The sequence below is a fragment of the Xenopus laevis genome, chromosome 1L (assembly GCF_017654675.1).
Source record: "Xenopus laevis strain J_2021 chromosome 1L, Xenopus_laevis_v10.1, whole genome shotgun sequence".
Lineage (NCBI taxonomy): Eukaryota > Metazoa > Chordata > Amphibia > Anura > Pipidae > Xenopus > Xenopus laevis.
In genome coordinates this window covers 187,912,141-188,200,498 of record NC_054371.1, presented here as the reverse complement: position 1 = coordinate 188,200,498, position 288,358 = coordinate 187,912,141, and the positions used below count along the sequence as shown (strand labels likewise).

Genomic DNA, 288,358 nt, shown 5'->3' with positions numbered 1-288,358 from the left:
GTCAACATTGGGGAGTCAAGTATATTGGAGCATATAAGTCTAGTCATTTTTGTATACGCCATGTTTTGGGCTGAAATTGTTTTGCTAATTAACAAATGTCACATGTCTGTGAATCAAGTAGTGTGTAAATTAACTAGTCGTGTGGTTTTTCCAGTAAATTACTGTTACATGTTGCCCAATAAAGTCAGGAATTCTGGACTGTTAGTTACGGCTAAATAAACTTATGAACTCTGGGCTATTCAAATACATTTTTCAATCCTACAATCGATCCAGTATGTAGTATGTGTGGTATATGTTAAGATAAGTAATCTTCAAAATGTATCACCACTCCTTCAATTTGCAATTGTTTTTTTCTTTTTTGTTGTTTTTTGAGTTATTTCGTTTTTTATTCAGCAGCTCTCCAGTTTGCAATTTCAGCAATCTGTTTGCTAGGGTCCAATTTACTCTAGTAACCATGCATTTATTTGAATAAGAGACTAAAATATGAACAGGAGAGGGTCTGAATAGAAAGATGAGTAATAAAAAAAACAATACATTTGTAGCCTTAAAGGAGAAGTCAACCACTACGTCCCTCCTCCCCCCCCCCCCGGCCTACCTGCCCCCCCACCGGGCAAATGCCCCTAACTTGTTATTTACCCCTCCGTGCAGGTCCTCTCCTGCTGAGTTCACAGCAGCCATCTTCTCCCGATTGCTCTTCTTCCTGGATTCAGCTGTGTTTTCTGGTGCATGCGCAGTAGGAGGCATTTGCCGGTGCGGATCTACTGCGCATGCCGAAAGTCTTTGAAAGACTTTCAAAGCATGCACAGTAGATCAACACCAGCAAATGCCTCCTACTGCGCATGCCCACCGGGCATTTGCCCGGTGGGGGGGCAGGTAGGCCGGGGGGGGGAGGAGGGACGTAGTGGTTGACTTCTCCTTTAAGGCTACAAATGTATTGTTTTTTTTTAAACACAGCTGAATCCAGGAAGAAGATCGCTCGGGAGAAGATGGCTGGAGGGGGAGAGGGAGCGGGGCCTACACAGGGGAGGGATTTTTGCACGTAGCGGTTGACTTCTCCTTTAAAGAGCATTTGTTATTTACATGGGATCAGTGAAAGCTGGAAGGAGCCAGAAGAAGGCAAACAATTCATAAACTATAAACAATAATGAAGGCCAATTGAAAAGTTGCTTGGAATTAGACATCCTGTAACATAATAAAAGTTAAACCACCCGTTTATGTGTATGGTCAAATTAAAGACCTCTGTATAAGATCATAAAAAGAATCACTTTTAAGAAGTCATCTGTTGCTTAAATATAAATTTTGGGGGGTATAGTTTTCCTTTAAAAAACAGCCTTGAATTGAGTGTTTCTGCGGATTTGACAAATGTTTTGGGGAGGAAGTATAAACATAACTGTTTTTAGTCTAATATTGAGTAGGGGAAAGTAATTTGACACTAATATGGATGTTTTATCGGGCATTGTTTGAAGGAGACTGTAGAAACTGTATAAAAGGAGTTTACTGTGAAAAGAAGAATTAACCTATTCTGACCAACAGAGAAATACAGGTATAGGATCCCTTATCCGGAAACCCGATATCCAGAAAGCTCCGAATTACGGAATGGCTGTCTCCCATAGACTCAATTTTATCCAAATAATCCAAATTTTTAAAAATGATTTCCTTTTTCTCTGTAATAATAAAACAGTAGCTTGTACTTGATCCCAACTAAGATATAATTAATCCTTATTGGAAGCAAAACCAGCCTATTGGGTTTATTTAATGTTTACATGAATTTCTAGTAGACTTAAGGCATGAAGACCCAAATTACGGAAAGATCTGTTATCCGGAAAACCCCAGGTCCCGAGCATTCTGGATAACAGGTCCCATACCTGTAGTATAAAAATAAGTAAAAACCAGATGGTGTTTTAATATTCTAGATTAAATAACTTTTTAAACAGACAGCTACAAATACACTATACAATAGTGGAACCTATACATTTTTGATTAATCACACATAAGATTTCTATTCTAAATTTCTATTTCTAAAACGTTCTCTTTACCAATCCATTCTACAGTATCTCTCTCTTTACATAATTGCCCCCTGGCTATATCACTAAATGCAGATGTACAGTGTAATGGGATGCTCTCCAAAAGCTTGCCATCTTAGCCGTGACCCTATAAAACATAATAGTTGAATACTAAATATTCTTTATATTATTCTTTATAAGCATTAGTAAACCTCACGGCATACATATATATTAACCTTCCTTATATTGAGAGTTGTACTTAGTAAAACAAATCCTGTAATCATATATCATATCAATTCCTTTTAGAAAATTCACTTAGACCAGAACCCGCGGTGGGGAATTAACAGTAGCTGTAGACCTCCCAATCCCTTTTCCAAATCCCAAAGGGTTTTCAAGGGTAGTTTCAGTAAAAACTCAAATTTTTCAGGTTAAAAAAACTCAAATTTTTCTAAATGTATTATACCCCAAAGCTGGATATAGCTCAAATCTGAAAACCTGCCAAGGTCTTGTAGAAGTCAATGCCAGAGGTCCTTTGAACCATTTGAAGATGTTTGTAGCCTTCATCATGTTCTGTTTTCAGAAGTTTTAGATCAAAAACTCGAATAATTAGAGCGATTAAAGTTTTTTTTCGCCAATAATTCAATCAATTCGAGCATTCAAGTTCTTCCCCCTGATTGCACTGATTTGAGTTTTTACATTCAAGTTTTTTCATAAATAAGCAAACATTCGAGTTGTGAGTTTATTCAAGGTATAAAAAACCTCACAAAAAAGCGACCTATGATAAATAGCCCCCTTAATAATGCTCCACTGTAGCCTTCCAGCATGCCATCAGCCACACTGAACATATTTTACTTGAATCTGCTGTACTCATAAACGGGGCTTCATGGAAATTGGCCACTGCTTTGGCCTACTGTAATTGGTCTGTGGGGATTGGAAAGTTGGCAAACTCATGAAGAATTTAACTCCTACATAGAAGAGTTCAGGGCCTGTTTCTTATTCTCCTCCTTATAATTTTTCAGGTTATGGCAACAAGGTGTCTGTAATTTTGTGAAACTCAGACGACTTATACTAACCATAACTAAAATGCTTCCATTTTCATTTGATATTATCATCAAACTTTGAAGTATTAATGCTCTCGATGTCTGCTGCATCTCTCGATGTCTGCTGCATCCTCTAATGTGCTTGCCAGAACATATTAAACTTCCAAACAGAGGCGTTCTTTTGTTTTGGAGGATGGTCGATAACAGGATGTATTCAGTAAACTGGGACCCGTGGGATGTTTTCGGATATGCGCTGATTACTAAACTTGGAAGTACTGTGAAATAGTTCAGTCTTTGAGTTAATTTTTATTTCCTGCCCTGTTTCTAATAGATAGATAGATGAAAATTAGACAGATAGATAGATAGACAGATAGATAGATAGATAGATAGATAGATTTTTTTATGAACAATGGGAACCAGAGTGTGCTTATCCATCAAACAGTGTAAGTTGCATTTGGGGACATTTTTTTTATAATGTTTGAGTGTATAGGCTACTATGACCTTGAAATGTCTAACAATTTTCTGACTGATGGCATGGCTTTGATAGATATTCAAGCCCTAGTATAAACTATTCTCCAGATTATATATTGCTAAGTTATTTCCTTTCATTTGATTTAAAGACTAACATGTATAATAAATTTAATTTTTCAATTTAAAGAATCCAGTTTTAGGATTCTTAGGATTATTGCATTTTACAGCTACACTTTTATTAGATCATCTTCGTTAATGTTTTTATTTTATTCATTGCTGATGCCACTTTCCTTTTGACATTCTTCACATAAATTAGAACAGCTGTTCCAAAACAATGGTGTGTGCCTTCCTTAGGAGCCATGGCAACAGATATATGGGCACAGAATGGACACAATGAGTTGGACAAGTAGTGGGACTGGCAGGATAAGCCATATTTAAAGAGAATAACTCCTGTTTATGACTCATAGTGTGTATCCCTACCCAAAGTGTTTATAGAGCATATTGTTATCTACTGAGTTTTTCCTGACCACACATCACCAATTTGGAGGTCAAACAACATGGAAAAAAAGGAAAGAAGGAATGGGATGTTCTTTAAACCATGCTATCAATAGTAAACACTAAATATGATGGGGTTATGATTAGGGTATAGCAGAGAACTGCAGCAACAGGGAGAGAAGGTTAATGGGAAGGTATATTTTATATATGTATCTATATTTATCTAATATATATATATATATATATATATATATATATATATATATATATATATATATATATATATATATATATATATATATATATATATATATATATATATATATATATAAATATCTGGCCAGTCTTACACTCAACTTTAATCTGATTCATTAAGAATTAAATTGCTTCATTATATATTTTACACAGGGACTACATTTTACCTGCAACCAACTTGCTGCTTTCAAAGTTAAAACTAGGTTGCCATTTTATTGGCCACCACTGGGATCACCTTACTATAGTTGGAAAAGGTGGGAGCTACAACATGGAGCTGTCATTGTTCCTGTATAAACTATAACAAACAAGGGAAAGTTGTGCTCACCACTAATTTTTAAAAACATTAAGCGGGGGTGCCGTGCAATGAGGCTGTGACCACAAAATTCATATAGGCAAATAAACTCAAACCATTATCAATATACTGTATTAAGGACATTGAGACACAGTACCATATTTGGGAACCCATGCTGCTAAGGGTTTACCACATGTTGAACATAAAGGGGCAAATTTACTAAAGGGCAAAGTGACTAACGCTGGCGAAAATTCGCCAGCGTGAAGTCATTTCGCAACTTCGCAAATTTACTATCAGTCACCCTGGCGAAAATTCGCACCATAAAATTTTGCACCATAACGCTGGCGAAGTTGCACTCTGGCGAAGGGGGCAAATTTACTAACATTGATCTTTTTCTGAACGTGACCTCCTTCGACAGAGTTTACTTCGCCAGGTTAGAGCAGGCGAAGTGCAATAGAGTAGATAGGAGTTCTAAAAAAAAAAGTCCCAAAAAAGTTGAAATTTTTTCTAAGTCCCAAAAAACGCTGGCGTTTTTTGGGTGATAGGCTGAAAAAGATTGAAAAAGATCGAAAAATTTTTTAGGGTGCCCACCTTCCCCCCTACATTTGTGGCACCTTAACTATACTGTGGGCACATGTGTAGGGCATTAGAACACCTAAATAAACTTTTATTAAGTTTCCCTGGGCTTGTGTAGTGTTCTGTATGCGCTGCTGCATTCACATCCATTGAAATTCAAATTTGGCGCCTTAAGTAAATTAGCCTTAGCTAGTGCAACTTCAGACCGCTCATCATAACTTCGCTAGCGCAACTTCGGAAACGATTGGTAACTTGTGCGGAACTTCGGATCTTCGTGAATTTGCGATGTCCTGACGAATCTACGCCTGTCGAATTTCGGCGAAGTGTGGCGAAGCCAACGCTGGCGGATCTACGGAGGTAAGTAAATTTGCCCCAAAGAGTTTGAAATCCTCTGCATAAGACATGAAATGCTTAAAATGATCTGACATTTAAAAACCCATTACAGGTCATTAACAAAGACCCCAGGCAGAAGTGCAAAATTACTAAGGGGCACAAAAATGCATCCCTTGACGTAGAGAAAGCACTGCTGTACACAGTTGGCTGCCCTCTGCAATGGGCCTCGATGCAGCTGGCAACCATGTGAGTGACATCTGAATCATATGTAAATTAGGAAATAGGCAGGGGGCAGAAGGGGGGAAGCCAACTAATGAACAGAGAGCTGCCAAAATGGAGCACAGGGACTTTGTAATTTTGCACCTCTGTAGCTAAACTATTAGCCAGTCAGGGGCTTTCCTTCTTGTCTCTTTATCATATGTTCCACTCAATCTTAAATTGAAATTTAGCTACGTATGCTAAATGTTCCTAAGCTCACAGCCACCACAGAATACATGAATGGACCTACATGGACTTAATTGCCATACATTCCTGCTAGACTGTTTATACAGCAAGAGTAGCAAGACTAGCAAGCGAGCAAGCAAGCAAGACTAGCACAATATCAAGATAACAATTACGAAATCCATTTAAAGTGGTATAACTTTGTATTGATTTACTTTTCACCATCGACAAAAGTCAGGCTGTAATAAAGGTTTCACTGACTGGATTCTGGACACCAACCATGTAAAGAAAGATATCTATGGTTTTAGGAGTTAGCCTAGTGTTATGGTTTATTCTAATTTAGTTTTACCAACTGGAAAAGAAGATAGAAAAATACATTTGTTTTTCTTTTTTTATGCAGGAATTGTGCCAACAATTGCAAAGAAAAAAAAACTACACTCAACTGCCAATTTGTTTTGCTTTTCTTTCAGCTACACACCAGCGAGTAGGAGTAAACCAACTGTTTTCCAAATTATATTTATATTTTACTTGGTGTTTATTTTTCAAAATGATTGTCACACCAGTCAACACTTCAATCCTATACAGAACAGAGTTATGCAAAGACAGCTGATTATATGAAAGTGTCATGAGAAAGGACATGAAATAACTCAATGGCCTTCACTTAACAGTACTTCATGTAACTCCAACACTTCATGGGTGTAACCAAGTGTTTGGTCAGTGCATTTGTGCACAAGGCCCTGTACCTTCCACATCTCCTATAGCTCTTTGTATGCTCATTGTGTCACTTAAGGAGCATATTTATAAAACTGTGTATATAATTTTACATAAAAAATTACAACATACAATTAAATGCCAACTTTTAATCTAACCTTGAGCTTCCTGTTAGACATGACCTTAATATGTAAAGGCTTTGATGACGTTATTTATAAAATAAGTCTTGTAAACTTTCACAGATAGTAAAATTGTATAAGAATGTATGTATTGTTATTATTGCAGGTATTGCATCCATTATCCAGAAAAGCGTTACCCAAAAAGCTCAAAATTACAGAAAGGCCGTTTCCCATAGAGTCAATTTTATCCAAGTAATGCAAATACTTTAAAATTCTTTCCCTTTTCCTCTTTAATAATAAGATATAGTTCATGCTTATTTGAAGCAAAATCAACCTATTTGGTTTATTTAATCTTTACATGGTTTCTAGAAGACTTAAGCTATGAAGATCCAAATTACGGAAAGATCCATTATTCCATAAGTCCCGAGCATTCTGGATAACGGGTCCCATACTTGTATATGTGTATACATATTTATAACTGCTAACATATTTGACAGAGTTGTACAATAAAAAAAAGTGTATACATTAACCATACAAGACTACATACAAAAACAACCAATAACCAAGAGTTACAAGAACCCTGCCCAAAAAAATGTGGATTCTTTATACCTCTTGTCTCTTTAAAGTGATCTGAATTTGCCTATACATTCTGTAGGTAAAGCAGCTTGGAGAAAGCACCAGAGAGAGAGGTTAGTACAGGTGAGCTTGGGGGTGCTAGGGCCCTGTACCACATGTACATTGAATAATGAAACTTAAAACTGTATACCTGAGTGAAAGCAACAGCATAAATCAACCTACCATTTGAATTGGACATAGGTCATAATAGATACCATGTTTTATCCCATGTTAAGCACATATTCGTATGGCTAGATGCAAATAGAAATGTCAATTTTCCTGTGCCCTAAGCAAATGGAAAAATGTATGAATTTGGGGATATGTGGAGACTGGAGTAGAAACATTCTCCTGGGACCTACAGGCATGGTCCATCTAGAGCTCTAAACAATCCACATTGCTTGCTTCAGCTAGAAGTCTACTGTACAACATTCCTAGGTTTTGTCTTCGGTCACTGAAAGAGATGAGTTAGGGTGTACATTGCTCCCAAGTATGATTTAAACTTAGTATGTAAACTTCAGTGTCAATGTTCTTCTAGTTCAGGCTTGATACAGTTACCTGAGTATTAAGCTTTATTCTCGTTGGTACTTTTCACAATTAACAGTAGTGGGGAGTTTCTCCATCATTATTTTGATATGTCAGTATATTTTTAAAACTCTCCAATGACTTATTTTTATTGGCTTGTTTGCTCAAAGCATGGGTGTTGCACAGTTTCTTTTTTGTGGTGTGAAAAGCTATAAATTACTGGCAACAAGAGAGTCTTTTACAAGCTGCAGGCAATTCCAGGAGCTTAGCCTTAGTGTTCTTGGCAGTTGAAAGGTTACATAATGGTTGGAAGTGTACGTAAGTGTACATATGGCCTGGCATTAGCTGGGATATTATTTTGCTACATACGGTGCAGATACTGTATATATACATATATGTTGACCTTTTACAGCTATTTTCTGGCTGTTTGTGAGTGCAATTTTTAATATGTTGCTAATACATAACACAAACAGCTGTATTCAGCTATAACTGTGTACAGCTGCTTAGTAGCATGTGCTGCGAGTGAAACAAAATTTACCAATCTGGACACTCCTAGTTATTTGTGCTCCATTCTGAGAGTGATAAGAGTTGTCCTATGTGATCTACATAGATCAGAATTTAATGGAATCTAGGTGCAAAATGCAAAAAAAAAAACTAGTGTTTGGGGCATATTGCCCTTTCTATAAATGAGTTATTATGTTATTCAGTGCTGTGTGTGCTAGTATATATATGTTCCAGCAAATCTGCTAACTGTACTTATGAGTCAATATGCTTTAGAACTGAAGGGTTAACAGTATAGGGGTAATTTATAAACTCTTAGGCAAAGTGCAGATATTGGGTGCAACTTAACTACAGGGGAAGAATATGAACACATCAACAAAAGTACACTAGTCTTTTTAAAAATTGAACCTACTATGGACATTGATGCCAGGACTCATTGGGACATGGGTCCAGCAGTGATTCCCTACCCCACTGAAAAGCAGAGGGATAAGGAGTTATAGGTGTGAACCATTACTGAGGCATTATAAATTACCCCTCAACTTGAATAAGGGCAAGTAACCTTAAGTAGGACTGGGGCTATTTATTTCTTAGGGTGTGGCCATAGATGGGAAAGAAGCAGAAATACATTTCTGTTACCAACCACCCAGGCATTTTATTAGCTATCAGTGTTCTGAAAAATGTTTCTTAGTAACATTCAGAAAACAAAAGCTGTCAATGCCTGTGCTAAGAAATCTTATGGGAAAGGGAATATTTTAGCTACAGTACAAAATTATTTACATGAGAGTTTCTTACTAAGGTAATAGAAGCGAGTGTTTGTACATTTGTAGTATTAAAAAAAATATCAACAAATTACTAATAATATTCAACATCTCCGTGTCAACCAAAGTGATATTATGAGAATTCTCCTATTAAACCAATAAACACCTGTCTATTTTATTAAAAACACTGGTGCATTTCAGTTTGTGTTGGCTCCAAACTGAACATATCCATGTATCACGCACAGTTCTGTTGTTGGCAGGAGATCTATCTGGCATTGCTGAATTGTTAACAACACAACACTGCATAAATAATAAGTATTCATTATTTCAGCCTGTTTAGAAAATGATTCAAATGCTTTCCAAGAAAGGTCACTTGCCAAAGATTATTCTAGGTTATGAGATATGGCGTCGATTTTGCTCCCAAACTGATTCCATGCATAGTTAATATGAGGTGTAATGAATATATCCCTGGCACAAAGTAGCAATTTTAGTGCAGGTAGAAACAAGAGAAAGAGTTTGCTATAAACAGGCTGGATTTCGGGGCTTGGGCGCCCATAGGCTGATGAGTCCTAGCGCTTGTGCACTCCAGAAACACTGGGGATTACATGTACAGGAGTATGTCCCCAGTGCTCCGTGGATTGTGGCTAGGCCCCTAAAATCTTGGCAACCTAGGCCCGGGCCTTAGTAGCCTCGCCTCGCTGATACTGGAGTGGCTAAAAATGCAGTGCAGATACGCTCCTTAAACTGACGGCCTGTATCCCCGTCATTGTGATTCAATATCATGTAGTGAGGAGCAGAGGGCTTTAAAAATTGTAGCTTCTTTTTGGGAGATGAAGACCTTTACTATGTATACTCTTTCTTTGCTCTGGTAAACTGTTCAAGGCACTCTTATTCTACTCATTCCTGCAATGAAGAATTGGTCTTCATCGTTACAGAAATTCTTCTTTTGCCAAATCTAAAGCAAAATATAAAAACAGTCCAAATGAAAATTTTACCAAACATACAATAGAGGGAGGAAATGCTTGCCAACCTCAAGATTTTACTTAGCCTTGTTATCGGATGAACATTTTTTGTTTTTAATTAACACTATTGCTGGATATATTACTTTTTCAAAATATCTAAACAACACATTATTTAATGCATGTGCTAAACATGGAATTCCGTCATTTTACTGTGTTTGTGTCAAAGAGCCCTGACTATTTTTGTGTTTTAAAGAACCGTCTAGAACTAAACATGCAATCTCTGTGCAGTGATCATAAAAATGATTTGAGTAGGTTTAAGGTTATTTATACATTATAGAGTCCTTTCTTTTATGCATGAAATGAAAGAGATCAGCAATATCCCATTGTAAGAATCTTATTACTAATAAGGAATACGTGCAATTCTGAGAACTTTCTTCATAAATAATGTCTTTTTTTTTGTTGTAACTTAGATTTATTATTGGATAAAATCAGTTTACATCAGTTGCATAAAAAAAAACATTGCATAATATGGAAACACACAGTGTTCCTTTCACACTTTACAACAATGACAATATCAATGTATTTTGTTATCCATTTTTAAATACTGTTGCATACTGTCATACTGTGCATATCAGTTAAACTTAAATTTAATTTAAATAACATCAATTGGTCTACCTTTACTTATTCCTTCTGTGTGTTCAGTATATTGATCTTGGGAAACGAATAATCGTTCTTTTTTGGACATTGGCCCAATTATGTCATTATATCTCAAAATGGATCTCAGTCCCACCTTCAGCACAAAGATTAATAGTATTCCTCTCACCTTTATACCCGTTTTATTAAATGCAGATTATAAATCAGCTGGTTTACCTAAGAGTTCGTAGGGAGCCCATACAGCTAGAAATTTAGGAGTTTTGTTTTGGATATGAATAACCACACTCTCGAAACGCATGTTTGTGACAAGCTTTCTATGGATTTCCATAATTGAGGGGATGGTTGCTGATCTCCATTTGGCTGCTAAAGTAATACGTGCTGTGGTCAGTATATGGTTGGCTAATTTCTGGGAAGTGCTAGCTATCCCTTCCAAGGGTTTTCCCAGTAAATGTGTTATCGGATTTTTTCCTACATCTTTACTAATAACTTTCGTTAATAGTCTATGAACATCCCCCAATATCCTGTAATTATTGGACATTCCCAAAGTAAATGGTATGTTTCTATTGGAACATCCTCTCCAGCACCAATCTGGAAGAGCCAAGTTAATTTTATTCAGCTTTTGAGGAGTCATGTACCAACGCATCATTACCTTATATACATTTTCTTTCTGTTTCACACGTCATCCCTGACTTAGCATTTCGCCAAATAACTTCCCAGTCCTCCAATTGCAAGGGATCGTCTAATTCTTGTTCCCAGTACCTCATGTATTTATGCTTTTGGAAATTGGTAGAGAAATTAAGATCTTATATCTATTTGACAAAAGGGCTTTCTGTGGCCATCTGCCCAATTCTCAAAGGGAGTGAGAATTGTGTTACGCTTAAATGCAAGAAAAGGTAATATAAAGTGTCGCACTTGAAGATATTCATAGAACCGTATTGGAATCTCAGGTAATTTTGCTTGTAGATCTCTGAATTGGAGCATCTGGGAAGCATCAGTAGTGAGTACATCATGTATTTTACACATACCTTTTTCCCCCCAATTTCTATAAAAAGATGCTTGTGTTCCTGGTTTAAACCTGGGTTTTTTTTTAGAAATGCGGTCATCAAGGAAAAGGGAGAAATTAAACATGATCTATCTTTCACTCTATGCCAAATGGTGAAAATCGATGTAGTGGTTACCAATATGGTTTTAGGAGGTGTTAAATGAGGGTCTAAGTTCCAAAGAAGGGCTCCCCATAAATAATATTTCTATTCCCCTAAATAATTTTCTACCGTCACAAAAACTCCACTGTTTCATTTGATATCTTACCACACCCCCAATTTCTCAAATATCTAAACCACAAGCCATCTGAAATCATACAAGATGTGCTGCTTCTCATCTGTGCTGTAAAAGGGGCAAATGTTACAAATGTATTGACTTATTAGTGTACCAATAGCATTAAGACCCTGCTGGTCTTTGTAAACAGTAACAAGTTGGACCTCATGGGCCTTTTCAAAACATAACAAGTTAGGTTCTGTTATATTACTTTCCTGCAGTCTTGTGAATTCTCTATGATTGAGAAAATGTAGCGGGATACCCTTGCTTCAAGAAAGGAAGCAAACAAAAGCTAAAGTGCAATATGGTCCACCCATTTAACTGCATATTACTATTGGCCTCTATGACTCAGCATCAGTCATATTTAATCTGTATTTTCCTCTAAGTAGGGTGCAAAATTCACTGGCACATCCAGTTCACAGATTGATGCTACTGCTGGATCTAATGATTGCCCCTTCAGTTTCAGAACATCAAATGAAAAAAACCATATACAGGTATAGGATCCATTATCTGGAAACTTGTTATGCAGAAAGCTCCGAATAACAGGAAGGCCATCTCCATTAGACTCCATTTTAATCAAATAATTAAGATTTTTAAAAAATCGTTTTCCTTTTTCTCTGTATTAATAAAACAGTGCCTTGTGCAGGTATGGGACCTGTTTTCCAGAATGCTTTCCCAACCAGAAAAACATGTAAACATTAAATAAACCCAAAAAGCTTAGTTGGGATCAAGCACTGTTTCATTTTTACAGAGAAATATGAAATTATTTTTAAAAATGCGGATTAATTAAATAAAATGGAGTCTATGGGAGATGGCCTTTACGTAAATCGAAACTTTCTATATAACGGATTCCATACCTGTACTTGATCCCATCTAAGAGAGAATTCATTTTTATTGGATGCAGATCCTATTTGGTTTAATTAATGTTTAAATTATTTTTTTAGTAGACTTCAGACAAAGTGATACAAATTACAGAAAAAAACATTATCCAGAAAACACCAGGTCCCCAGAATTCTGGATAACAGGTCTCATATCTGTACTAAAAGATTTAAAATGGTTCTCCAATAGGGCAGTGCTGATTTTTTATCCTGTCTCCATGAAATGAATAAATAGTGTATATTGCTGGAAAACTGTATCGCTTAGCTAATGTAAATGGGCCTTTGTAAAACAAAAGCTGAATCTTTTGTACCATCTACGGTAAGTAAAAACACAATTAGAAAAGGGCTCGGCATATCTGTTATTAAATTGAGTGCCCATCTTAAATTTTTTCTTTATGCAGTTTCATATTATGACAGCTTCTTCCAGCCTCTTATGTCTTGGTAGTGGTAGAGGGACAGTGTATCTCAACCTTCAAAATTTTATTACTGTTTAGTTTACACAAATTAAGAGGCTTATTTATCAAAGGTTGAGTTTGTGAGGTTTGTGGGGGTTTTTATACCTCAAATAAACTCACAACTCAAATTTAAAAAAACGTAAAAATGTAAAAAAAAACTTGAATGTAAAAAACTTGAATCAGTGTAATCTGGGTGAAAAACTCAAATACTCAAATTGATTGAGTTTTCAGCTAAAAAAACCTGAATTGCTCAAATTGATCAAGTTTTCAAGCGAAAACCACCGAAAACCCCCCGAACATCATGAAGGCTACAAACATCTTCAATTGGCTTAAGGGACCTCTGCCATTGACTTCTACATAACCTCAACAGGTTTTAGCTGGAGTATTTTCAGATTCAAGCTATTTCCAGCTTCTGGGTATAAAAATTCTAGAAACAATTTAGTTTTTCTTTAAAAAACAGTTTTTTTAAGGTTTCAGGTTTTTTTTTAACCTGACAATTCGAGTTTTTACTGATAACTACCCTCGAAAACGCTAATATTTTGGGGAAAAACAACTCAACCTTTAATAAATAACCCCCTAAATATAAGAAACATGTAACTCCAGGCATCTTTAAGACTTTATTTCCATTGTTACTGATTAGAGTGAAATGGCATTAGGTCTTATTCAGAAGTGGATCATTATCAACCTGATGAAATGGGGTTAGCTGACATCGCTGCTTGTAGCTCAGGATGATTTGGACAAAACCAAGTAGAAGAAGCAGTGCTAAACAAATATATATCAATATATTTATCAATATTTATGCAACCAAAAATCAGTAGGGTAGGAGTTTGTATAAAATAATAATTCCTTATTGGAGTAAAAAGTGGTTGATGCTTAGGGGCCTATTTACTATAATCATAATTTATCTAATATTACATATAATATTTAAAAAAAAAAACACAACCAAACTCCTGTGTCCAATTTAACCTTATTTATGAATTAAAAAAACTTAAATAAATCAGATTAGAAAAAAATCCGATAAAGTCAAGCGAAAACCTGAATCATCATCGTTACAGAGAAGCTCATCGTTACAGAGAAGCACAGACTGCTTCATAAATGGGTTGTTTATCTTAAATTAACCTTTAGTATGAGCACCATCATTTAAAGTTAGATTGCCGTTGGTCTTTGTTATTTTTCTGAATTATTTACACTTTTATTTCTGCAGCTCTCACTTTTGGAACTGAAACTGTGATCTTTTTAGCTTCATGCTGGAAAGGTTATAGGGGAACTAACTAATATAATCTTCATCATTCGGAAATAAGTAACTGACTAAATACAATTAAACATTCTGTACCATTTCTTAAATAATAACGTTTATCTTAAATCTCAGCATCTGGGATCCTAGCAGATGTATTAGTGTTCACTCAAATAAATAATAAAGCAGTACCTTGTAGTTGTTCCCAAGTTAATCCATATTGGAGGCAAAACATTCCTATTTGGTTTATTTAATGTTTACATGATTTTTAGTAGATAAAGTATGGTGAAAAAACTACGGAAAGAACCCTTATCTAGAAACCCCCAGCTCCTGAACATTCTGGTTAACAGGTGTCATACCTGTAACTCACTTCAGTACTAACAAAATCTAACAAAATAACTGAATTTGGCACAAACCCTGTATGTAGAGAAAAAGGATTATTGGTGATTTTAATAGAATGAGCGCTAATACATCTTATAGGCCCAAGTGTTTCAGGCACAGTATGTAGGAAACAATCTAATAATGTAGAATTCTAATCTACCAAGTAATGAGAAACCATTAATGTGCACAAAGCAAAAAGCTTGTGATATTCCTTTCTGTCTGACACACTTAGCAGATGGCTCCTGTTTGTTTAGCTATAGTGTATATTCATTGCCTTTTATAAAATTACACTTATATGCACAGTAAGGAAACAATTTGAAAGGACAGCAATTCTTTCTCATCCCTTATTTCCCTTAGCAAATGCAGGGAATTTCCTGAATCTAACCCCTCTGGGAATCATATAAAGAGATATAAATTCCTCTAGTGAGAAAATGTCCCACTGTACTGTATTTCCTCCATTAAGCATTTTATCAGCCTTAGAAAGAAAACTCGTCTCTGAAGCTTTACAGATATTATCAAGAGGATTTATACGGTACTCAAATAGCCCCCCACCACCACCAGTCCAAAAAAAAGTGTCTAGTCTATGGCATTTTACAGAATGTGGCATCTGGCATTTAATCCACAGATTAAGGGGGTTATTTATCAACCTCTGAATATCCAAACCTCGAATAATTCTTATTTTTCAGAGCAAAAAAAAATAAAAAAAATAAGAATTTATCAAGATTAATTAAAGTCCGATGGTCTACAAACTCCGAATCCAAAACTCCGGTATCTAAAAGCTCTTAAGGGTCCTGTATAAGTCAATGGGGAAGGTCCCATTGTCTGCACTGATGTCCGTACTGATATCCGATGATTTTTGGGGTTTCGGCGCAAAAAACTCCGAAAACTCAGAAAAAAACAGATTTTTTTTGTGGAAAACTCAGAACAATTTGGAGTTTGCGGGGAAAGCTCTGAAGTTTTCGGACTTTTGCCCGACCCTATTTTTTCGGGCTTTTTTCTCCATTAATAAGGTCCATTCAGGAATTCGGAGTTGGATATTAGAAATACTGAGATAAATTCGGACCTTGATAAATAACCCCTTAACAGTCCGGGTCTACACATGTGGCCTATTCTTTTTTAGCAAGTCTACTGCAGTCATTGATGTGGGCTGCTGTAAGAACCCTGGAACTATCACCTGGTTAGAAAGTGGCGGTAGCTCCAAGGCTCCCCTGTATAAATATGCAAACTGCTCACAGTTTGGAACAGGAAATTTGACTGTAATACAAAAATACCTATATAGTAACTGACCTAATAGAGAGTCAAAAAACTCACAGTTTACCAGAAATAGTTTGTGACTACATGTAAGCGGAAGTAGCAGATAAATAGAGCAGGGGCAGGGAGCAGATATGCTTCTCTCAGCCTGCAAAACTATGGAAGCTGTGGAGTCTACACTCTGCATGTCCTTGGTCTAATAGTAATGAATGCTGAGAAAGATTAGCTGCTCTCATTTACTTAGCAACAACAATGTGGCAAACAGCAATATGTAATACTAATGATATAAACACACTGTATTTATAACAAGTATTATGGCTGAAAAAAGGCAAAACTTGTCCTGACCAATAGAATCAGAGGCAAACACAGAATTAAGCAGAAGGAAGAGCAATTAGACATCTGGATAACAGGAGCCAGAAAAGCTGGAGTGTTTATCAAGTGTTTATTTTGTGGCGAATATAAGCCTAAATATAGGCTACAGGAGCTACATAGAACTGAAAGATTAAATAATTTCACAGGAAATAAATAATTGTGTTGTTATCTCTCTCATTGCTAGTTCCAGTTGATCGAATTTTATAAACAGTGTTTCATATTCAGATTTCTGTGTGTCACTACTGGCAAAACAAGGCCAAACACTCAAAATACATGTTCAAAATGGTCATAATGTGCCAACACTAATCAGAATGTAGGGGCTCATTAACTGAGCTCAGATTCCAAAAGATAGTCCTTCCTCCCTGCATTCCTTCCTGTATGGGGCAGGAAGTTAGAGAGGAAGGAGTAGCATTGGTCAGTTGCCAGCAAATTACACAGCAACACTAATTTTGCTAATTGTCCCAGGCATATTCAGGACACATCCCATATCCCTCAATTCTAAGGGGAGAAAGACAGGGTGAAAAGTTAGCAGTGTTACATTTTCTACTCTACCTTATTGTTTAACAACAACTATTGTCAGTTAAGGTAGTAGATAAATGCCTAATGTGTATTCTGAAAATAGTATAATTTCTAAGGCCTTAGTTTGGGTGTAAAAATGAGTTCCCATTTCACATTGAGTCATGCAACATAATAAAGGCCTATGCTGCTTGTGGAAGATTACTTATATTTCTTATATTATATATTTTTGTACATTCTTGAATCGATTGCTGGGAAGGTGTCTTTCAGTACTTAGCTATTAATGTGGCTTCTGCATTAAATACAGTGTATGGAAACAAGAGCATCTTTAGCAAACTTAGTAGGATACATTTGTAATAGTTCAACTTCTAGTTACTTGGATAGGTCTTGTTGCATCAGCTATGAAATGATGTGGAAAACTTGTTGTGTTAGTATTGGACAATGCCATTACATATATAGGAGGGAGCCTTGGTTGCCACAACCACTCCAACACTGTGTAGCTTAATGAGGGGTGATTTCAGCTAGAAGATGGGTGCTTATATGAACTTGATATGGGCTTCAATGTGGTTATACATTTGGTGGCTGTGAAACATTTATTATGAAGGTTTTCCATGTCATGACAATTGTTGGTGGATGTTTCACTGAAATATTTTTGCCAAGCTTTATATTGTGGCTAAGCAAACCATGAGGTGTCTGAAAGTATATACAGCTGGTATACTCAAGATGAAATGACTATTGACGGAATAAGCAACTGTTATATGATATGTGAGAATGTAAACTACAAAAAAAGTACAGAAAAAGTGAAATGGACTTTACTTGGACAGCTATATCCTTTGCCTAACACAGGAAGGACTCATAATAAACAGATAAACAGATAATAAAAGCTTTCCTTTGGCTATATTTGCACAGTAAACCCCATGCACCAAGCTTTGTTGGCAAGATTTTTGTTTTTTTAGGTTTAACTGAAACATGTTATTTCGTACATAAACTGGCTCGCTAAGATAATAAAAGTTGTCTTTTATATATTTCAATTTCTGCCTTGGTTGTTTGCAAAAATGATATTTTTAAATCCATTCCTATAGGCTTGTAACTGAGCTAATTTTAGCCTTGATTTCATTAACAAATGCAGGGACTTTCCCCAGCCTGATTTCTCTGGGAAAGCTTTGGAGAATAATATATCTGTCCAGTGGGACACACTCAAGTACTTATTGCAGAAATCCAGGATTTTATCAGCCTCTGCACATTTTTACAGCTATCTGAAGAGGAGGGTATTATTTAATGTTCTACTGATATTAATATAATTAATCAGAGCTAAAAATTACATTTGTTTTTTGATAGCTATCACTGGTTTTATTTTAATTTTCCTCCATTTATACACCATTGACATACTATTCACATCAGACCCCACCCAGGTAGAGCTTAAAATCTAAGTCCTTATAGCAGTCGCACACAATTAACTGCCTTTATCTTTTGGAGAAAACCAGAGTAAACTCACACAGACACAGGGAGAATATAAAAATTCCTTGCAATTAATTTCATCTCTACATTCACCACAATGCCCTGGAGATTTCAAAATGTTTGTTTGTCCCCCACTGCTCCACCTTTTGGATGAAAGCATTGTTGCTGCTCTTGATCATTCTGAAACCCCATTCTTTAGTCCAATTAGGGTTTGATTTTGGGTAAAATGCTTATCTTCTTTGAATGTTGACACAATGTTGTCACATAGATAATCTTGTTATAAAGTAAGAGGAACCCTGATTATTTGTAAACCATACAAAAAAAGTGAGAGATGTGCAGAATTTAAAACTAACAGTGCCGGTCTGAATGAAAGTATTTGGAATGCTATAGATTAGAAATTGCTATTTATAATAGTCACACCACATCAACTTATTTCAAGCCAAGAAGAAATATGTCAGTCCCTTGTAGCATAGATATAGTATCTGCAGGTATCATAACATATCAAAGGAACCTGGACAATGATTAGCAATTTATTTATTTAATTTCTTGTTATTAACAAATATTTATATGGTATATGTTTATTTTTTATAGAGCCAACACATTTAATAGTGCTGTACAATAGAAGGTATATACCAAGCATACACATAATACAGTATGCAAATGCTATTTGATATAGTATGGAAAGAGTGCCCGGCTCTGTACAGTTTACAATCTAAAAAGAGAATTCCTGTTATGACACTATGGGAAATGTCATATTTCAGAACTCTCTAGATGCCAGGTTTCTCAATATACATCCTAAGCCTACACAAGAATAAATTATATATGCCTGGATCATTTTAGATATTGGCCATTAGGCCTTTTTGGATCTAGCCCTTATTGGAGCTCAAGCTTTTGTTCAGGGGCCCCTTAACTCATAACAAGGTTAAAGATATAGAAGAACATTCATCCATAATTCCAGAATAAAAGAAGAGAAGTAAAAGATCACCACAAATTATACCTCAAGGGATCTTTTACCTGGTGGACCTGTAACCCAGACACAAAAAGCTGTATAATAAAAGTCCTTTTCAAATTAAACATGAAATCCAATTTCTATTTCTTATTAAAGCATTCATTGCTGTTGTAAGCTCATTTAAACATCTCAGCTGTCAATCAAATATTGTCTGCCCCCACCTCTATGCCCTGGGCATAGAGGCGGGGCAGACAATTACTTTCACTTTCCATTCAGCACTTCCTAGAAATCGCTGCTCTCCCCACATTCCCCCGTTCTTTTCACCATTTAATTGTGTAGCCAGGGCATGGGGATGGACATCAGGTCCTCCATTCTGGTGCACAAACAAGATTCTGAGATGATGCAAGGCTTGTCTTAATAACAGTGTCCACAAAATGGCTCCTGACTGCTTGCCATAATTATGAATTCCCAGACTGGAGGAAACAAGTTTCGAATAATTTATATAGTGTAATTAAAGTTCATTTTGCTTGACTAATGTGATAAAATAGGATTAGGAATAATTTTTTTGGGTAACGGGTCCCCTTTAAGGGGCATTAAGGAGAGCAAAGTACTCATTATTTCACATCTCACCCTAATTCACCTTCAGACTAAGGCCACTTCCACTGCTCTATGACCCCCAATGGGAGGCAAAACCCACTTTGGGAACCACTGATCTTACACCATTATTATTGATGTTTTACAGTTTGATGGCTTAATACTGACAATGAACAGCAATGATACCGATATTTCCTCTCCCTATATTACTATTTTCACTGTGTTTAGAAAAACACATTATGCACTTAAATTGGAGACAGATCTGAGTTTTTAAACCTTTCATGTTGTCCCTGGGTGCTACCAGTAGCATAACCACCATAAAGCAGAACCCGTGGCCATGAGGTGAAACGGGGCCCTGACTGTGGGGTCTGCTGTATGGTAGGCTCCCTCCCAAGCCCTTTCTGGTCGCCCACCACAAACAAGCTAATTGCTTTAGAGTGCAAGGTCAAACAAAAAGGTGCTAGTTCCAGATGCTCAAACCTAAAATACCTTTTAAAAATGGTATTCAGTGTTGTAACTAGGACCTCAAAAATATGGCTATACCTAGTGTACAGTGATAAGACATCTCAACTCATCTGGCTCATCTGTTGAAATTTAACAATACACACAGAGCCCCAAGTTGCAAACCCACATCCAATAGGATTTAATGCACATTTTCTGGATTACATTATGGAAGCTTTTTTGATCATGCAAACTTTGCTTTCACTGAAACTCTCCAACGCTAGTCATCTTTTCCAGTACCATAAGTGAGTCCAGTTGTTTTCCACTGTGGCTCACATTTCACACAGGATACGATTAAATTCTGCTGGCTCTGTCAAAGTTTTTTTTTTTGTGACCCTTTAGTCTATAAAGACATAAAGGAAGAAAACTGTGCAGTGGTATCCAAGAAAAAGATACACATACTACTGCTCTGTGTCATGGGTCAATAATAGCCTTAATAATAATCTGGAAGATCAAAACGTATAATCTAAACAAAATAATATTCACATGTTAAATAACAGGATTGTATAAACTGCTTGTTTCAATCATGTACGCTTTGCTTACACTGCTTTACTCAGCAACTGGTAGCCAAGAGTCACAAACTGCTGCAATAAAAACACACTGGGTTCCACAGAAGTAACAATAATATTTAATTCACTATATTATTTATAAAATAAACAATCTTATCTATTCTTTTCCCAAAAAAAACCTTTTAGGGCTGGCACTGGATTTGGATCTTCCCTTTGGGCAATGTTCCTTGTGCCCCACATACATGCCAGCCCTCTTCTGCCTCCTGTCAGTGACTGGAACCACTGGTGTTCTGGCAGCAATATTTATAGGACTTTATAATGTTCCATAACATCATGGGCCTTAGGATTGGTGGAAAACTTTCAGCTTTATTATAGATGTCTATAAACCAAATGAAATATTTTCACTGTCATTCTCGTGCTTGCCTTTTCACTGCTAAGTGACCATTTGCACACGTGACCGGTCCATCTGTTTCTACTGCCCAATCATCCTTATTTTTACCCTCTTCAGCCACGCTTCCCACTTTTATTTCCTTACCCTGATAGACTACCTTGTCTTGCAAAAGTTGACTGGTTCCATTATGGTCCTGTCTGATACTGCTATGCTCTGACAAATCCCCTCCATAAACTCTCTAGATGGCAGGTTTCTCAATATACATCCAAAACATAAGCAAAAACATTTGATATAAGCCTGGATCATTTTAGATGGTTGTTGGGCTCTTATTGGAGCTCAAGCTTTTGTCCCAGGCCCCCCATAACAATTAAAAAGGTTACAGCTAAAGGTATAAAACCTATTATCTGGAAACCCATTATCCAGAAAGCTCTGAATTATGGAAAGGCCAAATCCATTTTATCCAAATGTTTAAAAATTATTTCCTTTTTCCTCTGTAATAATAAAACAGTACTTTATATTTGATCCAAACTAAGATATAATTAATCCTTATGTGAAGCAAACCCTTACCATTGGGTTTATTTAATGTTAACATGATTTTCTAGTATACTTAAGGTGAAAAGATCCAAATAACAGAAATATATTTTCACTGTAATCCTCATGCTTGCCTTTTTTACTGCTTAGTGACTATTTGCACACATGACCAGTCCATCTGTTTCTACTGCTAAGGCATCCTCATTTTTACCCTTCTCAGCCAAGCTTCCCACTGAAATTTTATTTCCTTACCCTGAGAGACTCCCTTGTCTTGTAAAAGTTGGCTGGTTCCAGTATGGTCCTGTCTGAGGCTGCTATGCTCTGACAAATCCCCTCCATAAATAAAGTATAAACACACAAAGGCACTGAATGTCCATATTAGAAACAGGCCATTGAATTGTTTCTCAGTCCATCGAAATGGTTTGGTTTCCCATCTCAGTACTCTTCTTAGACCAGTGATCCCCAACCAGTGGCTCGTGAGCAACATGTTACTCACCAACCTATTTGATGTTCCCAGTGGCCTTAAAGCAGGTGCTTATTTTTGAATTCCTGACTTGAAGACAAGTTGTGATTGCATAAAAACCAGGTGTACTGCCAAACAGACCTTCTCTAGTCTGCCTCTAGTCTGCCAGTCCACACAATGGCTACCAAAAAGCCAATCTCAGCTCATATTGGACACCCTCAAGAACTTTACACATGCTTATGTTGCTCTCCAACTTCTTGTACATTTGAATGTGGCTCATGGGTAAAAAAGGTTGCGGATCCTTGTCTTAGACCTCCTTATACCCTCCTTACACTGTCTAGCTTGCAGTCAAGCATTTTGGTAAATCAACAGAGATCTAACTAAGCTGCCCTATTTTAGGCCCCTGCTCCCACATTAATTTTACTAATTCCATCCTGAATAAAAAAGTACTAGCTGTGGCTTCTTGTCTGTTAAGAGAGATTATTTTGTGATGTCCTATTTTTCTATGAAGTCATATTTAGTAGTGTTTGCTTTAATACAGGTTTTCAGCATGAGCCAGGGTCTCATCTGCCACTGAAGAGGTGCATTTGTTAGATTATCTAGAATCGTGTCTTTACTACATTCTTCCAACCCCAACATATTTGAAAAGAATTGCTATTACACCAGTATCTTAGCAGGCTTCTGTTTTATACCTTTTACTTGATCAATCCTTGTACCCAATATGCTTGTTCCATCAAGCTAGTAAGAGTTAACCAGCCTCGAAATAAAGACACTTCTCTATTTTCCAGATGGCACTAACAGAAACATGACCTAAGAGTGGGTTTAAAGATGATTGTTACAGCTGAAATGAACACAGCCATAGCAACCTTACTGCCAATTCATTTGTACATTGGGGCTGTCTGCTGAAAAGCGGAATATAACAAAATGTTCCCTGCAATTTTTGTATCTGATTTGTTACCAGACTCTGTGTGATAGATACCTAATGTAATTACACAGAATAAAATACCTATTTAGGAAGCAATAGAGAAAATGGCAGCATTGCACAGGCCATGTAACCCAAGTAATATTTACAAATAATAGCCATGACCTTCAGTGTCAATGTTCCAGCTGTGCAGTATGCACACTATAGCCTCCATCCATGATCCTCTTCCAGAAATGAGTTCACTTTAAAATCCAATTTGCCCATTGTTTGGTGACCTCAAGACTCTCTCTACAAACACCCTTCTAATCTAAACAACTTTTCAATTGGTCTTCATTATTAATTATTTTACTTTTTGTTTTTAAATGTTTAAAATTCTTGTTCAGATTTCTAATTGTTTATCACACTCTAAAGGCCCTCTACTTTGTATACTTCATTCTGATTAAAAAAAACACAAAAAAATAAAATAAAGACTTACAAGCAGATATCAGCCTGTGCTGCTGTTCCATTTCAGGCCTGTGGAAGAGACTTTCCAAACCAGAGCAAAGTGCTGCTCCATTTTATATCTATTAACCAATAGTTACATTTTTATATGCACTCAACATAATTCTGAGAGAAAGATATTTATATTAAAACAAACAACATTACTCACCTTTTGCCCAGTAATATACAGGGAGCTGTAGAAAGACTAGAAAACCGGCAGTGTAGCATTGACTGGAATTACAATTTATTTTCCAAGACAAGATTTAGAGCCAACCAGTAATGTAAAAGAAATTGTAGAACAAAACTGATATATACTGCCTAAATCAATCTCATTAAGCAGGCTAGGTACCACAGGGCTTATTATGTCCTCTGCTAAATCTAAATTGCCCAAATAAGTTCTTAGACACAAGCAGGAGCAGGCAGGGATGTGAAAATTTAGACACCCTCACATATTATTGACAGGCACATCCCTAGTAATATGGAAGCCTAAATGGTTCCTAATGGGGGACCTTGTGCTTATGTAACCCCTGTAGTTCTCACAGTGTACGCTAGATGGCACTGTGTCATAGTATAAAGGTCTTGGGAACCATGTTGTCTGGGATCATTACTTTAGCCCAACCAAGCAGGCTGGAAGGGAATGGGTAGTGAATCCTAGGAGCAGTGGCCCTAGTAAAGTGATAGCATACTTTTTTATAGATCACTCTAGGAGTGATAGAGAGGTTATATAGTTGAGCAGCTCAAGGCTCTGACGAGGATATTAGAGGGATTAAAATCCCAGGGTATTACTGACCCAGAGTAGGGACAAAGTGTTGAAACTAGGGATGATAGGAATTCCCCTAGATGCCACTTAAAGAGATCCTGAAAACGGGGCAATACCTTTCACAAGCTGCATATCCCTCTGCTGATGTTCCCTGTCCTGCAGGGATTCAGTCTATACTGGTACTGTGAGTATTTGCTACCTTTATGCTATCTGTGTTCTAAGCTCCATTGTGGATCTGTTCTATGTTAAATCAATACTGTTAAATAAAAGAAACTCTGGCACATGGTTACACTACACCCTGCCTCCACCCCGCTGCGAGGGCTTACCCCTGTGTAAAGAGAGTCTCCTTTTCCACATGGAAAGTAGCTAAAATTGACCACAGTAGTGTCAATTTACTATAGCGCTACAATAGTATTTCTGAGAACCTATAACTGGTCTTTTCTGTGATATATTATGCTACAAAACGGAGACAATTCCAAATCTGAAACCTCCAGTTAAACCTGTCGAAATCATGTCAAGTCAATGGCAGATGTCCCGTTTACAACTGGTTCTTACTTTACTGCATGGTTTTTGAAGCTGGCTTTTGTGAAACAATATGAAAAAGTCGTAGTTATTGTGCGAGAAGTTGAAAAGATTGCGGTTTTTGCAACTTTTTAACAACTTATTCCCGTTTGTGCTTTTTCAGTTCGGATCTTTTGATAAATGACTGAAATTAGTTTATTTGTGGTTTCTTAAAAATAAAAATGAGAAAAATGTTAGATTTAGTAAATCCCCTCTAAGAATAATATAATCATATTGCACAAATTAGTTTGCTTCTTACCGCTGCAAGATATGGAACAATGCATTTTGATGTTATTTGTCTAAATAAATAACATCAGACGATTGCGCCTGTTAGTGACCATGTTTGTGCCATTTTTCCTCAAGGACTTCTTCGCAAAGTTTGTGACAAAACTGCTTTTGCGAACATTCACAGAGTATATAATAACATTTTACAATCGCAAGCCGTTTTTCAAGTCAAAATATTTTAACAAAACTCCAGAGCAGGTGTTAAAGAATATTACATTGTGACAGTCAAATTTTTATTTACAAAGTTTTGCTCTTTGCGAATTTTATTACATTCCCCCTTTGTGAACTGCTAATTACATAATATATCATCATATTATTCCTTTGAAACTCATGTTCCTGTGACTAGCTTTGGCTTTACCTGAGATGCAGTTCTGTAGTTCTGACCATGCCCCTGCATTATAGATTTTATATATAATACATGTTTATGGCTCCTGATTAGGAGTGAATGTGTGAATGTGGTAGTTGTGACCTTGGATTGTAAGCTCCACTGCAGCAGGGACTGATATGAATGATGCAATGCAGAATATGTTGGCACAGTAAATAAAAGAGGATAATATTAAACTAGTAGTTTTCAATAAAGGACTTCATTTACTATTAGGTACAAGGCTACACCAAATTGTTCTTGTTCCTAATGACAAGGGCTCACATAGTGGATTGTCCACTAACCTGTGGGTTGGGTGGGTCAAGTTGATCGGTTCCTTCTGCTCTCCCTGCCATGACCTAACACTTCCGGCTTCTCCATTTATAGATTTGCACGGGTCTTTAAATGGAGGAGCTGAGCGTGTTGGGTGAGGGCGGGTTTGGGTCGGTTGTGGGTCCAGAAAATCTGGACCCGCACATCACTAGATTGTGCGCTTTTCTCCATCTGCATTTTTTACCCAGACAGAGGAAAACAGATCTTCTTTTATGTGCTCTCTCCTGTAGCTCCATTGACATGGCGTCAGCCTGTGTGGAGCTACAAGGAACAGACATTGTCATGAAAATGCATACTTTCATGTTTGTGTAGAAATAATCACTCCATATAATTCCCCAAAGTGGAGCCCTAAAGTGCCTGAAACAGCTTCCTACATATTGAAATTGCCTGATAAGTGCTAATACACTGTGTATGGAACAATCACCTGCAAATTGCTGCCACTACTGTTAGTTGTTTGATTTCAACAAGAGAATGAGAATGTTTTAGGCACCATCTGACATTTCCCCTTTATGTGAATGAGGCACAACAGTGCAAGAGAGTTCTATTCCTTACACCTGCTAATGACAGTTTGACCCATCACAAAACCAAGTCCAATGAGCGCACAATTGTGGCATAATAAAATCAGTAAAATATTTAGCATTTTGATGTGCAGAACCTTTTCCCTGCTGTCAGCTGTGAAACTGATAAATGTAATCAAAACATATAGTACAAAATGCACATGGCAGTATTATTTTCCATTTTCTTCTGCAACCATGACAAATAGCATAAATGGTCCAATTTATTTAATCAATCAATTTAAAGTTATATCAGCTTTCCTGCTTTCAAATTTAAATGCAGATTATAACGACATACTTCACTTCAGACTTCACCAGGCTCTTTCCACCTTGTAACATATTTGTTGAATGAGTAGAGTAGATCTTTGCAGAGCCAGAAAATCAGATATTTATAAAAAAAAAAAAGGATTTACTCAAAGTTGGTAATTTGTTGATGAGTTTCATCACTTTACATTGTTTTATATTTTAGTGACAACTAAGGGTGGTGGCAGAGGGGGAGATTAGTCGCCCACCGACAAATCTCCTCTACAGCGGATGACTTATCTCCCCATACTGCCTTTCCGCTGGCTAGAATTTGATTCTGAAATCGCCCGAAGTTGCCTAGTGAGGCAGTACAGGGAGATTAGTCACTCGCAGTAGAGGAGATTTGTCACTGGGCAGCTAATCTCCCTGTCTGCAACTACCACCCAAGGTGTGACCCCACCCAAGGTTTGAGGGCTCTCTATTTGGATTAAGAGACCTCATTTCTAGCAGTCCTGAAAAAGCCATTTTTTAATATTGAAAAATAGTGAAAACTGAGTTGCGTAATATAGATAAGATACAGCTATGTAAATACAGTACAACCATTGCTATACAGCTACAACTGCCACTGTAGCTAACTATGTTGTGATTTAATACAGTCATTTACGGTTTCTCAGGCTTTTCTAAGCTTTGACACAGTTATTACTTGCACTTTATTGCTTATTAACTAGTAAAATTGTGCCACTGCCCCCTCTTTTGACCCCGGAGCATAATTTATAGTTTAATTATTAAAGGCATGAGGTGAAGCTGACACTGTCTGATACAAAAGCACATTTTAATCTTATTTAATTGACAGCAATCTGCCTCCCACATCCATTAAGATTTTAATATTTAATACTTTATTTTTGCTAAAATTGCTTGATATAGTTAATTAAAAAACATCATCAAATTGGAAACATTTTAAGATTGACCATTATTTTACTTCCAGTTGCTGTTGCATAATATATCTTGAATTACTTTAATTCTTGTGCACTGCAGGTATAGGTTAGGTTTTTCTATGCAATGATGCATGGTGCCTTAAGGCCACTACAAACATTTAAAAATAAAAAACAATAGTATTGTATAACCATCAGCATTGTTTTTTGTAAAATTAAGTCTTTGTTTATATATAGGACAAATCACATAAATGTATTGCACTATAAAGTTTAGTATACAAAATGGGGGAGAAAGGGTGCGCTAAACAAATAAGCGGATGTTAAGGTTCCTATAAGAAGAAAAGGCTCAATAATGTATTACACCTTTATACAGTGATTGGTATTGTATATCGGATCTACTCACATTCAGATAGCGATATGTATGTCTTATTAAAGGGAGCAGATTTCGTCTTCCGTCTGTCACCAGCAGTCACTGTACATGTTGATTTAAACTGAGGGTAGTGAAGTACCGCCAGGAATTGGGGGAACGTCTGCGGGTAAAATGCACTTACCGACTGTAAAATGTAATAATGTCTTAACGAAATCTCTGTGCGGTCTCAGTTGGTAGTGGCGATTCTTTCCTGTTGCCGGTTATCAGGGGTGCTCCACCAATGAGGCGGGTTGAGACACTCGCCTCAGGCGGCAGAGCCCCCCTGACTGCCAGGGGTCGGCCGCTCCTGGTAACTAAGAGCCGAATTTCCGGTTTTCAACTCGGAAATTCGGCTCTTCAATTGCGCTCTCTGCACTAAGCGGCGTGGACCGCCCCTGCCCTCTCCGGCGCTGTAAAGGTTAGTGCCGTGGGAAGGGGTGGGGGCGGCAAAAGAAGGCGGCCTCAAGCGGCATAATAGCAAGAATCGCCCCTGCTGGTTATGGAAGTCATCACACTGCCTGATCCTTTGCTGTAAAGCCGGTTTGCAGGAGAAGATCTTTTGGCACACGGGGACTGCGCTAGCGAGTGTCGGGTTTTGTTTGGATCTTTTACCGGGTTCTCTCGGTACTTCCGGTTGTCAGCGTTCTTTTCCTCGTGGTGTACACCGTTTGTACACACGGTTCTGTGTTCTTTCAGTTTATTAACAGGATTGCTTTTTTATTGAGTCGCTCGTAAAAAGGAATTAGGAGCACAGCTTTGTCTTGCTGTATGTAAAGGTTAATTTATTATAATTCAATTTAAAATGAACTAACAGTAGCCCAACGCGTTTCGTATCACAGATACTTCCTCAGGGGCAGATTACCCATATTGCATTACAATCTGCCCCTGAGGAAGTAATAGTAATACACTTTTTCTTCTTATAGGAACCTTTACATCCACTTATTTGTTTAGCGCACCCTTTCTCTTGAACTTTACTGACATGTGGACAAGTGGGTCCACAATCTTGACACTGGTGCAGCTTTTTGTTACGACATTTTGGACTGAGCGCAGTTTTAACCCAATGTTAACCTGTTCAAAATGGGGGAGAAGCATGCATATTATATCTCAAACGAAAAAAGCTCTATTTAATGCAAATATGTCCAAAAGTCTAGCCATAAGCCCAAATAAGTGCATACAGTATATCTTAAACTGTCTTAAACTTAAAGGCTGCCTTTCGCTTAGGGTGGGGCCTGTTTTGACCCCTTATTCCTTTTAATTCGCAGATAAAAATGTTAAACATGTCGTTTAGGGCATTTAAATTGCTTCTACCCTAACAGTGGCCATACATGGGCCAATAAAACTAACAATGGTGCAAGCTGGCAGCTTAGCAGCCTGTATACAAGACCGATAATGGCCAAAAATTGTCCAGATGCTGTATAGCAGGTTCAAAAGACCACATCGTCTTGTATGGCTTGTATCTTCATCATAGCAATCCTTTGCTTGGGATCCAACATTGATCATCTCAAGGTGGACATATCAGGGAAAGATCCACTCATTTGGTGACATTGCCATACAAGGGAATCTTTCAATGTATGGTCACCTTAAGGCTATATACTACAGTTGGATGCCCAGATATTTACATAATATGTTGCACTTGTAAAACACTTGTAAGGATACTTCTAAATCTGGTATTGGTTGTACAGTAAGTGAGTCCTAGGCCCTGACTATGATGCTGATGATGTGAGACCTGAGTGAAAAAAAGCAAAGTTGAGAATCCCCTGTTTAAGCAAAAATTAACAGTAAAGTGAGTACATACTTTAGTACGTGTGTTAGCTAAAAGCAAACTATATTTATTTCCTTAGATCACATTATGTGATAATGTCCAAGCTTAACTGTCCCTGGAAATGTTCAAGACATTTTGGCAAAACTGCACATCCAAGAACGCAACTATGAAGAGTCAGGCCAGCTAAATATCCAAAGTGTGTTGAGAAATTCCATCTTTTCATTTGTATTTTTGTCAAAAAAGAAGAAAAAAAAAGAGTGTAGCAATGCAATTTACCATACCAGAACTGCAGCATTTGCTTAAGGGGAGCGTTATTATTTCTTGAGTTAGTGAAGCTTTTAGATTTGATATATTATATATTCTCAGATTTATTGATATTGTAGTTAGGATATTTTTTTCTTTGTTTTCTGTGAAAATCGAGAATCCTTACAGAATTCTCTTGACAAGATTGAGAACCTTCTAGAAATGCCCACTATGTCTCCCTGGTTTGATAACTTCTTGCAGAACTGTGCAGCTGCACATAGAAACTAATCCCACCACATGTGAGTTATAGTGGCAATACATGGGCTAACTAACCTAATAACATATCACAAACCACAAGATGAGGTCACCAAAAGAGAGAATCTTTCAGTGTCTGGCCACCTTTATTTCTGGAGCATTATTTCACTCCAATGGCTCCAAGTCAGTTGAGCCCCAACTCCTGCTATGAGGCAAGTTGAAAAACATGCCATTAAGTTGCTACGGGTAACTGCACTGCTGAAATGATCACCTGTGCTAGTAAATCAGGCCTATAAAGAATAACACATGCTGAGATATATATTACCATTATTTCCCAGCATTCCATAGAAAGTCTGCCCACTTAACTACATAGGAATTACATTGATTTTTTATTTGGCAAGTCTAAAACTTCTCACATATCAAAAAAAAAAGAAGAAAATTCAAGCAAAACAAAAAATCAAGATCAAAATGTTCATCCTTATTCTTCCCATAGTTAGTGTCCACCCCAAAACTTCTATTAAAAAAGCTGCTTGAACTATAAGGCTCACAGATGGTGAGCTGAGCAGCCTGCCATTTGTCCAAATGGAAACTGCCTGTCACCAGAGCATTTGAGTGTTTTGGGGCAAACATTGTGCCTAGTAGCAGGGCATGAAAAGTCACTGCCCTATCTCCAGATATAGACCAGATATTGCCCACCTTGGGAAAATAACAGTAAATAAAATAATACAACACGCAGGGGCCCATTTACTAAGCTCAAGTGAAGGAATAGAAGAAAAAATACTTAGAATTTTGAATGGTCGAATATGGCTACTTCGATCATCGAATGGGCTACTTCGACCTTCGACTTTCAATCAAACGATTCAAACTAAAAATCGTTCGACTATTCGACCATTCGATAGTCGAAGTACTGTCTCTTTAAAAAATACTTTGACCCCCTAGTTCACCACATAAAACCTACCATGGCCAATGTTAGCCTATGGGGAAGGTCCCCATAGGCTTCCTAACAATTTTCTGATCGAAGGAAAGTCCTTCGATCGATGGATTAAAATCCTTCGATCGATGGATTAAAATCCTTCGAATTGTTCGATTCGAATGATTTAATTGTTCGATCAAACATTATTCCTTCGATCGTTTGATCGTAGGAATAGCGCTAAATCCTTCGACTTCGATATTCGAAGTCGAAGGATTTACATTCGGCAGTCGAATATTGAGGGTTAATTAACCCTCGATATTCGACCCTATGTAAATCTGCCCCCTAATGCCTGAATCAAGAAAATGCCTTCAGAACATTGCTCCTGATTAGCTACACCGCTAGGTATCAGTGGTCAATATTTTTTTCTATAAAAAAATCTCAAACCACAATTCTTGGAGCCGATTAACATTCTTCTATACTCCCACAATTAGCCAGATGTAGTTACAAAAATCCAGACGTATTGCCCAGCCAGGAGAGTTAATTCATATGCTTCAGAAATCAGTACACAAATGCCGCTCTTTGCATCCAGACCTAAGTAGAAAAAAACATGGTGTTGGGACTCGCAGCCCAAAAGTAGAGATAACATAAACATTAGGGAAAGAAAGCTTGAAAACTTGAAAGTGCAGCTTTGGTATGGAGTTAATTTGCTGCATTTTGCTGTTAGAAACATCATAGAGCCCCATTAAGCAATAATTTGAGCCAATAATTTGAGAAGACAGTTGGCCAACATGTCTGGTCTGCTGTTTGCTTTTTTGATAAGCATGTCTCCACTAGCATAAAAAGTAACTCTCTTCAAACCTTTTTTTTCAGAAATGCACACTTTTGGGTTGCTGAGTGGTGCCCATTTGTCTCTGGCATAGTCTGTCATAGACAGAAAGTTCCACTTTTTTATAGGAAGCAGGTAATTGAGGACATTTTGACTGCCAAGATTCTCCCTGAGAGTACAATGGCAGGCAAAATGCAACATGTACCATTAGCACTACAGTCACTGTTTTAGAGATGTATGATTCTGTAATGACTAGTCTTATTACTGAGAACCCTTGATAACTCATAGATCCTAAATCACATCCTACTTTGCAGTCTTTTTAGCTGTATCCTGGATAACAACAGAGCTGGAAGAACTGGAGTTTACTGTCAAAGTATGCCTATTGAGAGGTACCTTTAAAAGTTGCATAGTTAAATAGTACATTTATATATACTGTATATAGTGGATAATGTACCCCTATTGTAAAATTTAAGTCAAAGAGGAATTCCATGAACATATAAAGGCACAAGGCCAACAGTTAAGTGCTTTTATAATGGTCATTGAACTCCTAGATGACTTATGTCCTCATACGTTATAATTCTGTGACACAGAAACCTGTTCAAAACTGTAGATCTAAAGATCACTATAGGCTTGTATAATGTCAATTAAACTTAACACAAATAGATGGAAGAATCCCAGGCCGGTGCAGTTTTCTCCTGATAGGGGGATCAGCCCGGGGTGTCAGTTAATTAAATGCGATAACTTGAGGGTACCTAACTTCTAGCACCCCAAGTATAAAACGACTGTTCTCCTTTATGGAACCATTTTTGGTGTTCTATAACAAACAAGGGAAAGTTGTGCTCACCACTAATTTTTAAAACCATTAGGCGGGGGTGCAATGAGGGTGTGACCACAATATACATATAGACAAACACAAGAGTCCTCTGCACTCAACCCATTATCAATATATTTAAGACAGAGATATTTTGTGCATACTGCTACTGAAAAATGCCTTACCCTTTAAACAAAACAGGGATTGTTTGTCCATATATTGCAATATATTTAAGCTGGCCAACTATGTCAAAGTCATCCCATATCTGGCCAGTCCTATGCTCAATTTTATCTGATTCATTAAGAATTCTATTGCTTCATTATACATTTTACAAAGGGACTAAGTTTTACCTGCAACTTACTTGCTGCTTTCAAAGTAAAACTCCCAAACTTGGCTGCCCTTTTATTAGACACCAGTGGGGTCACCTGACTGTAATTGGGAAGGGTGGGAGCTACAACATGGAGCTGGTCACTGCTCCTGTATAACTATAACAAACAAGGGAAAGTTGTGCTCACCACTAAAGCAGCTAGTAAGTTGCAGGTAAAACGTAGTTCCTTTGTAAAATGTCTGTCTTAAATATATTGATAATGGGTTGAGTGCAGAGGACTCTTGTATTTGTCTATACATTTTTGGTGTTCATTTACCCTTCTGTGGTTCATAATTTGTTCAGGGAACTTCTTACCCCAAAACTTGGTTATAGTTATGTAGCGCTATAGTAAACTGACTTGCGTGAGGGCAGTTTTAGCTACTTTCCTTTGTGGGCTGATACCACAGATGAACTCTCTTTCTCAGGGGTAAGCCCTCGCAATGCGGTGGAGGCAGGGTGTAGTGTAACTGGGTGTGATAGCACAATGATGGGCGCCAATAGTTCTTTAACGGTTGAACATAGAACTGTATTTATTGAACAATAGCACATAGATCATTCAGCACATTGATCCACAATGGAGTATAGAACATACACAGCAGCATAAAGGAAGCATATACTCACAGCACGTATAGGCTGAATCCCCACAGGCTAGGGAATATACAGCAGAGAGTAAGTTGACAGCATGTGATGGGTATTGCCCAGTTTTCAGGATATCTTCCAGTGGCAGACTAGGGGAATTCCTATCATCCCTATCTCAACACTTTAGTCCTTACTCCGGGTCAGTAATACCCTGGGATCTTAATCCCTCTAATCTCCTCGGCGGAGCCTTGAGCTGCTCAACTAAATAACCTCTCTATCACTCCTAGAGTGATCTATAAACGAGTATAGCTGTCTAATTACTAGGGCCAAGGCGCCTAGGGTCGACACTACCCATTCAGACCTCATGGTTCCTTAACCTTTTATACTCTGGCACAGTGCCATCTGGTGTACAATGTGTGAACTACAGGGGTTACATAAGCACAAGGTCCCCATAAGGACCCACTGAGGTGTCTATATTACTAGGGATGTGCCTGTCTGTAAAGTGTAAGGGTATCTAAGATTTTTACATCCCTACATTTATATTAAAACACAGTTGTGTTTGTCATCATACTATTGTTCCAGAAGTGCAAATAACTGACCATCAGACAGGGCTCTTAGGAAAATTTAGGACAGTGAATAGCATTCACCCCATGATCTCATCTTAAGGCCCTGGGCACATGGAGCGTTGGCACGGCTGCTCTCCCTGCAGCTGTATTGACAATCACAGTTTCCACCTGCTTGTTGCTACAACGAAATGGAATTGGAAATTGACCTGAAAATGCAAAAGCAGGCATTTTCTGGCCAATCTCTGCTTCTACTCTATGTAGTTGCAAGCAGACAGAAGCTGCAGGGAGATGCAAAAGGGAGATGATCCATTTCTCTCACCCTGCAGATAAAACTATGTGTGCACAGGACCTTAGAGTGCTTCAGTTTTAGCTCCCCAACTTCTGTGCCAGGCTCCCCTTGGGAAGAGGGCACCACAGTTTGACAACCTGTGCCTAAGAGCTAAGGCAACACAAGTCTTTTTCACCAGATCATATTTCTCTATAAAAACCAGAGATCCAGGCAAGCACTTACTTACGTTTTTTACTAAAGATGCTTGACTTGCTGCACACTGTGTTTTTACACATTAGGTGCGCATGTAACCAAATTTTGCCAAGCTGGGCTGCTTTCTACTAACGCTAAATATTTAAACATATACAGGTGCATCATTTATAAATGAGCCCTTAAAAGTTTAGTTTAGTATTAAGACAACCCCACTAAGATTCCCACCAGGTTTTGTCATTCTACAAGCAACAAAACTAATCTTTAGGGATAGGCCCCCATGACATGTAGAAATAAGACCCATTTTGTAGAACCACCAGGTAAAGCCTTTCTTTCCATTCATTTATTTGGACTAGTATGAAGTACTTCTAGTGAAGGAGGCACATCCTATCCCTAGAAATATTTTAGAATATCATTGTTCCAGTGGCGGTGGCTGAGGCATATATTACCATCACAATATATGAATTGAAGATGCTGGTTTTCTATTGGATATCGATGTAGTGGTTACTCTTCATTTAACAGAAACCTAACAAGTTGGAGAGGAGCAGTCTTATAAATAAATAGAAACAGAGAACTGATGCACGTCACTTCATGCTGTGTGGATTTTTGAGGAAAAAGCAGCATTTGTCTGTGCACCAAAAAAAAGTCTAGTCTCAATATGGCAGCCTATGTAAAGCGAAAGTCTGAATTCAGAGAAAAACATCTAAGTCCCTTTCATACAGGCTATCATTTTGTAATTACCTTATACACAGTGTTCTACTTGATAGCTCTTTTCCCTGTTGCCTGAGGAATGTACAAAGAAGTGCTTGTCTGCATACACGCTGGCTCTAAACAGTGGCATTGAGTATCTTGCATTACAGAGAGTAGTGGTGTTTTACTAACCTGCATAAAGATGTTAAAGCTCTCGCTCAATCCAAAGTAACAGCCGAACTAGAGACCCCTCTCACTATAAGCCAAATAAAAGAGGTTTGTGTTTTTGTGGGCATTAAAGTACACATTTACTAATGGGCTATAATAATGCACAGGATAGACAGGCTGGGAGAATTTGGCAGTCTCAAGACTAGTTAATAAGGCAGCACCAAACCTAAATATAGCCCTGCATCTCAGACAACACAACTCTCTTGTGTCGTCTCCCTGCCTCCCTCAAAAGTTAATGTCAGTTTTGCCTGGTAACTATTATACAGGTATGGGACCTGTTATGCAGAATGCTCGGGACATGGGGTTTTCCGGATAACGGATCTCTCCGTAATTTGGGTCTTCATGCCTTAAAGCTACTAGAAATTAATTTAAACATTAAATAAACCCAATAGGCTGGTTTTGCTTCCAATAAGGATTAATTATATCTTAGTTGCGATCAAGTACAAGCTACTGTTTTATTATTACAGAGAAAAAGGAAATAATTTTAAAAAATTTGGATTATTTGGATAAAATGGAGTCTATGGGAGACAGCCATTCCGTAATTCGGAACTTTCTGGATATCGGGTTTCCAGATAAGGGAACCTATACCTGTACTCATAAAATTTAAGCAGACTGAATACTACAACCTCAGTATCTTGGGAAGAACTCAGTATCAATAATAATAATAAATAATAATAATAATCTGCATGTTTCCCAATAGCATTGGGCAAATACGTGCAGGCCCATATATCGAAGGTCAAATTTAGTAGTTTTAGCAATTTTTAGCAGTTTTTAAACTACAATTAAACTCACTTTCTCTGAAATCAGAAATGTCATGAAAGTTATTAAAATATCCAAAGATAAATAGTATGAACGAAAAAGAATATGTGCTAAAAAATACAGAAACCGCTAAAAATTTGAGTTTTTAAGACAATTACTAGAGAAAAAAAAATCCAAAAACTTCAAAAAGTCCCATTTTGACGCAGTCTTTAATGAGGTTTAATGTGAAACTGACAGCAGGGAAAAGTGTGGGAAAACAACTGTCCTTATAGTCCTAAATGACACCTAAAGGAGCAAATCCACTAAAGGGCGAATTTTCACCAGTGAATGATCCGCCACACTTTGCGCCACTTCGGCCACAAATTCGTTACCACTTCTCTAATTCCCTAAAATGTGAAGTTGCTTCTCAGCTGCCGAAAGCTGGCAAAGTTTCGCTAGCGTTAATTTGTCAGTGTATTTAATAGCGAACTTTCGCTAGTGTTCATTTCTGCCTACACGTGATCCCACCCTAAAACAAATGTGCTATGTCACTCAAATGGTTTGAAAAAATGTTAACACAAAAATCTTTAATAAACAGGTCTTTTGAAGGAAATCCCGCTTTAAACATTGAAAAAAATGATTTTTTAAAACTTTTTTAAAACTTTTGATGAGTTTCCGGCATATGATATGATGTCACCGACATAAGATTGAGGAGGATGTAGCTTTATCTCATCAGTTCGTGAGGTCTAAGGTGGCGAAGGAAACTCTGGCGAAAGAGGTAACGTTCTGTAAAATTCTCACTTTAGTGGATTTGCGGAGTAATGACCGTTCGCCTCAATGAAAATTTACCTGCCGATAGGGCTAGTGACGGTGTCTTTCGCTAGCGAATTGTCCTCTACGCTTTTTAGTAAACTGCCGATGTCCCTGCAATTGGATTTCTGTCGAATTTTCGCTAGCGACGGCCATTTCGCCCTTTAGTAAATCTGCTCCATAGTCTTTAGCACATTATGAAAAATAACCACACAGTTTAAAATGAATAGCGCTTGCATATTTATTGAACAGATTCTAAAATAGTTAAAATACAATGAGTACTTAAGTGCTTCATTAAAGATCACATTGTTACAAAAGCTTGCCTTTTTTTTTTTATCAATACACAAATGCAACCATACATAAATGCCACAACTGTTTAATACTGATTAACTGCTCTATTATATACAGCACAGCTCATAGGTTCTAATCATACAATATAGTACTTGGAAAGGAAAAATAAAACCTAACATACAGTAGGCAAAGCATGCAGACGCATTTAACAGTCAAAGCTACAACAGCCCAGAGTGCTGTCTGCACTGCAAAGGAAGATCTAAAGACAAGATTCTATTAGTATCATTAAAAAATAAGGTGGGCTTCCAGATTGTGTCTAACACAACAGCATTCTATTGGGCATATTTTTTAAAGAGTGAACTTAGAGATCATCACGGTCCACTAGAGTGAAATTCCGCCACTCTCCATTCATTTCTATAGAATTTTTAGACATCTTTATAAAAGGGTGAACTTTCACTTTCACCCATTGAGAAATACTCTTTTAAAAATCCCATAGAAATGAATGGAGAGTAGTGGAATTTCACTCCAGTGGACTGTGGTGATCTCTAACTTCACTCTTTGATAAATATGCCCCTATGAGTAGTTTACTTAATAGTTTTTTTCACTGAGAGCAAGAACAAAAGTGTAAAATATTTTGTTTACCTAAATGAATTTTCATATTTTCAGGACTAAAAAAATAGCAAAATTATCAGCTGCCTCACTCAAAACAAACAAAAATAAATCCTGACGTGGGCCACAGGACATTCAGAAACCTGCCCCTTTGCTTTAAATGCACTTTCTAAAAGAAAAACCACAGAACAGGCTAGAAATTTCTACGAGTTATTGCTAGTTCTCTCTAATGAAGGAATGGGAAGTAGATTAACTTTTACGTAAATTACAGTTTTGTGATTGCTCCCGCTACAACAGTTGCTTGTTGGTGAATCTACCCAGTACAGAAACAAAAGAAAGAGAGAGAAATTAAGAGAGAACTTTTCTCACTTGCTCTGTTAGCAGTTATTTACCCTAAAAAAAAGACTGAATTTAAAAAAGCCACACTGAAACCAAAGTCAGTCCCGTCTAGAGAACAACAATCAGGAAAAAATACCAACACCTTCTTAGAACAAGAAAAAAAAAACCCCTAGAAATAAAAATAACTCCCATCAGAGCTACCTTGCCAAGGAGCATGTTTAAAAGTCCAAAATAGCACCATTCATCAGTGTCTCATATCCCGTGGCAGCTTCTCTGTCACTTACCACAAGGAAACAATGTGTTTCAAACAACTATTTCTATACATCAAAAGTTTACATGAATTAAAATATAGAGATATACGGACAATGGATGAAAATAATCTAACAGGTATGCTACATCTACGTGAACATAATACGTAATAAGAGGGGGACTCTCAGCCTCTGCAAGGTTACTGTTAGTTTGGAGAAGGATTGTAGCTGTAGTGATGGACAGGCAGATAGATTTTTGAGTTGTTAAGAGTCGAGGAAGACATTGCTGTGGTAGAAACAGGCCGCGAGGCCCACCTGTACTGTGTGTAAACATGGATTCACAGTGAGGATATTTTCTATACCTAGGCTGTAAAAAAGTGAGTTATGGTACATTTTGACCGTTTGTAAATTCTCTTAAGCAAGGCTCAGAGTCCCGTAGATTCTTACACTTTATGATATACACATGAACAATCTCCAATATATGACATTATGACCTTATCAACAACCACAAACCAAATGCACTATACATGGAAGAAGTATGATTTAAAAAAAAAAACAGAAGGAAAAAAAATAAGCAAGAGGTAATTTAAGTGAAATGACATCCGCATCCGTTTTCGGGAGTCAGGAATGCATCGGCCTCACTGTTCTCCTTGTGGATGACCTTGCTAGACAGTTGAAGGTGTCCCTATAAGCAAAAGAAAAAAAAAGAAGAAATGTAATATTGTTTTTTGTTGGTAATACAACTGATCTGAAAAGAACACTAGTTGGCAATAACCATGTGAATAGCTAAGAATCTATACATTTATACTGGCATCTCTTGTTCCAGTAAAGGAAAAGGGGATCAGAGGGGCAGAAACTGCAGAAATGCTCGGGCTCAGTTACAAAGGGGAAGGCAGGCTACAATTGACACAATAACCATTTCTTTGCACCCTGTCTTTCACCCTACATGAATTAATGTATTTCTCTGGGCTCCACTTTGGAGCACAAAGACCAGCTCCCACCACTATGACTTCAGAGGTACTAAACGTTAAGGATGCACCAAATCCACTATTTTTGATTTGGCCAAACCAACGAAACCTTTGTGAAAGATTTGGCTGAATAACGTACCGAATCCAAACCCTAACTTGCATATGCAAATCAGTGAGTGGGAGGGAAAAAGAAAAAATATGTTTTTAATTCCTTGTTTTGTGACAAAAAGTCACATGATTTAAAGGATTCGGATTTGGTTCGACCAGGCACAAGGATTCAGCCGAATCCGAATCCTGCTGAAAATGACTAAATCCTGCCCAAATAATGAACCCTGGATTCAGTGCATCCCTACTAAACGTATTCATGAGCAGCAGGTGGGGTCATTCAGACACAAAAGTTAAAGGTACAGTGACATCAAAAAATGAAATGGTTTTAAAATAATAAAAATATAGTGCAGTGTTGCCCTGCACTAGTAAAACTGCTGTGTTTGCTTCAGAAACACTATTGTTTATATAAATAAGCTGCTGTGCAGCAATGGGGGCAGCCATTCAAAGGAAAAAAGGCTCAGGTTACACAGCAGATAAGCTCTGTAGAACATAATGTTATCTGTTATCCACTATTTACCTGTGCCATATAGACTTTTTTTTTTTTTTTTTTTTAATTTCCGCTATTGCTACTCAGCAGCTTGTTTATATGAACTATAGTAGTGTTTCCAAAGCAAACAGATCAGTTTTACCAGTGCAGGACAACACTACATGATATTTTCATTACTTTAAAACACTTTCATGTTTTGGTGTTACTGTTCCTTTAAGAAGCGACAGCAGATACAGGCTGCAGTGGAGCCCTGGGCTTACCACCAGCCCTATAGCAGATGGTAAGGAAAAAGTTGTTCAGCGCTCAAGTAGAGGTGTTTCTGTACCGCTTGCCACCCTGAGACGGCCTTCAATTTGCCGCCCCCCCCTTGCCCACCTCTAAGAGCTCAATTGCGGGGCAAATTGCTAGTGCAGAGAGTGCAATTGTGCTCTCTGCACTAGAAGACCCAAAATTCCAATTTAAAAATCAGAATTTTGACTCTCGGGGGCAGATTTATCAAGGGTCGAATTTCGAGGTGATGGGAGTTTTTATTAACTCCCATCACCTCGAAATTCGAATAAAAAATGACCAACCTAAATTTATTTTAAAAATACTATTTTTTTTAATAAATTACGGTTGGTCATTTTTTACAGAAGTATTCTCTGTATGAGAACTAAGGGTGCACTCTTGTACCCCTTGACTTGCATTTCAGTCAAGTGTTTCAATTACCCCTACTATTTTATTTTACTTAATGCATTATATATATTTAGCCTGAAGGCATTATATATTAAAGCCACATTTCAAACTGACAAATGGTTAAATACATGAAAGGAATACTACAATAAATACTCCAAATTTCTCCTCCCTGCCAAAAAAAAAAAGCTGCATGTAGGACAGCATAATTACAAATTACTTAAAATATATGAGAGAATCTTTATCCCCATAACATCCATGGATGTAAATACATCCTTAGAAAGTGTGCTCAGTAATGTCAGAAGCGCTAATGTATTTTATGCTCCAACATGGTAAATTGCCCGTGCATGCCATTTGCATCAGAAAGTGGATTCTGATGGGTGTTAGTGCTCAGTCCTACTGCTGAGCTACACTAAGTACTAATACCCATAGATAAGCAATGCTCAAAGCAGTCGAACACATACTGAAGAAAACACATTGATCTGCTTAGATATATGTGCCATTTTGTTAGTGTTGTTAAATAGGGAAAAAGATCAAACTGCTGGGAATCATTCTTTGTTCCTCAGCTTGATCCTCACTACATCTGCCTCTACAGTTCCAGTCTCCAGATATAAAAAAAAAAATACAGATGCATATTAGTAGGTCTTTACCAGTAGATGCAGACCCATGTTTTCACAACAGTGGCAGACAAACGTCTTTCAGCATTTTACATATTTGATAAAGAGTAACTGGGATCCAAATTAGCCATAAGGAACCCAGTCATGTGTATTTCAATTAAGAAGCTTTAGATCAACAGAGCTGTCTTTTTGACAGAGAGTCGACCATTTAAACAGAACTCTCTAAGCTGGGCATGTTTGCAGGATGTGGGAGGTAGCAGCAAGATTTCCAACTTGCACACAGACTGCAATCTGGGAAACATTCCCAAAGCATTGTGGTGGCAGTTCCTTTCAGCTGTGAAAATATTAAGGCAGTTGAAATGCTGCCACATGTTTGAATGCAATTCATCAGCCTATTTTTATGGACATATTTTAATGCACTAGAAAAGGGTAATGCTTTTTTTGATAAGTTATGTACATCACCTAATACTCACTTTACCAATAGCTTTAAATTTAAGGGTCATATTCATAAGTATATTACCGCGATATACGGTGGAAACATTAAATATACCAATTATCCACAAAATGTGGGTCTGTCCTACTAGAGAAGCCTAAAGCAGTAGCTGAGGTGAAACCTTATTTGTTCTTCAAGATATTCAGGGGATTTGAGAGATCATTTATTTATTTATTTTTTGTAATCCTGGAGCTTGAATATGATGGCCAATTCCATCTTCATATATCTAAATACAAAGAATAAAAGGGTGCCAGGTTTCAATATCATGCATCAGTGCAGAGGCAGCAGTTAGCAGTGGGGATAATTTTACTTTGGTCTTTTTTAATCCGATTTGACTGTGTAACTATGTACTAGGGATGCACCGACTCCAGTATTCGGTTCGGGATTCGGCCGAATCCTTCTGCCAGGCCGAAACGAATCCGAATCTGCATATGCAAATTAGTGGCTGGGAGGGAAATCGCTTGACTTTTTGTCACAAAACAAGGAAGTAAAAACTGTTTTCCCCTTCCCACCCCTAATTTGCATATGCAAATTAGGATTCGGTTCGGTATTCGGCCAAATCTTTCGTGAAGGATTCGGGGGTTCGGCTGAATCCAAAATAGTGGATTCGGTGCATCCCTACTATGTACCCTGACTACCGTGATCCCTCTTCTTCACTATGGCTAGTAACTTAAAAAACTAAACTACTCTTTAGTTCTATCCTGTACATTTAAACATTCAAGTAGAAGTGTTGTTTCTTATTGCAGCTTGATGGCTATCAGATCTGTAGAGTCCATCCATGTTTCATCTAGGGATGCACCATATGAATCATTTTTACATTCAGCGCTTCTGCACTTATTATTATCCTTATTTTCTTTTAGCTAAACAAAGCCCTACTTAGTATATTTTGCTCAATGAAGTGTAAGATAATACATACTCATCAGTTCTAAATAATTATTCTTTTCCATTGCCATTATGCTATATCAATTTCGCCCACAGGCATGCATGGAGTCCTTTTTCTGTGACTTTATGAGCTCAGTAAGCACACAGAATTCTGCACTGCTACACACTCCCAGCCCATCCAAAAAATGGAATTTGACTTTCTTTGGGCAGCATAATACTTTCTTCAAATCATTTTTCCTTTATTAAATACTTTCCTGAAACTGAATGCAATAAAATGCATTATGGTGGGAAAATTCCAGAAATCCCCAAATGTATTTTAATAAATATTCTGTGTTTGAACATGGCTTGGGACATTCTAATTTTCTGGTGTTAGAGGCCCTAATAATGAAACAAATCAGCAAGTTTTATGCCAAGAATGAATCAGCTTCAACATGAGGTGCCCAAAATGTTTTTGTTTCAATGCTCATCTGAGCATGTAGGTTTTGCATTGCCAGACAGAACAAGAGCGCCTCAAGCACTTTGCTGTTTGTGTGGTTCTCAGCCCTCTGCTAATATATTTGTACATGTACCTATTTTTACATTTCTTTCTGTAATGACATGCAAATGTGCTGCAAGTCAATTTATCTTTGGCATCGTGGTATGTAGAAAACATCTGTTACTGACATAGAGATTTTGTTTTTCTGATATATTACTCAGATGTGCTTTTTACTTCTAGGGAAGTAATTTATCGTTCTTTTCGTGAAAATATTTCTCTGCGTGTATATGCCAATTTCTCGTTTTTATTCTTATAGAAATGTGTCCAGTTACACAAATTGTCAAAAGATAGCCAGACAAAAAGAAATAGATATTTACTTGCACCAGCAAGATCCAGGTAATTCATGTTTTAGACGAATCTGACATCACCTACCATATCAGCTGATCCAAGATATTCATTTTTCCAAATGAAAAACTGTCCTTTATAGTATAGAAGTATGTCGCTGTGAAATGCAATTTATACCTTTTGCTCATTTCTTCATGAATTTATGCACAGATTCATGTAGGGACTTGTGGCTTCTACCTTTCAAGGCAGTCACAGTTCCATCTAGCAATGCTGCATTCAAAGGAACTTTCTGTAATACACTGCACCACTCAATAATTGCATATGTATTAGTTATGAATGATAGGGAGTCTATGTAACTGATTTCTATGGATCAAGGCTGCGCTAAAGGGATTTTATATTACTTATATGCTGGAATACGATGTTACTGTAATTACATTTGTAATAACAATGAAGAATAGAAAAGAAATGGTACTAGAACCCTGTATAGGCAAAATGCAATAACATGTAAAGGGGGTTGGGCTAACTCCTTTGATTTTTTATTGGTTTTAAATGAAAACGGGTGGGATCACCTGGGTTTAAATTCTGTACTTAACATGCTACCGACAGAGACACCTATGATTAAGTATTGGAGGGTATGAAAGTGTAAGGTGGGCCATGTGAGGTCAGTATGTACCTTTTTAAATGTGATTTGTAATAAATTTAACATTTTTAACAAAGAATTGAGCCTTGGGACATAGATCTTGGATATATATAATATTAATAATTGCATATTTGCCTTATGTTATTACTTTCAAATGAGTTATGCCCAATTACTTCAAATTGAATATCCATCTAAATATAAACTATTTATAGTAAACTGTGACCAGTAGTACTTTACTTTCATTTATAGGACAAATAAAAGTACAGTATGCAACACATCATGTAAAATTGCAAGTAAGCACCCCTTTAAGACTTGTGTTATTGCTTAGAACTACATAAAACAACACACGCTGCAAAATGGAAAAAGCAAGCCTTCTAGTCTTAGTCACTCTTTGACTTGCTTATTTACCAGATTATCTGCCAAAATATCTGCCTGCCAAGATGAGTCATCCCACATCCAGACTCTGAGAACAAAAGTTATGTACAGTATACAAACTTCAGTTCTACACCCTGCTATCTGTGAGTGCACGGAAAATATTTATTACTCATTTGTTTTTGGCCAAAGGGAGCTGAAGTCTTCAAAGAAGTCATGTTTGCTAAGGCATTTTGGCTTTTTCAAATGTGCCAATTCCTCATAATAGATTCAAATCCCTTTCATCCTGGCGGAATGTGACAGCTCAGTGGCAACACTGAATTATAGGTAAGTCATTGTAAAGTAAAATGGATTCATTTTCAAGCAATACTTGTCAATGGGGGACTTACTGAATCAGTACAAATGAAGGACCGATTTATGAAATACTGAACTGGAGAAGCCTGATTGTTTCCCAGCAGTTTGTTATTTTTTCTCATTTATCGAAACATATCTTTCAGTCAAGAAAGTTTTAAGAAATTGACAAATTTATTGTCATGTGTTTCCCTGTTGAGAAGGGCTAATTAGGTCAAGAACAGTTCCCAATATTTTAAATTAACAGAAAACCATTAATTTTACTATATAACTACTACCTGTACACGGTTGCATATATGGGCACAATATAAACCAGGGGTCCCTAACCTTTTTTTACCCGTGAGCCACATTCAAATGTAAAAAGAGATGGAGAGCAACACAAGCATAAAATAGTCCCTTGGGGTGCCAAATAAGGGCTGTGATTGGCCATTGGGTTGCCCCTATGTGGACTGGAAGCCTACAAGAGGCTCTACTTGGTACTATACTTAATTTTTATGCAATTAAACTTGCTTCCAAGCCTGGAATTCAAAAATAAGCATCTGCTCTGAAGACACAGAGAGCAACATTCAAGGGGTTGGGGATCACTGATATAAACTATAAAAGTTGGTGAAAACTAAACTGTATCAGCTAAAGTTGTTAATTAACTCCATGCATCACAGAAACACAAAGCATTAACTAGCAAATTAATAAAGGGGTGTCTTTTTATGCCTGACCAATACCATCATTTTACACCACTCTAAACCTGGCTTAAAAGTAAATAAAACATCTGAAAATTATTTTTGCTCTGGAATGCTGTGTAAAATGTGCAGCACTCAACACCAGGCTTTACATGGCTCTTTATAAAGCAACGCTTCTGAGTTACACAAATAAAATGCTTTTTACATGCTGTACTGTGGTGTGTTTGGTGTATTTCAAGATTTGCATGGTGCAAGGCAAACAATAAAACCAATTCATTAAATCCAAAGGAGCATACAGCCTGCAACTATATTATAGTGAATCCATTCAGTGAATTGAATTTGGGCTTGCTGCCTATGTTCCTCTTAAGAAGACTGGCAAAACAAACTCTTATACACCTTGGTCAGTGTTTCAGGAATGTTTAAAGAGTGTTACTGATATTGCAACACGCTCTATTGATCAAAAGCAAGTTGGATTGTTTTTAAACAAATGCTGTGCCAGGTGGCTGCTAAAAGCTACAATACACACTATTGTGCAAGGCTGCTGAGGAACGATTGATCTATTTCTTGCTGTTCATTTTGGGCCACGGCGTACACTGTGGCAGAGACTTGACGTAAAACTTGTCAGATTAACACTGTGGAAGGCATATAAAGTTTGGGGAGGTATTTCCAGTACAATGTGCTAGTATGTTTTGAACTCTTCATGCCCCTTTGACTTTTACAATTTAAAGTGTTGTTGCTGAGACTGTGAAAAAACTTTTGATAAAATGTAACATTTGCATATTCTCTCCTGTCACAAATATATGTATTGAAAATGTATCAATCTATCTTCATGCGCAATTTGTAATAAAATTACCTTCGGAAACCTCCAATCTGTCAGTATGGCTCCATTTGGGTCCCAAGTGCTGCCGCTCGTAAGACATGGCCAGTTAGCCTACAAATCAAACATGCAAAAGAAATGTTAGGTCAGTCCTATGATCTTTGCTTTTCATACAGGTAACATTTTAAACAAAATGTTGAAAAGTAGCTGAAATTTAGTGGAGGTTATTTAATAGGAAATTGCCAAATCAATAAATTAAGCTAACTAGTCTATTCAATAATTATTGATTCGAGGATTCGTACGATCGGATCTTTGCGTCTATGGCCAGCATTAGCAGTGTATTTAACTGCCCTGTACTCATCCAGAAAAAAATCAAAGATTGATAATATATCTGTGACTGTAGCTTCAATTTAAATGGTTTTAAAGGGAATGCTCACCACTTTTAGAAGATGTAGAGAGTGATATTCTGAGACAATTTGCAACTGGTTTTCATTTTTTTTCATGTGGATTTAGAGTTATTCGTTTTTTATTCAGAAAGCTCTCCTGTTTGCAGTTTCAGAAGTCCAAATTACTCTAGATTGCTTTAGATGGGGATCAGTGACCCCCATTTGAAAGCTGGAAAATGTTAGAAGGGGGCAAATAACTTTTGGAAAGTTGATTAGAATTGGCCATTCTATAACATACTAAAAGTAAACCTATAGGTGAATCACCCCTTTAAAACTTTTATGCACCCCCCCTTATGATGTCATAGACAACTTTGACACTGCTTTTCTGATAATCTTACCTCACATAAGAGATTTCATAAAAAAATGGCCTAGCCCCACCATCAACTCATGTGCAACTGACATTTTTGGTATTTGGAAAGTCAAACCCTTATATTCTATATGTGGTGCTTTATCTGCAACTGGTAATTCTTGTCTATAAACGACAATCAGCACCACAGTTCTTGCAAATACAAAAAAATTAAAAGGGTGCCCCCCCATTGCCTTGTCACATGCTTTGAGGTCATAGCTTTAAACCCACCCAATTCCAGGTGGATTAAAGAGGTTTAAAAAATAATGAACATAGACAGAATTTTATTTTGCATTCACATTCCTTGCCAGGAAACTACAGTGGAGCATGTAAAAGAGACCAAATGTAAACAAGGTAAAGAAAACCTGCTCTTCCTGGAAGTTCCGCTTCATTGAACAACGACAAGCCCCTTTGTCTGCTGGTGTGTGTGTATATAAGCTATGTACAGCTGGCTACTTACAGTATATGCCCAAGTGATGTTTACAAACTTATAGACAAATGGTTCTGCTTCTTTTCAATGATTCATTATTTGTATTATTTTGCTCCACTTTATAACAAGGATTAACGCAAACAAAAAGAGAGGCAACCTGCTTTAACTGTTACACTCAATATTTGCTTTTGGTCGACATCTGCCTAGACTTATATAAATGCCCTGGAGAGCTGCAGAATTTCAGATTTCATATGCATTAATACATATGACTGCTGTGCTGCTTCTAACAGAGGCCCAATGCAGCTTGATTTTGAGTTTGTCAGTTTCCCATTCACTTACCTTTTAGGTTACTCTGGTGACAGTTGTCTCCTATTAAGTTTGTTATGAGCTCTGGGGTTCTTAGCAAACATTAAGACTCCAAACCATGTGCTTGAGTTTGAGAACTTCCAAGCTAATTGTTTTGCTCTTGCTACAAGACTCCTACCACCTAGTCAATCAGAATAGTGCTGTTCATCTATAGGGGTCAATTATTTACTATATCAGGAGGTTTGGAACCAGATTGTGCTAAAATAATGATGTCATACAAACTAATCTAAGGATCCCTTGTGCCAAATATATATTTTTGAAGAGTCACATCTGACTTGTAGTTGCCAGTTAGACAGCTGTATTGCAGAAAAGTGGTACATATTGTAGCTGATCATTATGTATTTATTAGTTAGCTGTGATCCATGACCATTGAGAGGGTGCAGGATAGACTTCAGCATCCCACTGCTTTTAGAATTCTTCCCATCTTGTCATGTACAGGTATGGGATCTGTTATCTAGAATGCTCAGGGCCCAGGGTTTTCCGGATAATGGATCTTTCCGTAATTTGGATCTTCATACCTTAAATCTGCTAGAAAATCATGTAAACATTAAATAAACCCAATAGGCTGTTTTTGCATTCAATAAGGATTAATTATATATTAGTTGGGATCAAGTACAAGGTACTTTTTTATTATTAAAGAGAAAAAAGAAATAATTTTAAAAAAATCTGGATTATTGGATAAAAGGGAGTCTATGGGAGATGGCATTCCATAATTCGGATAACGGGTTTCCAGATAACCAATCCCATACCTGCACCAGAAAACCATTTCCAATGTAAAAAAAAACATAAACACCTGTAAATTGGACATGGAAGATAAAGAATATATAGTGTGATAGAGATGCTCTATGTGCAATTATTCCCATTTCTATTGATACTCCCCTAATTCTAGACTATGGAAAAAAAACTGATTTTTATTTTGTTTTCCTCTACTTATTTGCCATGTCCGTGAATGTGACCGTGTTTCTAGTGCACTGAAAAATTCAGCCATTGTCCCTGAGGGAACCTTGGACGCGTTCCAACCGGCTTCTGAGATGGGCGGAGCTAGACAGCGTTCAGTAGATAGAAAGCTGGCTGCATTGGAGACACGAGAGCTGCCATTCTGCCCACCACCAAGCGGAATCGCCAAGCTGATCACAATAAAACAAAGCATTATTATTTCTCTTACCATCTCTGAGCAGCCTTGGGACTGCATTTTGGTCATTTGACAAGGAGAACAATCTGAAAAAGAGGGAGAAACTCAATGACATAATCATAAAATGAGGCTCATACAGAGAAAGCATAAATTAGTGCAATAAGTATGACACATAGCAGCAGTTAGTGGTGGGATTATTTCCTTACTGTTTAGTAGATCCTCAATATCTACTATCAATGCCAATAAGTACATTACAGATAAGGCACCTTTGCATTGCTTATGAGCCAGAACAGATACCAATTCATGTAATTAGCGATCGATATCTGTAGCTGGATTTAGAATTCTGAAATTAGCCCCAAGGAATTCCCAATTAATCAGACTGCATCCCCGTTCCATTTCAGTATTGCCAGACATACCTGTCTTGAGCAGCTCAGCAGAACAAAAGGCATATTTTCTGCACAGTTCTGATAATGGAGACTCTCTATTATTATTATTATTAACATGTATTTTTTAGAGGTCTCTGAGAACAGTATTATTAGAAATAGCAACCTTCCTTACTTAACCTCTCTAGAAACCAGCAGTCGGTGCAGGACAAAGCAATGCCATCCTTGGTGACAGGCTTCCCCCTCATTATTTATACTCTGACCCCCCCCCCCTGTGTTCATGCCACCGAAATCCCTCTATAAATATTGCATGCCTTTCCAATCTGATATCTGCAAAAACATTTATTCTAATCTGAATTGCACAATCTACATTAAAAAAACGTAATGACTTGGAGGAGATCGCTGAGCACAGCAGCCCTCTTTCATGAGCAATAAGTTTTTTTAACTCATAGGGAAAAATCAAGCAAATTGTGCACAGAGCCGATCTAGCAGGAAAAATACCACCTGCCAGCCAACCAGACACAGCAAGCATTGCTGTGAATGATGATGAGTGAGTAAGTCACCCTCCTAATAGTAAAAAAAATTAATAAAATGTTATGAAACATTCTGGCTCCTGCTGTGCCCCATGATAAATGCATGAGCTATTGTCATGGGCATTTGACTTTTTTATCCAACACTTTCCGACACCCACAAGTCCAGGCATTAATACGCTAAATACATAGACACACATAGAAGAAAGCTTTTGCACACAAACACTCATGCATATTACGTATATTCCCCCTGCCTACAATAAAGATCCAGTGCCATCTGCTGCCCATCAGCTGTTGCCCGGCTACAAACTGACACTCTGGGTTCCCGAAAAGTGCATTCAAATCATCTGGGAGCTGCAGGAGGCTTTTCTCTGGCACATATCTATATATACTTACCACCAGTAGATAGCAGCTAACAAAAAACTGTTCTATGAAGTGCAGCAATTAAACTAGCTACTGTGCCATCTGCTGGCTGAAAGTGCTATGTAAGCATGGCCAAAGAAGGGCAGTGCTGAGGGGCCCCATGCAGCTGTCTGTAGGTTGCTGGGGATTTGCATGATCAGCTGGAGGGCTGCAGGCTGCACAACATCCCTTATAATATATAATTGTTTGTCATTATAGTAGGTCCCTGTTATTGTCTACCCTGGCTCCTGTGATGCTGGAGCCCCAGGCAAATGGCCTGTAATAGAAGCGGCCCTTGCGCACAATGAGAGCAGAGGAGCCGGATGACGTCATGCAGTAGTGCAACCAGTAGCGCTAGCGCCGTGTTCCTCCGCTCCGGGCAGCACTCGAGTCCCAGCTGAGGGGCAAAAAAAAGTGTTTAAAATGAAGAGGGTTTTTTTGTGGGATACTTACAGGCAGTCGCCCCTGCTCGCGGCTTCCTCCCTCTCTCCTACATAGTTAGCAAAGAGCTGCCTTTAAGGAGGGCATTTTGTGTGCCGGAGTCTTTGTGGAAGAGTAGCGCTCGATACTTGAGCTGAAAGAAAGAAAGTGTGAGAGCGCCTCTCCTCCAGCCAAGGCAGGGCTGTGCCTGTGATGTAGATGCTGAATTAATGAGATAATTTGGATGGGGCCCCCTGGCCTCTTTCCCAGGCTCTCCGCTCGTGCTGCAGCACAGACAGACTGCTTAGTCTGCAATAATCTGCAACTCAAAGTCCCCCCAGTGTCTGACAGCCACCGCATTCCGGCCAATAAGAGCAACGACCATCGCTTGTAGCCCCGCCTCTCCAAGGCACGACTCCTCCTCTTTATTCCCTCCTCTTTGCTGCTGGTAGGGGGGAATTCACTGTACCCCCACCCTAATCGTGCATAGCTCAGTCCTCGCATGATCCCTGCTTCTCCCACTCCGCAGACAGGAGCCGGCCCCCATCGTGCTGTGCTGGAAGCGATTGGTCCCCAACAGCATCAATTAAAGGCTGGAGGCAGCTCAGCTCCGCCCCCCTCTTCGCTGTCTCTTGTACAAATAAGGTGACAGGAGATTGGTTAGGATCCCAGTCATGAACCCTGGCCAGGCTGCTGCACACAAATGGCTGTCTGCCAGGGGAGAGGGGGAGCCGCATACTGTAATCAGAAACCTGCAGCAGAGGTCGTTTAAGGCAACGAGGACAGACGTGTGGCTGGGCTGCCTCTTTCCCTTTTTTGTGCATGTCTGTGGCGTGGCGGAGAGAGAATGGTGCACTGCTTCTTTTCTTACAACCGTCCCACTTCTATTAGCTGTGGCTGACACGTCCAACCTGCAGGCAGCTCTTCAACTACTACTCCCGAGTCCCTGTGTCGTGGGGGATGCTGGGAGCTGTAGTACAACTGCCTATTGAGGCTACAGGTTACATATCGTTGCTTTAGCCGCCATTTCGCGGTTCTCCGCGGATCCCCTCCAATATGGATCCCGGTGCATCATTTACTGACTGAAAATGGATCTAGTCTCCTCACAGTCAATTGCCCTACATGTAAATATCAGTATCAATGCAGGCAGGGGGTTATAAAAGCGGTATGAGGTAATGCAGGGACATATATAGACCATTAAAGACATGGGGCAATGCAGGCTGGGAGATATATTGATGATGATAGGCAGTGCTATGAGGTAATGCAGGGACATATGTATACATGATTAAACATATGGGCTAATGCAGCTTAGGAGATATATAGATGGTTATAAATGCCAACATGGGGTCATACATTAAAGATGATGATTATTATTACACTTCATATTACATTCTGCAATGTCTTCTCACATCATCCCCATCAGTCCCTGCCTCAATGGAGTTACACTTTAAGGTATAATAATAAATGAAAAAATTAGGTAATGCAGAAACATATATAAGGGATTATAGATATTCATCTGAGGTGATGCATTGAGAGATACAGCTGATTATAGATATTAAATTGAGGCAATGCAGGGAGCTATATAGATAATTATAGATGTTCATATGAGGTGATGCAGGGAGATGTATAAAGAATTATAGATATTCATATTAAGTGATGCAGGGAAATATATAGATGATTATAGATATTAATTTGAGGCAATGCAGGGAGATATATAGAGAATTATAGCTATTTATACAAGGCAATGCAGGGATACACATTATATAGACAATAATAGATATTCATATGAGGCAATGCAGGGAGATATATAGATGATTATGGATATTTATATGAGGCAATGCAGGGATATATATATAGATAGTTATAGAGTAATGGATGCCAGCACTACTCGTATAGTAGATAAATCGTGCCTGGGTGCAATAGCCAGAAAATATGGTGCAATATAGACATTAAGTCCTGTGAGTGTGATCCTCTGTCTACATTATAGATAATTATAGATATTCATTTGAGGTGATGCAGGGAGATATATAGATGATTAAAAATATTCATATGAGGCAATGCAAAGAGCTATATAGAGAATTATAGATATTCATATGAGGTGATGCAGGGAGATATATAGATGAGTATAGATATTTCTATGAGGCAATGCAGAGAAATATATTGATGATTATAGATATTCAAATTAGTTGATGCAAGATGATATATAGATGATTAAATATGTTAATATGAGTTGATGCAGGGAGATATACTGCAGTGAAGGCAGGATTAGGTAAGGCAGTAACAGGTACAGTCTATTTCTATATAGAGAGAGAATGAGTAGTAGGTAGACTGATATAATGAATAAGAATATATGGCTATTGTTATGAGGTAATTCATGCTGACAATATTGCTTGTACTGACTGATAAGCTCTCCAAACTCCCTTACACATTGTTACTGGAAAAAAATAATACATTGTATCTACAAATAGAATTTGTGGGTACATTTTGAGCTAATAAAACTTACTACTCAACTGCTGCAGTCTATACAGGCCTGTCAAAAAAGGGCCAAAATGCTGGAATATAGCCCCCAACTCCAAAGGGCACTCAAATCAAAAATTCAAAAATATATTCCCAGTCAATTCTCAAAGTTAAAAAATCACTTTTTATTTATCATAAATATTAAAAAGTAGGCATACAGACCAATTGATGCTCCGCCTTACGCGTTTTGCACCCACAGGCACTTATTCATAGGCCTATGAATAAGTGCCTGTGGGTGCGAAACGCGTAAGGCGGAGCCCATGGGCCATGAAATATTGACATTATTCTAAAATGATAATGATCAGCCCTTTTGGAGATATGTTAGACCAGGGGTGCCCAACTTTTTTGACCCATGAGCAACATTCCAATGTAAAAGAGGTTTAAGAAACTCAAACATGAAAAATGTTCCCTGGAGTGCCAAGTAAGAGCTGTGATTGGCCATTTGGAACCCCATATGTGGACTGTCAACCTATGGGAGGCTCTGTTTGGCAGTACACCAGATTTATATGCAACTAAAACTTGCCTCCAAATCTGGATTTCAAAAATAAGCACCTGCTTTGAGGCCACTGAGAGCAACATCCGAGGGGTTGGTGAGCAACATGTTATTCATGAGCCACTAGTTGGGGATCACTGCATTAGACCTTTAACTAGTGTAATAAAAGGGCGAACCTTTATCAATATTAATAATTTTATTAATGAATATTAATAAAAATATTAATACAAATATGCAGGATCAATGATTAAACCTTTTGATATACTGCTTGTGAGCAATAACTTACACACACACACAAGTAAAGGTAGAATTTAAAAACATTTACTTAGCTTTGTATGATGGTAATTACAATAGCCAGTTCAGCATCAATTCCTTTGGTTCATCACCCTCAGGTTCCCGATAATAAAGCGATGATCCAAATCCTGGCACCCACTCATGGGTTCAAGGCGAAGCTCCTGATGTAAAGCGAAAGCTCCCTTTTATAGAAACCCCCAAACCCAAGTGCTTATTTGTGCACTAATGTGTTATGCAAACTGTTGTCATAAACACAAATTTCCTACTAGTCAAAGTATTAACTTTGTACTAGGCCTTATTTGTTACTCAAATATCCTTCGAATAAACAGGCAGCAGATAGACAATAAGTTTATTCCAAGGATATTTGCTGGGAACATAGAACAAAGCCATTGTAACTTGACCATTGGACAATAGCTGTCCCCAAATCTGCTGTTATTACCTAACCTAATGATTAGATTCATATATCAAGCAGATGTATATATTGTAATTTATTATCAAACCAATTATTTAAAAACCGCTATGGTACAACTAGGAATCCAGACCAACTGGAAAAACAGTGGAGAAAACACGAATAGTAATTTGCCATGTAACAAATTATTTAAATGGGGATCTTCAGAAGATTATCTTGTAGGGTACTAGGTTTACCTTCAGCACATCATGAATCTGGGGCCCCTAGGTTATACTGACAAATATACACACTATGTCAAGTTTTCCCATATAGTGTTAATTTTAAGAAAACACTTTTTCTTTTTAATAAACATCTGTATTTGCTCCAAGAATATACATATAAAAGAACAGAATGAGATATGCCAATACAAATAAATATAAACTGCAGTAGGCCTACACAAATTATTATTATATTATTCGACCACCCCAATGATCAAAATCATACATAATCATCACTTTACCCTTCCCAGAGTCCCCCACAGTTCTACCCAAGATTGTATCAAATGGAAGACTATCAGTCTATCATTTATAGATGTGTTTATGTTCCTATTAAGGGGTTTCCCCCTGCTAGTTCTTCAGACAAATACCAAGTAGTGAATCAAAATACATAAGAGATTTCTCGTATTTGTATATATTTTGTGCAGGCGGAATAGAAGGTTGTGACTCGGCATTCCCTATTGAGAGTAGCTTCCAGCCAATCAGGTCCGGACTGAGAATTAAAATAGGCCCTGCTATTTCAGATACACAGAGGCCGAAACAGCCCCCACCAGCCCACTAAATACTGACTTTTTAAGGCACCTTATAGCAGCCCCTCTGGCATTTGCCAGAACCCACAGATTGGCCTGCAGCCAATCCATACGATAAGCAAAGTCGAGCTTACTGAGCATCATTTCAAGTGAAGGAGGTAGATTTGATGTCCAACAATGCAATATACTGTAGCTTTTCTACTTACAGTCAGTGGATTCAATACAGTGAGAAAAAGTCATCTCATGGTTTATCACATGAAAAGTCATGGACGAGATTCAATTTGAGGTGATAAAACTTTTCTCCAAACTCACTTCCAGTCTTTTCCCATAGACTTCTATAGAGTTCTCACGTGATAAACAGCGAGATACGTGAATTAAATTGCATCTTATCCATGACTTTTTCATGTGATAAACCTTTTCCTCACTGAATTGAATCTGGCCCAATATTTGCTCATTTCTTATCTATCTTTGGAACCTTTGTGTATCTCCAAAAATTGCCCAAAAAGGTGTGAGATGTAATGTGAGTTTACAATAGGAGGTGCCCACATTCCAAAACTGTTTAAACAATGGACAGGACCATAAACGATGATGAATATCCACTTTCAAAGTCTTGCATCAGAGTCAGACCAACCCACTTTTTTCCATAACTCAGGAGAGAAGTAACCCCTATGCAATTTTTTTTTTTAAAAATAACATGAAATAGGTTGGAATTAAGAAGTAATAAAGATTTAACATGTAAGGTAAATCATTTGTCTTGTGTAAGATCAGGAATTTGCCGTAACCATTTCTCTTTCAAAGTCCCTATCTGACAATGAGAAAACGCTTATATATTATGGAATAACAGATTTAATGCAATGGGCATTATGTAAAAAAGGAGTAATGTCTTGCAGGCTGTGTAGCAAAAGGGGAAAAGTCTGTCCTGCCACAGTAAATAGTTGCAGTCTTAAACAGTTGCAGTAACGAAAGCTACAGTCTTAATTTATAAGATCAGGGCAGACTTATTCTCTGCTTATACATATTGCTTATACTGTCTTTACAAGGACAGGCTACCAATGAAAACATTTGTGTCATTGTTCTTCCTGAAGTAGTCTGGTCAATGCTCAGTGTTGATTGGTTGCTATCGTTTACTAGACAAATTTATAGTTGAAATCTAAAGTGTTTGCATTCAAGTCATTTACTGTCACTATACAATTGCACAGCAATTTGCAGCAAGGGCTTGTCAGCCAATAGAGGCCTGTAAAAGTGTATTGCCTTATGCCTTATAACAGCTTGTAGCCATTTGCTATGCAAGTCATCAAGGGAAATTTGGCAGCATATTTTTGGGCTAATTAAAAACACAACACTCAAAGTGACCCCATGTGCCATTACCTGTAGTCTGAACTGTGTCAGAAGATCATATTGTCAGCTAGGGGCTCATATTGTTTATATCAGGCCAAGCTTTTTAAACTCACCATTTATGTGGGATAAGGATAATGGTTATTTTGCTGCTGGAGGAGGGCCAACAGTTAACAGTTAATTTAAACTTTCAAGAAAACATTAGCGGGATTCTGTGAAAGTACACTTTATAGGGTTGCTTTCCACAAGACTTCGTAACATACATACAAAAATAGCTGTTTCGAAAATGTTAATTCAATTACTGATATAGTTCATAAACCCAAATGTTTGTATATTTGTTCTACTAATCTTTACTTGGGCCATATAAGCTTCAAACAGACAGTGTGAAATGTAAGAGTGTTTAAACATTCAGAGTAGTACAATACACACAGCTCACCCAGTCCAGGATGTATACCTTCCATAAAACGGACTTTTCTGTTCTCCCCAGCTCTCCAAAGAAGGAATTCCAAGTTTCATTAGGTTTATAAAAACATTCTCTGCTGAGAACCTTTCGTACCAGTTATTCCCATGCAGTTTTTGCTGGTCTGTCTTTTGAACCATAGGCAGCAGAATATTTTTTTGGCAGGGGGGGCCCAAGACGAAGAACACAGGCACCGCTGCAACATTTTGGCTATGCCCCTTTTTGGCCACTCCCTTTGGACTCCACCCACTTTCCCGTGTACTTTCACTGAATTTTCAGGAAAATCAAACATAGCATTGGGGGCAAAATTTTCTTAATGTTTTGCACTGCAGGAAGGAGGTATTAACACCACACGTACAATTTTAACTGAGATCTGTGAATGCTGCACTACAAGCATATTATGGGGAAAAGGGGGAAAAAGATTCTGTAACCTAAAGTACATTACATGCAGAGACTGTAAGGTACTTAAAAGACATACAAAGGAGTAGTAGGTACTGTGATCTCCCAAGAACATAAAAAGAAGGCACCACAAGCACTATAAAGAACATTATATAGTAAGAAGCAGAGGGCACTGGCACACCAAATACATACACAGAGAGCAATTGACAATGGCACCACAAGCAGTAAGATATAGAGAATACTGGCAGGCCAAGCACAATATACAATAAAACAAAGTGGGTATAAGTACAAGAATGCATTATATAGTAAGAATCAGTGAGCACAGGCACTCCAAGCCTACTATAAGTTATAACACCTCCAGATGTACTCTGCTTTACTCTATTGCTCTGCCATAATGCAAGGTATGAGGAGCTGCATTAGTAATGTGAAAAATTCAAATATCTCTCACTACATGGATCCCTTTAATGCTAGTTAGACAGCAATGTTATATTATAATGGGATAGTTGTACAAATGCTCGAATACCACTGCATCAGCATAATAATTATATATAAACAGAGTCATTTAGTTTGAAAAAAGACACATCTAGCCTTTTGCCTGTCTAAGTTCTAGCTGATACAAAGGAAGGAGAACAACCCCTTCTAAAGCTTTTCCAATTTGCTTCAAACTATTTTTTACTGACTCCAAGATGCAATTGGACCATTTTCTGGATTAACTTTGTACCAAGATCTTTAACCCTGTATTTTCTGTATACACAGTAGAATTCCATTTATAAATACCCCTAGAAATCATAGCCGAATGGCTACTTCATTTATAAATACCCCCAGAATTCATAGCAGAATGGCAATTCCATGTATAAATTCCCCCCCCGAACTTATATCAAGACGGCACGTTGGCAATTCCAAGTATAAATACCCCAGAATATATAGTAGGAAGGCACAGGTACAATTCCATGACACCATGACAATTTCATGTATGAAACCCCCAGAATTCATAGTAAGATGGCACAGGCTCAATTCCATGTATAAATGCCCCCAGAATTCATAGTAGGAAGGCACAGGCGTGATTCCATGTACAAATGCCCCCAGAATTCATAGTAGGAAGGCACAGGCGCAATTCCATGTATAAATGCCCCCAGAATTTATGGCAGGATGGCACCATGGCAATTCCATGTATAAAACCCCCAGAACCCATAGCAGGATGGCAAAGGGGAAATTCCATGTATAAATACTCCACACTGCCCATAGCCAGAGAAGAGACAAGTAGATGAGTAAATTGGCAATGATCATCAGCCACTCACACTCACCTATGATGATTCATGAGGGTGCCTGTGGAGAGGCGGAATCCCAGTTGGCCACACAGATCAGGAGGATTCTCAGGAGTCCCAAATGCAGCAGTGTGTGACACACCAAACCCCGCAGTTATGCTGCCAGCCCACCACTGTCCTCTAACAGGCTCCCTCTCTGCCACACACAAGCACATAAAAAAAATGCAAAAAAAAATTTGTAAAAAAACCTTCCAGACTGGAGTAAGAAAATTCTGGGGCCCCCCTAGGGCCCAACGATCAGATCATTATGTATGCACTACGATCCGACCGCATCAACGAACAGATGCGGGCGCAATCCAACAGGATTTTTAACCCTGCCCGATCGACCAGATCTCGATCGGGGAAGCTCATTAGAGGGCCACACACACGGGCCAATAAGCTGCCGAATCGTCTGTCAGCAGCTTTTATCAGCCCTTGTATGGCCAGCTTTAGTTTGTTGCTTCCACACATGCAACTCACTTGCGGCCAAGTCACATATTGGCACAGTTCACTATAAATAATGCCACCTGCACACATGTTCATTAACAAAAACATGTGCTGCAACTTCTTTATTTACCCAAGTGGGTACTAATTTGGTATGTATGTATGTATAACTTTATTTGTAAAATGCCGTTAAGGGGCCGCAGCGATGTACAGTGCATAAAAGTACAATATATATAAAAGTATACACGGGGGAGACAAATCACATAATAAATATATACAGAATCATAGGACAAAGAGCTTTAGTGCTATGTGGTAAGAGACATCGTGGGAAGGAGGTCCCTGCCCCGTAGGGCTTACAGTCTAAGTGGATGGGAGGCTAACATACAGGTACTAATTGGAGATAAAAAAGTGCACAAGGTAAGGCATAGTCAGTAGGGACAGGACTAGGCTAATGTTCTAGTGGTCCAAAAGGTAGACTCTTAGTTTTTTCTTGAAGAGATTAAGAGAGGATTCCTTACGGAGGAATTCAGGGATGGAGTTCCAGAGGTAAGGAGCAGCCAGATAGAAGGGTTTGAGACGAGAGATGGCAGTGGATTTGGATGGTGTGAAGAGAATGTGGCTCTGAGAAGAGCAGAGAAAATGACCAGGAACATATAGTGAGACAAGAGAAGAAATGTAATGAGGAGCAGAAAAGTGAAGGGCTTTGAATGTTAGTAGAAGGATTTTATATGCTATCCTTTGCTTAACAGGCAGCCAAGCTAAGGATTTTAGTTGGGGTTGAGCAGGTTCCCTTTTAGGAAAGAGCAGAAGGATCCTGGTAGCAGAGTTTAAGATTGATTGGAGGGGAGAGAGATGGGAGTCAGGAAGACCAGTTAGGAGGAGATTGCAATAGTCTAAACGGGATAAGATAAGGGCATGTATTAGTGTTTTGGCTGTTGCGAAAGAAACGGGCATATCTTGGCTCTATTGCAGAGGAAGAAACTACAGGTTTTGGCAGTATTATTAATATGGTTAGAGAAGGAGAGGGACTGGTCAAAGATGACCCTAAGCAGCATGCTGAGTTAACCGGGTTAATAGTCATGCCATCAATAGTAATGGTGAAAGGAAGAGAAGGGCTCGGTTTGGGTGGAAAGACCATGAGCTCAGTCTTGGCCATGTTGAGCTTGAGATGGCGTTGGTTCATCCAGGAAGAGATAGCTACTAGGCAGTCTGCTATCTGGGTTTGAACATCAGGGGTTAGTGAGGGAGTGTGTAAATATATCTGAATGTCATCGGCATAGAGGTGATATTTAAGGCCAAAAAAAGATAAAAGGTCTCCTAAAGAGAGAGTGTACAAGGAGAACAACAGAGGACCAAGTACAGAACCCTGAGGCACCCCCACATTAAGATGAACAGGAGGAGAGGATTTGGTGGTTAATACGTGGATAAGTTTTTTGTTTGTTTTTTAAATTTAGATATTATTAATAATTGTATTTATTCCTGATGCTATGCAGGCATCTGTGCTTACTTACAGATATACCTTTATCTGCTGAGTCCCCCCTGTATGTGCTTGGGCCAGTGTAATATCAGGCAAAAAGTGCAAGTGAGAAGGGAATGGAGAGCTAGTGCTTTGGGTTGCTGTTTCTGGGAATTCACTAATTCTACTAATACTTTTTCGAAAGTTTAAAATAATAAGATTTATTCAAGCCTGCAATTTGGCAAATGATAAAAAACATGTATTTAGCTATTTGGTTGAAGCTCAAGAGTTTTTGCCACACATTGCTCCATTTAGCATCATTATGCTAATTCTACCCAAGCTTACATATCACTCCTCGTTAGCACATCAGCTTGACTGAGAAAAAGATGATGTAAGGGAGCCATTTTCCCCTATGAAGTAGGTGTTTGGCTTATTAATGCTGCATAACCGGTTAGTAAGTGGGGGTAAACAAATTAGCATAGCTGTAATCATTGCCTCTCCCAGTGCCATGTGTCAGCAGCTTTGCTTAAGCACATCAGAACACTGCAGTTTATTATGTTACACAAAACATTTTCCCACTTTCTACATTATAACTACAACTTTGGTAAGAAGGTTTACTAATAGGTTTCTTATTAGTATACTTGTATTTTGCTAGCTGATAGCTAATGCCCTTTTCCAAACCCTAGAGGTAAGCCTTTAAGGAAGAAGGAAAGGTTTAAATTAAGTAAGCTTTATCAAAAAGGTCTATATAAATACACCAGTAATGCTGAGTCCTCTGTCAAAAGAAACACAGCATTTCTTTTGATGTGAACACATGGGCTTTTTCAGACTTTCTGCTTTCAGCTTAAACCTCCAGGGCTAGAGCTTGAGCATGCTCAGTTTGCTCCTCGCTCCCCTCCCTTTCCCTCCTGTAATCCGAGCCCAGAGCTATGAGTGAGCAGGGAGAGACTGAGGCAGGATGAAGTCACACACACAAGCTAATATGGCAGCTGCTATCCTAAACAAACAGAAAGCTTCTATAGATGTATGGTAAAGCATTCAGCAGAATATACAGTATATAGTGTTATAGCTTGCACTATTGTGGCAATAAACTGCTTCGGTAGCTTTCCTTCTACTTTAAAAACCTTCACAAATGACAACCAAACAAATAGAGCGTATTATTTACAGCTCCTTTAATGCCTTTCAGAACATGTACATAGAGGGGAATATACCATTAGGTCTATGATGACACATATGGGACTGACTTGTGCCCGGCTGTGGTGGAAAGTATGTTTCCCATAGAGTTGACCTGACAGCCATTAGTTATGTTTTAACTGCCACTGTTTCATGACAATACAGTGGTGATCAAACATCACCATAGACTGTACGACATGTGCCCTGTAGTCCAGTCACATTAAAAGCCTGTATAGACTGGTGTCACTTGGGCATCATTTCCTTTGTGTAGGGGTAGGCCAGACAATGAATTCCTGAGGCCTATATATCAAAGGTCAAATTTGTTGCAGATCAGATCCAGGACACTTCTTTGGATCCGTCAGACATATTGATCAATCCCTTCCTGAAAATAAAGCAAAGAAGCTTCACAATGATATATGCAATAAGAAAAATCTTCTTTTCCATCAACAGATTTTCTAATAGATCTGAGAAAAAATATTTATCAGTGCATGAATATCTACCCAATAAAGACAATTATGTCTTCTGACCCCATAAATTCCCTTCCAGTGGAAGTGGCAATCATTTTCTTTCTTTAAAGGAAAACTATACCCCTCAAACAATGTAGGTCTCCATAAAAATATATTGCATAAAACAGCTCATATGTAAAACCCTGCTTCATGTAAATAAACCATTTTCATAATAATCTACTTTTTTAGTAGCATGTGCCATTGGGTAATCCTAAATAGAAAATAGCCATTTAAAAAAATAAGGGCCGCCCCCTGGGATCGTATGATTCACGGTGCACACGAACATAACAAACAAACTATACTTGTTAGGTCACATGAGCCAATTAACAGACAGAGGTCTGTCTTTTGCTTCCACACTTCTTATTGTTACAGTTAGAGTTGTAGTATTTCTGGTCAGGTGATCTCTGAGGCAGCACACAGACTACCATGAAATGGTGGTTCAAGGCAAGAGATGTAAAAGATCAAAATTTACTTAAATATATATTCCAGTTTGATAAGATTCTTTAATATGTCACTTATTTGATATAAACCATCTGTTGCTCAAGTATTCATTTTGGGGGTATAGTTTTTCTTTAAGAATGAAAAGACAATGTCACAGACACATTTGTATTGCAGCTTGTCACAGAGAGTTATCATATCAAATCTCATTTGAACATGTCAGGAAGGTAATGATGAACTATTAGTAATAGAAATTGAGAGCACCTGTTTTCTGTGAAACTTAGCCCTTTACCTCCCCTGTAAATAAGCTCTACTTTCACTTTAAAAAATGTAAGGAAACAAGTAAAGATAAACAATATTATAAGGGATGCTGCCTGTTAGTGAGGACAAAAAGTGAACACAAAGAGCTAACAATAAAACAATTTGGCTACCAGCTTCCAAAGGCAACTTTTTACATATATTTTTTGCCAGAAAATGAAATTTTCAGCACCATAAAAAATTTAAGTTAGTTTCACAGGGTTGTGAATATTTCTGTATTTCCCAACAGAATTGAAATAGGCAGTGTATGATTAAATAAGAATATACAAGGATTTCAAACTTAGGAAACTGAATATACTCTACTGTATTTGTAAAAAGATGCTCCAAGAGAATAAATGGTCCAGGCATCCACATAGCATCCTTATCTTGTGGTAATACAGTATACAGTAATAACACCCCAATGCACCTACACCACCAGTTTGTAGTTGTGCAACAGGTTAAGTCCTTCTTTGTTCTCTAGGTATTATTTAGACTGTCCCATGCTAAGCACAGACCACTGTTTGACTCATAAAGCCAAATATCAGAACTATTTCCTTAGTCCTGCTGTCTCTTACCCACGGCCAGTGCCTAATGTTATTGTGAATTTTTACTACATATTTTCTCAGTCTCCTCATTCAAATCCCAAATGACACATTGGAAGGGTTGGGAACTAAAAATGTCAACGTCTGTGGTGTGGTCATAAAACAGCAAGTAAAAAGCAAGCCCTAGAAAGCCAAGCTTTGCAGAAGAATATCCTCAACATGTACAGATACTGAGGTGGCATTTTTAAAAGGGTAGTCTATGGTGTTAAAGGGACACAGGTATGTCTCCCCTAAAAGTGTCTATGATATCTTCTGTGCTGAGTGTTCAGGATGGGGCATTATTTAGTTTTTTTTAAAAAATACCTCGTTAACCTCTAAAAATGTGTGTTTTAAGTATAATTCCAAGTGAAAAAAAATACAAAAACCACTAAAAGTCTGAATTGATTTACAGCTGTCCAATAGGATCAGCGCAGCTCCCAGTGACTTCTAAAGAACCTCGACAACTTTTACCTGGTGATTGTATTAGTGGTTTTCAGTGGTTTTACAAAATCTCCAATTTTCAGAGCTTTTTAAAAATAATGGGAAAACCATAAATTTTTAGTGACTGACTGCTTGGGTGAAGTGGGCAGAAGGAATGGGGCTCACGAAGTTGGGAAAAGTGGCTTTTTTAGAATTTATGTATTATTAGTTATTGTATTTATTCCACAGACGTTTGATACCTTCACAATAGGCCTCACTCTGTGGAGAACTCATGCAGACCAAGTGCAGACGATTAAGATATCCTGAAAACAGTGATTGTTCACCGCTAATTAATAACATCTACCATTTTGTGCAGCCCCTTAACATTTTTTATGATTTAAACATAATAAAATAAACAGAGTATAAATACATGGATGCGGGAGACATTTGACAATTGATATTTTGATGTGCTACATTAAAAAACAACAAATCTTGTGAGAATCCACTACCTAGGGGGACCAGCAACTGTTTTTGTTACAGTATACTGAAATCTGTGGATTTGGCACACGGTGTGTTCCTAGCCCTTATAGACTGGTGTGGTGCTGCCAAAATTTAACAACTTACTACAAGTGGGGGAGATTTACTAAAACTTGCTCGTTAATTTTTAGTATTGTTGCACAAAAGCCAGTGTCAAAACACACACAAAAACCACAAAAACCATGAAGCAAAGAAAGATCTTCCAGTTGTACAAGGGACATATGCCATTAATGTCTACATGATTTTGACGGGTTTTAGCAGGAGCATTTTCAGATTTAGAATTTTCAAAGTTTTGTCACATAATAAATCTCGCAAAAGTTCTGCTTTTTTTCAGCGACTTCTTTTGGTTTTTCGTTACAAAAAATCACGATTTAGTAAATCAGCCCCATAGAGGGAGTTTGTCTTGTTTTGTGCTTCTTCCAGATTGTTGTTTTGCTTGATTACCATTTTCGTGGACACTGCTAAGAAGATGCAGTATGAAGGTGCTGGGCACTTTACTCACTTCTTGCTTTGCTCTACATAAACACTCATGGGACTGTTTTGACTGATTGTTGTCAACAGTATTTTTGCCACATATTTCTGTGCTCAGCAACATTATGCTAATCTACATTTCATCCTTTTCTACCATATTCACATTAAAGGGCTTACCTGAGACTTGTTCCTTGTTATATAAGTTGCTACACTTAACTTAACACAACATAATAGAAAAATAATTGTTTTGTTTTTTTGTCATTTTCGGTAACACTAAGGTTTTCAGAATGCTTTTACCCATCTCATATAAGCATAAAAATACTTAACATAATGGTAAGTGTGTATTAGAATCTTAGCCTAATAACATTTACTGCATACATAGGGAATTCTGCAACAATAACAACAATTTGCTTCATCAGTATAATGACTGAAATAATCTTCTCAGTAGCTGTGGTTCTAAACCATGCAAGACTGCAAGACGTGACAAGTATGTAACTTGCATAGCTAAAATCAAAAAGACAAGATAAAGACAGTTGTGTATACAGAGCCTGTATAGAAATGACCCCTGCAAAGCAGCAGTTGTAGGATAAAAGAACAGTAGATGGCAGGTATAGTAGAGCCTGATGGCCATAATAACTCAGTCAGTTATGTCAGTACTGCTCAAGCTGCAGCCATCAACAACTGAAACCTTTTAGGTGGCACTAGGAGTTGTCCTTCAAGAACAGCTAAAAAGGAAAGAGCTCAGCTAATACTATGTACTGTAAAGCCTCCATTGCCCCCAAAATGATAGAAGGCTGTGGATAAAGATATTATTTCTATTCAAAAATCAAAAAAGTGCTCTTTTCTTTATAATGTAAAATGGCATTAAGTCATATACTGGTGCACTCAGAGTTTGTATATTTCAATGTACATAGCTGATTTGTGCTTTCATTTATAGAATTGCACTAGTATCTAAAAACTTGTGTTCATAAACGTAGGTGTGTATGTAAGCATATTACTAGCTCTTAATTCCAGGAACGAGTAATTTACCGATTAATATTCAAGGAGCTGTAAATCAATTACACAGTTACTGTGTGTGTTAATTATGAGTGCTCTATTTGTGCCAGACAATTCTAGAGAGAGAGAGAGATTCTGAGCTGAGGGACTTTCAGCAGAGCTAAGGTCCCGACTCCCAACCCACCGCCAGCTTACTTCCAAGACAACAGCCTCAGAGAGATGCTCTGCACAACTGGCATAAACTTCAAGTCAGCAGTAGCTGGGGGCGCTGACTTTTCAAAATAATCTTCATCCTGGCAATGACCAGATTACTTTAGCTAGTTTCTTTATGAAATATGCAAAGGGTTTTTTGTAGCTAGTGGTGTATTTGTGCTTTGTATTTTCCTGCAAATGTCTGTTTCTTTTATAATTAATAAACATCCAGTCGGTGGACCCCCCTTGTGTGGCCCCCACATGAAAGTCTGCCTGCTGTGAATGCTTACCTTGTGCAAGGTTTACTGAAACTGCCCACATTGTTCACCACTGTATGTAGCACAGTATAAACTGTTCATCTGATGGTCCTGATAGGTTTCCCTGTCTCCTGCTGTATTCTAACATAATAACATTGTAAGTTAGGTTGAAAAAAGACACACATCCATCAAGCTCAACCTTTTAACTTTTTCTAACCTGCCTAACTGGCAGTTAAAAAAAAACATCTGAAGCCTCTCCAATTTGCCTCAGAGGGGGAAAAAAATTCCTTCCTGACTCCAAAATGGCCTAGTTGGACTAGTCCCTTGATGTACTTGTACTATGAGCTATCTTCCATAATCATATATTCCCTTACTTGCCTTGATCCTTTTCCATAATGGATTTGCCTAGTGCAGTCCCATTAAGAGTATAAGTGGCTTGCATATTTTTACATCCCAGGTGCATGACTTTACATTTATCAACATTGAATCTCATTTGACACTTAGCTGCCCAGATTGCCAGTTTGTCAAGATCCTGTTGCAATGATGCCACATCCTGAATGGAATTAATTGGGCTGGATAGTTTTGTGTCATCTGCAAACACTGATACATTACTTACAATACCCTCCCCTAAGTCATTAATGAACAAGTTAAATAAAAGTGGACCCAATACCGAGCCCTGAGGGACAGGGTCGGACTGGGCCAGTGGGGCACTGGGAAAAAAACACCCACATGTGGCTATGAATGGCGCGACCCCCTTTATCGGTCCGGGAGAAAACTGTGTGCTTGCGCATGTGCGCAAACTAGGCATTGCGCGCATGCATACAGACACGGTGGCGCAAGCAGAAGCACCAGATGCCGGCACTGCTGAGGGTCTGGAGGGGGGCCCTGGGGCAGCAGCCCCGGTGGGCCCCGGGCCCCCAGTCCGACACTGCTGAGGGACCCCACTAAGAACCTTACTCCAAGTAGAGAATGTACCATTAACAACCACCCTCTGTACCCAATCCTGTAGTTTATCCATGTGCAAATGACTTCATTAATCTCAACAGACAGCACCGATGTCAAATTTACTGGCCTATAATTGCCAGGCTGAGATCGTAATCCCTTTTTAAATATTGCAAACTGGAGAGCTGCATTAAAGCTAAATAACTCAAAAACCACAAATAATAAAAAACAAAACCAATTGCAGAGTGTCTCAGAATGTCACTCTCTACATCATTAGGTGTATTCGTATTATTCAGTTATTTAAATGGGATAATGTTAAATGCATATATTGCCAACTTGCTATATATTACATAGACAGGATTTAGTAAATTAAGGAGAAAGAAGCTATCTTTCAAAGACTGTTCCAGCAGGAAATCATATACAGTATGCATCCAAATCTGAAATTAATGTAATTCCTACATTTCTGTGTTCAGCAGCATCTCTTTGTGACATCTTCTGCTTGGCAGGCCAGTTGAAGAGAAAAGTTAATATCCTCCAAGAAAATGTGCTACCTTATAGAAATATTTTGTTCACCTACATGTTAGCTGAACTATAGCTTTTTTTTCATGTCGCTTCTTGAGCTGAGTTTTTGCCAGACTACAAATTGACTAACCTGGGTCCATCCATATGAGGTCTACGGGAGAGCTGCCCTTCGGTGTTTCCAGTTTTCAATTTCTGCCTCCAAGACGGAGATCAAACCTTTGTCTTTACACAGAAATTTAGCAACTGTGATAGACCGGTGCCTAAAGCTGGAAATATGTGCCCACATTTGGTGAGGCCATTTTCAGCAGTACCATATGATCATTTGGGCATATACGTCATATTGAGGATCAGATCTCTTTGAATCAGTCAGACATATAGCTCAATCCCTTTCTGAAAATAAAGCAAATAAGCTCCACAATGATATTTGCAACAAGAAAAATCTTCTTTTGCATCAACAGATCTTCTAATAGATCTGAGTAAAAAAAATATAAAGAATATTATGTCTTCTGACCCCATTAGTTCCTTCCAGTGGGAGTGGCAATCATTTTTTTTCTTTAAGAATGAAAAGACAATGTCACAGACACAATTGTATTGCAGCTGGTCACAGAGAGTTATCATATCAAATCTCATTTAGAACATGTCAGGAAGGTAATGAAGAACTATGAGTAATAGAAACTGATTGTGTGAAAGCACATGTTTTGTGTAAAACTTAGCCCTGTACCTCCCCTGTAAATAAACTCTACTTTCACTTTAAAAAAAATTTAAGGAAACAAGTAAAGATAAACAATATTATAAGGGATGCAGCCTTTTAGTAAGAACTAAAAGTGAACACAAAGAGCTAACAATAAAATAATTTGGTTACCAGCTTCCAAAAGCAACTTTATCTATATTTTTTTTTTAGAAAATGACATTTTCAGCACCATAAAAAATGTAAGTAAGTTTCACACGGTTATGAATATTTCTGTATTTCCCAACAGAATTGAAATAGGCAGTATATGATTAAATAAGAAGATAAATATACAATGATTTCAATCTTAGGAAACCTGAACATTCTATATTTGTAAAAAGATGCTCCAAGAGAATAAATGGTCCAGTCATCCATATAGCATCCTTATCTTGTGGTTATATACAGTATACAGTAATAACACCCCAATGCACCTACACCACCAGTTTGTAGTTCTGCAACAGGTTAAGTCCTTCTGTGTTCTCTAGGTATTGTTTAGACTGTCCCATGCTAAGCACAGACTACTGTTTGACTCATAGAGCCAAATATCAGAACTATTTCCTAAGTCCTGCTGTCTCTTACCCACGGCCAGTGTCTAATGTTATTGTGAATTTTTACCACATGTTTTCTCAGTCTGCACATTAAAATCCCAAATGACACATTGGAAGGTTTGGGAATTGACAAGGTCAAAGTCTGTGGTGTGGTCATGAAACAGCAAGTAAAAATCAAGCCCTCATACGCTTTTATTTAAGTCAGATGTTCTAATAAAATAGATTTTTAACTGAAATCTTGAAGTTAGCAGTTCTTGAGAAGTCCCAGCGTATATTGCTACAATTGGTGGGTTTCGGTGAAAACATTCTTTGCAACGGACTTGGGGCAGCGGCATCTGGGACACATCGCTGATCAGGAAATCTTTATGATTGTCTGTACAGCTTGTATATGATAGCGGCTCTCTGGATCAGGGCAGAATTTAAGCATTGAGTTTGGGACGGGATGCATCGGAACTACACAGTTTAAATGGTGAGAGGCCCTGGGATACAGCAAATCTGCTGGCAGGCAGGCATTATTATTAGGCTCTGAGCTTAACTTGTAACATTCCAGAAAAATCATTATTATACTACTCCACCATCTCCACTTTGATTAGGCCAAATTGACACTAAAAAATAGAAGTATCCACTGACATACGGTTCCGTGTTTAGCTGCACTGACAGGCACTGCAAAATATGTATTTGGGCCAATCTTTGCTGTGCAGCTAAACCTGGAAGTGGATAGGATCGGATACTTTACTCTCCGCCTGTCTACAAATGCAGTTGGAGAGAAGCACAGCATACACGTGGTGTGACTTTGGCCTAAAAGTAAAGTGGAGCTGGATGGGTAGAACAGTAATTTTAAGTGCTCTTTGCACTTTGCCAGGCTAAAGAAACTCCAGGGCTGATTTAATAAAGAAGAATATTGAAGAATTTCCAGCAGTTTTCTGACTGTGTCCTTTTCATCTTTAAATTAACTTTTAGTATGATGTAGAATGTGATATTCTGAGACAATTTTGCCATTGGTATTCATTTTTTATTATTTAAGGTTTTTGAGTTATTTAGCTTTTTATTCAGCAGCTTTCCAGTTTCAAATTTCAGCAATCTGGTTGCTAGGGTCCAAATTACTCAATAACAACCATGCATTGATTTGAATAAGATATTTATATGACAGGGCCTGAATAGAAAGTTGAGAAATAAAAAATAGCCTTATGGTGCATTTGTGTGATGTATGGTATCCCAAAACCCAGAACAAACTCCAAGGTCCAAGGTCCTGGTCTCGGCTCACCCTTCTGCCTGTAACAACTGCCTTTTGCTACTCGGATGCCAACAGATCTTAAAGTGAGAGGACCAAGAAGGGAGTTCTGGGCAAACCGTAATGTATACAGGAAGGATGGGGAACAGGGAGTGCAGTCAAAGTTCAGGCCGAGGTCAATACCAATCAGGCTGTGCAGTTTTGACCCAGACAGCCCGGTAATTTGAAGGGCTGCCCAGGTCAAAACTACCTGCCCGGTTTTCCAAATTATGAAAACCGGACAGGATTCCCCATGATTGACATGAAAATCGACCAATAGCCGATCGCTTTATCATAGCCACACCCCCTGATGGCACGGCCCACCCCACGACATCATGGCCCCACCCTTCTGTGTCACTGCCCCGCCCCCTGCCCTGTCTCTCTGTACTGCATTTAGGTGGCAACCCTAAGTGCAGTACAGAATTGAGAACCATGAGAATAGTCAGGACACAGGCCGGGGTCAAACCAAACAGTTACGCAGTACAAAGTCAGGATCCGAGAGAATGGTCAGGAACAGGCATGGTACAGAAAGCAAACAAGCAGTAGTCAGGGACAGACAAGGGTCAAAACATAATAACAAGACTTGAATCACACCCAGGGACTATCAGGAAATAGAACTACATTGGGCAATGAGTTGGACAGAACAGGTTGGGGGCTGGGGTGGGCGGGAACCAGGGGGTCTAGAAAATTTTGTTGTACAGGACCCCTGTCCAAACTTTACCAGACTATTGTAAGTACCCACAGTGCAGTCTTAAAAACAGGGCTGCTGTCAGTACTAATGTAATTGAGTTATAATAGCCCACCTCCCTCTAGGGTACCCTAATTATATTCCTACGGGTCCCTTTGGTGGCAGGCCCTGCCAAGTAACATTGTACCCCAATGAGAAAAAGCCATGGCTCCAATTAAGTCTGTGATCCATGGAGCCCCTGACTGTAGTACTCCCTGTACCCCATGATGATGGCCCTGCTTAAACATACTAAAGTGTGCCTGAGCAAAACATTATCTGGCATTTGATTTGTATACATTATGGGACTTATTTACTAAAACTAGAATTAATTAAAAAATTTTATGAAAACAAATGACCAAACTCCCTTCCACAAACTGATTTATCAAAATTTTTCTCGAAAAAATGAGAGCCACAAAACATTGCAAAAAAATCAAGTGTCAATTCATATTGTACAATTGATGCTCCAAAAACTCGATGTTAGCAAATTTTCACTGAGAAAACTCAACTTGGTTTATCGTATGAAAACCCCGTTTTTTTTTCAGATTAGCCAGCGTAGGTCACAATGTCAAGAAACAACTTCTACATTGACTTCTACATGACCTCAACAGGTTTGAGATGGCATATTTTCGGATTCAGATTTTTAGCAGCTTTGGGGTATGATAAATCTCTAAACAATTGAGTTTTCCCCCTAAAAACCTTGACCAGAAAAAATCTAGGTTTAATAAACTGACCCATGTTTGTCTGAAAAAAAGAGATCATTCAGGTCAGACCCTGCTTACAATTTAAGGTTCCTATCATATGCAAATACAATTTAAGGCCCCTATTACATTCACACCCATACTATGATCAGTTTTATCAGAAGGCAATTGTGTGGGAGGAAACTGTCTGGAAACCCATACTGACAGAACATAATGAAAAGGTCAACATCTCGTTGAGAACGGTTTCTGTAAAGCAAAAGCTATCTTGCCCAAAACACTGGTCTTTTAATTTGTTGTTTAATTTGTTGTTTGCCGTGGCCAAAGCAAAGTTTAAGCCCACTCACTTATTGCGTACATGGGGTTCCTAATCATTATTATTTTTTGTAACTGGAACCATTCCATATTTCTAAGCTGGAATTACTTTATTTCTCTTGTGAATGCATTATATTCTTTGGAAACCTTTGCCCTCACATTTTCCCTCTATCTGCACATTTAGTTATTGTATATTATATATCCAGAATGCTGGGGTTTTTTCCAGATAACAGATCTTTCTGTAATTTGGATCTACATACCTAAAGTCTACTAGAAAATAATTTACACATTAAATAAACCCAATAGGCTGGTTTTGTTTCCAATAAGGATTAATTATATCTTAGTTTGGATCAAGTACAAGGTACTGTTTTATTATTACAGAGAAAAAGGAAATCATTTTTGGATTATTTGGATAAAATGGAGTGTATGGGAGATGGCCTATATCCCATCCCATATACTGTATATATTTTACTTTTTCCTTAACTTATGTGCTTCTTAATTTGATATGTTTAATATGTTTTGGGTATAGTATTGATATTATAGTGTTAATCTGTGCTCTTCTTTTTTACAGAAAAGTCTGTAAAGAAAAAAAATCAGAGCTGAAGTGTGTTAGAAGGGGAAAAGAAGACTGTTATTTCAGCAAGTTTAAAATGTGTTCCGAGCAATTATAAAGATAATGCAAACAAGTTGAAACTTAGGTTACAGTGATATCTCAGCAAGCCCCTCACATTTCTGAATCATCTTTCCTGGAGACTAGACAGCTGGGATTTCATAGTCATGGATCCAGGAGAATAATTATCCTCAGTGCCAGAGGGCCCAGGGAAAGTCTGGGCAGGATTAATGGCAGCTTCATTAAACAGTGCTTTCTTTATCAGCAATAGCCATGTGTTCTAAGCTCATTCGCCAAAAAAAATTAAGTAACAAGAATCTCATACGTTTTACACTTTTTTAGTCATTGGCAAGGCACACAGACTGGTCTGTAGTCTTAGAGACACCAAGTACTTTTTGTATGTGATCATTTTAGATGCATCCAGTTAAATTTAGATTTTTAGTTAAAAACGTGCTGAGGTTTGAGTTAAAAAAAGAGTATGGTGATGGCTGCCTGAATGGGACAGGAGGGGCCCAAGGCATCTGGCTTGTTTTACTACTGTATGCTTAGTTCTGGTTCTCCTTCTGATGAAGTGACTAGCACAGTCACAAAACACGTGCTCTTCCCTGCCAATATCCATGGTTTGTACCGATTGCTTTTAATCTTTAAATAAATGAGGAGTTTTATTGAGACACTCGCAATCAAGAGACAAGTCCTATGTATTTTCCGGTGTTCCGCAAGTGCGCTTTTCAATGGTTTTCTATGTATGACCACGTGACCTGAGTGGATTAGATTGACCAGCAGTGGGTGATTGTATGTCTCCCCTTCCTCTGTGATGCGCTCCCATGCAGCGTGTTCTTCTTGATCCAGCTGATATATAAACCCTCTAAAAAAATAATTTTTATTCATTTTGTTTTCTTTGTAATTTACACAATCCTCACTATTTTGTTCCTGCTCTTTGTAATTTTGTCATTATTCTTTATCAGCTTTTTCAACCTTTTAAATTAACTTTTTCATCCCTATTGTATGATTTGTTAGCAAGAATTAAAGTGTAAATCTGCATCTTTTGTTCAATCATTTCCATGTAGTTAGTTCTATACCCTGGGATCTGAAATGAAAGTAACTCTTGTGATTAATTTCTCTTCTCTTCTGGATACCCCTGGAATGTAATCAATGACGTTGATCACATTATTTTATTTATTTATATATATATATAAATATATATATATATACTGTTTATACACACCAAAAAAAAAAAAAAAAAAAAAAATATATATATATATATATATATATATATATATATATATATATATATATATATATATATATATATATATATACTGTTCAAATGACCAGCAACTCCAAGGGTTTCAGTGAAAAAATTGTGTATTTAAATACAGTAAGTGCAGTTATATATATTGAGAGAGAGTTACGCTAAATGAGCCTGTTGAGTGTAATACTTTGTCAACCGAACAGTTTGCTGTCTTCCTGGTGCCAGGGATCGGCATGTGGTTGATTGGGTGGGGCTTGGCATGACCCAACTGTCTTAGTACGTATCATTACTAATGACAAAATAAATGGTAGATGGAAGACCTTAAAGAGTGAGTTCAAGGATCGAGGCTCTAAGATTACGAGAAGGTCTTCCAATGTAATTTATTTAGAAATTTGGCCTGTACCATGTGACTCAAGTCTTGGTGTAGGAAGGAAGGATTTGGGTTCCTAGAGCACTGGGCTGATCTTACCTTGGGGGACAACCTATACGGTCGTGACGGATCGCACCTCAATGGAAGTGGGTCCACTGTGCTAGGGGAAAGAATGGCTAAGAGGTTGGAGGAGTGTTTAAACTAGGCAAGGGGGTGGGTGAGATAAAGAATTATGGGGAAGCTAAGGTAGACAGGGCAGTGGGATTAGTAAAGGGTCATGGGGGAGGAATATGGGGGCATACAGTTTACCAGCTAAGGAGGTCCCTCTGTTACAAGGAAAACAAACTAATATTAATTTAAGATATAATGCTCCACTAAGTAATGAAAATTTCAAAAGAAAAAGTAGTAACCTCTGCTGTTTGCTGGCAAATGCACAGAGTTTGTCAGGTTATATGGGAGACCTAGAATTAATTGCATGCTCTAAAAATTATGATATAATGGCATCACTGAGATCTGGTGGGATGAAACATGTGACTGGACTGTGAATTTAAATGGTTACATCCTTTTTAGGAGGGACAGAGGGATTAGAGGGGTGAGGAGTGTGTTTGTATGTAAAGCCTGAATTAAAGCCATGCGCTAAAGAAATAACCATTGCTGGCACTGATGAGGGTATGAAATCCCTCTGCTAGAGATTTTGACTGGGCAAAAGGTTACAAAGAAAATTATCATTTGTGTATGCTATAAACCACCTCTTCTAAGTGATGAGCATGAAGCCCAGCTACTCTTACAAATAGAAGTGGCTTCACAACTAGGTCAATTTATTACTATGGGTGACTTCAATTATCCAGACATTGACTGGGGTAATGGGGTTGCCAAGACAGAAAAAGCTAGTAGGTTTGTAAATATGCTGAATGACAACTTTTTTTCCAGCTTGTTCAAGAACCTACTAGGAATAACTCTCTTTTGAATCTTGTAATAATTAATAATGCTGAACTCATCTCTAGCATTTGTGTGGGTGAGCATTTAGGGAATAGTGATCATAGCATGGTCTCCTTTGAGATTCTGTTGCAGAAGCAATTCTATAAGGGAGTAATTAAAACACTAAGTTTCAGACTTGCAATCTATGACAGTATAAAGACATCTCTGCAACATATTAAGTGGGAAATGCTTTTCACAGGGTTAAAAACAGTTAAAAACATAATTTATGAGGTACAAGGAGGCCAATAAATTATGCAAAAAAACAGCTAAAATCGATATGGAAAAGGATATTGCAGCAAGCAGTAAAAAATAATACAAAATTAGTTTTTAAATATATTAATAGTAAAAAAATGAAGGGACCCTGAATATCAGAGGGGGGTCAACTGGTTGATGAGAACAAAAAAAAGCTGAGATTATGAACTCATATTTTTCATCTACACAAATGAGGAATGAAGTAATGAAGGTTTCCTTCTTAATAGTCCCAATTCTAGTAATACAACTAATGATGCATGGTTCACACATGAAGAAATTCAAAAGAGACTAGAGCATGTTAAGATAAATAAAGGTCTGGGGCCAGATGGTATTCATCCCAGGGTACTTAGCGAGCTTAGCTCTGTGATTGCCAAACCTCTTTACTTTTAATTTTTTAGGATTCATTAATGTCTGGCATGGTGCAGAGAGACTGGCGAATTGCTAATGTAGTGCCAATATTCAAAACGGGATCCCGTTCTTAGCTTCAAAACTAAAGGCCAGTTAGTCTGACGTCTGTGGTACGACAGCTTTTCGAAGGGTTAATAAAGGATAAGATATTAGACTTCATAGCAAATCATAATACTATGGGGGTTATAAACTAAATTCCGAATGCAAAAATCACAAAAAAATCAGACTTTTAAAAAAATCACAAATTTTTCCCAATTTATCAAACCCAGAGAAAGGGAAAAGTCTGAATCTGAAAATTCGGCATCTCAGACCTGTCGAGGTTTGCATATAAGTCAATGGGAAAAGTCCCAATGATTTTTTGATGTATGCTGGGTTTTTGGCAATACCCCGAAGTTTTCGGAGTATTCGGGCAAAATTCTGAGTTTTCGGGGGAAAAATCTGATTTTTCAAGATTTTTTCCGATTTTTTCTCCCAAACAAAATTTTCGGGAAAGTGTATTAATAAATAAGCCCCAAAAACCTGTGCGGATTTGGTCTGAGTTTTTTTCAGCAAATATTGAGATAAATTCGGACTTTTATAAATTACCCCCTATGAGTTTGTGCCAGCATGGTTTTATGCGTAATAGATCTTGCCAGACTAACTTAATTTCTTTTTATGCGAAGGTAAGTAGAGACCTCGATTCTAGGATGGCAGTGGATGTGATTTACTTAGACTAAAGCATTTAATACAGTGCCACACAGAAGGTTACTGGTTAAATTAAGGAATGTTGGCCTGGAACATAGTATTTGTACCTGGATAGAGAACTGGCTAAAAGATAGACTACAAAGAGTGGTGGTAAATGGAACATTTTCTAATTGGACCAGTGTTGTTAGTGAAGTACCGCAGGGCTCTGTACTAGGTCCTTTTCTTTTCAACTTGTTTACTAATGACCTGGAGGTGGGCATTGAAAGTACTGTTTCTATTTTTGCAGATGATACTAAATTGTGCAGAACTATAGGTTCCATGCAGGATGCTGCCACTTTGCAGAGTGATTTGTCTAAGTTGGGAAACTGGGCAGCAAACTGGAAAATGAGTTTCATGATTATAAATGCAAGGTTATGCACTTTGGCAAAAATTATATAAATGCAAGTTATACACTAAATGGCAGTGTGTTGGGAGTTTCCTTAAATGAGAAGGATCTAGGGGTTTTTGTAGATAACAAGTTGTCTAATTCTGGGCAGTGTCATTCTGTGTAGGGATGCACCGAATTCACTATTTTGGATTCCACGAACCCCCGAATCATTTGCGAAAGATTCGGCCGAATACCGAACCGAATCCAAATCCTAATTTGCATAAGCAAATTAGGGATGGGGAAGGGGAAAACATTTTTATTTCCTTGTTTTGTGACAAAAAGTCATGCGATTTCCCTCCCCACCTCTAATTTGCATGTGCAAATTAGGATTCAGATTCGGTTCAACCGGGCAGAAGGATTCGGCCGAATCAGAATCCTGCTGAAAAAGGCTGAATCCCGAACTGAATCCTGGATTCGGTGCATCCCTAATTCTGTGGCTAATAAAGCAAATAAAGTTCTGGCTTGGATAAAAAAGCTATTGTGATAGCCAGCGCGGATTCTAATTAACGTGCCGCAATTGCGCTCTCTCGCAATAGTAAAGCTGAATTTCCGGTTTAAAAAACGGAAATTCGTCTCTTAAAGGTACCAGGAGCAGCTTTTTGCCGCCCCTGGATACCTCTTCAGCGTTGCCGCCTGAGGCGAGTTTCTCAACTCACCTCATTGGCGGTGCGCCCCTGGTGATAGCCTATCGTTAGTATAGCTCTGGGTATATATAATTTATGTGAAAGTATGGAGGGGGGTGTGTTGGATGCTGGGTTTTCATTTGGAGGGGTTGAACTTGAAGCCTTTTTTCAACCCAATTTAACTATGTAACTATGTAACTATGTAACTATGTTATTGCTTTGCACACATTTTACCTGAACCAAGCATGCTGGGGTTTTGGTTTGGTGAGTGTTCACCTTGTTACATTTATGCATACATATATAATACACAAAAGCCATGAATATCTTGTAAATGATATCCTTATAAAGGGTGAGTAGTGATGTCATCAGTTATAAACAGTGAGTAGTGATGTCATTTCTGTCACATGACTCACTAAAATTTGCGTGTTATAATAAATAAAGTACCCCCAGTTGTAAAATATGAGGATATTAGAAGTTACCTCGGAGTTCCATGACCTGTATATGGTCATGGAACTCCTCGGTAACTTATAATATCCTTATATTTTACAAGAGGGGGTACTTTATTCACTATATATTTTACAAATTATTTCCTTTTTACTCCATAATATGATCATAATACATTGTACTGGTTCCCAACTAAGAAATAATCAATCCGTATTGGAGGCAAAACAATCCTATTGGATTTAATTGGATTTTTTTAATAGACAAAGGAAAGTAACATCAAAAAATTAACGTTTTTAAAGTAATAAAAATATAATACAGTGTTGCCCTGCACTGCTAAAACTGCTGTGTTTGCTTCAGAAACAAGACTTTTGTTTATATACTGTAAATGAGCTGCTGTGTAGCAATTGGGGCAGACATTCCAAGGAGAAAAGGCTCATGTTACACAGCAGATAGCAGATAAGCTCTGTAAAACATAATGGTTTTATCTGTAATCCACTACTTAACCTGTGCCTTATAGCCTTCTTTATATGAACTATAATAGTGTTTCTGAAGCAAACACATCAGTTTTACCAGTTCAGGGCAACAGTAGATGATATTTTCATTCATTAAAACACTTTCATTTGTAGGTGTTACTGTTCCTTTAAGGTATGGAGATCTAAATTACAGAAAGATCCTTTATTCAGAAAACCTCAGATCCCAAGCTTTTTGGATAACAAGTCCCATACCTGTATATATATATATTTTTATATATATATATATATATATATATATATATATATATATATATATATATATATATATACATTCGAAAATGCTGACGCACACCAGGATTTTTCTTCAACAATGCTTATTTTATTGATCGACGTTTCGATCCCCAGAGGGATCTTTATCAAGATAACAACACACTGAACTGTGAAACATTATAAAGACTCACCCACATGTGACCCAACACCAAAGCACCTCCCACAAATTCAATTGAGTGGGTTAACCCTTTGTGAGCCATATGAGGCAATTGGTTAATTGTGTAGGGTGATCTGGAAGACAAAGTGCATAGTGCCATAAGTTAAATATTGTTATTATATACAAAAGAAAGTGTATTCAAAATTTAAAAAAAATTGTTAAAACACTATATAAAATCAATGTGACTAAAAATCCTGTTTGCTTATTAAACAATTTATGGTTACATACATCCTATTAATAAATATACAATAATGGCAATTACGGTTAAATAATTCACCTTATTAGGTGCCAATCCGGCCCAATATTATCGTCACATATAGTGGATTACAAAAATGAATTATATGAACAATATTCATTTAAGCCACTAGGGGCTGTTGTATTTAATGTCTTAATCCAGAAGACCTCCCTTTGTGACAGCAAGCGGTTCCAATCACCTCCCCTATTAGGTTCTGGTACCATATCTATACCCATAAATCTGAATGTAGGTAATCTATGCCCCATTTTCAGATAATGTTGTGGTAGGGGTAGATCTGATTTTCCCGTCTCAAATGCCCGTTTAATTGAAGATCTATGATTTCCCATCCGTTCACGGAGCGTATTCTGTGTCTTACCCACATATGATAAACCACATGGGCATGTTATCATATAGATAACATGTGTTGAAGTACATGTGATGCGGTGTTTAATCAAAATTTCCTTGCCAGTATGGGGGTGTCTAAACGATATCCCTGCTGTCATCGACCTACATGTAGTACAACCAGCACATTTATAGCAACCCTTTTTCAATTTACTTATGACACTACTGTTTCCTGCGTAACACTTGATGGGATCAGATTGCATCAAAAGGTCTCTTAGATTTTTGCCCCGTTTATAGCCCCATATAGGTTTTTTTGCCACATTTTGTGCTAATTTTTTATCGCTTTGCAGGACCGGCCAGCTATTTTCTACAATTGTTCTGATAGCATTCGAACCCGAGGTGTAACTGCTTGTCACTATAAACCTGTCCTGTTCTTTTGGCTGCTTGTCTTGTTTTGATGTTCTTTCTACCATTATATGTTCTCGGGCCTTATTAAGGGACTCTGTTAGTATATGCTGCTTATAGCCCCTCTGTTTAAAATGAGTAAATGTATCCAATATCTGTTCTTCCCCTATAGTGCAATCAGAGTTATTTCTCATAGTTCGCAAAAACTGTGAGAATGGAACAGCCTTTTTTGAGCTGGGGGGATGATAACTTGTGGCATATAGCAGTGTGTTTCTATCGGTGGGCTTACGATACAATTTGTAACCCAATTTGTTGTTAACTCTAAACAGTTCAACATCCAAAAATTGTATACATTGAGTGTTACATGTAATTGTAAACTTAACAGGTGTATCCAGTGCGTTAATTGTGTCCACCATATTTAAGAGCTCACTTTCTTGTCCACGCCATATTAAAAGAATGTCATCTATATAGCGTAGATATAATAACAGTGAGTCTCCAAACTGGGGCATAATGTTACATTGTTCAAAGGCTGACATGTAACAGTTAGCATATGCAGGAGCCATTGCAGCACCCATTGATGTGCCTTCTTTCTGCAAATAAAAATTGTTTTCAAATCGAAAATAATTATATTTCAAGGCTAGTTCCAGAAGTTGACACATAAAATTAATGGGTGGACCTGCATATGTACTCGAGTTATGTAACGCCCAATGTACCGCCTCTATTCCCTGTTGATGGGGAATAATCGTATAAAGGCTACATACATCCAGACTAGCTAGAATAATTGGTTCGTCTGGCAGTATAATCTGTGATACAATGTTCAAAAGCTGTTGTGTGTCCTTAAGATAATATGGCAATGCCTGAACAGTGTCCTGTAAATAAAAATCCAAAAATAGTCCTATCGGATACAATAAACTCTCTCTCGAGGAGACAATAGGCCTACCCGGAGGGTTGCTGAGACTCTTGTGGATTTTAGGGAGACAGTACAAAACTGGACAAACCGGATGCTCCTGTAAAAGAAATTGTCTTTCGGTTTCTGTAATCCACCCTTGATCAAAAGCACATTTTAACACTTGAGCAATGTCTTTCTTAAATTTGGTTACAGGGTTAATACTCAATTTCTCATATACCTTTGTATCATCCAGTTGTCTGAGTACTTCTTTTTGATAGTCTAAATAGTCCATGATAACAATACCTCCCCCCCTTGTCTGCAGGTTTGATAATAATAGTATTATCTTTTCTCAAAGTTTTCAGGGCCTGTCTCTCCTGTGGCGTCAAGTTTGGATGTGCCTTAAAGGTATCTGTCGGTAAGGAGTTAACCTCATTTGTCACAGTTTGTAAAAATACATTAATATTAGCATTTGTGGAGGTAGATTCGTATACACTTCTCTTTTTCCACTTTTTTGCCACAGTGGTAGATTCCTGTGCCCCAAATTGATCTATCAACTTCAATTTCCTGCCCATTTTGTAACATTCTATATCCCATTTAAACTTATCAAATTGAACAGTTGGAACAAATGTAGTGCCTTTACTTAACAATGAAATCTCACCAGGGGTTAAGCTGTGGTGTGAGAGGTTGTAGAGAGGATTCATCTTGGGAACCTGGGCGGCCGTCCCTTGCCTTTTCTTCCCCCTCCGAATCCGCTTTGTTCTCCCCTGCCTGTGCTCCTGGTATGCATTGGGGCTGGCTCCTCTATTGGTCCACGATCGGTTGGCTGAGCTTCCCTGGGAAAATGGACCGAGCGCTGGCTTTCGGCCGGGAAATCCTGAGTGTTCGCCTGCAGTACTGGGACGTCGCGTCCTGATGACGTCGGTTCCTCCTCGCCGGCAGAATCACCGGAACTGTCCACTGTGCTCAGGGCCCGTCCTCGATGTCTCCGCCATCTCTGAGCGCCTCTGCGCCAGCCACCGGGTTCATTGCTCCCACCTAACCAGCGATATACTCGGTGCTGCTGGTAATCCTCCTCAACTTTACGGAGCTTCTCCTTTTTGAACCGCAGTAAGTCCTGGCGAAAAGTTTCCACATTCATTTTCAGTTTGTGCCCAAATTCAGCAAATGAACTGCTGCTGCATACTGTCTGATGGACATTTTCTAATTCGGCAAGCTCTTTCCGTACTTTAACCAGTTCAGTGCCGACTTCTTCGATAACAAGGACCATAAGATCTAGTGAACACCGATTTAGCACTCCAACCCACTTTCTGCAGAAATCAGGGTTTTGTCTGCCAATAGTCGGTGTATTTCTTATCCGAAACCCTCGAGGTATCCTTTTAGATCTAAAATAATCTGATAGAAATAGCCCATGCAGGTCTAGATCCACTTCACGCTTCTTAAGGTGTATCAACTTGTTATAAATGTCCTTTGGGCAATCTACGGATGGTTCATCTGTATGAGTGTTATGCCATAACACTTTCTCTATTTCAGACTCCGTAATATGCCATGTTTCAGCAAACAGAAGATTTTGTCCACTTTTCTCCATAAAGTCTTCCATCTTTAGTGGGTAAGTCAAGTTACAAGAAGTTAATCTTTTGTGGTGCTCCAAGTAAAAAATTATTCATATATATGCATAGACTTGGGCACACACTATAGTGCCAATTACCTGGGTGCTGAACAGGATAGTTGTATATTCATTCGAAAATGCTGACGCACACCAGGATTTTTCTTCAACAATGCTTATTTTATTGATCGACGTTTCGATCCCCAGAGGGATCTTTATCAAGATAACAACACACTGAACTGTGAAACATTATAAAGACTCACCCACATGTGACCCAACACCAAAGCACCTCCCACAAATTCAATTGAGTGGGTTAACCCTTTGTGAGCCATATGAGGCAATTGGTTAATTGTGTAGGGTGATCTGGAAGACAAAGTGCATAGTGCCATAAGTTAAATATTGTTATTATATACATAAGAAAGTGTATTCAAAATTTAAAAAAAATTGTTAAAACACTATATAAAATCAATGTGACTAAAAATCCTGTTTGCTTATTATTTTTTTTATTTGCAGAAAGAAGGCACATCAATGGGTGCTGCAATGGCTCCTGCATATGCTAACTGTTACATGTCAGCCTTTGAACAATGTAACATTATGCCCCAGTTTGGAGACTCACTGTTATTATATCTACGCTATATAGATGACATTCTTTTAATATGGCGTGGACAAGAAAGTGAGCTCTTAAATATGGTGGACACAATTAACGCACTGGATACACCTGTTAAGTTTACAATTACATGTAACACTCAATGTATACAATTTTTGGATGTTGAACTGTTTAGAGTTAACAACAAATTGGGTTACAAATTGTATCGTAAGCCCACCGATAGAAACACACTGCTATATGCCACAAGTTATCATCCCCCCAGCTCAAAAAAGGCTGTTCCATTCTCACAGTTTTTGCGAACTATGAGAAATAACTCTGATTGCACTATAGGGGAAGAACAGATATTGGATACATTTACTCGTTTTAAACAGAGGGGCTATAAGCAGCATATACTAACAGAGTCCCTTAATAAGGCCCGAGAACATATAATGGTAGAAAGAACATCAAAACAAGACAAGCAGCCAAAAGAACAGGACAGGTTTATAGTGACAAGTAGTTACACCTCGGGTTCGAATGCTATCAGAACAATTGTAGAAAATAGCTGGCCGGTCCTGCAAAGCGATAAAAAATTAGCACAAAATGTGGCAAAAAAACCTATATGGGGCTATAAACGGGGCAAAAATCTAAGAGACCTTTTGATGCAATCTGATCCCATCAAGTGTTACGCAGGAAACAGTAGTGTCATAAGTAAATTGAAAAAGGGTTGCTATAAATGTGCTGGTTGTACTACATGTAGGTCGATGACAGCAGGGATATCGTTTAGACACCCCCATACTGGCAAGGAAATTTTGATTAAACACCGCATCACATGTACTTCAACACATGTTATCTATATGATAACATGCCCATGTGGTTTATCATATGTGGGTAAGACACAGAATACGCTCCGTGAACGGATGGGAAATCATAGATCTTCAATTAAACGGGCATTTGAGACGGGAAAATCAGATCTACCCCTACCACAACATTATCTGAAAATGGGGCATAGATTACCTACATTCAGATTTATGGGTATAGATATGGTACCAGAACCTAATAGGGGAGGTGATTGGAACCGCTTGCTGTCACAAAGGGAGGTCTTCTGGATTAAGACATTAAATACAACAGCCCCTAGTGGCTTAAATGAATATTGTTCATATAATTCATTTTTGTAATCCACTATATGTGACGATAATATTGGGCCGGATTGGCACCTAATAAGGTGAATTATTTAACCGTAATTGCCATTATTGTATATTTATTAATAGGATGTATGTAACCATAAATTGTTTAATAAGCAAACAGGATTTTTAGTCACATTGATTTTATATAGTGTTTTAACAATTTTTTTTAAATTTTGAATACACTTTCTTATGTATATAATAACAATATTTAACTTATGGCACTATGCACTTTGTCTTCCAGATCACCCTACACAATTAACCAATTGCCTCATATGGCTCACAAAGGGTTAACCCACTCAATTGAATTTGTGGGAGGTGCTTTGGTGTTGGGTCACATGTGGGTGAGTCTTTATAATGTTTCACAGTTCAGTGTGTTGTTATCTTGATAAAGATCCCTCTGGGGATCGAAACGTCGATCAATAAAATAAGCATTGTTGAAGAAAAATCCTGGTGTGCGTCAGCATTTTCGAATGAATATACAACTATCCTGTTCAGCACCCAGGTAATTGGCACTATAGTGTGTGCCCAAGTCTATGCATATATATATATATATATATATATATATATATATATATATATATATATATATATAAATATATATATATATAAAGTTCAAGAGGACCCGCACACCTTGATTAGTGAACCAAAAATTTCTTTATTTTTCAAACTTGTGCATCAAGTTTGAAAAATGCACAAGTTTGAAAAATAAAGAAATTTTTGGTTCACTAACCAAGGTGTGCGGGTCCTCTTGAACTTTACATAAATACTTTGACCCAGCACCCACGTTCATGGAAGACTGGTTCAGAGTGCAAGCGTCTGATTCAGGTTATATATATATATATATATATATATATATATATATATATATATATATATATATATATATATATAAAACAATCACTTGAGAAATAATAAGAACTTGAACCAAAACAAGTCTGACATTTCCTGCATTCCATTAGTTATAATTTTTCCATTTTTCCATTTGTTAAGGGTATTCGGCCTGCATGTAGGAGCTGGACCACTGGTAGCTCGAAGCAAACTGCAAGTAATACTCCATACGCATTTATCTGTTTTCTTTTTTCGTAGCCATTGCCACCATGACATTATTGTTCAGGATCTCTTTGGATGCCTGAGTATAATGTCTTTTCTTCCTTCCATCAATGACTCTTTAAACTGTTTAGCACATGTATCTAAAGACATTTTTTTAGATTTGTGGTTCTCTATGTTTGTCATTGTTTGCATTCTCCCCTATAAAGACTGCACAAAAATGTTGGTTCTTTATAAATATTATAAATATTATTTAGAATAAGCACAGTTAATAAATGTTGTTGAGTCATACAGGAGATAATGCAAATTAATGTATTTCCCCCCAACTCAAACAATATGAAACAGTAATGATAATGAAATCATTCTCTGTGCCGGTTATTAATGAGGGTCTCTGAATGTATAAAGAATTTTATAAGGGCATTATATCAGAAAGAATGCACATTTTGCTCTACACATTTCTCAGATTCTTTTCAGTGCTGACAGCCTGTTTTTCAAGTCTGTACAAGACTGGTAAAGCATTTCATATTTTTCATTAGGGAAAAGAGAATTTGTATTGAAAGCCTGTCAGCAAAAAGAATCTAATTTGCTTGAATAATTTATGTAGAGTATTTAAAGGTTTAACAGGATAAAACAAAAAAAAAAAACACAACAAGCATTATTATATGAAGAAAGGATCTATGACAAGTTTTCAAAAGTCAAAATAATGTTGTGCCAGCAAGAACAGTAAATTTTCACTGATTATTTCAGGCTAATAGGATGAACAAAAATCTTTCCATTTATGGATAGGGTTGAATTTTTGAGAAGCCAGCCTAGATATAAATGATTGAAAGTTATCAAAATATATCAAATGTTTGAAGGTGTGTCCCCTTTAATAGGTTAAAGCTGAAAAACAGCAATTATTTCACTTACCAGCTATATTAATGCACTCACAGCCCTGTCAAGGTGCATCACTGTTCAGGACAAACTTTTCCTCTGCCTTATGACAGAAATCAAGAAGACATATGTCAGGAAAGCTAACCAAAAACATTTAATAAAAATGACAGAATCAACAGACATAGAGGCAATGTGCAAAGAAGTATATGAATATGTAAAATGTTCCCTGGTGTCAGATTAGCTTTAAGAGTTTTTTTTTATATCCAGTTAGTTTTGGTGGCAATAAATGGAATTATCAAAATTGTATGTACATAACTTTTAATTCTACAGCTACAGTGCTGAATATTTAAGCAGAGCCATATTTCTACATAGACACCTGGGTGCCTTGTACTGTTCCTTGGTGGACAGTGCTCAAATCCAATTCACATTCCACAATCAACACAGCCAGCAGTATGCTACTGACTAGTAGATGGATTGAATTGTGGGTAAAAACGCAATGAACTGGGCCAATTGGTGTACTTTGTACTGTGTCCACTGTTAGTAAAATAGTCCCAGTGCATCTGCATGCTTGAAATCTTGCTCCTTTATATGATCAAATAACTTGACGACTTTTAATATCCTGACTTTTAAAAGGTTAGAGAATTGTGGGATGAGAAACCATGTAAAAGGAAATGACAAACATATAATTGTTGGTTGTCCACTTATCCAGCTAAATCCTTTCTTTTGATGTCATGGCTCTTCCCCATGCTACAGGAGGAGGTAGAAGAACCGGAATGGATCCTTGTCAACTTTCCAAAAAATAACCTGCATGTTATTAATGCATGTCCCTCTCAGACATTCTATATTACTATATATGAGAAAGGTTATTTGGTTTCTATGACTGAGATTATCATACCTGTACTTGTACTGTACAGGCACTGAAATTTGCCTGATATCCCAACATACAAAAATGCTCAATTCCTTGCTTAAATAAAACTATATTTTGTTTATTTTCTGTATTATTGCTGCATATAAGGATGAAGTATTTTGAGGTTTACAAAGTAAGGGCCAATTATGGCAAAATATGATGGTATCAAGCACTTTTCGACACACTGTCAGAAGAACAAAAGTGAAACAGTATATATTAAGGCAATTTAGCATTTATTCTAAGAATAACAAATAAGCTAAAACATAGGGGTTTTGTCTTTACAACTACATAAGGTCAATATGATTAAAAATAGGAATCAATGGGAAATAGTACACATTGTATTCTAGGAATAGAACCACTGCACCACAGTGTGAAGAAAAATGACAGACCTAAAAAGAAACCATACAAGACTTTCATTGGGAAGAAAAGCCTTTAAGGAAAAGGAAACCTAACAGCCTGGGGAAACCACATGAAAGGCTACAACAAAAACTGTATAGGGTTGAGGATGACATGAAATCACAAAGCACAGATAAACCACAAAAAAGGCAATGACACAAATATAAGTGTTGGTTGTCCACCTCTGTCTCTGGATAAATCCTATCTTTTCGTACTATGCCTATACTCCAGACATGCGAGAGAAGGTAGGACAACAGGTAAAAAGGTAGAACAACAGGAATGGATCATTTGTCCCTTTTGCAGTAATGTGCCCACATGCTTTCTGCTGTTAATCCAACACTTCATCCTCAGCACTTTATAAGGAAAAAAAGCTCTGATTTGATGACAGTATGATCATACCCATGCTTGACCCTTGCCATGTCAACTACTAAATTCTTCATGCATGGTGCAGACTTAACAGAGAACATAAACAAATAAAATATAGGGGTTATGCAGCATCATCTGTCAAAGATGTGTTAATATAGTAACCTGACAAATCAAACCAATCCTTTATTGCATACCCAGCTTTATAGATGCCTGAAGTTCCCATAGATACTTTTCCTCTTGACACCAAAGTAAAACAGTAAGTCTTCCTGTTCATATGCACTTTAAAATCTTAAGCACATTGCAAGCTTTTGAGACATTTTTTAGGCGTCTTGGTTAGGCATGATCATCATAAACTAAAACTGTACTGCAGGCAAATAAGATTCTGATATGGTTCTCTACATTCCATGTAAATCAGTGCAGGTATTATTCTAGTGGTCCTCAAGGGGAAGCTCACTGAGACCACAATATGCAACAATTAAAATGACTACAGGCTAAATATTGGTAGAAAAAAATATTAGCATTGCTAGTAGGAACTGAAAACATAAAAACCCACTCAAGATATGTTTTGAAATCTTGCAGATATATGACTATGAAGATTTTCATTCATCCAGGTCATGGTATATCTAGTATAGGTCAATCTAAATATGATATACAGATATACAATGGACTTATTTTATCCTTGTTTGCTATCAGCTGAAAAAGCCATAGCTTTGCTGCTCTAAGAAATACAGTAAGTTCAGTCTGTTCATGGAGCGGGATGCAAGTGGTGTGCCAGGTAACGGTTTGGATCAGCTCATTTGATAGGCTGCCAACAAACTGAAACTCATCTGACAGTCTCCCTCTGCTGGCAGTGGGTTGTTATGCACAGACAGTTACTCAGTGGCATGCAGCGTTACCCTCAAACATAATAAACCTCACAAATGAATACATGGAATTTAAGAAATTCTCTTAATGTAAACTTATTCGCACCTATTATGGTCCTACGTTTTCTAGTTGCTTCCGGGACTGCTGTAAGGGACACATTGTTTGCCCATATGAAGCAATATCTAGTCCCCAGCTCCCAGTGGGACAATGGCTAGGGTGCCATTGCATGTTAGCAGCTCTGCTCCTGGCAGTAAAGGTTATATCTGAACCCTGTAGTATTTCTATGGTATCCCATAGAATATCTAATGGCAGCCCTGCTTATGGATGCTTGTTGCTGTTTCACAAAGAGAGCAAACAGGACTGGAAGAAAGTCAATGCTCCAAAGTCAGCAGACACCTAGATCCACCTGACCGCTGTCCACTTTAAATAAGCCAGGGCCTACTTGCCACGATTGTTCGTGTGAATTTAGTGTAGTTGGCAAGAATTTGTGACACTGTGACTGTTATAGGATGGGAGTTTGATTCCTTTGAAGACTGCTTTATGAGTTATGTCTGGATTTCTCAGATAGCAGACAATCCCTATATGTAATAAAAGGTACTAGGTAGAGACCTTGACCCCCAAAACCAGAAGGGATGTAATTATAGAGGGAGGATCAACCTGGGTAAGTGGAGCACTCCTGCACCTTAGCCGCATATCCAGGCAGGTTACCTGCGGACTGCCTGCACAATCACGGACTTTCTGCCTGAAACACAACTGCTTTGTTGATATTATGCAGGTACCCGACCTGAAGCAGGTCTCTGTGCCCAGGTACAGTAACCCATAGCAACCAATAAGCTGCTCTAAAATAGTAAATGCTAGCTGTTGATTGATTGCTATAGGTGTCTATCTTTTATTACATAGAATGTAAGCAAAATGAGCCATGCACTTCCTGAAATACAGTCTGTGTACAATGCTTCATAAAAATAAATGTATGTGGGATACGTGGTGAGGAATGCCATATGTGCTTGAGTGGTGATTAATCCCAAGGCAGACAGTTTAACACTGATTACCCGCCTGTTGCAAACTGTTTCAGCTGTAACTGGGTGGATGTGCAGAGGATGAGACAATTATGTTACTCTGATGCCTGGGGGTGCCCACATTCTGCTAATATTATATTGAGAAGCTGCCATTTCAGTTAGTCATTGTCTCCATGCCTTCCTTGTGCTAAGTAATTTGTTGTTTAACCCAGTCTGACTCACCTAATAATTAGGGCAATCTATGATTTATATGCTAGAATAGATCTTGTATGATAGCACCTGCGTGTTACACAGCTCTTACCAATCATTTCAGCAAAAATGGTTAGGGAATGCAAATGGAATCAGAGGCCCGACTCACAAGAGCTTACAATCCAAAGGTAAATGCCTACTTGCCAAGATCTCTGTTTTTTAGGTTATCTCATAATGAGACAAATTCTAACTTAACAAAAATGAGCTGAAAAGTTATCTACAAAAATATACAGTTTAATTGGTTTTAAAGGGCTTGTTCACCTTTCAAACTTTTTTCCAGTTCAGATGTTTTCAGATTGTTCACCAGAAATGGTTTATTCTTTACCTTTTTTTCAGAAATTAGGTCTGAGGGGTCATTTATAACAAACGGATTTCAATTTCTTCAACAAACCTCTAAAAATATGTGGCTTTATCATTATTTTAAAAGCTCTAAAAATTAAAGATTTATGAAATGTAACTATACAACTTGGTAAAGTAAAAGTTGTTGAGGTCCTATAGAAGTCAGTGGGAGATGTGCTGATCTGTTTGGACCACTCTATCAATTTGGGCTTTTAGAGGTTTTCGTATTTTTTTTCCGCTAGGGATTGTACAAAAAAACTCACATTTTTAGAGGTTTTCGAGGTATTCGTATTTTTTAGGGCAGAGTTTTTCCGTTCGTACTATATTTATTTGGATTTTTTAAAATAAATCTCACAACATTCGTAGTTTTAGAGTTTGTTGATGGTTTCAAAAACCACTAAAGCACATCCACATCAGCATCTGTGGAGTATTAGCAACTACTGTATCAATTATAACAGCTGCCTTTAATGAAACTCAGGGACTCTGCTCAGCAGGGATATGAATAGGAGGATCTGAATAGAAAGATCAGTAATAAAAAGTAACAATAACAATACATTTGTAGCCTTACAGAGCATTTGTTTTTTAGATGGGGTCAGTGACCCCCATTTGAAAGCTGGAATGGGTCAGAAGAAAAATAAATAATTAAAAACATCTATAAAAAAGAAACAATGAAGACCAACAGAAAAGTTGCTAAGAATTAGCCATTTTATAACATACTAAAATTTAACTGAAAGATGAACCACCCCTTTAAACTTTTAATGAATTATTTGTGCCTGTGCCCCCCTTTGGTCCTCGGTCAAATCCCCTATACCCCCTATATTTATTCCCCCGCTATTTTAACATAATGCTACAGGGCTAAATCTTAATATCCAAATAAAAAGATGCTCTCCTTTTGGTGTGGAAAACAATAGGCAAGGCCACCATCAGACCATTTTTTGGCCATACACCTTTGTGTATGCAAAACATATGATCATTGTACTAAAAAGCAGCAGTGTAAAAACAACTGCTGGGGGCCCAGAAACTATAGGAACTGATAAGTAGCTTCAATACATGTTCCAAAAGTTTATGGGCCCATTGATTTTGCTGTGGGACCCAATAACTAGTCAGTAGTAGTTCATATACATAGTAAAAATAATGAATTAATGTGCTAATAATTGATGGTCAGGGGAGTTTGTCCCTGCCTGCCCCTGTTAAGTTTCTCAGCATTGCTATTGCTTGATACATAACTTACAGACGCCTCTATGTTAAAACTGGCCATAGACGTGCAGATATTGGACATACGATTGTGTGGTGCAATCTCCCGGCCTGCCACTAACTATTCTGATAAAATAAAATAGTAAAAGAACAGATCAGACGATGTTCTGCCCCTGACAGCAATCAAACAAAAAATTATGTCTGACAAAAGCTGGTGACAGTCTCCCACTGTCGGTAGCCGACAGAAACGTTATAACCTGTCTGATCGACTGAACAACCGATCACCATCGCACGGAAAATGTGTGGACACTTCGCACAGAAATAGTATAAAACGGAGATTTGTAGGATCAAATCTTTGCATCTATGGCCAGCTTAAATACTTAAATTAAATTCCTAGTCAAATTTGGTCAGTTTTGCACAAGTTATAACATAACAGATGCAATATGCGTAACTTTTGGGATGCAGCCGGGCCCCCTTTCAGATGTGAATTTCACCAGGCCTGGCACAACAGTCCCCTCTCTCTTTTACCAATGGCGGCCCTGGCAATAGGCATTACATTACCTAAGCTTGACCTTTTTTTTTGCTGCAGGTGCTTAAGGGTAAGAGAGACTTCATCAGTTTGGTATCTATTTTTTCATGAAAAATAAAATTTCTTAAAAAATATATTTCTCCAATAGGCGCCTTTATATATTAAATCAGTGATTGGTTGCTATGGGTTCCCACCCAGGTGCAAATTTGGCCAGTGTTTACAAATTACCCCCGTAATTGTTACTGTTACTTGTATGCTTACATAAGTAATAAGGAAACAAGTTGCATTATCTATTTAGAGAGCTATCCTTGCCGGTATGTGTTTAATAATATTAGTCATTGATTAGTAAAGCTGATTCAGCAGTGCAGGTGGAGACCTGTTATGAGTCTGAAGCTCACACACATACATACAACAAGTGTGCAGGGTTTTGCCACAGTCCATTAATAGCGACACATTGACTACTCATGTTTTGCCTGTTTGAAGTTTGTATTAGAACATGACTAATCAATGTAACAACATGTTTTGCTCAGCTAGTTGTTTAATTCTTATTTATGAGAAGAGAAAACACAGTATAAAAATGCACAGCTGTCTAGGGCAAAGTTTATTGTTGTCACAGTCAAACCATTTTTTTCTCAAATAAACGTAATGTATTTTTTATCGTACACCTTCTAGCTTTCAGAAAGTAATTCACAGTTATTTAGTACTTTTGTTTTGGCTGCAACATTGAGGGGCCTATTTATATAACCTCAGTTTTTTACGGTTGAGGTTTTTAGGGGGAAAACTCAAAATCTTTTTTGTAGATTTTTTGGATAATTTAAAAAATTTGGGGTTTTCGTCCATTAATCCAAAAAAGTCAAGTTTTCCCAGTGAAAACTCGATGAAATCGAATTTTTGCAGTGTCAATCATACAATACGAATTGAAGCTCAATTTTGATGTGACATTTTGTTGCTCTGATTTTTTCGAGAAAACAACTGATAATGATTGTTGATGAGTCAAATTTGTGGATGGAAGTTTGGTCGACTTGCTTTCAGGAAAAAATTAGGTAAATTCGAGTTTTAGTAAATCAGCCTCCCAATGTAGTACAGGTATCAGATCTGTTATCCGGAAACCCGTTATACAGAAAGCTGCAAATTATGGGAAGGCCATCTAGTCATAGACTCCATTTTAATCAAATAATTAAATGTTTTTCTTTGTACTTATAAAAAAAGTTCCTTGTACTTGATCTTAACTACAGTACCAGTATTCCTAATTGGAGGCAAAACAATCCTATTGGGTTTATTCAATGCTTAAATCATTATTTAGTTGATTTAAGGTATGGAGATCAAAATTAAGAAAAGACCCCTTACCCGGAAAGCCTGAGGCCCTGAGCATTCTGGATAATAGGTTCCATACCTATATTCTGTATTCCCAGTGGCGGAACTACTGGGGGAGCAGGGGGTGCAATTGGGCCAGGGCCCGCACCCCCTCAGGGCCCCCCCGGCAGCTCGCGCACTGCAGATTTCTGGCCGCATCGGCCAAATCTCGGGTAAAAAAATCTGGTGCGGAGGGGGGCGGGGGCCCGGCGGCACATCCCGCACCAGGGCCCGCCCCCCCCTCCAGTTACATTACTGTGTATTCCAAGTGTTGCATACAGGGACTGGGGCTCCTAAATTGGTGATTTATACATAGTGAGCAATAATTCTTAAGAGCTATGGAGGAGCACCCTTAATCTCTTCCAGAGCAGGCGATAAGACCCAAAGTTAGGCTCCAACCGGGATTACTGTAAATCACCAATGGTAAGACATAAACATTGTGTAAGTGCGCTAAACTGCCTTGCAACTTCCAGTCTTCAGAGCGGAAGTTCTTGATCAGTTCTTGGAGGACCAGATTTAGTCCAAGAAGAAGATTTAGCAGGTTTGTCTGGCATCAACATAAACCTATTGGAGAGGGATATGTGGGGTACGAACTAAGTAAGTGAGACCATAGAAATTTCATTGCATAATAAAATACCATCCAGAAAATACCGTCTTAGTGGGAGCACATACTGGCCAAAAAAGGTTTCTTTGTGCTGCACATACACTGTGATCCCACACCATTGCCTTGATCCTACTGTATGCTTAGAACACAGAGCACTAACGAGACCAACGAACAATTAAAAATCACAATTTATTTTCCAAAATTTTATAGCATACATGCCTGGACCATAATACAGGCTGTCAGTTTTACGCGTTTCGTGGCTCATCAACACTTCCTCAGAAGCTAAAGACAGACAGTGTGATATAAAATACCAAAAGAAAATTTCCCAGCCTGAAGAAGGCTGTTGTTATAGTGTAATTTCTCCCAAGAAAAACTGCACAGAGATAGTTTTAATATTCCCTTCAAATCTTGTCTGTATTCACTACGCTAAGGGTGAACAAAATTTTTTATAATTTGTCTCCTACCCCACCCTGCTGCCCTACCAACAACCAGCCCAGCTGTCAGAGCAGTCACTCCTAAATACTGCTTTGTTACCAGTGATAGGCTGGGGTTTTGAAGTAATCAAATCTGTCTTCAATCTTAGCATTTGCCCCACATTGTCAGTGTATAGAACAAAAACACCCTGGGGGGCAAGTATGACTGCATGGGAGGATTGATGGAAATCTTAAATTATACATTTTTTTAAAGTATCTACCTCTAACTTAAACTAATACTAGTGTATCACTCGATTTTCCATAAAAGAGCTGCATTTCTTGCTATTTGCAATGATGGGCGAATTTATTCGCCAGGCGCGAATTCGCGGCGAATTTGCGCGTTTCGCCGCCAGCGAATAAATTCGCGAAACGGCCGCGAAAATTCGCGGCAAAAATTCGCCGGCGTCAAATTTTTTTTTCGAAAAACGGACGCCGGCGCCAAAAACGGGCGCCGGCGTCGAAAAACGGATGCCGGCGTCAAAAACGAGACACCGGCGCCGTTTCGCGAATTTTTCGCCGTTTCGCAAATTTCGCGCGAAATTCACGAATTTTTCGGCGAAACGAAACGGCGCAAATTCGCCCATCACTAGCTATTTCTGCTTTTCTTTGGGTATCTTCTGCCATATCTGTAGATCAATTTATTTGATGAAAACACACAATTCAACCTGATTGGCACATTTTTATGTAATGCAGGTTCATTACTCTACTGGAAGATCCAGGTTACCACCACTGATGCCAGGGTCCAATAAATGTACCTTTAATTAGTGTGTTTTCATATATTCTTTCAGGAGGACAGGAACGGTTTCCATTGTATGTTACATGTGTATAGAAAAATGGTCTATAAAGCTGAATGTTTTTTTACTAAAGCCAATTTCTGGCATTTCTTTTACTGTAACACAACACTTGCACTTAAGTACATTCTAACTGCTGGAGAAGGACTGTGTCAAAAGACCATGATGTTGCTAGGAGACAATGAGAGCTGTGTGTTTCTCTAATTATTATTTCTAATCTAGTGGAAATTTAACCCTTTTTGTCAAATCCATGCAGATGGGCATGCAACTGCGGCACCTGGTAAGACCTATTTAAGAACTAAATGAACGGATTGATTTCCACCAAGATTTCTTTAATAAAGAATGTACAGGCTCCAGGCAGGGGTATGTTTCTTATGGTCTTTTTTATGCCAAGGAAGCTGTAATGTTTACACCTGTAATACCAAGAGAATATTGACATTTTTGATGTACCATTTTGTATAAACACTCTTTTTGGGATCACAGCCCTGTAGAATATGTAGGCCGAAGTCAATATGGAATTCCCAAAGTGGGTTGCTCCCTATGTATCTCTATGGGGTTGTACAGTAGGTGACTTTCTAAAGCACTATGTAGTGAGGCTAGGAAGTGCCATTCCCACGGTATTGACTCCTGGTAGTGTCACAGCAGAATGTTTTAAAGGAAACTGCTCAGGAAAAGAGGAATTCCTATCATACTTATGTAGGGACTCATAGGGTTAATATGCCTCTATGGCTTTAATTCCCTACATTTCCTGATCTTCCTTGTTGCTGGGCAGATGCCCATGTAGCTAGATGTAATTTGCATATCCAAGTTATTGGGCAGGAGGCGCTGTGACCACACCCTGTCACACTTTGATATAGAGAGAGAGAGAAGAAGTGGATCTTCCTCTTCTTCTTTGGCTTCTGGTTGCTGACCCAGCTGGATGTTCCAGGGAGCCTGGGTACAACACGCCCCAGTAAAGCCATGTGCGCTAGAGGGACCAGTACCTCTAGAGAGATAAATCGGGGAGCAGGGACCCCATGAATGAGGTCACTACCTATAATAATACTCTCTAGGAGAGTAAGATAGGCAGGTTAAGTAGAAAGAGCAGCTTGGCTCCAACTAGGAGGCATAGCAAGGAGGTAGCCCTCCCCTCAGGCAAGACTGGCCTGTAAATAGGGACACAGACTAATAGAGAATTACGGCTAATGAGTTCCCTGATCCAACGTGTGGGATCCAGGTCACGGTTCTGAGATCCTGAGGGTGTATTTATCCTGGTGTGACACTATTACCACAGGGAGTTCCAATGTGCTGTCTCTGAGGGACGTGTTGTAACCATGTCATGATTGTCTGCTGGGCCTCTGTGGCTTTATAAGTACAACCCTGTGGATCATTAGTCTCTGACAAATAAAAGTTTTATTCTGTTTGTCTGCAAGAACCTCCTGGCGCCCATTCTTTTCCTGTTTTATTGCACAGTAGCCTGTGGGAGTTGTAGTTACACTACACCACACCTGTAAATCTCTATTTAGCCAAGGGCCTAGCCTGAAGTGTTAGAGTCACGTGTAACCCATGCGCTAGTGCACTAGCTGGTGATTAACCCCGTTGGTCTGTATAGCCCAAAATAGTGTGACACTTAATCAGTATTTACTTACAGGTTCCCCCTTTTCTTTGTGCAAATGTATCTCTAGAAATATGTAAAGTTCCTCCCTCCCTATCTACTGTATGTAAATGACCTATCAATGGCTGGTTAGCAAGTTGTAAAACTAGGTCTGCTGGTAGTGAACCTTTCACTAAGTTTTTTGCACTGAGACCCTGTCAAGTCCACTTTTCAAAAATTCCAAAATCTGTGTTATCTGCCCTTCTGTAGAATATATACTTTGTGTCAAAGCCCAACAATAGAAGCAGTCCCAGACCTTGACATATATGCTAACATTCTGCTTTATTCTAGATATGGCTAAGGTATTAATTACTGCCTCAAAACAACCTAGTTCCCTGTTGAGGTGCTATATGGAAGTATAGACCTTGGCTCAAATGATCTTGTTTAGGAGTCTGATAAATGTATTCACAGACAGCCTCCTCAGACTTTCTGAGCTTATAGAATTTTATATACATATTTATTTATTATACAGGTATATACCTTATTTTATAAGAACTGCATATAATCATACACCTCGGCAAGAAGTAAGGGGCAAATCTCTTTGTTTTTCTTGATTGTACACATAAAACAGACATGGTACTGCAAGTTATTGACAAAGCATATGTGGGCTTCTTTTAACGGCTTTGCAAGAAACTCCAAGGCTTTTTATTACTGTCTCAAGTGATATGAAAACCTTCTTCCCAAGTGACCAGCTGTACAATCTTATGTACTGTCAGTGTTAAATCAGAAGTGATCAGAACTGATCTGTAAAACAATATTTAACATGTTTCCATCTTAAAGGAAGACTATCCAGTGATTATCATTTCCCTATAAAAAACTGCACTGGCCTGGGGTATTTCAGCAGGATCATAACGTTGCAACCTTCTTCCTTCTTTTCTGCAGTGAAAATATACCTTTTTCCTTGTAAGTTTGCCCTACTTGCCCTTCTAAGTTTTCCTTTTAGTTTATAGCTGTAGCCTATGATTAAGTATCCTATCGATACGAAAAGCATTAGGTTATGTCCTAGTGCACTTGAATAAATAAAATACTTTTTAATTGAAAAGTCTGCCTGGAAGATTGGTCCTTGGAAGTGCCTGCTCAATTTCTCTATACAGTTTCCTTCTAGTTTGCCCTACTGCGAATCCACACCCAGACTAGAACAAAGAGAATAGTTGGAATGAAGAAGAAGATGGCGACCTGGTGCTCCATCATTAGGACTCCACTTCGGTGAAATTTTCAGTTAACCGGTGCATGGGCCTGGGGTCTCAGCTAAGTGATTATAATCATTGGGGGTACCTGATATTTTGACACTCCCAGCAATTATACCTCTCCTCCTTTAAGATGTCCTATTGAAACTCCTGAACATCTTCTAAAGCTTTTCTGAAAAGCATTTTCTCTCAAAGAATAACATATAGAGCACAGGCGCAACAAGCTGAAGCTGTAAAGGTCACATTTCTAGCTGCTGGTTTAGTTAGGTATACTGCAGCTTCTGAAAAGGAATTACAATTCTTCTGTAGAGTGACACCCACTAAAGGAATACGTAAAAATCACAAGAATTAATAATGGCTATAGCCTTGATGAAACTAGTATAGCAGGAATGATGGCAAGACATGCAACATGTGGATGTATAATGAAATCATGAACCCTCTTTTGCAAACTCAAATGCACAGAGAGCAAAGGAAAGCCTACTGATGTATACACAAGTGAATGAGAATTACTAAGATGCCTGCCATTGTTATTGTTCTTAAAAGACAAAAATGTAATTAAAGGGATACTGTCATGGGAAAAAAATATTTTTTCAAAATAAATCAGTTAATAGTGCTGCTCCAGCAGAATTCTGCACTGAAATACATTTCTCAAAAGAGCAAATAGATTTTTTTATATTCAATTTTGAAATCTGACATGGGGCTAGACATATTGTCAATTTCCCAGCTGCCCCAATTCATGTGACTTGTGCTCTGATAAACTTCAATCACTCTTTACTGCTGTACTGCAAGTTGGAGTGATATCACCCCCCTCCCTTTTCCCCCCAGCAGCCAAACAAAAGAACAATGGGAAGGTAACCAGATAACAGCTCCCTAACACAAGATAACAGCTGCCTGGTAGATCTAAGAACAACACTCAATAGTAAAAACCCATGTCCCACTGAGACACATTCAGTTACATTGAGAAGGAAAAACAGCAGCCTGCCAGAAAGCATTTCTCTCCTAAAGTGCAGGCACAAGTCACATGACTTGGGGCAGCTGGGAAATTGACAAAATGTCTAGCCCCATGTCATATTTCAAAATTGAACATAAAAAAATCTGTTTGCTCTTTCGAGAAATGGATTTCAGTGCAGAATTCTGCTAGAGTAGCACTATTAACTGATGTGTTTTGAAAAAAACATGTTTTCCGATGACAGGATCCCTTTAAAATGTATCACTTTGTACTTGAAGCATCTTACTGTAAGATGCTAAAACCCCTTTTAATGGCATTTTATCATGTATTTAGAATTTTACAACCACTCGGGTACTCTAGCGACTTTATACTGTTGGATTCCAAGTTAGAATGCATGTATAGTATAGATATAGTGCCATTTCTATGAAATATTAAACCATTATAAGCTTGCACTAGACTATATAACTTGGTCCCCATGCTATAAATAAGCACTGTATTGAATAATTTGGTGTTACGTCTCTGACTGAAGGTATGTCCAGCCTGCTAGAAGCCTGCACAGAGAATGGCAGTTAGGATAATGAAAACTGTTGTTACCCTTTCTATTAATATAGATCTGCCTGACAGTTTTCATGCTGCTGCCCTAATTAGTTGTGAATTCAGTCCTTGTGTTAGTGAGAGTTAGTCGTATGTAACTTTCATCTGTCCTACCGTTATGTGTGCCAAGAGAAAACCAGTAGGCATATAAAGTGTAAAACTAAAATTTGCCATCAAGCTGTTAATATCAAATTTATTTGGACCCCTTCAGCTGCCTTTAGGTACAGTATTTTACTAAATCTGAATAACTAATAATGTTTTGGAAATGATTACCTGCTCATTTTAGTGCCGTGCATGGATAGTAGAAACCATGTTATACTACTTGTTTCCCTAGTAACCATGTTGCAATGTTTGTGACAAATTCAGTTCATACTTTTTTTTTTACTGATCATTCTACATATAATAATAAAATATCACTGATTTAGACTGTCTAAGGGCATTATCCTCATTAGAATGTTATCACTATACAAACACATTTGTGCTCACAATAACTCCAACATCATTCATCAGAGTATAGGTTTGCTAATATATGAAAAAGAGAACATATTCTTCATTCATCTTTATTCTGCATATTTTCTGAGCAGTTGTTGGCAGATACTAAATAAAACCCCTTGTTGATTTAATCTCATTTGCATCCTTTGCCTGCCCCATGCAGTGCTAATAGAATTGAGTTACCAAACAACCATTATTCATTATTTTTTATGAGTTGTTATACCTACAGTACAGATTAGGTCTAAGACTCTCTTGGTTTATTCGCACTTTGATATTCAGTTTCTGGTAATTCAATTATAATCAAAATTGCCCCATGTCTCACAATAACTGAACCCCAGGCTCGGCTTTCAGGCCAAATAAATTTTCACATTTAAAAAAAAAAAAATACAAATCTCAGCAGGTTGTAGGCTGCAAATTGCAGCAAATTATGAAGATTATTATAAGTTCCCCTTCGCGTAAAGTTGTATACAAAACATAATACGGTCGAGTTAGATGATTCTGCTCAATAAATGCAACTTTTTCACCTTGTTCTGGAGTGCTGGCTTCTCCAAGCAATCAATACACATTCCCTGGTCCTCTGTTTTGTAATTAGTTTAGTATCTATGCAAGTGCATGTATTTTAAAAAAAAACAGGGGTTTTAATTAGTTATGATCGTACAATTGGTAAGCCATCATGCCACATCAAGGTAATCTCCATATGATGGTCCCTAACTATTTACCTGTAGTCATATTTTCCATAGGCTGGCACTTGCCTGCATGGTTGCATTTCTTGGGAAAAATATCTCCTGACCTGGGCATTTGTATCAGTCACAGGCTTGACTCTAGTTTTTATAAAGAGAGAGCTTGCCATAACCAGAGCATTAGTTCCACAGGTTCAAAGCTAATTGCACATGGAGACATTTGTCGCAGATTTGTTTCCTGCGGTAGGGCAGCTTTAAATACAGGCAACAAATCTATCTATATACAATATGCCTAATCCGGCCCGGTTTGTGGCTAATTTGGGCAGATCAGTGGCACGTGTGTTGTACTTGTATATTTTACTTAGCCTTGGAGTGCTCCTGCAACACCCATTTTTGTCTTTCATCTTATATAAGCAACCCCTTAGACATGTATGCTATCAATTTTATCATCATCATAGTTTATTTACAAACCTCTCCTCTCTAGTCTCAGTTTTATATAAAAGTATATCGGAGCTGCTTGGGTGTCTTATGTTGTCTAAATTATTTTGCTAAAATGGCTGCTTCATGTTACATTGACTGTGCATTCAGGCCAATCACAGTTCCACTTCCTCATTGCCTTTGCCAAATAAACCATTACCTAGATATGTACTAGTTCATGAATGACAGATAATTTGTCCCTAAATGTACAAACCCTTTAAGCACCCATGCCATTTGCAAAAAAGAATGTTGGCTCTTTTACCTTTCTTTTAAGATTTAGCCCACAGTAATTATACTACAGTACATGTGGTTAGAAATCTCCATACTGGGTGAAAGGAACAAAGTAACTGCCCATGTTTTCCTAGTCATATGCCAATTAAATATGTATTTTGTGTATTTTGAGAAATTTTGGTGGATGTAATTTGCTGCATGTAAATTGTCCTGAATGTGTATTTCTACATTCCTATTCCTGCTTTCTTTAAATAAAAGTAGTACCACTTGCATCACATTCAGCGCCAAGTTTTAAATTGATGCATCCCTATGCCAGCCTGCGATTGTTTTCTAACCAGCCCCTTCCCCACGTGCGCAATAAAACTGCTCCGGATATGTGCCTACCTCTTACCTATGAGTAAGTGCCCATCTAGGCATGAAACACATTGGGCTTATGTATGTCCTAATGTCCTAAGTCTTTTTAACTTAATAATACTTGGGCTACTGCTTAACTAATAATGAGCCTCACCCCATTTTTATTTCTTCGCATACTGCAAAAATTGATTGGCAACCCTTGGACTAGGAGTTGTCCTGGTGAGAGACAACTTTATACCTTATAATTTCCTTTTTCTCTTTATTTTGGTTCTTTTTTTTTTTTTAAAGAACAGAGCCACCCACCATTGTTTATGCATTTATTCTCCCCTCAACCCACACGTGCTGCATCCACCTCTACCTAAAGAAACAGGAGCCACTGGGAACACGAAATTCAGAAGCTGGCACATAGGTCCTGGTGCAGCTCAACATCAATGTGGCAAGTGCCTAAAATTTGCTTCCCTAGGCCCAGGCCTTTGTGGTCTTCCCACAAATTCCAGGCCAGATCACATGCTATTGAAAGGCACACACTTACATGTCCATGTCCTGCTCACATGCCGACCATCACCCAAAAAGTTTCTTGAATCTTGGCAAAAATTGCTCCATGTTCCTTCAGGGTGAATTATGCTGACATTCTGGCAAAGATTGTTGCAGCATTGGTAAAATATGCATATATCTTGCCATGGTTATGGAGGCTATGCATTGTTATGCTCATCAATTTGTGACCCATGGTAACACCTGTTTTTGAAACTTTATGCAGTTGTTGGAGTTTGCTTTTTTTCGCCAAGTTCACCATTCCCTAGAAATGTGCTGACTTTCTCACTTACTATGCCAAGTGTCTTATTGCCAGAAACTGCATTACTGTCTAATTGGTTGTGCTAAAGGTATAATTGCCCGTGACAAAAAAATGCATGGTTGCAACAAACTGTGCTAAATTCTTTCTTGTTTTCTGTGCTATGGATATCACTACCCAGAGCTGTTCTGGTTTTTGTTTGTCTTTTCCACTGACATATTCAGTTATTGAACATTGTACAGTGCTGTGCCTATAGTCTCATCGACAATACTAGGGACTTTATCAAGCTCTGTTCTTGCTACCTTGCTGATTGAGCACTGTATTAGAGACTCAGCACTCTGCCTATTGGCTCGCTGACAAATACATACTTGGAGTTCTGCCAGATGCCCAGTTGCCAAGGGGTGTTGCATTGCTTGCTGTTTTCTATTGTGTTTACTTACTGTATAGAATTGCGTCTGGTGCCTTGTCTACTCTGCTCGGATCAGAGAAAGACTAGGCAGTCAGAATCAAAAAGAGAAGCAGGCAAGCAAAGGTTAGTAGAAGTCAGCAGTGTCCGACTGGAACACCAGGGGCCCACTCAAAAACCTTAGACCAGGGGCCACTCAGTACTAATATTCTTCCTCTCCTCGCTCAACCTCTATTCTAATATTCTCTATTCTTTACATACTATAATCTATTATTATAATCTATTATCTATTTAGCCTCTTTGTTCATAGAAATAGGGAATGATCATGAAATAGGCCAAATATTTAGCAGCATGAGGGCCGACTGACACCTGGGCCCACCGGGAGTTTTCCTGGTATCCTGGTCCGACACTGGAAGTCAGAGACTGATCCAAGGAGGAAATCAATATGGAAACCAATAAACTGGTGTAAATAAGTTGTACAATTGTCTAAAAAAGCAACTAATGATTGTAAATTTGCAATCCAGATGAACAAAGAACCAAACACAAGGCGCTTGATCCTTTACTTATGTATGTATATTTGTATGTATATTTGTATTTATTTGTATAGTGCTCCTTGAGGGCAAAGCTCTGTACAGCAGAACAATAAATTAGTATAACATACAGGGGGTCATTCCCCCTTGCTTGCTTCAGCCCACGTGACCAGAGTGGATCGTTTCAGCTGGACGGAGGGTCAGTGCTCTCATCCTACCTCGCGTTTGAAGTTGGTTTGCGCGTGTATGCTGGTCATTGCGATAATAAATACCAATATCAAGTGCATTAATAAAATACAATTTACATAAATACAAAGTATAGTTACAATGCAGATTGAGTGCTCAGTGTCAAGGAGACAAAAGGATGGAGGTCCCTGCCCCGTAGGGCTTATAGTCTAAATGGGTAAAGTAATATTTATTGGACATATGTAATGCACTCACCAATGGCTATCATATGTGCTTAAATATCTGATCCTATAATGTACTGAGCCTATAATGGAAACTATTGCAGAGGTATGTAAAAGGTAATATACATCATTTCGAGACTGGTGCTTTAAAGGAACAATAACACCAAAAAATGAAAATGCATTAAAGTAATTAAAATATAATGTATTGTTGCCCTAGAATCATGTTTGCTTCAGAAAGACTACTATAGTTTATATATAAACAAGCTGCTGTGTAGTCATGGGGGCAGCTATTCAAGACTCAAGTTACATAGCAGATAATACATACACACTGTAGAATACCATTGTATTATATTACAGTGCTTATCTGTTATCTGCTAAGTATCCTGTTCCTTTTCTCCCTTCTCAGCTTGAATGGCTGCCCCAATGGCTACACAGCAGCTTGTTTATATAAACTATTGTAGGCTTACTAAAGCAAACACATAACTCTTACCAATGCAGGGCAGCAGTACATTTTATTTTAATTACTTTACAACAGTTTTCTTTTTTGGTGTTACAGTTCCTTTAACAGACTTTAAATGTATGTAAATGTATGACACAGACAGAAAGTATGTGCTTTGGGGATACCTATGTTTTTATGATGTTTTCCTACATATATCCCTAGTGCACCTTTCAGCCAGTAGACCCAATGATAACTATGGGTCTGAGTGCCTGTTTACAGTTCACATACAAAATTTAAGAAAATGTCTGGCAAATCCTATATGTAATTATCAACTATATTTAGGAGATAACACGCGGAGGCCAGAAGTTCATTTGCCATATATATTGTACGCTAGAAATGGAATCAGTTGGGATTAAACATTTGTTGGGTAACTGCATGGGTGCAATTTTACAAGGTTATTAACTCGGCCCCATGTTTTTGCATTAAGCCCCAGTCAGTGGACTGACAGTGGTGGATTAATGAGTGAGGCCAATAATTTACATTTTTTACAGCCCCCCCCATCCTTCTAGTCAGCTGAGCACATGCATGCCTAGTAGGGTTGCCTAGCCGGTAAAATACCTGCCAAGGCCGGGGCTGGTATTACAAATTTACCGGCAATGTAACTGCCGGTAAATTTGTAATACGATCAAAAGGAGCCCTCGGCCTGCCCCCAATCCCCTGCAACTTACCTTTTCTCTTGCCTCTTCTAGCGTCCGTGGTGTGACCCCGCCCCTTTTGACGTCACGTCCGCCCCTTTTGACGTCACGTCCCGCCCCTTTGAGGCCCCGCCCCCAGCAGCCGGTAAATTAATGTTTATATGCTGGTCTACATTAACTTTTAGTATGCTATAGAATGGCTTATTCTAAGCAACTTAGTGGCCATTTTTTCTTTTTTATAGTTTTTGAATTATTTGCCTTCTTCTTCTGATTCTTTTGATCTTTTAAATGCTCTGTAAAGCTATATATATCGTTATGCTACTTTTTATTACTCTGTTGGAGCCTTCTCCTATTCATATTCCAGTCTCCTAATCAAGGCAATGCATGATTGTGAGGATATTCTGGACCCTAGCTACCAGATTGTTGAAATTGCAAACTGGAGAGCTGCTAAATTAAAAAGCTGAATATCTCAAAAAAACAAAAGTGTCACCCAGCGCATTTACAAATAAATGTTTAAAGAAAAAGAGAAATAATAATTTTAATAAAATCTAGATGGGCCCCTGATTACACTGGACCCCTAGGCTATAGCCTAGGTTAGCCTGTGCATAAATCTGCCCCTGAATGGACACAATATTAAAGCCTGATTCAACAATTCAATAAAGCTGGAGCGGATGTATAGAAATACAGTAGCATTGCCATAAATACTAGTGAGCTGTGTTACTTTACACCACGCTGACTGAATGACAACACCTGCCCTTCATTCATTATGAATAACACAGTGCTGTTGATAAAAACACCAAACAGACCTTTTTATTATCATCATCATTATTTATTTATATATTGCCAGTGAGTTACACATGAATATAAGCATTTTCCAGCAATATAATCTCATACTGCCTTCATAAATATCCCCTTTTCAAAGCCTGTGGAAGGGGATGCACATGGCTTAACTATAACATACCAATTATAGAACTCTTCTAGTATACAGGCTTGTTTACTGTGGGTATTTTTTTAAATGGCTTTATTGTATGCACCAACTGTGGGTATTTCATTGGTTTTATTGTTGTATCCAGGATAGCTAAGTTCTTGCCTTCTAGGTTGTCTCTCCCCCTTCCATACCTTCCATTCTACACTTGTGTAAATAATGATGAAAACCTTACCTTCCCTATTCTGACCTATGAAACCTTTTTTTATACTTTTTTTGAATTTTGCATTATATTTGTGTTGTGTGGATTGTCACATTCTCCATGTGTATCCATTTAAACTTCAGCATTCTGTATGTGTGCTGTAGTATTGCATTTATTGGGCCACATGTTAAAACATAGAAATCAGAAAAGTCCATCCTGTGGCAACCCTTCACAGCTCTTCCCAGAACTACCTGTCAGCCTTAGGTTGTTAGTGGAACATTGAGTGGTAAAGGTCAAGGTAGATTGGCTGCCCCTCTTGAATCCAGAATGCAATGGCAAAAACTCAATATCGTCACAGTGACCCTCACCATATAATTGCACAGAGATCCCAACATTGCTCATGATAATTTGTATATAACCTTATCCACTCTGTACATTCACAGCACAAATGTGTTGTAGGGACCTTCATTTAGGGATCCCTTTACTTTTCTGCCCCCAAACAGTCACAGAGTTTGCTTCTACTAACATTACAGTAGTGAATTAAAGGAACAGAGTTGCCCTGCACTTGTAAAACTGCTGTGTTTGCTTCAGAAACACTACTATTTTTTATATAAATAAGCTGATGAGGTTACACAGCAGATAAGCTCTGTAGAACATAATGTTATCTGTTATCCACTATTTATCCTGTGCCGTATAGCCTTTTTTCAATTTCCACTATTGCTACAGAACAGCTTGTTTATATGAACTATAGTAGTGTTTCTGAAGCAAACAGATCAGTTTTACCAGTGCAGGACAACAGTACACAATATTTTCCTGACTTCAAAACACTTTCATCCTAACTACTGTATTGTGGATTAAGAACAGCAGAATATTTGCAAGATCAGCGCCCCTGATGTAAATTGTTATGTCTAACAACTATTAAAAAAAAATAATAATAATATGCAACTTTTACTAAGAGCAACAGCTCAATTAGCTGATGCAATAAGCCAAGCAAAGCCAGTCCTATATTGCTTTCGCCTTTTCAATTTTGTATTTCCTAGAAAACCTGCATGCATGTAGACATTACACTGAGCGGCATGCTGTTCTCAGCCTACAAAGTTGATAGTATCTTTAATATGCATATTCTTCAAAGGGCACGGTAACAGAATATACATCTGGCATTGGTGCAATTTCAGAAAAGTGCTGTGCAATTAATGTATAATTCAAACCAAGGAATGTTCTACTTACTAGCCCTGATATGCCTTTTTGTTCTGAGAACTTGAGAACTTACTGGCAAGCTTTCAATGTAAAAGCATTTCCAATAATATACAGACACCACATTTATTTCTATTTAAATGTATTATCTCCCTCCTTCAAAAGAAACAAGGATCTTGCATTGCTTTTTTGTTTCTTTTTGATTCTTGTTCATAATACATAATATAAATGGATCCTTTAAAGGAGCCAGTATCTTGTATACTTTTAGCCATAATCCTCTAGATTCGGCCATTGTTCTATGTTTTTGTGCCTCACAAATAAGTTGTTTTATTTTGTGTGGTAATATCACATACATTTCTTGAAATATGCATTATTACCATGAATAAATAATAAAATCAGAGAGCAATTTTAATGCATTCTGTGCGACATTGTTTCACACAACCACATTTCACCCTTCTTTTTGTTGCCGTATAAAAACATAAATGGGGATTAGTAGACCTTCATCAATATGCAAAGCTACAATAACTACAGGTGTAAAAAAGACTCAGAAGCATTAATTAAAGTAAAATATTTTGAAATCTTTCTATATATATATATATATATATATATATATATATATATATATATATATATATATATATATATATATATATATATATATATATATATATATATATATATATATATATATATATATATATATATATATATATATATACAGGTATGGGACCTGTTGTCCAGAACCTGGGGTTTTCCACATAAAGGATTTTTCTGTAATTTGGATCTCATACCTTAAGTCTACTTAGAAATAATTTAAATATTAAATTAATCCAATGGGATTGCCTCCAATAAGGATGAAATATATCTTAGTTGGGAGATGGCCTGGGGTACTAGGATTGATTACAGGCAGGGCAGTATCTAAAAGGAATTTGTATGTTCTCCTAATGACTGCCTGGTTTTACCTCTGTTAACTTTAACTTCTTCCCACACTCCAAAACATACAGGCAGGTTATATGGCTTTTGATAAAATTGACCATAGTGAATGTGTTAGGGACTGGCCGTCATGGCGCAATGTCGCTGCGGCACAGCAGGGGGGAGCGGGGGATCCGGAGGGGGGTCCTGGACAGCAGACGATAGACCTTGGGCACCCCAGTCCGACCCTGTTCCTGGGCAGGAGGTGTGACAGGAGGAACAAGTTAGAGCAAAGCATAGTCAAGCAAACAGGCCGGGGTCAATAAGCAGACTGTCAGCGCAGTACAGAATCAGGATCTGGAAGAATAGTCAGAAAACAAGCAATATTCGGGTCAGGCAAGGAATCAGCAGAGGTCAGGCAAGGCTCAAGAACAGGAAAACCGGACAATAAGCACACCCATAAACTATCTGACAATATCGCTACGTTGAGCAAAGGGACAGTGGTCATGGTACCTTAAATATTTGAATTTCACGCCAGCGCAATGACATCAGACTCCGACTCAGCATTCTGAAAGAAAAGGACATGCAGCTAGGAAGTTGAAGGATGCAGGCATGCCTACAGTTAGTGTGGCGGGTGTTCTGACAAACAGCTCCGGCAGGCTTTAACAAAGAAACATGAAAAGTGTTAGAAATTTTATTTCAGGTGGAAGTTCCAACTGGACAGTGCTGGGATTATTTTTTTCTAATACAGCTTGGCAGAAGGAACTTTCAATTGAATATTCTTGGAAGATAACCAGATCCTATCACCAATCTGATACTCAGGTGGCACTTTACAATGCCTGTCAGAGGCTCTTTTTGTGGCAGCTACTGCTAAAAGTAATGAATTTTGAACCTTTTGCCAAATCTTAGAAAAGTGGTCTAACAAAGAGTTAATAGCAGGAACATGAGGAACTGAGGAATGACCAGAAAATTAAAAATTATAAATTAATAGGATGATAGCAAAAAAACAGTAAAAAATGGGGAGTCACTAGAGGAAGAGTGAGTGGCATTATTGAATGCAAACTGCGCCCACAGAAGAAAATCTGCCCATCGTGATTAATTACTGGAGACGTAACACCTGACGTTACACCAGAGGAAAAAGACAAATCCATGCCCATAAGTAAACAAAAACCTTGTGGAAAAAATCAAAACTGCCCACGCACACCCAGGCCCTCTCGAGGATACACTGACCCTGGTGCTCAGTAAAAAGGGCTTCGGTAACCCCACAACTGTACGAAGAAAAGATTCACTGGCAGACAGGTACTGCTGGCAGGGTGAAAAACCCTTGCTTTAAATTTATTAATGCGGCATGCAACGTTTCGGGGACAACCCCTTTATCAAGCAAACAAAAACCTGCCAGAAACTTGAAACAAACTGAGCCCCCTATCAGAGACTATTTTCAAAGGAGCCCCATTCTATAATTACGAACATCCTTTTTCAAAGTTGGCCACCAGAAAGTGCGGGACACAGAGAATAGGTTTTACTGCGGTCTGTATGCCTGGCTACCTAAGAACCTAAGGTATTCCAAAACAAAGCATTTGCTCAAAGGTACATTAGAATGTAAATTAACCTAAACTTTAGACAAAGAGGAATACAGATCTGGACTCTGCTGCTACAATCTCGAGTATTGGAGATAAAACTTCTGGAAAGGGCATCTGCCTTAGAATTTCTTTCCTGGGCCTGTATGTTCTGATAAAATTGAAACGGTATAATAAAGAATAATGCCCACCTGGACTGTATAGGATTTAAAGTTCAGCAAACTCAATATACAAAAGATTTTTATGGTCAGTAAACACTAGTAATGGCCGAATTTATTCGCCAGGCGCGAATTCCCGCGATTTCTTTGCCAGCGAATAAATTCACGAAACTGCCGCACAAATTCACTGGTGAAAATTCGTTGGCGTCAAGAATTCGCAGGAAATTCGCTAATTTTTCGGCAAAGCGAAATGCCCCAAATTCACCCATCACTAGTAAACACTGTAACCACATGTTTAGTGCCCTCCAAAAGATGTCTCCACTCTTCAAATGCCCTAAATGGCCAGTAATTCCCTGTTACATACTGTATGTCATAATTAATCTCTGTAGGAAAAAGCTTCCTAGAAAAGAAAGCACACGGATTAATTTTACTTATAACTGGGTGTTGCTGTGACAAAACTGCTCCCCACCAATCTCAATAGTATCTAGAATCTGGATGCTGGAGCACCGGAGCAGAAGTGAATGCTTCTTTCAATAGGCTTTCACAGCCTCATTAGACCATTAGCCTATTTCCAGGTAAAGCTGGCCATAGATGTTGAGATTTATAAAAGATCCGATCCTCATCGTGAGACCACGATTTTCCTGGAACAATCGTACGAATTGACCATCAACTAAAAAGACCAATTTGCCAGGAAAACAAAGGGGAGCTGCCTGCTTGGCCCTGCAAACATAGATAGATTGCACTGGGACCGACAAAGATTTTTTGACCTGGCCGATCAATTTCCTGACAGATGTCGGCCGAAAAATCGTAAGATGTACGATCGTTCGAATCCCACTTACTGCACAATAATTTTGAAGAATTGGTCGGACTTCCCTAAAATCGGTTGTTCGGCAAGAAGAATCGTCGCGTCTATGGGGAGCTTAAGATGCAGTAATGAGAGCCACCTGAGTGGAAACATTTTTAATAAATTGTCATAATAGTTATCGAACCCTAAGAATCTTTGAATGGCTCACAAAGAAAGGTGTTGTGTCCAATCTAAAATGGCCTGAACCTTGGCAGGCTCCATCCCTAAGCCTTTTTTGTGAAATAATATTTCTCAGAAAATGAATAGAGGGTACTTCAGAAATGCATCTTTCAATCTTAGCATACATCTGATTAGATTCTACCTTAACCTATGTAACGCCTCCTGAACATGGGCATGATGTTGAGTTAAATTAGAAGAATAAATCAGAATATCACCTAGGTACACCACTACATAGCGACCCAGAAGATGATGAAAAAATTTTATTTACGAATTCTTGGAAGACGGCTGGGTCGTTACATAGATATTTATAATGCCCATCCCTGATTCGAATTAGATTATATGCGCCCCCTCAGATTGAGTTTACAAAAAACAATGGCATCTTTAACTCTATCGAAGAGTTCAGAAATCAAGGGAATGGATAATCGATTTTTGACTGTGATCTTATTCAGACCTCTATAATCTATGCATGACCACTGTCTTTCTTCTCTACAAAAAGAAACCAGCACCCACAGGAGAGGAGAAAGGCCTTATGAACCCTCATTCCAGATTCATATTAATATACTGCTCCATGGCCTGAGACTCAGGGAGAGATAAAGGGTATGTTCTACATCTAGAAGGAGAAGAGCCTGGGATTAAATCGATAGCACAGCCATAAGGCCTGTGCAAAGGAAGGGTCTCGGCAGCTGTTTTGGAGAAAACGTCGGCAAATGAGGAATACCAGGAAGGCAACCCTTCTACAGATGTTGCAGCAAGAACCTGGGAAGGTTTAAGACATGAAAACTCACAACCTACTCCCCATTGAAGAATCTTGCTAGTAACTCAATGCACTTGGGGATTGTGTTTCTGTTACCAGAGGAGGGTAGAATCACAGGAGAGTGATGACAATTGATAATGAAGAAGAAAATTTTTTCTCAGTGATTAGAACCCATGCACATGATTAGATTATTGGATTTTGAAGACGCTAACCCACAATCTAAAGAGTTTCTATCGATAGTCAATAATTTGTCTGATGGGACCACGGGTAGTGTGGGTATGCCGTGTCTCTGAGCAAAATAAGTATCTAGGAAGTTCCCTGCTGAAAACAGTTGTGGCACATTAAATATTTGCACCAGCACAATTTGCACCAGCACAATGACAAAAGAGAAGGATGCACATGTATAGACGCGCTTGTCGAAACCCAGGAAGGACGTGCGCGCCACTAGGAACTCGAAGGACGCGGACATCCCCGCCTCCACACTAGACCACCAGGTTTCGGAATTTTTAATAAAAAAGTGCACATTTGAGTTTTTTTAAATTGTGTGTTTATTCAAAGTAGAAAAATCCTCTAAAACCTCACAAATTAGCTTTTTGTGAAATAAAAGAAAGAGTATTTAAACACCACTGGGGCAGGTACTGATGTAAATGATGTATAATCTGTGTGGTGCAGATTATGTTGGTGATATATAAATACTGGATAATAGTTAAGCAAACTACTATATATTAAAATCACCGACAATTTGTAATAAATTCTTCTTTTTTTCATTCGGCAAAGTTGTATTTTTACATCATCTTTATCTGGAAGTGGTAATTTTGTTTGTTAGTTACCCCCTGCTCCTCCCACTATATTTCTCTAAAGAACCTGTTCTCCATTATCTGCAATAAATGATGAGCTATAGATATTTTTTAATTAAATCTGCTTGCTTGACCTGTGTATGTTTTGGGCCCTATGTTGATGGCCAAATAGGACTTATCTCAATCAACCTTATAGGAGCAGCCTCTAAAGATATTCAGGTGAATACTTGGGAAGATGTGTTTGGTTGACAAGGTCACTCAGCGAGCAAATCTTTACCCAACTTGGACACCAGTGTCGATCCAATGGTTGAAACAGCCTCCTGGGAAACCATCATGGGATGATGCTCAAGCCATTCTGCCAGAAAAGGATATATTTCCTGACTGCAATGCTTGGGGATTTCCAACTTTACATTTCTCTTTTATTATTTTTTTTTATATTGTGGTAATTAGCAGCAAAAAGATATCTGTGTAGGGGTGGCTGTAAGTGAACTGCAAATTCATTATAGTACTTGATGTTTAAATCCAGTCAAAGGTTGTCTAAGAAATAGATTTAATGCCTGAGAAAGAAAGATTACAGGATATTAATTGTGTGGAATTTCAGCTTTGAATTAGCTGAGTTATTAATCGTTCACAGCTCAACTTTAATTTAAAATCTCTCTGCAGTAGAGCTAACGTACACTAAATATTAACTTAATATACTGAACACTACCTTCTAGTCATAACAATTTGTTATCTATAATCAATGTAATAGCCAAATGAGCCTGGAGGGTAAAGAACTGAATAATACAGAATGATGAAAACCAAAACATACAGAAAGTGATCAGTATCTTTTTTTATAAGGTTGGAGCACATTTAAGAACTTCATGTGTAAAATGTGAAACCCTACTTTTAACCTTTACTTATACAGGTTAGTAATGGGTCAAAGGAAGACAATGTATTTATTAATATGACTCATCCCCCTCCCATCCTATGATCCTGCAAGAAGGTAATATATAAAGGCCTGGTCCTTTTCTCCTCCTTAAAGGGATACTGTCATGGGAAAAAAAAAAATTCAAAATGAATCAGTTAATAGTGCTGCTCCAGCAGAATTCTGCATTGAAATCCATTTCTCAAAAGAGCAAACAGATTTTTTTATATTCAATTTTGAAATCTGCAATAGGGCTAGACATATTATCAATTTCCCAGCTGTTGATAAACAGTTGATAAACTTCAATCACTCTTTACTGCTGTACTGCAAGTTGGAGTGATATCACCCATCTCCCTTCCCCCCCCCAGCAGCCAAACAAAAGAACAATGGGAAGGTAACCAGATAACAGCTCCCTAACACAAGATAACAGCTGCCTGATAGATCTAAGAACAGCACTCAATAGTAAAAACCCATGTCCCACTGAGACACATTCAGTTACATTGAGAAGGAAAAACATCAGCTTGCCAGAAAGCATTTCTCTCCTAAAGTGCAGGCACAAGTCACATGACTGGGGGCAGCTGGGAAATTGACAAAATGTCTAGCCCCATGTCAGATTTCAAAATTGAATATAAAAAATTCTGTTTGCTCTTTTGAGAAATGGATTTCAGTGCAGAATTCTGCTGGAGTAGCACTATTAACTGATGCGTTTTGAAAAAACCATGTTTTTCGAAGACAGGATCCCTTTAAAGACTTTGTTGCCACCAAGATGTAAATATCTACTACCTAGGTAAAAGGGTGTGCCACCCGCACTTTACATTAATTTAACAACCCTAAGTATAAAAATAATTTGAAAAGCATGGGTAGAATAAAAAAGGGATCCAAGGGGACTGCTCACAAGAGCTTGCAATCTGATACTGTCACGGATAAGGAATAGCTGGACTGCTAAAGACTTTGGAGGACTGGTCATGAGAGATAACATTTAATTAGGAGGAAAAATCGAAAGAGAAGTCTGTGTTCAGATGGACTGAGAGCAGGGACAGGAGTCTAATCCGCAAGCAGGAGGATAATCTTGGACAGTCCTGATCGGTTACCAGGTTCGCTGTCAGAACCAAATCATGAGACAGGAGCAGAGCCTTGGGGGAAGCTGAGTCAGAAGGTTGCACAGGATAAAAAGATTAGCACACACTCTGCTAAGCAGCCAAAAATAGGTGTAAGCATTCTGCACTTCTGCCCACAGTGGGAGCTAAATGCAAGAAAAGGAAAGGACCATAGCAATTAGGATAGGATTATATTTTAGCGTGTATGGCCAACTTTAAAACTTGCTAAAACAGCCTGACTTTCAGAATTTCTGTCTGACTGTTGACACTGGCCTTATACATCAAATGATACTGAAAACTGGCCAAACTATTTAGCCCTTTTACTGATGGTGTTATCAAACAAAGTATTGGTCAGGAAATGGATTTTAGGGAGCAGCACAGACTTTATAGTATACATTTCTAATAATCACATTTAACAGCAGGTGCACAAAGGGAGATTGAAAATATCTCTTTTGGTGGTCTTACAAAAAATAAATGGGTATTTTTAGATTTTATGGATTAGATTTTATTGATTTGGCAATCAATCCAGATAACCTCAATAACCGATATACTTGAAGTCCAATAACAATTGTAGTGCAGATGGCAACTATCTGGGGTCCAGTTCAGTCCCAACCTGAATCCTGATGGATGAAGGGGTTTATTACATTGATTACTATATTCCTATAGAGTCGTCACTTCCTCCATATTGTTGCCAGTGGGGTAGGGAGAGTACCTCTAAATTCTTTACTACCGTACTTGGTTAGCCACTGATTGAAAACTTCCAGCGTTAAATTTAACACAACAAATTTGCCTTAAATTCAAGTAATTAGAATTGACTTTCTCATTATGATTGATATGATTGATGGGGTCCTACATTGTAGATGACACAATTAATACTTTGGGAGCCTGTACTTTTTACCTACAGCCCCTTTTTATTGCTGTTGCCTAGCAACTGAAAGGACCTGCTAGCTCGGAGCTGTAAAAGTCAGATTCCATCTGTAGTGTTAGAATATACAGTTGCAGCCCTTTGTTCATCAGGTACATCTTTAACATCATTTCTTTCAGCCCCTATTAGCATTTTTAAAAAATTAAAAAATGTTGAGAAATACCAAATTCTCAGGTAACTTAGTGCTTATTAGAATACCCATAACATCCTTGATGTTAAAATCATTTATTTTATTTATAAGATCTCAAACCAATCAAGTGAAAAAAGTTTTGTAAAGGTTAAAGGAACGGATTTTCATTATCTGAGATAATTAGCAAATGGGCTTCGCTGAGCCAGTTTAATGAGTACTTTTCTATTTAATAACCCACTGATTGGTATGAACAGAACTGTCTAATTTTTTCATATAGTAATTTCCAATGGCAGGTTTGCACAGGTGTCTTTGAACTGCATATGAGCAAAGCTCTGTCTCAATTTATAAAAATTAGATTTGTATTTTTTCATATTTTTTGGGATCGTTTTGGCACTTTTTTCCGTTCATACTTTTTATATGCAGATCTTTTAATAACTTTCATAGCATTTGTGGTTTTAGAGAAATAGAGCTTAATGTAGAAGGCTAGCCTGAGACTGCCATAAGAAGAAACCCTCAGTAACTAGTTACATGGTAACTACCAGGCTGTCTGTGTTGCTCTCTGCCCCCTATGGGTAAGTCACCAAGTCTAGTTTAAACTTTTAAAGATACACAGCCTAGGTATTACATGCAACCAACTTTCTTTAATGTGGATAATCTGCTTTCTATGTGTATTTGATATATTTTTTGTTACTTATTTTTTCTTGAATGAAAAGGTGCATTTAAACAACATGTAACATCACCAGAAAGAATGGCTTAATAATTGCTGCATTTTATTTACAAAGCAGAGATATATAAATGGATTTTAAAAAGCACTTTCTGTGCAGCCTTATAGTGTATATGTCTAACTTATGTGCTAATTAATTTTACATTTGAAAAATGTCCTTAAAGGAAAACTATACCCCCAAAAGGGAATACTTAAGCAACAGATAGTATATATCAAATTAAGAGGCATAAGTCCCCACTGGCCCCCCTCCCTGACTCCCCCTGAAGTGTTACCCCAGAATTATGTTCCCTGTAGGATTACTGACCGCAAATGCAGAGTGCCTGCAGCGGAGCTCACGGGTGCCATCTTACATAGTTACATAGTTACATCGGGTTGAAAAAAGGCAAAGTCCATCAAGTTCAACCCCTCCAAATGAAAACCCAGCATCCATACACACACCCCTCCCTACTTTCACATAAATTCTATATACCCATACCTATACTAACTATAGAGTTTAGTATCACAATAGCCTTTGATATTATGTCTGTCCAAAAAATCATCCAAGCCACTTTTAAAGGCATTAACTGAATCAGCCATCACAACATCACCCGGCAGTGCATTCCACAACCTCACTGTCCTGACTGTGAAGAACCCTCTACGTTGCGTCAAATTAAATTCCTTTTCTTCTATCTTCTGGCGCTTCTGCAATTTCCATCACTTCCGGGACATGCACAGTTGTATCGTACCGGAAAATTGCTCCAACTGCGCATGTGCCAATACACTGCTCAATTTACGAGGATTACTGAAGTGACGAAGATGGAGCCCAGGAGCTCCGCTGTTCTCACTCTGCATTTGCGGTCAGTAATCCTACAGGGTACACAATTCTGGGGTAACACTTAGCAGGAGAGGGGCCAGCGGAGGAGGGCCAGTGTGGAGTTATCACTGTGGGCGGTTTAAATATCGTCCTTTTACACCTCTTGCCTTGAACCACCATTTCAAGATGCGCTTCCGTTTAAGAACTAAAAATAAAAATAAAAATAAATACACCAACTTTCAGTATCCCCCAATTGTCCCAAAGTTTCCCTATAGTCCACCAAGGTCCGGAGCCGAAGATGGTAACCCAGAAACCGCTTCCACAACTGGCGATCGAAGTCTACTATATTTTTGCGCAAGATTTAAGCCATTGTCTACCATTTCAAGATGGTCTATTAAGGATTACCCAATAGCACATACTACTAAAAAAGTGTATTATTATAACAATGGTTTATTTACATGAAGCAGGGTTTTACATATGAGATATTTTATGCAATATATTTTTATAGAGTCGTACATTGTTCGGGGGGCATAGTTCTCCTTTAATATTATCTGCTGTGTGTATGTGTATATATATATATATATATATATATATATATATATATACTGCATATATATATATATATATATATATACTGCATATATTAAGTGGACTGATTCATGCACTTGACAGAGGTATAAGTAGCACTTTCTTTTCCTTGGGTAAGATATGCAGATTGCTTTGTTTTAGGCTGACATCACCTGCTGAGCAGCTGTTCAGTTCTTGTGCAGGGAGTAATGTATCATAAGAGATGTGTGGCCATGATTAATAAGGTGTGCATTGGATTCATATGGCACCATAACATTCTAACCTCCATTTAATCTCCATGCAACACGTTCCTACTTGCAAATATATCTTCCAATAAAACAGACTGCCCAATTAGCTCTTTGTAGTGCTTTTTAAGCCACGGACCCATCTCAGCTCTGCAATGTATGCGGCTGTCTATAAAGGATGCAGCTGGGTAATGTAAGTCTTCTGAATTAGAGGTCTACCTTCCCATCTATGAATGTGGTCCTACAGCGATCCAAGCCTGCATCTGAATTATCTCTTTACAGGCATATCAGGTAGCAGTCGCATGCATTGCATACAGATGGAGTCCCCTGTAGGGTTCTCCTCAATCTTTTCTGCATCAGTTACAGTACAGCATTTGCTCCCTCCGTTGAGTATCTGTCCTCTCTGTCAGATAACAGAAAAGCTTTGGCCGTGAGTTTGTCAAGGCATTTATTGTTTGCAAGTCATTTGTTTTGCAAGCTACATCAATACTTATTATTGTTAAAGTGTTCTTTACAATTGCACACCTGGGTAAGGGAAGAATTATTTGAGATATTCCCATTTGAATCTTGATTTAATTATACTGTAGCCAGAGCTCTAGCCTACAGTACATCATCATAAAAAGAAGCCAGGCTGGTGGTTTAAATATTACAATTCATTCTATTAAGTGCATTTGCTTAATCTTACAAAACCTCACATATACCTTTAGTGCAAGTTGTACTGGAAATCACACTATAGATATTATAAGAAGCAGATCAGCATATCCTTCTGAGGAGTCCGAACTTTTACCTTGGAATGGGATGGGGGCACCCCCCCACACCCCCCTCCGTAAGCGGCTTTAGTGGTGCGGGAGCAGCCGGGGGGTCCTGAGGGGGTGCGGGCCCTGTCCAATCTCACCCCCTGCTCCCCAGTAGTTCCGCCACTGTCTTTAACACATTAAGCATTCTTAGATAACTTTGATTTCCCTGTTGAAGAATTCCAAGAAGCAGTAATAAGAACTTTACATGGAAGCTTTGCGGTATGTTGTATATGGGAACCCAGATTAAGTATCATAAATTGGGCAAAAATCTATATATTGAATCTTTAGCAACAAGGTTGTGGCTCATATAGAAAAAATATAAAAAATTACCTACGAAGAACACTTTTTTGGTGGGAAGCTGAGGCCATAAAAACACTACAAGAAACCTCAGAAATTACCGCTACACCTTCACATAAAGAAACAGATTTTGTCATTATGGACAGCAATCACTATATTAGCATATGTAAAAGGTTTTAAAGAATAGAGAGTGCTATAAACCCCTCTATAAGAGAAATATAAAAATTATTTATTTGCCATATTTGACATTGACTTTTTTGAGTGTATGAAGAAGGCTTAATGGATACAAAAGCGTGTTGACATATGAGACATAAAGTCAGTCCATTATTGTATGAAAACTTTTTCCGGATTATCCAGCGCAGATCACAATGTCAAGAAACAACTTCAGGGACATCTGTTATTGACTTCTACATGACCTCGGCAGGTGTGAGATGGAGTATTTTCAGATATGGATTATTATCAGCGTTAGGGTATGATAAATCTTTTAAAATTTCGAGTTTTTATTTTTCCACAAAAAATTCAAGTTTTCTCCCTAAAAATCTTGACCAGAAAAAGACAAGGTTACATAAATGGGCACCTTAGAGTAACGTGGTAAAAGACACAGTAGGAAATAAGTCCCTGACCTATAGAGCTTACAGTCTAAGTGAGTGAATAAAATACAGGCACAAATAGAAGGGAACATTGTACAAAGTTTTTGGCACTGGCCATTTAGTTCAGTATCGGACAGGTAGTGTTCTAGTGCTCCAAAAAGTAGGATCTGAGTTTGTTTTTGAAGGGATTCGGGTAATATTCCTTTATGAAGATATTCAGGGATAGGATTTCAAAAGTAAGGAGCAGCAAGATAGAAAGGTTGGTGTGAATGGTGTGAACAAAATGGCGGAGAAGATGGTCAGGAATGTACAGGGAGACAAGTGAGGGAATGTAGTGAGCAGCAGAGAAGTGAAGGGCTTTGCATATTAGCAGAAGGATTTTGTATGCTGTCCTTTGCTTAGCAGGCAGCCATGATAGGAATTAACCAGGGGGATAAACTGGTTCCCTTTCAGGAGAGAGCAGTAGGATTCTTGTAGCAGAGTTTAAAACTGAGCACAGGGGAGAGAGGTGGGAGTCTGGGAGACCTGTTGGCAAGAGGCTGCAGAAGTCTAATTGGTATAGCATAAGGGAATGGATTAGTGTTTTAGTAGTTATTTGTGAACAAATTTGGTATTTCTTTGTTGTAGCTACAGTAGGTTGCGTTTGACATGGTGATGTTTCATCCAGGAGGAAATAGCCAGGAGGCAGTTAGAGATCTGGGTCTGAATGTCAGTGGCTAGTGAAGGGGTCTCTATGTATATCTGCATGTCATCTCTGTATATACGTGATATTTTAAGGCAAAATAAAGGGATAATGTCTCCTAAGAGAGAGTACAGGGAGAAATGTATAGGGCTCAATATGTTGATGCACTCAGGTTTTATATGACTTTATATTATGTTAAATCTGGATCTTCCCAAAGGTCTTTTTAGGGTAAGGCTGCCAATTTCATTCCTTTTAACCCAATACAAGAAAAGTAGTGATGTAAGGGCACTTAAGTGGTGATTGGTATAGCGTGTTTCTTTATTATGTCTCCTATTCCCTAGGCAGAATAAGCATGTGTGTATAGCCAGATAACTGTTTATTGTAAAATAACAGAAAATGGTATATATATGTATGCAGAATGCTCAGGGCATAGGGTTTTCTGGATAATCTTTTGCTATGGAAAATTTGATTTTAAAGGGATCCTGACATATGAAAACATGTTTTTTTTTCAAAACGCACCAATTAAAGTGCTACTCCAGCAGAATTCTGCACAGAAATCCATTTCTCAAAAGAGCAAACAGATTTTTTTATTTTCAATTTTGAAATCTGACATGGGGCTAGATATTTTGTCAATTTCCCAGCTGCCCCTGGTCATGTGACTTGTGCCTGCACTTTAGGAGAGAAATGCTTTCTGGCAGGCTGCTGTTTTTCCTTCTCAATGTAACTGAATGTGTCTCAGTGGGACATGGGTTTTTACTATTGAGTGTTGTTGTTGTGTTAGGGAGCTGTTATCTGGTTACCTTCCCATTGTTCTTTTGTTTGGCTGCTGGGGGTGGTGGAGGGAGGGGGTGATATCACTCCAACTTGCAGTACAGCAGTAAAGAGTGATTGAAGTTTATCAGAGCACAAGTCACATGACTTGGGGCAGCTGGGAAATTGACAATATGTCTAGCCCCATGTCAGATTTCAGAATTTAATGCAAAAAAATCTGTTTGCTCTTTTGAGAAATGGATTTCAGTGCAGGATTCTGCTGGAGCAACAGTATTAACTGATTCATTTTGGGAAAAAAATTTTTTCCCCATGACAGTATCCCTTTAAGGTCATAGAAGCCTCTGCCCAGCATCACATGCTTTTCCCAGACAGAGAAAGGCAGACAGTAGAGGCTATTAATTTAATCCCTATCAATCTTATACATAATTGTATGTGAAACACAATATCCCCAACATCCCAGTTTAATTTACTGAATTTGTTTTATTGCCATCTATTTTATATTCATTATCACCTTAGAAAGTTCTTGTCTGAAACAGTACAAAAAATGTTAATGCAATAAATCTGCATCTGCTTGTATGGGTTCACAGGAATTTTAATTAAACATTATACTGTGCACATAATACACTTCTTGCTTTTCATACACTGAACTTGTTTTACCTCTTTTCTGTTGGTGCTGGATTCTGTCATTTGGGTCCATCATTTGCAAACTGTATCATGACTTTTATATAAAAGGGAAAATTGACATAAGCTCATTCAGTTGTAAAAAAATAGATATTCGTTTTTTTTGCCACACCTGATTTCACAGAAAACTATGTTATTGTGATGAACCATTTCCCATAATCCCTTAGCCTCACAGAGTGTTCTAACCCCCCTATCACCTTGTTTCTTTGTGAAGTGGTAGATTCTGGGATGTGAAGTTCCTCTGCTTTCCATAGTGGGTGGTGCACAGATTCTATGGAAAGCAGATGAACTTCACATCCCAGAATCTACCACTTCACAAAAACCAAGGTGAGAAAGGGGTTAAATCACTCTGTGAGGCTAAGGGGGTCCCTGCAACACTGGCTGACTATCGTGGCTTCCTTTCAATCTGTGAAATCAGACAAAAAATATTTATTTTTGGTAATTCACATAGTTTTTATGTACATTTCTACAACTGGATCAGCTCATGTTAAATAGGGGGTATATTTTCTCTTTAAAAAGTAGGAAGGCAGAAAATTGTAGGGGAAATGATCGTTGGTTTCTCCTAGACACTTCTTAGGATTCTGATGAAGTATATTACAATATACAGAGTTTCAAGACTTTATGATCATCCTTTCTCCCATCTTACCAAATGGGAGATGTAAAACAATTGTTAGTTCTTAATTAACTCCTGTTTAAAGGAGAAGGAAACATTAAAACTAAGATAGCCTTATCAGAAAGGTCCACCTAAATATACTAGTAAACCCTCAAAGTAATGCTGCTCTGAGTCCCCTGTCAAAAGAAACACTGCATTTCTTTCCTTCTATTCTGTATCCGACTTTCTGCCTTCAGCACAGAGCTATAAGTGAGCAAGGAGAGACTCAGGCAGGAAGTGATGTCACACAAAGCTAATACTGCAGCTGCTATCCTAAACAAACAGAGTTTCTAGAGCTTTTTACCCAAAACATTCTACAGAATAAATATAGCTTTCTAGAATTCTAGCTTGCACTATTGCAACTTATCTATTGACAATAAAATGCCTCTGTAGCTTTCCTTCTCCTTTAATGCCTAAACACATTCTTCCCTGGGCAGACATATTTAATTAATGCCCAGTATAGAAGTTGATAAAGCTCTGCACTCAATTTCCATGAAATGTGATCTGCATCCAAAACCCTTAACGTATAAAAAAATATCAAGGATGAAAATGAGATCTGCCAGAAGTCCACTTGAGAAGGCTTTATATAAGGGACTGAAAGCTACCCCTGCAGGCTCCATGCAGTGAATGTAACACCCACTCCCAAGTAGTTGTGACGTTTTCAGAAATCGCTTATGTAATGCATTAAAGGGGACCTGTCACCCTAAGAAATAATTCCAAATTCTTAACTATCATGTTAGTTGAGCAAAATAAACTTTACTTGCCCTATAGATATTACTTAAATTTAGTTTTTTTCAGTCTTGGAATTACATAGTCACAGCAAACAGGCAGCTGCCATTTAGTGGAAACTGTTATTATGGCAAGTTGTGCCACAAAATCTTGTTTATGTGCCAGAATGGAGGACCTAATGCCCATGCAAAGTGTCCTACATAATTATAGAGCTTGAGGAGGCCTGCGACATATAGGAAGTGCAGAATAGAAAGTGAAAAGTTAAACAACAGTAACTTTCACTTTTAAGCTGTATGAAGTATGCACAGGATAAGTCTGGGCAAAGTGACATCTACAGGCCATTTGTATAAACACCACAGAAAGTAATCGACTGCCTTGCCTCTAAGCCTCAGGCATAGAGACGGGGCAGACAATATACTGTATGATTGACAGCTCAGATATTTAATCACTTTTATGGATGTTTTAATGAAAATAAAAATTGGGATCCATGTTTAATTTGCAAAGGACTTTCATTATACAGATTTTTATATGCAGGTGGCGTTAAAGACTGGAACACGTGAGGCCACATGGCTGTGGCACGTAAACTGTCTACCATATTCATCTATAGATCTCACCACTTTTTAACAGTGGTACCCAAATTACAGTTAGGGATTCAGATGTATATATATATTCTTAGAAGTGGCTTTACAAGCAACTGCAAGAGAAAAGCCCGACCCGCACATCATTACCCACTACCCTACATAGACCCCCCCTCCCTGCTCCCCAGCCTAGCTGGTACCTTTGCTAAATGCCCCTAACTCTTTACTTACCCCTCTGTGCAGATTCTGTCCAGCAGAGTTCACGGCAGTCATCTTCAGCCACTTCGGTAATCTTTGGGTCTTCTTCCGGTACAATTTCCGTGACTTTCGGCGCATGCAAAGTTGTCGCAAAACAGAAAATTGCTCCAACTGCACATGCGCCGATACGGCACTTGCTTCATGAAGATCACCGAATAGAAAAAGATGGCTGCTGTGAACTCCGATGCCCTGAATCTGCACAGAGGGCTAAGTAAAGAATTAGGGGCATTTAGCAAAGGTAGCACGTAGGCTGAGGGGGAGCAGGAAGGAGGGTCTATGTAGGGTAGGGGGGTAGGGGATTTAAGTAGCAAGGGTTTACTTCTCCTTTAAAGTGGCCATACACAGGCAGGTTTAATATGTACATTCGGCCCATTTAGACCACGTCAACAGCTTATCTGCCATTGTATAAGGCCATCAGACTGGCCTCCCAACCAATATAATCAGACAGGTTTGCTAATTTAGAAACCTTGTCAAACTACTGGATATTCCAGTGTATGGCCAGCTTTAGATGATGTCTGTGGCATATTTTCCTCTATCCATTGTGCAGAAAATTACACCAACACTGCATAAGCCATTTGGCTGAATAAACACCTCCAGCTATTTGTACAATTATGACAGAGCATACAGATAATATATGTAATACTTCTAGAAATGTTGCACAAAATATTTGACACTTTATGTTTCAACTTAATTAATTTATGTCACATTTCATTGTTCATGTATGAGAGTGGGATCAGTATTTTTGCAATAGTAATGAAGGGCATTCTTGTACAGAACTGTAAGGCTGAATGTTCTGCCAAACCTTGACAATCCAGCCTTTTGTTCATGTATAGCAAGTTCTTGGAAACCCAGGGATTGCTGGGTGGCTCTGTATCTCTGTATCTCTGTAAATATCTGCAAAGATGCAACCAGGACAAAGGGTGATATTACTGTTTATTCTGCTGAATACTAGCATTCTTACCTAGGGTTGGGCCTATAGCTCAGATAATCACTGATTACAAGTGTGCAGAGAAACATCACACCAGATCTTAAATGCAGATATGAAGTAGGCTCTAGTGTTAACATGCATTTCTATACCCCTCTCAAATTATAAACCAAGTAGTCATACTGTACTCACCTTACCCCAGCAGTGGGGTTTTTGGATTAACCAGATCCTATTTGGCTAAAGTTAACCTGTATGAAGTATATTAACCTGTATAACCTGTATAACCTTTGTATAACAAGCAATGACTGATTGCAGTGTTAGTACAGAACTAATGAAAACATTTGAATGTTTACAAACAAAACCCCTGCCCAGGTGAGATTAGAATTGTTTTCACTTTACATTCTATTCAGAGACATTTTAAATCAGGTGACTGTGGATCCACAAATCTTCTTTTTTTCCAGCAGGCAGTAGATTAAATGACAGACTAGAAGAGGAAATAGCACAGACTCTGAATAGGAAGATACGTCATGAAAAATAATAGTTATAAAAGTTTAGCTGCAGAATTAATCTCCTTTCTGATTGGCTGACAGAGACACAGTGCATAATGCTAAATAGTTCAGGTACAAAAAAAAAATCCATGTCTAAATGTTACACTTAAGGGGAACTATTTAAAATCTTATTTAAGATGATACGCAAATATCTGAAGGTCACATTTTTCCAGTGAAAGGGCATCATTGCATTACATTAACAAACAAATAACCAACCCTTTCTATTCAGCAAGGCACATTGGGAATAAAATGAAATCAGCTGCCCCGCTGGCCTAGACCCGCTCCATGCACTCCTTCTCCTTACCTCCATCTCTGGCCCCGGTCACGCCGACGCAACGCAAAAAGGTACGTGCGCGCTCGCACTAGGGGGGTGGATATTTGGCGGCAGAGAAGACTTTGCGGCCCGGAGTTATTCCAGCGAGCACCATGGAGCACTTCTTTTCCGGCTTTTTAGTTAAATTTGGCTTTTCACTCTAATGTGCATGTGCAGGAGCAAGAATTAAGAAGAAGCTGGAAAAGGGGTGCTACGTGGTGCTCGCTGGAATAACCCCGGGCCTGTGCCGTTTTCTGCTGATAGGAGCACCAGCTCGGGGTTTCAGGTAAGTAAATACATTCACTTGGGGGTGCCTAACATTTGGCATCCCCAAGTGGTAAACAACTTTCCTTCCCCTTTAAAAAGAAGAAGTGCAGCAGCCAGCAGAAGACGGCAATGCCAGCAAGTAAGAGGGAGGTGGGAACTGGGGAGTGCTGCCAGAGCCAGACTGATGACCGCCGCTATGCTACAGAATCATAACAAAGAAATCATACACAGCCATGGGGTGTAATAAATAAAATAAAAAATTAAGATGTAAAAAAAAAAAATGTTCCCCTTAAAGTGGTTGTTCACCTTTGAGATAACTTTTAGTATGATGTAGAGGCTGATATTCTGAGATAATTTGCAATTTCTTTTCATTTTTTATTATTGAAGGATTTTGAGTTATTTATCTTTTTATTCAGCAGCTCTTCAATTTGCATCTTAACCAATCTGGTAACTACGGTCAATCACTAGCAACCATGCATTGATTTGATTAAGAGACTGAAATATGAATAGGAGAGGGTCTGAATAGAAGGATCAATAATAATAAGTAGCAATAACAATACATTTGTAGCCTTACAGAGTATTTGTTTTTTAGAAGGGAGTCAGCGACGCCCATTTGAAAGCTACAAAGAGTCAGAAGAAAAAAGGCAAATAACTATAAAACTATAAAAAATAAATAATGAAAACCAATTGAAAAGTAGCTTAGAATTAGCCGTTCTATAAAAGAATAAAAGTTACCTGAAAGGTGAACTAACCCTTTAAAAGTGCGCCCCCTACGATTGCGCCCTAGGCCGGTGTCTACTCTGCCTACTCCTAGTTCCCCTAGTAGTGACTGGCAATTAGTGGATTTGTAGAAGCCAAAAAGTTTTTTTTTTTAATCCTGCTCAGTATGCACATATGCATACACATACATATACACATGTATGCATGAACATGTAGTCCAAATACAATTTTTCTTCAGCACACCACTTACTTCTTTCTGGGTGCATCCACTCCCAAGCTGCCTCCAAATCAGCCAAATTCCTTATCTTGAATAACAGGATTCCAGCGGAAAAAAATGTTTTATAGGCAAAGCCTGAGGATGCTGTGCATCATATCTTGTTATTCCACGAACATATACACATGCATATAGTGGCACACACACACACACACACACATTTTCTCAGGGTTAAACACAGAACAAAAATGGGAAGTCTTTAAAATGCTGCTTAATAAATATACATGTCAGTATATTCCCTTTGTAAGCAAGGAACGTCGTTGCAAAGCAAAACCTTTTTGGTTCAATAGAAGCGTTGGTGTTGAGGTGGGTAAGAAAAGACGTGCTTTTAAGGCTTTCAAGTTAGCTGGGACAGGGAGGCCAATAAATCATGCAAACAAGCTATAAGGCAAGCTAAAATTTATATATTTTTGATATTTTAATATTGCAGCAAGCAGTAAAAAAATCCAAAATTATTTTTTAAATATGTTAATAGTAAAAAAATGAAGCAGGAAGGGGTGGGACCCTTACTATCAGAGGGGGGTCAGCTGGTTGATGAAAACAAAATAAAAGCGCATATTCTGAACTCATATTTTTCATCTGTCTACACAAATGAGGAACCAGTAAGTGAAGGTTTCCTTCTTAACAGTCCCAATTCTAGTAATAGAACTAATGATGCATGGTTCATACATAAAGAAATTCAAAAGAGACTAGAACATGTTAAGATTAACAAAGGTCCGGGGCCAGATAGTATTCATCCCAGGGTAATTAGGGAGTTTAGCTCTGTGATTGCCAAACCTCTTTACTTAATTTTTCAGGATTCATTGAGATCTGGCATAGTGCCGAGAGACTGGCGAATTGCTAATGTGGTGCCTCTATTCAAAAAAGGATCCCATTCTCAGCCTCAAAACTATAGGCCAGTTAGTCTGACGTCAGTGGTAGGAAAGCTTTTCGAAGGGTTAATAAAGGATACGATACTGGACTTCATAGCAAATCATAATACTATGAGTTTGTGCCAGCATGGTTTTATGCGTAATAGATCTTGCCAGACTAACTTAATTTCTTGAGGGTTGAGGGTTTCCTTAAATGAGAAGGATCTAGGGGTCTTTGTAGATAACACGTTGTCTAATTCTGGGCAGTGTCATTCTGTGGCTACTAAAGCAAATAAAGTTCTGTCTTGCATAAAAAAGGGCATTAACTCAAGGGATGAAAACATAATTATGCCTCTTTATAGGTCCCTGGTGAGGCCTCATCTGGAGTATGCAGTGCAGTTTTGGACTCCAGTCCTTAAGAGGGATATAAATGAGCTGGAGAGAGTGCAGAGACTAAGTGCAACTAAATTGGTTAGAGGGATGGAAGACTTAAATTATGTGGGTAGAGTGTCAAGGTTGGGGTTGTTTTCTCTGGAAAAAAGGCACTTGCAAGGGGACATGATTACACTTTACAAGTTCATTAGAGGACATTATAGACAAATAGCAGGGGACCTTTGTACCCATAAAGTGGATCACCGTACCAGAGGCCACCCCTTTAGACTAGAAGAAAAGAACTTTCATTTGAAGCAACGTAAGGGGGTTCTTCACAGTCAGGACAGTGAGGTTGTGGAATGCACTGCCGGGTGATGTTGTGATGGCTGATTCAGTTAATGCCTTTAAGAATGGCTTGGATGATTTTTTGGACAGACATAATATCAAAGGCTATTGTGATACTAAGCTTTATAGTAAGTATAGGTATGGGTATATAGAATTTAATTAAAAGTAGGGAGGGGTGTGTGTATGGATGCTGGGTTTTCATTTGGAGGGGTTGAACTTGATGGACTTTGTCTTTTTTCAACCCAATTTAATTATGTAACTATGTAACCATTTAACCACTGCACCACAACCGATATTCCTATATGCCGCAGGTGACGCCTTTTCAGTAGGCCGTTTGGGGAACATACCAGAGGGGGAATACACAGCTGCCTTTTTGGCAAGGCCTTAGGGTGAAGACATGGAGCCACCATTGGCAGCTACCTGTTGCAAACAGAACAATACCAAACACTGAAAGCAGGTGTAGCAGGGAGATCCCCTGAACGTTTATTAGTCAATCAATGTAACGCTTTTTGGAGAGGCTTGGGGAACAAAGGAATAATACTTGCTACAAGCTACCTATCGACCATCCATTTTGTAGCCGTGACAAGTAGCTACCACTAACAGCTGTCACTAGCAGCTCCGTGCGCCCCCACCCCTAAGTTCCAGGGCATACATAAACTACTTTCCTAGCAAGCAAGAACTATAATGTGGTACAATATCTCACCTGCACAATTTAGTAACCATTTATCAGGAAAAACCTGACTCTGCCTAAAGGCCACCTTCTTGGCAAAGCCATGAGATGGGTCCTTCAGAAAAAAGGTACTTACTGCCTGAGGTCCAAGACAGAAGGGACCTGGGAAGGGAGTGGGGAGTGGGAAGGCTTTAAAGTTTTGGGAGGAGAGTTTTAACCTATAAGTAGCTGACATGGAAATAGCCAGGCTAAAACGTTTTACATTCAAAGCATAGCTGTAGTCAGTTATAGGTTGATTGATGTTTCTTGTCCTCATGCCAACCATATCTGATAATGCTAAGAGGACAACTGCAGCAAGAAAGACCCTGATGAGCCTTGTTTAACATCACTGTTTAGTAGGTGAATATGCTTCTATTTTTACATGCTTTGTAGACAATCTGTGAAATGAGGCTAAGTTTAAATTGGCCTTGGGGCCACTTCAATTTATTAAATATAATGTTCTAATGAAGAAATTGAAATCAGGCATTGAAAACTGTGTTTGTAATTAACACAATATGTTAATCTGATGTATCTGCAAAAGCTGGTGAACTGGGCATGTCAGTGGAAGTAAATAATTTAATCATTATTTATACAGCACTAATATATTTGTTCAAGAGTAAAACAGAGAATCCCCAGGGAACCAATGCAGAAATGGAGACAAACTCTTTCTGGGTCGGTATCAGACTCAGTGCTACCCACTGAGCCCCCATGCTTATAAACATGCTCTAACTTTAATAAATTATTTTATTCTCTGTCACATTTTTCTTTAGGGTTAGTTCACACGAGAAGATTCAGGGAGATTTTGTCGCCTGGCGACTAATCGCCTCTTCTTCTGGGCGACAATCTCCCCGAACTGCCTCCTGGTGTCTTCCCATCCGCTATGATGAAAAGTCGCCTGTGTTAAAGCACATGCGGAGCTGCGTTTTCCGAAGTCGCCCGAAGTTTCCTCGTGAGGCAAATACTCTTTGCATATAATACCAGCTTTACATGGAAACTATCTGTGATGTAAACTATAAACAAGCACACAAACTGTAGCATATGCTTAATAACTCTTTCTAACAAACAGGTTTTGTTGGTTTTTCTATTTATGAACTTGCTTAACCTTACTTCTATTTCCTTTCATGTGCATGTACTCAAGGGAACCCCTGGAATCACCAGAAGTCTGGACTTGGAGGTATTTCCACAGTTCCCTTAGCAACTTGTGTCCATAGCTGCAACTAATTTAAATGTCTGAAGAGAGGGATTTCTATGAAAAATGTATTCTGTAATTTGTGCACAATTTAGTTCATTCTTCAAGCCAGAATTCCTCCAGGTCTTTCAGATAAGTGGTACAAACTGGACAAGTAAATGCCCGTGTACATGTAATAGTTCTAGATACACATAAAGGAGCACTTACCAACTAACCAACAAAGAAAGAATTGAAACATATATATATATATATATATATATATATATATATATATATATATATATATATATATATATATATATATATATATATATATATATATATATATCAGAATGGACCAGCACTCCAGAAGTTTTATATATATATATATATATATATATATATATATATATATATATATATATATATATATATATATATATATATATATATATATACACACATAGAAGATAAGGAAATAGCGGCACTCATGGGACTTTTGTATAAGCAAAAACAAAAGATGTTTTGTTTTTCACTCCCTGTGAGGGAGTCAAATAAACATCTTTTGTTTTTGCTTATACAAAAGTCCCATGAGTGCCGCTATTTCCTTATCTTCTGTATACCATTTTGCAGGCAACCGGGTGATAACATTGTTAACGTTGTGCACCTTTGGGAATTATATGTGTGTGTATATATATATATATACATATATACTGCAACGATCAAAAACATAGCATAGAAACAAAGAATATCTCACTTTAAAGAATCTAGGAAGGTAGTTAGCTGGAGAGTTGAGATTTTGCATTTTCACAAGGAAATGTGAAAATGTATAAATACTATACATTCACAAACAGAGATAAAATATGATGTTTAATGTGTAGTTAATGGTTTTTACCTTTTACTGTAACCAAAGCATGAAATGAAAGATCATTTGAATCTGTACACCTTGTACTGTATTTCCATTAAATAAGGACATTAATAAGATTGCATTTTTCCTGCTTTGAGTATTTTTACACGGTGAACATTTACACGGTGAACGTTAGCAATTTCAGTGGGCCTTATGTTGGCAAGGTTGGGTACCAAATGTTCTTTGCGGTGTTTGTGACAGATGGAGCTCATTGTGTTCAGATCCTTCCACCACAGGTGCTTAATTCTACTGATATACTGTATATACTGAAAGCCAGTTATCCATAAGGCACCTTGTTGTGTGTCAGACAGAAGAAATTACACAAATTTCTTAGTGAATATGATAAACAGAATGATATACAATAGCTGATGATATGAAACATTCTACAAGTCAAATTTTTAACGAAGTGCTTTCGAAAGTTTTTCTTTCATTAGGCAAAATGTTTGGGTTTTGGGTTTACATTCCCTTTAAATTTAACAGAGAACATTAAAGGGATACTGTCATGGGAAAAAAACATTTTTTTCAAAATGAATCAGTTAATAGTGCTGCTCCAGCAGAATTCTGCACTGAAATAAATTTCTCAAAAGAGCAAACAGATTTTTTTATATTCAATTTTGAAATCTGACATGGGGCTAGACATATTGTCAATTTCCCAGCTGCTCCAGGTCATGTGACTTGTGCTCTGATAAACTTCAATCACTCTTTACTGCTGTACTGCAAGTTGGAGTGATATCACCCCCTCCCCCCCCCCCCCAGCAGCCAAACAAAAGAACAATGGGAAGGTAACCAGATAACAGCTCCCTAACACAAGATAACAGCTGCCTGGTAGATCTAAGAACAACACTCAATAGTAAAAACCCGTGTCCCACTGAGACACATTCAGTTACATTGAGAAGGAAAAACAGCAGCCTGCCAGAAAGCATTTCTCTCCTAAAGTGCAGGCACAAGTCACATGACCAGGGGCAGCTGGGAAATTGACAAAATGTCTAGTCCCATGTCAGATTTCAAAATTGAATATAAAAAAATCTGTTTTCTCTTTTGAGAAATGGATTTCAGTGCAGAATTCTGCTGGAGCAACACTATTAACTGATTCATTTTGAAAAAAATGTTTTTCCCTTGACAGTATTCCTTTAACTTGACTAAAATACATTATATTGGTGTGGGACCTGTTATCCAGAATGCTTGGGACCTAGGGTTTTCCAGATAAGGGATTTTCTGTAATTTGGATCTTCAAACTAAAAATCATTTAAACATTAAATAAACCAATAGGATTGTTTTGCTTCCAATAAGGATTCATTATATCTTAGTTGGGATCAAGTAAAAGGTACTGTTTTATTAATGCAATGAAAAACTAAATCAATATTAAAAATGTTAATAATTTGATTAAAATTGAAAGTAACATCAGATCAGATGTGGTGATGGTTGGTATAGCTTCTGACCATTTTCCGAAGGGGGTGTCATTTATTGATGGGTTTTAGATTACCCTAATGATTTTGTAAATATAAGATGTAAGGTGTTGACTTCTTTCCATATATGGTTTAAGGGGTTTGAAAGATCTTGGTCTGTGATCCTATGTAAGATATCTCTCGCATAGCGTGAGGCCTGGAGGTAATAAAAATGTTGACACAGAGGGAAGGAAATTTGGTTTCTTCAAGTCTTCTGAATATGTCATAACAGTTAGATTTTCAGTAAGTATATCCCTAATACAATAGATGCCTTATTTGTGCCAGTTATTAAAGACGTTTGTCAGTAAGCCACTTGTGAATTCTTTATTACCAGTCCACGGTAAATATATTGTGTGGTTGTGTGGTTTTCCATCTGTGGCGAACATTCCTTCAGGCTTTGTATGTATGTAATTTAAAGATCTAACGTTACACTAATTAAATATGCAGATCCTGTTGACTGCAAAGTCCACCTCTTCAGTACTCTGATAATTAAAATTATACCATCAAAACATGCTTTCCTAGAGCTGAAGTTGTCCATAGAACAGCTGTAGCCCACCCATAAGTATACTGTATAAGTGTGTGCTGCTTGCTGTGCGCCTAATGAGCCTGGGATGGCGCCATTAGGCTAGGGACAACTCACTGTAACTCCCAGCAAATTGCAATATTACCTTAGACACTTCTCATTTAAGTGGATCCTGGATGGGTTGCTGGAGCATAGATCAGCCAGCTGGGAAATAACTTCAGTCCAGGTCTTTCTCCAAACAATTAACTTTTTTATTTGAACGCAGTCAGACAATCAATAAGTATCACAATTTTCAGACAGTGGAATCAATGCACTTCCTTTTCAATCAGTGGAAAATCTTTACACTTTGAAATGCTCCTGACAGATTTCTCTTACCGGGGGTAAAGCAGCCGGTCTTGGTGATCCTCTCCCCAGCTCTGGCAATCTCACTGGGTATCTTGCTCTCTGCCAGCTTATTATGCTCCTGAGCTCACTCGATGTTTCCCTGTGCTGGCGAAGATACAGAAAAATATGGATCCGCACACACTTTATCATCAAGCAGATGGGGATTACCCCAAGTTTATTGTACCACCAACAAGATCAACGTTTCGGGGGGGGGTTACCCACCCTTCATCAGGATAATCACATGTGCAAAAAAAACACCTTTTAAACACAAAGCCCCTCCTTGTTTACCCAGGATACCACAGTTTGGTGTGTAATTAACCCTTTAGTGTCCATTTTTCTTTTTGAGTCCATTTTTCACAAAAGTTTCTTTTTTGAAGTGTTTAGTCCATGGGGGAAAAACATACTGTTATAATAATATTAAGTGCATCAAAGACATTTAGTATATCAAATACACTACTCACTGCCAGTGGGGTCATATTTGATATACTAAATGTCTTTGATGCACTTAATATTATTTTTTGGTAATTGTTTCACATTGATATGTAACGCAACAGTATGTTTTTCCCCCATGGACTAAACACTTCAAAAAAAAGAAACTTTTGTGAAAAATGGACTCAAAAAGAAAAATGGACACTAAAGGGTTAATTACACACCAAACTGTGGTATCCTGGGTAAACAAGGAGGGGCTTTGTGTTTAAAAGGTGTTTTTTTTGCACATGTGATTATCCTGATGAAGGGTGGGTAACCCCCCTCGAAACGTTGATCTTGTTGGTGGTACAATAAACTTGGGGTAATCCCCATCTGCTTGATGATAAAGTGTGTGCGGATCCATATTTTTCTGTATCTTTGCATAAGGGACCTTGCCTGGTCCACGGAGAACCAGCACCACTGGAAGCAGAGGAGTAAACTAACAGGTGTGCGGTGGTGAGAATTATTGTATACGTCCCTGTGCTGGCGGCCATGTCACTGCAAGGGTGCTAAACTCACTGATCTCCTCGGTGACTGCTCACTAAATAATGTAGTCCCACCTTTTATTACTAGACCGACTATAACAGAGCTTGCTATCCAATACTGTACCCTTTGACCCACCAGCTGGGATCTAGGCAGGTCCGGATTTGTAGCAAGGCCACAAATGGGCGAGCTTAGGGTGGCAAGATTTTAGGCACAGCATGCCACCCAGCTGCATTCTAATTATTTCAGGATCATTGGGGGGGGGGTGCAGCTCTTAACCTCTCCTGAGCATGTAATACCCTGTGCTCTGTCAGGAACTGGTGCATGAGCTCACGTGGGGGGAGGTGGTTTCATGGGGGGTTCAGGAGCTAAAACTCACTGGCCTAGGGGCGGCCAAATTAGAAGTCCGAGCCTGAACACCTGTGCTATCCCTACTGGGCAAAAATCAATTGTTATTACACCACTATTGCTCTATGAAGGGAATAATCACCCAGGGATTACTGAGGACCACCTTAGGTGTACAGACTAAAAGGGGCTCTCTAAGAAAAACTACAGCTAACTTTCAGGGTCTCTACACAGCAATAACAGTCATCCTTCTGGACCTTCCAAGTAATTTCAGAACTGCAAATAAACATTCACCCCAAATGTAGTTGGCCATCAGGTTGGGCCCCCAAAGGACTACAGAATCTGTGCATTTGAGCAAAGTACATGCCAAGTGGCCAACAAACATGGTAATAAATGCTAACTCTACTTTTTTTGCTTTGGTGAAAATAGGATAAGTTGTGAAGTTGCTGTTTGGGAATATGCATATTCCTGATGGTAAAACAAGTCCCTGTAATGCCTCAAAGAAGCTGCCATTGTACGTGGTGCTGAGAAAGGATTTTGTGCACATAAGTGCTGCTGTCCCCAGCAAGAGTGCAGTAGTTGGGATGTGAATTACAACTATTCAATAACTTGAGTAAACATCTGCTCTGTAGCACCATTGTCCTCAGGGAAGAGGGAGCGTTCAGCTGCCTCTATAAATAACTAGTGGCTCTAACAGTCACTCCTGCTGACAAAGCCTTCGCTTCAGGGCTCAGCCATTTACATGTTGGCACATCTCTGCCTCTTGAATGTTGCTCCAGCAAATGTTGATCATTAGAACAGGACGGAATCAGCGAAGAAGTGTAACACTCACAATCCTGCTGCAGTAAATATACAGGGTGATGCCATAAGAATCGTTTTAAATGTTAACAGGGGTAATAACATGTCTGAAAATTTGTTTATAACATTCAGCAAATTCTATGGTGGGAACAGTTCAGACATATATAATGTTTTATTAATGGTGGAGGGCTTTGTGTCTGGCCGAGGGTGCTTTTTATTTTGCAGATAGCTGATTGTAGACTTTCAATGTCACAGACAAACACTGGCTGCCTTTCTTTCTTTGTTCGATTCACAGATGACGACACTGTCTAATAAAGCTAAATATATACTTGACGGGAGGCCTCGCTGCTATGGCACACTCAGATACTGAATTGTGTAGGTGCCATGCAGAAAACTGCCAGGGCAATCCTTTCCTTAAGTGCATTATCCAATACAAGCAGGAGAAGGAGAATTGACTGAATGTGCTACAGTAAAACGCCAGGAATAATCATCTTAGTGCAGAATGATGTGTCCTCATATGACTTACTGAGTATTTCAGTCGCCTCCCTCCAAGGAATCTCTCTCTTTAATCTGCCACATTGATAGAGCAATCGCTCTTGAAAATGGCTTGTCCTTATCTGACCTGCTCGAGGGTGCCGCAGTTTTGTCTTGCTCAATCTCTCTCACTCTTTGTCTTTCCATTTCTCTCCTTACCTTTCTTTTCTTCTTCACTACCTTCCTCGATATCTTTTGTTTCCCATTACTGAATATTTACACTTGATCTCCAGTTTACTATATGTAAATCTGCCTGCTTAACCCAATTCCTCTGTTTCTCATTCGCCATATTGCTGTGCTGTGAGACTGTCCTTAAATGACCCAGTCTACCAGTCAGCAATAGGAAACAAAGAGATGTGCGGCTGTACATGCTAATGTCTGCATTCATTACCTTCCTATCAGCATATTTACAGCATTCACGGCATTACAATATGCTATATATAGCTGTTCTCTTGGCTTTAAATGTGTGTTTGTATCTGCAGCCTATAACCAACTCAGTAACATATAGCTGTACGGAGGATCTGCAATTCCCAGCATTCCAATGACAGCTGAAGGTGAATGGCGTCAGATTTATATTGAAAGTGTTAATTGTTCCCAGGTACTATGATAATAGAAGCAACTTGCATAGAAAGGCTAATCAGTTAAGGGTGATGGCAGAAGGGGAGATTTGCTGTCCACTGCTAAATCTGTGCTACTGTGCGAGACAGGTCTGCTGGAAATACTTTTCCACCTGCAATAAGTAAACCAACTGGTGGGAAATAATACACAGTGAATTGTTTTCAGAAGTCACCCAAAGTCACTCTATGCCTTAAGGTGGCCATACACGGGGCGATAAAAGCTGCCGACAGACCGCGTCGGCAGCTTATTGGCCCGTGTATGGGGGCCCCCGACGGGCTTCACTGATCGAGATATGGCCGAAAGTCGGCCAGATCTCGATCAGATGGGACAGAAAATCCCGTCGGATTGCGGCCGCATCTATTTGTTGATGCGGTCCCGCGATTCGACCGCCCGTTAAGGCATTGTTAGGATCCGATCGTTGGGCCCTAGGGCCCACGATCGGATCAGCCCGATATTGCCCACCTCAAGTTGGGCATATCGGAGGGAGATCCGCTTGTTTGGCGACATTGCTAAACGAGCGGATCTCTCAGTGTATGGGCACCTTAAGGCATAGAGGCTGGAAAGACAATTACTTTCACTTTCCATTCAGCACTTCCTAGATGTCACTGCTCTCCACACATTCCCCCAGTTCTCTTAACCATTTAATTGTGTAGCCAGGACATGGGGATGGACATCAGGTCCCCCATTCTGGTGCACAAACAAGATTCTGAGATGACGCAGACGCCTGCTTGCTATAATTATGAGTTCCCAGACTGAAGGAAATAAGGTTCAAATAATATTTATTGAGTAATTAAGGTTAATTTTGCTTGACTAATGTGATAAAATAGGATCTTGAATAATTATTTTGGGTGAAAGGCCCCCTTTAAGTAGTATAAAGTGCAGCAATCAGCAAAATGTAGAAAAATTCACACTGCAGCACTCTGAAATGGTGAAAATTCTGTGTTTATTAGTGCAAAAGACTAGGCAACTAGGAAGCAATTTGACTTTGATTGTATTGATACAATCAGCAAAATGTGTCATGTGCCACAACTCAGCATTCTTTCCCAAAAATCCACTGCCATTGAGTAAACTATTGAGTAAACTGCACTCAGTGACCATCACTGTCAAGATTTTAGTGGATTGCATGCAAATAGGAGCAAGCTGAACTTGTGGGAAAAGAGACTGGACAAGGTGCAATATGGGGGCACAATTTCTAGCTCTTTAGTTGCATGTGATTCAGTTGCTGCAACATTTAGTGTCTAAAAGCACAACAGGCAAAGGGAACCCTGTACTTAGTTACTGCCTGGAGAAGGCAGGTGATACTTATACTGTTTCTTTGAACTGGATTGTGCTGTGACTGTGCTGTGCTTTTGTCTTGAGCCTCATGAGCCAAATAAAGCACAAATTAATGAAGTTAATAATTGGCATCAAGATTCTGTGTTGACCCTCCTTGCCCTAACTTTTCCATGTTACTCTCTAAGTCATATATAAATATACATGATAATAATAATAGTAATCGTGAAACAAGACTGAATCTATACTATTAAACCAGCAGTCCTGAATGCAGTTCTGGATGCAAAGTTGTGCATATGGAAATAAAGATCATTTGCATGTCTCCTTTCTATGCATACCCTCTTTTTGGTTTTAAAGGAGAACTAAAGCTCTGGACTGGGAGTCAAAATATGCCCTGGCATTTCAAGTACACAGAGGCCCAACCAGTCCCCCACCAGCCCACTCCACAGTGACTGTCTATAGCATCTTACAGCAGTGCCTCTGGTATTTGCCAGAACTCACAGATTGCCAGTCCGGGCTGCTTGACTAAAGAAGTAGGGTAGAAATGTTGTACATTTTGGGTTTCTGTACCAGCCCAAGGCAACCACAGCCTTTTAGCAGGGAAGATCTGTGTCTCCACAGATGCCCCAGTAGCTCCCCATCTTCTTTTCTGCTTATTCACTGCACATGCTCTGTGCTGCTGTCACTTACTGAGCTTAGGGACCCACTCACAATATACAGTACACATAGAATATAAATGTCACAATATAAGGCTGATTAGTAATAATAGAGACAATTACTACATGGCAGCACATAAACCAGTGCAACTAGCATCAGAATTTAATAATTAGCCCTGTAGCATCAGCTTATATTACAGGCCAACCTAATTTTCTGCTTGATAATTTGTGACGACCCTTTAGCTTAGCTTCTCAACAGCCGCTCAGAGCCCACTGAGCATGTGAGTGTCGCAGACACTTTCCAAGATGGTGACCCCCTGTGACAAGTTTGAAGTCCTGGAACATTGCTACTACCGAGGAGCTGAAACTTTATGTTGGTGCGATAAGTTCTGTATATAAAATATGGCATTTTAGCAATATTAATTTTTAGGAATTAGTTCTCCTTTAAGCAAGGAGTGCTCTCCTCACTGGGACCGATCCGGACATTTATTACCTATTTCTTCACCTAGTAGTGCCTAGTAATCATATATGAGCCCTTGCTTATCCTGTAGAAGTGTAATGCTAAATAACTGTAGTCATAACTGAAAAACAAAATCATGTGTTCATGGCAGTTAATAATCAACAGGAAACAGATGTATGTGCTGTAGACAAGAGGTTTCTGTGGAACAGTGAAATGCTTCCAGAGACACAAATAACATAGATTATGCCATTAATTGTGTCAGTTTAACATTAACTACATTAACTAATAATTCCTAGACTCACTTTAGAGGAGTGAGTGTGTTATAAACTAAAAACTGAATTTACTTACTGCTACACAGTGTGCAAAGTGCTGTTTTGGGTGTAAATCACCATTTTTACCCACAATGCAGCATTGTTTCCCATAATTCCATCATAAGTGCAAGTGCTTCAATGTGACTCAGTTGTAGTGAAGTCCAGATGGCACTTCCAGCACTTGACTCCTGTGCTTGATTCCTTGGGCACAAGTCTGCTATGGAAATTGCTGCAGGACACTGTGGGTTGCTCAGTGCAACTATTTGGAAAAGCACTTTTAATAAAAGGATTGTTTTTGTGCAACTGCAGCCATTTGGCACAACATATACTTTTCCTACACCCCTAACTTTTTCCCATGCTTCATATGTAATACAATGCAAATTTTCCCCAATAACCCATAGACTCATAGATGTTTGCTTTGAAACAGGTGACCAGGAAATGCTATCTGCTGATTGGTTATAGGTTACTAGACCTGTAAAAAACTTTCCACCTTTTATTACATACCCTCCTATTTTCTTCATCATTTTATTATTTCTTCTGCACCTGTGTTCTCTTATGTCATAATCTATAACATTGTTTCCCTTCTTTATTTTTTTTATCAACCCCTTTCTGAATGTTCCTTCCTTCAACATATTTTTCTTTCTTGATTTCATTCTCTCCCATCTTACATGTTGTCCTTCTCTTTTCATTCCCTTCATGGTGAAAGACCATAGCATATGCATAGCCAATAATAGATTGGCCTACAATGCCAACCATAGTGCACTGGGTGTTTTCCTTGTACCCTGACGAAAATCTTTCTACTCTCTGTTGGGCATTAAATAGCAATTTCACATAAAGTAGAAGATGGCTGCAATGCCCCCAGTTTATATGAAAGGTTTCTTACTTAATAGGGATTAGAAATGTAGAGCCAATATAAAGCCATTAGTCCAAACAATCCCAGACTCATTTCTCTTGACATTGACTTCAGAACCAAATAGAAAAGCAAAAAAGGGCCTTCAGTCACACCAGCACATGCAGACATTTAAATCATTTATTGTAGCACTAATTATCTTAGCACAGGCTTTTTGGTGGACACCAGTCTGGGTCCCCCACTTCACTTGTCCCAGCCAGACCAAGACTCTTTGAAACCACTTTATTATGCTGACTGAACAACCAGTATACTTTCATGTGAACCTCATATGTAGAGTTTTTGGCTAATTATGCTACTAAAAGGGGCCGAAGTTACACTAGGCAAAACTGTTTTTATTCAATCCACTCAGCACATTATAAAGTTTTAACAAAAGTTCTTACATATTATTTGTACTCTTCTGTTCTTTGGCTCGTTCACTCTTGAATTATGTTGGTGTGACTACACATTGGATCAGTAGAATCACTGTACTTCTAACCATGATAAGCAACAAGCAGAAACCACTTTTTATTTTTAAAAGTGTAATTATGATTTTGAAAGATGATGTTCTGCCCATCTGTAACTTTTGTTACACCAATTGCCATACTAGACCATTCACCAAACTGCATTTTTATAGTATCACGAGTCTCAAGTGTGCTCCCCCAGAATCATCTTTAGCTCTCTAACAAAGGTTCAGTCCAGGATATTTATCCTGAAATAATGTTATATTCATTTCTATTTTTAATGTACAAAGCAGTGTTGTAATGAATACATTTACTGATTTGGTATGTTAGCATGCCACCTTCTGGACAGAAAGGAGTTCTAACGTTCACCCATTGATAAATACAACTCTAAAAATCCCATAGGAATGAATAGAACGTGGGTGAGTTTTTATTTATTAAGCTCTGAATTCATATTTTAATAAATCTGCCCCAAGAAGCAGCAACAAATATGAAGTTATCCAAAGGTATACAAAAGGCACATTTAAGGGGAAGATATGAGATTAAAGTTGACCACCCACTTTCTATGCATTCCTATGGGATTTTTAGAAGTGTATTAATCACATGGTGAACTCTAAGGAGTAGATTTATCAAAATGTGAGTCTAGAGCTTAATTAATAAATACTCACCCATGTTCTAATCATTCCTATGGGATTTTTAGAAGCATATTCATAAGTGGATGAAAGTTAAAACTCACCATCTGATAAATACAGTTCTAAAAATCCCATAGGAATGAATAGAGCTTGGGTGAGTTTTCCTATGGAACTACATTATTTAATGTGAGCCTACTGCGTGTAGCACAACTCGCCCTAACCAATTATACAGTGCGTCAATTTTTGATGCCACTCAACTATCTCCTTCTATGGAATTGGGAGGGTCTGTCTGAGGGTGATGGGGTGGCATAATAACGGCGGCTGGAAAGTGTACAGTTGGTGGATTGTGTAGGCGGATTTGTGATCCTTGTTTGCAGTTTATGTGTAATTGATCCGTACAATTGACACTTTACTTACGCGTCTCTCTTGCCAGGAAACTGGGAGGGTTAAACTGGGGGTGAAGGGGTGGCTGAACAATTGTGGTTCGGAAGTGAACCAGCGAGAAGCTGGGCAGGTGGGTCTGGTACCCAATTTTCACTAGGTTACTGGACAATTGTCTTTATTCCTACCCTGTTATTACTGTAGTGCTCCACTGCAGACCTAACAGATGGGTCTAATACCTCACGGCCTGCACACATCGCTTAACCTATTTTCAGTTTATTCATCTCCCTGTTCCTAACCTTATTTTAAATGTTTTCCTGGACTCAAGGTTTTTTATGTAATTCATTAGTAAAAGTTAAGTTTTAATTTGTTCCTTGAGTTATCAGATCCTATAATGGGGGGGGGTGCAACTTAAAGGGTTAGCTTTTTCTCTTTTCAATTACCATGCCAGTAAGAACCCTGCAGAAATGGATTATGAACACATTAACCCCAGACAGTAAATTACTACATACTAAACTTTTAAGCGCCAGCATAAAACTTGGGGCACGTCTTCCACTGTAAAAAGCATGGGCATCTAACATTATTCACCTTCTTCCAAGGGAGATAACGTTTTTCAGCCTGCAACAAAGTCATTGGGGCCTTTCCGAGGGGGGGGAGATGGGACCCAGCAGGGAAGCAGCCAGTCAGGGCCAAAGGGGGAGATTGTCAGATTTTTCCCAGTCTGACCCCAATAGAATAGTCAAAGTCCAGATACAGAATTAGGGCAGGCATCAATCATCAAAAGGTCAGGGCAAGCAGGAATCATGGATGGTCCAGAGGCAAAATGAGGTAAATCAGAAGTAATAGACAAATACCAGAAGTCAAATATTTCAGTTCCTTCAATTGTAAAATGATTGTAGGGTGGGTAATCTGACATTCCAAGACAATGTTTTTTTGTTTTTTTGTCTTTTAAGAATGTCTATGCATCCACTGGCTTAGCTAGTGTTAGTTAGTTCTTGTTAGTTTCTATTTAATATATTACTTCATTGTTATACATTTTGTATAATATGCCATTGTATTAATTGCAGCACATCTTCTTACTCTGCATTCTATTTCTTATCATATTGTTTTTATGGTTTATTGTGAAACGCAAATAAAATATTTCAAACCAGAGAAGTAATCGACAGACGAAAAATAAAAAAAAATTCAGTAACTTCTGTAGTAACGTCTGTAGTAACAGTGAAAACTACCCTTGAAATAGCCTAATAGCTAATAAATGTACTGCACAAATTATATCCTTCATTTCTTACATTCTAGTTTCTCCGGGAGAGCAAAAAAGTGAAATAAAACCACCCAAACCAATAAACAAATTATCACACAGCATTATGAGTGTTCAAATACCCAATAATCCAGAAATTACAGCTTTTCAGGTAAAACCAAATAATGAACAATGCAGGAATAAAAATGCCTAAAATATTCATGCAAATCAATCAAATAAACGATAACTAATTTTACAGCATGATTAGTGGGCACAGCACCCATTCCACTGGCCACACTGCTCTGTTTTAAGGCAACACAATGACAAAAAAGCAATAAAATAACAAAGTAAGAAAGTGGATGAGTGTGTATTTCTGCATATGTGTGTGTATACTTGCTAATGTTATGTGTACATATATGTAGGTGAGTGTATAAATGCATGGACAAGTTCAACGGAGAACTATGGTAAAAGGTGTTGTGTGTGTGCCTAAACGTGCGTGTTTTTGCAGCACATGTATATTTATATATACAGGCATGTGTGTGCTGTTTGGGATCAATTCTGGAGACTGGGGTCTAGGCTTCTTTTCTATAAGCCGTGGAGGTGCACAATGCTCTTCAGTTGTGGTAGAGCCAATGCTGAGGCACATTACTCAAAGTGCCAGAAAACTTGAGCCTGTCAATCAGTAAGACGTGTGTAGTCGGCAGGAAAATAGTTTATTTAAGTTGTTGGAGGTTTTCTGCCTCTCTTTATAGAGCATTTTGGTTTTAAAGAAAACCTTGTTATATCTTCTATAAATATTATTGTGACACGGTCCAAGGCCCCCTTTGACATGCAAGAGTCTGGCAAAGTGAAGATGGCAGAGTAATGACAACCTCCTTCCATTAATAAACAAACATTACTGGTGTAGGTAATACACATGGGCAGCATGAAGTGCCTGAAACCTACTCGGGCACCAGGTGTTTTCCTGAATTACCAACAGATGGTAATAATTCCAGGGTTTCCACTGCAGCCTGCGTCACTAGGCACAGAGAGAGCAGATGTTATTTTAGCACCAGAAATGATGCAGTCCCTGTCCTGACACACAAGTGCAGTTGCACATTTTAAAGCACAAGGCACAATTGTACGAAGGGCAAAACCCTTCTGGGCGAAAAGCAGTACATTATGGGGAACAAATATGGCATCTGAAAATGCACTTTGCACACTGCACTTGCAGTCTTAAATGAACCCTTTTATTGAAAAGCTCAATCTATTATGTGCAGGAAGTTATCGATAACACTTTCCTTAAAAGGTATGTAAACTCAAAAAAATTAAATCCCATTTTACTTTTGTTAATGAAAAAGAAACCTCCAATAAACTTTAATTAATAAATGTGCACCGTTTTTATAATAAACCTGACTGAATGCAGTGAAATTCTCATTTCTTCATTTACTGTGGATAGGAATTGTCAGACAATCCCTAATTGCTCTGCAGGGAAACAATCATACTTATGAACAGCAGGGGGAGCCCCCACCTTACTTCCCAGCCATGAAGAATTCAAGCAGCTTTGTTTGTTTCCCTGTAGAGCTGTCAGCGACTGTGTAGAGATTTGTATTGGATTTTATTTTTGCCTTTACATCCCTTTACTGTTTCCAACTCAAGCTGCAGGGACAAAAATGATGGAGCCAGATTTAAACAGATAAACTGGGATTCTATTTGGAGGATTGTTTTGCTTCAGCCACTGGTTCTGCAGAGTTGGAGAAAGTTTGTATTAAACAATACAAAAACTATAAAATCCACATTAGATTACATGACAACAGAGGACCCAGTGCAGTCTGCATATTCTGATTATTAATCAGTCTTGATGTATTGGCTTCTGGCAGATATTATTTGACTTGTGCTGTTTTGATAATTTTTATGATGATCCCTAAGCAGCCCAGACCACACCGAGCATGTGCACAGTCTTGGTCTTGCAAAGATGTTTAACAAAGTTACAAGATGGTGACCCCCCCTGTAGCCAACTTTGAAAGCATAAATCATTTGTTTTATTAGGCTTGTGGTGCAGTAAGTTCATGTTTATGTTTAGTATATAAAATACAGCATTTCTAGCCTTATTTTATTTTAGACTTTACTTCCCCTTTAACGTTTTAATGACACTAACAGAGTGATGCTGCTTTATCCATGTAAATGCTGATGTTATCCCTTTGGAGTGGAATTGTGCATCCTGCAATGAACATTCGGATCAGCCTGTGAAACAGGTCCTGATTTTACTTGGTATGCATATACTTGTGTTATTGCTAAATGCTATATTTCAGCTGTACGGTCTACTCTACAATATTCATCAAGGTTTTACGTTAAATCAAAACAAACCAGCCCTTCCTCCATTTCATAATAAAGAGCCACACAAGAAGAACTTTCCATTTTGGCTGGTATTTTATTTTTAAATACTTCAGTTTTTAATACTGCGAGATAAAATACCCCCCCACCCCAGAAAATGGAAATGCCAGTTTAACCAGGAGTGTTTTGCTTATAATGAGTGAAAATTAAGGCAGCTGAGCCTTTGTGCGCTACAAGCTGAGAAGCATCTTATCATGTACGATATCTATTCCTCAAACACAGTAGTGACTAAGAACAACAGGCTTGTGGTACTGAATATGAAGTTCATGTGGTGAGAGAGAGTGCACATACATTGTACATATCCACTGGATGACACACTGTTGAATGCTTAGAACAGGAGCAAATGTCCAAATCTTCATCCATTAGGAAATATTCTTTTCAGAAAAAAACATTTGGATTTCCAAGGCAACGGTAAAACCACCCACCCACTCTCTTATTATTATTACCACCCCTTGTTTATAGTGCCAATATGTTATGCAGCTTTTTACTGGCATTGTTCTTCATTCACATCAGTCCCTGTCCAACTGGAGTTTATCATCTCAGCTAATAACTGTGGTTGGAATCAAACTCAGATTCATGCACACAGACTAGGCTCAGTTTCATTAAGAGCCCATTCATTTGCCTGTATGGTTATGGAGGAAACCAGAGCACCAATAGAAAACTGACACTTGGAGAACAGACTCTCTGGTGCCATTCTTGGAATTGAACTCAGGACCATAGAGCTGCAATGTATCAGTGAACCACTGAACCAGTCTGCTCACAACAGTATGGTCTCCGTAGTCCCTGTAATAGTTTTCATGTTTGTATGATTAAGATGCAATCCATTCTGGCAGCAATAATTTAATGTTTAAAGCATTCTCCAACCCAGATTGAGTTGCTTGTCCAAATGTTCATATTTTTGGAGACGCATGATCATTATCTCCTGCATTCAAGTTTCAGTTTTAAGACGTGAGGCCTGTGAGGTTCTCGTGGTTTTCACACTGTGCTTTGAATCTCTGCTCAGAGGAGAAACATTGGACTCAGTGATGCTCTCCTTGGACCCAGCTCTTTTCTGTAAGACAAAATGCTCATAGTCAGGTTTATTGGAGCCTTTTACACACACTGTTGTGTAAATTAAGTTTAACGGGTTATTTTTTTTTTTTTTTTACAATAAAATCAGAGTTTTTAGTGGAAAAAAAACACAAATATTTCGGGATTTATTATACCCCGAGGATAAAAAAAGTCAGAATCCAAAAATTCGGCATCTCAGACCTGCCGAGGTTTCATATAAGTCAATGGGAAAAGTCCCAAAGATATTTTGATCTGCGCTGGGTTTCGTACAATAATCCAAAGATTTCGAGGTTTTCAGGGAAAAATCAAAACAAATATGAGTTTTCAGGTGGAAAATCCAAAACATTTGTACGATTCGTTTTTTAATGCAAACAAAATTTTCTGGAAAGCGTATTTATAAATAAGGATAAAAAAACCTGTGAGGATTTATTTTCAGAAAATATTGAGATAAATTCAGGCTTTGATAAATGGGCCTCCCCGTATGTGATATGTGAATGCCCAATTCTAAGCAACTTTTCAATCAGTCTTTGTTATTTTTTTTCTCTAGCTTTTAATTATTTTCTTCTGACTCTTTCCAGCTTTCAAATGGGGGTCACTGACCCCATCTAAAAAATAAATGCTCTTTAAGGCTACAAAAGTATTGTGATTTCTGCTTTTTATTACTTGTCTTTCTATTCATATTTCTCATTCAAATCAATGCATGGTTGCTGGGGTAATTTGGAGCCTAGCATCATGATTGCTGAAATTGCAATCAAGGGAGCTGCTAAATAAAAAGCTACATAACCCAAAATAATACTAATTAAAACCGATTGCAAATTGTCTCAGAATATCACTCTACATCATACTAAAAGGTGGACAATCCCTTTATGTCTTCGCAGTGATGGCCAAACCCTCCCAGTACCGAACAATAATCTCTAAAGCAGTACAAGATGCTCCTATAAAAAAATGAGTTGGGTATTTTTCAAAATGGAGCCTTGATAGCAATTTATTTCTTTACACACTGTAGTACGTACCTAAAGATTAACAAATATGAAAAAAGAGAGTCGTGGGTTTAACTAGATGAATATACTGTATGAGCTTCCCCTTGGGCCCTTAACTGACAGGAGAGGGGCAAGGGGTCTTTGAACATATATCATTTATTGATTAATCAATGGACAAGCACTGAATGCCATGTCATCACATTCTAAAGATACACATGATAATGGAGCAGCCAAGAAATCCAGCCCAATTGCCATTGGTTGGAATGTAATGTGCAGCTGCTGGGTCTCAGGGAAGGACATCATCTATATACCAGTGCCAAGCAAAATAGACATTTACTCACTTGTTGTGCAGAAGGGCCACATGAACCATGAGTGTCTGTGGCACGTGTCACAGTCAGAGGAGGCACAAGGTCGTTTTTTGCACTGAAAGAATGAAATGTGGCATCACTGTTGCACAGCAAAGGCAAATTACACAAAGAAAAATAAATGAACACAGCAGAGGTAGAAGAGACACAAAGGAATAACAGAGCCCATCTACATGAGTACAGGAGGAAGCTCACTATGCCTGTGTTCACCAGAGTTGAAGTAGCCTTTCCACCACTGACCCTGAATGTAAGGGGTTAACCTGCTACAACAAGGCATTACAAGGGTTAAAGTTGTTCTTTACATCTAAGTATCAAAACAGAACTAGCACTGTACAAGGCAGCCATTATTTCCAGGGTTCCATTACATTGGATCTTGCACATTAGGAATAAGGCCCATGGCAGAATCAATAGGCTGGTTTTGCTTCCAATAAGGATAAATTATATCTTAGTTGGGATCAAGTACAAGCTACTGTTTTATTATTACAGAAAAAATCACAGGAATTACAGGAAATCATTTGCAAAAATTTGGATTATTTGGTTAAAATGGAGACTATGGGAGGTGGCCTTTTTGTCATTTGGAGCTTTCTGGATAACGGGTTTCCGGATAACTTATCCCATACCTGTACTTTTAGTGGAGTTAATGTTATATCTATTTTTCTCTTACTGTATATTTTTTTGCATTGTGTAACCTGTTGGATATAGTGTACCCATAGACATCTTCTGATAAACTGTAAATTCAGAGAGATAAATAAAACATCAGTCTAGTATCAATTTTCAAATGTAACTTACTTGACTTCTGATAGTACTGATCTCTCCCCATCAGAACACTGAGATCGTCTATACTGGCGAAAGCTGCGTGGAGAATGGGAGTGGCGGATACGGATAGGGTCACCCTGCGTCCTGATAAGGGAATAAAGCGTGTGAGAACATGATGATAACAGCTATAAGTCAATATTATAATAGCTCTTAAAGCAATGTAATCAGCCACCAAGATAAGTGCTGTAACATCTCAAATAGCAAATAAATACCCTCTATATTTATATATATATATATATATACTGTATATGTACTGTGCAACTGAGTTGGTGCAATTAAGGTAAGGGAACTTACTCTATTTTCTTGTACGGAATTTCCTTTAATTGTTCTTCAGACAAGCCTGAGGGATCAACCAGTTCCTTCCTGCAACATAAATCAGAAATTGAACTTCCAAGAAAAAAAAGCAAAACAAAAGATGTGCAGCCAAAATTTCCCATTATCAACGTTAAAGATTATCATGTTGAAACAATGCAAGTTTTTCCATAAATATAGAGGAAGACAAATAATGAGCAGGTACAGAGGCACTGCCCATTACTTTACCTGTTATCCCTTGTTTGTTATCACAATCTACTTGGCCCTAAACCTCACCCTAACTGTCCTGTAGGCTGGATTTTTAAGAATACATTATGATCAAATAAGAATTCTGCTATTTCTGCCAATATCTAGGACCTAGTTTAAGAATTTGGGCCATATCTCACCCATATTGGCCACACCCTATACACTTGTTTGAGTTATAAAAAAAAATGATGCTTTAAGGGAAACTAAAGAGAAATATTACTTGCAACAGGGCATACTCTTCCATCCATCCAGCCAATAAAGGTAATGAAAGTAGTAAGGAAAGGCAAAGTCCAATGTATAAAATTATATTGTATATGTCAAGGGTGCTGGCACAGAAGTAACAAATTTGTAACTCCCAGCATCCTCTGCTGTTATGTTTTGTTCTACAGCAACTAGTGATATGTATAACACAAGTACAACCCATAGAAATAAGGACAAATAACCTGTATATTTCCATGAGCCTGTGTACATAATTAGCAAATTATCAAACTTGCTGTATTAAATTGGCTTGTCTCCTGTAATATCTAATCAACACGATATGATGTGCATACTAATATTTAACACAGAGCCAACAGGATGACTGTTAGAACGCTTTAAAAATGTGCACTGCCCTGTCCTTTCCCCACATGCAAATAATAACAAAACCAACTACTGCCACCAAGTGGCAGCCATGTCTAACTGTCAGAAGCAGTCTGCCATTCTGTTATCTGATAGCAATGCCAATGAGATACGCTGTACTTGGTATACATAATTCTGTAACTGTGTTTGGACATCATCCAGGAATAATTCCTATCCTACAGTGGATCCTCCTAGTACTTTCCTGCAATACTACCTGGGAAACAAGTAATCTAATCAGTTAATCCCCATTACTATTCCATTTTTACTGTGTGGAATACACCCACTAAGTACTGCTGCTACATTAAAGGAGACATTTTATGTAAAAAACAAAAATGTGTCTGTTCATTAAACTCTTTTAGCTTTAGAAGGAATGCGCTTTAAAAATTTGTATTTCTGGTTACTTTATTGAAAATTTCTGCAAAAACCCTACTAGTCCATTTGTTCCACTTCCTGCCCGCAGAATGGTCTGGCTGTGCAGGGGAGCCGGTGGCACTCAGCACACTGCACTCAGATGGGAACCAATCAGTAACTAGGCTGACCTGATAGGGAACTGAAACCCTTCTTTGCTTGTGTGACTGCAGGGCTGTGATTGGCTGTCCCCTTCCTACTGTGCTTCTGGCAGGGACTGTTAGGACACACTCAACCCTCATTTGAGACACAGACAGGGACCAGAGAACATCTTTGGAGAGCTCCAATAAAGGGGCTATTTTTGAAGACAATGTTCATTTACAGCCAACAGTAAAACCAGCATCATATAGTATACATTATTGCTTACAAGATTAGGGGGGTTCATTTATCCAATATATCTCCTTTAAACTGGAGTTACCAATCGGTAACTCAGATTTTCTTCCAGGACTAAATCACAAAGAGTTCCAATGGTGGTCTTCCCATAAACTTACCAAATTATATGATCTATTATCCCTTGGAGGCTTCAAATCATGGGCAGTTCTTAAAGAACAGTTAGCTATTCCCCCAAAAGGATTGCTGAGGTATTCCCAAATGTCTATTTCTATTTCTATTCTTCCCAATTATAACGGAAGCCCACACTCAAGGGATCTTTATTTTTATTTTGTAAAAATGTTTTATCAACTAAAGGGAATATCTCACAGATATATTCATTACTAATAGAAATACAACCAAATTCACCAACTTCCTATATGACAGCATGGGAAAAAGACTTTAATTTATCCTGGACCCAGGCCCGGATTTGTGGAGAGGCCACCAAGGCCCGGGTCTAGGGCGGCAGGATTTTAGGGGGCGGCATGCTGCCCAAGCACACCCACATTGATTTAGGAACACTGGGGAGGAGTAGGAAATATGATAGTTTTTAAAATTTCCTGTACGCCAATCCCCATTGCTCTGGTCCCGATAATGAAAATTTGATTGAATAAAAGGGAGGGGATGGGGCAACGAACAACAGCGGGCCTAGGGGCACCTGCTATGTAAATCTGGCCCTGCCTGGACCCCAGAAATTGATATCCACACAACAAATTTCAACTAATATTGCAACTCGAGAAATGATTTACAAAATACTTTCAAGATGGTATATCACCCCAAAACGTAAAAATGCTATACACTCGACTCTTCCCCACAGTGCTTTAGAGGATGTGGAGAAGTCGGTGATTATAAACATTCTTGGTGGTCTTGCCCAACTGTAGAAAATTTCTGGAAAGACTAAGTCCAAATAGCTTCATTAATACTAAAGGTCCCCCTAATACGCTGCCCAAAACATATTTTATTGAATTACCCCTCCCTGATTTTTTTGATTTTTTTTTAAAAGTTTTTATTTTTCATTTTTCAAGAACACACATTTGAGAAAGAGAAGAGAGAAAAAGGAGGAAAGAAAGAAGACAGAGAAGCCGACATTGCAAGCCAATAAAATACAAATGCTGTATCAATAAATTTATCTTGTTATCACCTTAGTCTACCTGCGTTTTACTTCCGCACTCTTGTGCCAAGGGTGATCACATTACACTGTAGGATCCTTTCTAGAGTCCTCCAAGGTCAGCCACTGAGCCCAAACCTTCTCGAATTTTTGGGGGCATCCCCGGGCAATGTATGTCAGTTTTTGGTTTGGGAGGGTGTCATTAACCAGTCTACGCCAAAAGGCTAGTGTTGGGGGAGCCGTGGACTTCCATTGAAGCAAAATGGCTTTCTTTGCATAGTATAGCAATTGTAGATAGCATAGTTTGATTCCCACCTGCAGCCCTAGATCGTCCACCACCCCCAAGAGGCATATCAGTGGGTTTTTAATACATGGGACACCCAATGCATCAGATATGTATTGTAAAACCTCCCCCCAATACCTCTGGATATGCGGGCATGTCCAGAATACATGCAAAAATGTGCCAACCTCTTGTGTACATTTAACACAGTGGTCTGGGGTCGAAGGATATATCCTAGCAAGTCTGTGGGGGGTAAGATAAACTTTGTTAAGGAATTTGGCCTGGATATATCTGTCTCTAATTGACATTGTACCCCTCCCTGATTTAACTAAAGAAACTATTTATTACTACGATTATGGGCTGCTGCTCGATGGCTGATAGCATTAAATTGGCTTTCTCCTACACTCTCTTTAACACAATACATTTCTAGACTTAATTACATGGAAGAAATGTTGTACCTGACTGCAATAAATGAAAACAACAGGGAGGTTCATATGACAAGATAGCAACAGTGCAAAGAGTTTAAATAATCTCCCTCTTTTCCACTACAAATTACACAATCTAGAACTATCCTACAAACTTAAATATATTAGTAAAGGACAGATGTGTATAGAATACATCCTTAGAACAAGTTCAGCTATCTGAAACAAGATAATGTCAAACATCAGATATGTATCTTGAAAACGGATTAATATAAGATATACTAATTAATAGAGACAATATGTAAAGTTAGAATATACAAAAAGTTTTTGTATGACGTTTTAATTATTTGCCTGTGTTTACTTTTTTTTTCTTTTTTCCATTATTGGTTTTTCCTTTCCTTTTATTATTGCTGTATTCTGATTGCATATCATTGTATTTGCATTTTTATCACTGAAGATTCAACTTATGCACCAACAAAACATGTAACAAAAAAATAATGACAAAAAATGTACAATTAATCGCTATGTTTTGAAATTAATGTGATTTATTGTTAAATTAAATAAAAAGAGAGAACTTAAATTGGAGTTACCCTTTAGTGAACATAACTTACCCTGTGTTTTACTTTATGCCATCACATTATAAAAGTCTAATACCCTATTGTAGGTAATTGTGAAATTAAATGTGGTGTATTTGTCATAAAGGCTATACAATTATTTAACCAGTATATACTATGTTTAGATGCGTTTGTTTGAGATTACAGCTGTATACGGTGGGCCCGGGTGCCCACCGTATACAGCGGTAATTTGGAAGTAAAAAATACGACCATCGAACTTAAATACTTTGATTCGAACAATTTTAACGTACGATCGAACGATTTTACTTCAACTTCAAAAAACTTAGAAAAATGCTGTAGAAGGTCCCCATAGGCTAACATAGCACTTTGTCAGGTTTAATTTGGCGAAGTATTAAAGTCAAAGTTTTTTTAAAGGGATTGTGCTTTGATTATCGAATGGTCGAATATTCAAAGTATTTTACTTTGAATCGAATTTGAAGTCGTAGACTGGCTGAACCAAAGCAGAACAGTTTATTTTTGAATTTATCTGACACATGGGGAAGAGTTATACTGAGCTTTACTCCATTTTTAAAATGTCGGGAGAAAATGTCTTTTAAAATGTTGTTTTTGCTCCATTTTTATGTCGTTTGAAAGACAAATTCATAAAAGTGTCTGTAAACTGTCTTTCTTTCACTAAAAAATGAAAAGTGTCGGTTGAGTCGGAAATTAGGTGGAATGCTGTTTGTGAATATGGATTAAGTATTTTACCCATATGGAGATCAATAACCTTCTCAACAAGTCAGATAGAGCTTACACTATTCAATTAAGAATTTAATAGCTGCCGACTTCACTTTTATTTATCAGTTCAATAACACTGGTCCTGCATATCTAATAAAGTAATGTAAATCATTCTGCAGCAGTTCAGCTTTGATCTGTGCCTTCTGCCACATAATACAGACCTTATAACCTATACTATTCCCAATGTGGCTGAAAGGAAGTGTCCTACTTCCACTCCATCAATAGTTGCAAATTACATTAATCCATTTTATGTGTTAATCATAAAGAATGAATAGATCAATGTTGCAGCGTTCTCTTAGAGACTTATCCAGCTCTGGAATAATTGGTCACCATTACTAAGAAAGAAACTTACTGAATGTGCTTCCATAACGCTTCCTTTGCTTGTACATCTGGGCTCCTCCTGAAACAAAACACACAGAACGTGACTGGTCAATGTCACTGTTATATCACAGGGCATTCATAATGTATACAGTAACTGTGGTACAATTGCTTTAACATTCAGGAACATTTAGTAGCAGAGATAATGAAAGTAATATAGCAGCCAACTGCCTTGTCCACTGTCCACTGGCACACAGACACAGTATATTGGTTATTGCCACCCAGGTTATTCTGTTATCTAAAAAGATATCTATGATATTTTTATGCATGAAATAGGCATTGAGACATCTGACATCTTTTCTCTCAGTACAAAAATATTTAGGAGCTGACATTGTTGCACATCTCCATGAGAAAATAAAAACCAGGATTTTTCTGCACTGACACTGAACGTATTAGTCGCCACATCACCTAACTCTTCTTCTAACACAAATAGTTTTAAAGGATAAGTAAACCAGTGAATGGATAAGTAAAATAAGTGAATGTAAAATTGAGGAGGGTGCTATTGTAAGCACTTTTGCAAAGTACATGTATTACTCTTAAATTAATTTCCAAGATATCTGTAGAAATAAGTCAAATCAACTGGACTTGCTGTGTTTTTCTTGAAGATGTTTCACCGGTCATCTGGCTGGCTTTCTCAATTCAGAATTGAGAAAGTCAGTTGGATGACTGGTGAAACATCTTCAAGGGCGACAATCGGAAAACGAAGCACCGCATGTGAATTGCCGCAGTCGATTTTCATTTTAGCTGGCGGAGGGCAGGGGGAAGGCAGTTCGGGGAGATTGTCGCCCCAAAGAAGAGCCTGTAACTACAACTGCATCTTAAGATCCCCATAGACGCGATGATCCTTCTTGCCGAACAACCGTTTTTAGCGAAGTCCGACCAATCCTTCAAAATTATCGTGCGGTTAGTGGGATTTGAACGATCGACCATTTTATGATTTTTCGGCCGACATCTGTCAGGAAATTGATTGGCCAGGTCAAAAAATCTTTGTCGGTCCCAGTGCAATCTATCTATGTTTGCAGGGCCAAGCAGGCAGCTCCCCTTAGTTTTCCTGGCAAATTGGTCTTGTAAGTTGATGGTCAATTCGTACGATCATACGATCGTTCCGAGAAAATCATGGTCTCACGATGGGGATCGGATCTTTTAAAAATCTCAACATCTATGGCCAGCTTAACACATATGTGCAATCTGTTCAATAAACCACGTATAAGCTGCATCCACAGCCTGGCACAATAGTTTCCCCAGTTTCACTACAGGTCATTTTTGGATCAATTATGACAATTTTCCTTTCATTGTACCTCGTCTCTATCCAGTAAACGTTCAAAGACAAAAGCTGCAGCAGTTCTGAGGAAATTCTCTATGTTCATCTACAGCTCTGCTTGTAATGTTCCATAGTGACAAATGTGGAAGAATGGCTTTAAATTGCTCTCTCTTTGTCTTGACATCAGTATTTGAAATGTAGACGTATTCAGAACTGACCCAGTAACACAGATAGGAGGTGGTGTATTTAGCTTATCTGTATGCGGAAACATGCACGCCAGTCATTTTGGGTTCAGGTCCTGTCCTTGTAAGTGGTTATGACTTACTGCCAGGTAGTTTATTATTGCCTGCAAGGAATTTGCTAGTTAACTAGGAAAGGGCCAGGATCCCAGATCAGCAATTATACCTGTGAGCTTTATGGAAATGAGCCCTAATGAAACTGTTAGTGACTGACCTACAATTAAGATTTGACATTCCCCCCAGGTTTGACGGTTCCCTACTGAACCTGTTATCAGTTAGAACATTTACAGCTTTTGAAGCCTGCCAACTGCAGCTAGAATGAGATATGAGCAATCCTATATGCCTGCTGCTTTCTGATGGGACCTATTACCCTTTGATGTTCATTATCACCTAGAATTGCTGGAATAAAGTGCCTAATATTATCTTCAATTTAACTCTGCACTATATATGCAGAAATGATCCATTTAAACACTAACGATAACATCAGTCCCCCAGGCTTTGCTAAAATATTCACAATTGGGAAGTCAGTTACTGTAAATTATACATATATATTATATTATATATTTATATTACCGTATTCCTTCTGTGTATGATGGAAATATTATTTTACTTTATGGCTAAACCATTTTCTTTGCTGGGCAGAATCATGTATTTATTTGGAGAGGAGGGTCACATTTCATTTATATTTCCTAACATTTCAAGAAACTGTATAACTGGGCCTTTGTTAGGCTTTTGTGCAATGCAATAATTATGCTAAAATGGGCATAATATCATGCCACGATAATGTATAAAATGCTTAATAGTCATGGTCACAGCGCTGTGATTGGGGCCTTTTTTAAATAAGAAGGTTAAAGAGTGAGAAAAGACACAGAGTCATGCTTGCTGGTTGTAAGGTCATTAAAATACTTGTGTGCAGTTGGTTAGTTTTCAGGGTCATTTTCAGAGATAAAAACTCCAGTCAAAACTACAATGATGCAAAACTGGGGTCCTGGGTTTCATTCCAGCCAGGGCACTATTTGCAAGGAGTTTGTTCTTCCCATGGGTTTCCTCTCACACTCCAAAAACTGTAACACCTCTCTAAAATGCTGTGGAATATGTTGGCTCCATATATTCAAAGTTATTTACTGATTCACTGACCGATGAGCCAACCGATATCCAAGTCTTCTGCCGATATCGGTCTTCTCTTTTCCTGCCATACACACACCGAATATCGTACTAAAATTTGTTTCATACGATATTATCTGTGCTTCTATGGCCACCTTAAATGATCACAGTGTCCAGTTCAGTGACCACACATAACTGCTTTCACCCAAGAAAACTGATATCAATTTCACTACTTTACAAATGAAAGAAAACAATGGAGCGATTGTTGATGAAGATAAAGGACATGGTGCTTCACTTACGATCGAGACCGATGCCTGGATCTCCTGGAGTTCGGGTCAGCCTGGTTCTTCTCCTTTTGTCTTCTTAAAACTGCTTCCCACTGTGGGGCTGAATCCACCATATTGTTTTCCTGCCGTAACCTGCAATAAATAAATATTTTGTGTTTTGAATGGAAGAACATCAAAGATCATTGTTATGAGATGGCATTGCTCTGCTGTCAATAGCAAAAACCTCTGCACAGGGCACGCCTTGTTTTTTTTCCATCTACACAGGAACAAGTTATCCAGAATGCTTGGGACCTTGGGTTTTCTGGATAAGGGATCTTTCTGTAATTTTATTCACCATACCTCAAGTCTATTAAAAAATCATTTAAACATTAAATAAACCCAATAGTATTGTTTTGCCACCAATATGGGTTCCTGCAGCTTAGTTATCATCAATGTTTTATTACTGCAGAGGAAAAAGGTAATCATTTTAAAAAATATTTATTATTTGATTAAAATGCAGTCTATGAGAGATAGCCTTCCTGTAATTCACAGTTTTCTGAATAACAGGTTTCCAGATAACAGATCCCATACCTGTACCTGCATTGGCCCCAGCCATATCTGGAATGGGATTCAAAATAGGCCCTGCAATTTCAAGTACAGTTATGGGATCCATTATCAGGAAACCTGGTATCCAGAAAGCTCTGAATTACAGAAAGGCCCACAGACTCCATTTTATCCAAATAATTCAAATTTTTAAAAATAATTTCCTGTTTCTCTGTAACAATAACACAGTACCTTGTACTTGATCCAAAGACATAATTAATCCTTAATGGAAGCAAAACCAGCCTATTGGGGCTCATTTATCAATACTGGGCAAATTTGCCCATGGGCAGTTACCTATAGCAACCAATCAGGGATTAGCTTTTAGAAGCCAGCTGCAAGTAGAACAATGAATGCAGCAATTTGATTGGTTGCCATGGGTTACTGCCCATGCGCAAATTTGCCTACTGTTGATAAATGACCCCCAATGGGTTTATTTAATGTTTACTTAAAAGGATTTTCTAGTAGACTTGAGGAATGAAAATCCAAATTACAGAAAGATCCGTTATCCAGAAAACCCCAGGTCCTGAGAATTTTGGATAACAGGTCCCATACCTGTACAGAGAGGCACAAACAGCCCCCACCAGCCCACTAAATAGTGGCTGTCTATGGCATCTTACAGCAGCCCCCCTAGCATTTACTAGAATCCACAGATTGCCCGTCCAGACTATTATGGCGGCCATACACGGCCGATGAGAGACCAAGTCGGCTGCTTATGGGGGGCCCTCCGAAGGGCTTTCCCGATCGATAGCCGGTCGAACGTCAGGCAGATGTTGACTGGGCAGGGTTTAAAATCCCGTTGAATTGCGGCCACATCTGTTCATTGATGCGGTTCTGTGATCCGACCACCCGTATTTACTGCATTATGATTCAATGGTTGTGGGCATATGGGGAAGAGATCAGCTCGTTTGGTGAAATCGCCAAACGAGCAGATCTCTACATGTATGGCCACTTTTACTACCCTGAGAGCCCACATCCTTTACAGCAACCAGAATGGGCTTATATTTATGGCAAATGCTGAGACTTTGAAGGCAGATAGGTTATTAAACAAGTGATTTACAGCCTCTATATTTAACCATGTATTTACCAGAGAGGCCTTACAATTTTTAAACAGTTACTATAAGTGAAGGGGTTACAACTATTAGTTTATTTTCTGCCCATGCACTGTATATTCCTCTGGGTGCTTGATCTGTAAGATATGCCGGATATGTGAGAAAAGTTTCCTGTGTATCAGTCTGCAGAGAAATACTACGGCAGCACCAATAAAGGGGATGACAAGATAACAGCTCTTGATAGCAGTGATAAGAACAGACAGGAGTAACAAACATGTCACAGAGACAAGCAAGCAGGAAAAACTACACTGACATTAATATAAGCAACTATTCAAGTGCATTCTCAGAGCAGCTCCATGGGGGTGACACCCTCCTGCTGAGAGCAAGGAAATCATGGCCGGCACACTCATGCTATGTGTCTGTGTGTTTGAACCTATTTACAAGTGCATTTCTCTTTTATCAGCTCTATTCTCAGGGGTGATTGCTGGGAATAGACTTCAAAGGCCTTGTGATAACTTTTTATTTTGATAATAAATCAAATGCAATTACGTGTCTGTATTATGCAGTATGGTGTATATTGCAGAGAATGTTCTGGTGTGTGGGTTTTGTTTATCAGTGACACTCTGATTGCCTGGCTCAGCAGGAATACACAAGGTTTCTCATTAATATTTAGGTTCATAAGGGCAATGGCACATGGGGGTGATTTGGAGCATTTTGTAGCTCAGTGGTGAGAGACAACATTTTCATTTCAAAATAGCCCTTTCTCTGCGATAGGAAATCCCCAATGAGTGCCTGGCAGTTCCATTCACAGTGAACAAGGGAAATTAACATTTCACAAATACTTCAGGGTAAAAAAACATCCCAAATCATCATGTGCCATTACCCTAAAATCATTTTACAGGATTACATTCTGAGGAAGGACCACGAGAAGAACCTTCTACATTTAACCAAAGGCCCAACCATTCTCACTCTGACCCTTTAGACCAAAACAGGTCTAAAAATGCTGCAAAAATCAAAAAACAGGTATCCATTACCCGGAAACCCATTATCCAGAAAGTGACAAATTATGGACTCCGTTATAATGAAATAATCCAAATTTTATTTTTCTCTGTAATAACAAAACAGTGCCTTGTACCTGATCCCAACTAAGATATAATTAATCCTTATTGGAGGCAAAACCAGCCTATTGGGTTTATTTAATGTTTAAATATCTTTCTAGTAGACTCAAGGTATGAAGATCCAAATTACAGAGAGATCCGTTATCTGGAAAACCCCAGGTCCCAAGCATTCTGGATAACAGGTCTTATGCCTTGTTGTAACAACCTTGTATAACTACCACCATAAGGAGTGGCATGCTTTCCTTCAAGCTTCTCCTTCCTGCACTGCATTTAACAGATGGCCCTTTACTTTGTTAGTTGTATTCCAGTTGCAAATTGACTCATTGTTAAAGGGATGGCTCACCTTAAAGTTAACTTTTGGTGTGTTATAGAAGCAGCCAATTCTAAGCAACTTTTCAATTGGTCTTCATTATTTTTTTTTTTTATTGTTTTTGAATTATATGCCTTCTTCTTCGGACTCTTTCCAGCTCTCAAACGGGGTCACTGACCCTACTAAAAAACAAATGCTTGTAAGGCTACAAAGGTAATGTTATTGCTACTTTGTATTACTCCTCTTTCTATTCAGGCCTCTCCTATTCATATTCCAGTCTGTAATTCAAATCAATGCATGGTTGCTAGGTTCATTTGGCAACCAGACAGCTAAAGCTGCAAAATGCAGTGGCCGAATAAAAAGCCTAATACAGAAACTCAAAAAACAAAAATAATAACAAATGAAAACCAATTGCAAATTGTCTTAGAATATCTCCTAAATAATACTAAAAGTTAACTCAAAGGTGAACAAACCCTTTAAGAGACTGACCAGCATAAGAGTGACCACACACAGTAGGACTACAGTCCTATAGTAGTAATAGTATAGTCATTTTTGAAAGCTCCAGGTACAATTGGAACATTTTCTGATGCACCATGAACTAGCCATAGGGTTGCCACCTGATCGGTTTTGACCCGGACAGCCCAGTATTTTGAGGGGCTTCCCGGGTCTATACTTCCTGCCCGGTTTTCCAAATAAGGAAAACTGGGCGGGATTCCCTTGATTGACACGGTGATCGGCCAATTGCTGATCGCCGTGCCGACTGACAGCACGGGTCCGCCCACTGACGTCATAGACATGCCAACTGACGTCACAGACCCGCCCCCGCCGGTCTCAGCCAGACATAAAGGTGGCAACCCTAACTAGCCAATATCATAAACAGAAGAAATTAAAATCTGTCTGATTCCAGAACAGACTGATATCCATATTACATGGATGTTGGTATGTTAGGCTGGCATACACATACCAATTTTTGTATGATTAGCATTTCTTAATTTCATATGATATGATTGGTGCGTGTATGTCCAGCTTGAGTATAGCCAGGGGCTAAATATGTCTCCCTCAACATCAAAGTTATCCCTTCCAGAGCCTGATTCCGGCAGGTTTATGTAAACTAACCACAAGTAACATGTTTGTAATACAAAGTATTATAGGTTTGGTGGGCTGCTCTTGTTTAGCTATAACATTAATGAGATTGCTGGAGCAGGTCTGCTCCTTAATGACAAGCTGTTTTGTGGAAGTTCATTGTAATTCACTTTATGAGCATTTGCTTTGCATTTTACTGGTGTGATTTGATTAATTTATCACAAAGCTGTCTTCTGTATTGATCACGACAGGCACAGAGCTGGAAGAGTAATGTGCCATAGAGTGGTAATGTAAAAATAAGAGAGCAGATGAGATGTTCCCTTGACAATGAGATAATTAGAATACAAGCAATCAATGAAGACTGTTTGACAAAGGAACAAATCATTTTTTTCTCATTTTTAGAGCAAGAGCAGCATATCTGTGTACACAGGTGACTCAGGTGATTTTTATGTTCTCCTATGAATCCCTCCATTGGCATTTATTTGCTCATTTAAGTAGTGCTTCCTGGCCAACAAAATAATCTGCTCCTGAGACACATGGATGGAAGGCCATAAAGTTCAACAGCTTGGGAAACCGTCTTCATTGGGTCAGTGAATCCTTTGTCACAGCCCAGTGTCTTCATTCAAAGGGTCATTAATTTAATGTAACTATATAAAAAAATCTCATAACATGTAAAAACCCTCCCCCTGTCAGTGTCTTGCAGTAAAACTCATTCTGGAGACATAGCTGGGAAAAAGGTCAGTGGGCTAGAACATCTCAGTCTACCAATAGATACAGAAAGCTTCTTGTCTGTCTCTTTAGAAACCTATTGTTCCTCTCTCTTACCCATTGTTGGTTGGAATTAGAATTAGCTGCCATATGACAAAGGCACAGGGATATAATGGGAGTGTTACTTATCTCTGTGTACAGAACAGGGCTCACTAATGAAATGGTCCAGAGCTACATATTGGATTCCCATATTAACTGTTTTGGAATTATCCAAGGACCAGGGCTGTACAATGGCATGATCCACTCCACTTTTTTGGTCTACAAATGACAGATCCCCTTTGAGCCACATCATACAGTGGGAAAATAAGGACATTTTGCCACTGTATTCAGTGTTCAGAACCAGTCATTGATTCCCCTCTTTATAAAAAAACATTAGCACTGCAAACAGAACAGTGACTCTATGTATGCCATTATCTAAATCTATACAGATTTATGAATTATAGTGTTATCTCTACAAAACAGGGAACTCTTGCCTCTTAACACTTTGTACTATTGTTTAAATTGTATATTTGTATTTATTTTTTGTTTTTATTGTACTGGTGTTCCTCATTATATTCTTTGTATATTTTTTTATGTAAGAAATTGGACAGCTCTACGTACAAATACTGCTACTACATGCTGTGGAGCAGTATCCAGAAAAAAACTTAAGGGGAAAGCATGTCTCTCCTAGAAAAGCCTATAAGGCAGAGTAGATGCAGAGAATAACAGGGGCTGTGTTCACTCAGGATAAAATGATAGTATTTCAAGTATGGAAAGAGTGAGGCTGAGAGTGAGCTCTCTGTCCAGGAAGTAAAAGAAGAAGAGATACAGCAGTGGGAAAAACACCAAAAACAGTGAAATATTTAATTTATTGGTTTGGGTTGGCTAATAGGGGGCACATTGTAAAAAAGCAGGTTTCCAAAATAGTGAGCCTGCCAGCAGACCAGCCTGTTCTGGTTTCAGAAGAGTGAACTTTCATTTATTTGGCTCCATATTTTGTGTGTGAAACTAAAAAGTGCCTTGTCTTGTGAAAAATCTCTGTTGTGAATAAAACTTGAATTACACTGAGCTTCGATGTCACTTCGAATGTACAACGTACGAGACCTGTTATCCAGAATGCTTGGGTTTCCCGGATAAGGGATCTTTCTGTAATTTGGATCTTCATACCTTAAGTTTATTGGAAAATCATGTAAACATTAAATAAACCCAATAAACTGGTTTTGCTTCCAATAAGGATTCATTACAAGTACAGAGAAAAAGGAAATACATTTTTAAAAAACCTGGATTATTTTGATTAAATGGAGTATACGGGAGACGGGCTTTCTGTAATTTGGAGCTTTCTGAATAACGGATCCCATACCTATATCGCCATTTGAGTAAATCCCCACATTACAAGTTAGTGAGGCACTGGCTGCCAAAGCTACTTCATTCCACTAGATGGTGCTCAACATTCCTAGTTGTGTATGCAGCAGTTCTATGTACATTATAATACAATAATGGTTTCACCTGAGAGATAAAGTGAATTTTATGGATATTGTAGATTATGAAATGCTAGCCCTTTTTGCAGAATTTGATTTAATCCTTAATGTGACTTTAAAACTCTTGCCAACTGCACAGATGATGCCGTTCTGTCAATTCTACTTACTTTACATATAAAAATGTCAGCTTCAGTAGTCAAAAGAATATGGAGGGATTTCGTTCTAAACATTATGCATTCATTTTGTCCCAACTGAATATATTCACGTGCAACAATACCTCTGTGTTACAAACAGCCATACATTGCCATATGCAGAGGAAAAGGTACAAGGTATGGGGTAAAGAAAATGGTGAACACTGAGGTATTTGAATTGGGACAGTGGGTCTCATTTATCAACACTGTGCAAATTTGCCTATGGGCAAATACCTATAGCAACCTATTAGTTTTTTTAAGCCAGTTGCAAATAGAACAATGAATGCAACAATTTGATTGGTTGCCATGGGTTACTGCCCACTGGCAAATTTGCCCAGTGTTGATAAATGACCCCCAATGACTGTAGCAAATTTTGCACCAGGGGGACCTAGACTGCCCTTGGAATTTGCTCTGGCTGCATATGGCAAATTTTGGTTGTATGTATCACAGAGGTACTGTTTAAAGGGGTAGTTGACTGTTATTTTCTTTACTATGTTATAGAATGTTCAATTTGTAGCAGTTTTTCAACTGGACTTTTTTTAAATAGTTTTTTAATTTTATGTCTTCATGCTCTGCCACTTCTCATTTTTTAAATAGGGGTCACTGACCCCAGGACCGGAGCTAAAAAATGATTGCTCTGCAAGGCTACAATTATATTGTTACATTTTATTACTTTCCAGTATCTCATTTAAACGTGTAAATCGGGCCCTCGCAATGAGATAACTGCCGCAGTTGCAAACTGGAAAGCTGCTAAACCAAAAGCTGAATAATAAAAAAAATAAACAACGAAGACCAATTACAAATTATATCAGATTATCTCTGCATCATACTAAAAATGTGAATTACCCATTGAAAAGGAAAGCATTGGATGACCCTGGATAAAAAAAAAAAGTCAAAGGTGAGGAAATCTTTTGCTTATTTTATTCTGGATTGGAAAAATCTACGGAGCTACAGTATGAATAAAAACAAAAGGCTGGAGTTATGTGCAATAATGCGTGATTTACTGACTATACACAGTTATTTGCCTACTCTCACATAAGGTCACTTGGACCTTAACGCTGTTTGCTCTCAGCCATGTGACCTGTATGGAAAGCCTGTAAGATCGTAAGCAATACTAGTTCTTTCAACATAATAGACAATACACTGAACATGGTTTCCCTGCATCCCTTTCTGTCTCCCTCTATTTCCACTGACTACATGGGAAGAGGCTGTTGTCATATTTCTTGACCAATTTCTTTATCCTGAAAAAATCACTGCAAGTGCAGCCAAAGCTTTGAAGACAGGCATATGAGTACAATTTCCAAGTGGAAATACCTGCAGTACAGTTATGCTACCTTCCCACATTCCATGCTCACCTGTTTCTCTTCTTCCTGTGTTCTCTGTTGCAGTTTTCAGATTCACTGCCGCTACTTGTGTTGCAACGAGACCGTGATCTAGATGGAAGCAATGAAAGTTTCACCTTGGACACATTATTATTATTCTGCCAGCAATAATAGATAGACTTCATACAGTACTATAAAATTACCCATCCGGGAAACTGGGTTCCATAGCAGAACACACAAAAAGATAGTGCCAACCTGATTTTCTCAAAATATTTTCAGGGCCATTGCAGTTTTTTAAAAATTATTATAGTGTTTCCTTTTTTTTGTTACAAGTTGTGTAAATTCTTCCCACAGATACTGCAAGGGACTATGCAAGCAATGAATCTGTGTGACATACCTTCTTCTGTGCTTTAGATCACCATCATCACCACTGTGCTGTCCTTTCCTGCAAACACAAACATGTGGTTAGGAGCGTTAAGAACACTTTCAGCATTTTTATCATTAATTTCATACAGGCTTGCATTCCCTATGCTATCTAGAGGTGGCCATAGATGCACCAATAATATCCTACGAAACAAATTTTCGTACAATATTCATACGTGTATGGTGGGAGATGAGATGACCGATATTGGCAGAAGATTTCGGCTCGTCAATCGGGCTGGCTGGAAAATTTAAATCAGATGCCTTTGAAGTCACCAGAACATTGATCCAGGTAGAATTCTATTGTTTCTACCTGAATATCTGGTGATTCAGTTCTACACGTCTGTATTGAAACAAACAATCTGTATTGTATTGTCTGTATTGAAACAAACAATCTTTTCTGCGACCAATGGTCGCAAGAACAATCGTAATTGTTATATCTATGGCATCTTAAGGCTTGCAATTATGGAATATACATAACCATAAAAAGCACACATGCATGCATATCCAATGCCCACAGTCTTCTAAGGTGTGAATATTCTATACTTATAGCCATCTAAAGCGTACAATGCCTATACCGCACCCAAAGGTCCCAATTGCAGTTCATCACTTGTGCACCGTCCATCATTAGCTGAAAACATTGTCAATATGTGTTATGATTTCTGCATGTGGATTTGTGTGCATTTCCTATACCCACTGCTAACTGAGGAATATATTTGCTATATCTTATATCTACAGCTTTCTGAAACATCCATTTCCTATATTTACAGCTAGGTGAAGAATACATACCCTGTGTTTACAGCCATATACCTACAGCTACCTGGAGCATGCATTTCTGAAGCCAATAGCCATAGGGTATTTCTTATGCCAACTGACAGGGGCATGCAAGTTCTTAGCCTACTGTCAATTTATATATACATTTGAATATAACTATTGCCATATGAGGAATATATCTATATGCCCTCTGAGTCATGCCGTTCTTATGTAAAAAAAGCATAGAAAGCTTGCATTTCCATCACCGGCATGCAATGTCTACTGGAGACGTTTTCCTACCTCCTCACCGGTTGTCCTGCTTCATTATCACTGCCAGACTGATTACGATGGCGGGGAGTTGGGAACTTTGGTGATTTGTTGCGGTCAGTAGAATTATACAATCCACTAAAAAGAAAAAAATTCTTATATCACATTATCAACATAACAATTATATAACAAACATTTCAATGTTTATATGTTAGAGTATTTAATGGCAATGTGTTCAAGTCCACCTTTGAGGTTCCCTTCACCAATAAGACACTTACAGATATTTCCGCCTATAACTTTTAGTATGTTATAGAACAGCCATTTTTAAGCAACTTTTCAATTTGACTTCATTAATTATTTTGCAGCTTTTTTAAATTATTTGCCTTCTTCTTCTGACTCTTTCCAGCAGGGGGTTGACTGACCCCATCTAGAAGCAAAGCCTCTGTAAGGCTAAGCATGTGATGTTATTGTGAATTTGTATTACTCTTATTACTATTCAGACCAGTCCCTAATTATATTGCAATCTCTTATTGAGATGAATGCTTGGTTGCTTGGGTAATTTGGGCCCTAGTAACCAGAGTGCCGAGATTGAAAATTGCAAAGCCATAGAATATAAAGCTAAATAACTCAAAACCACAAATAATAAAAAATGAAAACCAATGGCAAATTATTTCAGAATATCACTCTCTACAACATACTATAAGTTAAATCCAAGGTGAACAACCCCTTTAATGCACTTCTGGTATTAACCAGGAGTTTTAAGCAAAAAGACTCTGTCACAACTAATTCTACAATAAGTAACTCAATCCATAATTTCAATATTCTATAAATATAAATGGACAGTACCTAGGAGAGCCATTTTCTTCCCATGGTGCGCTTGTTTTGCTTTTCTGAGTATCTGGGCTTGTATCACGATTTGCTTTCTTGGAGCTGAAATGAATAGAAATAAATTACATTAATCACTTTCTTTGTGTATAATGTCATTATTTGATATTGTCACCCAAATGTCATGCATGAAAAAAACTATAACAGGATGGTCTCTTTCTCATCTGATTTAAGAAATAAATAAATAAAGGTACACAAGGTGCAGGCTGCATGTAGTTAGCTACCATTTGTGCTGGTGCATGTAACATCAGATAACACAGATAGTCTGAATTTGTATTCGAGGTGTTGCCTTCAAATGCGATAATAGACCAATCTATAAGTTTGGTAGAGGGTTTATTGTTTTGGTGTGATTATGGTGAAACTGCATCTCAACAAGCGTGACTAATTATAATTAAAGTAGGTTTTAAGACATGAGGCACTGGAACAACTGACTAGTAATATGTGGCCTAGCATTTTCCATTTCCATTTCTACCAACAACCCTGTATCTGCTAGCCCTGTATTTGTCTGCTAGCCCTTCCCCTGTTGGACTAGTCTGTTATTGCTGAGAATTAGCAATTACAGTCACCCAGAGAGACATTTTCTTACACTGCTCCATGGGGACAATACATGCAAAAATCAGTCAATGGAAATGCTCAATCAACTAGTATAAATTAATCTTAAAAAAAGGATCAATTTAAAGGAAAAGTCATTTCAACACCATATAAGTTCTGCATGTAGCCATCCCCCACACCACTGTGGGTGTGCTTTCACCTTTATAAACAGGAATGTAGTATAGAGATTTTGTGCCTATTAAGAACTTAAGACAGGAGCTACTAGCTTAATTATACAATTAACCTCTTGGGCGCTTAAACTTTTATGTTTTAATTTTTACACACATGCTCACCAAGTGTTGGATGTGGTTCGGGTGCCACTGCCCCAAACCCGTCGCTAACTTAGATATATTCTTTCAAATCAGGTGCACTCACCGCTCTCCGTTGATGGCCCGGGTGCTGCACCCCGAACCCGTAGCTTGGGGAGAAAACGTTACTTTGCAGAGTTGCTTTAGGCACGCACTCCAGAGACTCCACGGACACGGTGTAAGATCAAAAAACCCGTAATCTTTATTCCACAGATAACACCTTACGCATTTCGTGTGTTTCCAGCAATTTTCCAGTGGAAACACACGAAACACGTAAAGTGTTATCTGTGGAATACAGATTACGGGTTTTTGATCTTACACCGTGTCTGTGGAGTCTCTAGAGTGAGTGCCTAAAGCAGCTCTGCTTTAAGAACTTGTAATGAGTGAAACGCATCAAGTCTTATTTTTATGGGTGAGAAATTTGTGATGGATAATTCAATAAAATAATGTGTGAATTAAGATGTGTGTGGTATTTTTGGATCCTAACAAGAAAGGCTTTGGCCACAGTCAAGAACAATTGAAAGCAAATATGGCAAATCTACCTGCATATAATGGTGTTGGGCTGTGGCTTGGAAAAATATGTATTTTCTGTCATTTCTATTCTATTACCTCATCAGCTTGAACTATGCTAGACCTAACATAGGCAGCACCTATTTTAATAAATACAGGGGCTCCGGCTAATGCAGTAACCAAGATGCTTTTCTCTGTCTGTCACCATTTTCCACAGAAATGGGTAAATTTCCTTCTTGCAGTCTGTAAACAGGCAAATCAATGTTGATTGATTAGGAATATCAGTCGCTATGTCTCCTGGGTACTTCCTTTTCTCTTCTTTGACACTTAATTATAGCAAAGCCATTTTTTTTAAATTCTCCCAAGATTTTCTGCTGTGCACATATCCCTACCATTACCTGCCTTAAGTTGGCCATAGACGCAAAGATCCAATCGTACGAATCATCGTACGATCGGACTTTCCCATCTCCCAACCTGCCACTAACCATTCCGATCAAATAAAGTACAAAAGAACAGATCAGCCGATGTTCTGCCCCTGACAGCAATCGTACGAAAGTTATGTCCGACCAAAGCTAGTGACAGTCTCCCTCTGAAAATCGTACGATCGGCAATACATGCAGAGATATTATCGGCAGCCGACAGAAATCTTTTATCCTGTCCGATCGACCAAACGACCGATCTCCGCCGGACGAAAAATGTCGGGACTCTCCACACACGGTCCGAAAATCGCACGAATCCTCAATTCGTATGATCAGATCTTTGGGTCTATGGCCAGCTTTACAAGAATCCCTACCACATGACCCTACACATTATAAAACATAGCTAATGTTGTGCCCACATGGAAACATTTTTAGGATATCATTGATTAGATATTAGACTATTTGACCATAATTCTATCAAAGACAATCAGATTAACTGTGGCATTTGTCCAGGCATAATTGGTGAAATTGCACTCATTTAATCAACCTTCTCACATGTTGGGGCAGTCCCAGCCTATTCAGCAACATATAAATCCCAAGAAGGGTCATCAGTCAGCAAGGTCACACTCTTGGTCTGATTTCTTCCCCATGGCCACATTAACCCAACAGAACAACGTGTTTTTTCTTTGTCTGAACCTAATACATTTCTCCTTCCTGTCCATTCAAAGTATAGCAATGTGATGTGGTAACAAATCACAATACACAAGCTTATTAAAGCAAGCAAAAAATAACTTAAGCCCAAACACTGCCAATTACAAATTATTTATAGATGCACCAAATGCTTCATTTTTACATTTGGCTGAATACCGAGTCCTCAGCAAAAGACTTGGCAGAATAACAAAATGAATCTGAACCCTTATCTGAATATAGATATATGACATAAATCCATAAATTGGCCAAATCCAACTCCTTAACAAAAATGCTGGGATATCCCAGACCAAATCATGGTTTATGTGTATCAACCATTATTAAAGAAAATACATTTTGTATTATCCTATCTAGCCACCTCTATAAGGTTTTGCTCAGAAGATCTATGGATGTCCATTTCAAGCATTCAAGAAACATGTTAAACACATTTATAATGTTATAATAAAGTTATAATGCCAAAACCAGGTGGGTTATAAGGCTTCAAATCATGAATATGCATTAATGTGAAATAAATGATGCACCCAAAAATTAATGCATATATATTTGTACATGTTCCCCCTTACAATGATACCATAAAATCAACTGAATTACTGCTACCAGCCTGGAAGGCGGATATCATTACACATTGGGATGGTAATCAAAGAAAGTCAATCACTTGAGTCTGTCAGGGAAATCAATGGTGTCCTGGGGCTCTGCTACCAGTATATCTACAGCTTACCCTTTTCAGGAACCTGCTGCAGGATTTGTGCTAAACACTAAAATGAGGTTACGGAAGTGATCTGTAAACCACCAGCCTGAAAGGTCTATTTAGCAACAACTGAAAGGCTTAATGCCAAATGTTAAGAATTTTATTAAAATTATTGTTGTGAACACAAAACACCACCAGGTAAAGCCATTTTCTGCTTTTCATTGCCACTTAAAGTCTTTATGACTTTTGTATAACTATATGACTAAAGAAAAGTTAAATTCCTTTTCAATTTAAGATTCTCTTTATACAGAAAATTGCGAATTCATAAACTAATATTTTAATCATGTGTTTTATCTGCCTCAATTCAATCTACTGCTCTATCCAACTCCGCTTTAAAAAAAAAAAAAGCAACATTCTGGCAGCACAGGCATGGGATCTATTATCCAGAGTGCTAGGGACCTTGGACTTTTCCATAATTCTGATCTCCATAACTACTAGTCTATTAGTTTACTAAACACAAATTCATGTCAAATAAACGCAATGGAATTGTTTTGCTGCCAATATGGATTCACCATCAAGTACAAGGTACTGCTTTATTATTATAGAGAAGGAAATAGTTTTAAAAATTTGAATTGTTTTCAATGGATTCTATAGGGGGAATTCACAAAAGTAAAAGTGGAGTAAAAGTGGTGGTAAACTGGAGTAAAATACTTTCTTCATATTCACAAACAGAAATCCGCCTAAATTCCGACTCAACCGACACTTTTTCTATTTTAGTGAAAGAAAGATAGTTTACAGACACTTTTATGAATTTGTTTTTCAAACTACATAAAAATGGTGCAAAAGCGACATTTTAAACAACATTTTCTCCCGACATTTTAAAAATGGAGTAAAGCTCAGTGTAACTCTTCCCCATGTATCAGATCAATTCTAAGATAACTTGCTCTGCATTGATTCACCCAATCTTCATTTCACACCTCTTGTAGGTGCTCCATTGGGGAAGAATTGGCATATAAATAGGGATTAGCATTTTATAGTTAGGGCACAAATTTCTGTCTAACCCTAGGTAGGGTTACATAGGTGTAAAAGCCTCATTAACAGAACAAGTATAAAACTGATTAAACAAAAAAAAGTGTATTTTATACAATTTTATATGTAAAAAGTTTTTAAATCACACTTGCATTATTTTACTAGTTTTGTCTTAATGAATGAGGCAATATTAGCAATTTGAGTGAAAATATTATGTAAAGGAAAGTAAAGCCTACCAGCCATTTTTTTTTTCGTTTAAGCAGCACTTAGACACCTAAGATAATAAAACATATTTCTGATACAAATCCCTATATTATGCAAACTAGCATTTCTTGTATTTACACCCTTATATCTTGTAACAGAGGAGGAATTACGCAAACATGTGATTTTAGAAAACCCGGGTTATGCTGAAAAAAATTATGTATAGCTTTCCTAGGTACAATAAACCCCCTCCCCAAAAAAATCCAATTTGATGGCTGACTGACAGGTGTAGCAAGAGCTAAAGACAAATTAAAAAAAAATGTCTATATATGTCTTTTGTCGTGGAAAAGACAAAATCTGAAAACTATCTGTTTAAAAGACAAATTCACAAAAGTGGAGATAGAGGTTTGTGGATTTGGTGGGAAATCCGACATTTTTATCTCCACTATTATTTTGTCTCAATATCACCACTTTTGTGAATTCCTCCCTATGAGAGAAAAACTGTGTGCAACTGTCTGGTCATTAAATGGATGCTATCATCAAAGTTTCAACGTAATATTTATGCCTTTATAACACTTAATAGTGTTGTAAGAAACATGTAAATCCTTTGCTTGCCTGGCTGAATTTATTCATAGGGCCGTCTTTCTGTGCTTTCTCTCAAAAAGCAGCGGTGCTGTCACGCTCTATGGCTGTGACTGTAGCTATCTTTATAAGGGAGAATGCCACTTCAGTAGATCTGTCAGTGCTTTATAGTCATCGTTTTTTCCAGATAAGAAACATCAGTAAAACTTGCAGAATATTTTTTTTTCTCTTGCATTTGTGGAATGCCACAAATGTTCCAGTTATCTAAAAGAACGGGATTGGATATCTGGCCTATGTGCCAAACTTGCGGTGATTCCAGATGCCCTTGATGGAAACAGACCAGAGCAATACTTACAACTGTGTTGTGACTTCAAATCTCTAAGATAGAAATCTTTAATGAAGAAGAAGAAAAGACAATTCATGGTAATGATAATATCTCTTAAAAAAGCTCTTTACTGCAAAATCAAAATGTACCTTTTAACAGGCGATGGAGCAATACATTTAGTGGTTCCTTCCTTGTCGCCCTGTTCCATATTTGTAGTTACCTGTTCTATATTGTTTGATCCTGTTAGCATAAAAAAAATCTAATTAAGTTTGTACAATCTGATGGCAAGGTAGTACCAAATTATTTTGTTATATTAGATTTAGTTCAGCACGGTACACTTCTGTCTTCTCTAATCTGCTGCTCAATAATCAAAATACAGCTGCGGGCTAAATCCACAAGAGTAAGAGGAACAGGTTCCTTTGAAGTTGCTCACGATACGCTGATATAATTGCATTGCTGAATGGTTCTGCTGAACTCAGCATTCACACAAGGTTATCCTTTACATTACATTCTTGATTCTTCAGTATCACAGTACAAAACTGCCTAATAGACAGGCCCAAAAAATGAATTTCTAGTTGTACTGCAAGTAATATAATCACATGCACAGCATATCATACCTTTTCCTTGTGTTACACAGTAATAGTGTAAAAGTAAAAGGTCACCTATTCCACATTCTCATTAAAAATGACCTACCACAGGGGACAAATAAAGATGAGATTTTTCTGCTGCACATACTGAGATAGTACAATTTTTGTACAATGTTTATTAAAATATTGTACAAATTATTGGTCTTATAATAAATTAAAAAAAATGGCACACAGCATTAAACTATCTCTTTTCTCTTTCTTTCAATTGTCAGTATTACAGAAATATTAAGTCTTGATAGCCCTTTCATACAGTATCCATATGTATTTTAATCTGGGGTATTTTATTGCTTAGAATATGCATTGACTTTGCATCTCTCCAGGTAGAACAACATAAAACTGTACAGTAGCATACAGAAAGAATATGTATCAATTGATATTAACTTACTCATCCTCTATGCTCAATTTACAGACAGTTTCTGTGATACAATTTTTTGGGTTTAGATTGCATTTAACAACTAGGAGCCAAAAACACTGCTTCCAATCATCTCACCTGGCTGTTGCGTGAGTGCTGTCCTTTTGGGGTAAGTTTTACTCCGACTCCTCTCCACTCTTTGGTCAGGCCGTGGCAGTTGATTAGAGAGCTCTCTGCTCATTTGATAAGCAGTCCTACCACTTAAAAGTTTTAAATAAAAATATATATAGTGAATGGCCTGCATTTTCAAATGTGTGTACTGTATCAGGAAAGCAAGGTTTAGAAATCAATAGTTGTTATTTACACAGATAGTACAAAAGCAGAAAGGGGAACAAGAGCACATGGGGGCATACACAGGGAGATCCGCTCGTTTGGCGATGTCGCCAAATGAGCGGATCTCTCCCCAATATGCCCACATTGAAGTGGGCGATATCGGGGCTGATCCGATTGTGGGCCCTAGGGCCCAACAAGGATAGGATCAGAATGGAGGCCAAACAGGTGGTCGGATCGCGGGACCGCATCAACGAAAAGATGCCCAATCGGCATCTGGCTGACTTTCAGCCAAATATCGATCAGGGACGCCTGTTGGATGGCCCCACACACAGGCCAATAAGCTGCTGACTTTGTCTGTCGGCAGCTTTTATCGGCCCGTGTATGGGGGCCTATCGTTATCATTTAGCAAGCAATTCTTCCCCTGTCTGGCTGTAGTATGCACCTAGTGCCAGATAAAATAATCCATAGGGTGCTGTAGATAAGGTTAACATCCAGCCTGTAATTCGCTGGCATAGCTGGTAAACCACCGGCTAGGGCCAGTGCTGGTATTTACATTGTCGGTAAATTTGCAATGCCCTGGTTTCTTGAAGTTTCCCCTGCAAAAACTCACTTTTTTGCACTCAGGTCTGCTCTTTGTAATTACTGCCTCTCCTCCCACCTCCGATCTGCCCATACCCTGGCCAAGATCCCCCCATTTCCCACCCCTCTGAGGTCATTGCCCACCTCTGTTAAATCACCTCTGAAACTGAAGATCATTATAAACGATTTCTCTGGATAGTGTATGTTTAGCAAAGCTACTTTATTTTTAAGGTATTAGAAAAAAACACTTCAGACCACAGACATATGGACTATACAAGGATTAAGCTAGTTTAGAGGATTTTATTGCTGGTTTAAGCTTACCTGTAGCGATGCCTGGAGCCCAGAGAACCAAGCTTACTCAGTTTCCTTGACAGTGTACTAGAATCATTATCTGGAATCCTAATTGAACACAAAATGATAAGCAAGTCATTAGCCAAATCACCAAGGACAACATTACACATAAATGTAACGTATTGCCCTCCTTAATTATATCAAAGCATCATAGGTTTTGTAGTTTTTCATGTTTTGTGAGATATAAAAATGTGATATTTCACAAGGAAGATGTGAGGCTTCAATAATAAAGAGACCAAGGTTATCAGTCGGTGGTGGCTATGCCCTTTCAACATGAAAAAAAATATTTTTGTTGTGGGGGGAGTAAGGGAATCCTAGATGGCTTTTTTTTGTGTGTAAAAAATGCTTAAACAAAACTCTGTACCATTTGTCTTGACTTAATGTAGAAATGTTGCAGGTCGGAAATAAACAGCCAGAAAATTAGGTTTCTAGGTTTCACCCCCTTCATGTTTTATATGTTCTAACCGTAGTAGTTTAAAGGACCAGTTACATCATAAAGCCTAAAAAGACGCAAATTAACAACCCCCACCAACCACACATACACACACAAAGAGATATAACTTTCTTTTCCTTTAAGGTAATTGTGCCTGGACAAATTTGCACATTTTGAAAGTGGAAAGTTTTAGTTTAGATTTAGAGAGAGGTACACTATATGGCCAAATGTATGTGGCCACCTGGCTGTCCAACTTCAAAATCAAAACCAAGGGAATTAATAGAAAGTTAGTCCCCTCTTTGCTGCTAAAACAGTCTTTAAGCTCTACTCTTTTGAGAAAGAGTTTCAGTAGATGTTGGAACATGGTTGGTGGGATTTGCTTTCCACATAAAGAGGTTAGGCACTGATGCTGAAGAATCAGGTCTGGCTCATATTTACTTTATCCCATAGGTGTTCAGTTGGGTTGAGAGCAGGACTGTGTTTAGGCCAGTATGGTCCTTTGCACCGGGTTATTATACAGTCTTACCCAAACTACTGCCACAATATAGGGAACACAAACTGGCAAGAATGTCATTGTATGAAGTAGTGGCATCTGTGTTGACAATATGGGTTTGGCTTAAATAGCCAACAATATTTGTGATTCAAAACAAAGGCAAAATGTGCAAATTTAGGTTCCACATAATATTATTTCATTGTGCTGCTCAACAGATAGAGAATAGGGTGTTACCATTGCCTGGGAAACTGTCAAACTGCCCCCCTACAGAATTATTTACCAACCTGAAGAAAGTGTGATGCTCCACACAGCACTTCCACAGATTTTTGCAGGAAACTTTGTTCCTCGTTTCAAAAACGAATGATGTTTCAGTGCACTGAGAAACAAAGAAATACAAGAACATAACTAGCAGGGCACGTTACCAAGCAGAAACACTGCACACACTGATGGTTTATTGCCAGCTCACACACTGTTCCTACGGAATGATTGGCAGCCTGATTGGCACTGCTATGTAAACTCAAACACAGTTTCTTGGGGCAGGAAGCCAAGTAAAATCCTGACAATTAACCAGGTGTTTGCTAAACTAGCTAACATAGTTTGTGGCTTGAACTCCATGCAACTATGGGGTTTGGCAACAAAGATTATTTGCAGTTTTTATGAACTGCAGATTTAGGTTAAGGATTTTTTTTTTAATAAAAGGAAACTGTGCTGTCATAAGAAATCCACAAAATTGTACTGTTTTATTTTTATAATTATTATTAATAATAATACACATTCCATAGTGCTGTACAGTAGAAGGGTGAATATATCAAATATTGAAATAGATTTAATTTGTCTGTGAGGCCAAAGTTTGAATCGTAAAGCTACAAACTTCGAGAACAAGTAAAGTCAAACATTTTGGAACAAAATTTCAATGCCCAGAAGAACAGCTATTTATTAAAAGATGTAAATAAAGTTTGTAGCCAAACATACAAGTAATTTTGATGATTACGCCACCATGCCATGGCCAAAAAAATGCATCAAAAAATGGACCAGATTCAACTCAGTGAAAAAAAGTTAACTTATGGTTTATCATGTGAACACTCATGGATGAGATTCAATTCTAGGAGAAAAAGCTTTTCTCCAAATTCAGTTTCATTTTTGTCCCATAGACCTCAATAGAGTTATCACGTAATAAACAGTTAAATGAATTGAATCTCGTCAATGAGTTTTCACAAACCACACTCTTTATGGGGTATGGGCTGCAAAATGTGCATCTGTGTATAGCAAAATGAACGGCCGGCATAGTGCTGTTTGGTCATCCAAGCTTGTGACCACATTGAATATATGAACCAACCCAATGATTTTTTGGACGTCCTGTTACATATACAGAAGTCAGCTTGTGTGTGGCCAACAACATGACAAGCATAGTATTTTCATTTCAAGACTCCTTTCAGGGAAGACTTTACGTCATTGCTGGCAGTTACTTCCTATTGTATTAAATTGGAATCCCACAGCCTATGGAACACAGGAGCTAGTACAGGGCACATATTTAGGTTTTTGCATGATATGTGTTCCTGATAAGCATCACTTTCACATGATTTCAAAGCAATCGAGTTAGTAGGAATCTTAAATTCAGTATGTAAAAAGTAGCCCAACAGTTTTCATAATTTCCTAAAATCATCCCAGAAACCCACGAGATGCAATATTAGTGCCTACTATTCATGACATGTGCTGTATTTCCATCTGAACATTGCAGTCAGAGAGGCTATGGAAGAGTCCAAACTAGATTAGATTATTTTTAAAACATCTACTAAATAATAAGTGTCATACGGCCATAAATTACCCTAATCAAAAAAAAAATCAAACTAGATCCAAAAATATAATTTAAAACACAGCATTTTTGGAACATTAATGTTAATCATTTCTATTTCCTTTAAGACAGAGCAATTTGCAATCAATAACGTTCTTTATCTGGAACCAACAGTGTAAGATAAGGCCAATAGCCTGCGAGTGCCATACAGCATTTGTAATGTTTAATAAAGCATTCCTAAAGGAATTCATACCTGTTGGGTACAGCTAATATGGCAAGAACATCAAAATAATATTTTAAGAAAGATTTTGTAATGAGCAAGGTAACATCAGCAGGCACTTCATTATTTTTGGCTGTGCTGCAAGTTAATTATCTAAGAATAAGGCCAATCTATCACAGGGATTGCAGATGTTTATACAGTGGCATGTATAATTAAGGAAGAAATAAATTATTTTTTAGTCTGAGTGGCTGGCTGTCTCTATTAAATGACATGCCTAAAACACTCAGATGTACCCAATCCCTACACTATAAGATCGTTTCCAAAAATCCAAGGTTTTTGGGTACAAACAATAACTCGATTGTATTGGTATTCTATCAATTGGTATATTAATTAAGGGAACTAACTTGGGTCAGAGGAGGATCTTTTAAAACAATGGTTCATACCATTTTAGTGTAAACCTTGGGGTTTTTTTTTTAGAAAATAATTTTTCATGGTGCATTTCTTCGGTGCATTTGCTTGGAAATCAAACTCTTTTCTCTGACAATCTAATTTCTTTCTTAAGAGCGCTGGGATTTGTGGTTTTATAGGTAGTTAGCTCTTTACCAGCTAGATACGGCTAAAACCTAAGACCACAATCCCAGTGCCCCTGACTTCTCCTCCTTTGTGGGGTCCCTAAGATAGAAAAATACAAGATAGTTCTAACGGACTTCTCCACCATCTATTATTTCTTAATCATTCTTATCTATGAAATCTAAACATTTGCATTTATCTTATTGAATTCATTGAGAATTGGTTTATAATAAAAAAAAAATGCAAGTCTTTAGGAGAGTGGTGGGAATTACAATCAATTTCTGAATATAATTATATAGTAATCTATTTTTTAACTACCTGTTTTTTGAGCACTTTATCTGGAATGAGATAGCCTGAAAATTAGAAATTAGTTATTGAGCACCAAGTCACTTTAAACTTATAAAACAGTAAGTTCAATTATCAGAATTATTTATTGCACAAGCACTTTACAACTTTAATGGTTTGGGTTACTAAGCACTTTATGGGAATTTAATTCTCGATTCAAACACATGCATCATTTGTATTTTAAATACATGGTATAATTAATTAAGGGGATATCTTTCTATCCTGATCAATACAAAAAATAACTGTTATAGTCTGTTATAAAAGCAACATACTTAGAAATGTCAGTGAATAAAATGTTCCTCTTTACAATATATATTAGTGTGTGTGTGTGTGTGTGTGTGTATACACCGTATATACACAAACACAGGTACGAGATCCATTATTTGGAAACCCATTTTCCAGAAAGCTCCAAATTACGGGAAGGGCATCTCCCCTGGACTAATCTTAATCAAATCATATATCAATATATTTATTTTTACTTTGTAATAATAAAACAGTACCTTGTACATGATCCCAACTAGGATATTACTAATCCTTAATGGATACAAATTAATTCTGGTGGGTTTATCTAATGTTTAAATTATTTTTTAGAAGACTTAAGGTATGGAGTTCCAAATTATGGAAAGATCCCTTTCCCAGAAAACCCTGGGTCCCGAGCATTCTGGATAACAGGTCCCATACCTGTATATATGACATTCTTATTTCAATTAAAATAATTTTTAATGTGGCGTGTTAGAAATAAATATGCAGAAGAATAAAATACTGAAACATGCTGTCAAAGTACAGGTATTTATCCCCAATTCCCCCCATTGATCTTAGATCATAATTGCCGAGATGTCAACTTTTGTTGAAGACTTGTCGGGAGATATGTGGTGCACTTCAGCGGGTGGGAGATTGGGGGACAGAGTTGGAAATCTGGTAACTCCCAAAAAAATCAGGGGAGTTGACAACTCTGTAATTGTTACTCAAAGTACCATGTACACATATCTATGTGCAATCATTTTCATTGCCTGGTATAGCACTGTGCTGTTTTTGAACAAGACAGAAGTAATGTTTACCTGCATTCCTGTCTCCATATAGTCTATATATAACACAAAGCTGAATGTATAACTTCTCTGTATGTTTTCATTTATATTTGTGAGTGGGTGATACAACATGGTTTGCTAGCTGAAATACCCTTCTGTACAAACATCAACAATATTGTCTATTGTGGCCACTATATGGCAATGTGCTAAGGGATGCATAAGTTATGTGTCACATAAATGTATAAGCACACAATATACTGTCCCAATAGCTCTCTATAGTATAGAAAAATCCATTCTAATGAATAATTTACATCTGGATTTCAAATCCTCATTATTTTTACTGGCGACACTTTATTATTTAGAATTAGAATAATGCAATTATTTTAGGTTAGCTAAGCAAAGTCAAAAGAATCTGAAAGCAAACAGTTCAGTTATTCAGAGATGGATTTTTGAATCATGTGTGTAATGTTATGTAAGGGGGGGAATCCTTTCTGTCTCAAATGAAACAGCCTTGCATCTCTGGTGTGTGCTAAGGCTGGTGGGAAGGAAACCAATATTTTGGAGCTTATTTCCTGTCCTGGTTGCCTTTCTAGCTCTGAACAGTGAAAGCCTTAAACCTTCAGGTGTGGCTTGCAATTACATCCTGATATTCTGCTTCGAGAATGCTCATGGGACAAGGAAGGATGTGCTATAGTAAAATATGTGAATGCTACTTGCAGTGTGTGCAGTCAAGCAGTCCAAAGTGGCGTTTCTGAACTTCACTTTTCATATCTAGGAAAGCGTAACAACTGGAACATCACATTCTAAAAGGTGGATTATGCGCTTAACTAATTTCTAAAGAACAGCACTATGCTGCTTTGCTGAGTCTGAGCATCTTGGCGATCATGGGAAAGTGGCTCCACTCCGTTCAACTATACAGGTTAAGGCTCATTTATTTTGTCTGTGCTGTAACAGCGGCAAATTAACCTTTTGAGGTTTTTCAAAAGAATTTATGATTTTGGGCAGAAATACAGTATTTGCTTTTTGGACAAGGTTACAGAGTAACTAACTACATATAGAAAAAAAATGTAATGATGCATCTTAAACTGAAATCTGGTATATACAGTATCATGGCAGTTTTGGGACAATGTAATGATGTTATATTGGAAGGCTTAAACAGAAAAAGTTTAATATTTATTTCTAACTATTTTAATTCTAACTAGCAATTTATTTCATACTCTTTCAGTCCATGTTCTGTATGCTGTTTGTTATGTCAGTCATTTTTTACATTTTGCTCTTTGTCTGTTGGCTTTTCCTTTTCTCATTTGCTATTATTCTGTTATCTCTTAACTTCCATTTCTGGTTCTGGTCAGTCCCCCCTCTTATGTTGACCAAAAGACATATATTGAATGAACTATTAAACCTAGAAATAACTGACACCAGAGAAGAGATTTTGCTAAAGAAGTGGCCCCATGTACCAGAACTTAATAAATTTTAAAATATTACTCATGAATTCATCTTATGAAAACCAGGATTTTTCACTGTAAAACAATAATGCCATATATGCGATTGCACGGACCAATCACACCAAGCCGCAATCCTATGTATCTGGCCAGAAAACTATCTCAGCCAGCAGCAGCCATCACAACATTACCCCAACCCTGCCTTAGACTGAAACAGGCCTAAGTATCCCACCATGCCACCATCCCTATGTTTTTTCCTCCTTTCTTTCTTGTGTTGCACCTTTGGGCTGCTTACTGCTCAAGTATTTTGTATTTGAATTTACTTTTACAGTCCCTTTATTTTATTCTTTTGCTAAGATTTTGTGTTGTGTCATCTACCTTATGTTTCATTAAAAAAGAAGGATGTGTACTGTGTAAAGAGGAGAAGAGCAACCACCACCGCCATCATCCAGGACTTTGTGTTGCAGACACCCTTTAACCATAACTATGAGACACCTGGATAAATAAAATTGCTGAGAAAGGTGAATGTATACTACTTAATGCCCATGTGTTTATATACGTTAAAGCCGTGACATCTGCAAGGAGTGTGTATGTGCGGTTCAGTTAAAACCTGACCAGTACCCGACCCGAACCTGCCCTCCCTCTACCCGCGCCCGACCTCCGGGTTTCTTTTATAAACCCACATTGACCCGCCAATGATGTCACAAAAGGGGCGGGGCATGCAGCTATAAAAGCGGAAGTCGGAAGCTAGCAGTGTAAGGTGGCGGCTGGGAAAGCAGGAAGAAGAGCTTGACCTGGACTCGCCCCTCACCTACAAATGGGGGTGTGAGGTCGGTCCGAAACCCGCAGGTATTAGGCCGGTCAAACACATCACTACTCTGGGTACTTCGTTTTCCTCCTACACTCCAAAAACAAACAGGCAGGTTAACTGGCTTCTAATAAACTTGAAGCTACTTTGTGGAAATATGATAGGGGCCTTACTCCCCATACTGTATGTAATAAAATGCACTAAATTTGACCAGGAACAGCAATCCATAGCAATCAATAAGATGTTTGCTTTTAAACAGGTTATTAGTAAATTCTACCTGCTGATTGGTTGCTATGGGTTACTGCAGATGGGCAAACGTATGCCTTTTACTGCATAAACCCATTAGACTTTTAAGTTCCATTGGGACAGAGACTGATGTGAGTGATGTATCTCTGTAATATAATGCATAAAAGTGTCAGCACTATATATATATATATATATATATATTGTGACATGTCACTGGCCTGCACATGCACTTTTATGGGGGAATTAGCGTTTGGTAGGCAGGTAGCGTAGGATTTTTGAGCTTAGAGACAGGGACACCAAGGCTTCAGACAAAAAACACAGGTTTATTAAGCACTGGACATTCCAACGAAAAGGCAACAGAAAAATGTTCAGGTTACAGTTCAACTTCACTGTAGAACATGCAGGGTACAGTTCAGTAAATACACTGCAAAACATTCAGGGTTTTCCCCCCTCTGGTCGCTCACCATCAAGGGAAACTCTCACCCTCTTGTACCTTGAAGTATTTGGGCTTCACACTCAGCCCTGCTGGCTTACCCTCCTGGGACTCAGACTCACTAGCCTCTGCCAGTCCTTTCCTCTTTCTTTCCCCACAAGGGATTTAGGCTCCAACCTCTGGAACTCTCTTGCTGGCAGAAAGGACCCTTCTGCCCAGCTCTGTCTCTCACAGCCCCTCACTTCCCTGGAGAGCCCTGAACTGTGCTCACACAGCCCTTTTACATTGCCAGGTAGATCCTCTCTCAGCTGCCACTTAATTACCTGGCTGATAGGGAATATTAACCCTACCTGAGCCAAATATTCCTTTGCAACACATACAATGCAGTTTAAATGCACTCTTTTGTGTGTCTTTTGCTCTAAGACAGTGGTGTTTCCCAAACACCCTGTCACATAGCCTCCCCCTCTGTTTCGACCCAGGGGCGGAACACATTGCCATCCCAAAAGAAACTCTCTTAACGGGATTTCTACCTCCAGTCTTTCTTTGGTTGAAGGGCTAGATTGCTGCTTCTCAGTTACACAACCCTTTAAACATGATTTTGACCTTTCTTTAGCATGTGAAAGATCCAACACATACATGTTAATCAGAGTATACAGACACGTGCTCTCTTGTAAACTTGAACCTTTTATCTTTAAAGGGCTCACTCTGCCTTTGAAATGCAAGGTTTTACTCACTTTGTCTTTCACTAAAGGGCTAGGGACCCGTTTGTCCATAGCGCATCCCTTTAAAAGGGATCTTGGCCTTTCTTTAACCTGCAAGACATTTAACACACGTGTTCCTATGGAAGAAGTCACACACCATTCAGTCTCCTGCTTCTGATCAAATAGGGCAAGATCAGACACACATGCTTCAGTGTCTTTGTCCACACCATGAACACTTTGCATTTTGCATTCATGGGTTGTAGGGTGCTTTTTACCAGAGATTTGTGTCACAAACTCTGACACACAATCAAACACACATTCTGTGTTAACAGGCAACCCACACTTGACCTCTTCTGTATCAGGTCTTAACTCACATACCTCTTTAATAGACTCAGCTGGTGCTGAATCTGTCACTTTCACTTCAGTGGGGACAGGCACACATTTTGCTAAAGGACTTTTAACTTCCCCTTTAAATATGCCTTCACGTACATTTTCCTCTCCAGAACACTGTGTTTCAGCTCTCACACAGACGGGCTCACTGGAGAACAGTTGTGTGGTTGGCACCTGCACACAGACAGATTCAGGAGGCAGTTGTACATTTTCATCACTCACCTCCTCAGACACTCTATCTGGCTTATCACCATTAACACTCATGGTACTAGTTTCTACACCATCTTTTGCACTGGCTATGTTCACACACACAGCTTGGCAGTCAAAGATTTCAGGTCTCTCACTTAAAACACTTTTAGGTGTCTCATTCCCACAGTTCTGCTTGCACTTTTGCCTTACTTTACTCTCCCTGGTTATCATGCCTGAACCATGGGAGTCACAGTCGGATGGACACTTTAAGGCCAACTTATTATCGCTACTACATGAATCTGACACATGTGTCTCTATGGAAGCAGCCACACACACTTCCAACTCCTGAATTTTATTTACTAGGGAAGACACACACACTTTGGCATCTCTGTTACCATCCTGCACGCTTTGCATTTCATTTTTACCCACTGCCTGGGATATAGGGTGTCCTTCCACCACTGGCGATGATGGGATTTTAAACACACTGAGGCCTTTCACTTCAAACCCATGGCCAACAGTTTTAGTTTGCTTTCTGGTTGCATCTTGCTCACAGATTTGTGTTATACAACCAGACACACACTCGGTCACACGCTTAGGGTTAGCAAGCAACTCACATTTGGTATCACTTGTATTGGGACCCAATGCAACCGCTGTCAGACAGACAGATTCTGACTGCAAGACTCTTTCCATGGAATGTAACACAGGAGTCATGACTTCGCTTTCAACCGCGGTCACTCCATGTGGCTTATCCCCATTGACAGCCATGTTACCATTCTCCATATCAGCACACTCAGGTCTGTTCTCACTCACTACACACTCAGTGAGCCGGACATATCCCTGTCTCTCTAAGGGATTGCTCTCAGTAGACTGGGACTCTCCACCTGAGTTCAGTTGCAGACACAACTGGTCATAGACTTTGATCAGCTCAGTTATTGCCGCAGTAGACCTTTCAATTGTGCAATTATCAGCCATATGACCTGGGCCAGAACAACTACTGCACTTTACAGGCTCTGTTTTGTACACATTCACAGACAAGTCACACAAAGTGCAGGGCTTAGGTTTTGCCTCACCTTTAAGACATTCATACTTGGAATCACAGACATGCCTCATAGAGTTTTTCTCCCTTTGATTTAACCCTTCAGGTAGCAAAACATTAAGGCACATTTTACTCAAGACATTTTCTCTCTCACTTGAGGTACTTTGTTGCAGACACGCCTGCTCTGCTTTTTGGTGAAACACTGTGAATTACCTCATTCACCTTTGCTAGGGGAACATTTACATTGGGGGTCCCCCTTATACTTTTTACTATGGGTGTTACCTCACACCCCACAGTCACACACATAGGATTCAAATCTGGACATTGGACAGCAAAATTACACATAACATTTTGCATAACACCAACATTATTCACCACCTGGTTTGATTGTTCCACATCCATTGGGTTGTTGTTTCCCCACAACTCCCAGAATAGGGGAAAGTCTGTACCCAGAACAATTTCCTCTTCACCGTCACTTGCAACCATAAGTGAGTGGATAACAGTCCCTTTTGTGGTTTCAAAATTAAGACATACAGTCAGGTTTGAGTTCTCTTGCTTCTCAGGGACCTCGTGCGGTAGTAGAATAAACATTAACAGTTCATGCAACACCACTGACTTAGTTGAGTTAATGTCCAGTGTGACCCACAGTGAAATCCCATTCACTTTTACCTCTACTGACTTTTCAGCAATACCTTTAACAGGCACAGTGCATTCTGATTGCACACTTAACTCTTTAGGCCCCAGGACCTTGCCTTTCCTCCCACAGTCCCAGTCTTTTATCTCCCCAGCCTGCCGTTCCCTTTCAACCACCCCTTTAAGAACAGTCTCACCATTCCTGTAGGGCATCCGGTGTGGAACTGCTGGGGATGAACTCTGGCCAAATATGCCAGACCGGACTTGGAAATCAGCATAGCTTCTCTCCTTGGTATTCTGCCAGAGCTCCAACTTTGGAGTAACACCTCTTTGGAACCAGTTTCCTGCCTTGGATCCAGATGTAGGGGTCTCCTTTCGCACAAGCGAAGTTGCTCTCACTTCCTTGGCAGTCTGTTGCAACTCCACAGGCCACTGCACCTTTAAGGAAGCCTGCTGGTAGAACTTTCTTTGTGGTAGACAAAAAAAATTAGTCTGTTTTCTTACAGACTTTACAGGAGCTGCCACTGCTGCTTGCAACTCACAGAAATGCTCACCCTTCACTTGTGAGGTATTTAGCAATCTCTTTCCTAGACTTGGCTCGCTGACTCTTTTCCAGTCACGATGGAACTGCAGCCACCAGTCGCCATCTTGCTGTTCCTGTTGCTTTCCAACAGCACTCACAGCCTCCTGCTGAACAGCTGTAGCATGGCGATTTACAGCACCAGTTGCCATATTAGTACAGTCTTTTAAGGGTAATGCTTACCAGGCTTTTAAACAGGTGTATGTCTCTTTAAAGCTGTGCCCGCATTCTCCACCAATTGTGACATGTCACTGGCCTGCACATGCACTTTTATGGGGGAATTAGCGTTTGGTAGGCAGGTAGCGTAGGATTTTTGAGCTTAGAGACAGGGACACCAAGGCTTCAGACAAAAAACACAGGTTTATTAAGCACTGGACATTCCAACGAAAAGGCAACAGAAAAATGTTTAGGTTACAGTTCAACTTCACTGTAGAACATGCAGGGTACAGTTCAGTAAATACACTGCAAAACATTCAGGGTTTTCCCCCCTCTGGTCGCTCACCATCAAGGGAAACTCTCACCCTCTTGTACCTTGAAGTATTTGGGCTTCACACTCAGCCCTGCTGGCTTACCCTCCTGGGACTCAGACTCACTAGCCTCTGCCAGTCCTTTCCTCTTTCTTTCCCCACAAGGGATTTAGGCTCCAACCTCTGGAACTCTCTTGCTGGCAGAAAGGACCCTTCTGCCCAGCTCTGTCTCTCACAGCCCCTCACTTCCCTGGAGAGCCCTGAACTGTGCTCACACAGCCCTTTTACATTGCCAGGTAGATCCTCTCTCAGCTGCCACTTAATTACCTGGCTGATAGGGAATATTAACCCTACCTGAGCCAAATATTCCTTTGCAGCACATACAATGCAGTTTAAATGCACTCTTTTGTGTGTCTTTTGCTCTAAGACAGTGGTGTTTCCCAAACACCCTGTCACAATATATATATATCATTAAACAATTATGTAAATAACTTGCTAAGCCCCTCGCTTCTCTGCACCTCACTACATCTATGTTATACTATGGTATTCCACCTTGAAATGTATCATTTTATGAAATAAATATCAAATGAAACAGATGATGTGAATGAATAAAACTGAATTTTAATAGCACTATATATATATAATATATATATATATATATATATATATATATATATATATATATATATATATATATGATCATAACCACATATTGTTCTATGTAAAATTATCAATTCCATTGCTACATTAGTACCACATGTCTTGGCTTCTGCTATGTCTTCACAGCCAGAATAAACCATGTTAATCTGGTGCAGCCATCCTCTTCCACACAACAGAGCCAGATTGAAAACTAGGAGCATTGGCTGTGTGACAAGCACAATTGCTTAATGATGCACAAAACAACAAGCAGGATTACTCTGTGTCTGGTAAACAACTACGCATATTAATCATGCAGTTTCTCATTACTTCTGATGTTATGTACAGTAACAGGGTGCTCATTAAACACAGCAGACACTTGTAGGAATCATATCAATTAATGTAACTGCCAATGCAATGGGCACCCATTACTACTATAACTATTCAAAGCTGCAAAGCCTATTAAAAAGAACAAAGCTCTTGTTACATGAAGAATGTAAGCAATTAATCATCAGTGACTCAATAAAGTAGGGGGCATTCTGAGTTCTATCTGATTACAATAATGAATGAAGGAATTACAGACTAAAAAACTTTGCAAAATTAGTTTAAAAACTGTGCGTCATGGTTTGTTCTTGTTAATTTAATATAATATCACAGACAAGATACAAACCAATACAGGTCAGGACAAGAAGTTACTTGGTAATACCATGCTGGGGTCAAACTACAGAAAAAAGATTTGCAACTATTCTGTTCTATTCTGGTAGAACTCTGAACTGATGAGGGATATGTTGGTCCTTGTCAACGGCCTGCCTTTACTCTAAACAGAAAGTGAGGTTTTGTTTCTCTACCTACTGCTGGTCTTGCCTTATACTACAGGAAACACAGAATGACTATTGGATCTGTTATCCGGAAACCGGTCTCCCACAGACTCCATTATAACCAAATAGTTTAGTAATGAAACAGGACCTTATTATGTCTTGATCCCACCTAAAACAGAATAAATCCTTATTGGAAATCTTATTGGGTCGAACTAATGTTTAAATGATTTTTAGAAGACATCGAAATGACAGAGAGATCCCTTATCCAGAAAACCCCAGATCCCGAGCATTCTGGTTAACAGGTCCCATATCTGTATTAAGGGTCTGCATTATCATGCTTATGTCTAGAAAGTTCAGCAGAATCATGTTATTGATCTACTATTCCATAGGCCAAGCCAACAACACAAAACACAACCCTATGAATGCATTTTAATATTTATGCTCTGGTGAGTTGGTAAAGCTATATAGTCTTAATGATACACAATTGTGTTTTCTAATGTTCAGTCTGTTTCTCTTTCTACCTGCACATAAAAAGTAAACTATATATCATTCAGTGTTGTTGGCAGAACAAACTACAAGGCTCTTTTTGCCACCAGGCAGAGAATAGAAAGAGACAGACAAACACGGCTTTCAATAGCAATACATATACAAACAACACAGAAAATTTGTGTTTATATATATGTGTGTGTGTGTATATTTTTTTGTATATATTGCAAAGTTGCTTGAAATTATGTTTTCTTTTATTAGGCATAGGCAAAAAAATGTTGGCGTTGACATTGCCTTTAAAAATCATTTTATCTCTAGATGAAGTCATGAATATTGACATCAATGCAAAGAGGGGCATATTGGATTGAGCTGCCCCATAGGGTACTATGTACAAGGTTGCAGAATGGGCACTGCCCTTCTGTATAAATGATAAACAGACATGATTAAAAATTAAAAAAAATCAATAGCAACGCCTAGGAAAACAGCTCTTTGTAGAGGCACTAGAGTAGTGATGTGCGGGTCGGGTTCTTCCCAACCTGCACCCGACCCTAACCCACCCTCCCTCGGCCCGCGCTATCATCCAACTTCCAGGTTCCATTTATAGACCTGCCCCGCTGATGATATCACAAAAGGGGCGGTGCGAGCAAGTGCGCGGCTATAAAGCCAGAAGCCGGCATTTGAAGGTGGGCGGAGAGAGCAGGAGAAGAACTCAACTCGCATCCACATGTCACCCACGAAGAGGAGTGTGAGGTCGGCCCCGAACCCGCCTGACCAGTGGTTCCCGCGGGTATCGAGCCGGCCCGCACATCACTACACTATAGGGTAATAACTAGTATTTCAACACAAATAAATCCTTTTCACTTTTGGAGGTTACTGATCGCTCTAGTGTACCATAGTCCTCACTGATACTCAGTCTACAACATAGACTCATTCAGTAGGTTAGTAGGTTTGTATGCTACATTTTGATAGAGGCATTGAATATCAGCCTAGAGCAGTGAGACACATTTTTCTTATTTACTGACAACAAAACATGAACACCCTGCAGGTTACTGAAATTCAACCAAGAGGAATAACAAAGGTGAACACACAAAATGAGAACATGAGCTGCAGTGAGTAAGAACATTGTATCTCATGTTTACCTCCAAATACGGCTCAGAGCTTTTGTTCTGCAATTGCCGGGTGTTTCCCCTCTAACATTTTTGTGGGAGCAGGTCATACTCCTGTGCTTTATCTCTGAACTATTTCTTACAGTTTCTGACCAGAGTTCAGCTTTGTTTATCTGGGGATTATGTTGTACATTTCCTTACACAGTTAAAAGAACGCAGAGGGCTGCTTGGAATGAAGAGCAAATAGCAGAGGCACATTGAGGTATGTAACAAAGAATTAGGGAGGGATACGTGCTTGGCACATGTGTGTGTATTTTTAGTTAATGGTAAACTGCTCTGAGAGTTTAAAAAGTCTTCATAAAAATTTTAAAATGTATAATTTTTGTCCCTAAAACCACTGAGGTCCATTAGTGCAGCATTATAGAAAATGTAAGTGATTTAATTTTTTTTCTTGTAAACTTACATTTCCTTCTGCTTGCTGGGTGGAGTGCTCCCTAGCACATATACATATACTCAGTAAACAGTGCAAGGAGACAGATAAATAGTAGGAGAGTTAGAGTAGAAATTAATTATTTAAAGGGGCTGTTCACCTTTAAATTAACTTCTAGTATGATGTCCTTAAATATCACCTGTATGACATCCAGATATATTTAGATACCCCACCCCTTCAGAGCCAGACAACAAACTGCCTACTAGCTATCTCCTCCTGGATGAACCAATGCCATCTCAAGCTCAACTCAAGCCAAAACTGAGCTCATGATCTTCCCTCCCAAACATAGCCCATCTCTTCCTTTCATAATTACTATCAATGGCATGACCATTTCCCCTGCTAATTTAGCACGCTGCTTGGGGTCATCTTTGACCAGTCTCTCTCCTTCTCTATTGATATTAATACTACTGCCAAAACCTGCTGTTTCTTCCTTTGCAATACAGCCAAGATACACCTCTTTCTTTCACAAACAACAGTCAAAACACTAATCCATGCCCTTATCCTATCCCATTTAGACTATTGCCATCTCCTATTGCAAAAGCCTTCTGCTAACATTCAAAGTCCTTCAGTCCTTGTGCACCTAACTACATTGCTTCACCTGTCTCACTGTATGTTCCTGGTTGTCTTCTCCACTCCTCTCAGAGCCACCTTCTTTTCACACCATACACATTCTCTGCCACCTCCCGTCTCAAACCTTTCTGTCTTGCTGCTCCTTACCTCTGGAATTCCATCCGTCAATTCCTCTGTAAGGAGTGGTATCTCAGTCTCCTCAAGACAAAACTAAGAGTCTACCTTTTGGAGCACTAGAACATTAGTCTAGTCCTGGTACCTATTGAATAATGCCTTTACCTTGTTCACTTTTTTCCCCTCCAATTTGTGTCTGTATGTTAGCCACCCACCCAATTAGACTGTAAGCTTTATGGTGCAGGGACCTTCTTCCCACTATGACAGATAGCTCTTCTGTGTCCTTATATGAGCTCTGTGTGTATTTATTGTATTTATTGTCTGACTTGTCCTCCCTGTGTGTACTTTTATATATTGTACTTTTATTTATATTGTATTTTTGTGCATTGTACGGTGCTGCAGCTCCTTAACAGCGCTTTACAAATAAAGTTATACATACATACACACATGAAGCCAGTGATATTCTATATGCGGTTAGTTGTTAGTTTTTTATCATTGGTGGTTTTTGAGTTATTTCGTTTTTTATTCAGCAATCTGATTGCTATGGTCCAAATTACCCTAGCAACCAGGCATTGATTTTAATAAGAGACTGGGCTATGAATAGGACAGGGCCTGATTATAAAGACGAGTAATAAAAAGTAGTAATAACAATAAATGTGTAGCCTTACAGATCATTTGTTTTTTAGAATGGGTTAGTGACCCCCATTGGAAATCTGGAAAGTATCAGAAGAATAAAGGAAAATAATTCAAAAGCTATAAAAAAATGAAAAAAAAAATAAAGGCCAATTGAAATGTTGCTTAGAATTAACGATTCTATAACATACTAACAATTAATGTAAAGGTGAACCATCCCTTTAATTGTTTAGGTGTTTCTTTTGCCAGATGAATTAAAGAACATCCTTGTTTTAGTAATACCCAAGGATTTGCTGCTGCCTCTGATTTCAAAACTTCCAAGTCATTTGATGTTCCTGCAGTTGTCATAAGGATGCCTATACCAATTAGGCAACTCTACAGTTTGCCCATCATCCCCTGCGAGCCAATGTCTCTGTAACTACTTGCATGTGCATACCAGATATGCAGAATGGGAAAGCATTCATGCAAGCTGTACATACCAGAACTCTTAATCTCTTAAACCCTCTAGCTGCTTGTTGTTCCCCTTTATTTCAGTGTACCTTACATCAAATATATCTGCTGTCCTCCAGATATTTGACATCAAATGCCAACACTGAATCCGACAGCTGAAAAAGCTGCAGTATCAATTTGCCATTGTGTAAATGCTTGTCACTGGCAACCAAGGAAGGGAGAATTTGAAATCATTGATACTCTTTGAAACATACTGTATATCTAAACTGAATGATCTGCAGCCTGTTGGTCATAATGCTTGATTTAATGCTTGAGTTAGAACTTGCAGAATGTAAATTGTAAACTTAATTTAATCTAAGAAACACACATTTTTAATATCATTTTTAATAGTTTTTCTAAAAAAAATTTTGATTTTTAGATTTTGTTTATAAGTTTCTGAGTTATATATTATCACATTTTATTTTTTCTGTACATATTTATGTTTTAATATAGTTCAACTGTTCTGGTAAAAGTACCTGTGAACAAGTCATTTGGAATTCATAGCACAATTCACAATTTCCCCACTACTGATGCTTATTTATAACGATATACATTTTATTTTGCAATAAAATCACAGAGAACTTACATCTTTTCCAAGGACTTGTACTTCAAACTGTGTCTCTTTGAAATGTATCTTTGTCATTTTTGGCCTGTAAATATATTAGCAAAGTATAATCAATTACATAAAGGGGTGAACATGAAAAATGCAATCAATTATAATGGCTATTATATCTAAAGACATAACAATACAAGTTATAAATCCAAATGCTATGAAGCAAACAAAAAAGGGATGTGATATATTTGTGAAGATTCTCATTCATCCAGGTCATGGTATATCTGTAGAAATAAGTCAAATCAATTGCACTTATTTCTATGGATGTGATATACCTTCATACTATACTGTACAATAAAGGCTATATTTCTATACAGGCCCGTGGCTAGAGCAGCACTTTAGGTAGGGCCCATGGAATGTGTATATAGAAAAACAACTCTTGAAACAAACTTACATCCCAGACCATCGCTGGACAGTTGCAGCTGAATCCGGTGGCAGAGCTAATGGGGAGAGGGGGTTCTCCTGTTCCCCAATCTGCACATGTACAGGGAAGTTTGCACATGGAATAGGCAGGCAGAAGTTTGATAATGATAATTAAGTCAGGGACTTAGCATATTGTTTTGCCTTTTGTGTTCTTTTCCTTCTTTGTGGGTTATGTGACTAATAACATTTCTTGCAGAAGGGAATATACACGGAAAGAAGAAGAAGCTCCCAGCCTAGGGATAGCAGTTTGTTGCTAGGTATAGCAGTTTGCTTGTCAGGGATATTTTAGGCTAAGAGTCCATGCTACGAGGAACAAAACACTGCACACCTAAGGGGTTATTTACTAAAATCCAAATTTATCTTATATTTTATTAAAAAATACCATGACCAAACTCCCACGCTGGATTTGACCTTATTTATTAATAAACTCGATAAAATAGAGCAAAACCCCACTCTAATTTTTCTGGCTTTTCCTTAAATCGCTCTATTTTTTCGGGCTAAACCCAGCGCTGACCATGAAAACTTCAAATTGAGATAGGTGCCTCTCCCATTCAATTATACAGAACCTCGACAGGTCTGAGATGGCGGATTTTCGGATTCAGGCTTTTGCAGCATCAGGGTATAATAAATCTTTTTTTCCACAAAAAAATTCTAGTTTCTGCCCCAAAAAGCCCAACCAGATAAATTTGAGCTTTAGTAAATAACCCCCTAGTGTAACCCACTGTTTAACAAGATTTATTATTAAAGGAACAGTAACGTCAAAAAATAGAAGTGTTTTAAAGTAATGAAAATATAATGCAGTGTTGCCCTGCACTGGTAAAACTGCTGTGTTTGCTTAAGAAACACTACTATTGTTTATATAAAAAGCTGCTGTATAGCAAAGGGGGCAGCCATTCATAGAAGAAAAGGCTCAGGTTACACAACAGATAGCAAATAAGCTCTGTCTGTCTAATGGTGTTATCTGTTATCCATTAGTTAACCTGTGCCATATAGCCGTTTTTCAATTTCCACCATTGCTCCACAGCAGCTTGTTTATATGAACTATAATAGTGTTTCTGAAGCAAGTAGATCAGTTTTACCAGTGCAGGGCAACACTACATGATATTTTCATTACTTTACAACACTTACATTTTTTGGTGTTACTGTTCCTTTAAAATAACTGAATAAAAAACAAAAAAAAACAAAATAGGAGTCTTCAATATTTGCACCTTTTTAAAACCATTTAGCACCTTATCTAAGTATGCTTAGCAAAATGTAACTTACCAGTAATATTTTCCCACTTGCTTTTTATTTTTGTACACAACCAGTCCTACCGGAGTCAGACCTACAAAGTATTCAGAGTTGTTCTCCCCCTGAAGAATAGGAAGAATAAATTAGAATAGCAGTAACATGTTAAGCTGAAAAAGAGAAGAGCCATTTGTAGTGGGTATAGTAATATCTAGGAAGGATACCCCCATTGACTTATATGCCAGGCCTCGCTCATTTGTTTAAAGTTTATATAAGTACTAAGTGCTGGTGTCAAACCATGAGAAATACAGCTAAATTCCCCAGCTGTCTAAAATATGAACTACTGTAAATGTTACTGCCTTCATGTCATGTCAATGGTCCAGTGAAAGTCCTTTACCTTTCTAGTCACTATATTTTGCCAGCTATGCCTGTGCTAGTGCTCAATAAGGTCAGAGGCAGGAGGACAACCACCAAGAGAAGGTTGGCAAGGTTTGGAGACAGAAACCCTCTACAAAATATACATGCTATCAAGTTCATGCTATAACAAATCACTGTAGGGTGTTGCCCATTAAGAAAGTCTTCCAAAACGAAATTATCATAAGACAACATTATATACAAATGTAAACTATGATTGGAGACAATATCAATTGGAAACAATAATATTCCTCTTGGAATTACAGGCAAAAAATTGCTGTGCAATAATATTACATAAGATTAAAATAATCTTTACACAAAATACAAGATCAGACAGAAAGTGAATTATGTAAAGAAGTAGAAACAGTGGTATTATAACACAACTGTTGGGAATGAAATGAAATGAAAATATTTACATTACAGACACCTTCATATCTGTAATAGGATACCAGGAAGATTCATTTTAGAAGCTTTTATTTATTTTTTTTAATTGTCAGGGAGTACACCTTGGTCTCTTAGTAATGCTCATGTGAAAAGTCAATATGCTGTGATGTGCTCAAGTGAATAAGTTAATAAAGCAGCAAATTACAAAAAATATCAATTTCAACACAAATCTAAGCAAGTATGAATAATGGATAATGCCAATAACCAATAATGACAATAAATACAGTATATACCACATGAAGACCCCTGGGGATATTATAGCTGGTAGGATTTATTGTACATATTTACCTTTATACATATGTACCTTTATGCCTCAGCTGCTATACAGTATATATATTTATATATGTAAATACTGTATGACTACTTAATGGAGATGTTGCTATTGTCCACGGGAAGTTTTCCAGCATATGCATACTATTCCCTTTCTAAACTATGCTACCATACTTTTACACTGCACTAGCAATGACATGACTAGGGATATCTCACTATGAGTAAGAAGAATTGAGTGCAGAAAATGATCTTTCATTAAAGCAAATGGAATTAAATGCCTTAATGATTTGGTGCTTAGTATTATGAAATGCACAATGAAATACATTTCTCAGTGGTGCTTTTCTTCCAGCTGTTAATAATTTACAAGAAACTGGATTGCCATTATGCTTGTAATTGAGATTTTAATTGGTACTATAAATAAAACAAAAGAACCAGAGAGGTGAGGGAGAGGTGGGCTATAAAAAGCCAAAAAGCCCAACGCTATACATTAAATACAATATAAGCTTTCTTAAAATTTAATGCATTTGCATCATTGCATGCCTCATGCTACACACAGAGCAAAAATGGTATTAATAAACCTCATTTAAGGAATTATGGGAAGGGTGTATGTAAGCTACCATGTATGTGTGCCCTTGGTTTGTGTGTGATCAAAGAGAATTGTAGATGCCTTTACAGAAGTATCCATAGGCAGATATCATTAGAGATAAATACTTTTCTAAAAAATAATACATTTATATGATTATATGAAAATGTGGATTGTTTATGCTTAACCCAAGTCCTTCTACATTAAGAGGGCCTATTAAATATGGAAAAATAATGATTTAATTGCTTTGCTAATCATTTTAACAATTTTAGACATAATATATTTAGCACAGTGGCAAAACTAATGTGTGCCAGAATCCCCCCCCCCAGTGTCGGACTGACCCACAGCGATACCAGGAAAACTCCAGGTGGGCCCAGGTGTCAGGGTGCCCTCATGCTGCTAAACATTTGGCCTATTTCATGGTAATTCCTTATTTCTATGAGAACAAATAGATGGAATAATAGATTATAGTATGTAAAGAAAAGAGACTAGGAGATTATAAATTGAGTGAGGAGAGGAAGGAAATAGTACTGAGAGTGGACCCCTAATCTGAAGTTTTTTGATGGGCCCCTGATCTAAGTTTTTTTGGTGGGCCCCTGGTGTCTCAGTCTGACACTGGGTAGGAAAGTGGCTGGGGAGAGGGATATTCTTTTCAGCAGACCCCTCAGTCCGGGCTCCCCTGTACTCCGGTTCCCCTCTTGACCACAGGGTCTGCTTCATCTATAATTGCGCCACTGATTCAGCAGCTGCATTGATCTTGTGGTGCAAGAACTGAGAAACCACTAGATGATGCAGTAGCACCCTGCTTACCTTAATCATATGGTCAACGGATTTGGTTACATTGGATATTGGTGCAATTTGCCATCTACATTAACCATACCTCCCAACATTTGAAAAGTGTAGATTCCATGTTCACTTTACAAATTATAGCATTTTATGGAAAGTTTGAACACATTTCTGACCGTTTTAGGGTCATTTTTTATGTGTTGTTATCGTTTTACTAATGAAGATGAATTTGCTCTTCAACTGTAAGGGCAATGGCACACCAGGAGATTAATCACCAGTGATAAATTTCTGTTTTTGCAGGCGACTATTCTTCAGTAAAAAGCTTTCCTATAAGAAATAATGTGAATTGCTAGTGGTAAAACCCACGGGCCGCTTCAGTCTCCCAAAATCACTTGAAGTTGCCTCAAGAGGAAACTTCAAGCGATTTTGGGAGACTGAAGTGACACAAGGGTTTTACCACCAGCGATTTGCAATATTACATAGTTACATAGTTAAATTAGGTTGAAAAAAGACAAGTCCATCAAGTTCAACCCCTCCAAATGAAAACCCAGCATCCATACATACACCACTCCCTACTTTTAATTTAATTCTATATACCCATACCTATACTAACTATAGAGCTTAGTATCACAATAGCCTTTGATATTATGTCTGTCCAAAAAATCATCCAAGCCATTCTTTTTTTTTTTTTTTTTTTTTTTTTTTGTAACTTAAAATTTTTATTGTTTTCTCAGTACAGTACAAGTAAAGTAATCGATACATTATGTTGCTTGTCTTCGTACAACAGTCACAGCAGTTATTAAAACAATACAGCCGGAGACTATTATCACAATACTGTAACAGTAATGAGAGAAAAGATAGGAAAGAACCATAAAGAGATCAAAGGAAAAAGAAAAAAGAAGAGAAAAGGAAAGGAAACAAAACAAAATAAAATAAAATAAAATATGGAGACCAGTAATGGAATAACCATGCCCAGTGGAAAAAACCAAGAGCGGGGAAACTAGGTCACATCAGCTATTGTGGTTTTGTAGTACTCCCAGTTCCCCCAGACATCATTGTGTTGTTGCAGGGTATCGGTTATCCGAGCTGTCATTTCCTCGAACTTCCTATTTATATCGAGTCTGGAGATGACCTCCTGAATCGTAGGGACCGTTGGCGATTTCCATTTGGAAGTAATAGCCAACCGTGCTACAGTGGCTACTTGGTTGATCCATTTTTGGACCGCATTCGACAATTTCGGAACTGGGAGTGCTAACAATAAATTGGGCATCTCAATAGTAATGGGAGTTCTCATGACCGAGGATATTAACCCGGAAACCGCCACCCAAAATTCAGACAGTTTCGGGCAAGTCCACATAATATGGTGAAGTGTGCCCCTAAATTGACAATCTCTCCAGCACATAGGACTGGATTGTGGATAGATTCTGGAGAGTCTGTCAGGTGTAAGATACCACTTCATCATAGTCTTGTATACACTCTCTTTTTGTTGAGTGCAAACTACTATTTTACGTGCATTCTCATCCAAGCCATTCTTAAAGGCATTAACTGAATCAGCCATCACAACATCACCCGGCAGTGCATTCCACAACCTCACTGTCCTGACTGTGAAGAACCCCCTACGTTGCCTCAAATGAAAGTTCTTTTCTTCTAGTCTGAAGGGGTGGCCTCTGGTACAGTGATCCATATTGCCGGTGTGAAAACTTTTATAGCCCACAGAAGTAGAGATTTATATCATTGGCGATTAATCTCCTGGTGTGCCATTGCCCTAAGTCTCAGTTCTCCCAAGAAACTTGCTTATCTTAAACAGTTACAATTGTATCTTTGCTACTCTTAAATAGTTACAAATGTATCTAAGTGCAGGTGCTGAGTATTCTGGGCTTTCTGCCAAAAAGCCACTTATTTGATTAGGTTTTAGAAGCTTTGTGTCTTTTTCTGGCATCAGTGCAGGAGACCAAAGAGAAACTCGGGACATTTCAGCAAGAAACCGAACTGCAGGCTAAGCTGTCAAAATCGGGTTTATCTTGCGAAAAAACGGGACCTTTGGGCAGTATGCTTTAAAAACTCAAACAGATAAAGGTTCAGTAAATTTAAAATATGTGTTGATCATTAAAAGACTGTGTTCAATGTATAGGGTAAGAAGGTAATGGATATATATTCTTTTTTTTGTTTAGGGTGATCTTGTGTCCATTCTGCCCTGTAGGGGATTGGTGCCAGCCTGTTCATAGCAGTTGAGTATGTAACAGTCATTATATCAAGACATCTCTCCCAGTCCAAAACAATAGTTATATCCACACACACCACAACTCTATAGTGAGAGCTATGTCTGCCGGCTGCTTCAGTGAATATGTAGTTAATCCACTGCTTTGGGTCACGTCTGGGCAGATAAGGTTGTAAAATATTTAACAAAACAATCCCCTGACCCCACCGAAGTGAGAATTCAGATGGAATGCTGTGTCCCCCAGGGCTAAAATATTCAACAATTTGTAGTTGCTTGTACCTGGCTAAAAATAAAACATGCTCATTGTGTACTACAATTTGTAGACTATATGATTTCAACAATGAAAACAATGAAACCTGACAGCAAGTTGCCACCTGCAGGTTTATGTATTTAATTATGTACTACATCGACCCATAGTGGTACACAATGCTCAGCAGCAGATACAAATTTTAAAGCATTTATCATCAGCTGGCTATTGCTCAAAATGAAAATTCAGCAGTGACTGAAGCACCAAAAGTTATTCATTAACTGTGATCAGTCATCCCATTTAAAGTGCTAGTAGTGACGTCTCTGGGTTAAAGTAGATCCATTTTAAGCAGACATAATGACCCTAGGCTGTGCACTTGTTCTGTTCAAATACTTTCTCTCATTGCGGATGTTTATCCTGTTAGATTATCCTATTCGTTTAAAAAGAGCAAATAAGCTAATACTAATACTAATACCCCTAATTGCTGCCTGTTTAAAGCTGTATGCTGAATGCATGTCCAACTCAAGCTCTATGCACTCAAAATGTTAAACACATTTGATTGTGGCCCCTTTAAAGGAGAAGGAAAGTCTGTTTGCATTTGGGGGTGCCACATGGAAACACATCAGATTAGGAGCTACATTAATTGCAACACGAAATCAGTGGTGTATTTGATAACCTGTTTGAAATGTTACAAACAGTATGTTGGCTGAAACTTAAAAAACAGGATACGTGAACATATTAATGACATTAACTCTGAAAAAGCGAATACCCCTGTGGCAAGACACTTCAGAGAGTGTAGTGGTGGAGATACCAAATGGATGTCTGTGCAAGGAATAGAAAGAGTCAGTTTGGGCCCGAGAGGTGGTGATTTACAAGCCAAAGTATTAAAAACAGAAATTAAATGGATATTTCAGCTACACACTAGACAACCGGAAGGGCTAAACTCAGTCTTTGATATCAGTTGTTATTTTTAAATTTTTAACTTTAGAAGCTTACTCTATAAAATAACACTGTATATGTTTGTAGGAATTATTTATACATTGTTGCACAATCGCCACTTTAACAAGTTGAAACAAAACAGTTACAAATTTTTATATGAGTCTCCAGATATTAACTATTGTGTCGAATTATATTTTAGTAATAAATAATGGTTGAAGTAAACTGAATGTCACATAAATGAGATTCTCTGTATATTTAAGATATGAAATATGAAATTATATGGTATTTATACATTGTATCAATTAAGAAGTGAATATATGGAATCATCCGGTTTTGAAGTATTCCCTTTGAATCCAACTGACGTGAAATTTTTAACGAATCAGATTGAAGTTTTTAAATTAAAAGGTGTATTAACTTAATTAATGCACAGGTGAGCTGGGGGGGATTTAAACTTGGTGTAATGTGACAGGAAGTGAGGACTCTGAGGAAGTGTTGTTTCACGAAACGCGTCAGACCTCAGGTGCTAAGTTTGTCTGATTGATACTATGTCTTAATAAAGAATTTAACTTTTTAACCATCTGGAGAAGAGCGATTTGTGTTTGATGCCCAGGAGTGCTCGGCCTCCAAATATTCTACTTAGGTGCCACATGTTAGGCACCCCCAAGTGAATGTATTTACCTGAAACCCTGGGTTTGTCTAGCAAGCACCACAGAGAGATTTTCTTCCGGCTTCTTCTTTCTTCAAATTTCCCCCAGGCAGACACATGCATAGTAGAACAAAATAACCTACTTTTTAGTTAAAGTTCTGCTTTTCATTCTACTGTGCAAGAGGAAGAAAGAGGAAGCATGAAGAAGATCTCTCAGTGGTGCTCACTGGTAAAACCCGGGCCGGGGCAGTTTTCTGCTGAGCACTGGGCCGGGGTTTCAGGTAAGTCAATATAATCACTTGGGGGTGCCTAACATTTGTCTCCTTTAAAAGCATTACTGCTCTACAACTCTAGGTGCAGAACTGGCTGTTGTACTACTTACAGCCGCCTTCTAGTTTTGTTCAAGATCTATCATCTGGAATGCTTTGGACGTGAGGTATTCTGCATAAAGGATCTTTCTGTAATTTGGTTCACTATACCTTAGGTCTGCTAAAAATCCTAAGGGGGTTATTTATGAAAGGGCAAGTTTGTACAGGTTTTTTTTATAACTCGAATAAACTCATAATTCGAATATGTTCTAATTGATGAAAAAACTGGAATGTCAAAAACTCGAATCAGTGTAATCGCGGTGAAAAACTCGAATACTCTAATTTTGATCAAGTTTTCGTCAGGAAAGAAACTCAAATTGCTCGACCTAATCAGGTTTTTGAGCGAAACCCACTGAAAAAAAACCCCCAACATCATAAAGGCTACACACATCTTCACATAGTTCTACATGACCTCGACAGGTTTTATCTGGAGTATTTTCAGATTCAAGCTATTTCCAGGTTTGGGGCCTAATAAAACTCCAAAAATTCAAGGTTTATTTCTTTTTTAAACTCTGAAAAAAATTTAGGTTTTTTTTTACCGCGAAAATTTAAGTTTTGACTCAAAAATACCCTAGAAAGCTTGGAATTTTTCAGGTAAAGAACAACTGCACCTTTGATAAATAACCCCATCAATATGTTTTTATGCAAAATTTGAATAAATGTTAATTATTTTCTTAAAATGGAACCTATGGGAGATTGACTTTCCATAATTTAGAGCTTTCTGGATAAGGGACTAATCTAATTCTCACATGCTGTATGTAGATCTGTGGTGTGGAAGTTTTGGTTCCATAGTTCCCCCTAAACATACACAGGCATAAAACAGCTCTGATCTTCTCATTCTCAACAAGCATTAGCCACTGACATAATAAAAACTTTGCTAAGACAGAAACAGAACAACATCTCCTTATCCACTCTGCTGCAAACAATAAAATGTATTTTAATAGAAATGTGCATTTAAATTTTATCTTGCTGCTACTTTATTTAACATGTACCGTACTTGCCTAGTTTGACTATTTCATTGCAACTGCAGAACTTAACAATAACCATGTTTTAAATTTGATTAGCAATTTTTGTTGAAAATATTAAGCACATATGTGTAAGAAATATGTTAGGGAGTTCGCTATGTACAGTATATATTTTAGTGAATTTTAGAAAAAGTCTTGCAGCAATGTACAGCCTGCTCTACTTGCATAGTAGAGCACACACATTTCTATTTGGGACCAAATTTCCAATCAGAATCTGCATGCAATCTGTTTGGAAATCCATTCATTTGATGATCTCATTAGCACATATATACAGTCACTGGTCAGTCTATAGTCTTCAAGCTGCTGTTGTACTAGTATTCCCTCCTCCCTTGGCAGAAAATGGTTTCGGAAATCTAGAGGGCTAAATGTTGCATACTTTTGCTGAGAGACAATGCATTTCCCCAAGTTATAATGCAAATGCTCAAAGTACATAGTTACATTGGAAATATATGCTAAGTCCAAAGTGGTTATACATAATGTATATACATTTTAGGCACATAGCTTTTTTGTTTTTATGCAGATCTGTAACTATAATTTATTTTTGTACATTAGTAAACAGAACATTTCTGATCCCTGATCTAAATATTATTGTGCTAGATTATTACATGTTTATATTTCTATTTGTTTCATGCAGGACTTACATAAACAGGATGAAGGTCCACTCCATACATTTCAAGAGATTTGGCAACTCCTAAATAATTTGATTCAGCTACAGCAGGCACCTGTCCCCTAAAAGAATCAGATTGTAATGGTTATCAATCAATATAGTTAAATAGTGTTTGGTAGTGTTAACAGTTTGGTTACTTACCACCGACTTCTATTCATATTAAGGGCTATAGCAAACAAAGTGTATTTTCTACCAAAGTATTTTACTAGAGAAGTCAGAAGCTGCCATTATTGCTTCCTATTTACATCAGTAGAAAATGTGTGACATTGTTGGTAAAGGTGTTTTTGAGTCCAAAAACATTTAAACATATTCCTGTTCTGAACATTAGTCATGTGTGGATTGTTTGGACATTTGTGCACTTGAAATTCCTGGGCCTACTGTACTTTGCATCTCAGTCCAGGTAAGCCACCAGTTGAATATCCTTGTATGCCAACAACTTCTGGGTTAATTTCTCAGCCTAATTACTCAACTGCAACCTCTACAAACAAACAAGCATATGATTCATTTCTAATTGCTTCATTGGTTCGCATAGTTGATCAGAGTAAATGACTTAATTCATAAGGCATGCAGGAAATTAATTTACAAACTGGAGTTCAGATCCAAACCAGCTTGATCCAAACCAGATGTGCTACACAGTATCAGAATTAAGACCATAATGTGCCATTCAAGGGGATCTTGCCAAAAGATAAACAATAAACCCCAAGTAATTGCAATGTCAGTCTAAGGCAAAAGATTAACATAGTAAAAGGTGCCATATTGGGAAAAAGGGGGTGAACAAATAAAAGGGGAGCATCCGGAGTTGTTGTGAAAGCTAAATTGCTCTATTGGAAAAAAAAGCAAGGTGACTATTATGACCATGACAGATTTCGGGCAGCACTCCGTCAATTTCACTTAAAGGAGAACTAAAACCCCCCCATCAAAAAAAAAGGCCCCATCCACTACTCTCCATTGTCCCCACTCCCTGCATTCTCCCCACATTGTCCATTATTTAAAAAAAGTGCCCCTGGATGTAACGCTGACTTATCCATGCTGAGTTGCGCAGCAAGCTCATGGGCACCATATTCGGATACCTTTGCAAAGGGGCTGCCAACACTGAGCTGTTTTGCGCATGTGCAGTTGGAGCCAGTCTGGTATTCACACCTACTGCATATGCGTTAGAAAGCGCAGTAAATTGCCAAAAAGAAGAAAAAGATCAGAAGATGATTCCCATGAGCTCCGTTGCGCTACTCTGCATGGATAGGTCAGTGGGACATTCAGGGACACTTTTTAAAATAATGGACTATGCAGGGAGGGGAGCAAAGGAGGGTAGTGGATGGGGAGTTTAGTTCTCCTTTAAAAAAGTTCTATTTATTCATCACAGGCCTTGACCATGAAAGCAGGCAACGTGTAGGGCTTATTGCAGCTTTTTATACCCATGTTTTCATTTGAATGGAACTAGTGGTCTCTGACCAAATTGAAATTTCTAGTCTATCTTACTCCATAGCCAAAGGCTGGACCAAATGTTATAGTCTACATAATATATTCTAATCTAGATTACTCCATAGAACTTTTAAGACTTATTTTCTTTTTCAAAAATTAGCCTCTTGCATATCTAGTATTTCTTTACAGGGATCTGATACAGAAGTTGGCAAGGTAGAGAAATCCAGACCCACCCTAAGTTCAGTGTAAATGACTAAACAATTTGTGATTCATTTATTTATTTTAAACCTCATGTTTTTTGCTAAAAGGAATTTGGTTTAATGGATAGCAGAAAAGTTCTAAATGCTGTATATGCATGAAATACGGATATCTTCCATAGGTCCCTACACCTTTGTTCCATGGTGTGCTGAAGCGTGAGAACTGCTTCTAAAGAATGCATTGCCGGCCCTCGAGCATTTATAGGTGTGATATGAGGTAACAGGTAAAAACAAGAAGCAAGTTCATCAATGTGATCAATTTTCTTTAAATATTTAAGTGTTCCTGAGGAGTGGATGAAATTTATACATAAAAGTATATACTTTAATGAGGGTAAAATTGACTGGTACTAATAACTACTAATTGAGGCACGACACGTTACCAAGGCATATGCTGGCCCATTATGAATAATAATAAAAATAGATTTTATATCAAAGAAGCCACATCCAAAATCACAGAATAGCGCAATGGCATCCCTTGATCCTGTAATCTGTACATGATGACCCATGCTTTCATAGTTGTCTGCCGCAGTTCTCTAACTTTTGATCTTGATATGCCATCTTCTGAGTCAGTTTTACTGCACATGCTTATTCAGCCCTGTGCTGCTTTTGAGAAGCTAATCGAAGGATCTGGGAAAATCAATACATTAGTAGAAAGTGTGATATTACATCACTTAGAAGCTGATGGAACTGGATTGATTATATAATGAATTCTAATGCAAAATTAATTGGCTTGTATGCTGCAACGTAATGTCAATTAATCGCTGATTCAGCATGGAGTCCTGCCCTGAGGCGGCCCAGCTGATGCCGTCCCTCCTCATCAAGTTTTCTTGTATTGGAGTGGACCAAGGGTGCCACATTGCTAGTACAGAGAGCGCAAAATCACTCTCTACACTAAAAGAGCTGCAATTCCAATTTAAATATCAGAATTCTGGCTCTTGAAGTTACCTGGAGTCGTTTTTTGCCATCCCTGGCAACTTGCACCCCTTTCTCAACACAGCGGTACCCCTGTGTGAATTTCAGTTCATGAGTTAGCAGTCTTTTACCATTTTATGTTTATATATACTGCAGCCCAGAGCATGTGCAAATCTCCACTACTAAAGAGCTGTGGAGGCTTTGGGCTGGTCCAGAAGCCAAAAATATAAGGTGGTGCATTTCTAGCCCAATTCATTGGGGGAAAGACAGAGTACATCCGGAAGCTGTGTTTTATAATGGTATTTTTTTTATTAAGTATTAATCATAGTATCATTTCTGAGAGGTAGATCTGCAGGTGGAAAAGGGTAGAGTGGATTTTGAACTTGAAAAAAATTAGTGTTACTGGTCCTTTAAGTCGGCAGCTTATTGGCAGTGCATGGGGCCCTCCATTGGTCTTCCCGATCGATTTCCAGCCAAAAGTCAACCAGATGTGGATCAGGCGGTTTTAAAAATCCCGTTGGACTGAGGACAGCATTGGTTCATTATTGCGGTCCTCGTTCCAACCGCCCGTATTATTCTCATTGTGATCCAACCGTTGGGCCCTAGTTGGTTGCCCAGTGTTACCCATATTGGGTGGCAAATATATATATTCATGTAACAGCTTGTATTACTCTTCAATTTCCATTTATCCAGACACCTGCACAAAGTAGCACAGACTTCCTTTGATGTTAGATTCAAATGTAAAACAAATGCAAGGATTGTGCGGTAAAATTCGCCCTGGTGTATACAACCATCACGGAATGCATACTTCCTTAAAATGAAAGCTTAAATAAATAATATTTATAATCTCTGCTGGTTATCTTAATATTGACCAACTCTGTTGTACGTGGAAAAATAGGAGAAGGCAATACAGCATCGAGCATCTTATTTGACAACAAATTGCCTTGATAATACTACTACAAGCTATTCAATGCAGTGTTTTCGAAGCTTTGGGCAACAAGGGACAACATAACAAATGTGGTGGTTTTGTTCAACAGTGAAACTCCTTTGGATTCAAGTTTTATTGTGTTATTTAACACAACAACCATAACCAGAATCATTTCAAATCTATCAAAATGAGGAAAAAAAAAAATCAAAAAAAATTCAAAGCTTCAATGTCACTATCCAGCACTTTCAATACACAAGAACTCTTAGATCCAATGGACTAAAAATGACTATGGAAAAAATGCATATTTATCTTAAAGTATGGGACATATTGTTTCAACCATCAAATCAGATGCCCGAAATGATTTCCTTTTTCTCTGTTATAATAAAACAGTAACTTGTATTTTATCCTAAGTTGCATGAATCCATATAGTGGCAGATTCAATTCAGTGAGAAAAAGTTTTATCACATGAAAACCCATGGACCAGATTCAATTTGAGGTGCAATTCAATTTAGAAAAAAATATCTCACAGTTTATGACGTGAAAACTCTATTCCTGTGCTCCTTCCAAGAGACTTGTTATGTAGCTTAACCTGACAAAGAGGTCATAGTTAATGAAAGCAAATCAGTGAAATGCTGACACACCCAGCATTGCAGGAAATCTTGCAAATCAAGTCACATTCCACTTAACTATGACACAAAAATTCTAATTATATATTTTTTAAAAGTACATTAAGGAATGTTTTATTAACCTCACTAATTTACATGTTTCTTACACAAACAATACCTTTTATAAGAAAAAAAAAGTAAAAAAAAAGATGTGCTGTATTATTTTCCATGCAAAAAGAAGCAAACGGATAAGACCACACAATTAATTTTACTTGCTGTGTGATAGATTCAAATACCATTATGCACTTGTCTGTATCTCACTTAGAAATTGCCTGCGATGCCAAAAATGTTAAAACCTGAATGAAGTAGCATATTAAGCAGTTCTTCTGGGTTAGAAAGTTTACCATATGCATATGTGAATAAAGAAGATAGTGGTATGTAGCTCTCTTCTTAAAAATAAAATGAGCAGAAATATAAACTTAGTAGTAACAGTGTGGTCTCATCAAAAAAAAACCAAGTCCAAGTCCAAGGGTGAACACAATTCAAAGCTTGCAATAAAAATTAGAAGAGACCCACTAATAATGATGCAGTAGCAAAAAAAATTATAAAAGTAAAAAAATCTTTATTAGGACATGTATAGTCGAACGAGTTTCGTGCAAAATGGGAACTAACTCATAGGCTAATGGTCACACCCCTGTACATCCTTTTTAAAGGGGGTGTTGACCAATCAAGATGAAATACATAATCCAACATTTATCCAATCCGAGAAAAGCACATCAACGACACCAAAGTAACTACCAATCAAGATAAAATACATCATTCCAGATTTATCCAATCAGAATAAAGTACATCAAACAGAGTTTAAACCAGTAGCAAAAATGCGTGATTTTTTTTTTATAAAATCGGACTTTTAGAGCCCCGAGGATGCAAAAGTCAGAATCTGAAAATCCGGCATCTCAGACCTGTCGAGGTTGCATATAAGTCAATGGGAGAAGTCCCAATGATTTTTTGATGTGGGTTTTGTGCAATACCCTGAAGTTTTTTGAGGATTCGGGAAAAATCGTGAATTTTTGGGAAAATGTAAAAATAAATAAGAGTAAAAAATCCGAGTGGATTTGATTGGAGTTTGTAGCAGAAAATGTTGAGATAAATTCGGACTTTGATAATAAAAAAAAAAACTTCGAATTAGTGGCTATAATTACCTGGTACTATACCACAAAATGCCAAAATAAAGGTTACTGTTTATTAAAGAAAGCAGTTCCCCATAACGTTCAACCTATAGGCCTTGGATCACTAGGGAGGGCAGCGGGTTAGGAGAGCATACACTGGCCAATGCAACCAGAGCTAACTAACCAGATTGTTTGCAATAATCTTTTCCCATAATTTCAGTATATACCAGCATACATTTTCTTCGGCACACCACTTACTTTTCTTGCTTTTTCTCCTTAGGGTGCATTCAACTCCTCCAGCTACTTCCAAGCCCAATTTTCATACAAGAATTCCCATAGGGAGGAAGCACACCAAACAATTGGCTTTGCCTTTTTAGAACATTTATTCAGCAGAGTTGGCACAAAAAGGAGTTCTAAAAAGGCAAAGCCAATTGTTTGGTGTGCTTCCTCCCTATGGGAATTCCCCATAATTTCAGTGTCACTGCATCTGCTAGGGTGTAGTTGCACTTGGCACAGCCGCATTTAATTGTTTTTTACATTAATTGTGGTGATGCAGTCAAGAGAGGTCAATGAAGTTAGCCAATACTGGTTCATGCACTTTGGGTGATTTTAAGGTATTGTGCATTACATGTTTTCATATGTAATAACAGAGCAGCAAAAACAATAATTCATCCTCTGTTATCTCTATGACAAGTTCATGAATCTGCCAGTACAGGTATGGGACATGTTATCCAGAATGCTAGGGACCAGGGTTTTTCTGGATAAGTGATCTTTCTGTAATTTGGATCTTCATACCTTAAAGGAGAATTCAACCCTTAACTAAAAAAAAAAACCCTACCCCCCTACCCACATAGGCCCCCCCTCTGTCCTCCCCCTGAGCCTAGCTGCCCCCCTGAGGAAATGCCCCTAACTTTTTGCTTACCCCAAAGGGTAATCAGGGATTCAGATTCAAGGATCGCAGTTCACGGCAGCCATCTTCAGGGTCTTCGGCAATTTCCTTCATTTCAGCGCACGCGCAGTTGTCGCGAAATGGGAAATTGCTCCAACTGTGCATGCGCCGCTTCACCAGTTTCAGTCTCAGATTACTGAAGACCCGGTAGATGGCTGCCGTGAACTGCGTATTTTGGAGCTTTCTGGATACGGGTTTCCCGATAACTGATCCCATTCATGCAGCCTGCCAGTCATCTCAATGACAATGGACAATGGAAATAAACGTATGTAGAGCATGAACTCAAACATACAAAAACTACAGCTTAACAAAATAGATTTGCTCTGTTTCAGACAAATCTCCAAGCATGGATTGTGTTTCTATGTGAAGCCATTTGATGCACAGAGGGCGATCCAGCTGGTGAACTTTTAACAAGAATATCAATAGCACAGAGAAGAGATTAAGGTAAAAGCATATTAAGGCAAGAGGTGAAACCGAGGTGAGCATATAGCTAAAGGCTATAATGAATATTGTGTCAGCTTTTCAATTCTCTTAGTTTAAACTTCTAACAATGCCTGAAATTAGTCAGGATCACATAAATGTCCAAGTAGCCTCCTAAACTCAGAGCCGCACACGACTGAAACAAAGAATGGGACTACAGAGGTTCGGGTAGTGAGATATAATTTCACTTGTTCCAGAAACCAGACCAGAGACAACAACGAGGCAATTTATACCATGCAACAGAGTAGTCCAGTCTTAATAGCACATTTTTTTAGGTTAATATGGGTGAGTTATATAAGATGGAATATTAGGAAAGAAGAAAAGGCATATGTGAGTGAGAACAGAGGAAGAAAGTGGTGGTTGTGTTGGTAAATTATATATATATACAATATTATAAAGCATGGTATAAATTGTGTAATGGGCAGAGATTTGAATTTGTTTCTGCTTATATTATTAGATGTCCGGGAATCCTACTTATAATTAAAGTAATCCAAACTTGCCTAAATGAATGTGTCTGTGTTTAAACTCCAAAAGCTTCGTTTTATTGCACGAAAACCAGCGCACATCAAAAAATCACTGGGACTTCTCCCATTGACTTATACACAATATCGACAGGTCTGAGATGCCGGATTTTCAGATTCAGACTTTTCCATCCTCAGGGTTTAATAAATTCTGAAAAATTCGTGATTTTTTTAAAAGTCCGATCTTATAAAAAAAACACAAAATACATATAAAAAAATCACAAATATATATATACTATTGGGATACCAGCACTCACGAAAAAATGTGGAACGACTGCAATCCTTAAACTGTAACGTGTATCATCCTCAAAAAGGAGCTCTCACAGGTTTTGATGAGTTGTAAGACCTGTGAGTGCTCCTTTTTGAGGATGATATATATATATATATATATATATATATATCGCACAAAAGAACCGCACACACAGGACTTTATAGTGAAAAACAAAAATTGTTGGCTTTATTACGACGTGAAACCCCAACCACAACAAACCCTTTTAAACCCCAAAACGGCGCCAAAATTCAGGATGTGACATCATAGAGTTAGGTATAAATACATACAATTCATCAGTGCACTGTTCCTATTGCATAAGGTAAGGTGCCCGTGAAACTTCTTGGTGCAAAGGGCCCAGGTCCCCCGTGTATATCCAGCGTTGTGAGTATCTATGTTAGCGCCTACCAAATCAGTGTATAATCAATAAGTAAGTGTGCGCACAGTCAATTTATTTGACCAGCACTTACCGGCAGGATACAGCTTACCTGACGAGAGGGATCATTAGCACAGAGAAAATACCGTAGCGATGTCGCCCTTACTGCAGACGGCGGGCCAACCATCAGTGTCCCTAGCGTATCCGTGTTCATCCACAACTTAGGTGTTGTCCAGGTACTGACAGCGTCCAAGAGCAGAAGGCGCGTGCTGCCCTACACCACGTCACGAGCAGCTCCGTCCTATCACAGGCAGCCCTTATTGGCCACACCTCTTTGCACATCGCCCAGCAAGGGAATCCCTTGGAATGAGGGATATTCTTGTCACTTTGTTAGACCAGGTGTTGGTGGGCTTGTCACACCGTCCAGACAGCACTGCCCAGGGGTGTCAGCGAGAGGCAAGTATAATACCTGCCCCGCGCTCACTCCTTTGCGGGCAGTTTTGGGCTGTATGTACCTAACGGGCAAGCAGCCATTCACACAGGTCCTGGTGCAGTGTGGTATATTCGTTAGGGAGCTCATTCTCGTTAGTCGCCTTAGCACAGCGCCTCTCTGCTGCCCTATGTGTGATCTACGGTCGCACGTACGACAGGTTGGTCCGTCATCATGCCAAGGGGCCGACCTTGTTGTAATCCCACTCGTCTTCATGGGAGCTGGCCTGCTATAGAAATAAAATCAAAGGCCTGAACATATAGTTGGTTGGCCATTATATTTACATCGAGAGTCAGAAATGTCAGCTGCCACCAATCAAGTGTGTCATCAAACATTACTGACATTTCTGACTCTCTATGTAAATATAATGGCCAACCAACTATATGTTCAGGCCTTTGATTTTATTTCTATAGCAGGCCAGCTCCCATGAAGACGAGTGGGATTACAACAAGGTCGGCCCCTTGGCATGATGACGGACCAACCTGTCGTACGTGCGACCGTAGATCACACATAGGGCAGCAGAGAGGCGCTGTGCTAAGGCGACTAACGAGAATGAGCTCCCTAACGAATATACCACACTGCACCAGGACCTGTGTGAATGGCTGCTTGCCCGTTAGGTACATACAGCCCAAAACTGCCCGCAAAGGAGTGAGCGCGGGGCAGGTATTATACTTGCCTCTCGCTGACACCCCTGGGCAGTGCTGTCTGGACGGTGTGACAAGCCCACCAACACCTGGTCTAACAAAGTGACAAGAATATCCCTCATTCCAAGGGATTCCCTTGCTGGGCGATGTGCAAAGAGGTGTGGCCAATAAGGGCTGCCTGTGATAGGACGGAGCTGCTCGTGACGTGGTGTAGGGCAGCACGCGCCTTCTGCTCTTGGACGCTGTCAGTACCTGGACAACACCTAAGTTGTGGATGAACACGGATACGCTAGGGACACTGATGGTTGGCCCGCCGTCTGCAGTAAGGGCGACATCGCTACGGTATTTTCTCTGTGCTAATGATCCCTCTCGTCAGGTAAGCTGTATCCTGCCGGTAAGTGCTGGTCTAATAAATTGACTGTGCGCACACTTACTTATTGATTATACACTGATTTGGTAGGCGCTAACATAGATATTCACAACGCTGGATATACACGGGGGACCTGGGCCCTTTGCACCAAGAAGTTTCACGGGCACCTTACCTTATGCAATAGGAACAGCGCACTGATGAATTGTATGTATTTATACCTAACTCTATGATGTCACATCCTGAATTTTGGCGCCGTTTTGGGGTTTAAAAGGGTTTGTTGTGGTTGGGGTTTCACTTCCTGATGACGGCTCGAGTTTAGGAGCTGAAACGTCGTAATAAAGCCAACAATTTTTGTTTTTCACTATAAAGTCCTGTGTGTGCGGTTCTTTTGTGCGCTACAGATCACTGTTTACAACCAGCACCCAGGCATTACCATTGAGTGACGGGTGCACCAGTTCTGAACTTTATATATATATATATATATATATTTTAAGTAGTAAAGCTACTGTTTTACATTTTAAATCTACTGCATGATTGCTAAATGTTTCCATTTTTATTGTAACTGAAGGCATTAAACAATATTTTAAACAAAAATAATGATGCCCCTCGTTATTCCCCAATCTCTGCATCCTGGTTTCACCCCCTTCAGTAAGCGTGGGCTGAGGCTAATGTGCAGGTCCCCAGTTGCTGTACTTTTACTAATTACAAGCTTAAATTACACTGAAAAACAGAGGTGACTGATTTCTTACATTAAGGTTTTGTGTGTCCTCTCAATGGTCTCTTCCAAGTCCTCCTTCTGATCAGGCACGAAGCGGTATTCCGACACATAACCAGTAACGTGCTTAAATGGATCATAGTCCCCAAGTTCCGCTAAAGAAGAAATAGAACATTTTTTCCCAACAAAACTTGAAAACACTTCAACTAAATTGTTGCAAAAAAAATCTGTTAAAAGTGACACATTGAACCTAATAACATAAGGCCAACGGATGAAAATTTATTTCATTAATTAGCATACATGCATTCCAATTGGGAGTTAGCAGGTTTTCCTTTTTGAGTGATCAACTTTGTATAATGTGAAATTGATCAGGGAGCTTGTTTAGTGGCTCCACATACAGACCAGTGATTGTCTTATTCTAATTAACTAATCCTTCTGTGATGCCAAATTCATATACCGGTAATATAAAATTCCTGTTTTCTATACACAGTATTTTATTAGTATATATGTCACAGTCAGTCAATCGCCAATACATTTACATGTAACTCTCTTCTATGGAAATGAGTTTATCAACTATCCTTGAGAGCATTTGTAGATAAATGTTGAGTTAAGAAAAAGACCAAATATAAAGTGAAAAATTAACCACACAAACATAGAATATATATAGAAATATACATCAGCAGGGATTACCCAAGCAGAGTCATTAGAACCTAAGGTAAACTGACTTTGTTTTTTTGTTCTAACAGAGCAGGGATAATTTGGAGGAAACATAGATCTAGATGCCACTTAAAACTATTAAAAAATAACTTAAATAACTCAAAAAATATTTGTTTAGTTGTTTTTCCAGCAGTTTGAATTACATCAACATTGGTAGTCAAATTAACAGGAGGTCTGACCTATTGAAACGACTGCATTCATGTGCTTTCATTTATCAGGCCTGTCAATAATATGCCTGTGGGCTTTTAGTAGAAGGAAAAAGCAGCACACAGTCTGCCACAAACACAATAAATGCCAAGGCAGACTAAATATTGGTGATCCGCCATGTACTATTGGGGTCCATTGGCATATTTAATAACAAGAATTCAATATGTTTTAGGGTTACAAAATTTAGAGCAAATAAAGTAAACTGAACCTAAGTGAATCTTTAGAATGGATCAATTTTGAATATTATCATTGCAACCTAAGCAGAGGGCCTTTCAGGTCAAAGGCATGGTCTTTAGTATGGCATCAGAGAACATTTCATGGAATAAGCCTAAGACTGAGTACCGAGGTTATGGCTCTTGTAACTATATAGTTAAAGAAATACTAACACAACACACTGGGTTCATTTATAAACAATGGGCACCTGGGCAGTAACTCATGACAACCAATCACCTTTCACTGTTCAACCTGCAGATGGCTAAAAAAACCTAATCATTAATTGGTTACTATGGGTTACTACCCAGGTGCAAATTTGCCCAGTGTTTAAAGATCATTGGGGATTATGTAATAAAAGCCACTAAGTTTGCCCATGGGCAATAACCCTTAGCAACCAATCAGCAGACAACATTTACTAGTCACCTGTTTAAAAGCAAGCATGTTATTGGTTACTATGGGTTACTGCTCCTGGGCTGCCTTTTATAACATAAGGGTGTGTCTTAAAATCACTGTAACAATGAGAAGTGTCAACTGAAGGTAAAAACTTTAAAGGGAAACTCCAGCTAAAAAGTCAAAACTATACAGTTTTGCATAATTAAAGGAAAAGTAAGTCTGATGAACTTTCCAATATACTATTTTAACATTACTAGAAAATGTAATTCCAGTTTAAAATAGTATTTTGACTGTCTCCTGTACTGCTGACGTGAAGCCAGTCTAATGTAGTAGAGCTAAGCACCCTTCCAGACAATGCTAAATTTCCTACAATGCTTTGCGTGGTCTGTGATTAACAGACCTGTAAAGAAGGAAAATCTCAAGTGTGTATGGCATTGTGGGAAATCGTTTTAGCTGCCTATGGATCAACAGAAATATACAAAACCAATGACGTTTACAAACAACTTTAAAGGGATTCTGTCATGATTTTTATGGTGTCACTTTTATTTCTAAATTACACTGTTTACACTGAAAATAATTCACTCTACAATCATTCCTGAACCAACAAGGGTATTTATATTTATTTGTTATATTGGTGTGTAGGCAGCCATCTCAGGTCATTTTGCCTGGTCATGTGTTTTCAGAAAGAGCCAGCACTTAGGATGGAACTGCTTTCTGGCAGGCTGTTGTTTCTTGTACTCAATGTTACTGAATGTGTCACAGTGGGACCTAGATTTTTACTATTGAGTGCTGTTCTTTGATCTACCAGGCAGCTGTTATCTTGTGTCAGGGAGCTGCTATCTGGTTACCTTCCCATTGTTCTGTTGTTAGGCTGCTGGGGGGAAGGGGAGGGGGTGATACCACTCCAACTTGCAGTACAGCAGTAAAGAGTGACTGAAGATTATCAGAGCACAAGTCACATGACTGGGGGCTCCTGGAAATGTTTACTAACATTGGAGATAAATATTTGGAGAGATTTCTGGAGACGTTGCCCATAGCATCTTTGCTTTTGTTTTCTAACTTATATGTGGCTGTTTAAATCTAATTGCTGATTGGTTGCCAAGGGCAACATCTCCAGAAATATCTCCAGATATTAATCTCCAATGTTAGTAAACAAGCCCCAATATGTCTAGCCCCATGTCAGATTTCAAAATTAAATATAAAAAAATCAGTTTGCTCTTTTTAAAAATGGATTTCAGTGCAGAAGTCTGTTGGAGCAGCACTATTAAATGATGTGTTTTGGTAAAACATGTGACAGTTTACCTTTAAAATCCTTGAAACATTTTTTAAATTCTTAGGATTACATTTTTCCTGTATGTTTATTTTATATTTGGATCTTGGCAAGAGTTGCCCTTCAACTGGAAAAGTCCACCCACATAATGAAAACAATTAATTATGGCATTATTGTTAGTAAATAAAGGGCTGATTCCCTGTGGGAACCGAGTCAGATACCCGAGTGTGAGTTTTTGCAGAGAGATACTTACACTGGATGGCATATGCTCCTAACTGAGCAGCAATGTTAAATGGACATGGCAAGCGTCCTTGTAGAACATCCTGTTTCACTTGCAGGAAGAACTGATATCTGAAAAATAACACATTACAATGAAGCTGTTATCAGTTTGTAATTCGTTTTTCTAAGCCAAGCCTGTCACCCATCAGACTTGGCTCCTATCAAAGATCCTGGGGTTTTTTCCTTAACCAACACAATGATGTATTATAGATCAGGCAGATAACTGGTTCCATTAGTCATGTATAATTAAGTAGTTTTACTATAGACATTAGTGCCAATTCGAACCCAATCTGCTAAAAAAAATCTGAGGTAAACCATACCTTGTTATTTCTTCCTTCAATTTACAAGGATCTTCAGCATAAAACTTAACACCAAAATAGAGAGTGTAGGGAGGTCCGGCTGCAGGACAAAAAAAACATTTTCACAATTTCAGATAAAAATTAGAATATACATTATATTAACAGTTATAAAAACAATACTAAATGTGGTAATACAGCAGCCTGCCCTCCCTCTAGAAAAAGAGCATGCTATTAATCTAAGTATGTTTTTTTAGCCTAATATTATAATCCTTCGCAACCACAATCTACATTTGTGTACACTTGCATCTCCATCCGCCCTATGCGTTTCGTACCCACCAGGGCACTTAATCATTAGGCCATGATTAAGTGCCCTGGTGGGTACGAAACGTGTAGGGCGGATGGAGATGCAAGTATACACTTTTAACTTTGTAAAATAAAGATATATTTTTTTTCTGTTTTCTGTTCCTTTGGATCCGTTTAAATGCTGGGCAGCCCTGTTCTTTCTTCGATTGTTTTGGGCAAGCCATAAGGAGCCTGGACAAATGTCTCTATGCAAAAGCAGCGCTTGGACCAAAGAATTCTGGAAATTTCAGGGCTAAATCTACATTATTGTGTAGAATTCTTGGGAATCATTTCTCTGCAGTGAAGAACACCAATTAGATTGTTCTGTTAATTTTTGGCTCAAAACACAAATACTTACTACTGATCAAGTCTCTGTGCTCTGAAATTGTCTTTGTAGGATCCAGCCAATACTGCCAAAATGGAATACAAAAATATTTTAGTAATGTGGCAAAAATAAAAAATACGAGACAACATATTTCAGTAGTACCATTATATAGACTCAGAGGACAGGTTCAGTAGAGTTTTCCTAACAAGGGATAGGTTTTCTTGGCATAATAATGAATTGCCCTAAACAAATATCTGCACCCTACAGCATGTGATAAGTACAGGGCCCTTATGATTGTCAGGTACCAGATCAGAAAGAAATGTTGAACTTTGTGCTACCAAATCTGCCATCAATTTAAATATTTCATATAAATAATCAAATATTTATGAATAACTGAAAAGGTCCATTATTAAAAGTTCTTTTACTCTAGTGAACGTGGTGCTGATTTACTTGTGTATGTTGGCCAAGTGATAGCTCCCTAACTGATACCTCTTTTTTTTTAGGACTTGGCCAGATATTGATGGTGCTAGATGAAAAATCAAACAGGGCCCCACGAGGATTTGACTTTTTTTTAGAACTGAATTGCATCGCAAATTAAATCTCGTCCATGAGTTTTCACGTGATTAACCTTTTTCTCGCTGAATTGAATCTGACCCAACGTTGGGAACACATGCAAAAATATGATCATTAAACTCAAAGTCTGATCTAGACAGATCACTGGCCAGTTTATCTACACAGTGAGACAAACTGGCCAGCACTTGATCTGGTATCAATTAGAAGACTCAGTCACCCAAAAGTTTTACACTTTTGATATATTTCAAAATTGATATAACATATTCAATGACAATCTGCTTGATTTCAATTTGTCCACTGGTACCTAGACACATGGGCACATGTTGGTTAGTTTGTTTGGCTTATAAAAAAATTTTAACAAAAGTTAAAAATAATCATTATTGAGGGAAGACATATATTTAATATATGTGGCATAGGTTATTTAGAAGTTTAAAAAAAATCATATTTACATTTCAGCTTTAACTGAACATATTTGACGTACCAGGAGTGGTTTTGGCAAGTTTTATAGAAAACTACTGTCAACACCTAATTAAAAAGTGCACGCAAGTACAGCAGTCAGCAGTCACCAGCACCAGGAGGCATACATTTCCCAAATTACAATACATGCCTGCCTTGACTAGAGCATTATTGGAGTGGGTCCATAACAACTCAGTATATATTGCACATGATACTGACAAGCAATGTGTTCCTTCATACCTAATCAAAACTTTAAAACTACAAAAAAGAAGCTACCAGAATATTTACATTATAATCCTTGATGTTGACAAATACTTAAAGGGATCCTGTCATCGGAAAACATGTTTTTACACCAGTTAATAGTGCTACTCCAGCAGAATTCTGCACTGAAATCCATTTCTCAAAAGAGCAAACAGATTTTTTTATGTTCAATTTTGAAATCTGACATGGGGCTAGACATATTGTCAATTTCCCAGCTGCCCCTGGTCATGTGACTTGTGCCTGGACTTTAGGAGAGAAATGCTTTCTGGCAGGCTGCTGTTTTTCCTTCTCAATGTAACTGAATGTGTCTCAGTGAGACATAAGTTTTAACTATTGAGTGTTGTTCTAAGATCTACCAGGCAGCTGTTATCTTGTTTTAGGGAGCTGTTATCTGGTTACCTTCCCATTGTTCTTTGGTTTGGCTGCTGGGGGGGGGGGAGGGAGGGGGGTGATATCACTCCAACTTGCAGTACAGCAGTAAAGAGTGATTGAAGTTTATCAGAGCACAAGTCACATGACTTGGGGCAGCTGGGAAATTGACAATATGTCTAGCCGCATGTCAGATTTCAAAATTGAATATAAAAAATCTGTTTGCTCTTTTGAGAAATGGATTTCAGTGCAGAATTCTGCTGGAGCAGCACTATTAACGGATTCATTTTGAAAAAAATGTTTTTTTCCCATGACAGTATCCCTTTAATGTTCTCTGTTAAATTTAAAGGGAATGTAAACCCAAAACCCAAACATTTTGCCTAATGAAAGAAAAACTTTCGAAAGCACTTTGTTAAAAATTTTCAGTGGTTTTAAGGTTATTGGGAATTGAATTGCTTTCAAAAGTAGTATTGGTCTGTGTCTTTCTACACTACTGGTTCTCTGTATACAGTATAGCAGAAGTCATATTTGCATGCTCTTTCATAGGTCTGTTAATCAGCTGGCTTCACACACATTAATTTAAAAATCAGAACTATTAAGGTAGAGAATAAAAAAGACAGACCCCTTTGTTTCCAAGAATATAAAATTTTCTGTGTATTGGATAGAAATAAATACTACATTATTTAATTCCAAAAGAGTATAAATTAATTTGCTGGTCCTTAAAAGAGTGCAGAAGCCAACAGACCACATCATACATGTCCGATCCCCCTATACTTTTTGGGAGTCGCTCCAGCACTCAATCACCCACTGATCGGTGAGTGGGGGGTTGTGAAAACCAAGGACCTCATTGCCACCACTTCCCCCCACTAATCCCTACCATTGTGCCCTGCTCCAGCCACCGCAGTCAAGCCAGTAGCCAAAGTTGTTGTAGTCTCAGGGAGCTGAACTAGGGGTAGGCAGGCAGGCAGAAGAGGTATATGTTTAGGGTTGCCACCTATTGAGTGGCTGAAGACCAGGTGGGGACAGAGCCCTTTCCTCTCTACTACATAAGGATAAATGTAATATCACCCATAGCCTTTAATAAAATAACTCTCCAGATGACCAAATGGCAGACAAATGTTACTAGGTTTGCCATCTCATCGACTTTCACCCAGACTGTTCAGGTTTCAAAAGGGCTGTTTAGGTAAATTTCATGGAGATTGGCCAGTCACTGATTGCTGCGTCATTGCCCAACCTCAAAAATGCATATGAAGGCATGTTTGAGTGATTACACAATTTGACTGCTTTAGCAGAGACAATTTTCAGTATTGTCTATGGCAGGGTATTTTCAGGTGTTTTGTAGCTGCAACAATGCTGGTGAAAAATAGCCCCATGTGTCATCGACCTAAATGGCACTTTTCTCCAAAAGAAGGATATCTATGAGGTAGCAGAGAAAAGTCATTTGACCTTTGATAAATAACCCCCATAAAGTGTTAAAATATAAAAACTCAATAGATGTATCAGTATCAGATATATCACTAATTTGTCTGTTATACATTTTCCCTCCAGATATAAAAAAAATTAATAAAATACGTTAATCGCAACATACAAGTCAAACATTACACATGCACCCCAGGGATATAGTAACATGAAACACTGACTTTATGTTTGGTCTTGTTTAAAAATGAAGAATTTATTGCACAAGCAAAAACTTTCACCAACATGGGTGCATAGAAACGTGAGCTTAAAGATGGTAGCTTCTCAGAACATTCTGTATAATGACAAAAAACTTAATTCTAAACAACTTCCCAATATAAATGCATTGTACCTATTCAATGACACAGTTATTGTTGTAAGTGCAATTGCTATAGAAATAAGTACCTGTCAGTCTCTTGCTATTCTCTCTCCTGCTGGTTTGGACTATTAAAACAATGTAGCAGAAGCCAGCTGATTAATAGACTTGTAAAGAAGAATGCATGCTTGGAGGAGAGATGACTTCTTATTAAAACCAGCAAAAAAGGTTTATTTGTTTATGTAAACTGTAATTGTCCATACCTCGGCCATTTCACAACAATTCACATTTCCAGCCATAATCAAATGAACACCTGCCTTAGGGAGAATCATGGTACTGTGTGTGACTGGATCACACTTTCACACATTTGTGAGTTTCAGCTAACACCTAACTGAATGAACACAATGGAATGGAAGGTTGTGATTGGATGTCTGTGAATACCCTTAAGGGTTTAAATGCCGGGGATTCCCTAACAATCGAACTGAAGTTCACTCGGTTGAGTCGTGAAATGTTTTCAAGAAAATTTAAGACATTCCAGTTGCTTTAGACTTAATTCTACTAGATACTGTATAAAAAATAATAATAACAGTAATAATAATAACTGAATTATAATAATATATATATTTAATAAACATATTACTATTATCATCATAATCATCATCATTATTTTTTATTATTGGTATTATTATTTATTATTATGTTGTTGTTGTTCCTTAAACACACATCTGACAATTTTACAAATCTAGTGTTTAACAACAATGGGCCAGATTCAATTCAGTGAGAAAAAGATTTCTTACTGAATTGAATCTGGCCCAATAAATGCACAGCTATGGCAAGCTTAAGTTAGTTCTCTATCCATGTACAGTTATCACCACCAAGACCAACAAACTTTAGTTTGGGCCATAGAAAACATTTTTCACTGTTTTTCACTTCACTGTATCAAAGCCCTCGACAAAATCCATTTAGGCCACTCTTCTATTCTACTTCAACCCCACTGTCCAACTCTACTACATACCGTATATACTAGAGTATAAGCCAACCTGAGTATAAGCCGAGGAACCTAATTTTACCTACAAAAACTTGTAAAACTTATTGACTCGAGTATAAGCCTAGGGGTGAGAAATGCATTTTAGGACATCTTTAGCAGAACACACGCTCCTTCGTGCGCTCTGCTAGGGAAGAACTCGCCTCTTACTTACTAATCTGAAGAGGCTGCAGTCACAGCTCTGTGCTGCCCACACTTGCTGTTGTAAGGGTATACATACATTACATACATATATACATACATACATACATACATTACATACACATACATACATACAAACATACAGCAAGGGTCGGGCCATACGCACCACACTAGCGTTTTCTTTTGGCTTCCTCCCTCTCCTTCACTATCCCACCCCTAAGGGCTCTGGTGTAAGTGAGGGCGCTGCTGCTGCTATGGACTGGGCTTTGGACTGCCTGTGCAAGTGAGAGTGCCAGACTCCTATGGACAGGAGAGTGCGGGTGTGTAACAGGGGAACCTAGGTGCACAGGGTTAGTGCTTCCCCTTTAGTGCTCCTTTACAAACAGCTGCTGGTGCGCCACTTTTCTAGCAGTGCTCCAGCCTGCCCCCCTTTTGTCATCCCAAGCCCCGCACAACCCGAGTGGGACAAGAGAAAGCGGCAGTGCAAGGAACCCCCCCTATTGTGCTACAGTTTCTATTCCCCCACAACACAAAAAAAAGATAATGAGCTCCCCAATACCAACAGTCATACCTCCCCCACGTTATAATGCCGCACACAGGTGCCCAGCAATACTAACTCCTGGTGCCTTCGCGCACTCCCCCAGCACAGTGTTACATTAGCCATAAGCGCTAGGTACTGACTCAGAGCAGGCCCACTCACCCACGTCCTTACCAGTATAACAGGGAGAACAGTGCAAAGCAGGGTTTCGGGACACACATGGCCAGAGAGGACACTAGTGCGGCCTCACACCCCCTTAACTCTTCCACTGCACCAGGCACAAGTACATGCAATGAAAATGTGCCCCGGATATCGCCGCAGTAACATGGGTGCAAACTTGGGACAGTTGCAAAACCTTTACAAGTCACACTTACTGGCTAGGAGTCAGGAGCAGATTTGTAGCTCCTGGATCTGCCCAGCTCCAGGCAGGTACCAGACTCGTCTGGCCAGCAGCAACGGCGGGGGCCCTTTAGGACTTGGGGCCCCCGTGGTGCAGTCCTGAGGGGGTGCAGACACGGAAAGTACCAGTCCAGATTGCGCTCCATCGTAATAGCCTCGCGTAATAGAATGCGCATGTGCAGACAGCATTATGTTTGCTGCTTCCTACCTGCTTCCTGCCGTCAATGTAGAATTTTTTGTGCAGGCGCAGTGCAGCCACTCGCCAGCGGGAATGCATAGCAGGGTCCTCAGCAGCCTTGACTCCAACCAAAGGTATTGGCAGCTAACTATAGGCGGAAGCCTATTGACTCCAGTATAAGCCAAGGTAGACTTTTTCAGCACATTTTGGGTGCTGAAAAACTCGGCTTATACTCGAGTATATACGGTACATAATACAAAGCAAGCACATTTGACACAAAATCATGATGATGACTACTTATAATGTCACTCTCCAGGACATAACAACCCTTAATGTGATCTATAACAAACCTTTAGATATTTCTAAGCCTGTAAGTGCCAGGCTCACATTGTAAAACCTCTTATAGATTTTGCACTTTCCATACCATCATTGGTGTCATACCAGATGAAAGCCAGTCTGAGAAAATAAAAGACAGCCCTGTTGATGTTTAAGCCAGGCTGCTATAGGTACTAGTGGGAAATGTGACTGTGACTTAGGAGCCGCACACGTTGTATGGATCAAAACCTAGAGCAGGGCAGCAGCGCTGCTGCCCTGCTCTAGGTTTTGATCCCTACAACGTGTGCGGCTCCCTGGAGGGTCGGGCCAGTGCACGTCCGTTGCTGTGAATGAGCGATCTTGGAGATGCCCTATACCTTGCGCAACGTGGATGATCGGGACTGCTGGCCGCTGAATTTCTTTAACTCGTACACAGGTAAGAAGCGATACAGAAGAATGTGCAACTTCCCTTTCCATACTGCCTTCTCTGCACTGGTGCCAGGAGAAGGAGTCTGCCACATAAAATACAGGTTAACCTATTAAAGCATGAAACAGTTAACAACAGGGTCGGACTGTCTTGCGGCTGGGGGGCCCAGGGGATGGCGTGCGGGGCCCCTGAGGCTGGAGGCCCGGTGGGCCCCGCAGTCCAACACTGGTGGGGTAAATGCCTAGGTGCACAATTAGTCACATAATGAAAAAAGTTTTGGCACAGGACAGGACAGCATAGGAATAGAGTGCAAAAACTGTAGTGGCTAAAAGCCCAATCAGGAGAGGCAGAACTGTTACATTATGGACAGAATTTACAGAGACCCTAGATTAAAAGACACAGTAACATTAAGAGACACAGTACTTACAGGTAATCGCCCCCAACCCAGATGCAGCTTAGTATTTGTTGGAGAACAACCAGAATCAGGGCATGGCATAAAACATGGTGGACTAGGCCCATTGTTTGCAGTTTTGACCATGCCTTGCACTTGATAAATGACCGCCAATAAGTAGATAGAGTCATGTAATATGCATAAAAGCAAGTATATCTTTACTCCAAAAAATAAAAGAAAAATTCAAGGGCTATTTTAATCAAATACACTTTTCTCAAACTTTTTGAATACAATGTTTGGTGATAGACATCCAACTAGTTGAAGAATATACTGAATAAAGTAACAAGTAAATGTCAGCCACAACTATTTCACTGGATTACATATATTGGCATGACAAATTTGGTACAATAAATAACAAAGAACAGAACAGATAGAGAACAGGTGTACTGTGACCCCCTCTGGGGGACTGCTGTAATTCCAGAATGTCAGCTGTGGGCTGTTTAACCTAACAGGACCTGTTCATTATAAAGCATATAGTCAACTACAAGAGGTCCTCTGCACTCAACCCATTATCAATATATATATATATATATATATTGATAATGGGTTGAGTGCAGAGGACCTCTTGTAGTTGACTATATGTATTTTGTGGTCACACCCTCATTGCACCCCCGCCTAATGGTTTTAAAAAATAGTGGTGAGCACAACTTTCCCTTGTTCATTAACTATAAAGCAGCAATACCCTTTCCCATGGAAACACTTCATCATATTCTCCAAGCATCTTATCCATGAAAACCAATAGAAAATTATTAAAATAGATCAGGGCAAAAAGTAAGAAATGGAGTCAGAAAATGTTTTGCCCATTTTATAAGAGATGCAGTGTGGCAAACTAGTGAGCTGACAGCCTCAGTTTTACATTTTACGGAGAACATAGTGTCACAAAGATCCAGTTTTACATTTAGACCTCCCAGGCACCTAATAAACCTATCAGTAAAACATAATATTTCATGCTTTGGAACCGTGAAGATAAAGATTAAAAAAAAGGAAAGTGAAATTCATGAGAGAGTGACAATATGTTAGATACTCAATGAATACAATCATGTACAGGTATGGGACCAGTTATCCAGAATGCTCTGGCCAGATAAAAGATATTACCGTAATGTAGATTACCATACCATAAGTCTATTAAAAGTTCACTTAAGCATTAAGTTGTCTATGTTAACCTAAATACAAGAAATATAGAAATATAGGGGGTATAAATAGGATATGTTTTAGACAATGAGGCTCATTTATCAACACTGGGCAAATTTGCCCATGGGCAGTAACCCATAGCAACCAATCAGATTGCTGCTTTCATTGTTCTACTTGCAGCTAGCTTTAAAAAGATAATCACTGATTGGTTGCTATAGGTAACTGCCCATGGGAAAATGTGCCCAGTGTTGATAAAGGAGCCCCAATGTGTTTAAGAAACATATTTTAAAAGCTAATATACAATTCATCTGCCTTTCCTTGGCTCATTTTACCATTTGCCTCATAAAATGTAATCTCATCTTTTGGGGAGAACAATCTAGAATCAGGCATTGCTAGCACACTTTAATTTATTGTCTATCACTTTCTCTTGAACAGCATCTTCACAAATGTTTATTTCTACTGACAGGTTTGCCAAGTAATAATTTCCTGGTAGCAATCTTGTCCCCTCATAAAGGGGACTATAATGAAAATGTAAATTGAATTTAAGATTCATCTCAAGGAAATGAGAAACTTTCTAAATAGAGTCAATTACAAATTCTGTAATATCCAAGTTGTTCTTTGCTGTCCATCTCTTAGAATCATGTACATGCGGCTTTGTGTCTGAGTCTGCTATTTTGAAAGGCACTTAGTTCTTATTCATTGTCTCGGCAAAAGGAGCACACACCAGTGTATTGGACCTACCTGTCACTCACAATCTGACTCCAGCCTGAAGACAGATTGTGGAAAAGTGAATTCTAAAGAAAAAACTTGATTGACGAGTAACTTGAATATTTCAGAAGCAATTTGACAACAGACACTAAGGGGGCATATTTACTAAAATAATTAAAGAATTCTGACCTTAATTTACCAGGTGTATTTTCACAACACATCTCATATTTACTAAAAATCGTAAGTTCATTTTTTTCATGAAAAATTTGGTGAATTTCTCTTTACCAGTATATTTTCCCCATACAACTTTAGTGGGGAAAATTCTCAAGAGAATTTTTGCAATAAAGAAAATAAGCATGCTGAGGGGTGATGTAGATAATAAGATTCTGTGGCTGCTCTATCTTTATTATGGTATTTCGCCCAGTCTTTTGCTCTTGGTAAACTGTAGATTTTTCACTGGAGAAATTTCACCTGGAAAAGAGTTGTGAATTTATGCCAATGCAAAGAAAATTCACTGGGAAGTTAACTTTCCAAAAACTGTTGTATTCTCCTTTTAGTAAATTGGTGATATTGAGCCAGACTTTTTTTTGTACGCATAATTTTGTGCATCTAAAAGAAACATAACAGCAGTGTTTGACTGGGAAAGTTTGTGGTAGAGGGCTCTGGAGGAGGATCAGTAGGGAGGATGCTGACCTGCAACTCACGCAAAAAAAGAATCAGCACAAGCTCACCCAACCTCTGGTTAAACCTGGTCCGATCCCGGCCCTGGTCCGATCACGGCCCCTCTGCCACCCTAGGTGGCTGCTGCCAGTGAGTGACCAAATAAGCCACACATTGCAATCTAAATGGCAGACACTGGCATGTAAAAAGCAGTGTACTTATCAAGCTGTATATTAATTTTATGCATTGCATAACTCTGTGAAAAATCTGGAATAAAAGGCAGCAGCTGCTTGAAAATGCTATGTGAAAATATGGCGCTGATCCATCAGCATTATTATTTTTTTTTTACAGAGTAATTTCTGCCAGAACTTACTTGACACCAGAATATCTTATTCTTCTGATGTAAATAATTTTTCCCAGCATGATAAATACAGTAGGCCCCCTATCTTAATTCTACTAGAAAATCATTTAAGCATTAAATAAACCCAAATGGGCTTTGGTTCCAGTGAAGATTAATCTTAGTTTGGATCAAGTACAAGGTACTGTTTTATTATTACAGAGACAAATGTAATAATTTATAATAATATGGATAAAATGGAGTCTATGGGAGACAGCAATCCCGTAATTCAGAGCTTTCTGAATAACGGGTTCCCTGATTATGGGGCCCATACCTGTACATATTCTGCCTCTACCCCATTCAGATAATACTGCATTTCCTTGGTATAACATACCAAACTATGTGCTGGGAAGAACATGTGGATTGTTGAGTGTTGGTGTAACTGGGTTGCAAACCTATTTACACAGAAGCTATATCAGAAACTCACAGTTTCTCACAGTCACAGGCAAGTCTAGAGGCAGTTTGCAAAGATCAGGGGCCATAAAAGACCATGTATGGGACCCGTTATCCAGAAACCCGTTATCCAGAAAGCTCAGCAATACTGAATGGTTGTCCCCCATAGACTCCATTTTATTCAAATAATCCAAATTTTAAAAAAAATATTTTCTTTTTCTCTGTGATAATAAAACAATACCTTGTACTTAATCCAAAACAAGATATAATTAATCTTTACTGGAAGTAAACTCAGCCTATTGGGTTTATTTAATGTTTGAACGATTTTCTAGTAGACTTAAGGTATGAAGATCCAAATTACGGAAAGATCCATTATCCGGAAAGCACCAGGTCCCGAGCATTCTGGATAACAGATCCCATACCTGTATAGGAATGCTGGACTGTATTGTAACTGATGTAGCAAGACTCATTTACTAACTACTGTTAAAGACGTCTACAAATTCACTGAGGTGTGCTGATGTGTCACACACGTGTCATGTGCCAATGAATATAATAACTTGCCTTGGACCTCAGGCCAATCCTCCCATTCTCAGAAAAGTGCACCGTCCCTGGGTACTACCCTTTAAACCCTGCAACCCTCTATGCTATTCTAGAGCGTCCACAGGCAAGGTAAAATAACTGCAGATTGGCACTTTTCAGGACAGCACAGAGAATTTCGGGGATATTAGCAGAGATGGCAGTGTGGCACCCAAGGGATAGTACCCTGAGCCAGTGCACTTTTTAGCAAATAGGAGAGCCAGCACAGGCTCTAAGGTTTTAAATTATTATATTCACTGGGGGCTGAATTGAACTTTGCTTGTCCTTTAAGTGGGAAGTGCTAAAATGTACACATAAATGGGATTTCCCAACGCAGGCATCAGTAAATCATGCACAAGATATGAAGCCAGGAAAGGAATGTTTTCACCCACAAAATATGTTTAAAGGGGACTTATTACTTATCCCCTTAAGTTAAGCAAATAAAACATTATTTACACTATAAAAATTATGATAACTATATAAACTATTTAAATCTTGTTTATATCTTGTTTCCTTCAGTCTGGTAATTCACAATCACAGTAAGCAGGCAGGCACCATTTTGTGGAACCCTAAAATGTTGTGTATGCACCAAAATAGGGGACCTAGTGCCTATGCCCATGTACTGGCTACACTATTATAGACAGTGACGAGTGAAAGGGTATGTGAGGAGTATGCCTGAGGATTAGACGCTAAGCAGGCAATTAGTGATGTGCGGTTTGGGTTTTCCTCGACCCCACCTTCCCTGCACCCGCCCCCTCCCAACCCGAACCGAGCCTGGCCTGCTTCGTCCCTCCGCACATCACTATAGGAAATATATGATTGTCAGCTTTTTTTTGTAAATACATTTATAACAGTATGGATGAATTTAGGTTTCAGGTTTAATTTTTTTTTGCCGATCATCATAAAACAATCGAGAATAAAGAGAAGAAGTCCAAGGTATGGCAACAAAGAAATACACATTTTAGTTAATGTTTAAAATTGTCAACAAACAATGAAACTGCATTTGAAGGGTTAATCCAATCAAATGAACCTTAACCAAGTAAATGATTGTTGCTCTAACCAACTATACCCTCAATCAATCAAGTCAAGCAATGTTACACACACAGCACATTTACATTTGCAGCCTCCTGTGCTGTTGCTTAAATTCAGTCTGGACAGACTTTTCCACATTCCTTTCCTCTGATCACTAAGAGAGAGCACTGGCACACAGGATATTGAGAGCATTTAGCTGTCAGCGCGATTTCCAGCCCAGTAGTCACTGAGTGATTCCGAGTGATAATCAAGTGACCTGCAAGAGCACCATGAGGCTCTAGGTTCATTTGTGTGTGTACTGGGGAATAGCACAACAGCAAGCCTCTCTGAATCACTCTAGTATGCCACTGCCCTTTGAGTCTACTGTACACAACAACTTTAATATTCTTGTGAAATTCCCCAGGGGAAAACCTTGCCTGTTAGCTTGATTAAATATGTTTTCCAAAATATGATCATAGAATTTAATAATGGAGATCCAACTCATAACCTTAAACATTTAGCTGCAGCAGAACATAAATTCTACTCTGCCCATGCCATGGAGTTTACATTTCCGAGTTACACTTTGATCTATACTGCCCCACGTGTTGTCTAGAAATACATGGAGTTTTAAAATCAATGAGCCCCAACAGTGAAGTTCACAAGCCTACCTGTCAGTATTTTGCAGGTGAACAGGGCATAAAAGGCAAAATTATTTTCATTTTTAAAATTCTTAGTTTAACACTTTATTTTATCATCTATTAACATTTTATAAATACTTTACATTGCACACAATTTATGTAATCCAAACAAGCAGACCATTGCCCCTTATGGCTATCTATTCCCTGGGCCATATCAGGCTGATCTGATCATTTGGCCCTCGGGCTAAGCATCAGATTATAACAAAGGCCAATGCAGGCCGTTTGGGAGAGGATCACATCAATGAGCTGTTGTAGTCCTCGCCCTGATGGGATTTATAAAGCGGCCTTATAAGATATATGGCTGATTTGTAAGCCAGATATCTGTTGGGGAGGAAGTGGGGGATGGCCCATACATGAACAGATATCTATTTGAAGGGATCGATTATGTATATATAGCCAGCTTAAAGCATATCACATTCAAACTAGGGTCAATTTAACCAGAAGCCTATTAACCTGCCTGTATGTTTTTGGAGTATAAGGGGGAAAAGGAGTAACCGGTGGAGACCCATGCAGACACAGAGAAAATGTAAAAAAAATACAGCCTTCAATAAATAAATAAAACTGTCAGTTAAAACAATCCTACTGGGATACGATATTGCTAACAGTAATTAACTTGTCCTTGGACCACCTTGCAACTTGTTGTTTGCTCTCTTAGGGCCATTGAATAAATGTTGCAAACTGCAAAAAATCCCATTCAATTAAAAGGTGACCTATGGTGAGTACAGGCAGTTTGGCCAAAACTTCTATTTTCACGCAACAACATAACAGAGCAAGTTATGACGGTCATGTGCATGAACATTACTGCTGGAGATTTATCGCTGCATCTACTGTTTCTGAAAGTGTTCTGAGCTATAAATTATTCTTACAGAATATTACTGCTTTTACTGCTGTTATCTTCTTCCCACACCTAATAAACCTAATGATCTAAAAATAAAGTTACTGAAGTTCTAAAGAACTGCCTACAATTAATCTAAAAAATATATATTTAAAGAACTAAAGCTTAACTAAATTAGTAGTGCAGAAAAGTTTTGCATTAGGTTTTAGCCTTTTATACCAGCCCAAGACGACAATTATTGCCCTTTAGCAGTAAAGCTCTGTGCCTCCAAAAATGCCCCAGTAGCTCCCCATCTTCTCCCCATTCACAGCATATGCTCTGTGCTACTGTCAGTTACTGAGTTTAGGGACTGATGTACAAGATACTGAATATATATATATGTATATATATATAGATATAGTCCAGAAGCCTCGCACACGCCGTTCACCATTTTAAATGACCGGGTGCTTCCTTAGTTTGCTCATTCATATATCTTGGAAAAAGTAGGAGCACACCTTTTGTTTTTGAAAAGGTTAAAAAATATACATTTTATTTATCCATTTAAAAAGAAGGACAGGCCAACGTTTCGGTCTCCGCCTAAGACCTTTATCAAGACCTAGTTCTCAGTAAAAACATCAGGTATAAATAGATAAAAGCCATGACACCCAATTGTGCATAATCCCGCCAACCATATGACTTAACCATTATGAACAACATTTCATAATGCCCCAATATAGTCAAAGTATTCTATTTTTCCGCAGATATATCGATGATATGATCATCATTTGGCGTGGTATCAAAGAGGATTTTGTCAATATGGTTGATAAACTAAATAAACTCGACAGTCCTGTCAGATTTACTTTTGATATCCACCCAGAGAGAATACACTTTCTGGATGTCGAACTCTTTTTGAATGGTGGTCATTTGGAGTATACTTTATTTAGAAAACCCACTGATAAAAATGTATTACTCCATTATAAGAGTTGTCATCCCAACCGGATGAAAAAATCTTTACCCATCTCGCAATTTTGCCGAGTGTTGAGGAAGTGTTGAGGAAGAACTCTGTCAGTCATCTGGCGGAGCAACAACTAGATGAGATGTGGGTTCGATTTAAAGACAGAGATTACCCTGGTAAGGTTCTACATGATGCCTTGACAATTGCTAGGAGACGGTGTGATAAGATGTATACTTCCCCCTTAAAGGAAAACTATACCCCCAAAATGAATACTTAAGCAACAGATAGTTTATATCAAATTGAATGACATATTAAAGAATCTTACCAAACTGGAATATATATTTACATAAATATTGCCCTTTTACATCTCTTGCCTTGAACCACCATATCTGTGCTGTCTCAGAGATCACCTGACCAGAAATACTACAACACTAACTGTAACAGGAAGAAGTGAGGAAGCAAAAGACACAACTCTGTCTGTTAATTGGCTCATGTGACCTTACATGTGGTTTGTATGTGTACACAGTGAATCTTACGATCTCAGGGGACGGCCCTTATTTTTTAAAATGGCAATTTTCTATTTATGATTACCCAATGGCACATACTACTAAAAAACTATATTATTATGATAATGGTTCATTTACATGAAGCAGGGTTTTACACATGAGCTGTTTTACTCAGTATCTTTTAATAGAGACCTACATTGTTTGGTGGGTATAGTTTTCCTTTAAGGAGCCTAGACTTACCTTTAGCACCAAATACACTGGGGGCACCAGTAAATTAACTGTTCCCTTCTATGCTTTCTGAATCAACGCTAAATGTTGCTAGTGCTTCATATTAATGATACAAATAGTTACTACTTTTTTTGCAACAATGTAATGATTTGTCCCTGTGGAATTGTTTTTATGTAATGTTTCCTGCTTGTATCATACACTTGTGTTAATTCTACTCAATACATTCCTTTGGTGCAGGGTTTACCTTCCTGTCACATGGTTGGTGGGATTGTGCACGATTGGGTATACTATATATATATATATATTAAGCATGCACCGAATCCAGGATTCGCATATGCAAATTAGGATTGGGATTCGGTTCGGTATTCGGCCCGAATCCAAAATATATATATTCGATTTATGTAATTGTCACATTATCAGTTTGATTAGTAAATCATTCAAATTATTGGTGCATGGAAGTTAAGAAACCGGCACAATAAGGATCATGATTTCATAATTACCCCTGCAGCATCAGCTTATATTATATATATTTTCTGCTTGATGATTTGTGACAATCCCTAAGCTTAGCTTCTCAACAGCTGCTCAAAGCCCACTGAGCATGTGAGTGTCGCAGTCACTCCAAACAATATACAAGATGGGACACTCCTGTGACAACTTTGAAGGCCTGAATCATTACTACTATAGAGATGCTGAACCTTTAGGCTGGTTCAAAATGTTCAGTACAGGTATGGGATCCATTATTCGGAAACCCATTATCCAGAAAGCTCCGAATTATGTAATGGCCATCTCCCATAGACTCCATTATAATCCAAATGTTTTAAAATGAATTCCGCTAAATCTCCCCGAATCGCCTGGTGTGGACTAAGCCTAAAGGCTACATGGAGAGCCTTAGACAAAGTATTTGTTTTAATCTGCTTCTAGAAATGTGTACTTTATTAATGCAAATCTAAATCAGGTTCCTTTCATGCTACATTTAGCACATTAAAATATAACTGAATTGCATATACTCTCCCATCCCAGGCCAAGTGATAAAACATAAAACTATCAGGAGAACCAAGAAAGAGGAAGCAGTTACTTTCACTCACCGTCTGATGATTTCTGTCACAGTAACGTAGCCCAAAGTAATCTATCTCCACAAGATTTAGGTGACGGAACACGTAGTCCAGGACAACAGAGCCTTTCGTTGACTTCTGTGGGAAAGAATGCATAGATTTTTCATTCAGAGGCATATTCCAGCTTTGTCAGTGACATTCATGCATTTTGTCTAGAGAGGAGACTTGTTTTATTGACCAGGAGTTATGTTTGGCCTCCTCACAGCACAAGCCTCTTTAGGCTTTGTGCTTTTCATATTCACATAAACATGCATGAAGCACAACTTGAGATGCTCCTTTTGTGTTTTCTTCCTCGCTGAGCTCAATAACGGACATTTCCTTGCTTTTCACATAAATGCATCTATAGAAAACTGAAACATTTGCAGGTGCAGTACTAAATAACTAGCTTCTTCCTATACATTGAAAGTCCTGTCATTAGAACAGTCAGATTTCACTTTATATTTGAATGAAAACAGGAATATATTATAGCAAGAGAAAAACATTTTTTTTTCCATGATCCCTTTATTTGCTTAGTATTCAGTCTGAAAATCAAATAAAAGGAAAATGTTGCTGCTGAATGACTAGTAATACTGACAGGTTCCTTAGATTCAGTAAGAAAACCAGAAATTTTAAGTCATATGCTTGATCTATAGAAAATATCTTTCTTCTACGTCCCTCCATGTCAGTACACATGGGCATTGCCCCTCCCAGACCTGGAGGTAGGACCTATAACATAGCCAATCAAAATGAATCATGACCTATAAGACCACATGACTTCCTCCTCACCACAGTTATTTTTTGTCCTACTGGACAGGGAGGTAGGATCTCCCTCCTCACTGTTTTTTTTGTTGAGTTTTGAGAGAAATCAAACACAGTTTTTGTTTTTCTTTTGTATTTTCTTTTTGTTTATTTATTTATTTTTTACCTCTGTGTAGACACAGAGGGATGATTCCCAGGTAATGGAGAAGATTTTACCTGATGCCTCAAAACGCATAATCTGTAAATTATCGCTTATTGGGAGGAAATGCAGGTGTGGGCATATCCATGGTCCTAGCCCTGTGCTAAAATAGCCCCCCTGCTATATGCCCAGCGAGGCACACGATTCAATCTAGTGCTTTTTGGGAAGAGACACAGTTGTGGGCTTCCCACATTATTACCTGTGAGCCTTTTGTTTTTTCTTCTGTATTTTTATTTATTTATTTATTTTTGCTTATTTTTTACCTCTGTGTAGACACAGAGGGATGATTCCCAGGTAATGGAGAAGAATTTACCTGATGCCTCAAAACGCATAATCTGTAAATTATCGCTTATTGGGAAGAAGTGCAGGTGTGGGTATACCAATGGTCCTAGCCCTGTGCTAAAACAGCCCCCCTGCTATATGCCCAGTGAGGCACAAGATTCAATCTAGTGCTTTTTTGGAAACAGACACAGGTGTGGGCTTCCCACATTGTTACCTGTGAGCTTTTTGGACTCCCCTTTTCTTTTGAGTTATGTGAGACTTTACAGAACTCTACAGAACTTCTGCAAAAGGGCCGTGGGTATGCATATGGGCTAGTTATAACTGCCTGAAGCTGGTGAGTATGATTCTTCATTATCTACTGTGTGTAATTTCACTGGGAAGTCTGCATGTCAATATGCTTAATATGTCCCTCAGCTGAAAGCTATCAGGGCTTTGGCTGGAGTTTCCATCAAGCTAATTAGCCACTCTTGATAAGGTGCAGGTGTTCCTTTGGCCCCTTTGCTATTGCTGTTTAATATTTTAAGTTTTGTATGGGTGAACCTGCATCCTCTTGGCAGACACAGTGGTTATATTGGCTCATGTGCTCAAGCAGTATGGCACCTCCTTCCTTTCTTATGAGTCTGCTCTTAACAAGCAGTGTTCCACTGGACTGGATATTCCTGCTGACAAGTCTGAGCTATCTGGTAAGCTGCCTGTGTTCCTTCTTATATTATATGAAGTCGTATGAAGTCCTCTGTGCAAAATGCAGTTACACAAGGTACTAAGTCTGCATGTTAATAAGCTAATTATGTCCCTCCGCTGAAACCTATCCGAGTTCTAGCTGAAGTTTCCAACCTGCGGACTTTTCATTGCTATCAGGTAATGTGCAGATACTCTAGTTTGCTACTGTTGTTTCTATTGTCCTCTGTGCAGACAGAGGTTATATTTGCCTTTTATTACACTGGGTGCTTGCAGGGTTGGCTGGAGGCTTGCACTGCTGAAGCAGTATGGTAGCCCCTTCCTTCCTTACATTGAGTCTGCTCAGTGCTGTAACCTGATGTCATTGGGCCCCACAGCAAATTCATTTTAGGGCCCCTAACATGTCCAGAGGTTGTGCTTTTTTACCAATACGTATTGAAATTGCTCTTTATTTGGGCCTCATGGGTCCCTATACCTTTTGGGCCCACCTGCAGCCGCAGGGTCTGCTTCCTCTGTAGTTACGCCCCTGAGTCTGCTCCTTAAAAGCAGTCTGCCACCAAGGATCTGTCTGGATTATTCCTACTGTCTAGCGCATATTATCTGGTTAGGTGCCGGTGTTCCTCTGACTTCTTGTATAGTTGTCATCTGAGGTCTTAGGTTTGTGAGCCCGAGTTCTCTGCGCAGACCCAGTAGGCAAGTGTGCTCTTATTACACCTGGTATTTCCAGGACCGGCTAGGGGTTTGTTCTGCTGTAGCAGCATTTTGCTCCATTTTTTCCTATGATGTTTCCACACTTAACAGGCAATGTTCCGAGTTATATGGCGTCTTTTTGTGTGATGTAGGCCTTCTCTTAGATATTCTATTCCCATCTGGTGGTTTTTGTTGGGAGCTCAGATGTAGGTATACTACATCTACTGAGTTTTTGTGACTGTAGGTTTCCCTTCTTTAATTGGTAGATTAAAGGGCACTTACTGTTATGTCTATTGGCACCTTAACATGCTTGAAGCCAGCTTGTAGTCTATGGCCCTTTGTGTGGCCTCGGGCATCTCGCCAGGGAGCTGGGTTTGTGTGGCCTCTGGCTTTCATTATTGCCCTTGGCTTGGGTTAGAGCCCTTGTTTTGGTCCATGGCTTTTTACCATGGTCCTCGGCTCCTGGGTCTGCTGGCCTTTTACAAGGGCCCTTGTTCTGCTGGCCTGTTGCATGAGCCTTTGGCTCATGTGGTCTTTTACCCTTGGTACATTTGTTTGGTTGTCCTTTTACCTGGGTTATTATAGCTGCGGGCCTGTTTTCATGGCCCTTAACTTAGGTGCTTGCTTGCCTTTTACCAGGGTTCTTGGGCTGTTGGCCTTTTCTGTGGCCCCTGGCTAAGGTGGCCGCTAGTTTTTATTATAGTCCTTGTGGGCTTGTGGCTGCCAGTCTTGGCTGTGACCTATGGTGCATAGGCTACCAGCCAGGCTGTGGCGGCTGATAGGCATGGTTACTATTCTTGCTGTGGCCCTTTGTGGGCATATCCGTTTGCCTTGCGGCAATCCTTGGCAGGACAACAGCCATCGGTTTTGTCTTGTCTACAATCCTTGCAGGTATGGTTCTGGTTACACCAGCAGTAGGCATGATTGACTATTTGGTTGGATCTAGCATGGGTTGTACCATCAGCTGGTGTTTGCTCTGAGTTTCACAGCCCATAGCTAATTTTGTTGCTGATTGGTATTCAGCAGCTGATGTTGGTCATATGTTGGCTTACAGCTAACCTTTTCTTCTGCCTTACATGCATTGTTTTTGGTCTTGTATGCCACTGCTTATTATCAATAAGGCTGGCTTGTGGACCAGGGTTTTGCAAGTTCAACAACTGACGTGCTCCGTTGTTGCATGTATGGAAATTGACTTTTGTGTCCGGTGCCAGTGCAGTTGGTTACCTTGTCCCTAAGGGTGGCATTCACAATAGCTGGCTTATGTACTATTGCTTGTGTATTAGAATTCCACTCTGGTTTTTTGCAAACACTTCAGCTGCAGGCATCTTGACCTGCTAGTGTGACAATGGCCTTGCACATCTATGTTGGAATACATAATAGCTGGCTGGTCCACCACTGGTTGCATGTATGGTGGCTGGCTCTCTGCCAGTAGATTGTGCATCATTGCTGGTTGGTACCAGTTTTTGTAGGCTATAAGCTTCTGGCATGCCTGATTTTGGATTGTGATCCCAGCTGTTGGCTGGTTCAGTAGCTTCTAAGTATGGTCACAGGTTTGGTTCAGTTTTTGCATAAACTGTAGCATTGTGCAGCTTGAGCTGTAGTGGCCTCGGCTTTTGTGGGTGTTTTCTAGAACTGTAATTGGCTTGGGTCCCATTGCTTGCTTGTGTAGCAGTTGGCTGGGGCAACAGCATAGCTTACTGGTAGATGGCTTTAAGTCACATTGGTTGGTTTAGCAGCTTATCCTTGTGCTGTTGTATACCCAGTTTAGATTTGGTGGTTGGTGGAGCTACTGGGCTGTACCAGCATGGCTCTACAATGGTTACAAGGATATACTGATTTATGATAACCCAATGGTGTTCATTTAGTTAAGTCTTCATTAGGTATTATTAGCATGGAGTTAGTGGATCTTGGACTGATCTCTGGTGTAGAGGTGACTCCGGTCAGCACTGGTTTGAGCTGCTTCCATTAAGATGCAGGACCAGGCTAATGTGGGCCAAGTCTTTTTAGGGCCACTTGCTATTGCTGAGGATCGTGTATTTCTCCAGCACTGGTGATAGATGCATTCAAGTTGTGTTTAGTTTCTGATCTGATTGATTTCCTGGTGGTTTCTAGGGTGTTTTAGTTCTGAGATGGCTATTGCCATCATTCTGGTTTTGTCCTAGGCACCTTTTTGTTTTAACAGTTGCAGGATTTTTGTTCTTCCCCAGGTGGGGTTTTGTCAGATAACCATATTGCAGGTATCCCTCTAGTCACTGAGGGAACCTTTTTAAACAGAATATGTTTATTCTTAATCTGCAATGCTTGATCCTAAAGTACCGGTCTCTGTAATTTTGTGGTTGATTTTGTAGCTCTTGTTAATCGTTTACCATGTCCTAGGACATGTTGTTCTTGTGCCTTTTATCTACCCTTTTCAGGAGATATACATTTATCAGCTCCCCTGTTGGATGGATGTGATGCTGGCCTTTTCTCAGGGCCTCCTTAGCATCAGTTTGGTTTTTGCATTATGTTGGTTATTCCCACCCCTTGTTTTCGGTGCATGGCTTGGTAGATCCCATGTGTACTGACATGGAGGGACGTAGAAGAAATAGAGAATTTTACTTACCTACTTGACGTAAATTCCTTTTCTTCTAGTCCCGACATGTCAGTACAGGGTTTCCCATCCCAATTATTTATTTTGGTTACTGTACTGCTATGGCAAAAGTATAACTGTGGTGAGGAGGAAGTCATGTGGTCTTATAGGTCATGATTCATTTTGATTGGCTATGTTATAGGTCCTACCTCCAGGTCTGGGAGGGGCAATGCCCATGTGTACTGACATGTCGGGACTAGAAGAAAAGGAATTTACGTCAAGTAGGTAAGTAAAATTCTCTATTTCTCCTGTATGGTTGCCATGCTGCTACAAAATACAGAAATGTTTCCCTGAACTGCAAAACCTGAATTACAAATTAGTGTTAGCATTTGTAATTTCTACATATTAAACAGTGGAAAAAGAGTTGGAAACCTCTCAATTCTTCTGAATAGCTAAACCTAAAGTCAGTGTTAATGTATGTAACATCTACATACATGCTCAGAGGTACCTGTACCAGTTGATATTAAAGCATTTAATGGACCAAGTTAAAGGGGGTGTTCACATTTAGATTAACTTTTAATGTAGAGACTGATATTCTAAGACAATTTGCAACTGGTTTTGATTTTTTTTTATTTTTTTTTATTTGTGGAATTTGAGTTATTTAGCTTTTTATTTAGCAGCTTTTCAGTTTGCAAGGTCAGCATTCTGGTTGCTAGGGTTCAATTTACCCTAACAACCATGAAATGATTTGAATAAGAGACTGGAATATGAACCGGAGTGGGCCTGAATAGAAAGATGATAATAAAAAGAAGCAATAACAATACATTTGTGGCCTTAAGGTGGCCATACACGGATAGATCCGCTCGTTTGGCGATGTCGCCAAACGAGCGGATCTCCCTCCGATATGCCCACCTTGAGGTGGGCAATATCGGGCTGATCCGATCGTGGGCCCTAGGGCCCAACGATCGGATACTTCACGTTCGCAAACGGGCGGTCGGATCGCGGGACCGCATCAACGAACAGATGCGGCCGCAATCCGACGGGATTTTTAACCCCATCCGATCGAGATCTGGCCGACTTTCGGCCAGATCTCGATCGGGGAAGCCCGTCGGGGGCCCCCATACACGGGCCAATAAGCTGCCGACTCGGTCTGTCGGCAGCTTTTATCGGCCCGTGTATGGCCACCTTTACAGAGCAGCTGTTTTTTTTTAGATGGGGTCAGCATTCGAAAGCTAGAAAGATTCAGAAGCAGGGGAGAAAAATTTAAAAACTATAAAAATGAAAAAATAGGGCCAATTGATTGTGTATCATTTTAAAACATAAGGGTAAAGGGATGGTGTAAAAAAAGGGAAATACTTCTGTCAACGGTAAACAAACACTCTTTCTGCAGGATAGATAGATAGATAGATAGATAGATAGATAGATAGATAGATAGATAGATAGATAGATAGATAGATAGATAGATAGATAGATAGATAGATAGATAGATAGATAGATATGCACTGGCATATGTGTTACTGTGTAGAGATTCTTTTAATAAACCAGTAGTAATTCTGGGAAACTGGATAAAAAGTGCTGATCTTGTGAAGTGCATTAATGTGTAGACACTGCTGCAATACTTGAGGATCCCAGGCTTCATATTGCCAAGAAGCTGTAGAGCAAAGTACATTTATCCTAGACGTCTATCAGAAGAGCTTTTTAGAGGAAAAAAAAACAAAGGTCTCTTCAGTCTGCTATAAATGATGTTTCGATATTAGCAGCAGGAGCTGAAATGTAAAAAGCCTGCCATTAGCGGACAGAGCTACCCAAAAACTATCTTTTCCATCAAGGCTGATATAGTACACAATCAGGAAGCTGTTAGGCCAGGACACGCAGCATAATAATGTTTTAGGCAAAAAAAGAAGATAGTGAAGTGCACAAAGCAAATGCAAGATAGAAAACATCCCCCATCTCTTAATAATATACTTTAGATGCAGAGATAACACCTAAATTAGCTCTCGCTGAGCAACAACTGGCAGGCAGGACTTCAGAGCTTTGTGTAAAAGGAGTTTTTGCCACAGTTTGTATTAAGTCAGTAAAATGGAGGCGCAAATATCAAGCTAAAACCATAAAGGGCAGTATACTGCCTTTTTCAACATTAATGCAATGCAATGGTTTGTGCAGAATATGCTTTCTGCCTATTGTTTTAAATATGCTATAAGTATAGTTTTTGTTTTTTCTTGCACCAAACAGGGCAAACCCTGAAATTTAAATTTAAGTCACATTCTACTTCATGTCCATATGAGCACAATCAAAACAAATCAACAGTCCATTGAGAAGCCCTCCTCCATTCCCCCAACTACAGCCTCTTGGGTTTTTAGATAAGGAGCAGCTCATTATACAGAAGCTTCTCAGTGGACTGCTGGTTGGTTTTGATTGGGCTTGTATAGAAGAAATGCATGTTCAGAAGCAAAGGTACATAGCAAGCCTCAGGTACTCGTTTCATTTCTTTATTCATTTCTGCACAGATTTCCAGAACATAGTTGCGGTGTCTAAATAAGGAATGTGTTCCCGTAACAAGGTCTGGTAACATACAGGGTATAATGCCATTAAGCTTTTAGTAGCATCTGTTATAAAGGAAGACATTAAGGATTAATGTGCTATTTCTTGCTATCTCACTTGTTGAGAGAATGTAGACACAGCTGCAGTTCTGGAGATGGCAAGGCATTAATGTAAGGCTGATGGCACAAAATGAGTGCTACTCTCTGCAGATGTGCCTGCTGTCTGACAGAGATAATTCACCAAGCACAGTCCCAAAGCACGTACCTTAATTACTACATAGTCAAATTGCTGTTGGAATGTATATGCAATCTGCCTCAAATCAGATGTGCTAACAAGAACCACAGCATAAATAAAGGAATCCTACACATTCTACTGCTTTCTTTCATTGCCGTTTTATTACATAACTCATTTGTAACGTACTACATTCCAAATTCTATACTAGGAGCATAATTATTTATATATCCATGTTTTGCATTAGGATTTTCATGCCATTTATATATATTTTTTTTTTTCTACTTAGGACCATAACTTTAACCAGTTTTTTTCCAGATCAGATGATACAGTGGTGGATTTCCATTGCAGTCCACTAATTTTTTGCATAAGAATTAAATTGTAGGCAACACCGTCTGTCGTGTAAATTTAGGCCTAAGTTACTTACAATTCCTAAAAGCAAGAGGCCAGGAGAATGTTGGGAAATCCAAGAGCATTGTTTGCAACTGAACTCTTAATAGCAGGTCACTCCCAAAAACTCTAGATTACATTTAGTGGCATAGGAATTCTGTGTCTATGGTGTTAAAAAAGCACAACTAAAACATTTTACTTGAATATCTCTAGTTGATATTTCAGGGACTTGCTAAAGGACATTATCACACATTTCCTTATCCGTGTTTGGGATATCCCTCTGCAACTTTACTTTGACTTTGTTCGGGGGATTGCGGTCAGTGCCAGGCCAGGTGATGGGTGGCCAAGGACCCCAGGCTCCACTAGCAACAACCCCCCCACCCGTGCATGCACATGCATGAACAAGGGCAAACTTGCATGCACACGCTTGCGTACTGACTTTGGGGAGTGTTTAAAAACCAGCACCTGGTGGGGGGGACTAGGAGTAGGTGACAGAAAAGGTACCCCCTAACAGTTGTACCCTAAGCCCATGCCTACTCTGCCCACCCCTTGTTCCAGCCCCCTCGAATGCTCAACCCAAGAACCCCACAGGAGTGTGCACAAACATGGTAACAACTAACAACAGAGGAGGGGGCAGGAGTGACAAACAGTGGAGGGAAGCGGATGGCAGTGGGCACAGTATGTGCTTAATAAATGTGCACAGAACTCAAGGGTCCAGACTAGGAGTAGTCAGACAGAAGAGTGTGCCTAGTGTTCCCCTACCACTGCATCCTAAACAAGGTCTAGCCCTAATTCCAGCTTTGAATAGGGTACGTTTGTCACAAGATAATATAGAACTGAGAGAGTTCTTTATGTAAAGATCTGTACACATATTTCTACATAAGTCATACAGAAGTTTGCACATATATTCACAAAGTTATCTCTAATTATTTGGAGAACAGTTTCCAAATAATATACACCACTAAAGAAGTTTTTATTTCTAGTCCCCGAAAATAATAGGGTATTATTTGCTGTACACCTCCAGCCTCAGTACAAATCTGATATACAATTAAAATTGCAAATTACAATATTTGAGAGTCAGTCTAGTGACCCCAGATTTGGTTCATAATCAGTGATGTACAGGCTCTTGTTTTAACTACTATTGCTGTAAATTAATTCTACTTTATTGCTGTGGTAGGACATTTCTGTATTAAGAAATATACTACAATACTTGCGTTTTCTCAGTAATGGTTAATATATAGGGTATTCATCAGATGATGCAGCACATAACATGTTCAGGAAGGAAAAATCCCATAACCTATGGTTGGCCACGAATGATGCTAATGTGGGTTATCTGGTGCTGAGACTGGAAGGGATTTTGGCGATGTGCATATCCACATCACATTCTAAAGAAGCAAACTTTATTGGGTCATTACTGTAGCAAGCTGTGATAAGGATGGACTGTAAAAGGTTCTCGAAGGGTAAATGGAAATAATAACCAGATCTGGACTGGGATTGAAAATAGGTCCTGGCATTTCAAGGACACAGAGGCCAAAACAGCCCCCATCTGTCCACTAAATAGCAACTGTCCAACTCTATAGCATCTTACAGCAGCCACAGATAGGCCTGATAGGAAGAATTCTTTTTTATTATTGTTTTTTTTTATTCTTCAGCTCTCAGACTTGGAGTTTACTGTTATCTGGTTGCTATAAATGGGGGGCAATTATGGTCACTTTGTCCTTGCATTCTTGACTAAGAAAAATGTCTGAAAATGTCCATTTTACTTGGTTCCACACCCTTGCTATCTGTCAGTAGCCAATCACTATGCAATGCTTCCTTTAAACTGGCTGATCAGTCCTTTCCTATTCCCTGCCATACAGCCTGGCAAATACATTTCTGTGTCTCTAAATATTATTATAAAACAAGTTCTCCCCCACTGCTGTACAATTAAGATATCCTTTAGTTCTAATGTCTAAATGGATAGAGGTTTGAAATAACTCATACAGTAACCATGACTGATGTCTCCCAGCAGCGCTGCAAGCAATAATTAACTTAGGCACAAGTGTTTCCCACTGATACGGCAATATAAAATTTAACTAGAATCAGATATTTGAAGTGGCTTGTATTTGAAAACATGGACTTGCTTTATCTTTCAAATATTATCCCATGCTGTAATATTAAAAGAGATAAGGCTAGTATAAATAACAATGAAATCGGTTTAGTCTGTAGGTAAGGTATGACTACTGTATCAGCCCTTAGGCAGTCTGCAAGTTATTAACCACAGGTCTGAAAACTCTGTGGATCATTTTTTCTGCATATTTGCACTTACTTACTACACCTAAAATGTTCAAAAATCCCTATGAGCACCTGGGGGCTCTATGTTATCTATACTTGAAGGGCACCTTTAAGTGCAGCTACAAATAACCACTCAGCAATTTGTTTTGATTAGCCTTAGCAAAGTATTGGTGTTTCTAGCCTCTTGGGTAAATGGAGTGTAATAACAGGCGTCATTTTCTACCACTAATGCAGTTGTATGCACACAAAAAATTGACATAGTGTTGTGTGCATTGATGGCATTCTTTACAGGTACAGGCATGGGATCTGTTATCCAGAATGCTTGGGACCTGGGGGTTTCCGGATAACAGATCTTTCTGTAATTTTGATCTTCATACCTTAAGTCTACTAGAAAATGATGTAACCATTAATTAAACCCAATAGGCTGGTTTTGCTTTCAATAAGGATTAATTACTGTATTTCTTAGTTTGGATCAAGAACAAGCTACTTTTTTTATTAGTACAGGGAAAAAGGAGATCATTTTTTAAAATGGGGATTATTTGGATAAATGGAGTTAAAGGGAGATTTCTGGATAATGGTTTTCCACATAACAGATTCCATACCTGTACTTGCGTCCAAAGATGTTCCTCACCAGTACATCCTTTGTGTCTTCTGCTTTGATTTGAATGCAAGTGCATTGTAGAAGTGCGTTATCCAGAAAGCTCAAAGTTTACAGCACTGCCATGACACCATACAGCTCTCTGGATAATGGGTTTCCATATAAAAGATCCCATACCTGTATTTTAAAAGTGTTAAGGCACAATGCCCCCCCCCCCCAAATAAAAATAAAGAAAGGCTTATCTGGAAACCCCCAGTTGCCATGCATTTTAGATCCCATATCTGTATTATATGTTATGGAGTCCAGAAGTATGCAAAGCTTAACCACATGCCCCTGCCCTTCTCTCATACCACTGATTTATTCTCTATGAAAGAATGCAAATACTTTGCAGCCATATTCATGTAAATATTGCAACACATTTGCGCAGTATGTATATGTTAATGTCACAGTCCTATTAGTATACCATTCAGTTCCCAGCTGCATGTTCAGTTAATGATGAACTCAAAGGAAAGCACTTCTGACTAACAAAAAAAAAACCCATAAATGGTGCCAGAGTTCGTTAAATGTCAACTCCAGCCCTGGCTTCTGTTTACTATAACCAAGGTTGCTGGAAACATGTCTGTCAATTATTGTGCGGGGAAACAGTGGCACTGCTATGTTTTAACGGGATTAAACGGACTCTTTAAATTAAAGGGATCCTGTCATGCCAGGTGGAAAAAAGAACAAAAAGTAATCTTTAAACACATTTACACAATTCACTGCCTGTGAAGCCCTCACACTGCTCCAACTGACAACACCTTTTAGGCACAAGCGTTTTACACAGGGAACAACAGAACACACACAAAAGGGCTTGTTTACAAACAGAACTAAAAGGCAAGGCAGCCCAGGAACTAACACTTGCCTTGCGGAATTGTCACTTCCAGTGTTCCCTTTGCATTTTGCATGTAACACTATCACCTGAAAGCGACCACTGTTTGAGGCACCATGCCCAGTGATGTACCTTAAATTATGTCTTTTGCATCTACACTAAGAAAAATTACTGCCACAACATACCAATATTTTGTGGTTTAGCATTCACCTTGGTAAAAATTGTTGCAGTGTCAATATGTGGGTACAGGTTATCAGGGGGCAAAAATACAGCACTTTGTGTAAAAGAACACAATTTGCGTTCTTGCTGTAACTTTGTTATATCAGCTGTCTTAAATAAAACTCAGGCATTCTGCTCAGCAGAGCCAAACATAAGAAATGTATCAACTAATGTATCAATTAAGAAGAGTTAACAAGCTGCTTTAGAAAGACACACGAAAGTGAAAAAATCAACGTTAAGCTTCAATATTAGAAAAAAATTGTCACATATATAAAAAACAAAATCATTCTAAAAAAATCTATTTCTGGTGCTCTATCTAAAAGCAACTGAACTGAAAAATTCTTGGAAGGTGAACAAACCCTTTAATACATTTACCACAAGACTGCAAGCAACTACTGCATAGAAAAGATATGTGCGGGTATAATTTTTTTAATCCAGCAATGTTTGAAATGTTACTGGAAAGAAGCCTCCCTTTAAATAACCCAGACTCATACACGCATACATTCATACTCATACACTCATACATATTGATAAACATTTCAAAAAAGAGTGAAAGTGAAATATGACCCTACAATACGACTTGAATGAATGCCACTTCACATTCTTGTGTTTCTACAGTTTCAGCATAATGAACACAGTTATACAATGAATGCAGGGTACACACAATATAGCAGATGGATATGGAATTTAAAGGAAACAATCTAGCATTTAGGTTATAAAATGCCCACACCATCACTAATTTTATTTTCTAAGATTCTTGAAGCTTACTAGAAATGTACCAAGAAAAACTGCTTCCATATTGCTTGGTATAGGCAAGCACCCTACACAGAGCCCAGTAAGGTAGCAAATATTTCTAATAAGTCTGCTCATGTAAATCTCTCTTCTAAATCTCTCCTGGTGACCATTGGCCCTGACAGTAAGACAGGCCATCCTAAAGGCATCTCTGGCAATCGGTACCCGAGAAACTAAGTTGAATGGATTTAAAGGAGAAGGAAAGGCTAAAATTAAGTAAGCTTTATTAGAAAGGTCTATATAAATACTCCAGTAAACCCTCAAAGCAAAGCTGCTCTGAGTCCTCTGTCAAAAGAAACACTGCATTTCTTTACTTCTATTGTGCACACATGGGCTTCTGTATCAGACTTCCTGTTTTCAACATAAACCTCCAGGGCTAGGGCTTGAGCATGCTCAATTTGCTCCCTGCTGTAATCTGAGCCCAGAGCTATGAGTGAGCAAGAAGAGACTCAGTCAGGAAGTGATGTCACACCAAGCTAATATAGCAGCTGCTATCCTAAACAAACAGAGAGCTTCTAGAGCTGTTTGTTCAGGTATGGTAAAGCATTCTGCAGAATAAATATAGTGTTATAGCTTGCACTATTGTGGCTAATCTGTTGGCAATAAACTGCTTCGGTAGCTTTCCTTCTCCTTTTTGTTTATACTGATGCAATTAAACAGTAACTTCTCAGAACAAATAATTCAAACATTTTTGCACAAAGGAATTGAATTCTGCTGAAAAAGTGTGCAATGAAAGCTAGGTAAGTACAACTTAATTGGTCATAAGCTTCCTATATGTCCCTATTCAAATACATTTGTTGCAGTAATCTCTAGGAGGCCTGCAATGGGCTGTCAGCACTGCCAATGAATACACAGCTTTCAAGTTTCAGCACAATGAAAGTTTAGACAGAATATAATTAACAACTGCATTTTTGCCATAAGTCTGAAGATATCTTTTTGTCGTTCACTCACCAACCATTAAATGTTCACTTCAAAGAGAACAATTAAAAATACATTGACATGCAACTTAACAATTTTCTGCATGGCTGAAAAGTTAAATGTGAAAGCTTATTTTTTAAAAGTATGAACAAATGCCCAAATTAAGGAAATATCTACTTCAAAAGTAATCCCTAAAACCGTATTCAGTCTCTTTCTTCATTGGGAATAATAGCAATTGTTGAAATGAGTATCCATTTTACAAAGTCATTGGGGGTGCACAATGCATTGTACAGATAATTCATATCACACAGCCACAAGGAATTCAGTGTTGAAAATTGGAACTTTTCATTTTACCATCTTTCGTTAAAATTGCAAATCATTTCAAGGTACATATACTATTATTTGTGACCATTCAATTAATATTAGACACTGAAGCATTAGACTGTCAAAGACTGTCCCCATGTTTTAAGCTAACTTCTAACGTGTATATATATATATATATATATATATATATATATATATATATATATATATATATATATATATATATATATATATATATATATATATGCAGGCGGCAGCCTTGAAGTTTGCGGGGGCATCAGGGAGTGGGTATGTGCGGGCCCTTAAGGTGGCAGCCCCGAACCCCCCAGTCAAGCATTCAGGACTGTGTGTATGTATATATATATATATATATATATATATATATATATATATATTAGGGTTGCCACTGATTCTGATCTGGAAAAAGGGGCAGGGGTGGGTGGATGACGTCGGGGGCGGGCGGATGAAGTCGGGGTTAGGGCAGATAACGTGGTGATCAGCAATGGGCTGATCGCCATGCCAATAAAGTCAATAGCTCAAAATTTTAATTTTTTTCATTCGAAAATTCACCTCGTCCTTTGATAAATCTGCCCCTAAGTGTTTTCTGCTATTCTGCTTTTAAATGGACAGAATCTGTCATGTGATTTTATGATTTTGTATTTAAATGTTTTTCAAATAGACATCATTTAGCCTACGATTAGGGACTAGTGTAGTTCGAAACGCCTCAGGCAGTGGTACAGTCTAATGTGCTTCTGTAGTCAAACAATAAAGGATACGTTTTTAATGGAAGTGCAGTCTATATTTTTTCTAGTTTTAATTTCTTAAGAAAGACTTGGCAATATAATTGCTATAGCTACTAAGTAGAAAAGAGCGTTTACTACCCTGCTTTGTGTTTTGTGGAGGGTGGCAGGATGTCTCCATTTAGTTTATCAGGTTTGGGGATATTTGAGGTTAAAATTTAAGGCATCTATTGATGCAATAGTTGCTAATATTCTACAGATGCTGCTAATAAATGTATCAACTAATGGAGCAAATTGTAACAGTTCAGAATCTGCTCCATGAAGCTGCCAGAAGTTAAACCAAAGAAAGTTAAACTATAATTTTCAATTTTGGAAAAACAGTGAGGAAAAATAAGGAAAGTAATTGAAACAAGTCTTTCTTTCTGGTGAACAATCTGAAAACAAGTGAACTGAAAAAAGTGTTTGTAAGGTGAAAAACCCCTTTAACATACAGTATACAGCTCTCTCCAGCCCTGCATCCATACATATTATAATTATTATTTTATCTATGTATTCCTCAGAGCTTTGCATAAATTAAATATCATGCACATCAGTCTCTGCCCCAAGAATTCAGTCTTCAATATAAGGACAGATGTATATTACAGAAGGTGTATATTACAGATCATCAACATGTTTCAGAATAATTAGAAAGCACTTAGAGCTACAATGTACAAACCTATGGCATCCCCTAAAAAGCACCTTGGTGTCAGGTTTAGAAAGTGAACTATGTGGACTGGTTTCATGCTCCCAGTATTACATTCCAGTGATGAGTGAGACTGAGGCTACAAGCAGATGTTCCCTTGTTCAGGTATCGGTTGCCAATACAAGATTCTTCCCACAGAGTTCGATGGAAGACAATTCTAGGCACTTTATTTCAGCAACTTGTCTTAAAGAAACACTATTCATTATTATACTCTTATTAAAGATATTTATATATTCAGAGGTTGTAGAATTTGTCTGTGTAATGTACAAAGAAATGAGTTTCATTTCACTTTTATACAGGGCATCATTAATATGCATACCAAGGAAAAAACGCATACAGCATGTCACTGCAGAGCAGCACGTGTAAAAATACCTGTTTCAGGTTTCAGGGTAATGCGATACAAGCTGTATTTTCACAACAGTTGCTAGAGGAGTTTAACCATCCAGGTACATTGATCATGGACAAAGATATGAAGTCTTAACCCAACTGTTTACAAATCCAGTTAGCTAATAGCTAAGCTTGTGAACATAACCTGGGCAAAGAGAAAGCAACATTGCATCTAAATCTACAAAATAAAACTGGCTTCATAGCCAGTGCCCATTGTTCAAGACAAAACTTTTCCAAGAAGCTAACTCCGTATACAAAAACAACACTCAGATAAATATTTACTTTTTATGCTATAGCACATTTTAAGTGTGGATTTCCACATCTCTCTTTTGACTAAAGATACAGGAGGCAGACATGCAAATACGGAAGTGCAAGGAGCGAATGTTGACACAAGTACCTTTAAAACTAACTGTGGGGAATTTTTCAGGCCTACAACTGCACTTGCTGTCGTAAATGACCCCCTAGTGTCAGCATTATAGACTGGCCAAAATGAGCATACAGGCAGGAACACCGTGCACGTTATTTTTGTTATTTTTGCTCTCTTGTTTCAGGAGGAGATATCTTTAGGAGGAAGGGGAAGTGGTTAGGCCTTCCTGGCAGTGGAGAGTTAGGCATAGCATAGGGTTGCCATCTGTCCGGTTTTGACCCGGACAGCCCGGTATTTTGAAGGGCTGCCCAGGTCAAAACTTCCTGCTTGGTTTTCCGCCCCGACGTCTCGGACACTGCCATCTACATCACGGCTCCACCCCCCTACCTGGTCTCCACTGCTTCAAAAGATGGCAACCCTAGCATAGCAGCTGCATGGGAATAAGATTTGGACACCGTGAATCCAGTATTTTGGTGAATGATAATTATAAATGGTGACTTTAATTCACAATCCTGTTTAAAGGGGTTGTTCACGTTCAAGTCAACTTTTAGTGGGCTATTTATCAAAGGCCAAGTTTGTGAGGTGATTTTTATACCTCAAATAAACGCGAATGTTTGCTTATTTATGAAAAAACTTGAATGTAAAAAATTTGAATCAGAACAATTGGGGTGAAAACTCGAATACTTGAATTGATCAAGTTATCGGCTGGAAAAAAATTGAATCGCTTGAATTTATGGAGTTTTCGAGTGAAAACCACCAAAAATGGCTGTCTGCTAGGGAGAAAAGGAGAAGCCCTGAATAGGAAATTGATTAATAAAAGGTAGCAATAACAATAAATTGTAGCCTTACAGAGCATTTGTTTTTCAGTGACCCCCATTTTAAAGCTCAATGTAAGAAATTATCCCTTGCATGACTTTGGCTAAGCATTTAGAAGATATAAAATATCATGAAACAGACATAAACAAACTGTCCCAGTGTGACACAAGAGCATACCTCCCATTTTTAGAGGGACAGTCCCTCTTTTGACAGCTCAACCGGCAGTCCCTCGTTTGTACTGGAAAGTCCCATTTTCTCTGCACTACGCAGCCAGAAAAAGAAACAAAGTTTCTAACTTAATTGGCTTTTGGCAGAGAGCCCAGAACAGCCACAGCAGCAGATAAGATACCTTTGTAACAATTTTAAAAAAGCAAATAAGTAATTGTAACAATATAAGATAATAGGTCCCATGGGAAAAGTTAGACTCACAGCTTAGGACAATTCACCTTCATTAGCAAAACTGAAATAACTGAAAAAAAACACAGAAATATGTTCAAACTTTCATAACCTGCCAAGTTTTGTAAAATGAACATGGTAATTGGGGGGGGGGGTGACCACAAAAATGGGCATGGTCAAAAAAAAATTTGCAACTTTTTTGTCCCTCTTTTTATTTCCAAAATGTTGGGAGGTATGCAAGAGTTCAAAACCATGGACTTAGAAAAAGATAGAGCTTACAGAAAAAGGATGTGTATTTGGGGTTAATTATGGGTGTGACTGGCTTGAACTATGCACAACCTGGAAGGACTAAAGGTATCTCCTAAAATGTCTCACATTTTTAAATCAGAAACCTGCTAATTAATATGGTATTGTGCTTTGCCTGCAATCCTTTCTTCCTTATAATGAACTGTACATCTATGGAACATCATTTTATTCTCCCACACCTAATTCTGAAAGTAACTCTTTACAATTGTATAATTTTACATACAACTTTTTTCAACTTATCATGTAACTCATGGTGCAACCCCCCATAAAGCCATTCATAGTCTTTCCATGTTAATTCTGTGGCATTCACTATCTATACCTATACCATCTACATACCTGACTACTATGCTTCCCTCTAACCCCTTATTTCCATTCTTCCCTGCAATTCTAAAACACTTTCCCTCCCATCTCATGTCTTCCTATCACGATCCTGATTAAAACCATTCCTTAACTTTTGTCATCTATATTCCTGATCTCTGCTGCTCATACTCTCTTACGTCTGTTAGAAGTTTTTAAACCATTGTGTAAATCACAAATGAAATACAAAAATGAGACACCTCCTTATGCATATAATTGAGGTACAATATTTTGATCTTCACTTCTCAGTTAAAATCCCTGACAATAAGCTTGTATCCTGGTAGGAATTTGCCTGCTGGGATACATTTGGTACAGACAGAGATCATTATCTGCTGGCACACATACATCTGTACTACTTGTACTGTTTAAGGTCACTATTAAAAAAAGATTCAAGAGCTGAAGGTTTCCCTATGAAAATGATACAGATCATTACCTGTATACTTATGACAGCCATTAACAGTTTTAAGGGGCTGCAGAGAAGGAAACACATCAAAATAATTACAAGATGACTGCATAGAGCAGGATAGAGTTTGGCATGTTAAATTTTTTGGAAAATTTTGCATAAACATCTATCTTTTTGGCACCTCTATAGATTAACAGCAATAAAACAACCAATTTTATTTATGGTACTTAAATACTATAATCAGTCTCACTCCAGCTTAGAATTGAAAACAACACCTGGTTTCTCAGATTGTGATACAAAACATGTCATTGCCAATTGAATTTATCACCAAGGATAGAGCAGTAAATTTGTATTGGGACTGCTTTGTGCACATTCAAGGCATAAAGGTGGCAGGATTAAACTCCTACCACCCTTGCAGCAAAAGTTGATGCCTGTTTTTTCTTTTGCAAGAAAGGATGATGTATGTACCAGAATATTTCCCCAAGCAAATAAAGTAACTATAAGATTTTGAGAATTATTTAAAGATCACCTTAGACTTTTTTTGTATTTGTAAATGTATTTTTTTTTGACAACAGCATTCCTTGTCCATGGAAGTGAATAAGGGGTATAATAAGATGGGGAATGCCACTGACTGTAGATTACATTTATCAGATTCAGATTGGTATCCTTAACCAACTGCATTTGATCATACCTCCCAACATTTTGGAACTAAAAATAGGGACAAAAAATTTGGCGCACTTGGTGCCAAATTGTTTTACCCTGCCCATTTTTGTGGCCACATTCACTAATTACCATGTTCATTTTACAAAATTTGGCAGGTTATGAAAGTTTGAACTTATTTCTGTGGTTTTTTTTCCAGTTATTACAGTTTTGCTAATGAAGGCGAATTACCCTTTTCTTTGAGTCTAACTTCTCCCAAGGGACCTGTTATCTTATATTGTTACAATTACTTATTTGCTTATCTCAAAATTGTTACAAAAATATCTTATCTGCTGATGAGCTGTTCTGGGCTCTCTGCCAAAAGCCAATTAAATTAGAAACATTGTTTCTTTTTCTGGCTGTTCAGTGCAGAGAAAATCGGGACTTTCCAGTACAAATGAGGGACTGCAGGTTGAGCTGTAGAAAGAGGGACTGTCCCTCTGAAAACGGGACAGTTGAGAGGTATGAAAGCCGCCAGAGAGATTTGACACATAGCATTCACCTGTTTGTAGGTACCTTTATCCATCATCTCATACAGTTACTCCTTCTGCTGTCCTTACATGTCTGTCTGTGGCTACAGATAAATATTATGGAAATTATTAAAAGGGAAATACTACAGTGTATATGACAGTTGTGCTGAGTTTCCATGTGTAACAGCGATGTAGCCATTCCTGACATGATTTAATGCACTGTCTCTAATGGAAACTCATTAGTGTCAAAGCAATTTCATTCTCCTCAGTGTATTTCCAATAAATATTAGAAAACCATGAAACTGAAAAAAATTAATTTTCACTGGAGATTTAAAAACCAGAGCGATATTTATTGGGTGCGAATGTACTCTAACAGTTGCACAGAACTTTGCCCTGTTAATAATTTCATTCATACCAATGGTAAAAATAAAGATGATTCACTAAGCCCTCATTGAGTTGCATTTAAAGGGGTGGTTCACCTTTGAGTTAACTTTTATATGTTATTGAATGGCCAATTCTAAGCAACTTCTCAATAGGTCTTCATTATTTATTTTTTTATAATTTTTTAATTAATTGCCTTTTTCATCTGACTCTTTCTAGCTTTCTAATTGGGGTTACTGACCACATCTAAAACCAACAGCTCTGTAAGGCTACACAATTATTGTTTTTGCTACTTTTTATGACTCATCTTTCTATTCAGGCCCTCTCTTATTTATAGTCCAGTCTCTTATGCATATCAATGCATGGTTGCTAGGGTAATTTGGACCCTAGAAACCCGATTGCTGAAACTGCAAAATGAAGAGCAGCTGAATAAAAAGCTAAATATGTCAAAAACCACAAATAATAAAAAACTTAAACCAATTGCAAATTGTCTCACTCTCTATATCATACTAAAAGTTAACTCAAACATGAACAACCCCTTTAAGGCAATTTCCATGGCTTTATGGTTTGGACGGGTGTTAGAGTTCAGTGCTATTGCTCTAACACCCCAGAACTCTGCTTAAAGCAGTCTAATATAGATAAATGTGCCAATTTGTTAAATACTTTCCTGCCAGTCAAAAAAGTGTTAATAACAGGATCTCCTATTTAATATTAAGGACAATTATATATAGAAATATAGACAAATTAGCAGTGCTATGCCATCTCCAAAGGTAAAAATCTACAAACACTGGTCAGCAAAACACTGGGTCAACAACGGGACAATTTTCAGCGTTTTGCCACCTGGCGAGCTATAATTCGTGCAGGTGGCAAAACACGGAATTTCCTGGTGTGTCATTGCCTTTAGTGTTCAGTATAACAAAATGTAGTGTACAATTCTGTAAAAAGAACCTTATCTATATGTATATTTATATATGGGTTTACAGTTACATAATAGAAGTTGAAATCTCAACCCCAGGTATCAACAAGCTGGGCTTTCTTGCTTCAATACGTACAATTTTTTGGTACTATGTTCCAGCTGTATGCATGCTGACACCTTAATGCAATGGCACTTATTGTTATTATGAATGAATCTGTGCTAGACTAAAAATGGGTTTGCTATACACGCAATAATGAAAAGTATACAGATATATAATTAAACCATACTAGCGGTTACAAATCACATATATCGTAATTAACTCAATAAAACACTTTGTGTCCTAGGCATGTCACTGCTTGTTATGTACTTACTTTAACAACTGTGCAGCACACACGTATGTACAGATGTCAGAAACCAGGTCTTTCTGCCAGCAGTTATCTTAAACGCAACAAAAGCACACACAATACATCTTACTAGACTAACAAGTGAAATGCCAACTTAAAAGTAAAATATACCTCCTTTTTTACATGTGTTAATTTAGTTGGAATTATGTAAAAAACGATGCAACACAGATCTTCCAAAAATATGTTTGGTTTTTTTTACACAGACATACCTAATTCCACTAATTGAAAGCAAACCAGGTTATTCATCAAAAATATTTCTAAACCCCTCTTAAGAGGCTTAAAAGTGTCCCTTACCTTGTTCCATTTTGCTCCACCCTTTTGTCCTTCTTTCTATTTCCAAAATGTTAGAAGGCATGGCTATGTACCAATCAATGTTGAGTGTACATGAATGAACTAAGGACCTTGGCGAGGCAACTTCGGGCGACTATGGAAAACGCATCACCGCGTGTGCATTAGCGCAGGCAACTTTTCACTATAGCCTATGGGAAAACACGCTGAGGCAGTTCGAGGAGATTGTCGCTCAGAAGGCGAGTCGATTAGTCGCCAGGCGATCTCCCCGAATCTCCTCATGTGAACTAACCCTTAGCCTACCACTGTTTTTTTGTTTTTAGTCACTAGCAAGAAAACTGCAGTATTAGGACACAGACTAAACATGCATTGCAGTGTCCTGTATGGAATAAAACCCGAGACCCCATGCTGCAGTGCTAATCAATATTGTTGGCAGGGTCACTGATCCACAATACCAATAAGACAGGCTAGGTTTTTGTTGTGCTCATTATTTATTTATACTATACTATACTATACAGGCCATTCACTGTAATAGGAGTTGGATTTTCAGCCAGGAGACCCGCAGAACTCAAATAATTTAAAAAAAACACTAAAATTAAGAGATAAAGAGATAAAGACTAACTCATGCAGGGCACAGGTATATGCCAAAGAGAACTTGAATTTCATAAACCAGAGCCCAAAATTAAAAAAATATATATATATATATATTTATATATATATATATATATATATATATATATATATATATATATATATATATATATATATATATATATATATATATATCGATATATATATATATATATAGATATATATATATATATAGACACACATTTTCATAGATTTGTAATTAACCCATACAAATGAAATCCTGAGTTATATTGTATTAATACTATGCTTTCTTACAATAAAGAATAAAGGGCAAGATTCAATTCAGAAAGTAAACGTTATCTCATGCTTTATCATGTGAAAATTCAATTCGAGAGAAAAAACTTTTCTCCAAATTCAGTTCCCGTTTTTTCCCACAGACTTCACGTGATAAATCTTGAGATACGTTTTTTCTATCTTGAATCTCAAATTGAATCACGTTCATGACTTTTCACGTGATAAAAATTTTTCTCACTACATTGAATCTGCCCCAGCGTGTAAAATTTGGGGGCAGATTTATCAAGGGTCGAATTTCGAAGAAATGGGAGGTTTTTTTAAATTGAATCGAAATTTATCAAGGTTTTTTTTGGCTGAATGGGTCCGTTTTCTAACAAATAGGTCAGTTTTCATTCGAATTCGAATCGTACGAATTAAAGTAACAGCACATTTGATTGAATTACCGTAGATTCGAAGTTTTCCCCCAAAAAAACGTACATTTTTCAAAGTCCACCAATTGACTCTACATAGTTTCTAGGAGGTCCCCCATAGGCTAAAACAGCAATTTGGCAGGTTTTAGATGGCGAACGGTCAAAGTCGAATCTTTAAACAGACAGTCCATGATACATTTTGATATTCGAATTTTCAATTTTTTTTTTTTCAAATGATTACATTATGAGGGTAGACTGTCAAGGTTGGGGTTGTTTTCTCTGGAAAAAAGTCATTTGCGAGGGGACATGATTACACTTTACAAGTACATTAGAGGACATTATAGACAAATAGCAGGGGACCTTTTTACACATAAAAAGAATCACTGCACCAGAGGCCACCCCTTCAGACTAGAAGAAAAGAACTTTCATTTGAAGCAACGTAGGGGGTTGTTCACAGTCAGGACAGTGAGGTTGTGGAATGCACTGCCGGGTGATGTTGTGATGGCTGATTCAGTTAAAGGGGTTGTTCACCTTCAAACAACTAGTTGTTATCAGATAGATCACCAGAAATAACGACTTTTTCCAATGACTTTCTATTTTCTATGTGTCACGGTTTTTCTAATATTGAAGTATAAAGTGTCATTTCTCTCCTTCTGAAGCAGCTCTGGGAGGGGGGGTCGCCGATCCTGTAAACTGTTCTAAATGGATACATTTAGTTGATACATTTCTTATCTTTGTCCCTGCTGAGCAGAATCTCTGGGTTTCATTACAGGCAGCTGTTAGAATTGATACAATTGTTGCTAATACTCCAGAGATGCTGCTGAGAAATGTATCAACTAAATGTTGCAAAATTGTAACAGTTCAGAATCTGCACCTCAATTACTGAGCTGTCAGACTCAAACACCAGAGACAGGAACATTCAACTTTAAACTTAGATTTTGGAAAAAACTTAAAAAATAAATAGTGGAAAGTAATTGGAAAAAGTCATTATTTCTAGGGAACAATCTAAAAACAACTAAATTGAAAAAAGTGTTTGGAAGGTGAACAACCCCTTTAATGCCTTTAAGAATGGCTTGGATGATTTTTTAGACAGACATAATATCAAAGGCTATTGTGACACTAAAATTTACAATTAGTATAGATATTGGTATATATAGTTAATGTGATTCAGTGTATCCAATAAAGGAGTGAGAGTTCCCAGACCCACTTAATAGCTGTACTGTTGGCTCAGCTCAGTGGCTGACTCAGGATATGGTTCATAAAGCTTTACTAAAAATTAATATGAACAAGACTCCAGGGTCCAATGGAATACACCCCCAGATTCAGTTCAGTTAGTTCAGTTTTAGATCAGCCTCTATTTCTGATTTTCTCAGACTCGCTCCATCTGGTATGGTACCTATGGATTGGAGGGAAGCTGATGTTATTCCAATATTTAAAAAGGGATTACTATCTCAGTCTGACAATTATAGGCCAGTAAGTTTAACATCCATTTTGGGCAAATTATTCAAAGGCTTGTTAAAAGAGATCTGTCACCCACACATGAAAATCTGTATAATAAAAGTCCTTTTAATTTTTTTTTTTTTATTAAAACAACCATACTGGTTATAAACTTGTTTAAAACTTTCAGCTGTCAATCTTATATTGCCTGCCCCTCCTCTATGCCTTAAGCATAGAGGCAGTGTAGGCAATTACTTCCACTTTCCATCCTGCAATTCCTAGCTGTCACTGCACTCCTTTCATTCCCCCTCCATCTCCAATTTTGTAGTGCAAGGGCATGGGCATCAGATGCTCCATTTTGGTGCATGAACAAGATTTTAGCATGATTTGGCAAAATTTTAGCTTGCCTTAATAGTGTCCACAAAATGGCTGCTGACTGCTTGATGTCATTGTAATTTACAAGACTAAAATAAGGAAGATTGAAATCATGTATACAGTGTAAGTGAAGTTTATTTTGCTTGCCTAACATCTTTAAAACAGGATTTGGAATTATTTTTTAGGGTGACAGGTCCCCTTTAAATGTTGTCCTAGTGAATGGCATTATGCATACCTCCCAACGTTTTGGAAATAGACAGAGGGACAAAAAGATTTGCTGTGCTCAGCGCGGTGAATTTTTTTGACCACGCCCGTTTTTGTGGCCACCCCCCTAATTACCATGTTAATTTTACAAAATTTGGCAGGTTATGAAAGATTGAACATATTTCTGTGGTTTTTATGTGTTATTACAGTTTTGCAAACAAAGCTGAATTGCCCTTTAAGCTGTGAGTCTAATTTCTCCAAAGAGACTTTCTTATCTTAAACTGTTACAAAAGTATCTAAGTATCTATTCTGGGCTCTCTGCACAAAAGCCAATTAAGATAGAAACATTGTATTTTTTTCTGGCTTTTCAGTGCAGGAGATCAAAGAGATAGTCAGGACATTTCAGTAACAAACCCGCGGGCAGAGCTGTCAAAAACTGGACTGTCCTGCGAAAAATGGGACAGTTAGGAGCAGGGCCGGAACTAGGGGTAGGCAGAGTAGGCACGTGCCTAGGGCGCAAAGCTTGGGGGGCGCCAGGCACGTACCTTCTAATACTGCCTACCCAGTCCGGGCCTCTGAATCCGACTTGTTCCTGTGCGCCTATGAGGTGAATGAGTAACTCGTGTCAGCGCGCATGCGAGCGCTCACCAGGAGGGGAGGGGTTGGTGCGGTGGTTCTGCGCGCATGCGTGCACGCACTCACGTAGGCGTGCATGTGCGCGCGCTCATGTAGTAGCGTTCGGCAGAGGGGCGATGTGGCTGGCTGGGTTGCCTGGGGCGCCCAGCTGGCCTGGCCCGGCCCTGGTTAGGAGGTATGCATTATGAGCAGCAATCAGCATGATTTTATGAAGGATAGGTAATGTTATACAAATGTGATTGCTTTTTAAGATGAGGTAAGTAAGATACTGGACAGCGGTGGTGCAGTAGATGTGATCTATTTGGATTTTGCCAAAGCGTTTGATACCGTGCCCCACAAACGACTGCTTTCTAATTTAAGGGTTGTTGGGCTTAATGAAGTCGTTTACACATGGATAGGAAACTGGCTACAGGATCAGGTACAGAGGGTGGCTGTTAATCGTACATTCTCTACTTGGAGTAAGTTCCTTAATGGGGTCCCTCGGGGCTCTGTATTAGGTCCACTTTTATTTAACTTTTAAATTAATGACTTAAAGGAGGGTATTGTAAGTAATGTATCAGTGTTTGTAGATGACACAAAACTATCCAGCCCAATTAATTCCATCCAGGATGTGGCATACTTGCAACAGGATCTTGACAAACTGGCAATCTGGGCAGCTAAGTGGCAAATGAGATTCAATGTTGATAAATGTAAAGTCATGCACCTGGGATGTAAAAATATCCAAGACAAATACTATTAATTGGACTGAACTGGGCAAATCCATTATGGAAAGGACCTTGGAGTCCTTGTAGATGATAAACTTGGCTGTAGCAAGCAATGCCAGTCAGCAGCTTCAAGGGCAAACAAGGTCTTGAGCTGTATAAAAATGGGCATAGATCCGAGTGGGTTATTCTTCCACTGCATAGAGTATAGGTAAGGCCCCATCTAGCATATGCCATGTAGTTTTGGTCTCCAGCGCTCAAATGAGACATTACTGAATTAGAGAGGGTCCAGAGAAGGGCAAAAAAGCTGGTAATAGGTATGGAAAATCTCAGCTATGAGGAAAGACTGGCCAAGTGGGGGTTCTTTATGCTGGAGAAGAGGCGCTTAAGAGGGAATATGCTAACTATGTATAAATATATAAGTGCATCATACAATAACCTCTCTAATGCTTTATTTACCAGTAGGTCCCTCCAGCTGACAAGAGGGCACTCATTCCGCTTAGAAGAAAAGAGGTTCCATCTAAATGTTCGGAAGGGGTTTTTTTACAGTGAGAGCTGTGAAGATGTGGAATTCTCTCCCTGAATCAGTGGTACAGGCTGATACATTAGATAGCTTTAAGAAGGGGTTGGATGGCTTTTTAGCAAGTGAGGGAATACAGGGTTATGGAAGATAGCTCATAGTACAAGTTGATCCAGGGACTAGTCTGATTTTGTCCATTTTGGAGTCGGGAAGGAAATTTTTCCCCCTCTGAGGCAAATTGGAGGGGCTTCAAATGGGTTTTTTTTTGCCTTTCTCTGGATAAACTAGCAGTTAGGCAGGTTATATACAGACTTAAGGTTGAACTTGGTGGACGTGTGTCTTTTTTCAATCTAACTTACTATGTAACTATGTTAGTGTATGGAGTGGTCAGTGTAAGTATGTGTATGTATGGACGCTGGGTTTAATTTGGGTAAAACTTTTTTCAACCCAATTTAACTATGTAACAATGTAACGTGTACCAAATATGCAGATGTCTTCAATAGAGTGGCTGGAGAACACCATTTTTAGAAATCCCCAGCACACTTCAAAAATATATGTTCAGTAAGCAGAATGTACAGACGCACATTTTCAGCCCAAATTCTGTTCTTAAAGGACAACTAAAGCTTAACTAATGAAGTAGGCTAGAAATGTTGTACATTATGTTTGGGCTTCTGTACCAGTCCAGAGCAACCACAGCCCTTAAGATCTGTGTCTCCAAATATGCCCCAGTAGCTCCCCATCTTCTTTTCTGCTAATTCACTACACATGGTCTGTGCTGCTGTCACTTACTGAGCTTAGGGACCCACTCACAATATACAGTACACATAGAATATAAATATCACAATATAAGGCTGATTAGTAATTAATACAGATAATTACTAAATGGCAGCACAGGAAACAGTGAAACAAGCTTCAAAATGTAATTATCATCCTTATAGCATCAGCTTATATTACAGCTTTTTCTGCTTGCTAATTTGTGACGATCCCTAACTGCTCAGAGCCCACCTGCTCAGAGCCCACTGAGCATGTGAGGGTTGCAGACATTTTCCAAGATGGTGACCCCCTGTGAGAAGTTTAAAGTCCTTGATCATTGCTGCTATTGAGAATCTGAATTTTTAGGCTTATGCAATAAGGTCATTATATAAAATTTTTAGCCATATTAATTTTGATGGTTTAGTTCTCCTTTAAGATGCACTCATCTGAAAACGCAGCCAATTGCTAGCATCTGAGTCTGCCTTATTTTAACGAGCACCAGCATTCTTTCGGAAATTAGTATGTCAGAAACAGACCATGACCAAAAAACCATATTCAATCACAAAGTAAAGGTATGTTTCAGTCAGACCAGTGAGTCATCTAAGTGTTCAAGCTGTCTGAAGCACAGGTCAAAGAAGGCATTATAAGAAAATTGGAATTATATTAATTCTTTTAAGAATCGGGTCAGCCAGCCGACTCTAGATCTCCAGAAACCCGCACCTTCTAATTTAAATTAACAATATTACTGGGATAAAGACCCAAAAAATACAGTATATATTCAGATAATGCCTATTACATTTTCCTGTTTCCTAGCATCTTAAGTGTCAGTATATATAATAATAAAAATAATAATAATAAATTAGCAATATTACATAAATAAACAAGATTGGTATTATTGGTGAGTTAAGTTTTAGATTTGGTTGCTTTTCCTTATAAAGGTAGAGAGAATACGAGCTGTCATACAGGTGGAAAAACTGCTGGATACTTTATTTAATTTTAAATTAAATTCTAATTCTAAATTACAATTCGGCATGCTAATGTAAGCAACTAAATAAACCCGTTTTACCTAGGGTTGCCAACTGTCCGGTTTTCACCCGGACAGCCCGATTTTTGGAAAATTAGGAAATCTGGACAGGACATTGAAGTTAATGGCATAGCAATCAGCCAATCACTGATTGCTACGTACATCAAAAACACTGCTGTTCAGATTCTTACTTCAACAGGAAAAAATTGGCAAGATCTGGTTTTTACAAAGCTGTGCTGACTATTGCTTGCAATATTATTCTCCAGAAAGTTATCTGTAACAGAACTTTCCAAATATATAAAAACCCTGTATGCCTTGACTAGTATTCTGCATTTCCCATGCCCTCAGAAAAAGTGTATTCATTTTCCCATTTCGATATAAGGGGAAACATTGCAATTCATCAACCCAAAATCTTTTTAACTGTAATCAATACACTCATTCTGTGAATCATTGGTTTTACCTCCTATAACTGGCTGATTCCAGCAAGAGTCAGCAATTCGTATTGCACGGCCGGTTTAACCAATGGCTGAAGGAACAAATGTTAGGTTGAGAAAGCACATTAATAAATCATTTATATCTCATCAACTTTACAACAAATATACAACTCTTGGTGAGAATGAATGATTAAACTTATGCTACATTTTATTTATACCAATGACAGTTGCCCTTTAAATAAGATACTGTTGAAGCCACTAATGCCCGTAGCAGGGGTAAATAAAACATGGCAGCTATGGAGAACAATCAATCTCCGTTGGAAGTCTCTTTCAGTCATCAAGAGGAAATTGCCATTATCTCTTACGGATACTGTTTAACAGTTGATCAAAAATGTGATACACCTACAACTGTATTCTGGTGCATGGTAATTGTTAGCTGTCTATGTAAAGTTAAAGTGTGTCCTAAAGGTGGCCATAGACGTAACAATTACGATCGTTCGTTTCAATACACACATGTAGAGCTGAATCGTCAGATATACAGGTAGATTACAGGTAGAAACAATAGAATTCTACCTGTATCTGACGATTCAGCACTAACAATGGCCGATGTTTGGGTGCCTTCAAAGGCACCCAATCAAAATTTTCCGCCCAGCCCGATCGACGAGCTGACCGATATCCAAGTCTTCTGCCGATATAGATCAGCTCTTTTTCCACCATAAACACACCGAATATCGGACGAAAATTTTGTTTCATACGATATTATCTGTGCGTCTATGGCCACCTTAACTCCTATCCATTAAATAGGTTGTATACATATTTCATTTTCTGTAACTGCTCAAAAATGACATTGGCATAAATCATTCTGCCTAAGCAGTCTAATGCAAATGTACAGCTGATATCACCCTTTTGAGTGGGAGATGCAACACTGAATACATGAAGAATTTACATTTCTGAAAGGACTGAAATTGTATCTGAAGATCTATGAAATAGAGACCAAACCATAAAAATATCAAAATACAGTACTTGTATGTCATTAATAAGCAATAACACTGACCTTATACAGTCCCTTGCTGTAACGGAAGTATAGGTGATCACTGAGAAAAAAAATTAAACAATAATGGCTTAATTTAAATTTATATTTGCCCATTATACTGTCCCTTAAAAATGCAGTCAGACAATTGATCAGGTTGATGCTGTAAGATCAGCATTTAATCAATTGTAATGAATTTCCTTTGTTAAATTCTATATAGATATAGATAGCCAAGTCTGGGCACAACAAATCTATTATGATATAATCTAGATTAATATATTTGCATTACTTCAAGCAAGGGGGATAAGAATTCAAAAGGATTTGTGGCCACAACAACACATATATAGCGGACACTTTACAGAGGTAGGAATTTGTATCTGTAAATTCTGTCATGCAGAATGGCAACAAGATGGGCATTTATAGATTTAAGGTAGTGATGGAAGACCACCAAATTAACAAATCTTTCCAGATTTGTCAAATTACAGTCAGATTATAATGCTGCTATTTAAACATGTTAGGAGAAGGTTGCATCAACAGGCTTGTGCAGTTGTTATTTCATTCATCAACACATGTGGGACCTTAGTTTGTGAGCTCCACTGGGACAGATAGTGATATGAATAGTGTATATTTTCTGCATAGAGCGAAGTCTATTGCCATTATAGAAAAGAGTATATTGCCATTATATAACAAATAATATGTTGCCAGCTGGGTAGGAAGCTGAATCTGATTCAATGTGAAGAACACAGGTGGATGCAAGTACCCAATATAATCTCTTTAACCGTCCTCTTAAAGAAACAACACATACACTAAAAATAACAGCTGCATGAACCTTTAAGATGGCCATAAATGGGCCAATAGAGCTGCTGAATGGTTCCCTCAGACACAAGTCAGTAGTTTATTGCCCTGTGCATGGGGCCAAACTCATGGGGGCACTGCTACATGATCTCTGACCACGGCCTTCCAGGACTGAATTGTAGTTATTTCACATGAGAGTCAATTAAGGGCTATTGTTATTCGCGACAAAGAGAGATTCTTTAATACATGTTATTTGATGTACAGTGCAGTATAAACTATATAAACAGTTATATTTAAAAATAAGATTATTTGGTCACTTGATTTTCCTATAAAGGCACAGAATATACTGAACAAGTCAAGGAGTTATCTCTTAATTTTCAACCACTTATTTGAGTCCGGTGAGACAGTGAACTCCAGTGTTTTTCTCCCATATATGTGAGCAGCTTGTTTTAGGTAGCAAACAAAGCAATTGCACAGGTATTCAAAATCATAATTCATTAGAGAATTACGCAATATTCTATAAAAAATAAGTTGATGCCATTGAAATCAATTAACAATGTGTTTTTATCATGAAAAACTAACCCCACCCTTTGAATAAATCTATTAGAGAAACCAAATACTGCAACACAAGGAAGACTTAGCAATAACTTCATTAAAAAAAGATAATGACTCTCTATCTTGCTGTCATATTTTTTCGTTATTCTAATTAACTGCTCTTATGTGGTGAAAAGAGGAAAATAATTGTCCCTGTTTCTTCAATAGATGCTTATTCCCATAGGGGCTGGAGATTGCCAGTCTCATCTGTAAAAAGCTCTGGAGAAATTACTAATCTATTTCAGAGATGTGACAGTAATTCCAAAGGCAGGTTAATTTATGGCTGGATTGCTGGGACCTTTTGTTCCTTGTAAGGCCTGAGCTGGTAACTGACATAATAAACTGCACAAGATAAATGCTGCCATTGTGCACACGTTTCACAGCGTTACACCTTCTTTAACATTGGGGTAATTTCCATTTGCAAGAACTGAAAAGTACAATAACCAAAGGAAACAATAGATTACATAGATAAACAGATGACAGACGCTAGATAGATAGATGATAGAAAGATAGATAGATAGATAGATAGATAGATAGATAGATAGATAGATAGATAGATAGATAGATGCTAGAAAGTGTTGACATTTGGGGTATGAAAGGTCCTTGTCTCAAAGCAACAAACCAGAGAGCTACACATGTATTACAACTATCTCCACAGAAAACACCATATAATATAATATTGTTACAAATTATGAGAATAAAAGTTCCCAAACTATATTTGGAACTACCCCCAAATAAAATTATGAATGTGTGCATGTATATAATGGTATGCTGATATGTATATGTGCTGAATATGTACTGTAAAATATAATTTTTTTAGTTTAACAAACCCAGCTGGCTGCAAACAAGATATCCCTTATATAAATGTATAGCACCTTGTTTACCACTTGCCACCTTTGTAGCGAAGATAACTTATAAAAGGGTAAGTAAACTCCAGATCACCATGCACCAAAACTTGTTGTTAGATTGCAAAGAGGAGCACACCAGACTATCCAAATTTATATGTGGCAGGGCAATATCTTTAGCTGCCTTTGTGGGGGTTTATGATCTACGCCTGTCTTAGATTCTAAGGCTTTATTTGTCCTTTAAATTGCCTGTAATATTCTGTTTTAGCAGATGTTAATTTTGTGAATAGGTCTCAGCTGTAAGGCTTTTGTACCTGAAGGCAGAAGACATTTTCCCTACATTTGGAATTGCATGCACCCACGTGAATGTGCATACATTACAGCATACTACTATGTGTTGTAAAATGCTCAGATCTAATGAAAATAGATTAGATCTTCTGAAATAAAAAAAACTCAGACAGGAGGTTCTGAAATGTCACTAAATCATAGCAGAACAGAGCTATAGAGCAAGGTCCCTTATTTGGATGTTAGTATGGGTTTCACAAACTGCAAATCATTAACTCTCCTGCTGAAAATAATAGCTCCTTAATCAGGGTCGGACTGGCCTTTCAGAGTACCAGCAGAACCTTAGTGGTCCATCGCTTTCTGGGCCACAGCCTAGCCCAATTCCCATCAGCACCTACATTATTACCCATAGCCCTATAAAACCTATAACATGTGGCACTTTCTAAATATAATTTCTGTACCTGCTATAAGGTTCTATGGTGTGTCTTGTAAATAATGTGATACAACAGAATGCTAAGAACAAGCTCGTCTGTATATTACAGGTATCAGGAATCAGTTAACTGGAAACTCGTTATTCAGAAAGCTCCGAATTATGGGATGGCCCTCTCCCATAAACTTGATCCCAGCTAAGATATAATGAATCCATATTGGAGGCAAAACAATTCTATTGGGTTTATTTAATGTTTAAATAATTTTTAGCATGCTTAAAGAGTGGTGATCCAAATTACAGAAGAATCCCTTATGCAAAAAAGCCCAGGTCCCAAATATTCTAGATAACATTCTAGATAACAGGTCCCATACTTGTGCTATGGATGCCTAATTTTATTTAGCCGTTAGTAAATTTTATTGTCATCTTAAAGATAAATGAGATCTATCATGGGATTGATAGTAAGGTGAAAATCACAGAACTTTGCATTTCATAAGCAAATCAGCGTATCTTATGGGGGGGACTCCCTTTCCTAGCAGATGAATTGGAGCTCACTCAAATAACTGATTCCAATACAAACAAAATCAAACAAAATTACTACCTTTGACACACATTCTATATGTAGAGAGACATGATTTCTTGTGATTTTAATAGAGTGAGCTCTAATACATATTCTAAACAGAGGAAGCCCCCTAAAAGATATATTGGATTTAACTGTCATTTAAAATCAGACTCCCAACTCCTGCATGTATAGAGACAGATGCTGAGAGGAGGAGTAAAGAGTAAATTGCATATTTCAGAAATGGTTCAGAATTTTCAAATAGATTATATATAGAAAACTTCTTATTTCAGTATGATGAAGCATTTATTAAATTTTCATTTTCGCAATAGCCCACTTATCCAGAAAGTCCCAGGTCTCGAGCATTTTGTATAACAGGTCCCATACCTGTATTGGAATAGTTGAATACATTCATGAATACAATGTGACTATGTATATTTCTATTACTGTTACTCAGTTATACTCTTTCCATAAGAGTAATTTACCGTAATAGGACTGTTTGGAATGCATTTACATTCGAAAAGTTGAAATTACTCCATCTTTAGCAGATACATGCTACATGCTTGTGGCATGAATGGATGTATCCTTTATAGGTAGACTAAAGAAACGTCTTTGCATTTGCAACTTATATATCTTTTTTTTTAGCTACATTATATCCAAGTATTAATTTTGCAACCTTTGTATTTGAGATTCTGTTTGTTTGTTGGCTCATTATACTGGCCACTGAGTATCTATCTATCTATCTATCTATCTATCTGTTTGTCTATCTAGCTATCATCTATCTATCTATTTATCTATCTATCATTTATCTATTTATCTATTTATCTATCTATCTATCTATCTGTCTATCATCTATCTATCTATCTATTTATCTATCTATCATTTATCTATTTATCTATCTTTATATTGGAACACTCCCATGTACGCAAAACGATGGCTTCTTTACTCTGATGTAGGGAGGCATCATTTATAACAGACTCTGCTGATCAGAAAGGGCATATAAAAATTCGTGCTGTTAACCCTATTATAGTATAACCAATATTAATGAGTTTGAATTGCAATGAGTATGATATTAAAGGTAAAAAGTCCCCTGCCAATGCCTCTTTTGAACCATCAGTGTGACTATGTTAGCAGGTATTCCAAAATAAACTGCTACTCAATATACCTTGAAGCAAGTCATGAATAGGTCCATAGGGACACAGTGATATATCCTTGGTTGGGTCTATGAAATAAAATTGATTGCTTGAAAGGCGAACAGTGATGGTACTGCATTGTTATCACCAGTGACATATCTTAAGCACTAGGGAGGGTGGGATACTCGGTTAATTAAAACTTGAAGTGGTAATTTAGTGTGTGTGTGTGTGTGTGTATATATATATATATATATATATATATATATATATATATATATATTATATCCATTATGGGAAGGGCCCTCATTTCATATTCTGTATCGGTTTGTCTGTATGTCAGTTAATATATCCTTATCTACACCACTGTTGTATATGTTGGAGCTTTATAAATTATTGCACTAGTGTGTGTGTGTGCCCCTTTTTCGCATTTTTTCCAGGCTGGAGGGCTAGTTTCTTGGAAACCAGATGATGGCTGCCCCTTTGACCTTTTTAGTGCCCTGGAGAGGCTTTGAGAAGCACAGACAAAACCAGTAAAACATGAATGTTTGTTTACTATGGTAACAACTGTGCTGTGAGCATATCGAGACAAGCAGGGTTTTCTTGCTATGTTCTGTTTAAGGACTCATTTGTTGTCATTGGTGTTTTCACTGGCAGCTGTTTATACTGACATCACTGTTTCGCCACAGATGAGCTGCTTGTTGTAGATGTGAGAAGCTTTGGTTTGTCAGAGTGACATAATCCAAGCAAGTCTTCTTGGTGTGAACTTTAGCATGAAATGACCCAGCTCCTTAGAGCAGGGATCCCCAACCTTTTGAACCCGTGAGCAACATTCAGAAGTAAAAGGAGTTGGGGAGCAACACAAGCATGAAAGATATTATTGGGGTGCCAAATAAGTGCTGTGATTGGCCATTTGGTAGCCCCTATAGGGATTATCAACCTACATTGAGGCTCTGTTTGGCAGTGCACCTGGTTTTCATACAACCAAAACTTGCCTCCAAGCCTGGAATTAAAAAAAAAAATCCTGCTTTGAGGCCACTGGGAGCAACATCCAAGGGCTTGGAGAGCAACATGTTGCTCACGAGCTACTGGTTGGGGATCACTGCCTTAGAGTATAGACCACCAAACCTGTCCTCAGCCCCCACCAGCAATGCATGTCGTTTGGATGTTGGCCATTTGACAATTTGGATGGGTCTTGTCAATTCTGAGCTCAAACGTTTGTGACTTTACTTGCATCCGAGTTGATTCTGATTTGAATCTCAAAGCTTACATCTGTGTCTTAAAGGCAATGGAACTTGCAGCAGGATAAATATACTGTACTTCATTATTTCCCTGTGATACATTGCACTAAACAATTGGTAGGTCATGTTGTTTATTCCATAGAAAACAATGAAATCTGCTTATTTTAGCTTACTGCAAGTAGTCACCTACATGATGTTTATGTTGTCCCAATTCTAGATTCTGATTTAACGGCCTGTATATATTTGTGCCTACTTAGGATTTTACAGTGCTGATGAGACCTGAGAGTGGGTTCATGTTATCTGATTCCATATTCTGTTACCTTTTAATGTAAAGTACAATATGGTTTTTATAGTGCCAGGAGTGGATTGTTATTCCACACAGAGTCATGCTTACAAGGTGTAAACACAAGAAATAAATAATTACGTTCTAGTAGTTTCAATACACAGTTGGTGAAGAAGCCCCTGCACCAAACAGCTTACAATGTATTATAACAATGAAAACTCCAATTAAACTCCAATAAAAACCATGTTGAATATGTATATACACAGGGCTGGACTTACATAGCGGCTGCCCCTAGGCCCACTTCCGTCCGTCGCCCGTGCCCCCCTTTTATTCATGCAAATTTTCATAATCGGGACCGGAGCAATGTGGATTGGGCAGGGGAAATTTACAAAATTATTGTATTTTCTGCGCATTCCCAGTGTTTTTGACCCAATGTGGGTGTGGTTGGGCAGCATGCCGCCCTAGCCTAGGTGGCCTTTCCACACTAAAGGCTGATGTGTAAATAAAGGGCAATACAAAATGTTAACAGAGGTGTTTGGGTGGCTACCATGACTCCTATGTTAATGCTCGTAGCAGGACTAACACCCATGGCATCACTGTAGATCAGTGATCCCCAACCAGTAGCTCGTGAGCAACTTGTTGCTCTCCAACCCCTTGGATGTTGCTCCCAGTGGCCTCAAAGCAGGTGCTTATTTTTGAATTCCAGGCTTTGAGGCAACTTTTGGTTGTATAAAAAGCAGGTGCACTACCAAACAGAGCCTCAATGTAGGTTTACAATCCACATAGGGGCTACCAAATGGCCAATCACAGCACTTCTTTGGCACCCCAAGAACATTTTTCATGCTTGTGTTGCTCCCCAACTCCTTTTTCTTCTAAATGTTGCTCATGGGTTCAAAAGGTTGGGGACCCCTGCTGTAGATCATAAAATTTTCAAGGCTATTAAAACTCAGAGTTCCGTGACCTTTATAAATGCACTCGGCCTGCGCCTTTTGCCTTGATGCGCACAGAACTCCTTGGTGACAATTATAACCTTATATAATACACAAAAAACATGAATATATTGTAAATAAGATCCTTATAAACTGTGTGATAGAATAAAATTGTGATGTCATCAGTTATAAACAGTGAGCAGTGATGTCATTTTTGTCACATGACTCACTAATAAATATAATTATAATAAATAAAGTACCCCTTGTTGGAAAATATGAGGATATTAGAAGTAACCTCGGCGTTCCATGACCTGTATATGGTCATGGAACTCCTCTGTGACTTATAATATCCTTATATTTTACAATAGGGATTACTTTATTCACATTATAAATTATATTAGAGTAAAAATTATACTCTACGTTAATGCTACACAATGATGTTAGATTACTTTATTAGAGTTATTATTAACACAAATGTATAAAGCACCTGCATAAAGCACTGTATGATAAAAGTGGTGTATACAATGAACATACAGATTACATGCAAAATACAACCAATAACCAATATAAGAGGTAAGGGGGCCCTGTACAAAAGGCCTAAAAACTTGTGTCCCTTTTGCAAAATATGAGGATAATAGACGTCACCCCAGGAGTTGCATGACCTATATAAAAGCACTCAGCTTGCATGGAACCACATTTTGCATTAGGAAGAACTTTAGTAATACAAGGCTTAAGCTGGCCATGTAAAGATCAAAACACTCATTTAAACTGGCCATAGATGTAAAGATTTTTAAAAGATCCGATCGTCATCGTGAGACCACGATTATCTTGAAAAGATCGTATGAATTGTCCATCAACTAAAAAGACCATTTGGCAGTAAAACAAAGGGGAGCTGCCTGCTTGTCCCTGCAAACATAGATAGATTGCCGATCAATTTTCTGACAGATGTCGGCCGAAAAATCGCAAGATGTACGATCGTTCGAATCCCACTAACCGCACGATAATTTCGAAGGATTGGTCGGACTTCGGTAAAATCGGTCGTTCGGCAAGAAAAATCTTTGCGTCTATGGGGAGCTTTACACAGACTATTTACCATCAAGGTGCCAAAATATATTTGTATACAATAGAAGAGGGATAAGGGTCAGTTTGTGCTATTGGCTGAGTGTGCAGCAATGCTAGTTTAACTTTTACACAATGCAAGCCTGTGCTCACATCTCAGTTGAAGATGATCCCTACAAGCCCTTCAGTTTATATGCCAATGTATGGACCCTCTCTGATGGATAAAGTTTAAAAATTCCATTGGATAAGGGCCACATTGATGCATGTATATGGTCCTGCATAGACACCTATTATGATCTGAATGTGGGTGGTCAAATAGGGGATTTGGTATAATTTCATTTTGGGTAATGAATTTTTCCATAATTTGGATATTTTAGGTCTACTAGAAAATTATGTAAACATTAAATAAACCCAATAGGCTGGTTTTGCTTCCAATAAGGATTAATCATATCTTAGTTTGGATCAAGTATAAGGTACTGTTTTATTGTTACAGAGAAAAAAAGTAAATCATTTTAAAAGAAATGGATTATTTGGATAAAATGGAGTCTATGGGAGATGTCCTTTCTGTAATTTGGGGCTTTCTGGATCTCGGATTTCCGGATAATAAATCCCACACCTGTATACAAAATAGGAGTTTGATATGCAAAAGAAGAGTGGAAGATAGCATTTCTCCCATACCTATAGAGACTTGTCAGGTCTAGGTGAAGAACTTAGGGGCAAAGTCTTCATTCACCATACCCATTGTTATATAAAGAAATAAAAATGATTCATTTTAATAAAAACAAAAGGTAAACAGCATTTTCAACATTAACCTAATGTACTGAAAAGGTAAATATCTTCCATTTACCTGTAAACACCAGGACAAATAATAAAATTGCTTAAGAAAGCCCACATATACTGTAAACAGATTATATCTCTTCCAGTACTTCTGCCATTTAATGCTAGAAACTATAAAAAAAAAATACAATAATAAAAAGTGACCCTATGTCACAACTATCAATAGGGCTCTAGTACAAAGGTTGTAGCAGCATTTGCAACAACTATAGGGGCAACCAACGGCCTTGTGTGGCACTGCCCTATGATTTTCAGATACACCCAATAAAATGCCTTCACCTTAAGCAAATATAGGACCCATGTATGGCCACCTCTAAGCCATAAAATTGCCTTGTTAAATCCACCAATACAGATCATCTTCCAGCGATGTATATGTATCATAATGAAATAACCACACACATTTTAGCTGATACTTCTATTAAAACCGGTCGGCCTTTGAAGATTGTCAGCCCTTAGCTGATGCTGTTAAGAAGCACATGCAGATAAGGAGAGATTATTACCTCTCAGTCATAAAGGATTTATTTGGGCAAATGATGGCCAGGAAGACAAACAGCTGATTCATTTCTACACAGCCATCCCCACCATGAATACAGTTGGGGGGCAAGTCCCCAGTGTGGAAATCAGCAAAAAATGATTTTAGCACCAGTCTTTGGCACTCTTTAAAAATGTAACACTGGGGTTTTCTAGAGAGCATTCTGCATTGTGCTGAAAGTCACTCCTACAAGCTCCATCATCATGACACAGAGCTGGACTTTTCAAACATGCAGAGCATGTGCTGCTGTTGCCCTGCCTGCTGCAAGTTATGTACAATGCTTGGCTTGAACAGACACACAATCAAAAGCAAATGTGCTCAATGATTTGTGACAGCGCTTGATCATGCACTTAGCACCCAGCAGGTGCACCAGCACTAATGATAAGCATATGCTAGTATTGATATCAGATCAATCTTTGCTTCTGTGCTTCATATATATAAATATATATGGATCTGTAGCCACAATCACTAAAACCTGAGCCCTACAAGTCTGTCTAGAACCTACTTGTCATTCAAATAATGCAGAAAAGTTCCAGAATACCTTATCAATGTGCAGTAGAAATTGATCCCCCCTTCAGCTTCTGAACTGTAACTCTCAGCGTCACTCCCAGGAGCTGTCAGAAGGCTCTGACTCATGAGCATGTCCTGGACACCATCAGCTTTTGTCTAATAGACACAGGATTGTGGCCAGAACCTTTGGGTCACGCAGAGCCCTGTGAGCTCATTGGACGTGGGGGCTGAGACTGCAGCTGCACATGACAGTATTAATGATGGATAAAGAGAATTCTGCTCATGCTGCTGTAACTGAGAAAGTTATCGTGGGTAAGCAGTGCTAGACAAAGGGCACATGCCATGGTGTAGCCAATAGAGCCTGGGCGACACCCAGACGATTTTATAGTGCCTTCCAGCAGGAGCTCAGGAGCAGCCCTTGCTGTGATACCGGCTGCAGACAGGTTGCTATGCCACTCAGGGCAGCGGGCACACTTACCTTCACCCCGTGCTGTTGGCTGGTTAGAGGTAACTTGGACTCATCCAGTAACAAAACTTCACAATAGAATTCCTCCGGGACTGCGCAGAAACAACCCATCCCTAGTCCGGGGGCTGCGAGGAGCCAGGGAGCAGGGAAAAGCCGCTCGGTGCCACATACAGGGAGACCGAGCCCTCCCCACGCTACTCTGTCCCCCCCTCCCTCCTCCTCTTGGGCCTGCCTAGAGACGGGGAGTTTCCTAGGCTCCTGTTCCATCCCCCGCGATTGGATAGGGCTACCTCTACACAAGCAGGTTTAGCAGCCGTGCGTGCTGAGTACTCCCTCTAGTGGAAATATGAGGGTACTGCTCGTGACGCTCCTTTGGCGATTAAGGGGCAGATTTATCAAAATGCAAATCTTCTAACAATTGGAAAATGGGACAAAATGGTTGTGCCGCTCTGGCCACGTCCATTGTATGGCCACATCCCCTGAGTACCATGTCCATTTTACAACATTTGGCAGGTTATGAAAGTTTGAACACATTTCTGGGAGTTTCAGTGCCATATGTTTATGTTTTGCTAATGAAAGTCAATTGGCCTTTAAAGGGGTTGTTCACCATTAAGATAACTTTAGGGGGCAAATTTACTAATGGGCGAACTGATTAACGCTGGCGAATTTTCGCCATCGTTTCGGTACTTCGCGGATTTACTAACGGATGTAACTTCGCTAACGGACGCTGGCGCTCATTCGCACTCAATCGCCAGACGAAGTTGCGCTCTGGCGAAGGGACGTAACTAAGCTAATTCACTAAGATGTGGATTTTACTGAACATTACTTCTTGCGCCAGACTGTGCTCAAGAGGTAACAATCGAGTAGATAGGACTTCCTCAAAATTTAGGTGAAAATTTTTTTTTTCTAAGTCCCAAAAAAGACTGGTGTCTTTTCCTTCTTTCAGGGTGATAGGCTGCAAAAGAGCGTAAATTTCTTTTGGGGTAACCGGCTTCACCCTACATTTCCATATGGCACATAAACTATACACTGGGCACATGTGTAGGGCAATATAACAACTCTATTTTATTTTATTAAGCTTCCCTGGCCTTGTGTAATGTAATGTATTTGCTGCAACATATACGTCCATTCAACGTTAACTTCCCGCCGTATGCAAATTAGCCAATGCTAGCGCAACTTCGATCTGCTTGCCAAATTAACGCTAGTGCAACTTCACCAGTGTTCGGCACCCTGGACGCAACTTCGCATGTTAGTGAATTAGCGTTGTCTGACTGATTTTTCGCCTAGTGAAGTGTTGCGCTGCCTGCGAAGCCGTCGCTGACAAATTTTCGCCACTTAGTAAATTTGCCCCTTAGTATGATGTAGGGAGTGAAATTCTGAGACAATTTGCAATTGGTATTCATTTTTTATTATTGAAGGTTTTTGACTTATTTAGTTTTTTATTCAGCAGCTCTTTAAATTGCATCTTAAGCAAACAGGTCCAAATTACCCTAGCAACCATGCATTGATTTGAATAAGAGACCGGAATATGAATAGGAGTGGGCCTGAATAGAAAGATCAGTAATAAAAAGCAGCAATAACATTACATGTGTAGCCTTACAGAGCATTTGTTTTTTAGAAAAGAGTCAGCGACGCCCATTTGAAAGCTGCAAAGAGTCAGAAGAAAAAGGCAAATAACTATAAAACTATAAAAAATAAATAATGAAAACCAATTGAAAGGTTGCTTAGAATTGGCCATTTTATAACATAATAAAAGTTAAATTAAAGGTGAACCACCCCTTTAAGCTGCTAGTCTCAGTTCTCACAAGAGACTTGCTTATTCTAAATAGTTACAATTGTATCTTTGCTTATTTTAAATTGTTACAAATGTATCCAACTTTGTATCTTTTTCTAGCATCAGTGCATAAGATCAAAGAGAAAGTCAGGATATTTCAGTAATAAACCCAGGGCTGCGGGCCGGGCTGTCAAAATTGGGCTGTCCCGCAGAAAACGGGAGAGTTGGGAGGTATGAAATGTGCTTTTAGAGCTTAATAAATAAGAACTCACCATTTGATAAATACAGTTCTGAAAATCCTATAGGAATAAATAAAAATTGGGTGAGATTTTATTTATTAAAGTGATACCGACACTAAAGATTTTTCTTTTCAAAATATTAATCTACATTAAACGTTACCTATAGGTCACATTAATCATTTTTTTGCTGATAGGTCTGCTTAAAGAATTGTTACTTGAAGTTCCTAAACCTGACTGTTTTGCCAACCTGACTGTCCCTTCTCAACTTGTCAGAGTTTCTAATGTTAACGGACTCCTGCTGCACAAATATGGCAGCCCCCTCATACAGGAACATGGGGGTAAGAACGGTAATATAAAAGCATCAGATGAATACTTTTATGGCAAAATTATAAATAGTATTGAATGATAATTTTATGATAGATCAAAAAAAAAAAAAGATTATTTTCTGGTGTAAGTATCTCTTTAAGCTCTAGACATTTTGATAAATCTGCCTCTAAATAAATGTATCATGTAGCACTGAAACTTGCCAGTCGCATTCATGCCCACTCTTTAATTAGTTCCAGTTCATTACGGAAATTATACTTTGGTTTCTGTGGCCTCTGTAGGAAAAAATATTACTTATATTGTTCATTTCAAGGGCTTTAAGAAAAATAAAGAGTCCTATTACAAAGACCTGTGACACACTTTATTCTAATAACTGTTGGTCTCTTCTTAAATCTAAACCACCCATGTTTTTTTGGCTTTTGGCCCTTGTTCCTGCAAGTGTAGGTGAGGGAATGATTTCACGCAATCTATTTATGCACTCATCCTCATCTTACTGGCATGTCTGGAGCTAATGGAGAGCTCATTGACCATTTCTCCAATCATTATACTGACATAACTACATTTTAATATACTGAGTATCTGTTTCCTGTAGTAATTATACTAGAACAACTGGCATTAATATGTGAATTATCCATTATCTATAGTAATTATGCTGGCACATCTCATGTTTATATGCTGATTATCTGTTTTCTGTATAAATTATTCTGGCACATCTTAGGATAATATGCAGATTGTCCTTTTTTTCTGTAATGATTACTAGCACATCTGGGGTTATAATGCGTTATCCATTTTCTATAGTGATTATACCGGCATGTCTGGGGTATGTTTTGTAAAATGGGTGTGGTATTTAGGGGTGTGTTTATAAAGTGCACATATCAAAAAAAGAAAACTTACAAAGGGCTGTGCACAGCAGATGGTTTCAGGGTTTATAATCTCTATTTAAACAACCCCCTAGTTATACAATTATGTATAACAGACAGACCTGGCACCTAGTTATTGTATACAGGCTTAGTCTTAGAAAAATAGGTTGTTTTTGCTTGGAAACTTTGCCCATGCAGAAGAAACGAGTGGGGATCATGGCCCTTCTGCAAGGCCCTTCTTCTTCGGGAAAAGCTTGTGCACTGTATGCTGGACACAACACAGAAGTAGGGGGAGAGAGAAGCCCCCATCAATGGCTAATGGCATTCTGCTAGTGCATTTACACATGACAGTGGCACTGGAGGCTTCTGGAAGGGAACAGTGTGTGTGTGTGTGTGTGTGTGTGTAAGAGGATCCTCTGGAGAAGTGCTTATTTGTGTAACTGATATATTCCCAGTCTGGCTTCCAGTGCTCTGGTCTGTAACCTGCCATCTAGTTATGTGTGGGCTGGCCCGACAACCGCGGGTCAGGCAGGTTGGGCCGACTCCTGCACAAAATCTTCTGGTCGTGACCTAGAACTTCCAGCTTCCGACGCTGAAATCTATAGACATGTGCCTGCCCCATCCCCTTTTGTGACATTACTGAGGGGTAGTAGCGGGGCCGGATGCGGATAGGGAGGGGACGGGTTAGGGTTGGGTGCGGGTCGAGAGATTTTTTTTTTGGGTAAAATCAACTCTACCTTTAATAAATTACCTCCTAGAAGTTACCATGCAGTTCAATGACTATATCAAAGCACAATGAACTACTGGTTCTACATCATATTTTTACAGACCTACTCAAATCATTGAAATGGATTCCAAAGCAAAGGCGGTTAAGGCATACACCCTAGGGGCAAAAGGGGCAGCTGCTACTTAAATCATTAAGGGAACAGCAAAAAGCAGAATACCTGCTATTCAGTCTTTATTGTGCATTCCACATAACATGTTTCGGGCAGCAAGCGCCCTTTCTTGAGAAAGGGCCCTTGCTGCCCGAAACATGTTGTGTGGAATGCACAATAAAGACTGAATAGCAGGTATTCTGCTTTTTGCTGTTTTCTTGATTTGCCAATGTAATACATTGAAGTTAATCCTGTGGTTGCCGGTGACGGAGCACCAGTGCAAATCAAGAATATCCAACTAATGCTGGGTGCATGTGTGTTACCTTTAAATGTGATTAAAATCATTAAGGGGTTGTTCACATTTGAGTTAACTTTTAGTACGTAGGGAGTAATATTCTGAGACAATTCACAATTAGTTTTTACGTTATTTAGCTTTTTATTCAGCAGCTCTCCAGTTTGCAATTTCAGCAATCTGGTGCTAGGGCCCAAATTAACCTAGCAACCATGCATTCATTTGAATAAGAGACTGAAGTAGGAGAGGGCTTGAATAGAAATAATAACAATAATTGTGTAGCCTAACAATATAAAAATATAAGTGTAGCCTTACAGAGCATGCGAATTTTAGATGTGGCCAGTGACCCCCATTTAAAAGCTGGAAAGAAGAAGGCAAATCATTTTCAAAAATATAAGACAAATAAATAATGAAGACCAATTGAAAAGTTGCTTAGAATAGTCCATTCCATAACAAACTAAAAGTTATCTTAAAGGTGAACCACCCATTTAAGGGCACTATCTTTGTTAGCAGGTGGTTTAAAAGAATGGAGTCCAGGCACCTAGTCAATTTTCCATTAGAATACATCGAAACATGCTGGGATTTGCAGATGACAAACACCAGTCCAATCTCTTTACGTGGCAATGTGCCCAGAAGAACACTGAGATAGTTTGTTAATTTGAGTAGAGTAATACTGGGAATGATATTCTGTGTTGCATGTACTGTATATTTACATTTGACATCTTTCTGTTTAAACTATTTCATATGATACATTTGAGATTCTACATTTTGTAGCTTGCCCAGGACCCTGCCACCATTAAAGACTGGCCTGCTCTAAATTAAAGAGGTGGTTCACCTTAACGTTAACTTTTAGTATGTTATAAAATGTCTAACTCTAAGCAATTGGTTTTCATTCTTCTTATATTATTTTTTATAGTTTTTGAATTGTTTGCTTTCTTCTTTTTTCCAACTTTCAGATGGGGTCACTGTTAGAACGATCGTATATCTTACGATTTTTCGGCCCGCACCTGACCCTAACCCGCCCCCTCCCAACCCGCACACCCAGCTCGCTGTTCCCCAGTTCTATTTATAGACCTGAGCCTGCCTCGCCCCACAGTGACGTGCACAGGGGTGGGCGCAAGTCTATAAATTTAGGGTCCAGAACCTGGAAACCGGCAATGCTAGGTCTGAAAGTTTTTGTGCAGAAGCCGGCCTGAACCCACCTGACGCTCAGGTAAACCCGCGGATCACGTGAGTTTAGGGCCAGCCCACACATTACTACTCTTCATTATACTAAAAGTTAACTTAAAGGTGAACAACCCCTTTAGACATAAGTGTTGTACCATACTCTTACCGGATACAGTTTTCAAAGCATGAGTTCTCCTGTCTGTATCATAGCATGCAGCAAGGGGTCTCAGCAGGAACAACAGCGTTAGCCAGCATGAAAGTTAAAAAAACAAAAGAGAGACCTAAAGCTCTATTCAGCATCGAAGTAGACACAGTACACGTGGAAATAATGAATCATTCCACATGTTGTCTTCTTTGCATACATTGTTTTGTTCTACTCTAAAAAAAAACTGAGCAGATTAACAAATATATTTTACTTTCTTCAGTGTTTCATTAACATGAGGGGCTACAGTTATTATTTCTGTTTATTTATTTTAGTCTGTAGTCCTTGTTTGTTAAATTATTGTACAACACTGCATAACTTGCTGGCATTGTATAAATAAATGGCGATGATGATGATTTAATTAGAATCAACTGGAGCAATGATAACAGAAAATTAGGGGCACATTCATTTAGTTTGAGTGAATAAAAAAAACTTCGAATTTCGAATGATTTTTTTTGGCTACTTCGACCATCGAATTGGCTACTTCGACCTTCGACTACGACTTTGAATCAAACGGTTCGAACTAAAAATCATTCAAATATTCGACCATTTGATAGTTGAAGTACTGTCTCTTTAAAAAAACTTCGACCCCCTACTTCTCCACCTAAAACCTACCAAGGTGCAATGTTAGCCTATGGGGAAGGTCCCCATAGGGAAAGCTTCTATATAGTAGGGTCACTTGATAGTAGTTACTCACCACGTCGATGAAGTGGCCCAGGTGCACCGCCCTGGGCCCTCAGCACAAGGGGCAGATAAACCGAAATCTCAAATTGGAGCAGGCACTCAAGGGCAAAAACTTCCACTTTCGTGTTCCAAACACTTAATCATAGGCCTATGATTAAGTGTTTGGAACACGAAACGCGTCAGGCTGTTTGACACAATAAACTTCTTCATATTTGAACATCTGCCTGGTGGAAGTTTTTGCCCCTGAGTGCCTGCTCCAATTTGCGATTTCGAAGGTCCCCATAGGCTTTCTAACAATTTTTTGGTCGATGAAAAATCGTTCGATCGATCGATTAAAATCCTTCGAATTGAACGATTCGAAGGATTTAATCGTTCGTTCGAAGGATTTTTCGTTCGATCGAACTATTTGCGGTAAATCCTTAGACTTCGATGTTCAAAGTCGAAGGATTTACATTCAGCAGTCGAATACCGAGGGTTAATTAACCCTCGATATTCGACCATATGTAAATCTGCCCCCTAATGATTGTCCATTGCCCCCAGGCAGAACTCTTATGTTTAAATATTTTACTTCCCACTTAAGTGGAAACTATAGCGAAAATGAAAATGTAATATAAGCTTCATCATAATTTATAAATATAATCAAAAAATCTGAAATAATCACGTTACTCTTTACTTTCCCAGTCTCAGCATCTGTCTCTCTTCTTTCTGCCTTCATACAGAGTAACTTACTCTAACCTGACACTAACTAGTCCTATGGCAGATCTTGTACAAAGGTCAAAGGTACTTTTCTTCCTTTGCTACATGCCCCTTTTCTAAAGAAGTAAACCTCCCCTTATATGAACCTGTGTAGTTTTTAAGAAACCACCCATTCTGCCATGCCCATGCCATATTCCATGCAAGAGCACCAGTTGTATCCCAGGCACATCCCTGCTTTGCCCATAAAATACAGGCATTGACAGGTTTGCGTTGCTAGAAACTTCCTGAGGAAAAGACCTAACCAACAGTGATGCATTGGTCAGACCAAAACCTGAAATACCTGTGAATTTAGCCTTGGCTGGGGTGAGTTTGAGCTGACATACCGTCACCAATAGGGGGTAATTTGTGGGCCTCCCCACTGTTAAGTGATGCTGTGCTAAAATTTAAAGATGGTACTATGAAACGAAAAACAAGTGTATTACAGCACCACAAACTACAATAGATCAATCGCAATAGGTACGGTAGGTGGAATACACGGTATTAATCAAATATTTTAAAGTAAAATTTGATAGAGAGTCAAAAGTAGATAGCCCATATTGCACTTTCCAAATCAATGTCTATGTTGAAGGAGGTTCTGCACATGAACATGAAACTTGGAAATTTTCAGCGGCTCGCAGATCTCCCGGTAGCCACTGTTTAAATGTTGATAGCTCCGCTGATCTTCTGCGAATCTTAAATACCCATAGCCACTGAGAAAATGGTGCCAAAATGAGACCAATAAAGTCATTTAAATTAGCAAATATCAAAAATGTTTAAATGCAATATGCTTATCTGACCACTAGGTGTCATTTTCACACCTATGAAAGAGTGACCTTGCATTTTTGTTTTTAGGTATTATAATATATTATATGTGTTGTATATATTAAAGGTATTTTATGTCCTGATCCAGGGTTAACATACAGTAAGGTTGAAGTAATTTTAGGTGAACCGGGTATATGTTTACACATATATGATATAGCAACATTTTATTTTTATTTTAACCATTTCATTTATATATTTTTCTATCATCTATTTAATTAAATAAACAAACATTGCAAGCAAACTAAATGTTTTTTAATGGATTAATAGATTAATATGCTTGTTTCTATTGGATGAATATGCAGAATATCAATGTCTCCTAACTAGGCAGCAATCAGTCTGAAATGTTTTAATTGTCTTGTGCTGCATTTGGATGTAACCAGGAATGGGGTCATAACAGGGTGAAAGTGAATTTGGTGGAATAGGTGAGAAACCAACACTATAGAAATCCATTTGCTAATGGTGTCGACTGTAATTGGTTTGCGCAGTATCCTTTGGGACTAGTCTCATTTGCTTAAATGTTACTAATGACAAAAACACAAGACACAAACAAATATTTTGTATATATAGGGATTATAAAAATGTTTACTAACTGATCATCACATTGCTCAGCACACAGTGGTAGACAGTAATGATACTGCAGATAAGAATATAATCTCTGAATCACATATTGGTATATTGGAATGATAAAGTAATAGGTGCATATGGGCTGAAAATCTGTAGATTTGCACAGTTGCAGACATTTTCATGCCAAAACCTAGAAAAGAATGCATGGCATGTACATCAGTAATTCCCTACACCAATTTGTCACAGATGGGTTAAAAATATTGACTAAGACTGAACAAAAGGACATCACTGCAGCTTTGAAAGTCCCTTGAGTAAAATGCAATCAGTATTAGGTCAACAACAGAAGGATATCTGAATTTGGTTTTTGGGTGTGAGCTGACATTAAGGGTGTTATTTACAAAAAATTTATCTCATATTTTTATTAAACCAAGATCAACCAAATTTCCAACCACAATTATATCTTATTTATTAATAAAATAACTCGAAAAAACTGGATAAACTCAATAAAATCTAGCGAAAACTGGAAGTCAGAGAAGCACAAATATATACTATAGCAGTATATATACAGTATATATATATATATATATATATATATATATATATATATATATATATATATATATATATACACACACATAGACTGGTGTTGAACCAATAGTATTCTGTGCTCAAGGAGGGAATTACAGCAAACATATATACACATTTCACTGGGACAGACACAGCATGCACAACAGAGGAATATCTATGCAGCAGGGGTTTAAGTAAAAGCTTACCGTATTTACTTAGACCCATGCTGATGAATTAGGGAAATACTCTTTTGATTCCTTGAGAGTACCTCTTTACCTTCTTGATGGCAGTACTACCCACTCTTCCTTGTTATCCATTCATGTTTTTATTATGCGGTACTTCATAAGATCACAAATAACACAACTGCCCATAAGTATATATTAGTAAGGGTATATATTTCACCAGTGGATAATAACACCTAAGGCATCTCAGCTTACACTATCATTGATGGATATATTACGAGGCTAGCTTTGTAATGTTATTGTTTATTTATTAGTGACCCAAACAATCAGACTGTACTCTTACCAACACTGGACAGAATTAAAACATTAAATAAATAAAAAAATAAAACATGAAAACCAGCTGTATAAACAGCTTATAATGCCTTTGTCTAAGTCACGTTAACTGAAAGGCAAACTTACCCTTTCAGGTGTAGCTGTAGAACTTCTGAATGTCACGTTCGGCACCCTATATCCAGAACCCAAGCTAAGCTCCCTGGTCTCGGCTCTCACTTCTGCCTTTCACCTCGGCTAATTGGATGCCACCAGGTCTTATTTGAGAGAGGAGCAAAGCTAACGGCTCTGGACAAGCAAAGGGGCACGATCGTCTCACCAGGATACTGGAAGGAAGAACACCACCAGGAACAGGCAGGCTGGGCCAGCACAAGCAGAGAATCGCCAGACAGGCCAGAATCAGGATAGGAGAACGTGGAATAGTCAGTGGACAGGCAAAGGTCAGATTGGAGAGGTCAGAGTAGTCACAAGCAGGCTAGGATCAGGATTGAGAGGTCAGAGTAATCCGGCAGGCAAAGATCAGGATTGGAGAGGATCAGAATAGTCACAGGCAAAGCAAGGGTCAAACCAGTAATATCAGATAGAATACACGAAAGCAAGGCACCTAGGAACTTTACAAATAGCACCTAACAACGGGCAACTTGCAAAACACTGAATTCCCCTTTTATAGTTTGAATCTCTCGTCAATGTGCGATGACGTCATCACGCCAGCGCCTAAATCCTAAAGCATGCCGATGCGCGGCATAGGGGAACCAGACACGGAAGGAGCAAGATGCCCCCGCATGCCCCTCAAAATACCGGGTTGTCCGGATCAAAACCGGACAGGTGGCAACCCTACACATGGGTAGTCTCTGCTCACTCACAAACTGTTATACTGCATTTGACAAAGCTGCCATAGTGATGAAATGGAAGTTATGTAGTAGTTAAACTACAGCTAACTATGTGACTAAGAAACTGCTTATAAGGCTCACATATCATACTATACAGACTGTGTGTGAGTCCCCATTGTCTGGAGTGGCTGAGTAAAGGTTGACATACACGGGCCGATTAGGGTTGCCACCTGGCTGGTATTTTACCGGCCTGGCTGGTAAAAATGCTGGTTGATTCCAATGTTATTTATAGGGAAAATAGATAAAATATAGGATGGCCGGTATTTTTTTCCAGAAAAGGTGGCAACCCTAGGGCCGATAAAAGCTGCCATCCCAAGGGCCCAAGAGTGGATCAGACAAACATCACCCAGTGGTAGGGTTGCCATCTTTTCTGGAAAAAATACCAGCCTTCCTATATATTTTACTTTTTTCCCTATTAATAACATTGGGATCAGCCATTATTTTTACCAGCCAGGTGACAACCCTACCCAGTGGCCATACTGGGGCAAGATCTGCTTGTTTGGCAAACTCTCCACTCCAGACAATGGGGACTCACAGCCTGTATAGTATGAGTAGGCCTTTTAATCAGTTTCTTGGTTTACATAACTTCCGTGTCATCACTATAGCAGCTTTGTCAAAAGCAGTGTAACAGTTTGTGAGTGAGCAGAGACTACCCATGGGTGAAGCTTTCCAATATGGAATAATCTGGTATATGTGGCTCAGTAAGACAGCTGAATGACCCACTGGCGGATGGAGTTTAGAAGCACAGTCTTGTTGAAAAATTCTGAACTCACTAAATATACTATTTTTCTAATTATATCATGTATAACATGCACTTGGATTTCTGCTGGGCAAGGAACTGCGCAGTTTAGATGACAGTATTAATTATACAAAATCCCTAATTATTAAAAAATATGCAAAATGCAATGGTCGTCAAAATAATTTTGACATGAGCTACAATATTTGGTCCAAATGCATTAAAGTCAATGGGCGTCCGAATAATTTTCACACGCAACAATTTTTTCTGCGTATGTCCAGGGGCGCACCACCAAGCTGAGACGCTCCTGCAGAGAGGTTTACAGGGGCGGCAAACAGCTGCTCCTGCACCTTTAAGAGCCAAATTTTTTATACCTGAAATTCGGCTTTACTAATGCGAGAGAACGCAATTGCGCTCTCCGCATTAGTGTTCCTGCCTCCCCTCCGGACAGGTAAGTCGGCATTGCGTGTGTCAATTTTGATGCACGCCAATTTTTTTCTGACACAGCACATTTTTTGCCAGTCAGTTAATTAGCTTACGGCGAAATGTGGTAATTCACAGCGAATTCGTGTTTGGTACATTTATTTGCCCATTACTATCCCTAACCAAGGCTACACATTGTACTACATAGACTTTAGGGGTCATTAATAACTACAGTTGCCATGTTTTTTTAACCACAATGCAGAATGCAAGTGAGGTGTTTGACACAATTGCATCCAATGCAATACAATTTGCACAATTATATTTATACTCTAACACTAATCAGACCCAATTGCTCTTTTTTATTTCTGGGTGTCATCATTGTTTGCACACAGAACTCAGGAGTGGCTGCTCAGATAATCTACACATCATACTATACAGAATATGTGTGCACATGATCAGTCCCACATCTCTGGCTCAACTTGTTATGTAGCAGTTGAACTATAGCTAAACACATTATTATGAGACTGCTAAAAGCTAACTGGTGCAAGATTACAGCTAACATTAGAGCCTAGCAATCCTATACAAAACTTATAACTGACTCTGAGAATCATCATTGAAGGGATATTAGACCTATTATAATGATGGGTTAGGCTGCAAGATAATGTGTGATAAACTGGCTGGTAGTGGATTAAATGATTTTGCTGTGTTAGTTCAGGCAAAGCAGCCAGACAAGCACAGTAACTTCTGGACTCAGTGGTGTAGCTCGATATTACTGGGCCCCACAGCAAATTATTTTTCAAGCCCCCAAAGTGTTTAGAGGTTGACTTGTTTTACCAATATTTATTGAAACTGTATATGAATTAGGGCCTCATGGGGCCCAATACCTATTGGGCCCCCCTGCAGCCACAGGGTCTACTTCCTCTGTTGTTACACCCCTGCTTCTGGTACATTTATTATAACTAGGGTTGCCACCCGGCCGGTATTTTACCGGCCTAGCTTTGTCATATCACCTAAAATGATTATATTTATGTTTTGCATACTTTTTTTTCTCTACAATCATCAGTGCAGCATTATATTTCTCAGCCATTTTTAAGAACTTCCAATAATGAACCTGTAGCGTTTGTTCATGTTTATTATTATGCAACTGAGGGGACATTAGAGGGTGCCCTCTATAGCAGGCCAGATACTATGCCTTAGGGATGATGCAGCCATGTGGAGCAGAGCTGGCAACTTCTCATCTTGTTTGTTATATGGCAATAAGCTTTGTTCTTATTGGTTCATGAATGTGACTGACAGTATTGATTCACAGAATGGATATTTTATCTGTTTTGTGAAACTGAGCTTTCATTTTGTAGAA

The 288,358-nt window shown here is 38.4% G+C and overlaps 1 protein-coding gene and 1 long non-coding RNA gene across 3 annotated transcripts; both read right to left on the bottom strand.

Moving 5' to 3' along the window:
* Positions 1-37,867: 37,867 nt before the first annotated feature.
* Positions 37,868-51,867, bottom strand: LOC108717350. Its single transcript, XR_001935843.2, has 4 exons — positions 51,531-51,867; positions 49,796-49,848; positions 47,079-47,156; positions 37,868-39,823 (listed from the first exon to the last, which is right to left on the bottom strand). It is a non-coding gene; the product is annotated as an uncharacterized LOC108717350 (long non-coding RNA).
* Positions 51,868-146,760: 94,893 nt separating this feature from the next.
* On the bottom strand, positions 146,761-275,566 carry epb41l4a.L (erythrocyte membrane protein band 4.1 like 4A L homeolog). 2 transcript variants are annotated; one of them, XM_018264369.2, is made up of 23 exons: positions 275,348-275,565; positions 234,428-234,532; positions 218,375-218,426; positions 217,696-217,774; positions 217,350-217,447; positions 214,331-214,451; positions 204,168-204,255; positions 195,623-195,711; positions 193,910-193,973; positions 177,389-177,480; positions 176,149-176,226; positions 175,054-175,175; positions 174,066-174,156; positions 168,517-168,600; positions 167,704-167,808; positions 166,628-166,675; positions 166,264-166,341; positions 158,363-158,482; positions 155,434-155,481; positions 150,261-150,329; positions 149,940-150,050; positions 149,127-149,208; positions 146,761-147,806 (listed from the first exon to the last, which is right to left on the bottom strand). In XM_018264369.2, the coding sequence occupies exons 1-23, from the start codon at positions 275,444-275,446 to the stop codon at positions 147,684-147,686; spliced, it is 2,046 nt and encodes a 681-aa protein (XP_018119858.1). In that variant the 5' UTR covers positions 275,447-275,565; the 3' UTR covers positions 146,761-147,683. The 2 variants fall into 2 exon arrangements, with proteins under 2 accessions (XP_018119858.1, XP_018119873.1); XM_018264384.2 differs by lacking the exon at positions 149,127-149,208 and having other exon boundaries at positions 275,348-275,566.
* Positions 275,567-288,358: the final 12,792 nt, after the last annotated feature.

What these genes read in the sequence shown, in the direction of transcription:
- epb41l4a.L (XM_018264369.2), bottom strand. Translation starts at nt 275,446, where the DNA reads ATGGGTTGTTTCTGCGCAGTCCCGGAGGAATTCTATTGTGAAGTTTTG. An exon ending in GGCTCCAGGCATCGCTACAG is followed by an intron (nt 175,176 to 176,148) that starts GTAAGCTTAAAC and finishes AAAACTTTTAAG; the next exon opens with TGGTAGGACTGCTTATCAAA. An exon ending in CACAGGAAGAAGAGAAACAG is followed by an intron (nt 158,483 to 166,263) that starts GTGAGCATGGAA and finishes TATTTATTGCAG; the next exon opens with GTTACGGCAGGAAAACAATA.